The sequence below is a fragment of the Pteronotus mesoamericanus genome, unplaced genomic scaffold, assembly GCF_021234165.1.
Source record: "Pteronotus mesoamericanus isolate MK-2021 breed Mesoamerican mustached bat unplaced genomic scaffold, CSHL_Meso_final scaffold_85, whole genome shotgun sequence".
Lineage (NCBI taxonomy): Eukaryota > Metazoa > Chordata > Mammalia > Chiroptera > Mormoopidae > Pteronotus > Pteronotus mesoamericanus.
In genome coordinates, this window is record NW_026555329.1 from 73,678,863 (window position 1) to 73,909,917 (window position 231,055).

The window sequence follows — 231,055 nt, forward strand, 5'->3', positions numbered from 1 at the left end:
GGTGAGGCTGCTGCCGGTAGAACACAGCACACTGCTTCGCAGTAAACGTTTTCGTTGTACGTAGGAAGAGTACACTCTAGAATAATGATAAAAACTATGGTATAGTAAATACACAAACCAGTAACCTAGTCTTTTATTACCATCAAGTATTACATACTGTGCATAACTGTATGCGTTGTATTTTTTTTAATACTCTTTATTTATTTTTAGGGGGGGAGAGAAAGTGAGGGAGAGAAACGTCAATTGATGGGCTGCCTCTCATGTGCCCCCTACTGGGGACCTGGTCTGCAACCCAGGCATGCGCCCTGACTGAGTATTGAACCAGCAACCCTTTGATTCGCAGGCTGGCACTCAATCCACTGAGCCACACCAGCCAGGGCTGTGCTGTACTTTCCACATGACTGGCAGGAAGTGCAGTGGGTTTGTTTACACCAGAGTCACCCCAAACCGTGAGTAATGCTTGCGTTATGACGTTAGGACAGCTATGACATCACTAAGTGATAGGAATTTTTCAGTTCCATTAAGGGCCCACTGTCCTAGACTGAAACATCGTCATGCGGCACGTGACTCTGTTGCAAGTTGTTCCCCTACCTCCGCTGTCCTCCACTGACCCCGTGTTCCCTTATCCAGTGTTCTTAACCTTTTTTGTACCATGAATCCCTTTGGTAGTCTTGTGGAATGTAGGGAGCCCTTCCCAGAATGATGTTTCTAAGTGCATTTAAAAAATGTATAGCGTTGCAAAAGGAACTATATGTTTCTTCATGGATACATTAAATAAGATCTAACTAAGGGTCTAATAGTTACAAAGCAGTAATGAACATAAACGATAGTTCAGCATACCTGTAACAACTCTCAATATGATATAAAAATATTTGTGACTTCTGTTGGTAATGAAATCATGGGCACTGCAATCATTCCTGTGGTTGGTTGCCTATAGTTAGATTTGAAGATTTAAGGTTAATGAAAGTGAAGTCATTTTTTCCCTGTTCCAGTCGGCAGGTCCCCTGGATTCTACCCATGAACCCCTTGTGGATATGGGACTCCAGCATAAGAATCCTTTCTCTTACTCTATTCTGCTATTTTTGTGCCATATTTATTGCCTTCTAACATCATGTTTTTTACCTATCCTTTAAGTAGGTTTTTTATTGCCCGATTCTTCCTTATTAAGATGTAAGTTCCACAAAGTCAGGAGTCGTCATCCATCTTGCTCACTGCGGTGTTGCTGGTGTCTGGCACGGGGGGCTCCATAAATGTTGGTCACACGAAGGAGAACAGATGGCACCGGCATCTGAGTCTAGGCGCAGTGGCAAGGAGTTCTCTTGGCTTCTCTTATTTCCCTTTCTCCTGTCTTACTTCTCTGTTTTCTATGCTTCTTTCTCTTACCTTTACAATCTCTCTCTCCCTTTTTAAAAAAATCACCTCTTTTCCATTTCTCTCTCATTCAACAAGTGTGTACTGACAATACACTTGGGACAAGACAGACCCAGACTTGGGGCTCCTAGAGCTCGTCACCTGCTGGCAGCAGCTACGCACATGGCCTTTGGGTCAACGCAAGTTCCACATCTGCCTCTTCATCATAGTTGCCCTCGCCTGTGGGCAAATCTCTTACCTCTCTGTGACTCCCTTTCTTTCCCATCATTTGGTCAGTCATTAGAGGGCTATGTCCCCGGTGCTGTGCTAGGTATTTGTGCTACTCTGGGGAGACAGACGAGTAAACACAGAAGAACACAGTGTGACAAATGTTCTGTTGGACATGGGGCAAGTGCTATAGGAAGGTAACTCGAAATCCTGAGTCCCATGAAATTCGACTGCCATAGTCAAGAGCAGCCCATTAGCTCCAAGTCATTTAAAATAAATTCCATTGAGGCTTTTTTTGCGTTTTTGGAACAAGGCTAAGGGGAAATCCAAGTTCATAGTGCATGGCGAGGATTATTAAATCTCTTGATTCCACCCAGACTTTATTTCCTTCTCCCAGGCACCCCAGCATGTCACTGTATGGAGTGACTTCAACTCTCACCTTCCTGTTGGGCTAAAGGAAGGAGCAGGGCACAAATTTCAGGACGGGTGACTCCAGGGTTCTCTCAGGGAGCCAGTGGAGAAGAAAGCATGTGGATACCCTCTCGGTGCTAATTTTGGTAGAGCCGGGAGCACATGGGATGGGGAACGTCCTTACGGAAGTGATGTGTAAGCCAAACCACACTGGGCAGAAAGGCAGCATGGAGGTCTGGAGAATAAGAGATCATGCCCTGAACAGGGTGTGTGTGTGGGGGGGGGCGGTGTCGGGCGGGGGGGGATACAGTCTCCCTGGAGCACAGGGATGGTTAGGAGGCAAGCAAGAGAAAGAGTGAGGAGGAAGGTGCGACGGAGTCAGGTCAGAGGGCTAAGGGGGCTGAGTTATGTAAGGCTTCAGCAACCTCATCAAAGAATTAGAATTATCTAGCCCTCTGTTGGTTGGGCATGATCCCACGAAGTGCAGGGTCGCCAGTTTGATTCCCCATCAGGGCACATGCCTGGGTTGCGGCTTTGGTCTCTGGTTGGGGCGTGTACTGGAGACAACCGATCAATGTTTCCCTCTCGCCTCAATGTTGCTCTCCCTCTCTTTCTCCCTCCCTTCCCGTCTAAAAATAAATATTTTTGAAAAAGAGTTAGAATTGTTCAGAGATCACGGGGCATTAGGGAGTGAGAAGATCAGATGGAAGCTTTGAAAGCCCCTGCTGGCTGCAGAATGGGACTGGATCAGAGGGCCATAAGGTTAGGAGGCAAAGGATGAGAGAGACCTGGGCTCTGGTGACGCAAGAGGAGAAATGGCTGGTTTCCAGAGACATTCCAGGGTTGGAATCTAGAGGACTTAATGACAAAGAGTGTAGAGGGCAGGAGAAGTGCTATGAGTTAAATTGTATCCCCCACCCCTGCAAAAAATATGTTGAAGTCCTAATCCCAAGTACTCAGAATGTGACCTTCTTTGGGAAGTGGGCCATTGCAGCTGTAATTAGTTAACTTAAGATAAAGTCTATGGAGTGGGGAGGGAGGGCTAAGTCAATACAACTGGTATCCTTATAAGAAGAAGGTTGTGGGAAGACAGAGACTCAGAGAATGCCACGTGAAGACAGAGAATTGGAGTGATGCACCTACAAGCCAAGGAATGCCAGAAGTTGCCTGCGAACCACCAAAAGCTAGAAAGAGGTAAGAAAGGATTCCCCTACCAGTGACAGAGGGAGCGTGGCCCTGCAGACACCTTGAGTCCAGCCTTCCAGCCTCCAGAACTGTGACGCAGTACAGTTCTGGTGTTGAAGCAGCTCAGTTTGTGGTACTTAGCTACAATGACTCAAGGAAACTGGTACAGGGAGAGTTTAGTCACGTCATTGTGGTGAACATTTAGGCTACTCTGAACTTTTTATTATGAACCTTACAGAGCAAGAAGAGCTGGAAAGTATGAACAAAAATTAGAAAGAACACCTGAAAATGATTGAAAAGTATTCAAAAACGCCTCAAGACCGACAACTGGTGCTGGAATTCAGCTCACTAACTATACAGGTTTGCTGCACGGTTTAGAGAAGGTGATGTGTGTGTAGAATTGCTTCATACGTATAAAGTGCTCTAGTTATATTAAAGCTCTGTCTCCATTATAATTAAATAAAAACACAAGGCCATATGTTGGAGTTGCCCACACAAATAGTTCCCGCCCACAGGCCTGGTAACAGAATGTGCGGAGCTCAGTGCAAAAAGGAACAGTGGGGCCCCTTGCTCAGAAATTAGTAAGAGTTTCAATGAGTGACAGGAAAGCGCCAGGCTGAGCCCATGGCCTGTGACCTTGCCATCCTGCCTGTGGGAGCCGGGGGCCAGACCTACGCTAAGATCTTCGAATCCAGAGAACCTTAGGGCTGGACACGTGGAGGGGAGTGGGCAGGGGAGGAGGAAAGGCTTGGGGCCAAGAATGAAGGAATGATCGTGGTGCATTGAGTGGTTTCCCTGCCCAAGAGGGGACAGGTGTTAGGTGTTGATAATAGTGAACACAAAATAGGTTTAGCCAGTTAGATGGGCCTGGGTTGGGGAGGGCCTTTGGGCCACGCTGAGGTATTTGACTCTATTTCCATAAGTGAAGGAGAAGCACTGAATGTTTTTGAGGAGGAGTTCAAGTTGGTAGAGAGCGGAAGGAAGGATTGGAAAACAAAAGCTATGAAGTTTTCAGTCTGAGTGAGTACCCGCCTTATAAATTATTTTCAAAAGCAAGATATAATTCCTCTCACGAGAAGAAAAAGAAGAAAAGATATAACTCCTCTCTCCAGTTCTGTGTGTGTGACACCCACCCATTTGCTGAATGGGTGACCTAGATATGATGGTATGTCATTTCAGCCTGGTTCAGTGCACAGCCAGACATGATACAGGGTGGGGCCAAAGTAGGCTTACAGCTGCTCCCCGGGAAAATAGTACAATAATAAATACATAATAATGCAGAATAAACCCTGTTCTGGGTACTCAAAACTGTAAGTGCAACGATTTGCCTTTTTGTCTGTTTATAATAAGTTGAGAAATTGTAACAACGCCTATAATTTTAATATGTTTATCCTCTTTATTAGTGAAATGTCTGACCCAGTGCCTAGGAGTTGATGATGCTTTTACTATGGTTTCAATTCACTATATTGTGTAAATATATGTTTCTTCTAGAGTATTTTTAGGTCTGGACATATAATTCTAGGTCAACTCCCCCATCAACCCGCCCTGAGCCCTAATTGTTGCTTTGCAATTTGGGCAACATGGTTAGATAGGCCCGTGGATGAAATGCCAGTCATCTGTTTATAGGTTCTATTATTTCCTCCTCACCATGAAGAATACACATCGCTCTACAATAATCTCCTTTTATCTCACATACCTGTGACCAAGTGACGGTCATTCTAGCCCAAGCTGCTGCACCGAGATCCTATAGGCTTACAAAAGAAAGTCACTGTAGCTTTAGTTGAAAATGCAAGCAGGGACTCTGTGGATCCTCTGGGTGGCATGTTTGAATGAAACACTCAAACTCCTCCACTATTACTACTACTATGAAGAGTATTGTGATGATCTTTGAAAACTAGAACAATCCAAATCCTGCCAATTTCCTTTAATCTTCCTTTCTTTCCCCCAACTGTTTTCTATTTATTCTTTATCCTGACTTGAAAGCAAGAAAAACTGAAATAATTATTTAGAAAGTTTCCACTCCTGTCAAGATGACAAAAGTTATATAGCATGAGTGATGAGGCAAGAACAATGGATAAAAAGACAGTGCTCAAAAAAGAAAAATGATTTCTTAAACTCATGGAGAAAAGATGTCAACTTGGCACAGTGATCAAACCAAATTAAATTACATGGTAGTACGGAAAAATGTTAATGTCAGACCGTTTTTTCCCCCTTGCTCCTCTGTACTCATTCTCATGGATCAGGTAGGTGGTTTAGGACTTCATAATAAATTTATATGAATTAATGGATATTAAGAGAATGTGTAACAATGACTATATTATCCATTGATACCAGTTCTGGATTTTATATCTGAATATCCATTAAAAAAGAACCAAAAGCACGAATACGGAGGAAGCCATTGCCTGTGTGAAGTAACACAGCTGCTGTGACACATGAAAGCTACCGGTGTCCTAACACAGTGGCTGTTGATTTCTCACTCTTGCAACAGCCGGGAGTGGGTGTTTAGCAGGTGGCCTTTCACGCAGTGCTTCAGGGACCCCGGCTTCCCCCACCTGTGTGGGGGACCTTGGAATCCTTTGCTTCCAGCTGGCAGACAGGAGGAGAGAACAGAGGATCCTCCGTGGGAGCTTTCTATGGGCCCGGCCTAGGATGAGCATCCCTGCCTTCCGTCCACACTCCGATGGCAAGAACTCAGTCACATGGCTACAGCTGAGCCCGAGGGCAACTGAGAAATGGGTCTCCCTGAGCATCCAAGAGGAAGAGGGTTAGTGAACGCCACACAATCCCCACCACTGCTGTGTGAAGCGGGACTGCCGATGGTCCCGTTCCTGCACTGAGTCACCTTCAAAGACACATAGGTTCAGCCTCAAGAATTAAAACAAACTCAAATTGAAACCCAGCTGCAGTCATTCAAGAAAGCTTCAAGAATTATCTTTTTTTAAGAAAAAATTTTTATTTATTCATTTTTAGAGAGAGGAGAAACATCAATGTGTGGTTGCCTCTCACACGCCCCCTACCAGGGACCTGGCCCACAACACAGGCAGGTGCCCTGCCTGGGAATCAAACTGGCAATGCTTTGGTTCACGAGCTGGCATTCAATCCACTGAGCCACACCAGCCAGGGCAAGAATTATCTTCTTAATGCAAAGTAAGAAACTTTGTGAGTCTTCTCACATCTCCCTTTTTTGTGTGCATAGCCTCTGCACTTGGTTGCTACTTCCCTCCCCAAATACTTGCCTCCCTACTCTGTGCATCCAAATCTCTTTGTGATGAAGATCACCCTGGCTTTTCTTTCTCTTGCACCCTAATTGTGCCTTGTTTAACCCTCTGGGCTTCCATGTCCTCATCTGTGAAATGAGCAACTTGAACCAGATGACCTTCATGTATTGAACATTCTACGAATATTTATTAAGTACCCACTGGGCTAGGCCAGCTCAAACATTCTCAAATGCTATGAAAAGGGCAAAATGCTTCAGTCAGGGACTTTATCCCGATGTGGCTGAAGCTGTATAAGAATCCATGCCCCGTGAGTTTAACAGTCCCTTTATGTGAGTAGAAGATAGATGTTTTCTGATAAAAATGAGGCTCTTATCTTTGTGTCATTAAGGAATAGTCAACAAAATTGACTGTAATTCATGAAACACAGCTTATAAAACTGGAACTACCATTTCTGTTAAAAAGTAATTGACCCACTTTGGGGAAAGAGCAGTATCTAACAACACAGGCATGGGAGCGTTTAGTACTTTATCATCGTTAGTGGCCAAAGACTAGAATGGACCTGCGTAGGACGTTGGGTTCCTGCGTCCCTACCATGAAATACGAGGCAGCTGTTAAAAATAATGAATTTGAATTCTATCCATTGACCTAACGGGAGTGACCATGATGCATTAAGCGAGAAGAATAAGTTTCAGAATAAGGTGCATTGTGTGATCCCATGTTTGTAAAAGAAACTTGAAGATCCTTAACTAGGCCATGGTAGAAGGCTGCATACTCTGTCTCTCCATATCTATTACTGCAAGAGCTGGGAATGGATGGAGACCATGGCAGAAACGTGAGATAATTAACTTTTTTTTTTTTTTTACACATCTTTAGAGTGTTTTTTCATCTTTTGCAATGATCACATACTTTGGAATTAAGAACTTTAAGTATGATTTTAAAATACTGAAAAAAAGAAGCATTTTATAATGATGCATGTAAATGGGTGATGATCCTCATGAAATTTAGAAAAAAAGAAGCAAAGGGGTAGAATGTGTCCATGTGTCTCCAACATAAGGTTCTTTTCCCTGGGAAGATACTTTCCAAAGCCGAACAGGGTGTGCATGCAACTCAGGCTCTGCTCTCCTCTACAAAGTGCCCCTCAGGACTCAGATTTCATGCTTAGCAGGCTCTCACTTTATCAGAAATGCGATTTATCAGTTTCACATATATCAGAAAGTAAGTGCCCTAAATGGGAATATTTGGGTCTTAGAAGAATAGACATCTTTCACTCTAAATGAGTACATTGGTCTTCTGATTGGAGGAAAAAGCAAAGCTAGACTATGGTTTGGTTAGGATGGATCAGCTCATCAGCTCCTGACAACTCTTGAGTAAACTGAAACAACAACAGTTGCCAAAATCACAAGACTGAGACCTGGACCCTGGACCCCGCCCCCCGCCCCGCCCCACCCCTGCAAGATTCTTCAGAGACACCCTCCCTGTGAGCCTGAGAGTCAACCGGCCTGTCTCATGATCTGTCTGATGGCCTGTTTCAGGCCTGTGTTGTCAGCCACCCTCTTGTCTATATTCTCTCTGCAGGACCCAGAGGTGGAAGACCCTGACCTTTAGGTCGAATTTACTATAGAATTTGGCCAAGCATCTGTGTATAGCTTATTGACAATAAAAACAAGCAAACCAGCAAGAAAAACAGAGATAAACATGGAGGTATTCTTCAGGAATTCCATGAAGCAAAATTGGGGAAGTGGTTAGCTGGCCCCCCTCAGTTACCAGAGATGCAAGGCAGAGGAAGGGATCAGATGCCTTGTCTGCTTAGACAGTCACAGGAGCCTGAGCTTGCCCTTAAGGGCCTTGGTTACTAAGTTAACTCTGCTGCAAGGGAACAATGCAGGAGGAGAGAAGGGATTGCTTTCGCTCCTGTCCTCCAAGAGAGATGTCTTGCAAGATGAGCTTTTTGAGTTGTAAGCATCATTTGTATCGTTTGAGGCCCAGATAAGAGAACATGTATAGGAAACAGGGAAAATAATAAGTGAAAAGAAGAGCGATACGACAACTTGGTGCAACGTTATCTGACTGGCACAAAGAAGGGTCATTGGATTGTTTGTCTGCAGCCTGTCTAATGCATGGCTAAATAGGCAAGATGTTCAGATCAGATCGCCAGTTGCTAGATATATAATGGAATGGTTTATCTTTTATGTGAGTGACATACTGTAAAATGTGGTGAAGAAGAAAAGTAGCATATAACATCCCTGTAGGAATTCCATTAGTCATGAGTACATTTTAAAAGTATTTATTGAATGCCTACTATGTGCCAGACACTGCTGTAGTGCATGGCATACGTCAGTGAACACCTTTGTCTCACAATCTTGTAATAAAAGGCAAAAACAGAGACCCAGAAAAAAAATGAACAAAGAATATAAGGGCGGTATGTGATACTGGCCAACTGACAGATTCTTATTATAAATTCTATTGACTTTTAGGGAATGGAAAGATCACAGTGTGCAGAAATAGTCAAGCAAAGCTTACATTTTGAGACAGACATTTAGGGAGAGATTTGATTTAGAGAAGCAGAGAAGAAAAGGCACCATATTTCGCATGGGATGGGGCAGCGTGATAACGGGCACATTTACCAAGTGCTTTACAGTTTGCAGAGCGTTTGCTCATCCAGGCTGCAGAGCGGAGGGTGAGCAACACTTTTCAGGACCAAGGGCTGAGCCCCACCTGACTTAGCAGAAGGTAGTCATCCCTCCTTCTTCCCATCTGACCTTTCTTCTCTCTCCTGATCAGGTTCAGCGTTTCCTCTCGACTTGCTAATCTAAAGCCTCTTGGTGTGCTGAGGGGGGTGGGGCGGGAGGGGCGGGGCTATTTCTCCACACAGAAGTGGCAAAGAGAACCAGGAGGCTGTATTTTTTAAACCAAGAAACAGTATTATTTCTGTGTATCTTGTGTGTGAGTGTATGCGTGTGTGTGCATGCCAAATAACGGTTGGCATGAGACACTATTTGCAGGTTGACCAGTGTAGACTATTTTGTAGGCTGTAATCCCAAATTAAATATCTCCTTGACTTGGACGGACCACCCTTTCTTAGTCAACCTCACTGCTCATCTTTTCCCAATTCAGAGCGAACCGTTCTTCCTCCCTATTTCACGGCCCCCTCCCCCCGCCCCAGAGCATGCCTCCAGTCTGCTGGATGCTCCTTGCCGCACCCGGCCGGTCCTACCAGCACCCCTCAGGCTTCAGGTCAAGCCCCACTCCCCTTCCCAGCTCTGTCCCAGTGATAAATCCAACTGATGCTTATTTGGACCCCTCCTCATCTCTGCAGTGGTTCATAACATTGAAAGGAGGGACGATATAACCCTGTGAGAACAGATGAATGGCCTGGACGCTGGGCATATATACATGACAAATATGTGTCTCATTTCAAGAGATTCATGTTCCCCTGGAAATACCGTTTTTCTAGGTCACACTTCCTTTGTGCAAACCGTAGACTTCAATGCTTTAAGATATACTTGTATATTATTTTGTCTAACATATGTCTTACTTTTGTAATTAGACTAGCCCTGAAAATAAAGCTATTTTAGAATTTGGGGGGTAGCCCTCATAGAACTGCATAGAATGTAGAGCACATGGAGGGGAGGGGGTTAGTTAATTTAAAAAAATAATGGGGAAACTAACTGTGGTACATACATACAATGGAATGCGGAAAAAATAAATGAGCTATCAGGCCACAAAAAGTCATGGAGGAAACTTAAATGCATACTATGGAATGAAAGAAGCCAGTCTGAAAAGGCTACACGCTATATGATTCCAACTGCACCACACTCTGGAATAGGCAAGACGATTAGTGATTTCCAGGGACTGAGGGACTGGAGTTCTGAATAGGCAGAGCACAGGGAATTTTTAAGGCGGTGAAACTATTCTGTTTGATACTGTAATGGTGGACATGTCATTATACATTTGTCAAAACCCACAGAATGTACATACAAAGAGTGAACCCTAGTGTCAACTGTGGACTTCAGTTAATAATAATGTATCAACGTTGGCCCATCACTTTTGACAAGTGTACCACATTGGTAAGATGTTAATAATGGAGGAAACTGGAGGGGAAGGGTGGGAAGGAATATATGGGGACTCTGTATTTTCTGCTCACTTTTCTGTAAGTCTAAAACTCCTCTAAAAAACAAAGTCTACTAATTAAAAAAAGAGAACAGTTTCAGATTTTCACTGTAGCCTCTAAAGACTATTTGGTATAAAAGAGGTGAACTCCATAATACAATGCATGTGTTTTAGCCTTTCAAATGTTGCATCTGTGGTGTTGGACTAAAACGTGTTACTCAACATCATCTCAACACAATATCCAGGATTTTTAAATGAACTAACTAAATTAGTAAGGTATGCCCTCATGATATAGACTCAGGCCAATCCTTACGTCCACGAAGACTCAACATTTAACACACAAGTTTGAACATGAAAAAATCCTCTGAAGTATAATTAGGGAGTCTTACACATTAGCGAGGCCCACAAAGACATTGTTGTCACTTGAAACAGTTCTTTCTTCTTGATCTATCTTTATATTCTTTACAGAAGCTTTGAGAAAAAGCTGTATCTGCTGGGAACAGAATAAATACTGGGGGCCCCAGAAAGTCACTTGAGCGAGTGATGGGACCCCCAATTCAGTGCCCAGTTCTCAAAGTTGAAAGAACGTAGTTAGGGGTGACTGACTCAGGTGGCTTCCCCAGAGGTTATGCCTGGGTTGATCATCCCGAGGTCAGGCAAGGATTTTGGCCGTAGCATTAGCCTTTTGCCCCACATTGATCCTTACATAATATCATCTTGTTTGTTTGGTTGTTAGAAAGGCTGTCTTGATGGAGTGAGCCATTCCAAAGTCCTATCATTTTGTCTATGTTAACAAATACATTAAGCACGTCGTGATTTGGCTGGCTGGGTAGAAAGTACTTCATTATGAGATGGGAAAAATGGAAGACTTCCCCGCCCCCTTTTTGCTAACCTTTCCTGTCACAAAGAGATCTCCCAACTCTTGCCAACTCTTTACCTTTCTCTTTGGCTTTGAAGAGGGGAGGGAAAGAGGGAACAAGAGAGGAGCTAAGAAAGGGCTCAGCCAGCCAAGGCTCCCAGACAGCCTGCCCTCACAGGGAGCCCTTTGACCTCAACCACTGATCTGGACACGTGACGCATGCATTCGATTCCACTTATTTTCTCCTTCAATCCTTATAAAACTCATGTTTTCCCGATAAAACAAAGAGGCTGCACGCTTCAGTCCTCCTTGGAACATGCACGATATGCATTCAAAGCGCAGAGCCTGTGGGTTGCTGTCGCGTACACACAATAAATCTTAGTTTATCTGGAATCTGGGCAGTCACGAAGCTTAGATGACAAGAATTTTTTTTTTCTTTAACAGACAGAAGTCAGGGAGGGCAGTCATTGTTCAGACAGTGAGATTCAAGCAAGTGCTGCTTTGAATCTACAAGCTCCGTGGGGGAGAGGGTGGATGAAGCAGGCAAACAGAGAGCCAAAAGGGAAAGAAAGAAGTCGGTGAGGCAGGAAGAGAGGAAGGCGTTGAAGGGGAGGAAGAGAAGAAATGGAAGCCAACGGATGGTGGGGGGTTGTCAGCAGGGAGGCAGAGGACAGAGAGAACGGGGAGACCCAGTGGGCAGAGCCAAGTTTTCACGGTGCTTCAGGGGAAGCCAGGTATATTGTACGGCAAACCACATTATTAGCTGCCTGCCATATGGCTTCTAAGTTATGTGGGGAAAGCAAAGGCAGAAAAGGAAATGTTAGTCAGTTGTGCTAACACTGAAAAAAAAAAAACTATGGAAATTTCCAAAAGTGTGAGAATAGAAATCTCTGTAGCCAGGAGACCCAGGACTTCGTACGTTTCGTGTATCAAGTCTCCCAACCATGGGAGATTCGGGTAAGGTTGTATCATACTAGTGATCATTTCTCTTCCTAAGTGTGGCTGAGAGCCTGAAAGAAACTTCTGAATTTCCAAAGAAGGATTAATTAGATTGAGTGTGGTTTGACTAGTGAATGCAATTTGAATGTTAGTGTGTGGTGCTATAGTCTAAGTTTTGGACTTAGACTACTTAGACTAAGTAGTCTAAGGTTGTGAATCCAAGTGTGACCTAGGATGTGGCCTATCCGGCAACCAGCCCGGCTCCAATCCTGTAACCGTATTTATTGTCTGGGAGCCCTGTCATTATTTTAAAACATTTTCAGAAACAGCCTCATCCTCCCACCTGCCCTGTTCTCAGACATCAGCTTGGTTCATCTCTCACCTCACCTTTGATTCTCTCCTCTTTATCTCCATGGGCTGCCAAATTTTTCTGCAAAATCTTTTGGTCTCCTCGCCATTCTCATGGCCCTGAGTGAAACCCAGGTCCTCATTTCCTGGCCTCTGCCTCCATTCCTTCTATCACCTTCTAGAACCACTTCCTTAACATCGCTTTCATTTGAATGAGTCTGAGAGCCTAGGAGGTCTCCCCGGTTGCCAGCCTCACCTGCCCTGCTTGACTCGTCACCTGGGAATGTCCTGTCACTCTCTCCCAGGGCTGTCCAACCTTTTGGCATCTCTGGGCCACAGTGGAAGAAGAGTTGTCTTGGGCCACACATTAAAAACACAAACACAAACACTGATGAGCAAAAAAAAAAAAAAAAAAAAAAAAAAAAAAATTAAGTAAATGTATGATTTTGTGTTGGGCCAAATTCATGGCCATCCTGGGCCATATGTGATTAATTTGAGATAATAAAAATATTTGATAGGAAGGAGTTGACTACAAGGAAGGAATAAACAGGAGCGAGGAGATACAAGCACAGCGGGGAGCCCCCCAAACTAGGCCCCAAGCCAGAAATGTGTGGATCTGCGCCCTCCTGCTTCCCCCTCCGGCCGTCCATCAGCAGGTCCTGCGGATTCACCCGCTGCCTTTGCCCAGCTCCCTCTTTCTACCTCCACGGGCATCGCCCTTGTTCAGGCCAATGCCACCTCTTGTGGGGATTCCTGCAACAGCCTCCTTACCCTTCGTCCCCCATCCCCTTGACTCCCAATCCATTCTCCACACAGTGGCCTGAGAAGTAATTTTTTAAAATGCAAATTGGGTCATGCCATCCCTGCAATGGCTCCTCACTGCTCTTAGGATAAACACCCGAAATCCTTGCTGTTGACTTTGAGGTCCTGCCTGGCCTCCTCCCTGCCCCTCCCCCCAGCCCGGCCCTCTCCCCGCCCCATGGCCTGGCCACGCTCCTCACTTCCTCCTGAACAGCCTCCTTCTCACCTCTGGGGTCTTGGTTTCAATAGCACGTCTTCAGAGGAAACCTTCTGGACCTCCTCATGGACTGCCATTCCAACTTCCCGCCATTATTCCCTTCGCCGTGTTTATTTCCTCCAGACCTTTTCAGTCACCATTTGTAATTAGTTCTGTTCGTTTACGTGTCTTTTGTCTGTCTGCCCACTGGGCTCTGAGTTCCAAGGGGGTCTGGACCTATTGTTTCTTCAGCGTCAGCATAAATGCTCAATATACGAAAGCCAGCATAATTACTATTTTATTACTTATGTTACTAATTATTCTATTCTATTTTAGTATTAATTACTAGTATGTTTCTTGATGATCCCAGGCTTTTCAGATGGAAGAGTCTCCCTCCTACCTACTGGTATCTGTACCCTCCAGAAAGCATTGTGACTGTTCTAAACTTCCAGTCTTTTCTCGACCGTTCAGTCTTTTCTTTCATTTCCAGAAACTCTCATATGACTCAGTTCCATCTTTCCTCTCCTTCCGGTACAAACCTGCCAGAGGAGTCGTTTACAGCTCCTCACTCCCACTTATTCCTCCCCGTATTCAGCTTCTTCCCATCAAATGTGTTTATTATTCCAAATTAATCTCAGGAACAGTTTTTAGGAAGTTTCCAAAATAACCCCACTGGTATTTTACTTGGGATTACATTAACTTTAGTCAGTCAAGTTAGTTAGTTGGAGGGAAGTCACTATCTCTGCAATGGAACGCCCCCTAATCAAGGCCACAGGACATTTCCCATTCGTGTAATTTTAAATAATACGATGTTTTCTTTGTAATGGTCCGTTTACATTATTGATGGGTGGAAGGGAGGCCAGGGCTGTGGGACGTCCTACCAGAGAATCATCCTCCTCATCATCATCACTCCAACTAGATACCAGGCCTGGCTCTAAACATTTTCCATGTATTTCTTTATTTAGTCCTCACAATAACTCCATGAGGTATAGTTTATCACTATCCCCACTTCTTAGGTGAAGAAACTGAGGCTCGGTTAAGTAAATCATCCAATTATCCAAGTAAATAATTAGGGGAACCAGGATTCAACCCCACACGGTCAGCTCAGGAACCCACATTCTTAACTTTTTAAGGTTGCCTCCCTTCTGGAGACTTCCTACATTTATGCCTGTTTCTTCCCTGAGCCTGTTGGTTCACAATCTGCCCCCCTACACGGAGGGCAAGGGAGAGATGGGGAAGGATGGGTAGGAGGCCAGGGATGTAACACACGAGGCTTGTCTTGGGCTCTGCAAGACAAGTTGATCCCACCCTCCTCCCATGGAACTTCAGCTTATAGGGAGGCCTTAACGGAGTTCGGCCACGTATTCAGTCCTAACGGTCTCAGCAGCACCTTGCTATCTCAGGGCTGCGCCCTTGAAATCATCCCCACTGTGTGAACGGTGGGCAGAATCAATATTTTAAGGGCGGTAGGGGGAGCCTCCAGTTGCTTTGGTTCTGCTCTTAGGTCAACCAGTGGTCATGTCTTTTTTAAATATTGATTTTGAGAGAGAGAGAAAGAGATCAATTTGTTGTTCCACCCATTTATGCATTCATTGATTGATTCTTGTATGTGCTCTGACTGGGGATTGAACCCACAACCTGGATGTTAGAAGGCAATGCTCCAACCAAATGAGCTACTGAGCCAGGGTGGGGCATGTCTTCCTGATGACCTCCTCCAACAGTGTCAGTTGAAATTGAAATATACAAATTAGCTATCTCAGCTGAGTTGAGGACATATCCCTGCCACGTGTGGGAGGAGCCCAGTTGCCCAAGGGCTTCGCTTTTGGGGTGGCCATGCCTGCTCCCTGGGTCTGAGATGCAAACACTACCGAGCACAGGGCTGGAAGGACGCTTGTTTCTCCAGCGGCCTCCTGCCGCCATCGCCAGCTCCCGAACGCAAGGGTCTCTCTGGCCACTTCCATCCCCTGACACACACATTTGCTGGTGAGTCTAACTGCAGGTCTTCCTTCTCATTTTGGTTCCCTCTTGCTTCACTTTCTAGAACATATCCCTAGAGTTTTTTTTTTTTGACATTTATGTGGCAGATTTTTGTACTTCTCTGCCATGGAATAGGATTTCCACTTATTTTTAGTTAAAAAATGTTTTGGTCTGTTCAGTGGTTTCTGCGGAGTCGAGATTGAACACCTGCGTGCTGCTCCTCTTTCTAGATCTCTTCCTTTTTCTCTTTTCTCTTTCTCTCGCTCCTTCTCCTCCTCCTTTGTCTTGCATTATGTTTCATTCTCATCGGAGGTTCTCTGGATGAGCCTCTTTCTAGGCTCCTTTTCCATCTGTGCCCACTCACTGATTATGTCCAGTCCCGAGGCCTAGCTCAGACGCCTCTGAGGCTTCCATACATCGTCAGCTGTCTGCTGGCTCCCATAGACCAGTCACCACAAACTCAACGTGTTGAACACGGCACCAGCTGCTTCGCGTGGAATGTGCTTCCTGCATGTTGGGTGAGTGTCTCTAACCCGCCAGTTAGACTCCTCTCTAGTTCAGCTCCCCTCCAGCTTGAGGATGCTCTCCCCAGTTCTGCAAGAATGATCATTGCCCTCAAAGTCTTTCAGAGCCGCCAGCTCCAGCTCCTCAATGTGGTCGGCAAGGTCAAGTGAGATGGGTCTTTCACCTATCCTTGCTCCTGCCGCACTCTTCCCACCTATCTGCTTGGAGGCCTTGTCCTCTGCCTGCTGGTAAATGACCTTCTGGGGAGGAAGTAATCCCTGATATGTAGCACTTGTGACTTTTTCAGTGTAAATACTCCCACCAGCGCCGATTTTGAACTAATGTGGTACCACTGAATGTGGAGTTGGGAGGAGGCAGGCAGCATCTACCATTAAGACAGTATTTCCCTCAAACAGATACATCAGACCTAAAAAAACCCCTCAAAGGTTTGGATAATAAGAAATATAATTAGGGAGTGATACATTTTTAGTATTTGTTATGTTTGTTTTTAAAACATTTTTTTTACTAGTAAACTTAAATAATTTAATTTTTAATAATGGCCAAGTTTAACAACCAGCGTGTAAGATCCCTGAACATTGAATGATTGGCCCTTGTGAGCCAGTTCGAGCCAGCTCCAGGACACCACTGCCCTCTTTCCCAAAGGTCCCTCCTCTCCATGAGCATCTGTTCGATGCTTGTTCTTTCTCTAAGAGCCAGAGCTGCTTGTGCAGGAAATGTGCTTCTCTCTGTCTCCATCATTGCTCTCTGCATATTGCAACGTTCTATTTATACACCTGTCTCTCTCCTATTCCAGGAGCTTCTTGGGGGCAGAGGCTGTGTCCCCTTCATCTTCGTAATCGCAGCACAGTGCCTGGCATGCGGTAGACGCTCAGAGAATTAGTGTGTAAAGAACTGATGATGCCATTGCTGTTGGCCTCATCCTTTCCTCCCCCATCTCCCTCCCATTCACTCTGGGAAGGGCCAGGTCTCAATGAAAACAATGCTTGTTGACTGAATCAACTGACCAAGTGGACGAGAGCATCTGTAATCACATATATTGGAGGTAGGAGGGGGTGTGGTCTCCCAACAAGTCCCCAGACATGGGGTCCCCATGCCCCTGACCATCACATCTCACACTAACAGTCTATAGGATGCAAATTCATCACTCATGGGAAAGTGATCATTTAAAGCAGGTATACAGCTGATGCCCTTTAGCCCTCCGTGCTCAGACCCATTCTTTTTCATTGAATGGAGAATAACATTCTAAATCATCACTTTGACGGACAGAGAACCAGAACAGTCCACCAGGAAGCGCTACCTGAACTGAACGAAACAGCCATTGAGCACCTGTTACGCAACTGGTGTGGTATTAGCCATAGGATGGATCAAAGGAAAAACATTCTCTAAATATACTCATAGTATTGATGCTATTTTTTTCAGTTTTTCAACAGAATGCTTGTCATTTTTATTACATAGACTCTAGTTTCTTAGGACTTTTAGAGCCACTCACAGTTTTGAGGCTGACTGACCACAAAGGCTGCCATCCTGAGTCACCTGGCTTACCACACACAGGCAGAGCTTGGCTCCGCCCTCACGGAGGAAGGGCAGCAGTGAACGCTTTGGAATTGTTATTTTATACTTCACTAGGGTGAATCTATTTGTCTTCACTGGGATACTATATTTACATAACTGAATCTTTGCATTTTCCAAGAAGATTCAACGGTTCCATTAAGCAACAGCAAAATCAGTAGTCTCTCCAGAACAGACTTCAAATCTCGGCAAGTTGTATATTTCACAAATAAATATTTAAAAGCAAATCATAACAGAGCAAAAGCCAACACGACAACACGATCGCACAGACCCGAACTACGCCCGTTAGCCTGGTCCATTTCTCATGGGAATTACGTGATTCTGAAAACTATGCCGATTTCACTCCCTCCCTACAGAAAAGTTTGGCATCTGTAAGATTTTATCTACACATACATACCAGTCTGAAAAGCAAAATCAAAAGACTGAGGTAAGTAGAATTTGCATGAACTTACTTTTTGACTAGATTCAACCAGGAAAACAGTAAGGTTTCTTAAAATCTCCTTTTATAGGGAAACATTATTTCTTGCCTATGTGGGGATTTATATATAATACTCTGCACATATAGTGGTTTTGTTGCATTGGATGATAGGTTACATCTGTGGTGGACAGATGTTTCCCAAGAGCCTAAGATTCACTAGCAAAAGTGTGCTTTGAGGAGTGAGCTGCTCTCGGCTGATGCTTCAAAAGAGAGTCATGTCTCCCACTTAGTGTGAAAGCCAAATTATCCCCTTTGGAGAGGACAGGGTGACGAGAGCACACTCCTCTTTGCCTGTCTTTGAAAAGGTTAGCATCTTAGGAGGATTGACTCTGTGTTCTTGACGGTTCTGGACCAGAAATGACTTGATGGCATGCTTGTGGCTCTTGCGAAGGGACACTGTGGAACACCCTTCTGGAAGAAAAATCCAGACATGGTCTACAGACTCGGTAACTAATTGTTGAAAGAAAAAAGAAGAAAGAAATAAAAAGGAGAACTTTTTCACTCAGACAAGAGCCACAGGGGTAATTAACCCTAAAGATGGAAATAGCAAATGACCTTTGGTGAGGGATATTTTTCTGAGCATTTCAAACAGGATCTGACTGCTTTATAATACTTCGGATGGCATGGAAAGTACTCCATCGTGGATGAGAAATACCCTGATTAACATCAGCAAAGCCTTAAATTAATCCACACACGACAGCATCTCTGGCCAGGTGGAATATTTCAGCCCTGCAGTTCCTGGCCTGTACCCTTTAGAGCAATTGCATTTCATAAATTTCAGGGACATGCCTGGTGCAGGTGGTCGAGACGTGGGAACAGTCATAAATCTGCAGCTCAATGGCGTCTAGCTTCCAAAGTCAAGGCTCTCAAGTGCTGGCCTTGGCACAGCAGGAATTCGTGCCATAGAAAAGTCTTCCACAGGTGGAAATTCAATATCTTATGTTTATTTCTTATCGCCACCCTTGAAAAGCTGCAGTGTAGAGGAATGTTAAAAGAACCTTCTTTTCCCAGCTGGCCATAAGAGGCTAGATGAAAAAGCTCTTTTCGAAGCAGCGATAATTAGGTTGAAATGTTCTACACTTTGTGACCAAGGATGAATTCCTACTGAGCAAATGTGCACGGGTAAGGGGGAGATGATATTGACTCCCTCATCCTTGAGGTGAGCTTCCCAGAGAGACTGAGGTGGAGGGAGCAAACACCATGCACATTTATTGTCGTTATCAGATGATTGTGGCTCAAATCGAAAGTTTTTCCAGAACTTTTCCCCCTGTTACAAAAGTAATACAACCCTGGCCAGGTGGCTCAGTTAGTTGGAGCATCGTCCTGTACACCAAACATTGCAGGAACCCTGGTCAGGGCACATACCCATACCTAGTTTTGGGTTTGGTCCCCAATTGGGGCATATATGGGAGGCAACCAATCAATGTTTCTCTCTCACACCGATGTCTTTCTCTCTTTCTTTCTTCTCTCTCTCCCCTCTTTCTCTCTCTCCCTCACACTGTCTCTAAAATCAATAAACATTTCCTCAGGTGAGGATTAAAAAAATAATAATACATGTTCATTCTAGATTTTAGGACATTCAGGCAAACATAAGGAAGTAAATTTCCTTTGCTTTCTCCATGTGTACATGCAAAAACACATCGTTTGCCTTCTATCTCATTTTGTGGATGAGGCCTAAATAAAGATGATACTCTTCTTAGAGACTGGTTCCATAAGGAGTAGGAGGGACATAAAAGGAGGAGCGGAGGTGGAATGTATCATTTATCCACGTCCCACCCCCATTTAGCAGGGAAAGGGTGGAGAGCCCTGGCGTTCCTGCCTGATGAACGGTGGCACCAGATCTGCTTCCCTTGGAACATGGACGGTCGCTCTGTCTCCTCCGCAGTGTTCTGAATGTCCACAGAGAATCCGACAGGCCACTCGGTCAACCCTCCGAGGAGAGGCCATTTTGTTCCAAGACAATGAATGAAGAACAGCATCTTGGGCAAGACCTTTCATATCCAGTCCTTCCGATATGCTGTGTTCCAGAGACTTTCTGGCACTGGGCCACTGATGTCCTTTTTAGATATGTTTAATTCCCCACTTGGAACTTAGTCACATTTCCTCCATGGGTAAGTCATTCCTTACCACCACAGAAGGCCTGGCAGCCCACTGGCCAGGAAGACATGCTTGTGGTGAAGGGTCCGAGGAAAATTTATCACCTGCTGGGCTGCTTATGGCTTCCTGAAAAGTCTTTGAGATAGAAGAGTAAGTCCAGTGTTCCTTGGGTTCGTCCAGATGCTTAGTTACTTCATAATCCTGCTTCTTTTGAATAGTAACACCCATCATAGACTTATGGGCTATCCTCAGACCCTGGGTTGGTTTCCCAAATCGCATGTACCTGTTTTTTCCTAATTATGTAACTGAAGTCCCCTTACCTGTGTCAGGAACGCTAGCACTTACGATTATGGATTTTCTAGATCTTCTTTATAACTGTGTTCAATGCTAACAAATAATAGGTTTGGCGAAGATGGGCATATAGAAGATCTACCTTTTTCTGCCAAAAGCAGGTGTAAATCAGACTTAGGACATTTGGGACTTCATCTCCAAGGCAGCCAGGATGAATGAGGGGAAGCAAAATGGGAAGCTCCCAGGTCCTGCGTCTTCTCTGCTCTACACAGGCGAAGTCTGGGATGCCCCTCTGGTTCCCATGTCTCCATCTGGCCCCCTTGGGAGGGGTGTTTCTTCTGGACTTTCACGTGGCTTTGACTCCGTTCTCCACTGTCGTCACCTTGGCTTCCTGTCTTGGATGAAGCACCACAATGTGGGGATGTATCATCCCTTCACAACAGAAGGATCCTCTAAGAAGAAAGAAATAGCTTCTGACTACACTGTGAAGGGCAGGTTTCCCTGTGGCCCTCAGCTTCCTTCCCTCTCGGTTCAGCCCCAAAGTGGGGCATTGCTTTGTGCTTTAAGCCTGGAGCACATGGTTCCAACCTCGCCTTTTTATTCAGGTTTGTTGGGAGGGTTGGCTGGTTGGTACATTTTGGATTCAGAAAGCTGGACCCTGGACTGCTCTCAACACAACAGCAAAACTGTGTGATGAAAACACCATCCAGCCAGGACTTGAGTGGCTGGAGTTCTAGTCTTGTCTTTGGCAAGGTCTGCTGAACTTGGCCGAGCCTGAGTGGAACTGCTTGGTCAAGTATGGGAATCCCTGTACAGGTGGGAAAACGTGGCCTTGGGAAAATCTGATGCAGGCTCTGGGCTGGGCAACAGGAGAAGGGCTACCTCAGGAAGAAGTGAGCTCCCCAGAGCTGGAGGAATTCAAGCAGAGACAGCTCGATGAATTGCCAGGGATACCAGGAAGGTAGGACAGGCTAGGTGCTTGGAGTCTGTGCTTGGTTTTGCAAAGACTGTGATTTTCCAGACTTTTACAAAGAGAGTGGATCTTGGCCCTGACCTGGAGTCCGACCCTGCCTTCTGTCCTCTTAACTGGAGCCGGGTGTCACTGGGCGGCAGTCTCCCTGGGCCGAGAGCTCGTCTCCCATCCCTCGTCACCTCGCTGTGTTCTGGAGTGCTTCCTAACCGGGTGATGGCGTGCTGGTCCTCGGACCCCCGCTGTGAGCCAAAGTCCTGCCTCAGACCCAAATGGGCTCGGCCAAGTCACAAAACTCACGGGGAGATGGGGAGGTGCCTACGTGGTGCTGACAGTGAATGTGACTTGAGTCTCAGCTTTGCCACCGAGGGGTTTTGATGTCAGAGAATGCACCATACAGCGGCCACTGGGACTGCGAGTTAGAGAGGAGAGCCCTGGCCTTCTTGCTCCAGTGCTGTGGGAGCTCCACAGGGCGCGGGGCAGATGGAAAGACAAGACACACAGATGGAAGAGACAGACAGACAGACAGACAGACAGAGAGGGAGGCGTTATAGCAAAGCAGCCAGTGGGCAGAGGAGCCTCCGTGTAGCTCCCAGGCCTTACCTTGTTAATTTTCCTATTTTTTAGATAGTCTGACCAAACAGAATAATTTGGTCACTTCTACAAAGAGGTTGCCACTTTTGAGATGTGTCACAGTAGACCCACTTGATTCGTGGGAGATACATTTCAAGACCCCTCCGTGGATGCTTGAAACCGCGGATAGTACCGAACCCTGTATGTGCTGTGCTTTTTTCCTGCTCATGCCTACCTGTTCTCTTACAGGAAGCACTTGATGGCTTCCCTTCGGCGTGTCCACGTTGCCAGCACCACTACTCTTGAACTTTGGGGCCATCATTAAGTGAAATAAGGGTGCCTTGTACAAAAGCGCTGCGATACCTCGACAGTCAATCTGATAACCGAGGCGACTACTAAGTGACAAACGGGCAGAGAGTGTATAAAGCTTGGGGACGCTGGACAAAGGGGTGATTCACATCCCAGGTGGGACAGAGCAGCATGAGATTTCATCACACTGCTCAGAACAGCATGCAATTTAAAACTCAGGGATTGTTGACCTCTGGAATTTTCCATTTATTATTTTTGGACCGTGCTTGACCACAGGTACCTGAAAATGCAGAAAGCAAAACCACGGGGAAGGGGTGGGGGCACTGTCTTCCAATTCATGGCTCATTTGAGAGAGAAAAAGCAGGTAATAACACACCCCAAACTGATTTTGTTGGTAAACATCACCCAACTGTTTTCTTATTAATTTACCTTGGCAACACCTCTCTATTATGTAATTATGTGGAATTTCAGACCCGTATTTACTTCTATCCCACACACACCTTATGTTACCTCATGTTTTCACAACCATATTGTGAGAAAGGACTCCAGTTCCTGCAGAAGCTCAAATAATCCTGTTGGGAGATAAGACACGTTGGCTCCACACAGTTGGGCGCCTCTGAAGTGCAGGGGTGGGACCAGGGCCGTGGCCAGAGGAGGTCACCTTGGAGAAGCGGGCGGGGGAGGGGCAGCCTCTGTTCCGCAGGTGAGCAGGTCTGTGGTAAGCAGCATGGCCCACCCACAGGAAAGGCAGAATAGAAATTTTTGGAATAAGAGCTAGGAAAAGAAAAGGGTCAAGTGCTTATTACGAAAGAACCCAATGCGACATAGTTCACATTGATCCCGAGGGAGGACCGGACGATTCTGAGCCGTTTGTTACACCTCTCGGAGAAAAAGGGGCAGCTGGGGCCTGTTTGCGGGGAAAGGGAGGGCGCTGGAGACAGAATGGTGAAAAATCACAGAGAAGCCAGGGAATGTGCTAATGCTCACCCACGGCAGCGACTTCCAACCTGAGGTGACGCCAGAGGTGCTGGCTCTGACTCCGATGTGTAGGTGGAGGGAAAGCTCTCCAGGAGGTGTTGTTCTTTGTTCTTTCACCTGGTTTCTGATCCGGATTGTTTGGGAAGGGCTCTGACTTCAATGTGTTAAAAAAAAAAAAATCTCCCAGCGCCCTTCCAACGCACAGCTGGGGCGAGAAGCACCATTCTCCAAGCTCAGTCCCAGCCCAGCAGCCTCAACGGCACCAGGGAGCTTGGTAGAAATGCAAACTCTTCAGGCCCAGCCCAGAGCTGCCAGAGCAGAAGCTCTGACGGTGGGGCCTGGCAATCTGTGTTTTAATACCAAGCCCCCCTCACGTGTGTCTGACGCCCACTGCAGTCTGAGAACCACGGCATGAGAGACGCATGACACCCAGGGTGCTGCTTCTCCTAAAACCAGCTGTCAGGCCATCGTCCCCATCCCTCCCAGGGGTTCCTGCCACACCACCTCTGTTTCCCTCACCCCGGCTGGAACCTGCCATCTTCCTCTCAGGGCTGCTGGGGAGCAGCGCGGGTACAGAACATCTCCAGGGGCGCATTCCACCTAGGAGCCCTGGAGAAGTTGAGCCTTGGGAAAGCCATGTCTTTCTCTAATTTACACAGAGGCAGGATTTAGCCTGACGGCGGCCTCCTTCCTAGGCTCTCCTCTCCCTCTTCTTCTGATCAGTTGGTTTACCTGCAGAACATCTGCTGAAGCCACCAGGTGTCCACCGTCCACTGCGTCCTCCACTTGTCTCAGGTCTCAGCCCTACTTCCTGGATTGCTGCAGAGGTCCCCCTGTGGGCCTCCTTTGCCTCAGTTGCCCCAGTATCCCCCAAGCCCCCTCACCCATCTGTCTCAGCAACATGGCCTTCCTTCCCCCACACCAGCCTTTCACTCGCGCACACATGTGTACGCCCACCTGCCTGCCTGCACCTGCGGGCACGTGTGCGTGCCACGAGCATCGATCCCAGCTGCCCTGCTGCGTGGGGGGCAAAGTCCATGCTCCTCGGCCTGGTGTCTAGGGCTTCCTCCTGCCGGCCCTTCCCAGCCGCTCCGACCTTATCTCTCACCAGCTTTTTTTATGAACCCTCTGCTCCAGCCAGACTGGCCTGCTGGTAAAACCCTGATAAGATAAGCAAGTAAAATTAGAGCCGGTGAACCCGGAAGAGGCGCAGGCAGCCACAGGGGTGCCAGGCTGGGACAGCTTCAGCAACGTCGAATGCTCAGGAATCTGAATGGACCTTCTTGGGTCTTCGAGATAAATAGCCCCGTACTGAGGTCGCGTGGAGAGTGGTACCAAGGACTCGAGGGCTCAAAGCGTGCTTCCTCTCTACCTCTTCCTTTTTTTTTATGGTGTTGCACGTGTTCTGCTTTTCTTAGACAGTCTAGCTTGAGAGATGATTCTGGGGTTACTTTAATTAACTGATATATTTCCTAGAAGATTAACCAAGTGCTTGGATTGTGGGAACAAACCTCAGTTTATCACAGTATTGACACCTACCTTCATAACCCAAAGAGCACTATTGCCATCTGGTGGCTGCTACCTGAAACACAGGCACAACTGCATTTATTCATTCAACAAACATTTCCTGAACACCTACTGAGTGACAGGTAGGCTTTCTCCTAGTCCCTGGGGATACACCGTTGAATCAGATAGTTTCTGTTCTCATGAAGTTTACATCTAGAGTATAAACATACAACTGATGAGGCAACTTCAACAGAGAAAGCTTGGGCTCTATGGCAGGACATGGAGGTATGAGTCATTGTCATGGGTGTCCAGGAGCCTTCCGTGGAGGTGACATCCAGTCTGAGTGCTGAGAATACAGAAGCAGGAGTCCGGCCTGTTCGGAGAGCGATAGGTGGGCAGACAGCCTGTCCTAACTCAGGTGGGCCCAGGTAGAAGCAGTCTGGGGCCTCAGCGTACAGACCAGTGCAGATGGGGAGGGAGCTAGGGCCTTTCAGGTAGGTGTGGTCAAGGAAATGCACCACTTCCAGATCTGACCTGTAAAAACCTTTTACACACACACACACACACACACACACACACACACACATGCACACGCATGCGCGCGTGCATATACAAAACACCCGATGAGATCTGTACAGAAAGTATCCAGCCACGTACTATGAAAAATAGATGCATTTATTGAAAAAGATACAAGATACAAGAAACATTGCGCAGAGGACAATGATGTCTCAGTCCCCTTCAAAGTAGGCACCCAGGGACCTCACACAGTTCTCTCATCTGCAGCACAATGTTCCTCCTGCTCTGGTAGCAGAAGCAGCAGACCGAATTTTGCCACAACACACTTCCTGCCAAGATCCTGTGTCAAAATCTCAGACACAGTAGTTTTGGGGATTCCCAGATCAGCTTCTAGTTCTCGCACTGTCAGCTGCCAATTTTTGTTGATTGCAGCCTGTACACGTTCAACATTCTCAGGTATTCTGCCTCTTACAGGCCTTCCAGAATGTGGATCATTTTCAACAGATTCTCAACCATCTTTGACGTGTTTGTGCCGCATTTTTATTTATGCCACACTCATTGCATTGTCCCCAAAAGCCTCTGAATCATCTGAATAGTTTTTGCAGAGGAATGTTCAGGCTTAACATAAAACTTGATGGAGATTTGTTGCTCTACTTGATCAGTCATTTTGAGTGTAACAGCCACACAGTACACATGCTCACTCAATGGCATCTACCACCCCCACTGACTAGTATAGTGAAGTCGTCATTGTTCACGCATGTGCGTTCCAGTCCACTCTCCTTAGCTGCCAGGTTACATGGATATTGCATAAACTGTTCTCATCACATAACAATGGCTGACTTTCTCTGGACTGATATAAATATATATCCATTCCCTACTCCCTGCCCCCTTAGCCAGCTGGTTGCTGCAGAGACATCTGAGGGGTAATAGGTGGGAGGAGGCAGGGGTGGTCACAAGACTGAAGGAGCCTGTGTTCTCAAATCACTGCCTGGTAAGCTGCCCGCAGAACACCCACATTTGGACTGTTTGGTGAGTGAGAAATAGACTTTTATAGTGTTAAGCCCTTGAGATCGGAGACTCCTTGTTACAACCCTTATTCTCTCTGCTCCCCCCCACTCCCCCAGGACTCAATTCTTACTTCTATACTGCCGTTCTGGGGACTGGGATCCTCCTACCGGCTCCTTGAAGGGAGATGCTGCCAAAAATTCTGACTGTGTTCTGCTTTGGGGATCCCCCATTATTGGGCCCCATGCAGTTGTCACAGTGCCCTCCTCACTCTGTGGCGGGGCAATGGGGCGCTGACTCGCCTGGAATACCATCGCAGTCAGCGGCCAAGCTCTGTGGCTTCCGGATTCCGCTTTCTGGGCACGCAGTTGGTCTCCACAGTCTCTTCCCCCAGCCCCCACCCCGTGACTAGGAGGTGAGAAATGCTGTTCCAGGCACGAGCTTGCCGGGAAGCCCCAAGACTTGCCTTGAGGCAGTCAAGTCATCTGCTGACTCTCCACGTTCACAGCAGAGCTACGCCTGATCGTCAACGTGCCTCCGCACTCCGCCATGAGGAGTGCCAGGAGAGATTCGATGACAATTCAGGAAGTGCTAACATCTGACAAGCTGAGATCAGGGGTGACGTACATTGATAGATGGGGTGAAATGTGAAGGAAATTGGACAGGCTGTGTCTGATCACAGTATCAGGACCAGCCCACGCTGGACAAGTTTTCCCCGCCTTGTGATGAAACACACAGCACTGAATGGTAGCGTTGCTCCAGAGCCGCCACTGTCTGATTGGGGCACCTGGATGCTGCCAACGTACAGATGTTAGACTATCATCTAATAAGCTCCACATTCATTTTGATAACAAAACCAGGCGGGACAGAGCAGGCCTAGATTCATCATGTCACCCTCCTGCTGAAAGCTCCTTCCTTCAATGGCTTCCCTTGCATTTCAGAAGGAAAACAGTACACGTATCACGTGACCCACCAGGTCTTCCGTGTTCTGACCCCTACCAATCCTCCTGCAACATCCAGCCTTACAGCTCCCCTTGCTCGATGCCTCCCAGCATGCTCTTCAGGCTCTTCTCTACATTCTTCAGGCACACACAGCACCGTGCCAGGCACCCAGCACAAAGTCAACAAAGCAACGTCAAGGAATGAATGAGAGGCAGCGAGGCTGCAGGGAGACAGCTGCCATCTAGTGAGGCAGAGCTGCGATTTGGGGGTCCCTCTCTAAATGCAAGCTCCAGGAGATCAGAAATCTAGCTGGTCTGCTGCCCCACCCCAGTGTATTCCCATCGCCTAGAACCCCGACTAGATGCCAATAAATTTATGGAGTCAGTGACATGAGGTGCAATGAATGAGAGAATGAATGGATAAAGGGGGAAGTGGCCAGCCTGAGAGAGACTCAGTAGGCAGAACCAAAAGGACTTGGTGATTAACTGGATGTGGAGGTGGGGGGCTGGGAGGGAAGGAGGAGTCAAGGATGAGCCCAAGTTTCTGACCTGGGAGCTCAGTGGAAGGAGGGACCCTTGACTGAGGTGGGAAGCATGAGGTGAGGGTAGGAGGTTAAATGAGAAAGGAGGCTGCAGTGACGAGCCTAGTTTCAGACGTTTCAATCTGTGGCATCTGTGGAAAACCCGGGAGAAGAGGCGCAGTGGGCAACTGGCTGTATTAGTCTGAAACCCAGGACTGGGAGCTGGGCTGCAGAGGAGAGATTTGGGAGTGATCAGCCTGTGGGTGTTAATTAAAGCCAAGCGAGGATATAAGATTGCAGTGTGGTAGGTGGTGTGGTTGCACAATGATATATAAAATATGGTCCCTGCCCTTACAACCAATACAAAACCAAGATTTGACATAGACCCTAAAACTGTTTACAAACCCATCCATGTCTCCATAGCAACCTTGAAGAGACAATCCTGCATTATCGCGGGGGTGGGGGGAGCACACAGATGGCTGCTGTCTCCCACGGGTCTTCTAACACGCGCCACTCGCGCTTCCCACGGGCCCCACAGACAGTGACACCTGGAGATTCTCCCGTACCGGGTCCAAATCTGTGTCCTCCCCCCTGTCTCTGCCACAGGGCCAAAGAGATGGACGGAGAAGGTAATCAGTCCTTTCCAAGCCTCCTTTTCTCTCATTCTGTCTCTGCACACCCCACCCCCCGACTTCACCAGAGCCCTTCTGGGGGTGGCAGTAATGGCCTACCTGCCAAATCCTAAGACGTTTTCATAACCACTCATTTGGCCTTTCTGTAACATCCGTCGCCCTTGGACATTTCCTGCTTCTTACAATGGTCCTCCCGCGGGGTCGGCGACCAGAATCACAGACCCCAAGCACAGTGTTCCCTACGTGTCAGGGCTCTGCTAAGCGCATCACACGGGCACCTCATTCCCACCCCCTCCCCCGCCAACAACCCTGGGAAGGATGTACAATTAGCCCCACATTACAGGCGAGACACGGAGGCTTGGGGAAGTTAAATAGCACCCCAAGACCTTCCAAGCTCGAGAGCCGAAGTGGCTGGATTCAAACCCAGCTCTTTTGGAAACAAAAAGCGACCCCATCTGAGCACTGAAATAGGGTCCCTCTGCTCTGTCTCCGATCGTCCCTCCGCTGTCATTCCAGGGTCGTCCTTGTTGCCTCCGGCAAGGCTGCTCTTGCCCATGTAGTGCAGGGGCCTTCTCAGCGCTCTGCCTGCCCTCCGCGGCCAGCCGTGTCCACGTGGCTTCCCCCCACCCATAGGCGGGGGGCTCTCGAGACTCCACCTTTGCTTTGGATTTTTCTCCTGACCTCTCCAGACCTGGCTGCCTCCTGAACATTGTCACCTCGGTGGCCGCCCAGGGCCTCACACTCAGCTGGTCTCACCACTGAAGCCACAGCAGTGTCTCCCTACTTTTTCCTTCTCCCGGGTCCTGTGAAAGGAACCACACGGGCCCAATCGATGGAGCCAGAAATGGCGGAGTTTTTGACCTCCTCTCCTCGACCCCCTCACACTCAATCAGTGACCAAATACTGTTGATCCTGTCTTCCCAGTAATCTCAAACCCCAGTCCTCCCTTCCCCACGTCTAGGTCTATTGCTCTATTCCGACTGCCATCTCTTACTAGATGGTCAGTGGTCTCTTCGCTGGTGTCCCTGTCTCAGGTCCCTGTCCAGTCTGCCCCCTCAGGGGTACGTCTAAAAGCAACCCGAGTCATGCTGTTGCTCGGTGTTAGGTCCCACTCTGGCATCCCACTGGCACTAGGATAAAGTGTAAACTCCTTGGTGTGGCCCGCAGTGCCTTATGCGACCCAGTCCCTGGGCCCCTCCTTGCCCTGCCCCTTGCCCCAAGCTTCCGGTGCCTTTGAACGAATCTCCGCCCCGCACACTGTCCACCCTCACCTGCTGGGAGCACTCATCTGCCTGGTCTGGGCTCAGTATCACCGGCTCAAACTTTTCCCCAGGCTCCTCCCTCCTGTTCCTGCACCCTCTGCGTCCTGCCTGTATGTGCTTCTGTCACAGGACCTCCAACACTGATGGCACTTAGGTGTTCACCAGTCTGCTTCCCTCTCGTGGGGGCTGAGTGCTGCAGACGCAGGGCCCAGACCTTGTGTGCTGGGATTCCGCACCTGCTGCCTAGTGATTGTCCAATAAAGTTTGCTGGCTGAAGGCATGACAGAGCGGAGGAGGCCTCCTCATCTGACCCTGCGTCCTCAGAAATTGGGGAAAGAGTCCCTAAGACACTGAATGGTGCTGAGTGGGGTGGGGCCAGCTGAGGTTTTCTGCCCTCCCAAGAGGGCCCTAGCATCTTCTGCAAGGAGATAAAGCCGCCCACAGACACATACCATCCCTGCCTCTTCTTTATCACTCCACAGCAACTCTGCACCCGGCGGTAAGCATAGGCACCCACCGCATCGCCGCTGTGGGCGGGCTTGGTGAGCTAGGGTTATCGAAACCGAGGGGTGACTTAGATGTGAGGGGAAAACATGGGGTTTAAAGCCAGAACACAGGGTCTGAGCCTGGCCCCTGCAGTGTATTAACCGTGTGATTTCAGATAGTCCTGTAACATCACGGAGCCACAGTTTCTTCCCCTTGGAACCAAGGAACGAAAGCCCTGCTCAGCTCCTCCCCGGCTGGCCCGGAGGCTGCGATGAGGTTCTATGTAAACGCTCTCCGGATTTGCACAGTGCCCCGTTGTCCCTGTATTCGGGGTCCTGCAGGCGCCTCCAACCTCATCAGAGACGTCAGGCTTAGCGTGGCCAGATGGGAACTTTCAGGAGAAGAGGAAGGCACCGCTTGGACAGCTGCACAGGCAGATCTGAAGCTCAGGGAACGTGGAGGAAATACCATGGAATTTATGGAGTGAAAGCTTTCAAGAGAAACACAAGACTTAAGTCAAAACAGTTGATCCAACTCTCAGGGAGGTGTTTGCCTGGAGGTGGGAGGAAAAAAAGATAGACTTGGAGGAGGTTGCGGCAGAGGGGAAAGCGCTGTGGGGGGTGTCTAGCCAAGTGCGGTTAGAGCGCCCAGCTCGAGGGGGAAACAGCGAACCTGCCTTTTCGGAGGGCAGCGCCTCCCAGCGCCGGCGAAATGCACGTCTTTGGGCCCAGCAATGCCAATTCTATGAAGGTCACTTGAGATATCCTCACACGAGGCCACAGGGATGGGTAGGTACAAGGATGTTCACTGTAGCCACACTTGTAGTTGGGAAACCTTGGAAGCAACTCGAATGCCATTCAACAAAGGGCAGGCTAATTACAATACATCCATATGGTGGGATCCCAAGGAGAAAAAGATGTAGTCTATCTCTAGGGATGTGTGCAGAAAGACAGTCATCTTGCCGTGAGTGGAAAAGGCCATTTGCAGAACAGCATGGATATGATTATTTTGTTTCCATATAAACAAAAACTATACCCATGTTTATATAGGCATTGAAAAAGGTGTGTTTTATATAGCTCTGTAGAGTTTATTGTTTTTATTTTATTTTTTTAAAGACTTTATTTATTTTTGGGAGAGGGGAAGGGAAGGAGAAAGAGAGGGAGAGAAACATCAGTTGCCTCTCACATGCTCCCAACCAGGAACCTGGCCCACAATCCAGGGACGTGCCCTAACTGGGAATTGAACTGGTGACCTTTTGGTACACGGGCCGACGCTCAAACCACTGAGCCACCCCAGCCAGGGCTGATTGTTTTTAATAGACATACTATTTAAAAGAAAATATCCAGGGAGAATAAAGGTCTAATGTTTAATTATGGTAAATATCATTGCAACAGTCTGCCCTTCACCCTAAAAATATCCTGGCCAGAGTGCCCCTGCCTTGCATCATTGATATCAAAATTGTAACATTTAATCATGTTATTTTCCTGATGAAAATCCTTGATGTCTCTTATACCTGACCTTTCCACCCCATCTCGGCTAATTTATGGCCCACCATTCTCTGAGTATTATCTATACTCTGAGGCAAGTGTAGAAAGGGCGTGATCGTTTCATGACAAATCACAAACCACACAGGAAGAGCAGTCGGAGGAATGAATGAGTGAGCTCCGTGCCCACCGGGCAGCCCCCAGCCCCTCTGAGCTGGACACCAACATTCCAAGCTGTCCCGTGAACAGAGCAGCAGCTGTGGCTGTGCCAGGTGGATGGGTGACATGTCCATGGGGTGACGTGAGGAGCATATTCTAGGTACAGATACTAGAAAGAGAGATGACACTGGGTTCTGCCACAAGGCAGCTGGGGGACTTTACACCAGTCGCTCCCTTCCTGGATCTCTGTTTCCTCCTCTGTAAATAAGGCATGGGCTTTGTCAACATTTTTCAAAGCATGTTCCTAAGGACACTGCGTCTGGGGCGTGTTGATAAATGTTCCTCAGAGGGACTCTGTGGTCACCCTGGCCGGGTGGCTCAGCTGGTTGGAGTGCCATCCAGTGCACCAAAAGGCTGAGGGTTCGATCCCTGGTCAGGGCACAGACTTAGGTTGCGTGTTCCATCCCCAGCTGGGGCGCGTGTGGGAGGCAACCAAATGATGTTTCTCTCTCACATCAATGTTTCTCTCCCTCTCTCTCTCTCCTCTCTCCCCCTTCCCCTCTCTATAAAATCAATAAACATATCCTCAGGGAAGGATTTTTTTTTAAAAAAAGGACTCTGTGGTCACATACCCTGGGGAAATGCTGCTCTCGGCACCCCACGCTTGGAGCTTCACGGGGCACATTAGCAGGTTCAAGTGTCTGCCAGGCCTTTCTGTAAGTAAACTTGCTTCTGGCTGCTTAACCAGCATGTCTCACTTTTATTTCATCTTTGAACCTTGAAAGACAATCTTTTTCCTGAGCATCTGTCTGATACATACACTGCTCGCAATGACATTGGAAGTCTTTCCAAGGCTGAAACCCATGGCCGGGAACTTGCTTCCTCCGCGCCAGCATGCTACCCTCTACACCCCACGGCATCACGTTTCACACGCCCCTTGTAGACGTGCAGCTCCGTTTTGTGAGTGGGGAACATACAGATCCATTAACATCTCGGGGCATACTGACTGGGACAAAGGATGGGACAAAGGGGACCTAGCATGTGGAGAGGGGAGGGGACGTCTGAAGGGGCTGAAGCACAGGGCACTGGGGTCCGGACGGGGGACACCTCAATAGGGATGCAAACCAGGGAGGCAGGGCAAGTGGTCAGAGAAAAGGGAAGTACCTGGTGCTTGGGTGGGTCATGCTCTCACCTGTGGTTGTAGCTAATCTATTCCTCTGGATTTAAACACCTTTTGTATACTGATGACAGCCACGTTTGAATATAAACTTGTGTTAAGAGAACGGGCTTTGGAGTCCTACCTCCCCAGCTTCGTCTACAAAATGGCATTAAATTCTACCTCAGCGGGTTGCTTTTGAGGATAGAGTGAGTCAACCCATATGAACTCTTAGAATAGTAACTAACACACAGTAGGGACTTCATAAATGCCACTGTCGTCACTCATATTATTACTTATATTTTCGGCCGAGATTACCCTCTGACTTGGCAGCTCCACTCAGGTGTCTCCCAAGCGTCTCAAACTTAACAAAACCCCAACTGAACTTCTTGATTTTTCCAACGATACCCCATCTTCCCCATCTCAGTAAACGGCACCCTGGACACTGGTAGATCAAGTCAGGACCCAGAGAGCCGGACACGTTGCCACTGTCCCCTTCCCATCCCAGCCACTGGGAGACGCAGCAGAGTCTGCCCCAAATATATCTCCAACTCATCTCCCGGCTGCGGTCCGAGCAGCAGCATCTCGGGATGGACGCAACAGTCTTCTACATGGCCTCCTTGCCTCTTGCTCCATTTCAAGGAATTCTTTCCACATAGCCAGAATGACTTTAACAAACATAAAGACGACTCTGTTAGAACCCTAAGTGGCACGTGAAATGAAGCCCGGCTTCTCCCCATGGCTCTGTGCCGCTGTTTCCTCCTCTTCCTGGCGCTTCCCCCTCCTGGCCCACGGCACTCAGCTAACACCCGCCGCGTTACTAAAGGTGTCACACAACGACTAACAAGAGAAAAAGGATTCAGTCTCCTTGAGCCAGATAAGCTCAGAGCTAGAACAAAGGATCCACACATGAGTCTGTGGACATGCTTTTAGACACCTAAGAAATCCTCCAACTCAGAATGGGAGGGCTAATCCAAGGCTAGATTGTGGGTCTGATCCAACAGCCAGCCACCAGTCACCTCTGACCCCAGAGAGGTCATCAGGCCCCGGGAACCAATAAACTTTGGGGGGTGGATGTCCTCCGTGCAGCCAGTATTTTTCTTTAGGCCGAGGTCCGCCACAGGTTTTTGTGGGATATGCAGAATCTCTTTCCCCACATCTTCATTTATTTATAAATCGATATATTTCTTTAAGGACCACTCATCACAGTCAAAATCCACGGTCGAACCATTCTGTTTCTCGGCCAACACGGGACCCGTTGGGCTGCTGCTTCCCAGGGAAGTTAACATAAATGTTTATTGACAGCACAGTCATCAAGAGAATAAAGTTGCTGATTCACTGCCTTACACAGGAACCCTTTGTTTTCCCTCCTCTTCCTTCCTCTTTACAAGGAGACACTCAGAAAGAGCACATTTAGGGGACCCACTTGATGTGATGCTTCTTGGCTGCCCCTTGCCACCTGCAGACTGTGGTGTGTGTGACAGCAGGGCGACCAGCCGGCCCCTTTCCTCTGGAGGCCACCCCTCGAGGGTCCCTGAGGAACGATGGAAGTCTTGGGGTCTCTCAAGCTGGAAGTGAATGGCCCCGTGCTGACGGCGGCCCTGTCTGTGGTCCTCGTGGTCCTCCTGAAATGGTAAGTCGCAGCTAGCACGTCCCAGGGACTGTGATTTTGTCAGAAGCAGCAGCCCCGGAGCCTTGCTGGAACCAGGTGGGGGACGTGGGAGCGTGCTTTTCTTTTTTTCTAATCTAGAGGGAGTTGAGTATTAACACAGCTTCAGAATGAAAAGCAAACAGCCAGGTTAATCTTTCGCTAAAATGCATGAAATTGAGGTGTCAGGAAAGGCTGGTGATTCAGTGACTGGGAATGCTACGCGTAAGGAAGGTGGGGAGAGGTGGAAAGAGAACCAAACTGGGGAGGTTTGGGGGGGAAGTATTTCCTCGCACGCCGCCCTGTCTTCTCACCTTGCGTGTCTCAGACCCTGTCCCCATGTTGGATTTACAGCAGAACCAGCCTCCTGGTTCATGTTACAGCGAAAACACGGAGGACAGGGCTGCTCTCCGGCTTCGGGGGCTTCTTGGCGGGGAGTCACTGACTGGGATTTCTGGAGGTTTAAGGACAAAGTGGTGGAACTAATTTCCTTGTTTTCTAACACTATTTGATAAAGAGGAATGGATTCCTAGGAACGCAGTGCATGCAGGACCCACAAAGTCTCAAACTCTGAAAGGATCTCAAATCTGAACTGGGAGTAGCTCGCTGTGATATTGCTAATTCAACAGGTTTTCTGAAGTCTGGCTCCATCGCAGGACCTGCCGTAGGCAACATTTATGCATGTTCACCTTGTCAATTAAACTTATTAGAGTCCCTCAACCATAAATAAGCACTTGGATTTAGGCGGCTCTGGTGTTTGAGGGGAAAGTGGGGGAAAAAATGGGGAACTCAAGTTCCAACAGAATTTCAATTTGTGTTTCTGGGGGTAGGAAAGCCTCCTCTCAATTAATAACTGGGAAAGCACTTTGAAAAGCATCAAGCATTATGCAAATGTGAGGTATTATTCTTTTAGCATTTGCATAGCTGAAAATGAAATTCACGTTTGATGTTCCGCGATGATGAAATTACTTCTCGGAACCTGGCTCCGAAAGGCAGCTGTGGTGCCTGCGCTGTGTTGCTGTTTAACTGGTTTAATTATCTTTTGAACTTGTCCGTTCCGGTGTAGCTTATCTTGCCTTGGGACCGGCCACGTGCAAATGGTAGCCTTCCCCCCACCCCCCTTTAATCCACCTCGCTGGCTTTCCCTGCTCAGTGACGCACACAGCCCGGTGCCTGACACGTGGGAGGTGCTTACTTAGTAGACGTCAGCCACTCTAATTGACTATCATCCATGTAACCTAAATGCAGAGGGAAATAAGTCTCTGGTGTTTTAAGTACATGTTTTTAGTTTCTTATTAATATTAATTTCTCATCAATAGCTATGCTGGGACTGGGGTTCTCAAAGGGTATCCCACCTGAGTCCCCCACGCGGCCCGACAGCATCAGTGTTTCTATTATATACTCTCCTACATGTTCGTTTCTGTCTTTGTTGTGTCTTTTCCATTTGTGTTCTTACTCCCAGCTCAGCGCCTGGCGTACAGTCTGGCCTCGATAAATGTGCGGTCGGTGAATGAATGAATCGCATACATTAACGTGGCTCTGGTCATGGAAAGGGGCATGTGTCCTGACTGATAAGCGGCTGTAACTGGGTGTTTATAATCAGTGTAGATCAGAGAGTCACGGACAATAACACCGCAGCGCTCTGCAAGGCAGCTGTGCATTTGTAATCTGTTCCCGGGGCCACATTAATAACCCGGGTCAAAGACACAGAGATTAGATAAAAGCGTGAAGCAAAGGTGGTAAATAGGAAGTGACAGCTGACTTCCACCTGTTATCGCAAAAATATTTATCGATCTGTTAATGCGTGCCAGGCATGGAGTGAGGCCCTGGGACAAGGTAAGGAAACAGGAAGTCTGGATCAGATGCCCAAGGCAGGGGGGTCATGGAGGTTCTGGGGCAAGCTCAAAGCCTGGAGAGAATATTCCAGAAGGAGAAGAGCTGTGAGAGGGGGTGTCCGTGGCTGTGGCTCTGGTGTCCTTGGGTCTATCCCTTGAATCAGCTCAAGGGAACTGTCCTTGGGCCGTCGACTCTTCTCCAGACAAAACTAAGCAGCCACTGAGCCACAAATATCAGCTTCACTGAAGTGGGGCCTCCCCCGACCTCATTTTCTTAGGAGGGTACATGTGGGAGAGAGAGGGGCACTCAGCGAAAGCCCTGAGGAGAAACTGTGAAGGGTGGCATGTCCCGAACATTTAAACCCCTCAGTCTCTCATTTGAGACCCAGATCTGCCATTGGGCCAGGGAGGGTTGCAACGCGAAACTAAACTCTGAGGCGGTAGAATTAGGAGGGCCACTAGGTGGTTTCTTGCCTCTTCAACCAGCAGTGAGCTCCTCTGGGGCAGCGGCGAGGTCTCCTATCTCATTACAATTCTGGAAACGTCTGTCCATGGCCCAGGTGTTCCTCTAGCATTTGGTTTAATAGGGGTAAGTTCGGAAGCACACATTGATCAGCGTGGCCTCCAGGATGCAGGATCTGATCGGCCCCGCCCCACCCCCGACATCCCGGGCTGCTCACGGTTCTCTGCAGGGTCGCGTTGCTGTGGGTGCCTTTGCCCTGGCCAGGCCCACGCCAGGCCCACGCTTGCAAGGCTCGTCCTCCGCTCTTGCCTCCAAGGCTGAACTCAGGGGCATCTCCTCAGGGAAGCTTTTCCTGCGGTTGCCCAAGGCACATACAAGCCCCCCCTCAGTGCTGCTGTTCTTGTCTCTCTCATCCCCTCTCTTTCGCTCACAACACCTGGCACGTGCTTGGCACCTAAAACATGTTGGCTGAAGGCTCATTCCCGCCTCTAATCTCTGCTGGTGTTTGTCTTGCTGGTTCTTCTCCTGGCCTTCACAGCTCAGTACAAATCTTTGGACCATGTGAACGAGCCCCTTTCTGGAAAGCCTACTGTACTTTCATTTTGGATCTACTTGGCGAGCACTTTTTCTAATTGCTGCAGGTGGACTGTCTTTGCAGCCCTGCTTGCCTTGCAGAGCAGAGATCGGGGAAATGTACTTAATCAATAAACACGTCTTAATTGTGAATTACATCCTGATAGTTTTTGCAAAACCACTCTTGACGTGATTTTTTCAATGACAATCCTCCAAGGTGGCAGTTCAGTGGCTGAGCAGTGAGGGGCGGGTATGAGGCGGTCAGAGCTGGCGCTGTGGAATATATGAGCTAGAGGTACATGAGGCACAGCACAGGTGATTAACACGTGTGAGAAGACATTTTAAAATTTCTGTATAAAATTGCTTGAAATTCTTACTCCTGGAAGAGATTTGTTATATAAGAAATAAGTTGTACAAGTTGAATATTGCTGGAGGCAACGTTAGCTTCTAGTGCACTTAAACTCTCAAGCACACCTAAAAACTGGCAGCTGGATTCCCATTACAAAGATTTCTTTCTTCTTGAAGAAAGAGTGGAAGGAAATACCCAAGTATTAATAATGTTTTTTCCCCATGGTGGGATTATGAGTAATCTTTATTTCTTCTCTTAGTCTTTTTGCATCTTCTACATTCTTTTAATGAGTATGAACTGCTGATCAAAAAAAAAGGAAAGAACCTTGACCAGAAAGAGGTAGGAAATTGTTTCTCTCTAGTAGCGAAGAGGAAAGCTGTGCGCAGGGAGGTTCTCTGCTTCGGGCATGGATGCTTTGGGATGTATTGTCACTATTTCTACCAGCAGGGCCAAAGGTTCAGGGAGTTTGGAGTGATGGGGCAGCATCTAGGCTGATGAGGCAGCGAGAAAGGCAAATGGAAATTGTTCCATTAAGAAGCTAAACAGTTAAAACAAATACCATATTTTGCCGTGTATAATGCACACTTTTTTGCCCAAATTTTTGAGGGGAAAAATAAGGATGCACATTATACATGGGTAGTACTAATTCCGTATCTATATAAATATTTTACATGCTTTTATTTATGCTTATGTGTTAAAAATGTAACTCTAGAAAGCAATAATGATATCCGTATGCAAAATAATACCCTGGAATACAATAATCGGTTTTGTTTCTAAATATAAATAAATAAATAAATGAGTTAGGTGAAACAAAAGATTTTTTTTTTCCTGAAAGTTCGGGCCAAGAACATGGGTGTGCATTATACACGGCAATCTACAGTAAACACATGCACATGGGGGAGGCCGAGAAGAGCCGCAGAGGAAAGTGGGAGGACTTTCAGTGCCAAGTGGCACATAAGGGACAGGATCCCGAGACCCGGGGGCGCCAATCATATAGACATTAAAATAGGAATCAGGGTGAGTTCAGGTTCTGATCAAGTCTCATTCGAAGACCAGGCTGAAGTAAAACTTGATTGGTAATTGTTAAGACTTAAGACCATAATGGAAAAGTCTATCGCTGGGCCTGCGAGTTTCTTTCTCAGAGAGCTTGCCTAATGTGCGGGCGCACTGGATTCTAGTGCTAGACCCCCACCCAGTCCCAGAGCGTGTTGAAAAGAAACCCTGAGATGCAAAGACAGGTCACCATACACAAATCAATACACATGATGCACCACATTAACAGAACAAAGTATAAACAACACAGGATTATCTCATTAGGCACAGAAAATGCATTTGACAAAAATTTAACTTCCTTTCGTAATTAAAAACTCTCACCTGATTACAGACAGAAGGAATGAATGTATCTCAACATAATAGAGGCCCTATATGGCAAGCCCACAGCTCATATCATACTCGACAGTGAGGAGCTGAAAGCTTTTCTGCTAAGACCAGGAAAAAGACAACGATGCCCATTCTCACCACTTGTATTTAGCATAATGCTGGGAGTCCTAGTCAGAGAAATTAGGCAAGAAAAAGAAATATAGGGCTCCAAATTGGAAGTCACGTGATCATATGTACGCATGTATGATCCTAAAGACCACCAAAAAACAATTAGAACTAATTAACAAATTCAGTACAATGGTATGATACAAATTCAAGAAATAAAAATCAGCTGCGTTTCTATATACTTACAACAGACTCTGAAAAAAGAAAGAGAACAATCGCATTTACGACTGCATCAAAAAGGAATGAAATACTTCAAGGCGGTAAAAGATCTGTGCACGAAAAGTTATAAGACATTGATGAAGAAGACACAAATAAATGGAATGGTACCCTGTGTTCATGAATCAGAATTAATATTGTTACAATGTCCTTACTACCTAAGATCATCTACAGATTCCATGCAATTCCTATCAAAATTCCAATGGCATCTCCACAGAAATAAAAAAAAAATCATAAAATTTGTACAGAACCATAAAAGACCCTGAATAGCTGAAGCAATCCTGAGAGAGAAGAACAAAACTGGAGGCACCGCACCTCCTGATTTCAGATTCTAGTGTAAAGCTAAAGTAGTCAAAAGTGTCTGATATTGGCATTTTTTAAAAAATCACATAGATCGATGGGACAGAATAAAACACTTAAAAATCCACCCAAGGATATACAGTCAATTAATTTTTGACAAAAAAGCCAAGAATACACAACGGGGAAGGGATACTCTCTTCAATAAATAATGCTGAGGAAAATGGGTAAGCACTGGCAAAAGAACGAAATCGAACCTTTATCTTTGGCCATCCACACAAATTAACTTGAAATGGGTTAAAGACTTAAATGTAAGGCCTGAAACTGTAAAACTCCTAAAAGAAAACACAGGGGAAAAGCCCCTGGATAGTGGCCTTGGCCCTGAAACGTTCTCTAGTAAAGAAACCTGTTTAACTTTATTTAACTCGGTGCTTCCTAAGCTTATTTAATCAAGGAGTGCCGCTCCCAGCCACAGTGAGAAGGGCAATCAAGACCGTCTGGGGGACAGTCCCTTGCAAAGACTGGTCAGACATGTGAGCAGCCAGGCAGCTGCGTAGCCTGTGGAGATGGAGGGGTTGCGGAAGAGAGGGACGAACCAGGACAAGTATCCCTTTGCAAGCGCTCAGGCTCCAGATTGATGATGTTGATGATGTGGTTCAGGATGCAGAGGGTACAGAGTCTAGAGGGCAAAGCAGGGTCCATGCGGGGGTCTGGCTTCAGTTCAACGTCAAGGTGAATGAATAGCCACAGCTGTCCGGCAGTGGCCTTGGGAGGTGAGTGCTCCTCCGTGTCTGTCGGGAATGCTGCCAAAGCACTTCCCACGCGGTGCAGGTGGCTGGCGTAGATGCCCACTGAAGGCCTTTGAGACCCAGCCTGCAGACTGTTTCGTCTGTTGATGCTCTCACACGGGCAGGTCTGGGCTGAACCTGGGTGCTGCCGCTGAAAGCAAGTCAGATAAAACACACGTGATCCACTAGTGACTGTCCCCCTTCCGCCTGGACACCCTGCTCATCCTCTGTGGCATTTCCTGAGGCACTGAGAAAGTGTCCCAGGAGCCTGGAAATATTCCTGCAAAGCAGCTTTTGGGAGCCTCGTTGTGGATTCGTGCACGACCCTTGCTTCTGGTCTTACTGTCTCTGTCCCTTGGGTTTTCTGTGCCGCGTGCCAGTCAGAGGTAGCTTTGGAAAGCAGGAGGGCCGTGAACTGGGTCTTGAGATGCAGGGAAGAACTGACTTGGAAGAGAATGGAGGGAGACAGCCTCAGGTGGGAAGCATCCCAGGGTGAAGGCAACACCAGCATTTGTGACATTTGGTGGAACACAATATGAAGACTGTGATTAATGGACACATTTTAGAAATACATGTTAAAGACCAAGGATAATTTCCAGCGCCCCAGAACCTCCAGCGAAGGATGCACGCAACCTCCCTTTTTTATTTTTTTGTACTTTTGTCTCAGCGATGATGGGCACTTTGGTTTAATAACTTGGTGATGAGCTTGGTGATAAAATTGAGCCTGCTTATGAAAACGAGGTCTGTGCCTCCTCGAGGACCATTTTCGCAGAATATTATTTTTTTTGTTTTCTCCCTTTTAAATAGTCATACACAATATCCCTAGCCTTCCCCTCACTTTATTGATTTTCCAGAACAAGAGTACGAGGTGTGACTATAAAGTAACGTGACTGATTATCTAGTATACGCACCAGAACGTACACATCTAAATGCATTTTACGACCCGCAGAGCCGTGTTCCTGATAGGCTGAACGTGGACTGCAGAAACGCCACTCTCGGAAAACACGCCCTGAGCCCTTTTCCTTGGCAACGGTCCTTGGTGCCTAGATAGAGTCTTCTGACAGCCCTCCGGGCAACAAACCGTCATTTTTGTTGTGAATGGATTCTTTTTGTAAAAACAGCCCCCATTTGGGCCGATAGGTGATTAGACTGCGGGACTGTTTTCAATCCAAAACAAAATGTGATTATCAAACAGTAAGACGTTGTTGTTTACTCAGAGGTTCTGGAAGCCTGGGAATTCTGTGGAAGGGCCATACTTATTGGGCATATGGTCTTTCTTGAGTTTTGTTTGTTTATTTGTTTAAAAAATGTTTTTAATCCTTGCCCAAGGATATGTCTATTGATTTTACAGAGAGAGGAAAGGAGAGAGAGAAAGAGAGAAACACTGATGTGAGAAACATCAATTGGTTGCCTCCCACATGCACCCTGACAGGGGATCGAACCCGCAACCTTTTTGGTGCATGAGACGATGCTCCAATCAAGTGGGCCACCCAGCCAGGGCAGTTCATTTGTTTGTCTTAGAGAAAACAATAGCAATAGTCTTACTACTTATGGTCATACTTTTTCTAATCTGGTGAGGAATTCAGGCTTCTGGTAGCATTTACTCGCGAGGCAGGGATGAAAGACGACTTTCATTCATTCTCTAGACAAAGCAAATCATCAGACTTCTGTCGGTGCCTTACTGAGCTGCTTGAGGAAGTGCTCGGTGCTGTTTTCCCGGGGCAGACAGTGGCTCTTCCAGAAACAGAGCTGTTGGATGAACCACCCGCCTCTGCCCCTGAACACCGCAACAGCCAGCCTCATGGGCCGTCACTTGCCATGGGGGGCAAGTGCCTGGTTTTCGGGAACCTCAGCAGCATTACAGGAGCTTGTTTCTGACTACAAAAGTAAAGTGCATCTGAATGTGGAGACGAGCCTTTGGGGAGAGAAGAGAGGGGGACAGGCGCTCACACTGTTGGGGGTTGGCACTTCAGCTTTTAAGAGCCGTCTTGGTCCAGGTTTGCCAGAAACATCGATGTTGCACAAGCCCCAGGGGGTGGGGCACGAGAGGGTGTCAGCAGGGCGGGGAGAACCCCAGAGCCCTCCTCTCAGTTGTGCTTGGCTGCGTCACAGAGTCTGGGCCGAGGCCATGCTGCGGGGCCCCCCTAAGCCAGCACGTGTCCTCGTAAAGGTGTGCTTGTTAGGGTTCGCCTCGGCACACAGCCATTCCTGAGCGTGGCCTCAGAAAGAGGGTGGGTTTTTTTTCTTTTTTTCTTTTTTTCCCTTAGAGGAATATGGAAAAATGGTGTCAGAAGTGGTCAGAAAGCAACCTCTATAAACAGTGGCTTTACCGAAATCCTGTTTTCCAAGCACTACACCCAGACGCCCCGGGCAGGGCCAGCGCCCTGCGCCCAAACCAGCTGCTGCCTCCACACGGGAGCTGAAAGGTGCCTCAGATCCTCCCTCCACTCCCTCCTACCTACGCACAACATGCCCCTGCTCCTCTGCAAGCACTGCACGCCCCAGTCCCTGCTGCCCGAATGCCCCCCTCCACCCGCTGCCGAACTCTCCCCCGTCCATCCTTCCAAACCTTGTCCAAATGCTGCTCTTCTTGAAGATCTTCTTAACCGCCCCCAGCCTTCCATGACCCTGCCCCTTTTGAACTCCAGTACCTCCTTCTGAACGTCCAGTACGGCTATCCTGGCGCTCACTATATTATTTTATGGGTTCTGCATGTGTCGTCTCTTCCTAGCGACTCTAAGCCCCTGAGGGCTGGGGCTGAATCTTAAGCCAATGAGTGTCCGGTGCCTAGTAGCTGCTCAGTAAATGCTAATGATCATAATCATGCCTCAGGGAACTGAGATGGCAGCCCTGTTTCCAAATGGTCGCTGTTAACATGTGCACACACACATGCACAAGCACGGGAAAGGGCAGAATCGTTTTCCCTCTGACTTGCACGCTGGTGGCACTGGGCTCTCAGCGCCTGGCAGGATGCCTTGCATGTGGCTCAGTGAAAGAGTAAATCAATTACTTCTTGGCTCACAGGCTCACTGAATGCTGAAGGTTTTCTAAGCTGTGCGCGGGCTCCACCTCCTTGAGGTGCAATGGATACCATTCCCATGAATTCAAACAGATAAAGGGATTGTCACACTAGGAATCAAGGAGTAAGACTTTGATGTAAATGCAGGGGATGGGACAGAATGCAGCACACAGCCATTCTGTGGTGTACAGGAAAGCTCAGAGCACTCAGGGTCTGAGCAGGGTGTCTTGGCCACAGTGTGGGGGGATGGGACGCATCCAACCCCCACCAAGAGGCTACAAAGGGCAAGCACTTCCTCTTCCACTGGTCTAGGGAACACCAGTCTCCACAGTTGAAAACAATGCTATTTAAACTCTTCACTGTTGTCCACTGTTCCTACTTCCCCATAGGTCCTATGTTCTGTTGTCCAAACAACACTGTATCATTAAGCAATGATTGATTTATTTTCCCATTTTAATTATTCAAAGACAAGCCGATGGAAGCTCTGCCAATGAGAACAGCTGATCAATGTGATAGCCAGCATTAGTGTACCAAGTTATAATTCCACTCCAAAGCAAAAAAGCTTGACATTTTAGTTAACCTGCACAATCTCAGTGTCAATAAATGCACAATTTACATTAGGCTCTCTGAAATGCTGAAAATATCTCAGGTGCCCTCCTCCTTCCTACACAGATCAATAGGCATCTGGGGACCTCAGGCTGCGAACATCCTAAAGCAGTCAGGTATACGTTTACGGGTTTGAACTCTGCCTATACAAAGAGAGTGATCAAAGTTGGCAACATCATCTCATGACAAAAGGGATGATTGAACGAGGTAACTGGGAAGGTCTCAGGAGAAATGTGGCATTGTGGACAGCAAATAGGCCTTTACAGTTTAGAGCAGATACACTTTTTACACTGGATGGCCTTGGCCTTGGGCAAGCCGCTCTATCCCAACCAGTTGCCTCATCGATAAGAGAGGACTAACAGCCCCTGCCTCTCAGCACTGGGCAGCCAAGCCAGCTCTCCCTCACCCCCGACAGTCAACCGACCCACGGTCTTGGCAGGCTGTGTCCTAAGTGGTCCCTGCATCATCCCTTCCTCTCTATCTGCTCTCCTCTACTGTAGTTCAGGATTTCAAGAGCATCCTTGGCTAGAAAGAGCTTCCCCACTGGTTTTCCTGCCTCCTTCTTGGGCTCCTCAAATTGGTCCTGAAACTCTACAGCTAGAATAACACCCCAGGATCTTGCCACTCTGCTGTGTAACATCCTTTCATGCCCCTCTAACACCTCCCCACAACCTCAAGAGTGTCTTCCTGGCCTGGCCTCATCCACCTGGGCACGTTCATCTCCTATCGGGTATCACCTGGAGCTCTGCTCTCTGGCGCTCAGTTCCTTCCATGCACCGTCTGTTTACCACCCGTTGCCTTCCCTCTCCTGCGGTGCCCTCCCTGCTTCATTCATGTGAGAGCTTCTGCATCCCCTGTGTTCCTGGCCCCCCCGCACCTGACATCCTCCCCGTCTCTTACCACTTCCCTGGCTCTCCCATGAGAAGGTGAGCTCCCCAAGGGCGGGAGAGGGGTCTTACTCAGCTTTAGCCTTAAATACCCAGGATTGTGCCTGGGGCACCCAACGCATTTCCATCAGGTAACGAGCACTCAATTCTTTGTTGAACCAAACTGAACAAAAAATGATCATACATAGGATTTCATGGGGCCCGCGCTTGGCATATACAGACCACCCCTCATACATGTTAGTTGTTCTTTGCTGCTATCAATATTATCATAGAGAATTTCCATTCATTCCTGGTTGCATGTCATCCCCATTTGTTTTATAACAAAGTTTCATTGAATTGAACTCTACATCTCAATAGAACATTTTGTCTTTATAATTCAGGTTAGACTGGGCTGTGGGCTGAAGTTCATTGTTGCACGATTTATTGAAGAAGGGTTGTTAGACAAAATCAGAGGGCTCAGGCTGACCCCATTCAGCACTACTCTCGAGCACTTGAGTGGTGTGTTACTCCATCAACGCCGCCTGTAACAACGCGCCTGGAACAACGCACCTGTAACGACGTGTCACGCCCACCTGCCTTTCTCCGCGCTGTGTGGCAGTCTGGAGCTTGGACTGCAGCACCAGATTCAAATCCTGACTGGCATGGTGACCTTAAGCAAGTGTGTAAGGCTTCTGTGTCTCCAGTTCTCCCCTCTGTAAAGTAGGAATAATAGTAGCATGTACCTTGTAGCACGTTGGGAGAATTAAATGAATTAAAACATAGTGGAAACTCGGGGCAATCAATGCTGGGCACAGTTAGTGCTCAGTAGGTGTTAGTCATTATTATTAGCCAATAACTGCAGGCTTATACTCAACAATCATTGCAGAGATGCCAGGGAGCTAGACTATGGTTTTAGTTTAATTTTTAAACCATCATTCGGAATTCACACACGCTCTCCAGGAATGCACTGAAGTGAATGTGGAGAGAGCTATATCTCAAACTAATGGTCTCATTTGAATGACCTTGGGCTTATACCACAAGGTAGCTTTTGACCTTGAACAAGTAAGATAAGGTTTAAAAAATACCTATAGGAGTTAGTGACTAAGAAGCCTTAGGTGACATTGGAGATGGTCACCATTGGTATGGTGGGGACAGAAGGCAGAATGTGGCAGGTTTGGAAGTGACTGGGGAGGAAGGCAGTTGAGAAGAAGCGAGTGGATTTTTCTTTCAAGAAGCAGGTCTGAGATGTCAGCTTTGGTTTCCAGTGGTGAAGTGGAGAGAGTTGTCTTTTCCCGTCTCCTTGAAAGGGAGCCCGAGCACTTTGAAAACAGTAAATTTTACACCAACTTACGTTATTATTACTCTATTGGTGCCATTGTTTTATCTCCTCGTTGTAGGAGTTTCAAAAATAAAGGAAAACCTATCTCCTGAAAATTGCTCTATAAATCAAGCTTTAAAGTCAATTTGCTTTCCGGAAATTTGTCAGATTTTCCTATGACAAACTTTCCATTTATTCATCGAATAGTAAAAACCTACCTCTATGTTTCACTGATCGCCACTTGCCTTGCCTGTGGTTTTGAGAACTTGAAGTATAAACCATGCATATCAAATCAGTAACTAAATCCTGGTAAGCCTTATTCTACTCTGTCTCGGAGGCCAGACCTTTTGTTTCCTGTGGACTCCTGTCCGGGCGCTTACCTTCATTATCCTTTAACTACAGCACTGTTCAGGTTCCCTTGCAGGTCCAGCTCTCTCCCATCTAAAAATATACAAGGAAGCACTGGCTGGTATGGCTCGGCAGACTGAGGGCTGGCCTGCAGACCGAAAGGTCGCTGGTTTGATCTCCAGTCAGGGCACATGCCTGCGGTGTGCGCGAGGCATCCGACCGATGTTTCTCTCCCTCTCTTTCTCCCTACGCTCGCCCCTCTAAAAATAAACAAACAAACAAATAAATAAAAAATACTTAAAAAACCCACAGATACACATACAAGGAAGCCAGTCAACCAACTTAGCAATTAACCACTTCTCCTTTGACTGTGTGTTCCACTCCAGCTACCATTCCACCTCCCCTTCCCTCTCAGCATAACGGCTTGAAGGAGGACCCCACAGAAGACCCCACAGATGCTCCCTGTCTCACCTCCCATTTGCTCTCAGCCATGCAGGGTGGGGGGTGGGGGGTTCTTCCATTCTCCATGGCGACGTTCTCTACGGAGCTACCAATTAGTCCCTAGTTCATAAAGGGAATTCACTTCCCAGTCCTTTTCCTTCTTTAGTGCTTTGTGATATTTTTAAAAAATCCTCACCTGAGGATATGTTTACTGGTTTTATAGAGACAGGAAGGGAGAGAGCAAGAGAAACATCAATGTGAGAAACATTGATCAACTGCTTCCCGTACGCATCCCAACTGGATATTGAACCTGCAACCTAGGTCTGTGCCCTGACCAGGGATCAAACCTGTATGGGACAACTCTCCGACCAACTGAACCACCCTGCCAGGGCAGTTCTTTGCCGTATTTGACTCTGGTGTTACTGTTGTGTATATTACAGAGCCCTCGATATGGAGGGGTAGAAAAAATTGTTGAGCACCTTGATTATTATCCAATGGCCTCACGTTAAAAATAAGAAAATGAAGGTCCAGAGAAGCAAAGTGGGTTGACCTGTATTAGTCAGCTATTGGTGCCATAACACTGTATAACAAACCATCCCAAACTCACTGGCAAACACCAACATTCATTTTTCTCACAGTCTCTGAGTAGCTCTGTTTCAGACTGTGGGTGGGGGTCAGGTCTGTTCCGCAGGTATTTGTAAGGGGCCCAGGCTAAAGAAGGTACTTCTGGAAAGCTCCACTTTGGACAGATCATAGGAATGCATGAAACATAAGAGGAATAAGCAATGCCTCTTGAGGCCTCAGCCTGAAAGTGGCTTGATGTCACTTCTGCCCATATTCCTTTGATTAAGGCAAGTCATGGGCCTAACATTACTGGGGGTGAGATGGGGGTGGGAAAGGAGACTCCACTCACTGTAGTGGGAGGTGCTTCAAATTCAGGGAACAAAGGGTGCTGATGTAGAATGTAAATACAGGGGGGACCTAAAGAGTTAGGGGCAATGATTCAATCTACCACATGCTCCAAGATCACACATCTGGGTTCTGATCTCTGGCAAAGCAGAAGGAGGCCATGAGTGAGAAGAGAAGACGAAACAAGAAGTAATAATAGAAACGAACAACAAACAAAAACTTGAAGCTAACGGGCATTTGGATTTTATTGTAAATGGAAAAACAACGATCACTGCAAAAAGTACAGACATTGCTGGAGAAATCGCCAGCTGAGACGCTGACATGGTGGGCCATGGTGGGTCTTATGAGCCGGCACCTAGAATGCTAAAAGCGAGGGCACAAGCTCAGTGTCAGGGCTCAGCTCGGATCCGGGCCGAGCCTGGGGATGTCCCCAGAATTTCTAGTTGAGTAAGCAATGGAAGTCAGGGGCTGGCTGACGATGCAGCTAGTGCATTCTCTGAGCAGAGCTAGTACTGAATCAGGGGCAGGGGTAGGGAAGGGGGAAGTTGCCACATGAAGGGGCCCAACTACCATCTGGGAAAGCAGAATCGAGGGGAGGCATTTCGGAAGCCCAGGAGACCAGAAGTAGACGTTTGGATTCTGGAAAAAGCCTGAAGGCAGAAAGTGTGGTGTGTTCATCCTGTCCTGAAATACAACAACCAGGGGGCTTCCTTGCAGATTGTGAGCTATATTGTTTAAGACAAATTGTTCTGCACTCCACAGTAAATTTATGGATGCTGCTATGCCAAGAAATGGCTGTGGATGAAAAGATAAATAGCCCCAGAATTCTTTTAAATATTCTCACGGGTGCTAAAGCCCTGTTGGGTTATTAAAGAGACAATATGTTCTAGGATTACGTCTTGCCCTTGCAGAAACTGGCCCTGGGGGCTTGGCTGGAAGAAGAGAGGGTGAAACCCAGTATCACAAGGCCTGTTACACAGAGTGAATTTAACTTGGGTGTTCAGATATAAAGAGTGGCTTTTTAAAAAAGATTTTATTTATTTATTTATTTTTAGAGAGGGAAAGGGAGAGAGGGAGAGAAACATCAGTGTGTGGTTACCTCTTGAGCGCCCCTTGTTGGGGACCTGGCTCACAACCCAGGCATATGCCCTGACTGGGAATCAAACCAGTGACTCTTTTGTTTGCAGTCCAGCACTCAATTCACTGAGCCACACCACCCAGGGCATGACTTAAAAGTCTCCCTACCATGATCCCCTGTTACATGCATTTACACCCTCTTCTCAAGCGTGTGCCTAGTGGATATGAACAAGAAGGTGCTCTTGTAATCTGAAATCAGCCACAAAATTTCATTTCCCTTTTTCCTATAAAAAGGGTGTGCTGACAAAAGCAACTAGAATATAGCTTAGTTAGTATAATAATAAATAGCACAAAAAAAAAAAAAAATCCCCCACACAACCAAAAAGACAAAAGAAAAAGACAGCACAACATTCAGAGTTTGTCAGAAAAAGAAATGTTGAAATTGTGTCTCCTTTCCTTAGGGTTATTTTCTTTCTACCTTACCTCCTCTGGCTCCAGGGGGTCAGGGAGACCCCTCCCCACCAACACTCCCACCCAGATTATTTTCTTTAGGGCTGCTAACAGCTCTGATGGTATTTTTACTGGGTTGAGTAGTGTCCCCCCACCCAAATGCACATGCACTCAGCACCTCAGATTGTGCCTTATTTGGAAATAAGGGCTCTGCGGATATAACCTAGTTAAGATGAGCTTGTACTAGATTAGAGCGGGCTGTGATCCATGACTGATGTCCTTCTAAGGAGAGGGAAGTTTGGATGCAGAGACACATAGAGTGAAGATGTTCTGAAGACAGAGATGCACAGGAAGACCACCACGTGAAGATGGAGGCAGAGACTGGAGGGATGCGGCTGCAAGCCAGGAACACCGAGGCTTGCTGGCAACCACCGGGAGTCTGGAGGTGCAAGGAAGTATCCAGCCCTACAGCCTCAGAGAAAGAAAGAGAGAGTATGGCCCTGCTGACACCCCTGTGAGGATCAATTTCTGTGGTTGTAATCCTCCAGTCCGTTCCAGCAGCTCTAGGAGAAGACCACGGTCTCTCTCCCTTCATGGGCCTTACTGAGCCAGGACAGACCCATCCGAGGCCTGGCTAGAGGCTCAGCCCCTTCGACCAGGAAGGTCTCCATGTCTCAGTGTCCCCGTCTATATAATTGACATGACAAGGAGGTCGATGGAAATTAGAAGCCACAATAGCCATAATGTGTTGGTACAATGCCTGGCCAAAAGCAAGTGCTTAGTAGATGTTAGTATTAGCTACATGGTTTCCCGAAGGCTGTAAATTCACTTTTCACCCAAGTTTGAAGTTTCCCAGATTTTCCTTTTCCAGTAAAGCCAAGGAGATCCTATCTGTTCTTCTGGTGATGTATGGTGGCAGCTGGCACGGTGCCTGGCACCGAGCAGGAACTGAATACGTCTTTACGGAATGAAAAATGGCATAACTACATCTTGTTTCAATACCTCATCTTAGGAGGAAGCAGCTTACAGACTTTGCAAGGCTTAGAAAAGCCCAAGCTTCTAAAAGCCCAGCTTGAAAACCTCAAGGTGAAACTCCGCAGGAGTGATGTACTTACATTTGTTCGCACTGGGGCATAGGTGATGTGATCTCCATGATGTCCCCTAAATGATCCCTGTCCCCTGGTATTCACCTCCTGGCATAGTCCCCACCCCTACTGGCCCAGGGTCAGTCATGTGACCGGCAGAATATAGCAGAGGTGACAGTATATCACTTCCAAGGTTAGGTTATAAATGACTGAGATTTTTATAACCTAATCTTGGACTCTCTCCCTTGGATTGCTTGCATAAGGGGGAAGCCACCTGGCCTGCTGAGTGGCCCTACATAGAGGCACACATAGTGACGTCCGCCAACTCTTACATAAATGGGCATGGAAGTGAATTCCTCAGGCTCTGGCAAGTCTTAGATCATTGACTGTAACCTCAAGGGAGACCCTGGGCCCAAACCACCCAGCTAATCTGTTCCCAGATTCCTGGCCCTGGGAAACTGTGTGCAATAACATAATAAATGCTTGTTGTTTCAAGCCACTTTGTTTTAGGGTAATTTGTAACACAATAATAGATAACTGCAGGTGATGAGAGAGGAGCGGCCAGGATGAGCCAGGACTAGGACAGGAACAGTAATCATACAAGGGATTGTAAGGTTCAGGGGGCAGGCGAGAGGCCATACCCAGAGGGGTCAGCCATGGGGAAGGCTAGGCAGGTTCTGTGCATCTCTGCATCTGGTCCAGAGCCCAGGGGGCTGAGAGCCAGAGCCAACCACATTGATGAGCGAAGAGCACGAAGACTCTTGGTGATCTTAGACTGGAGCTATTGCATTTCGACCTTGTTTTATAGCACTTCCAGCTGGACCTATAGTTGATCACTGTAGCTCAGAGATGATCAAAGGCCGATGAGTGAACTTGGCAAGAATCAGGTTCACACAAAGATCTGAGGATTACAGCAACAAAAAAGATGCAATGGTATTAAAAATATTTTTGAAACACTCAAAATCTTTTGTTATTTTGATTGCCTAACTTCTTTAAGGCATCTGCCAGACTGGGAGACAGAATTGGGTTTCCTAGGCCTGTTCCAGCTATTGGGCAGGTCACGGTGCAATAAAAAGATGGAGATATTGGCTGGGTTTATAAAGACCTAACCAAATCCAACTGGCAAATATTTTTTGAATGCCTAGCAGACTAGATGCAAAGGAACTCAGAATCATTCTATGTGCCCACTACAAGTACCCAATGGCCCCGAGGACCAACCGTGGCTACTAAGATATACAGCAAACTCAAAGACACAGCCCCGCTGTTCTCCACATGGGCCAGGTCTTCGCTTTAAATTTGCCTGCCCTTGTTTCAAGTCTTGAGGTCCTGCTGACTCATTGGCTAACCTGATCAATTGATTGGATCCCAGGGGATGTCGGAGTCCTGTGAATGGCATCTGCCTTTTCAGCCCACATAAGTAGCGGAGCAGGGCTTTCTGTACCACCTGCCTTGCAGGAAAATTTGGTTCTGGGCCATTTGCTTCTCTGCAAACATCAAATGAGACACAGAATAGACTGCTAACGAAGAGCGCAGCCTCCAGAACCAGGCAGCCTGGGTTCACATGTCAGCTCTGTTACTTATTTGCTGTGTGACCTTGGGTGAGTTACTTCATCCCTCTGAGCCTCTGTTTTCCCATCGGCGAAATGAACATAACATGGAGTGTGGGGAGGAATAAATGTGAGTTAACATGCGCGAAGCACTCAGAGCAGCTCCTGCCCCTGGAAAACATTCAGTAACTGTTTGATATTAGCATGAAGGACGCAGAGGCAAAATAACAGCAGACAGTTTAGTGCCCACCCTGTGCCAAGCACTGTGCCCTCTCGGGGCTCAAACTGTCATTGTGCAGGTGATGAGAGAGGAGACCCAAGGCAGATGTCGCTTTCACAACAACATCTTAAGGGTTCTTTAAGGACTTCGTAAAAACAAAAGGATTAACTACTGATGACTAAGCCCGCATGATGGAAACAGGACTGGTCCAGTACATAATGAACTCAGGCAGGATTATATTCCTACAAACAATACACCAAGTTCTCCTCTTCTCTGTCGGTAGTCCCTCTGCATTAGGGAACCAGTGGCCAAGGAAATGTCTCCATGGGCCTAGGACAGTCTGCGTGGGCCCCTGGAGAAATCTGAAGAAGTCGCCCGGTGGAGAAAGAGGGTGGACACACCAGGCAGGGAAATGAGGGCACTGCGACCAGGGTGAGGTGAGCAGGCATCTGTGGTGTGAGATTTAAGGGGGTACTTCCATTCAGGGTCAAACAAGAGCAGGGTCTGCACGTGCACACCCCTGAGAGTAAGTGCTTCCTTAAATCTTGCACCCTCGATGTCTCACTTGCCTCATCTTAGTCCTGGGCCTGGGAACAGTATGGCTTAAAAAGCCTGGAAGGGTGGAATAAACTGGCATAACTGGGAATATCCAAGTCCGGCCAGACTGCTGGAGCCTAAAGGCAGAGCACAGAGGCCGCTTGGAGCCAGACAGGGGCCAGATCATCCAAGGCCCTATGGGCCAAAGGAAGGAGTTTACTGTTTGGTCTAAAAGTGACAGAGGGCCAATGGAGAATACTGACGTGGCTACAGCGTGGACGGATGTGCATGTTAGCAAGATTCTTCTGGCAACAGCGTGGATGGCGGGTTGATGGGCGAGGGGAGAGACCAGAGGCGGGAGGCCCGTTCAGGATGCTATTGTAGGGTCCACACTCAAGGGCGAGACAATGGCGGCCTGACTTAGGGCGGTGCCTATTAGAAGGAAGGAGAGATCCCACCTGAGATGTTTTGAAAGCAGAATGGACAGTCCTTGGGGATTGACTGCAGTCGATTGATGGAAAAGAGAGTGCTGAGGCTTCTGATTGGTGACCAGTTTAGAAGCCATGGGAATTGCTAGGTAAAATCGGTATCTGGAAGCCTGTTGTCAGGGCCTCCCCAAGTCCAAGGAAAACCCCATTTCCCCTGTTGCTTTCTATAGGATACACTCTCTGGGGGTCAGGATGTGTCTCATTCAGCCTTTGGAGGGCACCCACAGTCTGTGTCACCGAACTAACCCAAGTGGCTTCCAGAAGCCATCGCCTTCTCCTACTCAGTGGCTTCCAAGTGGCGTTAGGGGTGTCAAAGCCCTTTCAAAGGCAGCTGTGCAGCTGGGACAGACAAGCTCCCATTCTGGACCCACAAGATCCCACGGCTCTGACTTGGCCCCATGAAGTTGGTGGCTGCCTGGAGAGGGATTGGGTGCCAGGCAAGGCCAGGCTGGCCTAGGGCTCTAGGAGGCACGGGGGCGGGGCGAGGAAAGTGGGGCAAAGGGGAAGGAGGGCCTGCTGGGAAGCTTGGGCGCTTCAGCTGCCTGGGGCGGAGCCTCGTGAGACTGGACTTGAGCTCGGAGTCAGCCAGAGAGCAGGCTGGAGGGCGGCCAGGGCTCCGGGGAGCAGCCCAGAAAGGCTGAGGAGGTTATGCTGGGGGCAAGGGGAGGTGGCCAATGGCTCCCCAGTGGCCATGCCCAGAGCAGGGGAAGTGCTGAGGCTGTAGGGTGGTCTTTGGGGACATACTCAGGGCCTAACTACCTCTGACCCAGTCACAGCCACGCACACCCACAGACCCTGTGGTCAGCTGAAGCCTCCAGATCCTCTCCTAGGAACTTCAGTGAAGCGGGGGATCACCTCCCTGCCTGTGCTTGAGAAGTTTGGAAAAACCTGCTCTGCATGCATTTCCCCACCTTCTCATAAAAATAAAGCAGGTGAAAAAGCAAGCCCGAGCTCTTTGAAACGTTAATTAAAGGCACCACAGTTTCCTTATTTAACTGAGGGTTGCTACCTCATTTGGGATTATTAGCAAAGCAAGCCGGCCTTTGTTGTGCTTGACAAAGTGATTAATTCAGACTCTAGGTGAATTTTGGCTTTCTCAACATCTTTTGATGTGCTAAGATTCCCCAGTGAGGACAAACACCATCAATTACTTAAACAAGCCATTATCTTGAGAGCGCAATTATCATTGAGGCCCAGTCTGCTAATTGGCAGATAGAGAGACGGAGGTGAACTCTCGCTCCGGCTTGGACCTTAGCAATCGAGGGGGAGCGAGAGCCCTTTCGGTTATCTCATGGCGATGCTCCCGCTTGATGCGGGGTGACCTAGCTATTTCCCCGCCTCTGCAAAAATGCACCTTGGGTGACTTGTGTCTCTAGAACCCAGAAGCTGCCTGTGGCTCTCTGGTGACAACTTCACTCTGGTGGGCAGAGCTGCAGAGCTCAGCGCCGGGGGAACGCGAAAGGGATGAGTCCACAGAAGCAATACCCTTCCTTGAGAGATGTTAGTGAGGAATTCTTTGGCTTGCTTTCCCCCCCCTCAAAAGCCAAATTCCCCCGCTGCTGGGACAAGCAGGCCGAGGCAGGGGCTTTGGAGGGTGCCACGCCACGTCTGGGCTTAAATCCCCTGATGCGTAAGGAATTCGAGGTCCAGATCCAAGAGGCTGCTTTCATTTTTAAATAAACAAACATATGACATTGCATGTAGATATATTTGTATTTAAATTTATAAATTAAAATATATTATATTTAAATATATTTTCTTTTAAAATGTATGTTTTTAAATGCACTAAGCCATTACTCTCCTCCCTGCCCTCCCCCCCCCTCCGCTGCCCCTTCCCTCTCTGCCCGGCGGGGGGTCCCCCCCACCATCCTAGAAGAGAGGTTTTGGGGGCAGGTTTCAGGCTACATTTATATATGTCACTGGTTTTTCCAGTGGAGGGTAGGGACGCTTAGCCTAGTTAAATTCAGTCAAATACTTTTTAAAAATCCAAGAGTGTTTCATAAATCTTAGTCATTTAATGGGTTTTATGACATAATTCAACTGCTTTTATTTTTAAAATACAAAGACGAGTTGCATGCGCATTCCCATTGTGAAACCACTCTTTGCTCTACCTTCACCCTGCTTCTCCTCCAATTCTCACTGGCACAAAAGGGCAAGGCCTGCTCCCAGCATTTCCCTGTGACCAGCCATGTGACTTCGTGGCACAGAACTAGGGAACAAAGGCCTGGGGACAGGGGCTGGCTCTGGGCCTCGCTCAGAGTCCCCTCCCTTCTTAACCGCCCACCCCAACACCATACCTTGGGCTGCCCTTAGTCCTGGAAGGCGTCGCTTGGTTTTCTTGGGGCAGAGCAGCACGGGAGCGCGCACTCGGCATAAGGCAGGTAACACGCGTCCTCCCACGTGCACGCCGCGCCCCCACCCCCGAGCCTCTGGGCCACCAGCGCCTTTGGTCTGCCACGGGCCACCCTGCCTTGTTTGTCACGCCAGCTTCAACACCTCTGCCCTCACTTTAATGGTTTTCTGGAGCTTGATCCCCTTTGGAGGGCTCTATTATTTGAAAACTGGCCTTGGGAGGAAATAATTAGCATAAGGACCACTTGCCATTCTTTTCGGGTTCTACAAATACCGTCCAATAGTTGGACAGAAGTGCTCTTAAGTGATCAAAATACAAAGTGTACATTTGAACGGGCACGTCCTCTGACACGTGATGCTTCTTGGCTGCAAGGATCATGAAGTAAATGCTGAATTAATTGCTTGTCGTTAGCCATTGAATGTCTGTCTGGCCCACGAGGCTTGTGCCTTGTCCCTGTGGCATCCCTGGCGGCCAGCACCATGCCTGGCACCCAGGAGCGGGCAGTGAATATGTGTCACCCCAATGAGCCACCTTCTCTGGTACATGTCAGCTAACATGAGCCCTAAGAGTGATAAAGGAGTTCACTTGTAGGACATCCCCCTTTCATGTGGGTACAGTGCTGTCGCAGTTTGGAATAAATCCAATGTCAGCTACAGACCAGCTCTCTTTAGCTCTGAGAAAGGAAACACATGACCATAGATTCTTCTCCACGTGTATGCCAAAAAGGAATGAGGTTCCTTCCTTCTTCTCTGGCCGCAGTGTTAAACCGTCAGCTGAGTCAGGGAGACCTAGACGGAGCACATTTTAAAACATGGCCTGTTTGGACCATCCTTGGTCTATGGGCCATCTGTACGTAGCAGGTGAGATCAATTTAGGGGGTTCATGGACTTTTAAAATTTTCCATTGTAAAGTGTTTATTTTTACCATGAGTTTTTATTTATGGAAGTGGTGATGGTTTTCATTTGTGGTCATGATATAAAGTTTCCTTTTCAAATAAATGCGTTTAAGTTTATTCAAAGGAAATTGGAAGTAAAATAGCACAAGTGATTTGCAGATAACAGTGAAGCCTGCAAAGATGCTATACAAACGACTGAATTGAGAAGATTAATGTCCTAAAACCAACTGAGATTTATTGACTCAACGGGCTCTCCTGCCCTGAAAAGTTGAGGTGAAAATGGAAAAGTTTGTTAACTCCGCACTGTAATGACCACCAACAGGATGACATCATTATTTTTTAATTGTAGTATTTCCGTTAAAATAGTTATCCACTGCCTGTTCAGATGGCGGCGCCACCAAAGCCTGGGTCAGTGGTGCCATGGGGGGTCGGGTGCCATTGGAGCTCCGGGCTTGCCTCCTTCCCTCCCCCAGTGGCTGTACCACCCAGCTCTCCCTAAACAGGAAGCTCTGACAGTCCCACAGTGTCCGTCCCAGGCCCTTGTCCTGTGCAGATACACACCAGAACTCCAAAATAAAATCAGGATCTATGCACAATATAAGCCTGCGTGGTAGCTAAATTGTGGCCTCCAAAGATGTCCAAGTCCCAATCCCTGGAACCTACAGAATGCTGCTTTTTATGGCAAAGGGGACTTTAAGGATGAGATTGAGGACCTCGAGATAGGGAAGGTGTCCTAGATAACCTGAGTGCGCCCTACATGTCATCACGAGGGTCCTCAGAAGAGGGACTCAGAAGAAGTTGCTCACAGAAGACGACGTGATGACCAGAAGCAGAAATTGGAGTGATGTGGCCATAAGCCATGGAAATAAAGGATCAATAATTCCCTGGATCCTCCAGAAAGAGCCATCCCTACCTGGTACCTCAACTATGGGCTAGCGAGTCTGATTTTACACTTCTGGCCTCCAGAACCATAAGATAATAAATTGTGTTGCTTTAAGCCACTAAATTTGTGCTTATTTATTACAAGAGCCATAGGAAACTAATTCAGTTGGGTAAGATTCATTTACTTAAAAGGATTTCTTCACATTTTGGTAGGATTCACTATATTGATCTTTTATGTAAGGTACCACTATACATTTAAAATAATTCTAATTACAAAATAGTTCTAATTATCTTAGAATTCTAATTCTAATTACAAATCTAAATTTCAATGAATAAGTTTCAAAATGTATTTAAGTTTTTGAATAGGCGTGCACATGGTTGAAGAATAAAATGTGGCATCATGAAGTATCACCAAGAAATACAGTGAAAAGTCTCCCTCCTTTTGTGGACCCCAGATACCATTTTCCACTAAAAGGAACCAGGGCTCCTTGGGAAATTGCTGGTCCAGGTGTGGGGCAGGAAATGTGCAAGACAAACAGGGAACATCTTGTCACTTAAGAAAGTAAGGAAGCTGTTCTGTCAAAAGTACTCAGGAACAAACGTACATGCATTCAACCACCCAAAGATGGGATTATTTAATACATGAAATAATAATTGCAATGGATCAAAGCATACCAAATATATTTAAATCCATGAATTCATCATGATCCAAAAATATGTGTCACCATTGTAGGATGTTATGCAATGAACTCTTTAGTTTAGCATATTTAATATTTAGAAGTTTTCTAGTAGAATACAACAGACACTGAAAGTACTACATTTCAAAATATATGAGATGCAGCTACAGTAGTACTTAGTGGGAGATTTTAGCCTTGAATGCATTCCTTAAAAATAAAATAATATTGAAAATAAGTGAGAGAAATTGTTAAGAAGTTAAAAGAAAAAGAATCAAAAGGCAAAGAGTAAACCCAAAGAAAATAGAAGGAAAATGATTATAGAAATATGATCATAAATGAATGAAATAGAAAGTGAAAAATTAGAAATGATCAGCAAAAGCTGGTGCTTTGAAAAGATTAATAAAATAGACAAAACTATGGCAAGTCTAATCAAGACAAACTTTTCTAAGCAAAGTAGGAATAGGAGGAAATGTCCTTAACCCAATCAAGACTATCTATCAAAAATCTACAGCAAGATCTCACACTTAATTTTGAAGCATTCAATACATTCCCACAGAGTTAGGAATATGAAAAGGAATGCTTTCCTTTTGGCTTCTTTTAAATATTGTACTAGAGGCCCCAGTCAACAGAAAAAGAAAAGAAAAAGTGATACAAAGGATTAGAAAGAGAACAAGTATTATTTGCATAACATATAATTGTCAGCATAGGAAATCAAAGAGATTCCACATATAAACCAGTAAGAAAGTTTAGAAGGATCACCAATTACAAGGTTGGCACAAAAAACAATTGGTGTTCCCACACACGAGCAGTGCCAGCCCACCCGGTGCACGCCAGACGATGTCCAGCCCCGATGGCAAGTGAGGGCAAGGGCTTGAGGGATGGGCCGTGAGCATGAGGATGCTAAAACGGAAGTGAGGCGCTAACAGGGCAACAGAGGGGACCTCACACAGAAACTCTTTGTGTCCGAGGAACCCCTTGCCTCCATGCAAGACTGAAGCGATTTCTGTACTTACAGTTTCTCTAGCTATAGGTGTGGGGGGAAATGGAGCAAGAAAGAAGGAAATAGAATTTAAAGTCAGCTAGTAAGGCTGCAGTTAGTTATTTTCTAAATGGAAACTGTTCAGAATTCATTAGCTAATTTCCTCTCCCTGCCCACTTAGGTGCTTGGAGTCAGCTTGCAGTCGCCTACCAATAACTGCTTCTATTCCAACTAGTTCATTTACCGATTGGTGCGGCACAATTCTGTCTGACGCCGGCATAAACTGTAGTGGAAATGAGGGGCGGGGGTGGGAGAGAAGGAATAATTTCAAAGTTAGGAAATATTTTTGAAATTGAAGAAAAAGGGATGGCCAAAAAAAATTCCCTCTGTACTAATGAAAGAAATGCAGACACCCAGGTGCCTTAGTGTGTCTATAAAATTAGAAAAAATGTTCTGAGAGTGTTTGGTGCAATGGATGCACTGACAGTGAGACTGGCTGGGACAAACTTTCTGGAAAGCAATTTGGCATGTGCACCAGCCTTTAATACCAGCGACTCATGGGAAGTTTATTGTAGTAGCATAACAAATGAGCAAGAACACAGAAGACACCCTAAATATGAAACAACAGGAATAGTTTAGTACATTATACGTCCCAAGAGGGATCTTATACGGCCATAAAAAGTTTCTGATGTGGCCTCAATCTTTTATGAAGTTGCCGACAGAGCCTATGATGACTGTACGTACTGTGAGTGTAGGGGAGCCACAAGAAAACAAATTTCTTCCCCAAAGAGCAGGACAGCTGGGTTACCGGGCCCTCCTGGGCTTCACCTATTCCTGGGGCATCATGATTTTTTTTATCCCAGGAGAAGTGTCATTTGCCAAAGAAATCTTTCACCATTTCAAAAACATCAATCGCCTCTGAAATTTCCAAAAGCAGCTCACCAAATAGGAATTTGTTGATAGCGATGGTGAGGAGGATGAATGAATTGAGGAGCTGGACTGTTCCCAGAAGCACACAAGAGGAAAACCCATTCCTCTCTGCCTGCTCAAGACATGCAGAGAGGCAAATCTTGGAGGGCAGGTCCTCAGCTGATTGTGTTCTTCTTTCGCTCCAAACCTCAGCTTGACCGTCTCTTTAATACATGGTTCATCAAAATATCCCCCAATTTATCACAAGTGGCTTCTTCGGCTGAACAATGGGCTGACCACCCTTCCTGAGCGCATCAAGAAAGGGCTCTGTCTTGCCCTGGCCGGCTGGTTTGGTGGAAAGGTCATCCTGCACGTCAAAAGGTTGTAGGTTCAATTCCTGGTCAGGGTGTGAACGCGAGGCAAGGAATCAATGTTTCTCTCTCCTCTCTCCTTTTTCTCTCCTCTCTCGCTCCCTTCCTCTCTCTCTCAAATAAATGTATCCTCAGGTTAGGATTTTTTTTTAAAAAAAGAAAGAAAGGGCTTTGTCTCAGGGAAAACAACACATTAGGAAATTTCTGGGCTTTAAAAACTGAATCTTATTTTGAAAATGACCCGTAACGTGTGATGTATTTTGAAAAGGGACAGTCTAGGGTGCTGACCAGCATTATGGGACTTGTGTCTGGCAGCAATAAATGACTGTGTTAGTTGTCAAAAACCAAAGGCTGCTCTCTGAAGCTACAATGCACACTTTCTGTTGTCATTTTCCCACTTAAGTATTCGTGGCAGCAATGACGCAGTCCCCATGCATAACCGTGGGATACATTTGCACTCATTCCGTCCAGCTGTTCTCAGAATCACAGTGTGGTTGTATACGACCTGCTTTCCACAGCAGCGTCCTCGGCCACCAGCACTTCTTCGGTGGCACAGGAATTCATGGCACATTTTGACATACAAGAGCAAATGTCTCTCACAGTGATAACTTTTAAAGTACTAGGAGGAAATTTTTTTTAAAAATTTCTTTTCATTGACTCTCTAAAACCCACCCCTGGGCACTCCCGGTCTCTCTTTTCTAGAGCTTCTATAACAACGTACCACAAACTGGGCTTAGCGCGCCAGCCCCTGTGGCCTCCCAGTTCTGAAAGCTAGAAGCCTGCAGCCAAGGTGGGAATGGGCCACGCTCCCGCTGACACCTGCCGAGAGACTCCTTCCCCGCCTCTTCCTGGCTTGTCGTGGTTTGCTGGTCCTTGGCCTTCCCCGGCCTATGGCTGCATAATTCCGGCCTCTGCCTTTGTCATCCAATGGCGTTCTCCCTGAGTCTCCATTCACGTGGCTGTCCTCTTATAAGGACACCCATCAAAGCAGATTCGGGGTCCATTCTACTTTGGTACGACCTCCTTTTAACTAATTAAACTTGCAACTGCCCTATCTCCAAATAAGGTCACATGCTGAGGTAATGGGAGTGAGAACTTCAACTTAGCTCTTTTTGGAGTGACACAATTCAACCTCTAGCTCCTGCGGTCCATAGATTCTGGGTTAAGAGCCTGTTGAGAGGAACAGAGAGGACCCTGGGACCAGGCCATATGGAACAAGGGTGCCGAGAAGGAAGTTGGAGGGAGACAAATGAAACCTAACTTGCAATTTTGCTCAGAATTCTGGTGGCAGTGACCACTCTCTGCTGATTTGGGTGCAAGGACCCCAGTTATGGATGGCAACAGTGGGCAATTCCTAGCTGAAGACACTCAAGGCCTATCCTTGAGTCCAGGCTGCAACGTGAAGTTTATGGCTATGTCTAGACCATCCTCTGCTGATGCCATATGTTTGAAAATGTCTGAATTTTGTGCAGGGACACACAAGCAGTAGTTTCATAAGTGGAGTTACATAATTAGGGCATGGACTTGCATAATAATTAGCATGTGTAATTAGGCACAGACTTCTTGTCCTTTAATTAGACAATCAAGGCATCTAATTACAAAATTAAGATGTAATTATGTGGCCCAAGATGACATATTTCTTTCTACCCATTAGAGATCGCATTTAGAAAATAATTCCTAAAAACTGATGAAGAAATGAACCTAGAAACCAGATTGGAGATGCTGAGGGAAGTGTTAAGTGGATTGATATGTCTCCTTTGGTCTTTCCTCTTTGGTGTGAGGGGAGAGACTTAAAATAAAGCAGTTGACTTGAAAGAATAACCGTGACGCCCTGTGCGGTCAACCTTTGGCTCACACACTAATGAAGAGGAACGTGGCCATGACTAACCCATGTGCTTTGCACGTGGCTCCCGAGTGTGGTTTGAAGTTACACTTGAACGTGGACTTCAACGTGGTGTCCTGGGGATTCATTCAAACCCAATAATGCAGCCACCGGGGAAAACTTCGGTGGGGAGAGCTGGGGGCAGAACGCTCCTTCCTTTTCTGCCCTGGTTCCGTTCTCCCTTGTGGCCACTTTAAAAGCAGACCCATTGCTCAGAATACCACAAATCAACACTTCCGCTGGGTAGGCCTTTCCCTGAATATTCAATGAGAACTTCGAATTTTACGTGCTCCTTATTGGACTCCAGGTGGGGAGGTCAAAGGCTCCAGCAAACATTTCATCTTTCAATTAAGTGAGTGATCCTCACAGCAATGGGTGTTTTAAAACAATTTTTTTAAGGTCCAGTACTGCTATGGAGTCCAGCTGTATTGACCCTTTCTAGATTTTTCCTTGCTCCTACATTACCGGTAAGATCTGGCTCATCTCTGCATGACGCTAAACACCCAGTTTGACTCATTAATTTTTCTGAACTAACTGAACTTTTGACCTAATTAGCTGGCTGATCAGGGATTCCAGCCATATGTCCAGGTCTCGCTAAGCCAGTTCTGCCTTTCACTGTGCTATCCCTCTGTTCCTATAAACTGCTGAAATATCCTAGTAATTCCAATGTTTTGACAGCCACCCTGCACTTCTCAGACGCCGCTTTCTCCTGGAAAGTGGCACAGAAATCTGTCGGGCCACATTTCCTGATTTTTGGTTAAGAAAATATGCTTCCCATATGGTTTCAGGCCGTGAAAACAAAGACATAAAGAGGTTGTTAGTGGTGGGTGAGGAGGTCTTGTCCCCATGATGTGTTCCCTCCTTCCCTGCTTTTATTTTTCTCTATTAGGCCGAGGAATGTGCTGAGGGACAAATTACGTGCAGGGCTCCATTCTGACGGAGAAAAAGACAAATTTGCACAGGGAACTTATTTTTGCAATTGTTACTTTTTACCCTTTGCCTTCTGAGACCATTGTTCATGGTAGATTTAGAGGCAAAGGGGCTGAACTAGGGAATGGTACATTTTTGTTTTGTTGTGCCTTTGTTTGTTTTTGTTGTTGTTTTTTGGTTTTCTTTTATTGATTCCAGAGAGAGGGGAAGGAAGGGGGAAGGAAGGGGGAAAGAGAGGGAGAGAGACAGCGATGTGAGAGAGAAACATTGATTAGTTGCCTCTTGCATGTGCCCTGACAAGGGACTGAACCTGCAGCCCAGCCTTGTGCCCTGACTGGGAATCTAACTGGTGGCCTTTCACTTTGTAGGACAACACCCAACCAATTGAGCCACACAGGCCAGGGCAGGGGAGTGGTGTGTTTTAAAAAGCAATTTATTGATGGACATTTTAGGTGGGGAAGGAGCATTTGGACTATGTCATCTCTCAGGGGTCTTCCAACCGTAAAATTTATAGGGTTCCTTGATCTCTAGCCTGTCACTCAGTCAGGAGGAATTTACTGAGTCCTAGACTACTCACTTGCCTACAGGCCTCCTACTGCTTCAGTCCTTAGATGTTGTCAACTGGAAACTTCTTTTTCTATCCCTACTTCCAGAGGATTCAATAGCTCTGACACCATATACGGCCAAAAGCATGAATGTGAACTTCACTTTCTCTGTTTCAAATTTCCCCTCAGGTACTCTACTTCAGCATTTTCAAGACTGGAGAAGTTGGGCATCAGACATCCTAAGCCTTCTCCTTTTATTGGAAACCTGACATTTTTCCGCCAGGTAAGGGCTGTCTTTCTTGCCTTCCAACCTAAGACGGGCTGAGCCCAGTGCGGCTTTACCCAGGAAGCATTGCTGCTGTAGGTGTCGCCCACACCTACAGTGGTCTCTATGTGAAGGCACTATGTGATGACAACGATCCATCGCTGATCACTTGTTAGTATGTATTGAGTCCTGCCATCCATTCATTCACCCCCAAACCTATTTATTGAGTGTCTACAGGTGCCAGGCCCCAGAATGTAGGAGAAGTAAGATTTACTTATGGCCTCAAGTGCGCACACCAAATACTCATCGACAACACCAGATCGGATCTATCCTAGCGCTAGATGTAGGGGGTTGTCCTTCAGAGGAGAGGGAGAGCCATCAAGGCTAGAATCCCCCTGGAGGACTTCCTGGAGAAGGGGGCTCTGCAGAAGCAACAGACACAAAGACAAGTACACACAAACCAGATGAGGAGCAACAATATGTGTGAAGCACCTACATGGGCACAAGGACTCAGCTAGATGAGCAGCCCGGAAGCCCAAGATCGGGGAGCCCTGAGGAATGCGTCTGGGAGAGAGGAGGGCAGAAGAGGGGGCTAGATTCTGATGGTCTAGAAAGGCGAGTGCAGGACCATTCGTGTGCCATAATTTGTGAGCAGGAGAGGGACAGCAAACTGGACGACTGCTCTGCAAGGGAGAGGATTTGGGTCCTGCCTGTAGAAGCAGGTGTGAAGTGAAGACTTGGCCCGGGGTGCTAATGACGGTGAAAATAGAAGGATGTTGGGGACAAAATTAGTACCTCGTGTGACTAATTAGGTGTACAGCATTCAAGGCAAGATGAGTCAAGTGCGCCTCTGACTTTGGAGCCAGGGTAACAGGGGGGATGGTCATGAGTTGTCGGAAACAAGGGGTTGCTGCTTCAGCGAGATTTGCCTGAGTGACTAGCAAGTGGAAATGTCCACGTTTGTAGATAGAGGCCCAGGGCTCTATCTTCTGAAGATTTTTTCCCCCTCCCCTTGGGTTTTCTCAGAAGCCACATGGTTTCTTCTGCTAATTCATGGGGGTGCTGCCAGCAGACCCTACATCAGGAGCCAACAGATCCAGCATGTGTGAGCCGCAAAGCCAAACAAGGCAGGAAGGACGAAATGTGGGCCAGTCCTAATACTATCCCTTTAAGGTCTCTCCAGGATTCGCTGACTCCCCCTCCCTCCACCCTCGGAAAGGCAGCTAGAAAAATCACATTAGCTCTCTCTGTCCTTCCTTCTTCTCAGTGCCTTCTCTATCCCTTTCTGTCCCTTTCTCTGTTCCACAGCTTTCCCACTGTTTATCGTTGTTGTTTCTCTCTTCCTCATCTCTACCTCAGGGGTGGCCAGTTCACAACTTTAGGCCCAAAGCTATCTCATCCTGACTCCCTGCGAGATTCCTGAAGTGAGTGCGAAGAAATTTCTAGGCGTCAAAATAGAACAACAGATCAGTTAGGAATAAATACATTTCACATATTCCTGGGGTGGGGGCCAACCAGTTGCACTGAGTTGAGTAATGACTTTGGCATTAATAGTTGGAGGGGAACAAGCTGTCAACATGAGGAGAACATGGCACCCCGCCTCCAGATAATTTCCACGTTTGCTCTTTTTTAACTCGTCATCCTTGTATGTACACACCCTGCCCAGTTCCTTCTAGAACACAGCAATTTCAGTGACTGTTTTTATATTCATATATGCTTCCCTTGATATACGGCAAGCTTAGACTGTGAAAGTCGATTGAGTGAGAATGGAATGTGTCCCTCTCTTGGACCTCGCCAACTCTCAGCTCTCACCCATCCCTCATATATCTGCCCATATTCTCCATTCCCACAACACACGCCTAGCATTTTCCACTCCCCTACCTCTATCCTGGCCCATGCATATTTTCAGGTATGTTGCATTCCCACAATGCAATGGGTCTAGCAATTTCTAACCCCTCACGCATGCAATCCCTCTGTGTGTATCTGCACACATACTCTGTGCCTATACACAACTCCATCCCCACAACACAACGAGTCTGGCATTTTCTGAGCCTCCACCCCCACTCCCCCACCCCATGCATATCTGCAGGTATACAGACTCCTTTCCCACTACCAAATGTGTCTAGCGTTTTGTCCTCTATAAAGTTGCTCTAAGGTTCTTATGTTCTGAAGATGTTGATTTTAGTTAAAATTTAACTTGGATCACGATAATTCGGAATTTGTGATAATTTGGATAGACCCAGCAGATGTTTACACACAGAGTGGCAGTGAAAAGAGGCTTTGCCAAAAATAATAATAATATAAACCAAATTGCAGAGGGGAATGTTAACATAGTTGAGAAAGCAAACAGTTTTCAAATATTTTAGCAGCAATTATACACAAATAGTTTAAGTATAAATGATCTTTTCTGCCCATTAAAGCAGAGCTGATGGAGACTTTTCCTTGGCTCTCTCTATATATTTTAAAGGTGTCAGTTTATTCTAATTCTCCAAAGTACTTGAAAGCAATATCACTTCAATTCCTTTTTTTATTGTTTATGTAATTGCGTTCTTGCTGCTCCAGACTTTTTTTATGAATAAGTCTGAATACTTGACATTTGGTTGAATCATATTCTCACTCCAGTGCTGGGTTTTCTGCAGGGTTTCTGGGAAAGCCAGCTGGAGCTCCGAAGGCTATATGGACGTCTGTGCGGGTAAGAGGGAAACTCCGTTCTTCTGCCATGTATTTTGATTTTTGCACATCACATTGTTTGGAAGTAATGACAAGATGGGAAGGTGCGTGTGTTTCTGTCTTTTAACCCTCCATGAAGGGAGTGCCCAGCAGATGAGGTTCCTAGAAAAGACGCCAGGGGGGCCACATCAGATAGCCTGAAACAACACCGCTTCCAAGCTTTTAAGACCCTGACCGGCTGGGTCAGGCCCTAGGTGCTTGCATCCTCTCTCACAACGAAGGGTGCAGGAGGGTGCGCCGCAGCAGGCTGCTGGCCCTCCATGCCATGGCCTCGTTTGCCTTGGTAACCCATGGCAGGCCTTCCCCCATGAGTGTATCTGAACCATACTTGCACCTGTTTCGTTAAACTCTACGGGTAAAATATACTGTCAGCTGTATGAGCATCTCCTCTACCATGCAATCCAGTAAACTTTGGAAAGTGAAAGGGGGTGGTATTAATAATCACCCCAGGGCAACCGTGGAAACTAAGGCTGTGCTGGATATGCTGGGACATAGGGGGTCACCCTAGTTCTCAGCCAGGTAAAGTCATATATAGCCTTCCCTTTATTTTTCCTGAATTTTCCTTTTTATGCCTCAGAATATGCTTCCCACCCACTTTTTTTTTTTTAATGAAATTCCAGAATCTGATGAACAACCTCATGTTCAGAGTATTTGCCTTATTTAAGATTGTGCGGACTTGACTTGATTGGTTCTCAACACGTGTCTTTCCCCACTGGATTTCCCGTCAGTTCAGCCTGTTCTCACGCAGCTTATCCGCAGTCACTGGCTGATTTTTACAGCTCTTTCCCAGACCTTCAGGCCAGTGATAACTTTTCCAGCGCAGACAAGTTCTGTTGTGCTCGTAATGTGCAATCTGATAGGGTCTGGGGGTTTGTGAGCCCCCCAGTCCTAGGATATGTAATCCTGTTCTCCCAGTGATGATTTTTGAAAGGGACTGTTGACTCGTACCCTGTGTGCCCCACCCAGAAGACCCACAGTTTGACCAATTTCTCCTTAACCACCATTTAGTTTGCTATATGACCCTGCGAAAGTAATAAATTAAGGTGTTATACTGTTGAATAGATGGTTTCTGTATAAGTTTGTTATTGCTGTATAACAAACTAATACAAAGTGACTTAAACAAGAAATTATTATTTTTATCATGTGTCTAAGGGTTGGCTAGAATTGACTGATCAGAGCCAGCCTCGGCTGGGAAGCTGAGCTGAGCTTCCTGGTGCATCAGCAGGGAAGCTGGGCAGGTGGCCCAGCTGGGCAAGCTCTGCTCCACATGTCTCTCAGCCTCCTGGGAACAGCAGGCAGGCCAGGGCAGGCTGTTCTCGTGGTGAAGGCCAAGGTCCAAGAGAACGAAGCCAGCAGCACAAGAACATTTTACATGTCCACTGTATCATGTCTGCAAACATTGTGTTGGCCAAACCAAGTTATATGGCCAAACCCAAAGTCAGGGTGGGAGGTCACATGGCCAAGCATGACATTGATGGGGCAGAGAAGTGCATTCCTCTGATGGAAGAATGGGGCGGGGGGTGCCTATCTTTCAATAAGAGGCAACTCTACTTCATGCTCTAAGATCACTTTCAGGTTGGTCTTTTCCTTCTCTTACCTTCTCTTCCTTTCTTTCTCTCTTCTTTCCTCTGTGTGTGTGTGTGTGTGTGTGTGTGTGTAGCTTCTTCCTTTTAGCATGACAGATACTCACTAAAGGCTCAAGGGATTGAACTGTTGACCATTCTCTTTCTCTTGTGCTATTCCATCAGTCCACTGTTCCTTCTGCAATAGTCTCATTCTGAGCTAACTTGACACTGATCTCGCAGACTGTCTCCTACATTTCTGAGAGAGAGCACTGACTCAGAAGGACAGCAGCTTCCCCAGAATTAGAAAAAGGTCTTCTTGAGTTTGAATTCTAGGAACCACTTCCCAGAGTACTTCCTGTACAGATTTTCAGAGTACAGCCCTTGGGTATTTTAAAGTAATTTTAAAATCTCAGATGAAGAGTTTAAAGGGCACAGTAATGACTAGTGGGTGGCGTGGGGTGTGTGTGTGTGTGCGTGTGCGTGTGTGTGTGTGTGTGTGTGTGAGAGAGAGAGAGAGAGAGAGAGAGAATTGGTTTCCTTGACAACAGATTGTCCAATCAAGTTTTCCCCAACTTTAACTAAGTTAACACAATTTATCCTTTTCTTTTCAAGAAAACTTAAATCAAAGAGAATGATTTCAAATGAGGTTGTAGAAATAGAAATTGCAGTACTATCTCCCCTCTTTGTTCCTAGCTTTGGGGAAAAGGAAAAAAGAAAAGAAAGAAAGGTGATGGCATAATTTCTTCACACAAAGCTATGACTTTCTTCTGCTCTGGAAAAAAAGATGAGCCATAAAATGCTGACTTCTTCTGAAATGTGTCCAGTCCTGGGTTTAGCAGAAGCATGGTGGAGGTGTAGAATCCTCTTTGAGCTCTGTAATCTAGATGACACTAAACCTTTTAAAACAGAAGGGTTGACTACTTCCAGTCAAGATGGTGGCATAGGTAAACTTGGTCCTTGAATCTGCCCACAACCACGTCAAAACTACAGCTAAACTACAGAACCACTATCATTTAGAACCACCTGAAATCTAGCTGAATAGAAGTCCTACAACTAGAGATTTAAGGAAGAAACCACAAAGAGACTGGCAGGAGAGGTAGAGACACGGAACTGGCTGGTCACATACCCCTGTGTGGTGATTTAAAATTAGGAGGGAAATCTTGGCTGTGGAGGGCTCCCCCGAGGAGCAAGAGGTCCCAGTCCCATACCAGGTCCCCCATCCTAGGGTTCCAGAGCTAGGAAAAAAAGTCCCCATAACTTCTGGCTATGAAAACCAGCAGGGATTGAGGCTGAGGGAGACAGAAGGATTCTGGAGTCCCAGGCAGTTCCTTTTAAAGGGCCTGTGCACAGATTTATTTAGACTCACTCCCTCTGAGCTCCAGCTCTGGGGCAGCAGGTAGCAAGGCACCAGAGACATACAGGGAGGAAATGAATTATCTGGCATCAGGGCGAAAGCTGGTGGCAGGCAAGGGTGGGGGTACAGCTTTCTGCCAGATGAAAGTGCTGGCTGAGGCCCTTATTCCTTTTCAGAGACCCCCATCCCCACAGAGATGGCAGGCAGGCGCCATATCTGAGTCACCATCAACCTGGCTCATAGTGTTCATCCTGCGCCAGTGACTCCCTGAACCCCCACCCCACCCAATTTGCAGGCCCACTCAAGCTGCCTCCAGTGGCTTCTCCATACAAATGGCCTTTCCTATCTCATGCTTTGGATGTTCTTAAATCTCTCAAACAAATAGCATCTGGCCTCTGCATACTCTGTACTTCTTGCTAAGTGGCCCCAGGCCCAGCACCAGCAGCAGCCAGCCTCAGTTCACAACTTCATCTTACCTGGGCACCTCCAAGTCCAGCACAAGTAGCAGCCACATGCAGATCTCTTTGTAGCTAGTGCCAGGTGGCCCCAGGCAGGGCACAGTCGGTGGCTGACTTTGTACACCCCAGGAGGCCCCAGAGCCAGGGCACCCAGTGGACAGCTTCCGACCATGCCAGATTACAACCCTACCACCTCCACAAGCAACACACTCAGGGGGTGGACTTGGTGAGCACCACATCCCCACTGGGGCAAGTCCTGCTCCATAGGGCTAACGCATGCACAGCAGCTCCTCCACTGCAGTCACAGCTGGTCCCCTCAGCCAATCAGCCTGGGGATCAATCTCTCCCAGTGACACCAACATCAATCAAGGCCTGACTACAACAGGACAGTGCACACAGCACACACAGGGGTGCATCCGGAATTCTCTGCTCAGGTGACTGGAGAGGTTGCACCACAGGGACCTACAGGACACCTACTACATCAGGCCACTCTACCAAGTCCCAGAGATGTAGCACCACCACCTATATGAGCAAACATAAGGAAGCAGCCAAAATGCAGAGACAAATAAACAGGTTTCCAGTGAAAGAACAGGGAAAATCTCCAGAAAAATAACTAAATTAAATGAAGGCAAGAAAACTACCAGATTCAGAATTTAAACCAATGGTTATAAGGATGCTCAAGAAACCTAGTGAGAATGTCAAAGATCTTAGCGAGAACTTTAACAGCATGAAAAAGGCATAGAAACCATAAGCATGAACCAGTCATAAATGAAGGATACACTAACTGAAATGAAGAATAATTTACATAGAACCAACAGTAGGGTGGATGAAACTGAGAATCAAATCAGCAATCTGCAATATAAGGAAGTAAAAAACACCCAGTCAGAACAGCAAAAAAGAAAAAAGAATCTGAAAAAATGAAGATAGTGTAAGGAGCCTCTGAGACAACTTCAAGTGTACCAACATTTGCATCATGGGAGTGCTGGAAGGAGGAGAGAGAGAGCAAGAAACAGAAAACCTGTTTGAAAATATAATGACAGAAAACTTTCCTAACCTGGTGAAGAAAATAGACACACAAGTCCAGGATATGCAGAGTCCCAAACGAGATGAACCCAAAGAGGCCCACACCAAGACGCATCATAATTAAAGTGCCAAAGGTTAAAGACACAGAGATAATCTTAAAAGCAGCAAGAGAAAAACAGTTAGTTATGTACAGGGGAATTCCCATAAGACCTCCAGCTGATTTCTCAACAGAAACTTTGTAGACCAGAAGGGAGTGGCAAGAAGTATTCAAATTGATGAAAAGGAAGGACCTACAACTCTACCCAGCAAAGCTATCATTTCGAATTGAAGGACATATAAAGAGGTTCCCAGACAAGAAAAAGCTAAAGGAGTTCATCACCACCAAACCAGTATTACATGAAATGTTAAGGAGGAAAAGAAAAAGGAAAAATATGAACAATAAAATGGCAATACATATTTATATATATATCAACAATTGAATCTAAAAAACAAAATAAACAAACAAGCAGAACAGAAGCAGGCTCATAGACACAGAGAACATTCTGATGGTTGCCAGATGGGAGGGGAGTTGGGAGGCTGGGTGAAACAGGTAAAGGGATTAAGAAGTATAAGTTGCCTGTTATGGAATGTTACAGAATGGGGATATAAAGTATAGCATAGGGAATAGAGACAATAATATTCTAATAACTAGGTATGGTGTCAGATGGGTATGAGATTTATCTGGATAATCACTTAGCAAGTTATATAATGTCTAATCATTGGGTGTACACTTGAAACTCACCTAATGTTGCATGTCAACTGTAACTGAGAACTAAAAAAAAAAAAGATTTAAGAAAATAATAAAAAACAAAAGTGTTGAACTAGTTTGTATTTAAGGTTCTTTCTAACCCTAAAAATTATTTTGTTACTGCTTAAATTTTAGCAAAATGGTTTCACTGATTGGGAATGTCAAGTATGGACTTTGTGCACTAAAAGACCCTTCCTTTAGGAAATGATTTGGTTTAAATTTTGTTAACTTTTAGACAACTTTAATCACTAGAAAGTATTGTCAATCCCAGACTGATCTTCTTAAAAACTGAAATAACAGATTGAGTCACCATTTGACAAGTGAAACGCCACACTGTTGCTTCCATATAAAAATGTATTGTGTTTTTATTTATTTTATTTTTTTAATTTTTTTTTTAAAGAAGTGCATTGTGTTTTTAGATGACAGCACAGAACTGTGTATTGGGAGAAATGTGGATCTGAAAGTCAAATATGGTGACTATTTATGCTTATTATGCGGTTGTCATCATAACAACTCCATCATAGTTTGGGCCCCAAAACTGGAAATTGGCTCCTAGCCCCTTTTCCCTCCTACTCATGGCCATGAGGAAAATATTGCAAGAGAAATTTTCTGTCAAGAGGGGTTGAGAACATTAGTGTTTATTATGTTACCACCACCTCTACCGCCATCAGCCCCCCTCCATCATCACGACCACGAACGAAATGTCTTTACCAAATGTCTGACTATGTAGCCTGCTTTGCCAAGTGGTGGGCAAATAAAACTACACACGTTATCACTGTCTTTTTTGAACTTGAATGTAAAATGGGTAGATTGGCATGAACACCTATACAGTTTTTATTCATAATACTTGATTAGAACTCTTGAACTGCACCCCTGGCAAGATAATATGAAGAAAGCAAGGCTTTAGCGCTTCAGATAAACTTCAGTCAATTACTGATTACTGGTTATCTCCTTCTGTCTGAGAACAAGCCCTAAGTTGGATTTATATTCCTTCCCAAGCCCTAAAAGATCAGTATCAACATAATCATCATACATTTGTGATTGAATATAAACAGGATAGAGATTATGTCCCCTCCAATTTGTAATTGACTTTGTAACCCAGTGGATGACAAGCCTTTATTATGCTATTACTATTAATTACTTATAAACACTTGCACGGCGCCCTAAGTTCAGCTCATCTGTAGCTTCTAAAGGCTCCGTTCAAAGCCCCTTTTCTCCCTATCTCATCCGTCTTTTAAGTGACAGCTCTAAAGTTATTCTTTTATCTAGCCTCATCCCCATTTCTTATCATCCCCACATCACTTTAATCTTGATTTCTAGTATGAACTTATCTCCCTGTGGTTGAATTTGACTCTTATGCTTCCTGGCGCCCATCACCTATGCCCCTTCATTAAATTAACGGCACTTGACTCCTGCCTCTCTTCATCAAGCCAGGTTGTTAAGCAATCTCATGTACTCTCATGAGAACATTGACTTGTAAGTAGGTAAACATGCGCATCGTACATAATTCATAAATTACAAACAACTACACAGAAAAAAGAAAAACTGACTCCCATCTTGGACCCTTACACTCCTCTTCAGAAGCAACCTCTGTTCTCAATTTCTTACCATTCAAATGTGTCTTATATAATAGATGCTGTCCTTTACCTTGCTTTTGTTCATTTATGAAATTTGGGAAGCTGTCCCATTTTAACACATTCTTTATTGTTAAATATGACTCTGTGGGTTTTTTTTTTAAAGAACAATATGGCCTACCCTAATTTTAAAAAATAATTTCTTAATTGATAAATACCTTTTACTTTTATAAATAATACTGTAATGAGTATTCTTGTATATACATCATTGCTGTCTTGTGTCAGTGTGTCTGTAGGATAAATTCCTAGAAATAAAATTATTAGGTCAAATATTATCTACATTTTTATTTTGATAAATATTATTAAATTGCTCTCTTTTTGGGTTACGTTAACTTAAACTCTCATAAAGAAGTGTGTGAGAGCACTTGGTTCTTTCTGGTTACAGTAATAAATCTTTACCTTTTGATGGTAGTTTTTATTTGTTTTATTAACAATAAATGTAATTTTTATTTTTATTTATTTTTTATTGAGTTTATTGGGGTGACAATTGTTAATAAATTACATAGATTTCAGGTATACAATTCTATAACACATCATCTGTATATTGTATTGTATGTTCACCACCCCAAGTCAAGTCTCCTTCCGTCACCTTTATCCCCCCCCCACTTCTCTCTCCTCTGACCCCCTTTCCCTCTGGTCATCACCATAGTATTGTCTGTGTCTATGAGGGGCTTTTTTGTTTGTTTAACCCCTTTACCTTTTCACCCAGCACCCCAACTCCCCTCCCTTCTGACAGCTGTCCGTCTATTCTCTGTATCTATAAGCCTATTTCCATTTTATTTGTTAGTTTATTTTGTTTATTAGATTCCACATATAAGTGAGATCCTATGGTAGTTGTCTTTTTTCTGACTGGCTTATTCCACTTAACATAATGTTCTCCAGGTCCATCCATGCTGTCACAGAGGGTAAGATTTCCTCCTTTTTTATGGTCGAGTAGTATTCCATTGTGTAAATGCACCACAGCTTTTTTATTCACCCATCCACTCACAGGCGCTTGGGCTGCTTCTGAATCTTGGCTATTGTAATTATAGCTGCAATGAACATAGGGGTGCAGATATTCTTTCAAATTAGTGTCTCAGGTTTCTTCAGATATAGTCCCAGAAATGGAATGGCTGGGTCATAAGGCAGTTCCATCTTTAATTTTTCTGAGGTAAGTCCATACTGTTTTCCACAATAAAACACCAATCTGCATTCCTATCAATAGTGAATGAGGGTTCCCCGTTCTCCACATCCGCACCAGCATTTGTTGTTTGCTGACTTATTGACAGTAGCCATTCTGACACATGTGAGGTAATATCTCATCGTGATTTTAATTTGCATTTCTCTGATAATTAGTGACATTTAACATATTTTCACATGTCTATTGGCCATCTGTAAGTCCTCTTTGGAGAAAGCGTCTATTCAGGTCCTTTGACCATTTTTTAATTGGATTTTTTCTTTTTTTTGGTGTTGAGGTATATAAGTTCTTTATAAATTTTGGATATTAACCCCTTATCAGATGTGTCATTGGTGAATATGTTCTCCCATTCAGTGTGTTGTCTTTTCATTTAGTTGATGGTTTCCTTCGCTCTGCAAAAACTTTTTAGTTTGATATAGTCCCATTTGTTTATTTTTTCTTTTGTCCCCCTTGCCCAAGGAGATATATTAGAAAAGAAATATTGCTATGAGAAATGTCTGCGATTTTAGTGCTTATGTTTCCTTCTAGGATTTTTATGGTTTCAAGTCTTATATTTAAGTCTTTAATCTTGTTGGTAGCTTCAATTTGCATTTATCTAACTGTGAGCAAGTTTGAGCATGTTTTCATTTGTTAAAATCCATTGTATTTTGTTTTCTGAAGAATCCTTTGCTACTTTTCCTTTGGGTTATTGACTTTTTCCTACTTTATTTGTAGAAGCTTTTTATATAGTAAATAAAATCACCCTTTTTATTTAATATATGTTGCAAATATTTTCTCCTTTTTTATCATTTGTCTTTTTTTGTTTATTTTGTATTTTTTCCAATCACAAAACATTTGTTTTTGTGTTGTTGAATTTAATCCATTTTAATGGTGTCTACATTTTGTATCTTACCCAGAAAGGCTTTCTCCACCAAGGATTTTTTTTTAACTTCCATTTTTCTAATGTCTTTTATTTCATCTGAAAAATTTAGATATTTGATACATCAGGAATTTATCTGAGGGTGAGGGTGGGAGTAGGGATCCATCCTTATTTTTTCCAGATGGTCATGTTCCGTCTGGAAATTCATCCTTTTTCAACTGACTTGAAATATCACTTTTATCATTTATCAGTTCCCACATGTACTTCTGACTTCTCCATTCCTCTGTCTAATCACATGTCAGTGCCTCACTGAATACCCTTCTCTGGGTATCACGCACGTAGCACATTCTTGTACCAAGGACCAAAGATGGGAACGTCTTTGCAAGTATCAGAACCTGAAGCAATCTCTCTCCCAGGGGACCTACGGTCCCCGCACTGAAAAAATCAATTTAGCAAACAAATCAGCCTTCGGTATAAAGGACCTGGCACTTAGACACAAGGTTCATGCCCACGGGAGGGAGAGGAGTCCCATATGCCTCCAACCTAGAGGTTCATAGCACCGTTTTTTATTTAATGAGCTAGCATGCATGAACAAATAGCACCTTGTCTCCAGGCGGTGAAGAAGTTGAGAACTTTGGGATACACGTGGAAAAGCATGTGGCATCAGCAATGAAAACGGTAAGGTCATTTCAGTGGTTTTTTAAAGCTCAGATTCCACTGTGCCACCCATTGGGAGAGTGTGTGCCCTGGAAGAGAGTAGGGTATAAAAATTTCTCACGTAAGTGCCCTTTGCCATCATCCTTACATACTATTTAGATGAGGTTGAAGAGCTATGTAGAGATGTCTACTTCAATGCTGTCAGATGGCTACGTCATCAACGTGTGGGAGGTTTGCTGGCCTATTTCCACAGGTCAAGAGCTCCGGGAATTAAAGGGCTCTGAAGGACTCAGCCTGTGGCATCCCAATGTCATGTGACTGCTCTTTGACTTAGAAGACACACGCCACCTAGACCCACTAGACTTGAAAAGGTAGCTGAGGATGGAGTAGTGTGGACAACTGCTGATTTATGTAAGAGAATACAAGTATTCAGGCTCACACTGGGCAGCTGACGTGCGGAGATAGTTCTCCTTTTTAAACTGGACTGAATTCAATAGATTCACAGACATTTAAGAAGGGCAGAACTCTCAGGTGGAAGCAAAGCCGCAGTAGCGGAAGAGCCTCCCAGAAACTGATGCATAGGAGTTGAATTTGAAGTTCCTGTTGTTGATTTGGAGTGTGTGCCTCAGAATGGGACTCATTTACTAGCTACCTGACCTGAAAATGCAACTCATTCTTAAGAGGAATTGATGAACATGAAAACATACTGTGATCATTGAGAGAGTACAGTATCCTGGAAACTATGGAGTTCTGCACAGAAATCCTAAATTATCCTAACATTTCTATGAGGCCCGACTGGGGGCAATATTTTGGTTCCCAAACTTTGCAAAAGTTGAGTCTTTCATGAAATTGTTGAAAGCAAGGCTTAGAAGCACCAGTTTAAGCAATGTGGATCTGGAATCAAAATTAAAATGAGACCTGATGTTACATGTTGTAATTATTGAGAAGCAATAATTAAATATCAATATTCTCACTCTTGGCCTATAAGGGCACATTTTTAAATGAGTCTTTATTTATTTATTTATTTATTTATTTATGACAGATTTTATTTATTTTTAGAGTGCGGGGAAGGAACAGGGAGAGAGAGGAAGAGAAACATCATTGTGTAAGAGAAGCATCGATCAATTGCTTCTTGCACACCCTCAACTGGGGACCTGGCCCACAACCCAGGCATGTACCCTGACTGGGAATCGAACTGGTGACCTTTTGGTTCGCAGGCCAGCACTCAATCCACGGAGCCACACCAGCCAGGGCTAAAATGAGCATTTATTAAACTGATACTGTGTTTTAGCGGAGCACACTATTTTATAAAAGGCAATACCCTGGCATCATGGGCTGATTTTTTTTTTTTTTAGGCCTTTAAGAATAGGAAGAAACTTGTCTGCAGGAACACACATGACAATTATCACCGATCCAAATGCATAGCCCAATAGGTAGAATTATCAAAGGAAAAACTGTCCCCAGGTGAAGAGGCAACTTAGACCAAAAAGGGACAGAGGGATTAAATTAGAGTCCCACTTTTCTTGAGTGAGCCTTTAATGCACTCTTCGCCTGGCCTGTCCCTATCCCAGTCTCTTGTTATACCAAATGGCAGATTACTGCAGAGCTTCCTTTGTACTTACAGCTTCAGGCTACCTTTCTTCCGAGACCCTCCTGAAGTTCATCCACTCTTTTCTGCATCCCTGACCTCTTCTTTTTCCTTTATCTCACACCACTTCCTTCCCCTACCCTAACTTTGTGACAATTTATCGGTGATGGCTGCTGTGTATTTTAATGACTACTGATGGCCAATATCAAGAGCCTATATTAATTCCTCTTGTTTGGGCAGAAAAATACCAAACAGGGCATGGCAACTTACAATGAAACCTGGGGTTCAAGTTCCAGCTCCAGTTCTTTATCTGCCACTCAGCTTAATGGACTTATGTCAATCGCTTGTCCCCTCAAAGCCTCAGTTTTCTCAGGTGTAAAATGAGGGCATTTCGACTAGATCGGTGACTTTGACACTTTAATTATAAGCCTCAGTAAATAATATATTTTTACATTGCGATCCAGTACACACACACAGAGACCTGAAATAAAAGTTTTACAAAATAATATTTACTACGTAAGATCCACTCCCATCTATTCTATTCTTTTCATGACAAACAAAACAAAACAAAGACACGCTGGTCACGTCCCATTAAATTGGTTTCATAACCACTAGTGAGTCAAAGTGAGCAATTTGAAAAGCCAAAGGCCAGATGCCATCCGAAGTCCTTTCCAGTTCAGCACAAGAGGACCCAGACTGATGACTCATCCCCAACCGTCTACAGTGGAACATTTTTATGACCCCCATTGTGGTTTAAGACTCTGATAAACCTCTGGCAATATCAGAAAAAGCCCACCTGAGCCATGACACACTCCCTCCAGCGGTGGCCCCCTGCACCTGCATGTGGACCCAGGCCCACGCTGGGTACGCCCCAGTGCCTTCCTCCTCCTCCTTTAAAATCACGAGTTCAAGCGTTACTAAAATACTTTCTCAGCCTTAACCCCAGACTTTTTCAAGCAAAACAGCTTACCAAAATAGATTGGACAATTTAAAACATGTCTCAGTGATTTTTGCTGGGAGTGCAACCACCTAAATAATTTGCATGGATGTCCTTTCTCAGCTAGGTGGCCAGGGGGTGGGGCAGCCGGAGGGAACCACCTAGAAACTGGAAGTGGCCCCATTCACAGGGGTGGGCGAGGTATGTGAAGCTGACCAGGCTGCGGGTGCTGACAGAGCAGGTCCCTGCTGATGAGCAAAGCACAGCATCGAAAGGGTAAGAAACTGACACTCTCCATTTCGGTAAACACCGGCCATCGTGGACAGTCCTGGAGAAAGCTGCCCACCGAGGGGCCTGCTGGGCAACAGTCAAGCATTCAGTAAAGCAGGAATCGGGAAGGCCTGCCCGTGGGCATTAGGGCCCAGTGGCAAGGTGTTCTGGGCCCTGAGTAGCGAGTTTGGCAGGAGCACCCACAGGGCCTCAGGGAGGCGGGTCCAGGAGACAAGTCACCTGCAGACACTCAGTCCTAAGCCTGAGAGCTTGATGTGAGGCTCAAGGCTCAGAAGCCAGGCTCAATCCCTGTTCTCAGCTGGGGACAAAAGGTCCATCGGGACCGGAACAGATGGCGGCTGAGGATGCTGTGGGGTGTTCCACTTCCGGGAACAGGCTGGGACTGCAGGGCGGGGGTGAGTACCTGGTTGAGAAGAGTGAGCAGCAGCCTTGGAGGCTGAGGAGTGGGCCACAGACTTTCAGGTCTGCATCCCTTGAAGCGTGTTTCCAAAACCCACCACTGTATGAGGCTCGAGGTGGAGGGGAGCTCATTCCCATCAGTGGTGATCGAATGTGGCAACGATGACTTCTTTACCTCCAAATGACAGCCCTGCACAGACGTGTTCCCAAACAACAGAACGTCTCAAATTAACATCGCCTAAGAGTTCTATTTCTAATAATAAAGTACACATTTAATTGAACAGTACCTGCAACAAATCCAAGTTGTTCAACCCAAATGCAAAATAGAGTTACATAACATAGTCCTGAATCACCGCGGCGCTGGCCAAGGCACTCTCCCATCTGGAAGCAGGTCCAGATAACACCTGGCATTGTGCGTCTATCTCTGGTCAAGAACTCTTTTGCACAGATAATCTCAAAAACTACCCATTAAGCCCATTCTAGGGCTCTTAACCCTAATTCATCAAGAACGCAAATAACATTCCTATTTTATCCAAAAAGCAGAATGACAACTGATCTTTTATTTCACAATTTAAAAAAATATATCATGACCAAATTCAAAGAAGCAAGTAGCTCCCAATTCACAGGGAGCATAAAGTTCTTCCATGACTATTTTGTGAGCAGAGAAACTTTTTCCAAACAAGACCTCAGAACTCTTAAACAATTTTTTTTAAAAAGTCTTAAATCTTGTTGCTCATATTGGGCAAAAGGCAAAGGTATCTAAATATCCAAAGCAAACTAACTCCAGATACATAGTATAACTTTTCAAAAAACAGTCACAGACCATCACATATACATTTGAAATTCTTCTGCATTTGGAATAATCCAAGTTTTTCTTTAAATGACTTTATTCTCCTTTCTTCCTCAGGACTCATCATATCTTTTAGAGTTTGGGTTGTTTCCTACACATTTCAGTTATTCCTGGTCTTATGTGTAACATTTCTGTGGCTGTGCTATCAAGGAATTCCCAGCGAGGTACTGGTAGGTTTCTGAAGTCAACACGCCTGGGCGTGAAACACATGCTTTAGTAGTTGTAAACTTATCTACTAAAATCAATTCCTTGATTGTCCTTCGCACTCAAGACCATGCTCCTAACAAGTTCTCCTCCTTGTCGCCCCCAAATGGCAGGAATTTTGCAGCCTACTCTGGGAAGTTTTCCGCTCTGGGTAAGGCTCTCAGCTGCCTGGCCTCTTTACTCTCTAACATGTTCTCCAGGCCCCTCCTCATTAACTGCTATGGAGACACACTGTTAGTACATGATGCTATTTTGGCCTCTGCTGAAAGGGGAACTTACTAGCCTTTGCCCTGAGCCTATGTCTGGTTGGTGCATAGCCTGTCACTGCATCCCAGCAGCACTGCCTGACACTACCTAGGGGAGGTGGACATCAGGCATATTGATTGAGATCGCTACCTTCTACAACAGGACTCCCTGGGGAAGGAAACCCAGCTCCTCCATTGCTAATGCTGCGCCTGGTGCATATTAACCACAAGAGAGGCAACTTTTGAACAGACCTTCCACTTTCCTTAGAAGCTTGCCCACTACTCTCCAAGTTCACTCTCTGGTTCATTGCCAGACCACAGGTTATGTCTGTTAATTGACATTGCACCCGGATCTTTCCGAAGACTCCAGCCTAAAAATTCTCAACTGCGTCCCCAAAGTCTTCGATATCTCTGTGAGAGCTTGGTCCCCCAGAACATCCCAAGGGCAAGAAGCCTCAGCTCTCTGTCCCCCTTGCCTGGGAGTCCATTGTGATGCTGCATCTCCAGCCCCGATGGGACACCCAGCATCTCAGCTCCCACCCTCCTTCATCCATACGTGTTAACGAGCACCAGTCAATGCGGGCCCAAATGGACACCTATGAAGATTTTATCTGAGTAGGTAGAATGGGTCTTCATGCTTCCACAGCGTGGCCAGCAGAAGGGACCCTACAGCCTGTGACTGTGGGACTGATGGGTGCCCTGCTTCCCCGTCAGATCCAAGGAATGTCAAGGAAGGACATTCAGCTGGAGAACACTTTTTTTAAGTCATGGTAAAATATACACAACATACACATTCAACAAAGACAAATTACACATGACAAGTTTACCATCCTAACCTTTTTTTCCTTTTTATTAAATGTATTGGGGTGACACTGGTTAATGAAATTATACAGGTTTCAGGTGCACAATTCCACATGTCACCTGTACCCTGAATTGTGTGCTCACCACCCCAAGTCAAGTCTCTGTCCATCACATTTCCCTGAACCCCCCTCCACCTCCCCCCATACCCCCTCCCCTAAGCAATCCCCCACTGTTGTCTATGTCCATGAGTTTTTTTTCTCTTTTTTCTCTATTTTACTCAATCTCCCACCCAGACCCCCCAACCTCTCACCAACAGTGGTCAAGCCTGCTCTCCATCTAAGAGTCTGTCTCTATTTTGCTCGATAGTTCATTTTGTTCATTAGATTCCACATATGAGTGAAATCATATGGTACTTGCCTGTCTCTGGCTTATTTCACTCAGCATAATGCTCTTCAGGTCCATCCATGTTGTCATGAAAGAATAAGATTTTCATTCTTTTTTCTTTTTCTTCTTCTTTTTTTTTTTTTTACCTCTGAGTAGTATTCCATTATATATATGTACCACCATTTTTTTTTAATCCACTTGTCTACTGATGGGCACTTGGACTGCTTCCAAATCTTGGCTATTGCAGTGAACATTGGGGTGCATATATTCTCTCAAATTAGTGTTTTGGGTTTCTTCTAATATAGTCCCAGAAGTGGAATCACTGGGTCATTAAAGGCAGTTCTGTTTTTAATCTTTTGAGGAAACCATACTGTTCTCCACAGCCGCTGCGCCAGTCTGCATTCCCACCGACAGTGCACGAGGGTCCCCTGTTCTCCACCGCCTCGCCAACACTTGTTGTTTAAGCAGACCTTTCAGTGGCATTAAATACCTTCACATTCTGTGTAACCATCACCACCATCGATCTCCAGAACTTTTCATCTTGAAAACCTGAAGCTCACTAGCCCTTAGACGCTAACTCCCCATTTGGCCCTTATCCTATCCCCTGGCAACCTCCACTCTGCTTTCTGTCTTTGTGAGTTTGACTGCATTACAGTGTCTGTCCTTTTGTGACCAGCTTATTTCACTTGGCATAATGTCCTCAGAATTCATCCGTGTTGTAGCCTGTGTTTGCAATTTCCTTTCTTTTTAAGGATGAATAATATTCTATTGCACATGTACGCCACATTTTGTTTACCCACTCATCCCACTTTCTGGCCATTGTAGACCGATCCTGCTGTGAACATGGGTGCACGAGTCTCTTCCAATTCTTTTGGGTATATGAGAAGTGGAACATCCAGAAGAGGGATTGCTGAATTGTATGGTAGTTATATTTTTATTTTTGAAGGCCTGTTATACCATTTTCTGTAGAGATGTACCACTGTACATTTGGAGAACATTTTATAGAAATGCTTTATTGTTCCTGCTGACCATGACTGAGTGGCCAATACTTCTTGCTTTCGAGCCTCGTTAGAGAACTCCATAAGGAATGTCAACTCCTTATGTTCTGGCACCCAACTGGTCACTGTGCATCACACATTTCTGATTGGAATGCCCCAGTAATCTTCCCCAGCTTCCTGTTTACTATAAGCCAATGAGCACATTCTTCCCCAGCCTAGCCCCGTTATCAACAAACACTGGTAGGGCACCATAAGTTCAGTTTGTTTTCATAATTCCCAATAGCCCCCACCCAGGGCCCCTTCTTCCCTTATCTCGCTCTCTGCCAAACCCTTCACGATTTATGTTGTTTGCTTTTCTATTCTGCTTTCAGCCCCCTCTGAGTTCCTTTTTCCCACTAGGTCACTGTGGCCTTTTGTCTCATATAAATTTAGTCCTATCTGGGACTTGTTGACTTCTACTTTCTTATTCCCTGGGCCTACACTTCTCCTTCTCTTCTTCTCAGCACAAGCTTTTTTGTCTCTGGGTGTCCTACGTCAAGATCATTTCCTTGTCACTTGCAACTTATTCGTTTACCTTCTCTGTGCTTCTTTAGCACAGTCTTTCACTTATATCATAGGCATGTGCCCTAGCTTTGTGCTCATTTGCTGGAGACCTATTAAGGTCCTTTTTGTCCCCACAGTCTCTGTACTTGGTGTGTTCTCGCTGAGAGAGGCTAACTAGCTCCACAGCTGCCCAAATGAAAGAGAGGTGGGTGGCCTGTGTGCCCAGGCACATAAGTTTGGGAGAAAGTTTAAAGATTTTGACTGAAATACAAAAAGGGAGAGTAGAGGCTGAGGGTGTGCTAGGATGGTGTGATGTTTGGGACACCAATAGGGAGGACACCCTTGGCAGTGGCAGGAGAGCGGACCTACGGAATGGTGGTAAGGATTGGTGGTAAGGAAGCCGGGTATTTGCAGGCAATTGTGCAGATGCAGAGTAGGGAGGAGAGCGGTGGAGGGGAAGGGTGGACACTGATAAGCAATCAGCCATTCTAATAGCCCAGGGGAGTGATAACAGGGATTTGAATTATCAGAAATGTAAGGAAACAGGCTCATAGATATCGAAAACAGACTGACAGTGTTAGAGGGGAGGGGGTTGAGGTTCTGGGTGAAAAAGGTGATGGGATTAAACAAAAGAAAACTCAGACACAGACAACAGTACAATGACTACGAGAGGGAAGGGGGATGGGCGAGGCGGAAAAGGGTAACGGTGAGAGGAGGAGACCCGCCTTTGGGTGGTGAACACACAATACAGTGCACAGATGATGTATTGCAGACTTGCTCCCCTGAACCCTGTACAATTGTATTAACCAATGTCACCCCAATAAATTCAACAGAAATTCTTAAAAAATAAGAAACAGAAGGAAAAGAAAAAGAAACTTTTATAGGAAATGTCCTACCGCAGTAAAATTGGACAACTCATCAATTATAAAGAATAAGAGATGAGCCACCATTAGTCACGGACCCTGGCTCCGAATTCTGGAGACAGAATGGTCATTCCTGCCATAGTGAGGAGGTTGAACACGACAGAGGGAAAGGCAGCTCCATCTCGGCCACCGTCAAATGCATGAGACATTGGGTCCAAGGTGGCTCAGGGACCACGCTCTCCGAGGATGACCAGCACGTTAGGAGGAGAGGCGAGGCTGTGAGTCCCAGGCTGGGCTTGGAGCCTGCAACCTCCGGCCTCTTGGCCTCCAGCCATCTAACATGCCATTTCCCACAGTGAGCCCTGTGGGCCATTTCCAATGACAATAATCATTACATGGAAAATAAAAGGGGGGTTCCCCCTGGTCTAATGCTCGAAGCACTGGGTTGATCAAAGGAACACAGGTCTCTCTACCGGAGCACTTCTGGAAACCTTTCATGTAATAATGTGCTTGGGAAACCTCCAAGGGAGAAGTTTGGTATTTGGCGACAGGGAATTTTTGTTGTTGTTTTCCAGACTGTCTCTTGGGGCTTTGAAAGAAAACACTGATCTAATGCATAGCAACGTTTTATTCCTAAAGAATTCCATGTTTCAAAACAGCCATTGACAAGAGTAGTTTACTTCACCATTGCGAATAATCAATGTTGCAACCAATTACTAATTTCCTCCATTTCCAGGTGTGTATGTGCATGTGTGCATGTGTGTGCATGCGTGTGCGTGCATCTGTGGCTCTAGGGAGCACTGGGAACATACTGCCATCTTTTGTTTGCCCCTTGATTCCTTTTATCCCACCTTTCTCACATTCTGCTTCCCATCCCAAACAAACAGCCATCCCATTGGGCTTAACATGTATTTTTTCCATACATGTTCTCACAAACTGTGTATTCTCCTTTTGTTGCATTATCTTCAGCTCATGCCACCAGCAGTGCGATATCTCACTCTATTCCTTGGTGTGCTCACGGAGCACCATGTTTTCAAGACCCACCGTGTCTCTGTCCCTGTCGAGTGTATCACATCTAACTGCTGCCTGTCCCTGCATAGTGCACACCACCCATCTTACCCACCCACTCTCCCAGAAGGTGACACCCGGTGGCTTCCAGCAAACAATGCTGCAGTGGACATCTTCTTCAAGGCCCTTTACTGATCTGTGCTCAAATGCTACGGGCTACATATCTTGCTTTTATGACTGTAAGAGACATGTATCTTTGTGCCCCGGGGCCACTTACATAGTCAATGTTATTAACCCGTAACAATTTTCCAGTCCTCTTTATGGGTCTTGTCCCCTTAATACGTATCTCACGTGACACTCCAATGGCCCCGCAAGTTTGGCCAGGCTAATCCATTGTCCTCAATTATACATAAGCATAAGTGGCTTCAATTGGAGAATGATAGTTTAGTAAGAGGTGGGTTCTCCTCATTCATCCAAAGCCTTTCTGTTCCACTGTCCCTTCTGGTTCCCTGGACACTCCCAACACTCCTGCCTTAGCGCATCGGCCCTGACAATAGGTCCCGCCATTAATTGTTGAGTGTCCTGCTCTCCTGCTGGAATGCAAACTCTGTGAGGACAGGAATTCTTCCCCTTCTTTGCTCTGATTTTCCCAGTGCCTGACATATAAAATGTGCTCAGGAAATATTTGTCAAATGAAGAAAAGAATCATGCAGGATATATTTGCCCCTACGAAAAACGTGAGAAAGGAAGGTCTTGTTTTTGCTGATCTTGACAATTAGTATTATTTCCCTGGAACATGAGGAAAGGAATTGGGGGATGGGGGAGGAGGGGAATCAGCCTAAAATCAAGGCTTTGGGGTGAGGGGTCTGTAATCTTTCCCCGCCGGTGCTCCATGGGTTCAGTGGTCAGCCCATAAGAGCACAGTTGATTTGCTACCTGTCCGGCCATCTTGGGATCCACAGGAGAAGGGAAGGGTGTGTTCTGATGACCTGCTTGCAAGGCTCCACTCACTCAGGTCATGCATTGGGCTCTTACAGAGGTACTACTATCTCATTCCTTAGGGGCTGCCCTCTCTCCTAGCCTTACTCTTGGGGCGCTGGCCCAGGATGCCAGAGAGGGCAATGGATTAGGAGCCAAATCTGGGCTCCCTCTCAGCTCGGTCTTCCCAGCCAAGAGATTAGAACCACCATCCTTGCCTTTAAAACAACACTCGCGCTCCTGCCTGCCTCACAGGTCTGCTGTGAGAAAGGAACTCTCAGCACTCTCTGCCGGCAGAGCCCGCCCAAGGAGCAGGGGTTCTAATCTGGCTCCTCCGCTCCCAGATGGTACCTGACAGAGCAATGATTTCTAGAGCCTGCCCCTGGCTAGCTGCAGGGTGAGCTTCACTGGTCCCGCACGTGGGTCCTCAGAAAACCCGGGGAGGAGTTTCCCTGGCCTTTCCTGCCTCCTCCTGGCATAGGGGCAGCTCTAGGGTGATGGCATGTGTCCTGGGTGCACCCATACCCTCCCCTTCCCTCTTCGGACCTGCTCTCCTACCTGTGAAACGAGGGGCTTGGGCTAGAATCATCACCTTGAAGCTTCCTTCTGTCTCTAAAATACCATGATCTGCGCTTTCATGTTTTCTTCCTTTGCCTCCTATGTCGCCCCAGCTGGGTCCAAAATTCTTTTGCCATTAAATTTTCCTTTCTTTAGGGCCACCCATCCGGGCTCGCTAACACCTGGCCCAGGACGGTGCCCTTTTCCCGTGGCCGGGGGCTCCTCCCAGGCTGCCCTCTCTTTTCAGAACAGGCTCCAGCTTTTGTCAAGCCCTTCAATTCATTTTCTGAGTCCACATATGACTTGAAGAGGAGAGATTTTGCCATATACTATCACACAAATATATGTCCTACACGAATTCTATGCAATAGGACCCCCTGCCTCCCCACCCCCCGCCCCTCCGTACTCACAGTTCCCTCCGGTGCCTGAGAATCTACATGCCTGGGCGTAGCTGTGTGGGTACCAATACTCAGGTTGTCCCTGTGGTGCCATCTAACTATTTATTTAGTGGCGTGACGCTGTTTGCATCAACAACTTTGCCTTATAGGCTGTTCTTCATGTTTATGCTTCTTACTGTGAAAAAAAAATTGCTTGCCAACATCTGTTCTGAATTCGTTTTTCCTTTCTATTCTATGTATCTATCCCCTATTGAATTAAATTTGCGCCAAGGACAGCAACTGGAATTGGAATCTTCGGTGTCCTTCAGGATTTCTGTATACTTCAATACATCTCTTAATTACTCCCTTTTTACTGTTATGAGATACACACATATCCCCATGTTCACACAGGCAGATTGGTTTGTAGCTTACCTCTGCCTGTCCCCCTCTGGGGAATACATTTTATTAACTGAATAAATTAAATGGGCGCGTATATCCAATAGAGGAGAGAGGTTTTTCGTTATGGGTTTGTTTCAGATCATTTTCCCCCTGGCCGCCCAATTCCCTGCGTTAGCCCGAGCTCTGTTCTGGAAAAAGCTTTACTTAGCTTGACACAGTCGTGACTCGCCAGGACCAGGAGGGCCCCCGCTGTGTTGTACAGATGAAGACGCTCTTCCAGGCTGGTGTGTGTGAAATCGGACCCGAATCCGCATTGACCCCCTACTCTTACCACTTAGAAACCCACCTCGGGACCGACCAAGCACATGCGCAGCTGTAGCCAAGAAGCCCGTAAAGATGGGTGGTGAGACCTGCTTTGCCTCCTGATACCTTGGGAAATCTACCAGCTGTACAGCTGTGACCCTAGACTCACAGGACAGGCACGGCGTCTCTAAGTTCTAACTCCAAATGCGGCGCTCTATCATCAGTTCTGGGGTCATTCTGGGAGGGCGTCCCCTCCCCCCACCTTAGGACCTTTCCCACACTCATCTCAGGGCCTGTGTCCATGTCCTCCAATGGCACAGAGACGGAGAGGACAACTGCCCCCAAGTCAGGAAGAACTCACCGCTGGCCACACTCAACAGGTATCTCAGCTTTGCTGTGGGTACAGCACTGAGCTGACGGCGGTGGGAGAGGCCACCCTGCCCTTCCAAAAAAGTATCATTCATGTCTCCTTTCCTGAAGAACCCTCGCATCTAATTCAGAAGAGACACACACATGGGCCACGTTGCCCAAGGATGCCAGGTAGTAAGTTTCTGAAAACCACAACTGAACTGACAACGTGAAGCCACAAACTAGGTAGGATCCTGGGCCAGTGAAGGCTTCTAGGAGGAGGCAGTCCTTGAGCAAGGTCTTGAAGGACGACTAATGGGGAGATGGGGGCGGGGGGAAAGAGGGAAGAATGCTCTATCTACCCGGTAAGAGGAGTTAGAGAAAGACCCTGGGGCAGGAATGGCTGGAGGAAGGGAAGTTGACAGATGGAGCTGGGGACAAAGATGGACCAGCCAACTCTCGTGACAGGACAGAGAGTCATGGTTGCCAGGCTGAGGATGCTTGTCATGATCCCTTCTGCCAGTGGCTTCTGAGCTGGTTCAAGCTACATGTTGCAGGTCTGTTTCTGGAAGCTGACACTAACTCGGACTTTGGGATGCAAATCGTTCAGTGGGGATCAACACCTGTGCAGGGAAGGGGGAGGAAGCTGTCAGAGTCACCTGCCCCTGGCAGCTGCAGGACAAAATGGTCACACCGCTATGCTCCTGCCCGGCTGAGGCCAGGAGGCGGGCTCTCTGGAAGGGCGTCGCGGTGGAGCGGGGCCTCTGTGCAGCTGACAGACCCTGAGGGGGCTGACGGCCGGAGGCTCTCAGCTGACCACACTCAGCACCCGACAAGTCCCCCCCACAAGGGGAATCTGGGCGGCATATCTCAGTGTCACCCCGTCATGGAAGCCTCGGTTCGAATGAAATCTTTGGCAGAGCTATTGGGTTGCGGAGGGGCAGTGACCTCAGAGTCCTGTGTGCTCCGGTGACTGTTCGGCCAGACCCGAGACTCGCCTGCCCGGGCCACGAAGGCAGGCCCAGAGCGGAGCACCCCTGCGGGGAGACACTCTCCCTCGGTGTGGTGGAGAAACAGAGAGAGGGCCGCGCGTTTGGGGCTGGACAGGGACTGGGTGACGTGTGGAATGCTGGGTAAAAGTGAGTAAAGAGAAACGAGGTTCCGAGGTTTCAAGGCTGGATTCCAGTCCAAAGGAACTGGGGGGGTTGGAGGATAAGAAGTGATTTCCCTGGACCAGAAAGGCAGACTCGCCTCCATTCCCTCGCATGTTGCGGGGGCTCTCTAGCTTCTTGGGGGAATGTGAGGGACAGTAAGACAGGGCTCTGTCCTCAAAGAATTCACAGACTAGTAAGGAGCCTGTCAATAAAGAAGACAGAGTGAGGTGCAAATCAGCAGAGGAATGGGAAAGTGCTATGGAAACTGTGAGGAGTAAAAGGGCTTAGGAATGCTCCATAGAAGAGGGGACAAGTGACCCGTCAGAAAGCTTTTCGAAACTAACACGATGAAGACCAGAGGAAAAATCATGTGCAAAGTTAGAAAACTACTGCCGATTTGGGGAACCACAAATAACTTTTTATAGCAACGGTATGGCTGTGGTTCCCAAACTCTGTGCCGAGGCACCCGTGAGGGCCACAGTGAATTCTCAGGGCTTCCTGGGATACTTTAAATGTTCGTGGAGAACACAGCGACATCTGTTGGTCACCGTGAGAATTACTTTCAATTTATGTGCATTCTTTTTCCAAATGCTCACTAAGTTGTTAGAACATGAATACTTAGTAAGTTGTTTGGACTTAACTGCTTAAAAAAATAAGAGTGCTGTGGCCCTGGCTGGTGTGGCTCAGTGGATTGAGTGCCAGTCTGAGAACGAAAGGGTCACAGGTTCAATTCCCAGTCAGGGCACATGCCTGGGTTATGGGCTAGGTCCCTAGTAGGGGGCGTGAAAGAGGCAATCACACATTGATACTTTTCTCCCTCTCTTCCCCTCTCTCTAAAAATAAGTAAATAAAATCTAAAAAGAGTGTTAGGCCTTGGGAGGCTATGACAAATTACTGAGTCATTAAGTGTACCATGAACTGAGAAAGTTGGGAACCTTGGTGGAAGAGCAGTGAGTCAGAGAGAGAGGTTGCGAGCTCCAGCAGGGCCCCCCGTTACAGGCCAAGAGGTTCGCACGTGCTGCTTCAGTGGGGAGGTCTCCCTGGAGCGGGACGGCATGGTCAGCTCCTGTTTTCCCGAGTTAGGTTTGTCAGAGAGCCCCACGGGAGGCGCTGCCACAGTCCCAGTGAGGGAGATGGGCCTGAACCCAGCAGCACCAGGCCTGGAGCGGCGCTACGGCACGCTCCATTAACATTACAGAACCCTAATGCATGCCCAGCGCTGTAGTAAACGCCAGACATCAAAGATAAATGAGACCAGGGCCCTGCGTTTAAAGCACTCACAAGCAAGTGGAAAGGCAGCCAGGAAAACAAGCCACTGCAATGAGTGGAGAACCTCTAGGAGTTCAAGAGGCAAGAAGAAAGAGTGCTGTTCCAGGAAGCCAAGGGGAACAGCACGTGCAAAGGCATGGAAGCGAGCGATGGTGGAGGGTTTCAGTCAATCAGATTGATCATCAGCACTGGCTCTTGGGTGAGGGGGATTCGGGAGGGAAGGGGCCAGAGAGCAAGGCAGGGGCCAGGTTGTGAAGGATGGTGCATGCCGCACTGAAACTCCCAAAGGGCGTGACGGCGACAAGCCACTGAAGGGTTTCAAATAAAGGGGTGGTGCGATGGGATTTGCAATTTACAAAGTCCTACGTGGACACGCTGCGCTGGGGGCCATGTGTAGACAAGCAGCAGGTCAGGAACAGAGGCCAGAAGGATGGAGACACATCTCTGAGTGAGAGGTCTGAAATCCAGCCAAGAAGCAAGGGACAAGAGGTCCACCCGTGTGACGAGGACAGGAAAACGATGTCAAATGGATCCCAGGCACCCAGAGGGGAAAGGGCTGACAAAGGGCTGATTGCATCTGTCAGGCTCTGGAGCAGCTGTGAGTTCAGGAGCGGCCTGAAGTCACACAGCCACTCCCCTGCACAGGTAATACACAGCCTGCTTGGAGTGACAGGTAGGAGTCAGGAGAAAGCAGCTCCCAGGCTCCAAGGGCTTGTGACTCTGTCACTGGCTCCCCAGGAGCGTACACAGCAGTTCTGCCACACGGCCAACTCAAGCCATCCTTGCTCTAATGACGGATTGGATAGCATGATACCCCAATGAGCCGAGCAGGGACAGATCCCCGGGACTCCTGGGGCCGTGCTTTGTCCACGCAGGATGCGGGCCACCCTAGACCCTCACAATTGCTCTCCAGGAGGCCATGACCGCCTTTCCCCACTGAGCTTTCTGTCACTTGCACATCTAGAGTCTAGGCCAGAGGTTAGACTTAAGGCCAGGACAACAGATACCCTTTCAACATCTTCAACCTACTGGGAGATAAAACTGAACCCAGGCAAGGATTTATCAGATGCTGGCTGTTTTGCAGCCCAAGTTGCTGGATGCTCTCACCGATCCTTCAGCCTCTACCTGGAAATGGGGTCTCTAGACGCATGCTCAGAGTCCTGCCGACAGGGGGCAGGTGTTGGCATGTCGCCTGGTCTCCTGGAGGCACCCCTTGCCCAGCTTCTTCATCCCGTGTGAGGTGGCACTAGCAGGTGCAGCCCACCTACCGGAGGGTGCAGGGTCTCTTGCTTTTGATGGGGAGGTTGTCATGCCTAAAGCTTTACAGTGGATCAGGCGGTCTCGTGTTGCTCCTCTGACCCACATAACAGCCTCTTTTATCAAAGAAACCAGCTCAGGAAGGTTGTGGTTTGCTTGAGGTGACACAGCTGATAAATCACAGGACAGGGCCTTGCACCCGTCTCCGCAGCCACATCATTGCCATCCTCCCACCCTGACGTCTGACAGATGTAGGGGGGACAATCCAATGGCAAGTGCCTTTTATCCCTTTTTTTCCTTTTCCCATTGTAAACGTCACATGCGCTCATCATAAACCATTAGAACATGAAGGAGAGACACAATGCAAAGGGCAAGGGTCCCCCGTCACTTCCGGCTCCAGGTGCGGGCCCTGTGAGCTATGTAACGTTACCTTCCTCCAAACTTTTTCCAGGGCCCGGCACAGCGCCTGACACAGAGCGTGTGCTCAATAAAGGCTTATTGAAGGAACTAACGAGAGACTACCGCTCATTTGCAGAACTTAATGACCATTTCACGAGGTGCTTTTCCATTCAGCTGCGCAACACGGGCGCCTTTTTGTGTGAGTGTGCATGTGCCTCCCAAGGAACAGCCTCTGTAGCTCGGTCACCTCAGACGGGGACAGGCCTCTTGGAACAGGCCCAGGCAGCCCCCTCGGCTCACACCAGCCGCCCACCCTGCCTCAGTTCCCAGAGGGCAGTTGTGAACTATTTTGGTTGAACTGACTGGTCATTTTTTTTTCCTTTAAAACCACTAATTAAACAAGTGTTATTTTTGTCTGCATAATATTTCACTGATTTGTCTCAGTTTTCTCTTCAACCAGGTGCTTTGGGGTTGTATAAGCAAATTCTTATGTGCATATATAAATATAAATGAATAATTGGCTGAGAATTTTTTGCCCCAAAAGGTCACTGTAGACACATTTGGATTAGAGGAAGCAAGAACTTACCCTGCTCGGTGCGCTGGTGAGGTAGTTCTGGCCCCTCAGGCAGGAAGCTGCTTTGAATTCCCACCTTTGAAAGGATGGTGCACAGAGCTGGGGCCTGGCTCCCGCCTCCCGCCTCCCACAGGCACGTGGACACAGCCGTGGGGCGGCTCTGCGGACCGGCCTGGGAGAAAGCGTCTGCTGGGTACACAGCAGCGCGGTCAACTGGGTCAACGGCAGGGCCCAGGCTTTGGCAGCTGGCAGACTGGGATCAGGCCTATCTTGGGCAACCTAAACACTCTAAGTCTCAGCGTCCTATTCCAAAAAGTGGGTATAATAACGACCTCATCCATTTTTTAATGAGGATTAAATGAAGTGGTACAAGTACTGCGCTCATAGAGCGAGGCCTGGCGGGTAGTGAGCGCTCAGTACAGGCTCACAGCAGCGGCCACCTCGGAGGTCCTGAGAGGTGTCCTCCACCCTCCCCCACAGACTGATCTCACAGAGGCCAGAGGTTCCTTGGCACCCTACAGGCAGTTGACTTAACATCCAAGGACCATAACTTAATTTTCACTTTAATTCATAGGAATTAGAGGATTGATTTCTTTCTTTTTTAAGTTTCCATATCTTTTTTTATTTTTTTATTGTCGTTCAAGTATAGTTGTCCCCATTCCCCCTCCCCAATAATCTCCCCCGTTCCCCCCACCCCCTGTTGCCCTTGTCCACGGGTCCTTTATGCATGTTCCTTGACTTGCTTTTCCCCCTCCTTTCCGCCCTACCCCTCTGCCCCCCGCCCCTCTGGTCACTGTCAGTTTGTTATTTATTTCAATGTCTCTGGTTCTACTTTGCTTGCTTGTTTTGTTGGTTAGGTTCCACTTACAGGAGAGATCCTATGGTATTTGTCTTTCAAGCTACAACAGCAAGCTGCAGAGGTTCCCAGTTTTGCTCCCATATTTCAGGGACAAGGAGGGTGAAGTGAATGGTATTTATGGAGTCTGCCTATGACAGTTTCCTGAGTGGCTGGGTGACCCGGGACCCAGCCTCCTGGGCTCCAGAGTATGCTGTTTTGCAATGCATCCCCCTCCGCCCGCCCTGTCTCAGGAAGCAGTGAGACACCAGCATGCACTCAGAGCCGTGTGCACACTGAGGCCAGCCTCCTAGGGGAAGTCTGTTTGGAAAGGCACAGCGACACCGGGTACAACCAGAAGGAAAGGAGCACCATATTGGTTAGGCCTTCAGGACTACGATGATGGAAACCCAACTCAAATGTACTTAAGATCCAAGGAAGATGGCAGGAGGCAAGAAGCCTTGAACCAAACTTCGAATGTACTTCCTCAACACCCTCTGCTTATCTTAAATCTCTGCTGGTCTCTGTTAGCAGCTTCTGCAGTGGCCGTGGGCTATAAAGACGACCACCAACAGCCCTAGATTCGTGTTCCCAGGAAGACAGCGCCTTGCCCCCAGCTTCCCCATATACATCCTAATGAAGGATTACGACTAGGTCACGTGTCCACCCCATGGACCAACCACTGTTGCCAAGGAGATGAGATACTACGATTGGCCACGCCTGGATGGTGAGGCCATCCCCAGGCCAGAGGGACAGAGTGCTATCACTGACAGAGACCCCAGAACTGTGTAGAGCGGGGGTGGGGGACATGGGGGGGGTTACCTCCAGGAGGAGGGCTGGACAGAGAAAGCCTGCGGAGCCATCCCAGGAACCGAAAAGAAAGGCCTGGAAAATGAGCTTCATTTACATGTTTTTCTTTTCAGGATCTTTCCAGGAGCTCCTCAAACTACAGATGAGTGTTTGTGTAAATATAAATTCACAGGATTACACAATTTACATGTAAAACAGGGCCAGTTTTCTCACGAGGTTCATAAACCAGCTCTGAAGCAATTCTAAAAGAATTGTGACAAAATGGTGTTTAGCATTAGCAATATTACTAGAAAAACACACAAAGACTCCCAAGGTGCCCACTTGGGAGGATAACTTTCATTTGAATGTAGGAGTATTATTTTGGTTTTTTTGAAAATCCAGATTATGTGTAAAATTATTTTGGCAATAACTAAATCAATATGAATATATTACCAAAATATGTTTGCACCCCAGTGTAAATGTCTTCCTCGTATGTAGAGCTAAGAATTTAGGGTAATGGGAATTGCGTGAATTTTAAGGTCGGGAGGTAGTGAGTGGGGCTTTTAATTTGGGGTTTGGGGTCCCGCACCTGGTTATTGCTATCACATCAGGGTCCCCTGAGCTGAGACTGGATCCCACCCCAGAGACTCTGGTCAGGTGGGTCTGGGTGGGGCCAGGCATCCTATTTCCTGAATACTGGACAGATGATTTTGACTCCCCACTGCCCTGGGGCGCTTTTCTCAGCGTGCGAGTAGGAGATCCCGCAATGCAGATTCCTGGGCCCCTCCCAGGCCTGCTAGGTCTGACTTGGTGAAGAGCAGAGCTATGACTCTACACTTTATTAAGCTGCCAAGTGACTGTTCTAAATTTTTTTTTTATTTTGAGACGTACAGATTTGCAGAAAGTTGCAAAACAAAATGTACAGAGAGGTCCTATGTACCCTTCATCCAGTGACCCCGAAAGGTAACCTCTTGCACAACTAGAGGACATCATGAAAGCCAGAATTTGACATTGGTACAATCCACATCGCTTATTCAGATTTCATTAGGTTTACATGCACTTGTGTGTGTGTGTCTGTGTGTGCGCGCAATTATATCACATGTGTAAGCTTGTGTAACCACCATTGCAGCCAAGGTACAGCAGTGTCCCCTCACCACAAGGCTCCCTAATGCCACCTTTCAGAGCCACGCCAACCCGTCACCACCCCATCCCTAACCTCTGGCCACTACTTATATTTTCTCCATCTCTATAACTTTGTTATTTCAAAATCGTTATGCAAATGGGATCATATAATATGAAAACTTTTGCTCAAGAGGAGGGGCAGAGGTTAAAGGGGCACAGATTAAAAATAATAAGTTTTACAATTAAAAAAATATGAAATCTTTTTAGATTGTTTCTTTTCCCCTCACATAACTCCCTTGAGATCCACTCAAATCACTGCAGGTAGCATTTTTTTCAGTGCAGCATAGTATTCCATTGCATGGATATACCACCATGTGTTAAATATCCACCAGCTGAACATTTGAGATGTTTTCAGTTTTTGTCTATTACAAATGAAGCTGCTATGAATATTCATATTCAAGTCTTCATGTGAACATAAGTTCTCATTTCTCTGGAATAAGTGCCCAGGAATGCTACTGCTGGGTAACATACAGTAAGTGCATGTTTAGTTTTATAAGAAACTGCCAAACTATTTTCCAAAGAGTCCATACCATTTACATTCACACCAATACACGAGTGGTCCAGTTTCTCCACATGCTCAACAGCATTTGATGTTATTATTTTATTCTAGCCATTCTGATGTGTAGTAATAGCTCATGGTGGTTTTAATTTGCATTTCCCAAATGCCCAATAACATGAACATCTTTTCATGTGCTTACTTGCCATCTGTATCTCCTCTTTGATGAAATATCTGTTCATGTCTTTTGCCCACTTTTTTATAGAATATGTACTCGAGATAAAAGTTCTTTGTCAGACACATGGTTTGCAAACATTTCTCCCAGTGTATAGATTGCCTTTTCATCTTAACAGGGTCCTTCAGGGAGCAAAATAATAATAATAATAGGATAAAGACCAATTTATTAATTTTTATCTGTAACAGTTTGTACTTTTGGTGTGAAGTCTCAGAACTATTTGCCTAGTGCTAGATCCCAAAGATTTTGTCCTAAAAGTTTTTACGTTTTACATGTAAGCCTGTGATCTATTTTGAGGTGACTTTTGTATAAGGTGTGAGGTCATTTTTTTGGCCAGTGTACATCCAATTGCTCCAGCACCACTTGTTGAAAAGGCTTTCCTGCTGCTATTGCTTTGCTTTTGTATCTCTGTCAAAAATCAATTGAGGATAGCTGTGTGGGTCCATTTCTGGGTTCTCTACTCTGTTTCTTTCATCTATGGGTCTATATCTCTGCCAGCACCACCCAGTCTTGTCTACTGTAGCCAAGTCTTGAAATCTGGTAGACCGATTCCACCCACTTCATTCTTCTCTTTCAAAATTGATTTAGTTAGTTTAACTCCTTTGCCTTTCCATACAAATTTTAAAATAAGCTTGTCTAGACCTACGAGAATTCCTATTGTGATCACTGTGAAGTCTTCCAATCCATGAATATAATGTATCTCCCCATTTATTGAGGTCTTCTCTGATTTTTAATATGTAATGTAAATGGCATTGTGTTTTAATTTTGGTTTCCACATGTTCATTGTTAATATACAGAAAAGCCATGTTGCTTTTGTGTTTGTGTGTTGATCTTGAATCCTGCAACTTTGCTGAACTCACTTATTAGTTCAGGATTTTTTATTTCTTAGGATTTTTTATGTGGACAATTGTGTCATCTGAGAATAGGGACAATTTCATTAATTTTGTTCCAATCTCTGAGCTTTTTACTTATTTTTCTTGGCTTACTGCACTTGCTAGAATTTAGAACTATGTTAAATACTCTTGCCTTCTTCCCAATCTCAGGAGAAAGCATTCAGTCTTTCACTATTAAATGTGGCATTAGCTGGTTTTTGTAGATACTTTTTATAAAGTTAAGGAAGTTCCTTTCTATTCCTGAGAATTTTGAATCATCAAAAAGTGTTGGATTTTGTCAAATGCTTTTTCTACATCAAGTGAATGATCACGTAACCCTTCTTTTTTTATACAATTTATGTGGAGAGTATATTGATTTTAAAAAAATATATTAAGCCAGACACATATACCTAGAATAAATAACACTTGGTTGTGGTGTATAATTATTTTTTACACCGCAGTATGTAATTTGCTGGTATTCTTTACGGGTCGATCTGCTGGTGACAAATTCTCTTTGCTTCCCTTCATCTGGCAATGTTATTTCCTCTTCTTTCCCGAAGTGTATTTTCACCAGATATAGGACTTGTGAGTGACAACCCTCATCTTTCAACATTCCTTCTCGCTTCCTCTTGGTCTCCATGGTTTCCGATGTTGTGCTGTCCTTTGAATTGGTGTTCCCTATAGATAACACATCATTTCTCCCTGGCTGCCTTCAAGATGTTTTGTGTTTTCAAAAGTTTAATTATAGCATATGTTGGCATGGATTTCTTTGGGTTCCTCCTATGGGGGCTTCACACAGCGTCTTGAGTCTGTAAGTTTATGTCTTTTGTCAGGCCGGAGAAATTTTTAGCCATTATTTTTTTCAAACCCAGGTGACTTTTGAGCATATTTTACACTTAAAAAGCTTTGCTCTCGAGTGGGCTTCAGGCGTCCAAGAACCCCTCAGACTACATGTAAAATGTGTCAGGGTCATTTGTCGCAGGAGAATGTCCACAGCTGTCACTAGATTTTTAAAAGATTCCGAAGCACTCCTCATCAATTTCATAAAAGGACTGGCTGCGGCCTTATTGTGTTATTTTTGGTCTCCTTGGTTAAAACCAATAAAAACTAGTCAGCCTCCTTTCTTCTACCACATCTGCTGAACTCCTGTGTCCCAATATTTCCCCAACCATTTGGGAAAATATGATCACTCAGGTGAACATTTTGAGTACCTGATACATGCCAGACAAATGCTTTTTTTCATTGTCCCGCTAGTCAGTGAGAAAGAGTTAGAAAATTAAAATTAATATCTTGTTTAGCTCATGAGAAGTTCGGAGTAACTAAGAATTCAGACTAAGTTTTGCTGCTTTCACATCTTACGGCTTTATCCTTTAACGTCTACTCCTACTGCTCTGAGCTGGATATGCCGGCGATCACATTATATCCCGAAAGCATAATTTCATAGACCAGAAACACAGCACCCTGCAGGGGGTCCCATGCCGCGATTCCGTGTGCGCCGCACAGTTGGCAGCTGAGCACTCAGCCCCCCAAGCGGGCTGTTCGTGGCCCGCCGCACAGCTGGCTCCTCCGTGGGGGACCCCTCACCTGCCTTTGCCACCCACCTTCCTGTACTAACTCCTGCTTATCTTTCGGAACTCAGTGTGAGGAACACCCCCTCAGGGAAGCCTTTTGTGGTCTCCGAGCACTGAGTCGGGCATGCCTTTAACGTTACCCAAGTTTGCCAGACAATCCACTGCGATGACTGCCTCGTTGTCACTGCCACCAGACGATGAGACCCTTGAAGGCTGTGACCGGGTCTTGGTTGCTTTTGTCTCCCCAGCACTTCAGTAAATAAATACGACAGGTCACGTACTTGGGCATCGCCTCCAGTTAGCGCTCACCGGCTCCGGCTGACCGGCTGGTCCTTCCCCCTTCTCCATTCATGTCAAAGTATCTGTTGAGTTCTCCCACACACAGGTGTGGCGACCAGATGTTCAGCCTTTCCCCAGCAGTTTAATCTTTCCCGAATTCTCACAAATGTTTATTCATTCACTTCAGGCTTTTTCCAAGAATCGATATATAAAAGTCATTCATCATTTTTTTTCCCCCAGAATGACTATCTTCCCACTTTTGGACAATGTGGGCAACACTGACCTCTGCCATTTTCCTCCTTGGTCTTACTGCTGGAGCTTATGAATTCCTTGCTGTGGTGTTTAAATTTGCTCTTAGGCTATGAGCTCACTGGGGACAGGGAATCTGGCTTCTCCATCTAGAATCTCCAGGGAGTGGAACAAGGCGGGAGTCTGTAAATGTCCATGGAACGAAACTTAACGTTAGATCATCTCAGTGATGCTGTTCCGCATGAGCAGCATGTGCATTTCCTCATCTTCTCTGCATCTTTACTTCCTATTTATCTTTTAACCTTCATTCTAGGCCACTGTGAGTTCTTTTTGGAAAGGATGAAATGGATAGGCAAATACAACACGTTTCAAAGTAATTCTTTTGTTCCACCCAGGTACTATCTTGGCCGTCGGATGTTTATCGTTATCTCAGAGCCAGATATGATCAAGCAGGTGCTGGTTGAGAACTTCAGTAACTTTACCAACAGAATGGTATGTAGTTTTCCTTCTGCATATGGATGGATGGGGAATTATCCTGAGACGCAAGGACTGCGCGTCACAACTAATAGGGACATGATTGGGCCTCTTACTGGGTTTAGATCAGTTCACCTCAAAACTGCGCTCCCCAGTGAATTCAAGCTTTCAAAAGAGATGTATGGGTACAAAAGAATGGCATTTACATTTAAGAAATGCTGCAAGGCAGCTAAAGCTCAAGAGAAGTTGCTGTTAATAAAAACCCTAAAGCCAGGACGGTCTTTTAAAGCTGTTCAAAGCTAGAGGAATCCAGGGAACACAGGTCAAGTGACTGAGGAAGAACGTTAATAAATTTAAGTGAAAAGGCAAAATTTTTTGAGCCTCTAGTGCTGACAACTTTCCCAGAGAGTATAAAAATCTTAAGGGTGGAAAGGAAAGACAGGCAACATTTCGAGTGAAATTTGTTCCCGAGTGGCAGGGGGAGCCTGTAAAAGGGATCCTTCTGTCAGTTTAGGTCTCTGACACACTAAATGATGCAATACTCCACTTTTTTTAGAAAGTTCCTTTTTTACTTTTTATGTCCGTGATGAGAAATCCCAAAGAACAGAAGAGGTGACAGAAAATGGCAGAGGTCAGGGTTGTCTATGTTCTCCAAAACTGGGGAGACGGGAATACTAGCAGAGAAGACCAATAGCATTTATGTTGATTCTTAGAAAGAGTCAAAAAGAAATGAATAAACACTCGCTTGTGAGAATTCAAAGAATCGCTATGCACCAACCTTTTCTTTTCTGTCGAATTAAACTCATCTTCCATTCTTAGAGGGGTAGCAGGTAAGGTAGTCACTCTTTTGTAGGTTATTTGGCAAACTTTTGCCCACTGGCCACGTGCCAGGCATTGGATAGGTGATGATTATAAACGAGATAAGAGACTTAGCCTCGTCCTCAAAGGGCTCCCTTGCAACAGAGGCAGGAATTCTAGCAGAGAAGACCAATAACTAAGACCAATAACTGGTCACATAACTAAGAGGAGGAAGAGCAGGGGTCCACATGTCACCTTGCAACTCAAGCCCAGGGCCTGGTTTACTGCCACCGCTGTAACAGCCACCACAGTGGTATTCCTGGACGGCCAAGGTTTCATTGAGGAGCTGGCTGCTCATACAAAACACACGTTCCTTCCAGCCCCCAAGCACCATGCCCGGTTCCAGGCAGCACACAGCCCCTGGAAGAAGGTGACCAACAGGGAGGGTGAAGGGCCCGCAGAAGTTTACTCTGCTGCCTCCAGAGGCTCCTCCCCAAACATTATGTTGTTCTTCCCCTGTCCAAAGTCCCCCGAAGGTCTTCTGTGGCATTGGGCCCTTAGAAACTGAGTCTGGTGGTTAAACACAGTTGTAGATTGTTGCTCAAAGAGTGTCGGTTTAAGAAGTGGGAGAAGCCAGTGAGTCAAAAGGCCCAGGGTCCCAGCAGGCAGCGAAGGCGCCCCGAGAGCCTGCACGGTTCTCGAGTGCCCTCACCCCTGGGCAGTGAGGTGGGATGTGGGCGCCACGTGTCTCCCTATTGTTTCTCACGACACCCAAATGTCACCAGGGCACAAGACCCTGAGAGCTGACTAGGAAGAGGGCTGCCCTCTGCCGTGTTAGGGACAGACGTTCACTCAACACGCACGTGCAAGCAGAGGGCACCGATAAACTTGCCCTGGCTTCAGTCTGCTTCTCCTTAAACCCTTCGTCTGTCCTCCCTAATTTTTTTCCAACCCCAGGCTAAGTCTCTAGGCCCCAAACTCAGAATACAGTTCTAATTTGCTTCTTCCACTCAACACAGTGCCCTCAGGAGAAATTTCAAGTTCCCCCGACGAGATTTTAAGGGCCTCTGTACTTTAGAGGCATTTCATATCCCTCCATCTCACTTCTCGCGGCTCCCCGCTACAAACTGTCGCCCTGCTGGACCGGCCCCTCCACTCGCTCTGTAACCTCCCCTGGAAAGCCCTGCCCCAGTGCCTTTGCTCATGCTGACACCCCCTCTAGAACTGGAGGCAGCATACCCGTGGGGCTTGCATTTACTAGCAATGTGGGCTTGAGCAAATTACTTAACTCCTGTAAGCCTCTCCTTCTTCCTTTGGAAGACGGGGAAATGATCTACCTCCCTGGGCTGTCGAAGGCTAAATGAGGTCACACGTGTAACCCTGCCTTCCGTGCACTGGACGTGCACTAGCTGCTATTAACAGGAGGCCGCCACCCCTTTGGTAGCCAGCCAAACCCTAGCTATTCTCCCAGGCTCTCCTCCAATCCTGCCTCCCCCATGAAGCCTTCCCTACCCCAACCCACATTCACTTTTCCCCTCCTGAACTCTTATAACACATCATCAGCATCACTCACATTCACAATTGATTCCATGTGCCTTCTACTATTTACAGTAAATGAAGGTATGGCTTTCACCCTAACACGATCATTAGCTCTTTAAGGCTTGTACTATTGTTTTGTACCCCACGGCCCAAACACGTAAGGACTATTCAGCATCCAGTACCTTCTTGTTCAAACTGAAGTGAGTCTTCATCAACTTGACACTCTCCCTAGAAGAAACAGGCATTGACTGAACCTGGAGAGTCGATATACACACATTCTCCTCTCGATCCTTCAGAAACACAGAAGCAGACCCATCAGAGATGAGATCTCTAGAAAACCCCCGTGTTTATACTTTTCCATCTGGGAATGTATCCATTTATCTTTAGCTTTGTTTATGGTCTTTAATCCAATTCCATATTGATGATAAAACAACCCTCAGTGACTCAATTTTTTAAAAACCATCTTTAGAGTGGGATTTTCTCGCAGGTTTTTGAAAGTCAAATTAAATTGGGTTCTGTGGTTCCCTCTCACCCATATGCTCATTTATCTGCTCAAAGAACTCAAGGAGATTAGTTAGTGAGGCGTGATTTCTCCTCATGACACCACGCAGCCTTCCCCCTAATAAGCCATGTTTGCTTAAGTGTTCAGTGATTCGGCTTTATTATACATCCATTCAGTAAACATTAATCGCTTACTCCATGCAAGCGTCTACCAAATGGTCCCCCGCGATACAGAAAATACCTCCGCATATTAGTTTGACACATTAAGTGAAAAGGAACTTAAATAATGCACGGTTTCATTTTCCGCCTGTGAGAGCTCCTGTCGGCTCACCAGTCAGGCCTGGCCGCACGCGGGCCCCCGCCAGCCTGGGGGAGAGGGGCCGCGCTGGCTGCAGCGGGGGTGACACCACAGGGCGCTCCCTGACCTGCGTGGCTATTGAGCAGATACGTACTTGAATGCAAAAGTCGTTTAATGAAATTGTTATTGTTTTCAAACTCCAGAACACTGGGCTGGATGCACTGCAGGTCCGACCCAGGTGGCGGTTCTTACAACGCCTCCCCACTGACGCGTTTGGAGGCGCTCCGTTCCGCAGAATGGCTGCTCCACCTCGCTCGGTTTCCAGATAGAGGCCTCCCCGGGCCTCTATCAGCACCCCCGGCACTTCCTGACCTTGCTCGGTGGCCGGGCAACCGTTAAACCCAAATCAATCTTCTGGCATTTATAGGACCTGCTGTCTCAGCGCCTCGAGACTTGGTTATTTTTATTTAGATTTTTTTTTTTTTTAATTAGCTCCTCTTTGCTATCGGACACTCATTGAAGCCACAGAGGATGTTCCTTCTTTAATATCTGCAGAAACTGGAGCCGGGGGGCCACATGCCTCAGCAGAAATGTCCACAGTCCTGGGGGAGCTTCCCGCTCCAGCCTCTCCTCAAGGTCCCAAGCTGGGGGGCGCTGTGAGAAGGGTGACCGGTATTGGGTGGTCTGTGGCCCACGTTAGAGTGGTCTAGTGGGAAGGGGACAAGGAGGGGAAGCTCCGAGTTCTGGTCCAAAATGACAACACAGAGGGTAAGTCAGGCTGCAGGCAAATCCATTTCCAGGTTCCGCTGCCTGTGTGCAGAGTGGTAATAGCAGGTGCTGGGAGTTCCATGTGTGGGCGTGGCTACCAGCCCTGAGGTCCTCGTGGGCGACACAGGGTCACCACTCCAGGCACAGGCTGGGTCTCACCCTCTGCTCACAAGAGACGCACCTAAAGCATGTGCTTTGCGAGTGGTTTTATCCAGAACCACGAGAACCCAGGGGCCTGGCCACCGCAGGTGCAGCCTCTCCCAAGGCCGCTCCTGTCCTCCCACTGGGAGGCAGAAGGACAGCAAAACTGCAGAGCCCTCAGCCCGGGCCAAGATCAGTAAAGTTCGGAGGCAAATTAGTCACCAGAAACCTTACCGCCTCTGCGGCCACCCCTCATCACAGCGGAGTGTGTGGGCTCATTACAGCTCACCGGCAAGGACAACCGTGCGAGCTCCAGGTGGATCGGCCACCTGTGCTGGAGCCGCGGGGACCTGCCTGCTGCCATCTAAGCTGGGTTGGTGGGGGGCGGGGCGGGGGGGCACACAGCTCAGCAGGCTTGCCATAAACTGCCCCCCCACCCCAACCCCTGCAACTGGCGCACTCCACCGAGTGCCGTCTAGAGTTTCTGACCTCCTTTCCCTTAAAGGAAACAGTGAGTCAATCAGAGCATTCAGGTTTTCAAACCTGAGCAGTGAGATTTATGTGGTGAGCACGGTTTTTCGTGCGTGACTTAGGAACGCTCTCCTCACCTCACTCAAAGCTCCAATACTATTTTTAGCTTTGCGTATCTTTTACTTTATTTATTTTTTTAAAAAACAGTTTAGGTTTTATTGTATTCTTTCCATTACTATTTGGAGAAAGGTCAACTCACGCGGTGGGTCCACGGCCCTGAGCGAGGGAGACCTTCTTACCTAAAACCCAAACAGGCTGCACAGAGCCAGGAACACAGCGGGGCGACCTCACTTGCCGGACCCACTGCTATTTTGAGGCAGGTCTCCTTGTTTTATGTGACACATTGTGCTCTGCACAGGCAGTCCTCCCGCCTCAGGGGGAGGCTTCTCCTCCTAGGATGGGCTGTCCCCCAGAGTCCCACGTGACAGCCAGGATGGGATGCCTGTCCCCTGCAGGCCTCCCCTTCCCCCCGCTTTTGCCGTGACTGGGCATTGGCTGGTCCTGAAAAAACTCCAGATCCAGGGAGCTGCATTCCGCTGTAAAACACTTAGCCTCACATTTTCACCATGGTGGGTAAGTGTGAACTCTAGCATCTTTTTAAAGGTGCCGAGTGCCTCGTGAAGCCTTAGGAATGCAGGAATCGTGCTAAGTGGTATTGATTTGAATGCTCAGATGTTCTGTCAATGCCTTGTGGAACGTTTTTAAATTTTAAATCTTGCTGAAAACGATTTCATATTTTTCGGTCTTACTAGACCCTTGGTTCAGCAGGAAGCCATCTTTATCATTTTTAAAAAAGAAATAAGTAAAATGTTATTCTTAGGCCTTGTTTCCAGAACTTTGGTGGTGGCAGAAGTAGAAATAAATGTATAAACCAGGAGATTAATATCTAGAATTTTGAGGAGAGAACAGTAAATAAACCAATTCTGCGTTCTCAATGGTTGTATTCCTGAACATTCCACGGAAGTCAAGTCACTGTGCTAGTGAGACCGACATTCTCTCTCCTGTGTCCCAACTCCTTTTTGTAACACCTCTTTCCTTTCTATTTCCACCCTGTCTAAGCCGTAACCCCGCAGTATAGTGAAAGGCACTTGGCTTCAATTTAAAGAAGTGAAATTAGAGTCCACATTTGCCACCTTTTAGTAGCTCTGCGACTAGAGCCAGCCCTTGAACTCCTCTGAGCCCCAATTTCCTCTTGTGTAAAACACGAGTGTCAGACTAGCTCGCCAATCACAAGGCCCGCTGGGTTCCCGGTTCAGGTGGCAGTCAGCGCCGACAGGTAACCATGCAGTCCCTCCAGCATCCCAGAGAGCCCTTTCGAGCTTCAGGTGCAAGGGCCCCTCAGGAGAATTCTTTCTCCCAGCCAAGTGCGACGGGTGCCGTATCAGGGACACGTCGTCCTTCCTTAGCACGGCTTCTGCGAGAAACTTGGCTGAGAGCTGCGGAAGATTTTCCCCCGGAGATAAGATTCAGCAAACCCTCCCGCCTTCTTCCCCGGTCAGAAAGGCCCACGCCGCCTGGCACGGGGCTAATGGAGACACAGACGCAAGCCTGGGGTTTCCCCTCCTCGGAGGAAATGAGAGCCACTCTATCTGGCAGCGCCACCAGGGTCCACATCATGCCTGTGTCCACATTCGCGGGGCCCTCCTCCCACCAGCTGAGCAGCTGGAGACAGAGCCCAGGCTGCACTCAGCCCCTGGGGGTCCCCCGAGCCAGCCCCCCCGGAGCTGTGGACACACCACACAACCTTTCTTGGAGGCCACACTCCGGGGCCACGGTCTGGAGCAGAGACAGTGAAGAAGAGACCTTTATGGCCATCTTCTACTGGCAGAGAGCGAATGGGCGAAAATTGACCAGTGGGGACGGAGCACTTTCACTGTCTCAAAGCACCGCAATATAAGCCCTGGCTGTGTGTACAGCTACAGCCATACATTGAAAACAGCCTATGGTCTCAGGTGTAGCATTTGGGGCTCTCCATGTGACAGAATCCTAGAGTTCATGTTGGTTATACTCTAATGAGGGGCGGTGCAAGATGCTTCCCCTACCCAGGGGAGGGTGGGCCAGGCCGTGCGGGGCAGCTTCCCCGTCTGTGCGAGCATGTGTTTGTCACAGCGGACCTGGCCTTTGTGAGGTCACGGCATGCCTTCTGCTATAAATACTTTTGCAGCCTACGTGACATACGTAAGACTACACAAGAGGGCGATACTCACACCGGGACTGCTGAAGTCCTGCAGCCTCTAAAAGCACCTCCCTCTGTTTTCCTGTTGCCCGCAGCTCCGTGTAGCCACCTGAGAACAGCTGACTTCCGCGCCAAGGTGTCATAGACACCCCGCAGGTCTAGAGTCGACATTCTTGCAGGTTCCAGGACACAGGAAAATTCTTTTGGGCTAGGACTTTCTTCTCTATTTTGCCTCTTATGCCTTTTCATAATAACATGCACACTTAGGTGTAGCAGAAGTGCACTGCGTGCGCCCCATGGCACCCTGGGAAGGGTCGGCGCTGCTTAGGTGGCCCTCCAAGTCAGGTGAGGATCACTGGCCGGGCCCACGACGAGCACCCAATTAATCGTCACTCTCTTCATGGAGCCACAGAAGGCTGACATGTTGGTTTTCTTCCATAACTTGCTCCTCAGGATTGTGTCATTCTTACAGTTTAAAGCTTATGCTCAGCTGGTCTAATAAGAAGTTAGACTCTGTTTTAAAAGATCTTAATTGAAAAGATAAACATGTTCTGCTCTCCAAGGGAAGCTGAGCCGTGGAGCGGGGGCCATGAGGCTACTACTGAACCATCACTGTTTACCAGGACAGGGTGTCCGAATTGCTGGAGAATCACCCCAAAATTAATGAAATGACATGAACAGGATGTTCTTAGTTGTAAGATCAACAGATGTTGGTAATAAGCCATCCCACAAGCCCCTTGAAGGCAAGAATCCCATTGTTTGCTAACACAGCACCTGACGCCTAGTAGGTGCTCAATGAATACAACTTGATAACACTGTGACCGACAGGATTTTAGTGGAGGGAGAGGCCTACTCCCAGATTTGGCTTTTGGGTTAGAATAGGTTTTTCAAACTTTTTTTAAACTGTGGTCTACAGTAAGAAACACATTTCACATCATGAGACAGCATCTCTCTCTCTCCCCACCCCTCACACATCCCTATCTTGAGTAAAAGTTTTACAATACAAAAGTTTTACAATTATATTTACAAAATAGCCTTGTTTTTATAAACCACTCCTCTGTATCTCTATTCAGTTCTATTGCTTGTTTCCCTTTCTTTTTACAAACACTGCTCACCACCCTGATTTTCCACTGATTACACCAGCCAGGGCCCGCTGTTGGAACACTCCTGGCCAGAAAGTGACTGGCAACGCCTTCGCTGAGCCTCAGGACACAGGGCACATGACAGAAGGGAGGCTAGAAAGCCCTCGATCCCCGATCTCCCCTCCTGAGACCAGCGTTCCCTTTCTGCCCCAACACTCACATCCTGCCCCCGGGAAACTTCCCAGTCCCTTCACTTGTTTCTTTGGAGGGGGGCCCTGTGTATCTTACAAGGCAGTGCTCAGGAAACCAAATCACCCATTGTGTGTAGACAAGGCTGAGCGACGGGAGAGGGAGTCACCGTTCCATAGGCACAGACCCTCGCTTCTGCGAGACAGAAGGGTTCTGCGGATAGATGCATGGCGACGGAGGCACAACAATGGGACGTGCTTAGCGCTACTGAACTGCACACTGCAACATGGTAGACATAGTACATTTTATATTGTGTGCAATTTTGCCACAATTAATATGTGTATGTGTGTAAGCAAGCTAATTTAAAAAACTACCTGGAGGGATATTCTGGAGAGGAAATCTCAGGGTTGGAAGAGTTTTTAAAGGTCATGTAGACCAACCCCTTGGACACTCCCTCCTCTTGTGCAGAATTTCCAAGAAGGGGGTACAGTCTCCAGTGATGAGGGCTCCCCGCTCAAAGCAGGTTATGTTGTCTTTAAACAATTCTGCCTTTCGACTGTTGGGAAGTTCTCCTTTAGACGTGTGGAAGCTTCCCCCTAGCTCCCTGCACCAAACCCACGTCTACGCCTCAGATCACAAAAGCAACCTAAATCCCCTCTCCCATCTAACGCTCATTCAATACTTATTTTTTGAGCACATATTAAGAACTGCTCTCTGATCATCCAAGTCTTCTCTTTCCAGCCAAACATCCCAAAACCTGCCCACTATTTTATGACATTAATTCACGTCCCCTCTTCTGAAATGCCAGATTTGCCACTCTCCCTCTTGCAGCGTGACATCTAGAAATGAAAGCATTTCTCTAACCAATGCCCCCAAAACTGTCCACTGAAAAGTGGAGAAGTCTAATGGCAGCTGTGAGCCGAGGACAGAGCGCTGTCGTCTCGGCAGGGCGGTGGGGGAGGGACTGGAGGGCCACGTTTGTCCTCCGGGTGCGAGATAACGAATGTCTTGGATCCAATCCTGTGTCTGAAGGATGGATACAAAATCCAATCGATCTTGACTCTTACCTCTAATTGATTCCGTTTCTCCAGACCCCGAGAAGCCCCCACCCAGCTTTCCCTGGAGTACAGGGCTCTGCTGCACGTAGCATAGGACTGCGTGTTTGCCAGTGTGTAAATAGACATAATGTGCGCTTTTCTCCTTTGACTCTGGAAGCTAAACGAATGGGTTATGTTTCCAAAATTCCAGAAACCCACAATTCTGTGTGGCGACCAAAGCACCCCGAAAGAGTTTCACTCTCAGTGTGGAGAGGTATTGTTCCTCTTCAGAAAAACAGCCCAGCCACTTGGTTCTAATATATAATTAAATCCCCCCTCAATACTTTGCAGTTCTGTTTTATAGCTTATTTTGAGTGCTCATATTTTATCAGAAAATTATAATTTTCCTCTAAATAGGAGTTTTTACAAGCCTTTTGAATTATGATGGCTGGCTTCGTGTTTCAACTATAATTAAAACAGTGAAAAGAAATAGTGAAACCGTACATCACACACAGTTCTGAGCAGTACTTGGTCCTCCAATTAAACACCCCCCACCACACACACACACACCCCCTGCAGCCTAGGGGTTGGGGGCACTCTGATCAGCTGTGGGGGCCCCAGTTTTGACCACTGGGTGGGAGTAGCTGGTTGTGGAAAGAAACAGAGTAGCCTGGAAGGAGGGGATGAGGAGGCCTCGTTCTTTGCATGCTTGCAGACTCAGCGTGACTATCTCTTCCTCCAAGAAGCCTTCCTGCCCATTTAGCCGCCTATCTTTCCTTGCTTTGCCCTATCTTCTACCTTCATAACACTCACTCCTCTATGAACAGTAATGATATCTGTCTGTTAATTTATGGGCTTACTCTCTGCTTCCCCACTAGACTATCAACTTCTTGAGGACCAAAGCAATGTCTTCATTATTCAACACTGGAGAGCCAACTCCTTGCATCTGTGAGATAGTCAACAAATGTTTGCTGAATGAGAAAAATGAATGAAAGAAAGACAGACTGTGACAGTTCTTTTGGAAGCAGCTCTGTTGGGACATGCTGCTGAAGGACGCTTCTTTTTCCCCTCCCTGCGCCCTCCACACACCCCACCTTATATCCCCCCATCCCCCAACACACACACCAAGGACCCATGAGTCTGCCAACTCTCGGCCCAGCCTGACCAATCCAGCTACACAAACCCCTTGCCACTGAGTTCAGACATGAGACTCCATCTCAGGAGAGACTGGTCCATCTCGAGAAGCCTGCTGTTTGGGCCTCGGGGAACCCTCACTCTGCAGGGAGCCTGCAGAACCCACAGAACCGCTGAGTGACTCGTGCAGTGATGACAGCATTGTCACAGGGCAATGCTGAGCCATCAGAGCTAATCCATTTGCTGCCCAAGCCCTAGGCCATGAATCTTTCGATCTTTATCCCTAAGTCTTTATATTCTTCTTCTCTATCCTTGCAAAAGAAACCTCCTCATTGTTTGGTCACTGGACCTTTAACGAGAGTGTTTGGCACGCACCTGCATTGCCACCGAGGTGGCGTGGGCTCCCTTGGGTCCTAACCCCCTGCTTGTTACTCTTCACCAGGCATCGGGTTTGGAATCCAAACCAGTATCTGACAGCATCCTGTTCCTACGTGACAAAAGATGGGAAGAGGTCAGAAGTGTCCTAACTTCCGCTTTCAGTCCTGAAAAGCTGAATGAGGTAAGACACAGGAGATGCAGACCCTTTCTTACAGAGCAGGTCTCCTCTCTCCAAATTGCGATGGAGAGCCCGTTCACGCTGCATCACTCGTCCACGCGGCACACGCAAACGCCTGCCCCCTGGGGCCCTCAGACCTCCCCAGTCTGCAAAACACACAGGGTATCAGAGTGTCTTCAGTGCCCCCAGCTTCCCACATTCCCAGCTGCATGAATCAGTTCACTCAACAAGCCTTCGTAGCCTTCCCTGTTCGCCCCAGGCACTTGGGGGGCGCCCAGGAGAACGCTGGAGCAGGGCTCCTCACAATTTCACATAGAATGGGTCACCGGGTGGTCTTTGTGAAAACGCAGATTCTGATTCAGAAGGTCTGGGGTGGGGCCCGAGACTCTGCATTTCTAACCACCTCACAGCTGGTGCAGATGCTTCCGAACAGCGAAGCATCCTTTACAGAGCGAGGAACCAGAGGACAGCCTGGCGCAGAGGTGAGCTCTGAGGCACACCTGAAGCAGGAAGGAGAGGGCCCCGCCTCAGCGGGGCAGACTAAAGCGCGTTCCTGAAAGACCCCTAGGGGCGCAGGCACACCCTGGTGATCCTTCCGGGCTAAGTCAGAGGGAGGCGAGGCACCCCCGACATACTGCCAGCTCTTTAAGGCCCTGGGCTCCCTCCTACCCCCACCCAGTGACCCACCCTTCCCTACCTGTTTGTCCTTTCTCCCGGCCCAGTTCTGTCACCCCTGATCCTCACTGATGGCCCCTTCATTGCCGATCTGGCTTTGCTTCTGCAACAACTCAGGAGTGCGCCTTCAGGCCCTTCTGATGTGAAGTGGAGAAGTCCCGGGTCCGTGGGCAACTCCAGAGCAAGCGGCCTCCAGGGCCGTCCGCCACGGCCAGTGGTTCCGAAATGCCTGCACTTGGACTGGCCTGTGCTCAGCTCAGTAACTGAAAGCTACTCTCAGCTGAAACTCAAGTCGCTCACCCACGTGGTCCGGGTTAACTCCTATAAACCTTCTGAAGTCCCCCAGAAGAGGAAAGGGTCCCTTACATCACAATTAACCCCAGCCGGTTAAACTTACTCAGCAACCAGTGGTCCTGCCCGTCTTCAATGAGCTTTGGTTTGTGTGACCACCGCAGCCTTTGGGGTCAGAGGCCGAGGGCAGAGGGCAGCTCAGCTCTCAGCTCTTACTGCGCCTCAGGCACCATTCAAAGGGCCTCCTATTTGCATTAACACACATCCCTGGGAGGTAAATACTATTTTTTGTCACCTCATTTTACAGATGAGGAAACTGAGGCACAGAGATTAACAGGGCCCGTGTCACACAGCCAAGATTAGAATCCAGCTCCAGAATACTCTTAACCCCCCTGTCTGGCTGCTTCTCTGACCTCCACGTGGTTCTGAAGCTCCCTAGATCCTCCGAGGGGCTACTTGGAGGGTGGGGGAAGGGACTTTGTGGAAACCTAGTGGTGGGGGAGGGGGGACGGTCCGAAGCAACACTCCTCTATTCTCTGCTCAAGTTTGGAACCAACTGCGGTATGGAAACAGGTTTCAGATAGAGGGAATACAAATTTCTCCTTTCTTACCAGTACAGCTGTTTGAGAAACAGAGCTCCTGCCGCCTGGTCCCGTGAGCTTGCGGATACTTCCCCCACGATGGGAGACTCGCAGCCTCCCCTGCAGGAGGGCGGCAAAGAGCGCACCCGGCTCGGAGCCTCATAGGGCCTGCCTGCGCACGCTCAGAGTCCTCTTCCCAGGCCCCGGTCTGATACGCGAGGGCGTGGAGAGGGGAGACAGGTGGGAAGGGTAGCTCCGAGGCAGGTACGCGTTGGAGTCACCTGGGAAGCCTGGAAAAGCGTTGCTACCTGCGCCCCACATCTAGAGGTTCTGGTGAAATGGGTTTGGCTTAGAGTGCAGCCCGTGGTGGAGGCAGTGACAGCTTCCCAGGTGATTCTATGTAATCCCTGAGTTGGGAACCACTATTAGCCACCTCATCCATTGAGGTTTCATGGGAGAATTTGTTTGAAGGAAGGACCTGCCTCTTTAAAAAGCTGTAAAGCACTGTTTGGACCACTGGACAAGTTGAAGGACGTACTTTATGACAACAAGGCCCTAAAATGTTGAGTTAACCAGACGAAGGGGAGCAGCCTCAGTAGCTCAAACATAGTGTGTCCTGGGTCTTTACCCATGAGTAAGCAACGGTGTGGCAGCACTTTAGATGCAGAAAGAATCTCACTTGTTAAAAAGAAACTGATGAAAAAAATGCAAGAAAGGAAAAAACTTTTCTTGACAGCCTTGAGCTACGTTTCTTTGGGGGGGAAAAAATGAACCTTATCACAGTCTAGATTTCTTTAGCGCCTTACAGGGTATATTCCAGAGACTGGTACGATGCTGCTTCCCGAAGAAATCTAGTGCTTGCTTTTGGGTTCCAAAGCATTTCTTTTGTCTGGTTCAGAAATTGAATTCTTAGTGTCTGAATTAGTTGCAGAAAATAGAGTTCCTCGAAGTAGATCACAGCACTAGGGAAAGGGGTGGTCGTAACCGTGAAGGGGAGAGGGGAAGAAATGTCATCGATTCCCCAGGTTTGGCCTCGGTTGTAGACCATTGTTTAACATACACTACCAGTCACCTTGAAACTCCATTGAAAGTCATCTTTCTACTAAATATAGTTCCGTTTAGTTTCTTGGGTTTCGTTGGAAAGGATGCCATGCCAGAAGCTGGGAGATTCACCTTCCTCCCCACCTCTGGCCCGCTCAGACCTGGAGAGTTTCAGATTGCTGGGGAGCATCACATAGATGCATCAGGAAGAAGCTTTCTGCAGGAGGAAGAGGCAGAGATGCTCAGGAGATAAGGGAAGGAATGATGGTCATCAAAAACACAGGCGTGGGTGAGGTCCACGCGTAGCATGAGAAAAGGGTGCTGAGGAAAACCATGCTGCAGTGAGGGGCAGAGGAGAAACCCACAAAGCAGACTCAGGAAGAACCGCCTGAAAGAGAATTCCAGGAGAATGGGGAAGGGGGAGAGTGTTCGAAGGAGGAAAAGGGTGTTAAATGCTGCTTAAATAAAGGAAACACGAGGACTAAAAAGTACGTGACAAGAATAATATTTTTCCAGCACTAAACCACTGCAAGTGTTTCATGCTCCATAAATCGTGCCCTCTGTAATTTTCTCTCCCCTGCCGAACCAGCAGTGCTCCTTGCTTCAGAAGGAGGCTGTGGGCGCCGTCCAGGACGAGGAAGTCGTTGCTCAATTTGGAACTGTGTATTAGGCTTTCTTTTAATTTTTTAAATTAAATATATTGGGGTGACATTGGTTAATAAGGTCATATAGGGTCAGGTGTAGATTTCTATGAGACATGACCTGATATTGCATTGTGTGCTCACTCCCTAAAGTCGAATCATCTTCTGGAACCATATAGTTGTCTTCCTTTACCCTTTACTACCCCGCTTCCCTGGCATCAGGCTTTCTCGATCTGTACCGAGACAATGGTCTTGGAAGCCAAGCTTTGTTAGGAGAGTAGAGAGTTTTCCTAATTCCCAAAGCAGCTTCCCTTTGCATGTGAAGAGCAAGGTTTGGGGCACTGAGCATGTACTCTATGCCAAGATGCAGGCAGGACGGAGAATATGAGAAGGGGCTGATTTCTATCTCATGGAAAATGGGCAGGGGGAAGGAAGGGGGAAGAACAGGATACCGGACATTAGTGTCCCTGACTGCATCCTTGCCCAGCATAGGTGACCCCGCCCTGGTTTCTGGATGCTTCCTTGGACTTAAATCTCCCTTTGGCCTCTGACTTTTAGATCACAGGTTCTCAAACCAAGGGCTTGTGACCAATGGCTGCACCAGAATCACCTAGAACCCTTGTTAAAAATACATAATTCTAGCCTCCCTGGGACCTGCAGAATGAGGATTTCTAAGGGTAACTGGAAATCTGGCGTGGTTCAGGTAAGAGCCAGAATGGAAAGCACTGGTATTGTGTCTTCCCCTGGCTCCCTTGTCTGACCATCTCAGACCTGTGGCTTCCCCCGGCTCTTGGGATCTGGGCCCCAGAAGCCGGAACCCCTTCCCTGCATTATTTTTCTCTGTAGCACTATCTCCAGCTAACATTCTTTTTTCTTTACTGTTAACTGCACAGCACTAGGCACATATGGGCACTCAGTAATGATTTACTGAGTGAATGAATGGATAGATGAAGAGTCAAAGAACCGCCCTGGGAAGGTGACTCAGTCGGCTGGAGCATCATCCCTTTGTACCAAAAGATCACAGGTTCGATCCTGGTCCGGGCACGTACCTAGGTCGCAGGTTCGATCTCCGGTTGGAGCACGTATGGAAGGCAACCAATTGATGTTTCTCTCTCTCGCATAGGTGCCTCTCCCTCTCCTTCTGTCTGTCTGTCTCTCCCTTCCTTTCTCTCTAAAATCAGTAAATATATCCTTGAGTGAGGATTTAAAAAAAAGAATCAAAGAACAAGGATACTTTCTATAGAAGGCTATATGTTAAGATTAAGATAAAAGGGAAATAATTTTATCCAGGAAAAATTAAATACAAGGGCACAACCAATTGTTGTCTTTCTGTTTAGAGAGCCACCAGTATACATAGGAAAATGGAAAAAAACAGGTCACAGAGACACAAAGAGGAGAGCGCAGCACAGAGGCGCGGGGTGGAGGAGGCGGGGACGATGGGAGAAGCTCAGAAACGCCTGCGCTTCAGGTGGTTGCTGGGTCCTGAGTCAGTTTTCCCGGAAATAAATTTGAACTACCAATATTTCCGCTCCTTTCTGAACTCATAACTAGCGTTTTGGACTTTTGTTATCAAAGTTCAGAGCTGCTTCTTGAAATCAAGGTTTGTTTTCCCTTGGAAGTCTGAGGCTTTGTCCTTGTAGCGCTGGGGCAGCCTAGGCCTTTTACTGTGCCTGTGTCATTAATATTCATTAATATTCGAAAGGCACCGGTTTCATTTGTGGGGTATTAGGCTGCCTCGATCGACAATGCTTGAAAGTTACCTAACATTGGCATTATATCATGAATCCATATTTTTATTTAAAATAAAATTGGTCTTTGGCTTAAGTTGTGGCAGGGATAATATATATAGAGAACCAGTGAACATTTGACTGGTGTGTGCCTGATTCCCGAAAAAGAGAACATCGAGGTCCCGGCACAGCGACAGATGAGTTACTGACAGACAAGTTAGAGGACGGCTAAGCAGTGCTGGGGGAACAATTGATCATTTTATTAACAAAAATTTTGCCAGATTAACCTGCCAGAGTTTTCACCCTGTCCCCTAAAGGATTAACTTTTTTACAAAGGGGCAACTGGTGGATTTACTTGGATTTTTAGAGTCTTTTGCCAGATTCTTTGGCAAAGACTATTCATGGGTAACCCTGGGATTGTGTAAAACTTTATTATGGTCAGGAAGTAAATCAATTTAACCTCAGGGGAAAAAAAAACTGGGGCTAATTTAATTCTTCTCTGAGGGGAATATATAAGTCATGGGATTCCCTGGGGACTCAAGTTCGCACTAATATTTTAAAATTTTATAACTCATCTGAAAGAGGGAGGACACCAGGAAATCTATACATTTGTATATTCCTCTAAGCTCTTCTGAGTTGAAAAATACTAAATCAATGGGAATAAGTTGCTAAGATTGTGTTCTAAGGTTGTGCACGTCAGCACAAAAGTGGTAGCTAACCCTTCGGTGTAAGCAAGAATAAAATAATACATCAAGGAGAAAAGCATTTAGACTGTACTTACATGATGGTGAGCTTCAAGCTAAGGATTACTACCAAGGGAAAGGATTTGAAATCACCAAGGACCGAAGTCATACAATTCCGTAAAATATTGCAAATCATCTTCTTAGAGAGTCACCAAGTACCTTGACATATCAAGGGCTTGAAGGGAACTGCAGGAGGGAAATCTGTGTGCCTTTGTTTATTCTGGGCTCAAATAAGTTTGCAATAAGTGAAAACACCGGTAGTTAACACCACAGGCAGCTATTGAGAGAAATGAGGCAATTGGGCACTGTGTCTTTGGAGGGAAATTTCAGGGGCAACTCCATTGTCCAGGGCCTCGTGAGCACACCCTACCAAGCTCCAAAGTAGATGGACCATGGACCCAACCCAGTATGGTGGCTGGTACATTCTCAGCCCTCACAGCCCAATATAAGTGATAGACATTTTCTCATTCACCCACATAACTAAGCTGGTGGCGACCCATTGAGTAGATATATAGGAGAACTGGCAACTTCACACACAAGAGCCTAAGGGCTATGTGTGTGTGTTACTCCAGAGGAAATGAGCCAATCATACATCTGTGCTTGGGGACTTGGTTAAAGAAAAGTCAGACCAACAGGGAAGGCTGGTATCTCTCACAGTCACTGGGAATCCAGCTCGATGCCTAATTTTTCACTTCCATCCAGATGTTTCCTGTCAGGAAGGCTCGGTCAATAATGTATGAGTCTTAAAGGCAGAGACAGACGTGTTATTATTCCCCCCGGGCCTTTCTTGCCTTGGAGAAGACATATTACTCCAGTATGACTGCAATCTTTAAAAAATAAAGTTGATACAGCCAGCTTATGAGTAAATGCATGCTACAACCATTTCAGTGCAAAAGTCTTTGCAGAATTACAGTCATCATCACAGTTTAGTTTGGCCTTTAAATTTTCACTGTAAACTCTCAGACAATCACGCACAAGGGCTTCTAAACGGAACCCAGTCTTCCAATAATGTTAGAACAAGCAGCTTTCTCTTGGCTGTATCAGCCTCCAGCAGTCTATTTGTAATATTTGCTTTTATGTCTTAGTCCTTCCAAGCAATAAAAATGAAAGTCATTATAACCAAGTGTGGCTGTGGTGATAAATACTTTGGAATCCAAAAATACATTGTCCCTCCCTGACCAGTTGCCCATTTTCCAGAATGTCTGGGTATTTATCTAGCAGCCAGAGACCATTATCCTGCAACACAGTTGTATTCCACTGACACCTAATCTCCTAATTAAAATCGATATAATGATGGACTGTGTAAATTCTGGTTAAAATGTTCCTTTTCCATTTGCATTTAAAAGAAAACACACTCCTCATCATGGGTACCCCATCCTGGGATATAATTTGACTCTCCTTTGCCAGAATTATAATGTCACTCTGACTTGCCGCTGGTTAAGTCTAAGAGCATCTCAATGTGCCTCCCAGCTTGGCTGTTGCCTGGCAACGCCAGCAGCCACCTCCTCATGGGGTGAGTTCTAATTGGTCAAACTCTTGACAGGAGCCACTGACTTATTAGAAATGACACTTGATTATTCACCTAGATGGCTAGAACTGATATATATCAGCAGGAAATTTTGCATAAAAATAAGTCACGGATGTTTTTAATATCTGGGTGGCAGAAGGAGGCTGTGAGTTTTGTTAACTGGTATGAATTTAATATTTGTTAGTCACTAGTTTAGAGCACTTTTGGGTATTAATTTTTTTTAATCAACGATATGGTTCAATACCATATCCCATCCATATTAGCTGACCTTTTTTTATTTAGAAAATCATCCTCTGATATCAGTTCCAAAACAGCACTGCCCACAGGTCTAAGAGTGCCAAAGGGAATGAAGTATTAAATTCATAAAATTCAACCAATATTTATTTGTTTCTGTCTTTAAGGGGTTTATAATCTAAACAGGCCACAAGGTACATATAGTCCTAGATTATTTCCAAGGAGTGGAAGGCGGCGACAGCTCACACTCTCTTTTAAGCATCAGAAACCACTTTGCGGGGCAGGGTGAGTAGCAGTAGAACTGAGCCCTGGAGATTTTACTGAGTTTTGACAGAGGGAGAAGGTGCGTGGCAGGTGGAATGAGCTGCTGGAACAAAGGCATCTGGACAAAAAAGTACCGGGTGTGTTCCGGCAATAGGGAGCCTAAATTGGCTGGAACACAGAGTACATGGAAGGACTTAGTGAGAAGGAACAGGAAAAGTAGGTTGAGTTTGTCATTCTCTGACGGTGGTAGGGGAGGGCTTGGTGCCAATTTCCTTGGAGAGCGAGGAGCTATTAGATACTTGAAAGTGGGGGCCTGAGGAAAAGGGGATCTGATTCAGCCATTTAGCCTCCACGATGTCAGATGTCCCTGCAACCTGTGGGGACAATACTTGAGCAGATGAGAAGAGACGCATGTCATACCTCTGATGCCTCCACTTTTCCATGGCCCCAAGGGGATGGCTCCTGGGGGCCAAGTTTTGATCTCAAGATGATGGCCTCCACTTGGGCTCTTTTCTGAATCTTTCTTCATATGTGACAAATGAGCCACCCCGCTGCCACACCATTAATGTGTGGCGTTATTTCAGTTTAGAATTATACAGTAACATGGAAGAGACCCTCCCTTTACCTCCCCACTCAGGAAATATTTCTTCCCTCGCACCCACGCTGTGTCTATTCTCCAACCTTCGTGGAGCTCCAAAGGCTTGATGGTGTTTGTTTTTCAAGGTCATGGCATCAGAACTGGATTGAGTGCAATTATAACCTGGACATTCATTAACTAAGGAGCAAAAGGAGTGTGCATCCTGATTTTGGAGAAAAGGGCAATACGCCAGGAGTCAGAGGATCTGGTGTTCTCTCACTTTTACTAAACTATGTGAACATAAAAATAACCAGAGTCTGCCTTTTAGGTCTTTATGTCATTCTGAAATCAAACAGACACAAAAAGACATTTTAGGGATGTCTCATTGGAGCAGGTAGATGGGCCCAGCGATCTGACCGCTACTGCCCTAAACTAGGAAGTTGCCTGCTCTGTCCCTGGTTCCCAAGCAACTGTCTCAGCCTGGTGTTTGGCAACCTCCTTGAAATTGCAGAATGTCCACGGAAAGGGACTTTATAGCTCATTGCAATTAGCCCCACTTTCGGGGATGAGGACCTGAGTTCAGAGAGTTAAATGACGTGCCCACAGTTAGAGGTAGAACCACCACGGCTCGGTCTTCACTCAGGGCCGGCTCCCGGGTAACTGCTCTACGTTCATGCTAAGAGCACCGCAGTGTGTTCATGTTTCTTGGACTTTGGGTGCCAAGGCCCTTGGGGAACATTCAGGCAATCGGTCACCACATAGATGTTTCTAGAGAATCAGCTGAATGTATTGCCTCGTGCTCATTCCTGAGGGAACAAATACTGAGAAGTTCAATGGCACATGACAACATATAAGAGTTGCTACAAGACAGTGACATTGGGGGAGAATTTGTTATCTATCGCAGTGTATCAAATTACCCCCAAACTTTACAGCTTAAAGCAACAAACCTTCATTGGCGCATTATTTCTGTGGGTTGGGAATCTGGGCATGGCTTAGCTGGGCGCCTGTTTCGGGGTCTCTCTGCGTAGCCAGGCCAGCGGCCGCGGCCTCATAGGGAGGCTTGACTGTCGGAAGATGAGCCTCTGCGTTCACGCTTATGGCCATTGGCAGGATTCAGTTCTTAATGGGTTTTCTATGTCCTTCCACCAATGGGGAAGCTCCAAAGGGTTTCAGCCAAACATTGCTCAGATAATAAGTATTTTTAGAAGGCCAATCTGGTGACCACACACTGGATGGATTAGAAAGTGAAAAGACAGGAGGCATGGAGGCCAGGAGGCTCTTTTGAAAGAAATTTTTTGTACACCTATATGCCAGGCACTCTACAAGGTACTAAGACTACAAATATGCTCCCGATATAGTCGTTGTTCTCAAGAAGCAGGATAACAACCATATTCCCGGCGACAGGTGACAAAGCCTAAATTAGAGTGGCCACTGGGGAAATAAAGACAAAGAGACAGAAGCAAGGAAGGTAATGGTGATAATATGACGTGGCAATAACACATGGATCCAGCGGGTGTCGTCAGTCCGGAAGGAGGGAAGAGAGAATGGTGCCCAGCCACCAAACCAGTCTGGGAGCATGGGCGTCCCCCAGGGACTCTGCTTGGAACTCTCACTGCCTTCTGGTGCTAAGCTTTTTACGTATTTTGTTTCTAATGTCCACCACAACTCTTCAAGGTAGCCATGATCATTCCCACTTTGCAGATGAAGAAAGAGACTGGGTGAGGTGAGGTCAAACGCCACGAAGAAGTGCCGAGGAAAGGAAACCTGAGACTTGCCGGTGGCTTTGAGTGTTTGCTCTCCCCGGGCCAAGTGTATTTAACAAGGTCAAAGTCTTAGCCTCGGGGAAGAAACGCCAATGATGAAAGTCTGGGAGTTGGCCCCTCAAAGGAGAGAAGAAAGCCTTTGGACAGGAGAATTTCGTCACTCTGCTGCCTCACTGCCCCATAAGTGATCTCTTTTGCCCTCTCAGAAAGCCCTCTCCAGCTTCTGGAATTCACTCTGTTGCCATCTGTCTGCACCTGGACTCAGAATTCCTTGGCCACAGTCAGGAAAGATTCTGTCCATTTTGTTTTTAACCGGGCCACTTTAATTAGATGGTAAATTCCAGGTTAGCAAGGACTTAGGGAATTTTTTCCCCAGGCCAGAGAGGGTACTTTTCCCTTATTTTACCCAAACAGCTGACCAGTCGAACACTCCGCGTCATCCCTAATGAAGATAACCAGTGTGAGAGGGAAGAGCAGCACAGTGGGAAGCTCCCTCCCCAGGCCTGGCTGCCGGACTGTGCCCCACAAGAAGAAGGCGTCTTTTAAAAGCCTCACAGCATTCACATTTTATCTGATTGTACGTGTAACATATGTGTCTTGTGGAAAATCTGAAGAAAGAAACAAAAAGAGCAATCACTCGTTATGCTCCAAAGATGAAACGCAACAACCAAATGGGAGTCTTTTATTGAGATTTGTGTGATAACAGCATTGTGTTCACCTGAGCCTGTGTTTGCACGAGCCACCTATACCTGCTTGTCTGCAAATAAGGAGAATAACTGCGGGGCTTGTGGATTGTACAAAGATGATTGCAAGCCCATCGAAGAGAGCTTTTTGTTTGCATGCCACTCAGGTAAGAGTAAATATCCTGCAACCTCTTGTGTGTAAAGCAAGGAAGAAAACCTGAGGCGATGGCTATTGGCCAACCTATAGATCCTGCTCTACTGTCTTACATATTTTCCCTGCGTTGCTTTCTAAAACATTCTTTATATTACATGCCCCATCTTACATCACATTAACCCAACTAAAAATGTCATTACCCATTCAGTTCGACAGACTGCAGGCAGAGTGTGGTAGAAAATTACAAGCACGCCAGCCAGCAACAAAGAATTCTAGTCACAAGCACGTGGGGGAGCTGATGGTGGACATCTGGTCCGCCCCCCCCCCGCCCGCACTGTCCAGGCATATGATTAGATTCGGTATGGGTGGACCCCTCTTTATACACAGAGCCTGCTCCTGAAGGCTGTATGTAAATCAAATTTTATGTTGCATCCCATTTTGGTACATTAATAAAGCTTCAAGCTTGACATCTTAAAAGACTTCCTTTAAACAGTCGTTTTCTCTTTACCATGTTATTCTTCCTCTAAACTAAATCCGAAAGATATTTTTATATATGGGGCTTTATTGAAGCAGAGTTCGCTTGTACCGCCAAGTTTATTAAAACAACAGAAGGACCGTGGCCCGGGAAGCCAGTCATGGGAACGCAGCTGACAAAGCGCAGAGGCCTCCGGACGCTGACGTGGCTGGGTTTCTGGAGAGCGATGGCCTGCCACACGCACTTCTGTACTGACGGGTTATTAACTTGATGGGCTGTGAGACTTTAGAAAAGAATCCAGTAGTCATGAAGAGTCCATCGGAATGACCGGGAGTAAAATCAGAACAGTCGCCCTTATTTATTTATTCATGCATTGATGCATTCATTCGCTCATTCATTTTGGAGTGGAGTGCTAGATGGGTAGGTAAGGGGGACCGCATTTCTGTTTCAGCATCATTTAACAAAGTCTTCCCCTGCTCACGTACCAATAAGATGCTGCCTGGCTGAAAATTTAGTTAGGTTCATGCCCAGCAGGCCGAAGAGCCAGGGACAGTGGTTATGACCAGTCCCGCAGGCGCGTAAAGCAGCTGGCTAGTGGAGGGCCTCAGGCCCCGTGGCTGGTCCTGACGAAGGCTTGGAAGGCACACTTACCGAAGTTTAAGTGGAACAAAGGGGTGGCCATGGTGCAGGAGCTAAGATCAGAATGAGTGAGTTGACCCCCAGCTCACCCACCCTTAGTATAAGAAACCCAGTGCTCTAAGCCCTGATGGCTTCATGAGCAAAATATTCTTTTTTTCCAGGATTTCCCTCTCCAGACACTCCCTCCGAGTCTTGGCAACAGAGGAAGGCCTCAGAGGCTCTGCTACCTCCCTACCGGGCGTGAGCGTGTGTTCGGCTCAGCTGCCCATGGGTCTCTGCCCTGGGAGCCCACGCAGCCCCACGTTCAGACCGCAGCTCGCTCACTCTCACAGCAGGAAGGCCTTCTTGCTTCTCAGGACCAGCTCTTTCAGAGCAGGCTCGCACAGCAAGCGGCTGGGCCTCAGGCGACACAGTTCTTCCCTTGCACTCCAGAGCACGTGGGGCAGGCTCGGAGGGAGCTGGCTCAGGAAGGCAGGGGCCGAGAAAGCCATGTGTCCCTCTCACCTTTGCCAACAACCCCCCAGTCTGTCCCTCTCCGCCAGACTTCTCCAATCACCTCAATGTTTTAGAGAAGTTAAGAGATCCTTCCACTCAGTGCCCTGGCCGGTGTGGCTCAGCTGGGTGGAGTGTCATCCTGTAAACCAAAAAGTTGCACGTTCGATTCCCAGGTGGGCACATGCCTCGGTTGTGGGTTTAGTCCCCGGTCAGGACGCATGCAGGAAGCGGCCGATTGGTCTTTCTCTCTCACTCCAGTGTTTCTTTCCCTCTCTTTCTCCCTCCCTTCCCCTCGCTCTGGAATCAATTTAAAAAAGAGAGAGACTGTTCCACTCAGAACACACGGTAGGACAACTTTTTATAAAAATGTATGCAAATGTAAAAGTAAAGACTTTCAAATAAATGGACTCTAAAGGGTCAAAAAAACCAGTTGCACGTGGTGATGATTCATAGAAAACAAAACCCTGTGGTTTTCATTGACCTGAACCTCAATATTTACCTGTGTTATGTATCTTCTAAAAGAGTCAACATGACCTGGCTTTGTGATTGACGTGCAAGGAAATGGTCTATTTACGATTTACAGGATTGCTGTGTTCCATTTATGGAGCTGCCTTTCGGGAGCGATGTTGAGAAGGAGGGAGGGAGGGGAAGAAAGAGAGAGAGAGAAAGTCATATTTTGTCTCAATATGACAACCTACCTTCTAATAAACAGATAACATTTTAGAACTTTTCCCAATGCCTCAAGATTTTATGAGCAAAGAGTGGGTCTTCTGTAATCATTAAAATCCATTCATTCATTCATTCAACAAATAATTACTATGTGCCAGGCACTGCTCTGGATGCCAAATACACAAAAATGGGCAAAAATCTCCCATGCCCTGAGGAACTTCCATTTTTGTGTCAAAAAGGTAAAACCTAAACACAGACAACATTTTAAAATATGTTTTCCAAAAGAAATGCTCAGAACAATGTATTGCAGCAAGTTGCTTTCCCTATGATGTTGTTCTAGAAGGCACACTGGATAGAAAGATTCCTTTCAACATCTCCACCTCGGGGTTTCAAGCAGGCAGGAGAGAATGGAAGGTCATGTGGGTACCATCAGGCTCTACAAGGAACGCCACCCACTCAGGCCAGTCTGTTGGGGTCACAGTGGTGGGCGGCCTGACGTGAGATCTAAGTTTGTTGAAACTGGATAATTAGTTACATGAATGTTCATGTCACCATTCTCTCTCTCTCTCTGTTAGAAATTTTCCATAATAAAAATATTTTACTATTAAAGAAATTCAGCAACTGTCCTGTGTGGGCATGGAAGACCTTCAAGAGTTAAGCGTTCCCCTGTATTTGAAGGTTTAAGCAATTATGCAGAAACGAATAACCATGCACCAGAAATGCTCTAAGAATGGCTATTGTATTGAATAAGAAGTAATGAAACAGGAAACCTTTGGTTCTTTCAGATGCTAAGATTCTATATTTTTGCGAAAGACCTCAAGTATAACTGAAAGCAAGTAAACACGGATCTGGGCTAATTCCAGAGATACTACATATGGATTGTGGTCTATTTACTCTCTAATGCTAACCAAATGTCATGAAACCAAGTACAGATTGTCATTTCTATCTAAGCACTTCATGATCATTTTCATAATTATTTCACAGTATTTACTCTAAATCCTTTCTTCTTTTTGCTTCCAAAAAACAGATTGCTTAAGCTAAAATAGACGTTTACAGCTATTGAATTTCATGATATTTGTGAATTTAAGTCCTTCCTCTTGAATCTTAGCTGCATGGACGCTACCTTCAAAACAATGCCCATGTTCCAGGAAGCACCACCCATAACTTCTTTATCTGCAGCTAATTTAGGTAGGCTCCCTGCATGGTGTCCTAATTACACCTTTGTTACCCGCTATCAGGTGACACCCCTAATCAGCCAAGCCTGTGACCTTCTCCTGGCTCATTTAAAATGCTACGCAGAATCTGGGGACGCTTTCGACATCCAGAGGTAAGGACTACCTTACAAATGAGAAATCGCATTTTTGAATTGCTGCTTCTTGTAACTGCACATAATTACTGGACAATTACCTCGGGACCAGCAAACTATGGAAATGCTAGAAGCTCATAAAAGCATAGGTGGACTGACTAATAAGTAGAAATGAAACCCATAAAAAATGTGAAGCAAATGTGAACACAGCCCAGGGGAGGTGCGGGGTGTTGAGGAAAACATCGGGCAGGCAGTGGTTTGCGGGTGGACTTGTCCCCTGACCTCTGCAGACCCAAGAGTGGGCAGGCCACGCCTGGGGAGAAAGGACAGGGTCCTTGGAAAACTCCATGTATTTCTACTTCCAGAAAAATTGGGGTGCTCCTTGGCCTAGAAGCCATGACTCAGCGGTGGACACCAGACTTGAACGATTGATGATCTGGATTTTCTCCCAGTTGTCCTGCGTTCAATGATGGCAGATTAGGGGGCAAGACAGGGGTGGCAGATAAGCCAGAGCTGACTCGTTCTTATTACCATTGTTAATAAAATAATAACATAATCATCACCGGCATTTAAATTGTACCATATTATTTACAAAATTCTCTCCCGTACACATTCCCTCCGGTCATGAGGTTCACGCGCTGGCCAAAGATAAGATAGATGGGCACAGCAGCTATAAAAACAGATTTAAAACCCTTAAATCTCCCACCATTAGGATCAGATGAAATCACATTCAGTCGTCAAATTGTTTTTGCAATAGCAGGGAGATGTGTAATCAATTGTAAGAATGTTTTCAATAAAAGCGGTCGAAATAAAAGAAGTCATCTGGAAATGCCATTTATTCCTCTTGATAAGCTGTTGGTTATAGAATTTATGAGGAAGAGGAACTAAGTATGCACCTACATCAAATCGCAAAAATAGTCCTTTTAACCTTAAAAGGATATGAACACCCAGTTGTTAGTCCTTCTAGAAGTAACCAGACTACTCCTAGGACATAACAAAAAAAAACGTTCATTCTTATTTAAAATGGCCATTTCGGGGGCAGGTTTCCTAGAACCCAAGAGGTTCACCTTTCTGGAGCTACTGCCACATACTTTTCCATCTGTTTGTTTCTAAAACGCAGCATGTGTTTTCGGTAATAATATAATATGCTCACGAAGCTGCTCCCAAAGTTTCTTGTATTTATGTGAGGGGAAAGGGCCCCTCTGTATTGTTGGCTGCTCTCATAGAAACGGTGAACCCCTGAAGAGGGAGGGGGGACAAAGCTAATACACCTAGACGATCAAGTTGTTACTTCATCCATCACAATTTGCTGTGTATCGATTAATCATTAGACTCTGGCTCTGAACAGCTTTGGGGTGACGTGCATGGGCTTTGAGTCCGCTGTCTTCCCTCCGTCGTGGGGAGGAAATTTTAGAGCGTTCATTTTGGTGTTGGACTGGGTCTGGTTGATGACAGACGCCACAGCCTGAAAGTTTCATGACGCTGTACTCCCCGCCCCCCATCTCTGTTCAGATCAGCTCCCAGTGATGTTTTGTGTCTCCTGGGATTCCGCTGTCCCTGTTCAGAGGGTCTCATGCCAGCCACTTTCCCCCACGCCCACACTCCAGACCTGCCAGAAGCTCCTCTTTGGAGCGGGCGGACAGCGGAGTAGGAACTGTGCCTACTCAGGGATATGGCGGGTGGGCCCATGGCAGAGCCCTTTAGAAATTCAAATGGCTTCCTCTCCTGTAGGTGTTACAGCTGCTACACCACAGATGTGGTGGCCAGTGTCGCCTTCGGCACCCAGGTGGACTCGCAAACGTCTCCCGAGGACTCCTTTGTGAAGCACTGCAGACGTTTCTTTGCCTCCTCCATCCCCAGACCTCTCCTGGCTTTGATCTGTACGTACAGCGGCTGCTGCGGGCGGTGACACTGGGCTACTGAGGGCAGTAAGGGTGGGCAGACCCTGGGACACGTGGGCGGCTCTCAGGGCCCAGCCTCTGCCACTAAGGAAGGGCCCTTGGGGTAGAAGGGGGCGTCTCTGGGAGTCTACCCCACAGAGGCCTTGTCTTCCCAGAGCCACCCAGTCTCTTCCTGTCACCAGCCTGGGACACTTCTCACCAAGGCAGGTGGCCCTGGCCTCTCTCACCCCTGCCGCAGGGAGAAGAGCAGCCGAGCCCACGGCTGGGCGTTTTGCCTGCATTGCCTCAGTTAGTGCTTGTAGTCACCTGGGAGAGAGGCTTTCTTATCCCCATTTTACAGACGGGAAAATCAAGGCTCAGAAAGCCACAGCCGAGGCCGGAGCCCAGAGCCTTTCCTAGGCACATTTCTCCCCACTACCAAAGTCCTCTGCAGAAGGCTTCTCCGCCTGAGGCCCCATGCCCAGCAAACTAGACATCGTATGTGACAGGTGACTAGCAGGTTACCTTATGCTGTGGAGACCAGGCAATTTACTTAAATTTTAGAAGTGAGTTTTTACCCTCTGGGCCATTCCAGTGTGTTCTTGCTTTTACGGAAGCATTGAAGTGTTATTTTTACTATTATTAATTATTGCCCTAATTTCTAACAATTTGCTGGGCTGGTAAATTCTCTTCATTCCTTGGTCAGTTTCATTTCCATTTCTGACTCAAGGGCTGTGAAGCCCCTGTCCCCTCAACCCTTTCGGCACTGAAATTGTAGGAGTCGCAACGGGGTCAAGCAGCAGCTCCTTTGCCCCCCACCCCCACCCCAGGGAGCTGCTCCAGCTGAGTTGGCCCCTCTCGCCATCGACGCCAGGGAGGTGGTTCCGCTGTCCCTCGCTGCTGCCATCCCGCTCTCTGCCACTCCGAGCCTGCCTCCCTGCCTGCTGGGTCACACTGGCTCAGGTTCTGGCTCTTGAAAACGGGCAGCGCACTCTGAGGACTTGCGGGTCCAGAGCTGTCCTCCCCAGCCCGCTTCTGCACAATGTCTGTGCCCAGTAGGCCCACTGCGAATGCTGAGAAGCCGAACTGAGCCAACTTCCTGTCACCCCCCGCGAGGTGATACGGGTCCCTGACTCAGGTCGCTCTGCCCCGAGGGCGTGGCAGCAATGGCCCAGGCTGCACATGGCCTAGCAAGGGTCGCACCCCAGGGGATGGGGCCAGCATCCTTGTCAGCAGCGGTAGCGGCAGCTCTTAGGGACGATCAGTTGGTAGCTCTGGGGACAATTATCGGGGGTGGGGGAGATGCAAATGACCATAAAGTTAAGAAAGCCGATCAGCTTCTACCACTTGCTGAGACTTGAAACAGGGCCTGAGGTCTGTTCTTTCTTGATGAAATACAAAACGCTTGAGCCCTCGTATCTTGGACCTGGGAAATTAATTTATAAGCATGAGATTGACTTTTCGAGGGCCAGATGGAAAGAGGATTCAGCTGTATAAATGTGCATCGAGTGCTTACGATGTGCAAGAAACAGCGAGGGGTCCAGAGGTGGAATGAGATACAACCTCTGCTCTAAGGAGCGGCAACGCGGAGGGGAAGACAGGCCCTCGCATGTCTCTATTTCAAGGCCAGGGTTTGCTTCCTGGCAACAGGCATCTAATAGCTTTGGTTTATTACCGCCCCCTTTTCAATGCCATTTTTGTTTTTCTCTTTCAAGTATCATTTCCATCCATAATGGTCCCACTGGCCCGGATTTTGCCCAATAAGAACCGAGATGAACTGAATGGCTTTTTTAACAAACTCATTAGGAACGTGATTGCCTTGCGGGACCAGCAAGCAGCAGAAGAGGTAACGTGTTTTAATGGGACACAGCTTCAAAATGGAATGGAACCTAATTTGACATGGCTGTCGCTTTTCTCTCTCTCCCCTCCCAACTCCGCCCCCCGCACCGTGCTGTCCTGTATTGGTCCACCACCTAGAGCTTTCCCAGGGCAAGAGAAGGAAAGGAGAAAGGCTGAAGAGGGGTGAACAGGAAAGAGAAAGCAAGAGCAGGTGGGAAACAGGGAGCGGAGAAGCCCAGAGCAATCTGCCCTGACGCTGGGGTCAGTAGGACTAACGGCGTCCTGCAGAGTCACGGCCACAACCTGTTTCAGACATCACCTGCAGCACAGGTCATAACCACCCCAGAAAGAATTCTCTAGGTAACTGCCCACGTGTACTTTTCATCAGGCATGTTTCTTACACTGAAACACGGCAAGAATGGAGCTTTGCCGCATGAACAGCATCAAAATAAGAGAGGAGTTCAGGCAGCTGCCACCCACCCCACATTCCCTTTCAGCTCGGGGAAGGTTCTACAAACTCTGCAGTTGGGGACCCCTTCCTGTCTCATCTGAGGCCTGGAGGTTTCTTCCCTCCTTCCTGACTTGCCCTGTGATCCAAGGCTCCTGCTCCAAACAGCATGGAGCTGTAGCAGGTCCAACACAGCCTTCCCCAGCATGCATTTACTGCACTGCATTTTTATTTGTGGAATTACTTCTTGCATCCCTAGCATGTGCTCAGCACAATACCAGCCTGGGCTGGGGATGGGGTACAGGGTCCTGCCCTGCCCTGGAGACACCTCTGTTCTTGGCACAAAGCTGGAATTTGTGGGTGGAACTTGGCTGAGAAGGGAAGCAGGAATTTTTAGTGTTAAGGAAACTGATTTCAATATTGGAGACGCTGATGCCTACGCAGTGCTGTGCTTTAAGGACCCTGCTGCGTTCAAGAAAGTTGCTCAAAAGAAAAAACAAGGCCAAAATGCCTTATCCTGACTTGACTTGGGCACAGGGGCGCTTTATTTAAAAGGGCTTCCTCCAAGGCTGGGTGGCTGAGGGATTGACAAGGGACAGACGGGGTCTGATGGTGGCCACCTTGGGGGCCAAGGAGTGGCCGGCTGCACAATGCAGGCTCCCGCGGCAGCAGCGTGCCCCGCCCAAGTCTGTCCCCGGGAGACGGGTCAGCAAGTGCGTCCAGGTCCAGAAGGGTGGGAGGGTATATACAAGCTCCCAGCCCCTCGGCCTGCACCACCGTGAACGCAGCTTGATCCCCTGAGGGGTGGGAAGAATGAGTGAACTGCCCCCCCCCCCAGCCGCCAGGCTCTGCGGCCTCCAAAGACAGGGCGCTCATCCGGGTTCATGTCCTCCCGGGCGAGGCTGGAGCCTAGGGAAGGAGAGTGAGAGAAGCCCGTTTTCAAAGCTCTCTGCTGCTTATAAAGGGGCTCCCGACAAGCATTCGGTCACTCACACCCACCCCGCCACCCCGCCGCCACCTGAAACCCACTGGCTGGGGAGTCAGGCTCAGGTCTAAGACGACTGCACCGAACAGCTTACTAAGAGGTGAGGGGTTATTAAAGATCCAATTACTGCGATTGCCTCGAGCTTTTCCTTTTATAAACTTGAGAGCTATTTGTTTCAAACAATGAGTTGATCTGAGAAAAACCTCCCAACCACAAATCCAAGGCTGCCTGTGTCGAGACAGAGCTATGCGGTTACTAAGAAAACTTGCTTTAAACCCATCGAAACTCTGTAGATATTCCATCAAGCAGATGTGTGTTTGCATAGTGGAAAATGCAGCACAGATGTTAAAAGGTAAATATTTTTCTAAGCTCTAGCCGATGGGTGGATTAGACACCTACATCTATCAGGGCGCGTATTTCTCTCGGATATAACCATAAACCAGCAGTGTTTCGGTCCTAAATGGGCAGTGTTCAAATAGCCTCCGTGACGCAGTGCAAATAAAAGAAAGCCATCTGCACTAATGCTCCTCTCCAGGCACCGGCCCTGGAGAGCAGCCCTTTCTGGCCTCTGTAGCCGGAGGTTGAGACAGATTTGGACAGGGCTCGATGGCCCTGGAGCAGCCTGTCTCGGCCAGGAGGAGAGGAGAGGATGCCAGCTGCGTTCTGCCCCTGGGAAAATCCAGCGGTGTGTGTGCTTGGGTCCCCCCTCCTGTCATCGCCCTCACCCCACTCCAGCAGAGCCACGCGCCAGCCTCAGGGACCGCAGCTGTATCTCCCACCGAGGAGTTTCAGACACGCTGGCCGAGAGGCCTGTGGGTATTCTGCGGTCCCCGGTTGGCGTCCAGGAGATGGAGTAGCAGGGGGTATCACCTGCCTTGCAAGCCGTTATGCTCTGCCTTTGCCCCCACGGGACCAGAGCTAGCAGTGGGGCCGGCACAGCCACCCCGATCGTGACCAAGCAGCAGGAAGGAAGCTGGGGTAAGGCATCCCTTGAGGACGCCATTTGGAAAACAAAATGAGCAGGGTCAGGATAGGAAGAGACATCCCAGTGGGCTGACCCTTGGCCATTTTCACGGCCATTTCAACCTGAGCAGCCTGGCAGGATGCTGAGGCTCTGCCTCCTTAGTCTCAAGGCTCTGGACGCCCAGACTTACCTATGAGACCTGCCAGTATCTCCAGGGTCACGTGCCAAGGTCGCCAACCTGAGAAGCAGAGGAGCTGCAAAGGTTCCTGCTCATGATCCAAGGTTCTACCCCAAATGGCATGTAGTCATAAGCAAATCCAACACAGCCTTCCCTGGGATGTGTTTACTGCACTGCATTTTTATTTATGGAATTATTTATTTCATGCCTAACATGTGCTCAGCATAATACCAGGCCTGGGGTCGGGGTGGGGCCAGGGTCCTGCCCTGGAGACACTTCTGTTCTTACAAAAGGAAAAAACAAGCACATGTGAAGTAACAACAGTCTTAAAGGACAGAATTAAGTGATGATGCGTGTGGCCCAGATCATTCATGCAATAAAAATCCAGAAGCCAGTAAACTGAGAAAATGCTACAACATGCAGTGTACTTTGAAATTATATTTTGTTGGGGGTTCTGATACTCTCCTTTTGCTGTTTAATCTATAAACTTCAGAAAAGAGTAACATATTGTTTGTCACTCATCACATTAAAGAGCTTTTCAAAGAAGGGATGTGCCAGGGATACACTCAGTCAAGGTTAAAGCAATATGTAAACGCTTCTATGGTTACAATTAGTGGTAGCAGAAAATATAAAGAATATGCAAATTGCTGATAAGGAAAAGAAGGAAAAGTGGTAAGACAGCTCTAACCACTTAAATGGGGTAGAGGATTACTGAGGAAAAAAAGGACCCAATATGAGGAGGCTAGTCTAAGGGAGGCAAAACACAGACTGGAGACTTTGAAGAAAAACTTCACCAAAGCAAGTCCCCACTCACCCCCTACCAAGGGTCAGTCAACTTCCTGCTGTGTAAGAAAAACATGGCCACCCATGGAAGCCCTGAACTGTGCGTAAGTGAGCAATGGAGCACGTGCTTTGACTTAAATCTCTATGATGTTTTAATGGTTTTATTGTTGGAAAACCAACCAACGAAACCAACCAGCCAACAGTACAAACATGGATAAAGTGAAAAATAAAAGCCCCCTGGTTTTCCCATCTCTTCTAGCTCACGATGAACTGTTGAATATGAATGTTGCTAAAGATTTTGTACGCATGGACAAATATATGTAATTATGTGCCTTGTACATTTACTGTTTTTTCAGAAATGAGATTCTACTGTGCATATCGTCCTGCAACTTGCTTTTTTACTCACCAGAATAGCTTAACATCTTTCTGATCAGCCTAGATAGATGGCCTCATCTTTTTTTTTTCCTTAATCTTCACCCAAGGACATGTTTATTGATTTTAGAGAGAGAGAGAAAAGGAGGGGAAAAAAAATATCAATGTGAGGAAAAAACATTGATTGGTTGCCTCTCATACGTGCCCTGTCCCAGGACCAAACCCTCAACCTATGCATGTGCCCTGACCAGGAATTGAACCTGTGACCTTCCAGTTTATGGAACAATGCTCCAACCGAGGCTTACCGGCCTCACCCTTTTTGATGGCACCACAGTCTGCTCTTTGCTGCACCAGTCTGTGACCCAGTGCAGGGGGGTTCCAGGTTCTCGCCATCTCAGATAACCCCGCAAGGAGGATCCTTGTTCTATCCTTTAAAAGCTGCTTGTGCACGTCTTCTTCTGTGCTCCAAGAAACCCCACTTATGTGACCCTGGGCCAAAATGTGCATTTTCTTCATTTGTCCCTTAGAGGCGGAAAGACTTCCTCCAACTGGTCCTAGATGCCCGACATTCCGCCACCTCCGTGGGTGTGGAGAGCTTTGACATTGTCAGAGAAGTCTTCTCCAGTGGATGCTCAGCGAATCCTCCCCAGCAACACCAGCCCAGGCTCCCATCCAAGCCTCTGACTGTGGATGAGGTCGTGGGCCAGGCCTTCCTCTTTCTCATCGCTGGCTACGAGATCATCACCAACACCCTCTCCTTTGCCACATACCTGCTGGCCACCAACCCTGACTGCCAAGAGAAGCTTCTAAGAGAGGTGGACGGTTTCAACGAGAAATATGTGAGTACAAGTTCTGTCCAATGGCCCATTGTGAAATCCACATGACAATTGATTTTGTGTCTGTTGATGTGAAACTTATTTTTAATAACTGCCTTGCTAAAACCACATTCTAAGTTTATAAGATGCAGTAGGGCCAGTGCCCACCTTCTCCATCTATTTGGGTGAGCAAGTAAGATGGAGTGTCCAGAACAACAGAAAAAGAAAGAAAAAGGGAAATGGCACACATGCGTCACTGTTCGGGGCAGTCCATGAAACCAGCCCTGGCAGATGGAAGCCACAAGGTCCTCGTGGGTCAGGGCAAAGGTCAGGGATGGGGCAGAAGGTGTGGTTTCCCAGTGCTCTCACTGTGGCATTGCTGTGCTCGGGGAGGCAGGTGGGAGCCAGAAAATGGAGCCAGGTGGGAAGGCAGGTGTGGGCATAACGAAGATCAGGAACACAGGAGAGCAGGTCTGTAAGTGGAGTCAGAGGAAATGGGGCCCGCTGGTACTGAGCCAATTCTGGATCTTCCTTCTAGAGGAGGCCCCTCCTTGCTGAACTTGAAGCACACTTTCAAGGGTACCGAGTTAAGCTACTTTATCACATCATTTTTTGTCTGGATGCTTATGTGTGTATTGCTTTAACTTATTAAAGCAATAAGTTGTTAAAGGTGTTAAAGAAAATCATTTTTTATAAATCTGTGCTTAAAAAGGAAGACCACCCTAACAGAATCCTTTCTATGACATTCTGATGTCATTATTAGAGTCACAGTTTTGGGGGGGATGGCCCATTCTGTTATTGGAACGATTAGAATTCTTTTCATGTGTTGAGCTGAATGCTGCTTCCCAGAAAATCCCACTTCTTTATCCTGCCAGGGTAGTGAATGCAAGGTTAGCCTTTCTTCCCCAATGCATCGCCTGTGTTACTAATTGCTTCCGCTTCTGGCTCATCATGAACTTATGGTCAACCTAAAGTGCCACAATGTTATGACAACACTAAGCCAGGCCTCCCCAATCCATGGCTTATACAATTGGTTTTTTGAGCCTAGATGCAAGCGTTTAATGTTTATCCTTATTATTGCGCGAGTCAGTCAAAATAATTTTGAATCTTGATTCTGCCATCTGTCATATTAGCAATTCCTCCAGCTTTGTGTCATCTGAGACTTGCTAAGCATGTCTCCTATTTCATCCAAGTCATTGATTAAAACGTTGAACAGGACAGGGCTTCCCTCCAGGTTGACATTGATCCATTAATCGATATTCTTTGGGCATGAAGTCTCAACAAGCCATGAATCCAAATCACCCTACTACCCACTCCCACCACCTAGCGGATCCTACTTTACTGATAGCCATGTGTCTCTTTTAATTGAGGGGGAGGAGGAGGGACCAAAGATGATTGGGATACCTACTGCAAGGGAAATAACAGGAGCTGAAGGGCACACCTATTAGGACATATTTGCTTGCAGGTAACAAAACTCTCAAACAAAACTGATTTTAAAAGTGGGGGGAGCTTATCAGGACAGATCGTTGAGCGGCTGAGGAACAGAGGTGGCTTCAGGCAAGCTTCCTGGCCTGTGACGTGCTCAGGTCCCAGGTCTCCAGTTCCCAGTGGTGCGTCCTTAGTCCCGGCCCCGTTCTCAGCGGTGCTCTTCTCTCGAAGCCCCAAGCAGCCTGCCAAGAACATTGGGACTACAGGCTCCCTTGCTCATAATCAATGGAGCAAATTCTCAGCAAGAAAGGTGAGGTTCACTCTGTCAGGAATGCGTAGGTCACTGCCTAATCCTGAAGCAACTATTGTGACCAGGGGGATGGGGGCATGGACGGGCTCGAGCCAATCAATTGCACGCCTGGAGTCTATCCTACTCACGCTAAATGACTGAGGGCTTGGGAGAGCACCTCCCAGAGGAACTTCTGGCTGTTACCCCAGGAAGGGGATAAAGACTGGCTGGTAACTCAAGTTAGTTGGAGCATTGTCCCGATATGCCAAGGTTGAGGGTTCAATCCCCGGTTAGGGCACATACGAGAATCAAACAATGAATGCATCAGTGTTCCGCTTGGAACAACACATCAATGTCTCTCTCTCTCTCTCGTTCCCCCTTCCTCTCTAAAATTGATTTTAAAAATTAAAAAAAAAGAAAAACATTTGAAAAGGATTGGTCTAAATAAACCAAAGGCAGGTCAAACTAAAGACTTTTAAGCATTTGGTGAGTGCCCGGCAGTTGGCAGATAAGGCAGTGGGTCACACGGGTACAAGTCATGATCCTTACCTTCAGGGACTTAAATCACTCATTGAAAAATAAAAGCAAAAAGACAAAAAATATAAAAGAACAAAGAAAAATGAGGAGTTATATGTCTATTAAAATAACACCTTCCTTCCTAGTAAAACCCTCCAGGGCACTAGAAGGCAGCCATGATGAAGTCTAGAACGTGCGGTGTCATGTAGGGAGCATGTCCCCCGAGGAGCATCATAACAATACCTGGTTGGCCTTCTCCCAGGAGGACACAGCAGGGTTCCATAGGCTTCCAGTCAAAGGCCCTCATGAACACAACCCCTCACCTCTGACATGGCCTTAACCACCCACGACCTCAAAGAGGATAACGCTGTCTTATTAAACCCTGGCCTCCTTCAAAGCCCCCAGCCTAGGACAGAGGGCTTGTTTCCGCAGAGGACCACCTCCAGGCACTGACAGCCCATGGGCAAAGAAATATTTTAGTAGATAATGTTTTCAAACTCTAGCATACATAAAACCATCTGGGAAGATGATTTAAAATGCAGGATCCAGGGCCCCAGCCTCAAAGATTCTGATTCCGTAAGTCTGGGCCAGGGCCTAGGAACTTGCATTTTAAAATTAACATCACAGGTGATTTTGATGTAGGTGGTTCCTACCTACACTCTGAGGAGAGAGCCTTAGGCTCTCAGGGTCCAGATCCCAATTCTAAGATGAAACAGAGCCCACGCCCTGCCCCAGCCGTGCAAGCCGCTGGGTCATTTTCTTTCTCTAGGTAACAGTCTCTGAGAAATAGGAATACGGCGTGTCTTTTTTTTTTTTTTAAATTGGTAGTCACAATAGTGTTAACAGGAGTACAGCCTTGCACATGATATGCACTCAATAAATATTTGTAAGTTCTCTTTTTTCTTTTTTTCATTTCTCTCCTTCCTCCTCCTCCTCCTCCTCCTCCTCTTCTCCTTCTCCTCCTTCTTCTCCTTCTCCCTATAAGCAGAGTTTGGTTAATATGGATCATCTCTCAGGATGTGGAAGTGCAGATTATATGTTCCCACATTAGATATTTTCCTGAAAATGTGCATGTAAAGAATGACTTGTTATAACTTCCTGCTGGTTTTCATTCAACGAGTATTTCTTGAGTGCCAGTTAATGCTGGCCTCGGGCTCCGCACGCCACGCCCCAGGATGTCCCAGCCTAGCTCTCCCCTGACGTCCCTACAGAGCCTCACACCTTATCAGATGGCCTCCCCTTGTACTTGTCAGTGATGTCTCTGGATTTGAGCTCTACAGTCTCTTGTCCACAAGTCACATCCTTTTATGGCAACACCTTATGAAAACCTCATGACACCTATGTCCTTCTTTAAAAAAAAAAAAAAAATATATGAATGTGCCCTGTATCAGTTAGGATCTTTTTCTGTTGACAGCGATGAAAATTCAGATTGGCTCAGGAGGGTTATTGGCCCCCATGCCAGAAAGCTCTAGCGCCACGCTGCCTTCAGGAATGGCTTGATGCAGGGTCCATGCTCTGTCACTGCGACTCAGGTTGCTCTCTCTCCCTGTCTCCCAGCCCTACTCCCACTCCATTCTCAGACAGGATCTCCCCTATTGGCCTCAAGGCAACTGTGTAAGCAGCCCGTGGAACAGCCCGAACCAAGGGAGGTACAAACATGGAACCACTTTGCGTTTTATCCTATTACTTCTTTTCTATGTGCTTTGATGAATTTCTTCCCTCTTTCCTTGATGATACCTGATACCAGAGACAGATCTCAAAAGTTTAGGTCACTTTTAGGCATGAAAAAGTCCAGACTACTCTGGTCCAGTTTAAAACTCAACTTCCAAGTAAATGCCCTTCCATCCCCTTAGCTCAGGCTGACCTGTGGTCTGTGGAACCTGCCCGGGGGAGGGGCTGTTGTCTGTTCTCCCGCCTTCCCTCCTCTCCTCCCCTTGCCCCTTCTGGGCGCCCTTCTCCTCCAAGGCTTGGGGCCCTCAAACAAATCCCCAAATCCTGCTTCCCTGGGAGTCTCCACTGCCTTCCCTGCAGTGGCCTCTGGCATGAAGAGGACGCCAGAGTTACGGGGCTCCTGGCAACTCCCCACCGCACCGGTCCCTGATGGGGGAGGGGCTCCAGTTCCCACAGCCAGCTCCTGCCCCACAGCTTCTCAGTGGTGGGGTCCCCTGGTGGCAGTCCGCCCTCTTGAGCAGCTCTGATGGCTTGCACAGTGTCCACATAGGCCGCAGGGGACACACATCGTGGCTACACAGTGGCTGCTGCCTCTGCTGTCCCCTCTCTCTGCCCTGACGTCTCGCTCGTTGCTTTTCCTGTGCTCAAGTGGGCAGACAGGGCAAATGAGCAATTCCGCTCCATCGCCGGTGCCCACCCGGGGAACGGACTGCCAGGCTCAGGCAGCTACTCTATGAGTGGTTCTATCTGAGACCCTTTCCTTGGCTCAGAACAGAGGAAGAGTCCCCTCTGGACTGACGACTCCTGGCTCTGACGAGTTTTCTGTACATCCCTCTAATCTCTTCATTGGCTTAGGCTAAACGGTAGAGAAGCGCAGTTGAGGTCCAACAGGAAATAGCGAATCCCTTTCCTGGAAATCTCAGCGGAAGTCTCGCGGCATCTCACTGATGGAGCTTGGCTCCTGGGCCCACCCCTCAACCAATCACCGTGGCCGAGGATAATATGACACTTTCATTGGCTTACACTTGAGTCACTCTCCCAATCACTGAAGTTGGTGTGTACGTGGGGTCTCACTTGAACCCCTCAGATTTCCAGTGGGTCCCCAAACTTCTGTTACTGAAGTGGGGTGAATGGCTGCTGAGTGGCCAGCAAACAGTGTGCCCACCCACGGACATGGATTCCGTGGTTCCCAGGTTAGAAGCTCCTTCCACTTTCAAATTTCTTGTTATGCAATCACACGTACCCCCGCCTCAGGAACTTCTTGTAAAGGATGCTGCCACTTTGTACTATGCGTCCTGCGATTTCCGCAGAGCCAGTCACGGCTTCCCGACTGGTTAGAATGAAGCCCAGGTAGACAGTTGGCCTTTATTGCATCCTTTCCCAGTCAATACGGAAGTCTGTCAGTGGGGAAAGTCAGTAATTCAGGTGCTCTGCCTTTATTAGAACTGAACTTCTGGCACGCATAACGATACTCAAAAGTCTTCCTTCACCACGGAGGATTGTCTTATACACGTTTTACAACTTACACATTCTGTCTGGTATTACCCACCTGTGTCTCGCCACCTGTTTTGACCCAAGTGGCCTTGATTGCCTTTCTCTGTTCAGGGCATAGGTTTCTGTTTCAGTTTATAGTACGGTTATAATCCACCTTATAATTCACGCCTCTAGGCTGCTTCATTAAGACACATATGTGTTCTTCCAAATCATCTGACTTTGGACTTTTGTCCGGCTCTCTCTCCTCTCATTCCGTCATCAAAATGCAGCTTAAACCCTTTCTCAAGTCACCCAGCCTCTTGGAGAACTCTCTCTTTCCCCCATGTTTTCTTAGTCATATTGAAGGGGAGGTACGTTCATTAAATTCAAGAGTTGAGAGGGGAAAGATTTGTACCAGTTGTACCACTCATAAAATTAAGGAAGTGCACCAATGATTTAATAAGACCTTTGTAACGTGGATGCTTCACTGTGTTCTCCAATATCTAATTTTGAAAAAGATGAGAGGAAAAAAAAACTTCTTTCCATATAAATTGTTTTTGCTATAGCTTTCACACTTTATGTTGAAATTATCGACTTCTGATCTGGCTAAACCATTCTCTTTTTTTCTCTTTGGTGCTGGACTGTGCCAGCCAAAATTTATGACCCATTTTCCTTCTGCTTAATTGTTGTTATAAATCTGTGCGGAACCCAGTTGTAAATTTATCACAAATTGGACGAGATTGATAGATAGCCTCTCTTTAGGATAATTTGAAAATAGCTATGCCTTAGAAGAAAGGCCAAATTCTTAAAAATCCTCTTGAAGAGCTGCTTTGTAACCATTATAAATATCTAATTAAAATACAACATATTCTTTTTCTCTTAAGGATAAAAGAACATTCCATGCTGGGTATTTCGGCTGATTAGCTCATGCTGCTGATGTGAGCGAGGTTGAGGATTTGTTCTTTAAAGCAGCCAGAGGATCTCAAAGGAAAAAAGCATATTCTCTGCTACATTAAAAAAAAAAAAAAAAAAAGCCATTTGCCTCCAACTAGCTGTTTCATAAATACACATTCTTTGTCAGAGGGGGAGGATTTGTTGGGGAAAAAATGTGATAGCTTAACACAAATTTATCCTCGCTATAGGGGAGAAAATGCCTCCCAGTTTGGATCCTACCCTGGGCGAAGTTTCAGGGTCATGTTCACGCAGGGAGCAGAGCACACTGGGCTTTAAGACTCAAGTAAAGAACCAGAAGTGGGCTTTTCCCCAGTGGAAGGGTTCCTGCTAGGCCTGCTCGGGTCTTGCTGTCCCGTATTTTAGGAGGAATAAGTTCAGGTGTTCCCCCCGCCACCACACAGGGCAGCCAGCAGTGGTTCATGTGACGCGTCCCTTTCCTACAGATCATAACAGCACGTGGAGCACAAGTCAGCGAGGCACAAGGAAAGAGGTAGGAACAAAGAACAACTTACAGCCCTAAAGTCAAACTGAAAAACAAAGCCAAGGGCGGGGACACCAGCAGGGTGAGACGGGTCTTCTGGGCTGCAGTACCAGCCAGCAGGTGGAACATCTCAGCCTGTGACTGGGGAGCGTGTGAAAATACAGGTGCTGACTCAGGAGGTCTGGGGTGGGGCCTGAGATTCTGGATTTCCAGCAAGCTCCCCGGTGATATGGAGGCTGCTGGTCTGTGGCCCACACTGTGATCCACCGGGTTCTGAACCCTGCTACATCTCTCTCAGTTGTGACGTATGCAGCAAGTATTCATTTCTAGTGATAGAGTACTGATGTTCTGCGATGATTTACATTTTGTTAACAAAATCAGTTCCAAAGTTATTCCAAAAATAATAATGCCACTCTCATGCTATTAAGTGAGAGATAAAGTGATGAGGGAATTACCCAGTTCTGGGTGTCTTTATTTTCTTTTAATCCTCACCCATATGTCCATTGAGTTTAGAGACAGAGGAAGGGAGGCAAAGGGCCGGGGGAAAGAGAAATGTGAGAAACATCAATCTGTTGCCTCCTACACATGCCCCAACTGGCGCTCAAACCCACAAACTAGGTATGAGCCCCAACCAGGAATTGAACCCACAGCCTTTTGCCATACGAGACAACACTTCAACTAAATGAGCCGCCCAGCCAGCCCAACCCTGGGAGTCTTTAGAAGTATATCGCCCATAACAGTAAAATTATCTGGCTTCCTTCTCTCAGTGTGCATGTGTACACGGCGGGCCATATCACAGCTGACAGACAGCCATCAGACTGGATCTTTCAGGTGGGGGGCTCCATCTGGACCAGAAGTTCCCCTGAGGAGCTCTTAGTGCAGATGGAAGCTTTAGGTACCAATAAGAGGCCATGCCAAAGGACTGCGGTCAAAGACAACTCTCCGATGCTGTTTCCCTGGTCGCAAAATCTGTACTATTCTCACTGCAGGAGTTGGGGGCCCGCAGTGAGGGAAGCTTGGCATGTGTCCAACTTGCACACTTCCTCTCCTTCTTTCTGGAAGTGTCTGCCCCCAGAGAGGGAGACTGTCCCACCTTCCCCTGGCATCCCAACAATGAATAGCAGGGCATATAAGTCTTACCAGCCTACGAGAGGGACCTCTGTGTGTGCGTACCTGGAACTCTGTCTTGGGTGTGACGATGGGTGGACCTGCTAACAAAGCCCCACCTCGGGAAGGAAGAAGGAAGACAGGGTACGAGGTGCTTCTATGCCCCATCAGCAGACAAACCAAGAGTCCCCAAAGCAGGGTGACCAGTCAACCTGAATCAGGTGGCAGAGCCTCAGCTTTCAACTGCCTGTATGATTATTACAACACACACACTAGTCTTTGTGATCCAGATCATCTGCCCATTCTCTCCTTGGGGACAACCACCTCTCTGGGGCCACCTGTGCAGGGAATGTGTGCTGCTCAGTGCCCCAAGCTTCCTCTGCCACCACCCAGGGGTCCACTCTTCCACGTTGCCAGTGGACACTCAAAGCGCATCCCATGTGACAGCTGACCCACCTTGACTTCGAACTGCTCCCAGGGGCCTTAGCAGTGGCAGCCACATCCCCAGGCCTTGTGCCACCCAGGAACTCAGAGATCCACGCCGGGTCCCTGCCTCTTCCTCTCCCTTCTCTTCCAGTCCCATTTCTTGGGTTTCTCTTATCTCGCCTCTCTTCAATATTTGCAATACTGTTTAGTCTCCTTGATTCCTGTTCTGGCTCTGTTTCCCAGATCCAGAGAGACGCAGAGGCTTCCCTGCTCCATCCCCCAACCCGCTGTCCACTTGCGGCCCCTGGCTGTCCCAGAGCCTGTGGACTCACACAGGGGCGTCCTGCCTGCTTGCAGTGGGGTGGTCGGTCAGGTGGGAGGCGGGTTGAAAAGCAAGAAGAACTTGCAGGTGTTTTTCTGGGCCGCCAGGCTTAATCAAGTGTAGAACTTCAGCACTTGCAATTTTTAGCAATTAATGCTCCAAGTCCCCCTCCGTCTTGAGTCCCTGCAGAGCAGTTCTGTCACGGCAGAGGGAGAGGTGACCTGCAAAGAGATGGTCCTCCCGGGAACGGGCCACACCAATCAGCATATATCTGGTGCTTTTCATGTGGCACCTCAGAGTATTTTATACTCAATACCCAGGCCTCTAGAGAGGCCAAGCTTTGCTAAGCAAATAAACTGGTGGGGTCAGTTCACATCAATCCAGAAGAGGAAGAATTAAAAATGAACTTGGGAAAGCGAGCTCTGCAGGTGAAGCTGGCGTTCTGTGGGTCTGCTTGGCAGAGCGCTAGAGTCTCAACTGAATGGCCCGTTTATTGAACTATTGCTCACATGATGGGCTCTTAAAACATCAAAAGTATGGGTTTTATTCCCAACAATTAGCTTTTAGAATAAAGAATAAACACACACACTTAACAAAAAAAATGTCTCTATTGACCAAAACCACCTTTCCACCAGTGGAGGAGAATGGTATCGGCTGCAGCCAATCTAAAGACCCCGCCCGCCCCCAAATAAATCAATAAATAACGACTCCCTCTCACTCAGAACTTTTTATTTCAACCCATCACTGGGCTTTAAATTTCAGCATTAGGGGGTTCTCGCTTTGTTTTAACCCATTACCCGTCATTAAAACGCCACTACTCCTGCCCTGGCCAGGAGGCTCAGTGGCTTGGAGCGCTGTCCTGTGCACCAAAAGGTTGTAGGTTCGATCCCTGGCCAGGTCACATACTTAGGTTGTGGGTTCAATCCCCAGTCAGGGTGCATATTGGAGGTCGCCAATTGATGTTTCTTCTTCTCTCTCTCTCCCCTCCCCCTTGGGTGAGGGTTAAAAAAAATGTCACTCCTCTTGGGAGGGGTGACACACTCAAGCCCCCCCATGTGGGACTCTGGGCTGCTCCGCAAACTGGCATATCGCGGGGCCTCCAACATTGCCTGGCACGTAGGAGCCTGCGAGGAATAGGTGCTGAATGAGTGAAGAGACTCCCTGAAAGCAAACTGGAGGTGGGGCGGCATGGGGAGCCGCCCGGGGGAAACACGTGGTCACTGCATCCTGGCAGACTGGAGGTAGAGGCGGCCACTGCGAGGGAGATGAAGACAAGCGAAGGCAGCACCCAACAGTCCCTACGATCCTACAATTGTGCTCCCACGGGACTGCCGTGGGCTACTTCACACACCCACCAGTTCATGCTCAGACCTGTCACGCCAAGGAAAGGAAGGAACCAGGGCCCTTGGGCTCCGAGGGGAACTTAGGGGCCATCTAGGCCAGTCTCCCATTCAGGACAGATATCTGTGAGATCATGCCTCTCTGCTTGAATGCTGCCAGGAACAGGGAACTTACTACCTATGGTCCTCCCATTATCCTTGCTCAAGGTCTTCCTACATTGGTTGAAATCTGTCCTCACTCATTGCCCATGTACTCACCCTTGTCTACTCCTCTCTCAGTTCGTGGTATTTATCTACTATCAGTCAGCAAATTAATAGCTTCTGCCCCGGGTAGGGGTGGGGTTGGGGGTGCTGGCAACTTCCACGCTCACTGGCAGCCAGTCACTGGGCACCTCAGAGACAGACAGAGGAGAAATATTGAAAAATCAGTAAAGAACGAGTGCCCTTCCTAAAATGTTTGCTTGTGGTCCAGACATTTAATTTACTGTGAGTTTTCTGGTAAATCTGTTTTGCCCCAGGACCGTGGGTAACATTACATTTTGTGTCGGGTATATGTGTGCACGCGCTGAGCCTCATGTGTCAGAGCTGACTATGGTATGTGTGAAAATATCAGCCCCATGAGCCTGTGAGGCCAGGCATATGAATATTCCAGATCAGAAAGGATAGCAGACTCCCCTATGAGTTGCAGTGTGTGAGGTTTATAAAGTTAAGCACTTAGAATTCCGTCTTTAAAATTTAAATATTGAGATTGGGTCTCTAGGAAACAAGAGGCAGTGGCTGTTTCTCAAGCGCTTAATTTGGTTTTTTCCCCCTTTCTGGTAGCATAAGTTGTTTTTCAAAGCCTCGTCCCGTGAGCGTTCCCTGTAGGAGGAACGTAATGGAGCTCCTCTGGCCTCCCCTTGCGGGTTCCAGGCTGGGGCCAGAGCGGTGGGAAGCATAAAACGGATACCCCGCGAAAAGAAATCCTTATTAAAGGATAAGAAGAGGATCAACTTCCCTCTGGTTAGGAACAAGAAGCTTTAGAAAGCCACCCAGGCTCTTTTGGCGATGGGCTTAGTCTCAAAGACATTTTAATTAGCAATTTAAGGTTGGAAGGAAGAGGATGAACTCCTCACTTCCTTCACTACATGCGAGCAGCTCGGCTCCAAGAGAAACTAGTTCAAGGGGCTGAGAAGGGAGGTCCAGGGTCAAGGGGTGACTCTGGAACAAGAAGAAACTTTTTCATGAAATGACACAGTGAGGTACGCGGGCCCCGTCACCCACTATGTTCGGGGCCCCCTCCTTGCGGGGCAGTCCTCACCCTCCATGGGGGCGGGCACTCACAACCCGCCGGTAGCAGAGCTGTGAAGCTCCCCAGGGGAGCGGCTCCCGATCACGCTCAGACCAAACCTCAACTTCTCTCTGACCAAGGAGCACTGCCGCCTGGAAAGAGGGGGTCTGAGACCTGGGTACTGGTCCCAGCCCTTCCAACAGTGGCACGGAGGCACTGAGCTGCCACTCACTGGCAGAGTGACAAGGACGACTGGTATCGTGTCTTTGCTCCTCAATATTCCTGTCTGTAAAATGGGGGTATGAGTTCATATCTCATAAGCTCATCCTGAGGAGGAGGTGAGTGGATCCACGTACGATTCTGGGCACACGGGCAGGTGTCCATACATGTGCCACCGTCACCCCCACACTGTGCCTCAGTCTCCTCACCCGTGAATGAAAGGGGTGGACTAGACTCCTCTGCTGGCAGCAATAATGACCACTGGATGCTTACATGCCAGGCCTGAAGCTAAGTACTTCCCAGATCAGTGTTCACTGGATCCTCATCACGACTTAAGGAAGCAGGAGCTGTCACCGTCGCCACGCAATCAGTGAGGGAAGAGAGGCTGCGCAGTCAGGGAGCCCCCGACCAGCAGGACCCATAGCAGAGAGAGCGGTTTTAAGGAACTGACTCATCCGATGGCGGGGGCTGGCAGGTCCAGAGTCTGCAGGGCAGGCCAGCGGGCAGGATTCGATGCTGCGGTCTGGAGGCGGACTGTCCTCTCCTCCAGGAAATCTTAGATTCTGCTCTCGAGGCCTTCAACTGGTTGGATGAGGTTCCTGCACATTACCGAAGGTAGCCTCCTTCACTTCAAGTCGACCGGTTGTAGATGTCAGCCACCACTACAGAGTACCTTCACCACGACACCGAGATTTGCATTTGATTAATAACTGGGTACGATGGCCTAACCAAGATGATACAAAAGACCAACCACCACGGAGCCTTTGAAAAGATAAGTTGCCAAACGTCATGCACTAGGAAAGGACCAGGCCTGGACTGGAGGTCACATCTCCCAACCACTTAGTCGCTGTCCTTTTCAATATCGTCTCAACATTCAGTGACTCGGTGACTCAGAAGCTGTCCCTCAATGCTGTGGTGTCCTGCCTGCCGGGCGGGTCAATGTCAGCTTCAGCACTTCTATAAAGGGGGCTTCCAGGCCGCCTGCTGCGGTGGGGGCCTGAAGCTATGTTGGCGCGGCACTTTTACAGCACTGAGAAAATGCCAGGCCTCCTCACTGGATGCCTTGGCAGCACCACCTCTGACTTATCCTGGCTCTCGGCCCTCAGGGTAATAAGCTCGCAGCAGTCTCTCCCGTCACTGTGTGACGTCTGCACCGTCCATTCTCCAAGTCCGTGTGTTCTCTTTCTGCATAGCCCACACAATGCAAGTTCAAGAGCTCGTGGGCAGCCTCAGGCCAGATGCCCTGTGGTCCCTGGAACATTCCAGAAACAGAGACATCTTGCCCCAAGGCTGCTTTCTCCCTCTACAGACATGATTCTCGGTACCTTTGTCTTTTTTTGTGAAGCTGATCTTGTCTCGTTCGTTGGAGAAAGTTCTTCGCCAGCCACCCCAGGATTTCTCTTTGGGTTCCACACCCAGGAAATTTCTCACACGTTGCATTTCCTTGTGGTTCACTTGAATGTGTTCTTTGGTACAGAATAGGAAACGGGTCTCTGAGCCATTTGTCTTGCAGCCTAATGGCCAGCCTGGCCCTCCCTCTGCTCATCACTGGTGCCGCAGCGGTGACAAGCAAGGTCCCCCCTCTCCCGGGGTCTTGGCCGGACCCAGGTCTGAAGCTCTCCTGCCTGGGGCCACCGTTCGTTAGCTGCCGCTCAGAGCCATTGTCATCTCAGTTCAGGAAAGTCAGTGGGACACAGCGGGAGCTGGCGAGCAGCTTCGCATCCTGAGACAGCAAAGGGGCCACCTGCCCTCCACCCAACAGGACAGCCTTCTGGCCTCATTCCTGGTACCCCTGCCCTGTGCAGCTGCTCCCCTGTGAAGTCTGCGTGACAGGATTGCCTGCCTTCTCCCCAGTCCCCAGAGTCTCCAGCCGACATGGGCCGAGGTTTTAGGACAGACCCCGGCCTATCTCTAGGCAGACTCTGACTTCATGCAACTAGAGACCTTCTAAAAGTTCCTCCTCCTATCCACGTGGCCACCTAGACCAGGGGCCTGCATGCAAATCCGGGCCCAAGGGCAGCCATTTACTGAATGTCTATAAACGGCAGCTGCTAGGGATCTACCCCAGAAGACTTGGATTTAGCCAGCGGCTGCGAGGCCCATCATTGCACCTTTTTAAAAGCCCCCCAGGTGACTGTGAGGTGCAGGCAGGGGGAGAAGCATCGCCACACTCCCATGAGGCATATATGCCAGCGCACTGAACAATACGACAAACTTCATAAATACTTGGCATGGTTACTGCAGCTGCTTTTTGCTCTGTTGAAAAGCCACGCTCCGAGCCACCAGGAAGGAGTGGGTTTTCCGTGACTGCTCAGTGGTTCAGCCCACCCACAGAGCCAGGAAACAAAGGCCGGCAAGGCCCTCCAGGGCACTGCTCTTAGAATTACGGTCCTTCGACATGGATGATACTGAATACAGGGGTCGCCTGCTCTGTGTTCCATGTCCAGGAGTAGGAGGGGCTGTTTCCCCATCTCATAGACTAGGCAACAGACGCCTGGCGAGGTCCCCTCACAGGCCACATGTTATCTCAGAATTCAGGGAGTGTTTCTGGCTGCCCAGAGCCTTGGTCTCTCTGTCTCTCTGCTTTCCCTCCCTCCCTCCCTCCCTCCCTTCCGCCCTCGCCCACTCTCCTTTCTCTGAGAAGCTCATTTACTGATTCCCCAGCCTGGCTACAAATTAGTGATTTATGGACCTGAAAGATGCTAATGATAGCGGTCACCACCGCTATCGTCGGAACAGTAAACATTTATGGAGCACCATAATTAGTCATAATTTTTATGCGTTAAATAAATAGGACCTAACTCTATAAAGAAACAGGTCCTACTAACCAAGAATATTATGTAGATCAGAAATCTCCTAAAAGCATCTAATGGAAAAGTCTCAACTTCCAAAGCACACGCGCAGTCAATGGCTTTGTTTCTGGGCTCAATTCACTGTGGGGCCCTTATCCAGTTTCAAGGGGGTATTGTCCATCTTCTTGGTTCTCAGTCTGTGGCCAGGGGCCAATTTTAACTCTCTGCTGTCTGTGTTGGCTACATTAAGTTCTGTGACAGAAACACCTGTTCCCAACTTGCTTTTATCAAGGAGTGATTCTTTGTAGTCAATTACTCAAAATCAATGAAGACTGATAATAATTACAGTGGAAATAAGAAGAAGAAGAATTACTATTCACTAAACACATGCTCTGTGCCTAGTGCAGGGCCAGGCAATTCTGACAACCAATCTGACATTTCCCCCCCCGCCATTTGAACGATTAGGCAATTGCAACTCAGTGATTAAATGACGAGCTCAAGGCAGAAGCAGGAGCAACATGTAAATGCAGGTCCCCAAGCCCAACATTCCTCGGCGTCACCATGGGATGACCGCAAGGTCTGCAGTAGCAGGTCTACGAGAGCGGACAGTGTCCGAAGTGGTGTAGCACACATTTGGACACATTTATAACCATGTGTTAGCACCGTCACAGCGGGGTCTCTTCTAGGTGTTGGGACGTCCCCAAAGTCATTTTTAACTCCAGTCTTGAGTGTCCTCACTCTGTCCTGTGCCACCAGATACTTAAGGACGTTGTCAGGATACATGGCATTTTCACTTATGCCTTCAGCTTTGAGAAACTAAGAACTCCTACTAGGTCAAGATGTGTCTTTGCCATAAAAAAATTAAATTAATTTACTTCAACAACCAATAAACAGACCAAACAACATGAAAGTCCCTAGCGAAGAAAAGAAAGAAAGAAACCTAAGCCGAAAATATACTGTTTCTTTTTACCTAACATTTGACAAATTTACATTCCCTTGTCTGCCCTTGGGTGTCTTAAAATAAAATTCTATCACTATTTCCATGTAAAAAAATTTTTCTACATAAAATGCAACATATCAGGAATTTTTCTATTCATTCTGTCTCTTGGGTTTCAGGCAGGAATTTCCTTCCCTCGGGAATAATTTATATGTAAAACCTGTCATCTATCGCTGTGTCTAGTAGCATTGTTCTCCCTGTCCCTCAAAATTCTGCTCCCTTAACAAGGTCTGTGGGTGTCCTGACAACAACCTTCTTGGGCTCGATGAGCTTTCTGGTGAAGGAGGCCATAATTTAGAGAAACAAATCCTGTCCATTGCTGGCATCTAAAAAGTGTCTTGGGAAATGTCCCCATACTTGCCTTTCTTTTCTACAACTGAAAAAGGGATGAAAACATCTCCCAATCTCATTTCCCATATCAAACTTCAAAGCCTGTGGAGAGTCAAGACAGGTTTTTTTCTGAATAGTCCGTTCCTTTCCACGTGGATCTGCTGGAATGAGAAGTGGGCTGTGGGTTTAAGCCATTCCAGCGGGTGCTCTGTCTTGGACAGAAACTTCCAGAAATCAGATCCCCCTAGTTGTCCATATCAACAGAGTCCTTTCTCTCCTCAGCAGGGACAACCGGTGACCAAGAAAGCAACAGAGTTTCCCCTTGGACTTTGCCTTCCTTAGTCATTTTGAGAAAGTCGAGTCAGCAACCTTAGAAGGAGTTTCCTGTTCTGATACCTCCTCCCCCTCTTCCTCCTTCCCCTTCCCTTAGGCGGGATGACACTCTTCTGCCCAGTGACCCCTAGACAAGCTCGGCAGTTGACAACGTGAGTGTAGGGTTCTCTTTGTCACCACATCCAGGCACATAGTAGGTGCTCAATGTTAGCTGAAAGAACGAATGAACCCAAGCTAAAGTTGAAAGAAAGGTAGAAACCATGCCACCTAATGCCTTTATTTTGCAGATGAGGAATCTGAGGCAAAGGACATTCAGAGGCCACCTAGGTGCGGTTACTTGACCCCCAGGCCCAAGCTCCCTGCACCGTGAGCTCTAACAGCCTGCCGCCCACACTGGGAAGACCGAGAGTAGGCAGTGTGCCCGGCCCTGCCCCGGCGTCTGCGGTGGGGGCGCAGGCGCAGCACACCACCCCACCCCCCCGCCCCCCAACACGCCACTTTGCCTCCTCCCTCTGTGTCTGTATTTTCTCTTCTGGATGAACAAAGAGTCCTTTTGTGATCGCGTTGGCCTCACCTGCCTTCCTCCCCGCAGTTTCTGCCGCAGACAGCCTGCCTTCCCCTGGCCTGGCGTCCTTCAAAGATTCCTTACGGCCATCTGGCCCCTGTCCTCCCTGAAGCCTCTGCTCTCAGGACCGCTTTGGGGACGTATGGCGCCCGGAGCAAGGTTTTACCCCTCCCTCCCAGAGCAGACACCGGCATTTCTGCCACCAACAGGAGTCCACAGTTTTTACAAAATCATAAATGCTAAAAACAAACACAAAAACGGGTGGTGTACCAGGAGTCGCTAAGAGAATGACAGTCATCCGTTAAAAAATTAAGCACAGCAGCCTGAAGATAAGCCATCTATCTCTATTACACTCTGAATATTAAATTAGCCAACTGGTGGGCATTTCTACAGCTATGCTAGAGCAAAGAAACAGCAGAAAGTGGGGGGTTTTGCCCTTTGTGTATAATCACCAAGAAACGGGGAGGCACAGAGATTAAAAATCAAATGATCTCCGTCTTGCTTGTCCAGCCAAGCTAACCCTCACGACGCAGCTTTTACTGGTGGGAAACTGCCAACTTCTGAATGAAGGGCAGGGGTGTTGTCTCCTGTTATTCCACCGCCAAGCTGTGTTTCTTCTGAAAGGCATTAAAATGGAGGAAAGCAACCCCGGGCCACTCACTGGGATTGTTCTCGAGAATTCTAGACAGACCATAAGTAATTCAATGAGTCACTCACAAAGACCCGGGCTCTGTGCATCTTGGCTGCGGCATGTGGGCGAGCCAGAGGTAATCAGCACCACCAAAATGCAGAGCAAAACTCTTATCAGAAGATGTCATTTTTTTCTAAATGTCATATATACAATTTTTATTGGAGCGTGATGACAGATAGTGAATAACTTAACATAAATTTGCATACTATAATACAGCTGTTAATTTATGATCATATTAAAGCACCAAGTTTTGTAGTTTAGGGCACTTAAAAATCTTAATTTTTGGAAACTTTCCCTCCAGTCTGCTGTTTATTTATTACTTACCTAGGGCTGCCACATGAAATATAGTTGTCTGGTTAAATTTGAATTTCTGATAAACAGTGAATTATTTTTTTAGTGTAAGTATGGCTCGTGCAATATTTGGGACATACTTATACTAAAAAATTATTCATTGCATATCTGAAATTCCCATTTAACTGAATGATTGCACTATTATTTGATAAATCTGACAACTCTATTTTTACGTAATAAACACTGTAAGCTCTGCTACTGGCTCTTTGCTGGCGGGGAGCGGGGCTGCTGTGCAGTGGAGGGCACCAGCTGCTGGGGTCTTGGTGGCTTTAGGCGGAGTCAAAGGAGTCAGGTCACAGCGTGAAAAGGGGGAAACTGAGGCAGGCTGCATCGAGGAAGTTAGAGCTATGTTTTCCAAACCTTTTTGATATGTCCCATCATTACAGCTCAGGAAAGTGAATGAGGAGATTTTTTTAAAAATCCACTTTACAAAGAAGGACGCATGTCAGGTCAGTTAGGAGACCTTTCAAGCCCATTTCACTAACGCGTGGCCACACTGGGACAAAACTTAGGTCTCCCAGCTCCCCAGCCTGGGCTTCGGGCTTCACTCGACCACACTTTCTACTGTCCATTTGCCTAGTCTCCAAGTTCCAACACGCATTCTGGGATCCATATTGTTTTTTATTTTACATAATTGTTTTACTTCTATACCCTTTTATCACTTCATATTTTCCTAAAATTTCCAAAATTTACATCATTTCTGGTCTAAATGGAGTATATCATTGCTTATGGCATCCACTTGACTTAGAGCAACTTCTAAATTAATCCCTCTTGGTAATTACCCTTTGACCTTTAGCATCTTACTGCCCTCCTGCCCGGAGCCTTGTTTCAGGGTATTGGTGCCTCCGTAAATCTGTGCCGTGCGCCCTTCCCCATTTTCTCCACTGGGTGGGCACTGTCAGTGACGTAAGAAAAATGTAATAACAGAAACTAGTATTCACTACCATCTATTCTCCCGAATCTATCAAGTTGGTAGCGTACCTATTACAATAGTTCCTTGTATAGTTAAAAGATAGGCTCAGAGAGGTTAGGTGTCTTTCTCAGGGTCACACAGCAAATACAGAACTGAAGTGGTCCTGCTCTAACTTCCATGCTCTGTCATCACGATAGGGGGCTACTGAGCTAAGACGCCTGCACACAAGGACACTGGCGGGAAAAAGACATCGATCCAAGAGCTAGCTACTTGTTTTGTAGATTTTTCTCATATACATTTATAAAATACTTTCAAAGCAAAGGGGATTCCAGCCCATGGGCCGTGGGCCACATGTGCCCCAGGGTGGCTATGAGGCCCAACACAAAATCATAAATTTACGTAAAGCCTTTTCTTTGCTCATCAGTTTTCATTAGTGTTTGTGTATTGAATGTGTGGCCCAAGACACCTCTTCTTCTTCCAGCGTGGCTCAGGGATGCCGAAAGCCTGGACGCCCCTGCAGGACTTTTGGGCACCTTACAGTCATTCCGTTTCCCACCCTCTACGTCCTCTCCATGGGCAGCCGCTCCACAGACCACTTCCTTTCTGGTTGGGAGAGACAATTTCCGAAGGAATGCGTGGCTTCTAGAGCACGTTTCCCAGAATGCCATGCTCCCTCCTCTGCTCTCTCTGCCAAATTCAGGGGCCCCTTCCAGTATTTCCATCAGCTCAGTGGTCACGCAGCTTCCACAGAGAAGGGAGCTGGGCTCCCTCCCTCCTTCCGTCCGTGGAACACACTTGCCAGCTGGCTCCCACCTGAGCCCCTGGTGTTGAAAGTGCTTCTCTGCCGGCTCCCGGGGGTCAGCACAGAGGAGCCGCAGCCCGCCTCTCCTGGGGGTGCGAAGCAAGGACCGCTCCCGGCAGGGCTCACCGACAGCGTTTTGCCGGTCCCGCAGCCCTTCAGTTTTACCTTCGCCCTCCCTGGGTGGAGCCTGGCTGCCGGCTGAGAGCACGGGCTGTGGGTCAGCCTCGCGGCCTCAACGCCAGCCTGAACCACTCTACCACCTCGGGGCCCTGCGCCTCGGCTTCCTAACCCGTTAGGAGGCGGGAGTAACCGCTCCCTTGGGTCGGGGCTGGTGAACGGCGGTCTCGTGCGGAAGCACAGAGCCCGGCAGCCGGCCGCGCTCCCGGGACATTCGTTTTTATTTCGCTCGTGTTGTTACACATCTTCCTGTTATTCCTATTCAACAGATCATCTCAGAAACCTGAGGTAGACACATGCCACTTCCATGAGCCCTGCCACCAAGCCTCGGTGCCACCAGGGTCTCAGCGCATGCATTCTGCTCCCCGCGCAAACGAGGTTCCTTCTCAGCCACTCCAGTAGTCGCTGCCCCATGGCTCCCCGGGGACCCCTCTCCCTTTCAGTTCAGGACTTCCTCTAACCTTCCTTCTCTTCCAACAAAATACCCTTTTGCCCTCCCGTTTGCCCAGGTCACTATTTTCTGCTAGGGACCAACAAAATGACCAAATAACCTGGATCTGAGGCCTCAAAGTCTTCGGGGTGGTTGGGTGACCCCAGCAGCCAAGGGTCGCAGGCAGGACTCATTTACGTGCTCCCAGCTGGGTTTATGTCCCTTAGGAAGCATCTGCCTCTGAGTGTCCCTCGCCATCAGAGTAGAGAGCGCGCCTTTGCATGACCCGCTTGAATGAGGAGAAGGAAGGCTTCCTTTCCTGTTCATCTCTGCCTGGTGTGGTCGTAGCCACTGGATGCAGGCATGGGCTTTCTCTCATGCCACCTGCCCTGCGCATTCCTGCCCAGTGCCACCCTCCCTCTGCCCAGTGAGTTGCTGCACAAACCGCGCCGCCACTCCAAGCCTCCATTTTCTCTCTGTAAAATAAAAATTCAATGAAATGATACAAGTGAAACTCACCCTGCGCCTGACCCGCGAGGCTTGGTCAACAAACGATCAGTGGAGCTGAAGAACTTTTCCTTCTTGTAAAGATGCCATTGGTGCTGCTCTCTGCCCCTCCCCCGGGCCAGGCTGTCTCTCCCCGGCCCCATCGTGCACTCGCTTCTCCCGTGTCCTGCTTCCTCGCCCCTCACCCAGGGCTTTGGCCCAGGGGAGACAGGGAGGCCATCTGCACAGGCAGCAGCTGGCGTCTGGGGCATGGAGGGGGGCGTCTTGTCCCAGCGCGATGCTCCTCTGTCCCACACACACACACGGGTGCCGCCTTTATGAGCAGGACACACCAGCACCATCGAGCGTGACAGTCAGTGCCTGCGGCTGGCGAGGGAGCTCGCAGCTAGTGGGACAGCTGGGCTCTGACTTGTTTCCTATGTGGCACCACATGACCCGCCTGTCCTCTGGGGAGCCCGGCCTCTGTAGGTCTGCTGGGAGGTGACCCACCACCTCTGAGCTTGACCCCCGTGACCTCTTATTCTGGACCCTCCTAGGCTGGGGGCTGTCACCTCAGGAGATGCTGGGGGCCCACGTGCTGTCACCCTGTGATGGCCGGGAAATCGGGCCCTGCAGCTGGTATCGCCCAGCTCAGGACTACTTCTCTGTCCCCAGGTGCCCAAGCTTCTGTCCCTGTCCCCACCACCACCCATGGATGTGGACTTGACCCCTAGCTGTCCGGACCTATGATCCTGCAAAAACCCCTCCGGCCGTCTGGTCCCACCCCTCAGGGCCCCTTGGGTGGCCCTGTCACTCTGGCCTCTGGAGGGACCCCACCTGCCCCACCTTAAGGTCAGGTCCCTGTGAGAAGCGGCACGGCAGTGTGGGGGGAATGGAACAAGGCCGTTCGCACATGGCGCGTTATAGGGAGCAAGAGACACGGAAGACAAAAGAAACAAACGATTCCTTAAGATCCGCGGCCAAAACAAATTGCCGTAATTAACACGTGCCACCGCCACGATGTATGGGCTGAGCCGTGGCCGGCGTGAGGCAGAGAGGCATAAACCGCAGAGAGCACGCATGCCAATAAAACAGCAATAATGGTGCGGCTGTGATGGAACTTGTTTCAATTTTGTTCCAAAACCTTGTTTAAGTGCTTTTATTGTTTCTGTGTGAAAGAACACAAATGCTTTCTGAAAATTGCTTCAGCGTAAGCCTCACCTTCTCTGGGAAGAAGTCTTCCTGATCCCTGCCACCCCCCGCCCCGGGCAGTTCTGTGGCCCCCACGAGGCCGCCTCCTGCCCCCGCTGCCCTGTGCGCCCACAGTCCCTCCACCGTGCGGGGGGCGGGGTCCGTGGGACTCCTCTGCCTCCAGGGCCGTGTGCTGCCCGAGGCCACCCCAGCGCCAGGCCAATGCCGGCACCCAGCGGGCAGGGGGTGGCCGCACGCGGCCCCGCAGAGTGAGGTCAGGGCCTGCAAGAGGCAGTTTGCAAACACCAAGCGAGGCCCCAAGGGTGCAAAGGACACCTGCAACACAGGTGAGATTCCTGTGACATTGGACCTGTTAACAACATCCCTAAAACAAAGAGACCAAATAAAGGCACACACAGAGGGTCGTCTCTGCCGGGGGCGGGGAGTGGTGACTGGCCCTCCTGTTGCCACAGTCGCCCTCTTGGGGCTTTGTCCCACGTCAGAACGGTAGCCCAACAGCAGAGATTTAAAAAAGCAAAAAAGGTTAACAAGAGTGGGTCCCAGGGTGAGGACTGGGGCGGAGCCCCCAGGGCTCAGGCAGCTCCGTCCAGGTGAGAGGCCACTGCCCTTGAAGGGGGCGCCCCTAAGGGAAGCCTTTGCTCCCTGTCTTGGGGGTCCGAGGGCTCAGCTTGCCCTTAGACGGGGGGCAGGAGGAGAGGGGCTTTGGCAGGGAGCGCTCAGCACCCCGACTCCACTAGAGATGCGGCATATGGGTCTCACTTGCAGGGACGCCTCCCTGTCACCCTCTGTCCCCTGCCTGCAGGATCCGGGGGCAGGCGTGCGAAGGAGGATGGAGTGGGGCAGCCCTTATCCCCCCTCCACACCCACCTCAGGGAGCACAGCCTCCACGTCAGGTCTTGGGGGAAGGCCTGCCAGGCCATGCCGGAGCCGGGACGCCTGCAGGCCTGCTCCCCGCGCCTGTGACCCAGCCTGCACCCGGTGGACGGAGGCTGGGCCATCGAAGCGGGGTCCCCGCTGCCTCGAGCAGAAATCGGCTATCAGGGCTCTGAGGCATATGCTGTCTGAGGTTTAGTAAGTGCCCCCCGACCCCCAAATTTAATTTAAAAGAAAAACAAAAACTTTCCTCCTCAAGAACCTTGTTCTTATTTATCCAAACGCACTCCGCCAGCTCCACGGGGAAGGGAGCGACACTTGTGTGTGTACACAGGCCCATGCCAGCAGGGAAGCTCCTGTCCGCCGTTGCTGGGGGCCCGCTGTTACTGAGCTTGCCGTTGGAGGGGCCATCCTTGCCAAGGACTCCTTTTCACTAAGAGCCACCTGCTACAGAAAAAGGAGCAGGGCTAACATTCCGTCGGGTGGGAGAGGGTGAGGGGTGGCCCTGGAGACAGGCCGGAGGAGGCCCAGCTCTCCGGTGCCTGGCTGTGTGGTGGCGAGCAACTGGCTGGGGATCTGGACGCCTCCGTCTCCTCCTGTGCAAAGCGGGGTCTTGTGAGTATCAGACAACACGACAAGGAGGCGTTCTGCTGAGTTCTTGGCAATGGGACATTCTCAGTTCTGTGCAAACGCAGCGGTTTCCACACAGAGGCACGTGAGGGAAGACAAGCCACCTAAAGGCGTCTCTCGCTGAGGAGCCAAAGGACAGAGACTGACAGGCTTTGAGAGGCCGCTTGCTGGGAGTGGCCCAGGGGATGGATCCTCCCACAGGCTCCACAGAAGGGGATTCATCATTCCCTCTGGAGGGCTCAAGGTTAATAGGCAAGTGAGTCAGGACAAGCCTGTCCTGAGGACACAGGGTTCAAGAGGCCTGGCGCCCTGCCTGCCAGCTCTTCCCACTTGCACCCGCTCAGAGTCTGGCCCCGGCAGGCTCCCTGCCTCATCTGCCTTCTGTCGGACCCCAGAGTCCCTGGCCTCCCCGCAAGCTGCAGCCCCAGCCCCAGACCTCGCCGATGCTCAAGAACATGACTTTCCCCACCTGCAGAAGCTGGCTCAGGCCTGTGGGCAGGCACCACTTAGTTGGGGTGCATGGAGAAATGCCCCGTGAGCCCCGCCCCTGGCCACCCCCACCCCAAGTCCAGGAAAGGCTACGTCTGAGCTGGGGGCGGTGGTGTGGATGTCATGGTTTCGAGCTGGACCTGAGTCTGCCTGTAGCCACGTGGCCTTGACCTAATTCTTGCCCCAGGAGGGGGCCAGAGTTGAGGCCAGTTTCCAAGGCCCTGCCAAAGTGCAGCTGCAGGGTTGATCTCCTAGAATCTTCCACCATCCTCTGATGACAGGAGTGGGGGCTTCCCACTGACATCTCCCCCAAGGCGGCCCCAGTAGAAATCTCAGTTCTCATCAGCATGATTATCTCTCTCTCCTGGAGTAACCCTATGCTCTGGAGGACCCCCAGGGTCTCTAACCAGCCTTTTAGAAACGAATTGGATACTTTTGCTCCCCATATCATGTCTCAAAGCAGAAGTGCAAGCAGAGCTCCTTAAGGAAGTGCCTACATATATGGCACCTCCCGAGGGATCCTCACTGCTGCGCCCTTCGAGCTGTGATCTCTCCGCATTTTACAGATGAGCAAACTAAACCTTGGCGAGGCTGACTAACACACCCCATCTTCTGCCTAGGTCTGACAAGTGCCGCATCTCTGCCTGTTTTGATAGTGAAATCCAAAGTCCCAGGCGTTGATTATAAAAGAAAAAACAAAAAAGAACCCTGGCCAGGTGGCTCGGTTGGTTGCAATGCACCAAAAGGCTGCAGGTTCAACCCCCAGCCAGGGCGCATGACTAGACTGCGGGTTCAGTCCCTGGTTGCGGCATGTAGAAGAGGCAACTGATCTATGTTTTTCTCATTCTTGATGAGAATGTTTCTTTCTCTCTCTCCCCCCCTTCCTCTCTCTCTAAAAATCAATAACTATATCTTCAGGTGAGGATACATAGATAGATGCATACATACATACATAAAAGAAAAATAGTAAATTGCTTTTTGGACTTTCGATTTTTTTTTTTTAATGTCAACTTACTCTTAGCGAGGGTTGGGCATATTTTAAAGGTTAGCTGATGTATGGAATTATTTTCCTAAAGAAAGTACTAAGTGAGAATTTCTGTGTGGCAAAATGAGGGCAAGTCACCCTCTGACCTCTCTGGGCTCCTCGTCTGAACAAGGGAATGCTGACCTCATGGAACTGAAGTCGCTGCTCTTTCCTTTCTTACCATCTTGTGGCTGTCCCCCCAGTCACCTGCCATTGAGAGCACCGGTTGACTCTCCCCGAAACTGGCCGACAGATGTACCTCATTTCTGGGCATTTGTTAAAATCTGGCACCAGACGCCACTTTAGGCCATTAGACATCATTCTTGGGCAAAGGCGTGTTTTTCTTTTTTTATTTTTTGGCTTGCCCTCCCCACTTATACCCTGAGATATAAAAATGAACTGACCAGGCAATAGGGAATTTAAAATGAGCTTGGGAAAAAAAAAAAAAAAACCAACCCTAAACCCTGCTACAATAAATCGTATCACAGTGGAGATCTCTATCTAACCAGAAAATTCTCAGCCCAGACAATGGCTCATTTATTTCCAACAATATTCACTACAACAGCATTCCCGGCCAACAAAAGGATTTCTACAGGTTTTTGGAGTTAGTTGCAAAGGGATTTAACCTACATAGAAAAGAGAGCTGTTCAATTATAGATTCCCAGACATGAGGGAGACCTTTGTAAATAAATTGTAAGGGGGTCTGCTGAAATGCGGTTAGCTCCCTGGAGGGGCACCCCGGCTCCCCACAGTGTGAGAGAGAGGCTCCTCCCTGCCCCGGAGGGCGTTTGGGTAAATATTTGGGTAAATATTTGGGCAGCCATGGCTGCTGCTGCAATGGTAAGTGGAGCCAGCTCTCGGAGGAAATGGTCCCTTCCTCCCAGACCCTCAGATGATACATTTTTGTAAACAGGCAGGCAGGCAGCGCTCACAGCGCCTGGGCTCTGCAGGCACATTGCAGATTCCCAGTCAGCGAGGCTGCTGTGAGCACGGCTCCGAGGAGCAGGCAGGAAACCGGAGGGTGGGAGGGCCCTGGCCTCCGCCTTCTAAATTTAACATGCAATGGCTTTTATGTCGAGTGGATACAAAATAAATTCCAGTGCTTAAAGCTCTTATCTTTGTGTACCATTTCCCAAACAGAAAGTGACCTGGGCTCCACTTAGACTGAATTATCAACGCCGAGCACACAGGCCCAAGGACAGGAATGCTGGGGGAAGGGGGCCCCGGGGGGAATGGGTAAATAGAGCAAATTGGTCACTCTCTGTGTTCCTGTGTCACCTGTGACATTTGTTCGGCCTGGCAGAGCGATCGGAGATCTGCTAACGTCGAAGGCTGTCCCTGGGGGGATGGTGGAACGGTTGTGACACGTCAGACCATCCCAGAGGTGGAAGGCACCCTGGAGTCGCCCGCGTCTCCCTCCTGTGGGTGAGGGATTCATAAATATTCTGCGGAGCCCTTGGCAGGTGCTGAACAACGGCTTTTGGAAATCTCCAGCGGGCACGGGGCTTGCGCCATCCCGTTAGGGTCTAGTCCTTTGAAAACCGTGCCCTACATTGAGTCAAAATCTTTCTCGCTGGAACTTTCCAGAGGGCCTGATTCTGCCCTTAGGAAGCACGTCCTTTCCCTTTGTCGCCCGCCTGCTGCTCAGACATGTGACTGCGCCCTCATTTCTACCCTTGGTTCGCTCTGTTCCCGGCATTTCTTCCTGCTGGCCCCCGAGGAGGGGGCGTCGGTCCTGCTCCACCCCCTCTCCCCGCCCCTCCTTCAGCCTCGCCTCTGTCCCCAGTTAACTACGCAGTGGCCTTTCCTAGTCCTTAATTCCCTTGGATGTGTCCAGAAGATCAGTGACGCTGTCCAGGGTCCCTTCCTTTCCAGTCCCTCTGTCCCCTTTCCCTGGACAGGACTGACGGGTCAGTCCTCAGCACCGTGCTTTTCCCTCCCACGCTCATCCCAGAGCGCTCCGCCTCCCTGGGCACCCACCGCAGCCAGAGCACGGCTCCCCCTGGAGGAGGCAGGCCCCACGCGATCCCCCATTTCCCCACTTCCCTCTTTTTGTCGGCCACCCGGGAGTTGAACCTGGGACCCCTTTGGTCTCTTCACTCCCTGACCCCTTATCTCCACAGACCCACCGCCCCTCCCAAGTCTTCCCTTATTACAATGAATCCGTATCCTAGGGAGCTTTTAAAACGATACCAGTTCCTGCACCCCAATCCACCAATTCATACTGAGTGTTCTGGGGTGAGGCCCTGGCATCAGCAGGGAGCAGGCACGATGGAGCCACTGCTTATATGGCTTCTTTCAGCCCCTTTTCCCATCCTGACAGCAGACGCTGTCCCTGAAGCGCATCTGTGTGGACTATCGCAATGGTCTCTCCTGTCGTATTCCCAGGTCTTCCAACCATCCAGCCTGCATGTCATTGTCAGATCACAAAATACCATTTTCAGTGTTACTTCCACTCCTCAAAAGCCTTCAATGGCTCCCCATTCCCAACCATAATAATAAATCTTTGAATGAACAAGTAAATGGTTTCCCAAATACATGATTTGCTAAGTTGTATGGTAGGGGACTGTATCTTACCTCTTCTTCCCCCTCCCAACCCCCAACTCTGCTAAGAGCATGTCAGGTGCTTAGTGTCTCCCTGGGAGGGAGCGAACAGAAAGAATTTCCCTGCAAATTAAATGCAGAGAAAGTGGGCTGGGTGATTTAACTATCATTTACTTAAAGGCCTATTTCTTTAACATCATATACCATCAACTGCGAATGATCCATGGCAACGGAGAGAACAGAATCCTAAATATTGAAAAACAGCAGATAATTCAAAGACTCGAATCTAGTTGACTTTTGAATGTTTTTAGGCTTATGAATGTTTGCTTCCGATAATTGGGAACATTTTTTAAAATTAGGTAATTAGAGGTGCTTTATTTGCCGCCCCATCCCCCCCCCCCGCCCACCCCCACGCACACACTATAGGAATAACTAACGCAGCTCCCAAACTAATGCGCTGTTTCTTTTCTCGACCCTTTTCTGGAATAGAGATAGGGGTTCGGTTTCAGCACATTGGAGGAAGCAGGCAGAGAGAGGAGGGGAGGAAGCCACAGCGGGAGAAAACAGAGGGGACTGGGGAGTCAGCAAGCTGCTGTTCAACTGGTTTGTCGTTCAAATTTTAGGCAGTATGTACAACCAATTTGTAAAACCATTCAAAATATCTACTAAAGCTGAGCCCTCATGACCCTTGTAACCCAGCAATGCCGGTCCTGGGTATGGGTGTGCCCAACAGAACTGTGCACACTGGTTCACCAAAAGCCACATACAAGAATGTTCAGCTTACTCATAATGACCCCCGAACTGGGAACAACGCAAAGGTCCACACACAGCTGAAAGGAACAGATTATGAGCTACCACACAGCAGTGAGAGTGGACACAATGTAGCCCCGCACTGGACCGTGGACGAATCTCAGAGACAAAATAGGGAACACACGAAGGCAGGTGCAAATGCCTACACATTCCATTTATGTGAAGTTTTTTAAAAGGCGAAAGTTATCTGCCATGTGAGAAGTCGGGAGAACGGTTGCTGTTGCTGGGGCGCTTTGGAGCGCTGGAAAAACTTCCGTGACACAGGCGCGCTTGCTCTGGGAAAAGTCATTGAGCTGTGCTTTGGTTTGTGCTGTAGTTTGTTGTATGTGTATTATTATTCCATAAAATGTACAAAATGAAAGGAAGAAAGGAATGGAGGGAGGAAGGGAGGGAGGAAGAGAGGGAGGGAGGGAGGCATAGGCAGCAAGGCATGATGGGAAATCCTTGGACTCTGAAGATCTGGATTTAGTTCTGACTCTGCCATATACTAGCTGTATGACCTTGGACAAGCCATGGACCTCTCTGAATGTCTGTTTTCTCCATCAGTAAAATAGGCAACAAAAGCTGGCCTACCTGCCTCACAGTGCAGTTGCGAGGACTGAGGGATATAACGGATGTGAAAGTCCTTCGGTGGGCAGCAGAGAATGGCAGGAGGCGAGCACGGTCGTCATCATAGATCTCTGAAGACAGGAATTCGTGCAGGGTCAGCACTACCAATAAAGCGCAAATCAGGGCCATGGGCGGTGAGGGCTGATGCGGGCGTGCATGCGTGTGTGTGTGTGTGTGTGTGTGTGTGTGTGTGTACACCCAGGCTGGTTTCTGTTCTTTCATTCTGTCTCCTCACCTAATCCCTCATTCGCCTGGACCTCAGAGCACAGAGCACTTGGAATAAGCCATGTGTTTATGGGATGTGGGTTCTGTCTCTTCCCTTTCAAAGTGGATATAAATGGATGCTATATACACTTTCCTAATTGCTTTTTCTTAGGTATGGATGCATGTCTACATCTAAATCTGCCAAATTCTTTAAGCTAGCACGTAGGACTTTGTGGACACTGGCAGGGCAGGCCAGCGATGTCAACAGAAAGACCCCCGCAACCCTCTCGTAACCCCTACCTCCCATCCCCCACCCTCCAAGCCCGAAACAGCTCCCTCAGACTCATCTATGGAAACTCAAAGCTGAAAGGTCAGAGCTGGAAGGGCCTGGGCACCCCAGTTTAGAGGATCTGTTGGTGAGGAACCCAGGCCCTGGCTCAGGCCTCACCCTGAGAATGCAGGGCGCACCTTGGAGGCAGATCACAAGAGGAGGGACTTCTCTTCTGGGTCGGTGGGCAAAAGGACAAAGCCAAAGTCACCACATTTTCCATGGGCCAGTTTCATATTAGTCTTATGTGCCCCGGAGAATCAGAGGGAATGGAAATCTCTCTTCTTCACCCGGCTGTGCTACCCGTGGCTGCCCCTGCGCTGGAAGGCGGTTTCTTCATGTTCCCTGCCCTCCGGAGGGTGAGGCTGGGGCAGCTCAGCCTGCTTCACGTGGCACCACATCAAGCCACATTCAAGCAAGTGCTTATCAACGCCATTTGTGCTGCTGCTGCTACTATTTGGGAGGAATAAAACTGAAGCCGCCCCCACTTTTATTGCCTTTAGCAAAATAGGAGAATGTTAATTTTTCTATTAGGTCCCTGCATCTCCAGGAAAAATCTTTTTGAAAGCAATGACATTTTTCTTTTCTTTTTCTAATGTGTACTCCACATCCTATTGGGCGGGGGGGGGGATGGTGTGTAGGTGTGTGACTTGGGGTGTGTGTGTGGCTTGCCGAGAAAATGGTACGCAAAAATCTAAATGTGGCAAAACGCTATTAATAGGAGAAAACGATATTATTATTTAAAGGCTTTTCAATAGATTTTTCCATGAAGTTCTATCAACAGGTTTATCTATTGCATTTAAATATTGGTTTACAGGTCCTAAACTGTATGAGTGAAAGACAGAGAGACAAAGAAACTTAGAAATAAAGTCAGAAGTTTCTGCCCATTGAAAGTCAAAAATAGATGAAAAAGTCTCCTTGAAAATGAAGGGATTCTGGATTGAGAATGTAAATCACAAGAAAAAGATTTAGTTTATTTTGTTAATTTTTATTTTTCCCAAAACTTATGAAGTATTTAATCAATATTTCTCAGTGTGAAATATTAGTAAATATTTAATATTCACTATTTATTTTCAACCTCCTGAGGGCACCATTACTTATTTTATGACATAAGCCACAGCTGAAGCAAATGTTGCTGGATTTCCAAACGATTTCCTCTTTGATACACCCTCCCAGAGCAGTTTAATGCGCACAGAGGGCCTAGTGATACGCGTCCCGGCTACTGAATCTGTTCAGACGCGAGTATGATCAGCTTGTTTGGTGCAGTACAGTTTCCAGAGGCCTTTCACCTTTCCCAGTCCTGAGGGGTGGGTGGAGAACTGCCTTGACCCTCAACTTACACACCGGGTGGCCTGTTGATGTTGCCTTGGCAACTGGCCCGAGGCCATGGCTGATGGACAATGGATCCAGGAGAGAGTCCCTGGCTGAAGCGGGTGGCTGCTCTGAGGCCTGGCCAGGGTCAGGGAAAGAGGCCGCAGGGGCATCCTTGTTGCACGTGAGGCAGGGCAGGCTGATGTTAAGAGTCTCCCCAGTTCTAAGTCGGAGTTATTTGGCCTGTGCAGCAGGAGTCAGGGAGAAGCCTTGGGGGTCGCTTTTTAACATGACCTTTTGGAAGACACGTGAAGTGCTATCTGGCTCGACAGAGAATATTCTGCTCAGTGCTACCCCTCTACTCCCCCACCCAATTCTCCTGACACTCCAGGGTAAGCAGACCCTCCTCGGCGCCCCCAGCACGGACAGAGGGCCCGAGCACATCCAGGACAACGGCACCGGGAAGCCCAGCCCGCGGTCCCAGCCTCCTGCCTGCCAGGAAGCTCTTACGTTAAACATTTGGGGTACACGGGTCAGCCTGCTCCTCCAAGGGAAAACGCTTTCTTAGCTAAGCACCCCTTCCTTCTCCTCTTTACTTCAAATGAATCCCCCCCATTTTTTATCTTAGTTTTTTCTAGAAGGCAAAGAAACATATGTAGCACCCATATAGCATAACTACCTTTTCCATTGCTTTTCTAGACAATCCTCTCCAAGCTGCCCTGGCTTCTCCGTGCCCCAGATGGGTGCCCCCGCAGCGGGGGCCTATCTGCCCTCCGGGCCCGGAGAGCTGCTGTCTGTCGTCTAAGATCCGGCTCCAGCGGCCTCGCTCCCACTCAGCCAGCCCCACACAATCACGTTTGCTGCTTTAACACTCCTCAGAGTCTTCGCATAGGCTGTTCCACCCGCAAAGTTATGGAAATTTCTATTTAGCATTTTCACTTTTTAGGAAGTAAAACTTTCACCGACACAAATTGGGAGAATAATTGCACGAACCCTGGTGTACCCATCACCCAGCTTCAACCAGTGTCCATTTCTGGCCACTCCAGTTTCATCTACGCCCCCACCCTGCCCCACTTCCATTAAAAAAAAAATCCCAGACTTCACATCATGTCATCTGGAAACATTTCAGTGTATATCTCTAAAAGAAAAGGGCTCTTTTCTGAAACATGACCACCATACCATCATTACACTCAAAATAAACCATAATTTGCTAAGCACATCGAACAGCCACTCAGGGTTCAAGGTCCCGCAATTGACTCGGTTTTTTTAGACTGGTTAGTTTGAAACCAGCATCCAAACAAGCCCACCTGCTTTTCACTGGCTTACTCTTATTCACAGCAAAGATCTCTGCCTAGACATCACGTCCTCCTTGTAGCTCCCCAATCCCCAAATGCCAGGATACGTGTCCCTTGTCTGTTCTTCCGCAGCTCCTGCGACCGCCATTCCATAGCCCTCACCACAGGTCCGCATCCTGAGACAGACTGTGAGCTCCATGGGGCGGGTCATTGGGCCTCAAAGTGATGTCCCCATGCCCAGTACTGTGCCTGGTCAACACTATGCACCGACTCTCTGTATGCTGAATGAATAAGTTAATAAATGAGCTCCCAAATGGAGCTACAGCTCCCGTTCTGAAGCCCACATTCTGTATAATGACTGACTTATTAGTCTGTTTCCCCGTGGAGCAGAGATTTAATTATTTTGGATCCGCAGAGCCTGGCCCAGCACCTGGCACGCAGGAGGTGTTCCCTGAGGGACAGCTGAATGAGTAACACTTGGGTTTCCACTCCAAGTTCTATCTGTGTGACTTGGGGTTCACGAGCTTTCCCCTCAGGGTCTCATTTTTCTCGCCTCTATAACGAAGAATCTGGCTTCACAATTCCTAAAGTCCTTTTGGGTCCAACTTGTGATTCTGAGTAGCGGCCGGCCTCGCTGGGAGTCCCCATTTGCCATACATTTGCTGCCCTCTGCTGGCAGGATTGGCTCAGAACCCTTCTGTCCCCAATTTTCCTGAAACAACTATACCCTCGGGTAAAACGAGGTCCTGGTGCGCGGACGGGCCTGTAAGTGGGACAGGGACATAGATGTCACTGCCTTGCCGGGGTCCCAGTGAAACCTGGAGGCCTGAGCCTGCCTCCACGCCGTCCTGCAAAGAGAATCACCGGGGTGGGTGGCAGGCAGACAGAAAGACTAACGCAGTGGTCTCACCCCACCAGCTGTCCATTAGAGCCCCAGAGGGGAAGGTCTTCAATAAAAGAGATGGGGCCCAGGCCCCACTGCAGATGAGCAACCAAGTCCCAGGGGGCAGGGCCCAAGCATCCATATGTATTAAAAGCCGTCCACTGCATCTAAGGTTCGGCCACATCAGAACTCCTGGACCAGGCAGATGTCTGTCTGCACAGTTAAAAGCTCATTCAGGGAAAGAAGAAATGAAGACTTTGATTTTATAGTACAAATTTCCCTTCGCCTATCTCAACACGTTTTCTTTCAAAAGGGCCCACCCTGCAAACCCAGAGGTGGCTGCGGCCCCTCAGAGATCTTTAGGCCTTTGTGCTAGAACACGTTCAGAGCAGCAGATCCTCACAAAGCGACGCTTCATGCAATGTCATTTCACAGCGTGAGGGTCAGAGAGGGACAGAGCCGCTTCAGTGGAAGTCGTTAGGGGATGTCCAGGTCCCCCGACACGGGGTCCAGTTACCTGTACACCTTCACCCCCACATTTCGTCAATATTTCCCAACTTATCCTAATCTGATGGTGACAAATGGACTCTCATTGTTTTCATTGGTAGTCATCGTTACAGCTCATATTTCTTCTGTGTTTTCCCTCTTCATATCCTTTGACCATTTTCCTAGTGAGTTTCTCTTTTTAGCTCTTTGGGTTTGGCTACTATTAACCCTGTATAGATGCCGCAAGTCCCCCCCCCCTTTTTCTTTCTTTCTCTCTCTTTCTTTCTTTTTCTTTCTTTCTTTCTTTCTTTCTTTCTTTCTTTCTTTCTTTCTTTCTTTCTTTCTCTCTCTCTCTCTCTCTCTCTCTCTCTCTCTCTCTTTCTTTCTTTCTCTTGTTGCTATTTCACTATTTGTCTTTTAACTTTACAATGTACCAGTCAGTACCTACAAGACCCCAGTTTGCTCATCCGGTCGCCTGTCTGGGCGGTTTGCTGGGAGGAGCAGATAAGGCGGTGTCCGTGCAATGCACAGCCTGCCGCATCATCAGCTCTCATTACGGAGGTGCCAGCGGTGCTTTATAACCAAACTTCTCTGCACGACACTAAAGACCCCCGGCCCCCTGCCAGGCCTGCTTGCCCTCAGTAATGCACAGCGCCACGAAACAAACAAGACTGAATAAATATTCCGCTCGACTGAATATGTGCAGCGCTCACTGAATGCACTTCGGGTAGTGTCAACTTTTGATTTTGTGGGGTTTCCACTTAAGTGTTTGCTAAAGTTGGACAGGACTTTGAAGTTCATGGAAAAGACAGAAGGCTGCATGGCTTGGCTGACCTTGACACTCTTCCTCTGTCACAACCCGTCAGACGGCCCCTGAGTTCTGCAGCCTCCAGGAAGGCCTGCCCTACCTGGACATGGTGATCGCAGAGACCCTGAGGATGTACCCACCGGCTTTCAGGTAGGCCAGCCGTTCCCCACCCAGCCCCGTGCCTCAATCTGTCACCACCTGCGTGGTGTCTGATGCTGGGCTCCCGCTCCTGGAGGCCAGACTGAGTCTTAAGCTTCTTTACGTCCCCTGGGGGCACCAGACACAATGCCTTCCACACAACCACCACAGCAATGACCGTCTTAACTCAACCTTTCTCCCCAACCCACACCAGTGTCCTTGGCCTCCTAGTCTTAGGTGACTTTGGCTATTCCCCTGGCCCATTCATTCACTCTTTCATTCAGCAAGTATTTACTGAGCACCTGCTCTGTGTCAAGCACTGGGATATCAGCCATGTGCAAACAGACAAACCCACGCCCTTAGAGCTGACATTCCGGGGGGGAATATACCATCCAAGGCCTGGGATATACTGCCCTGCTCCCCAACGACCCACATCTGTCCCGTCCTCGGGGCCCCCAGGCCAAGGCTCACGACTCTGGAGAGATCTGACCTGGTCACACAGCACTGTTCCTTGCTGCCTCCCCTCCCCAGCACTTTCACCTCTTGACTATATTTCACGTTATATTCTTGGACATGTTTCAACCACTCTGCAAAATTTCTCCAGTGTATATAGCCGCACTAACTGTAGGAGCCTTGAGAGCAGAAATCAGGCCATCTGCTTCTTTCAAAGTCCCCTAAACAAAGCCTCTCATGGAGCCGGGGTCTTACCTTAGGTCCCCAGGCTCAGAAAGAAACAGTGGCCAGACTTCAATCTCTAGAAGGAGAAGCAACACAAAGCACTGAACGCTATAGCATAAATCCCACCCACATTTCTATGAATTAATATACCACACAAACCATAATATACCACATAAAGTTTTTGCCATTTTAAAAGAGAAAATGTGGATGATCTGAAGATATCTTAAAATTATATTCCAAAAACATCACTAGAGAGAGCGATTATAGATATGGTCCAATACGCTCAGACCCAGAGCAAACATAGGGAATTCCAGGGTGTGAGTCAAACCACATGGTCCCCGAGCACACGAGGTTTCTGCCACCTGGTCTGGGGGCAGCAGTCATGCCAGGGCCCAGCTTGCTCTCCTGGCACCAGGGTTAAGAGTGACTTTATGGGCCTTCCCTGATTTGGGGGCACCACAGAGCAAACTGTATCCAATCTCTGTTTTTTAAATGATTTATACCCACCGTCCTTCTAAGGGTACTGTGGGCAGCTGCTATACACATTAAAAGAACATTCAAAAGAAGGCATTCTTTTGGGATAGGACAGAGCAAAGGCCATCAAAAGGAAAGGAACCTGAATGGGGCCCCGGCGACGGGCGGTAACCCCGGGTCGGGGTCGGGCCCATCTGGGCGCTGAGGCTCCTGGCCCGGGAGGAACCGGCTGAGCTGCACAGTCGAATTCTCCAGCGGGAGCAAAGTGTATAAACTCATCAAAGACACTTCGTTTCCTGGATCTAAACTCAATCACGGATTCATCCCATGAGACCTTGAATAGATGACGTGTTGAGTGACAAAGTGAACAGGCTCTTGAACAAAAAACGCTGCGGCTAATTCTCCAATTCGCCTGCTGACGCTTCGCAAGCGGCGCTGTAAAAGGAAGCGAGCGGAGCCTTGGCTCTGGGGAAGCACTGGAGGGCAGGACAGAAACTGGTGTATCTGGATGAATCTGTTAAAATTCCCTCCTAAAGTCGCATGCAATGCCAGCGCTTTATAATGACAATGGTTCCAGTGATAGACCAGTGATTTTCAACCTTTTTCATCTCGGGGCACACATCAACTAAGTACTGAAATTCTGCAGCACACCAGAAAATATATTTTTTGCCGATCTCACAAAAAATGGGTATAATTTTTATTCATTCACACCAGATGGCTATTGTTGTGTTGGCTGCCGTCATTTTTTAAATTGACAATCGAAGAGAAAAAAGGTCCATGCCGCAACTAAACGGTCAAGTGTTGCATGTTTTAAACATTCTTGTGGTACACGGGTTGAAAACTCTCTGATCTAGGCAGAAAGTCAAGACAGTCTTGGTCCAGCCCTAAATTTGCTGTGTGACCTTGGGTAAGTTCTGCACTGTTCTGCGCTCCTGTTTCCTGAGTATTCAGTGGGCGCACGTGCCTGCCCCACTGGCCCACGGAGCATGGGGAGAATCAGGGGGCTGGCGCACCGAAAAAGGCGCCGTCCTCGGAGCAGCCGGCCGTGTAAGGGAGGAGTCAAAGAGCAACAAGCTCTGAGCTTCAAGTCAAGTGGCCGGCGTCCAGCCCTGCGCCCTGGACAAGCATGACCTCTGGGCCCCGCCTTCCTCTGCAGCTCCTTCCTTGGTCATTTTAATCACATCAGCTCCGCTGATTTCTGTTATCCAACAACAGGAATGAGACAGGCAAGCCACCCAGACAAGAGGCCAATTTGCTTCGGCCCCGGCATATGATTTGGGATGAATGTAAGGAGAGTGAGGATTTTATTATTCTATTCTATTCTTCCGTTCTATTATTTTATTCTACTCCAATTCCTTTAATCTCAGAAAAAGCCCGTCAGCTTTTCCCAAACATTGACACAACCTGACACCCTTATCTATTAAAAAAACAAAACCAAAACTCACAATGGCCCTTATGAAAAACATCATTCTTATTGAATAGTTATCAATGTGCGTTCAAGATCTATGCAGTATAATTCAGAGATTTTTCCGGCTTTGTAGCCAGACAGAGGCCAACCACGTGCAGAGGGAAGGCCCTGTTTCCTGGTTTTCAGAGGGTCTTGCATCCTGGTCCAGGCTATTTCTGGTAACGATGAAAAAGGAGGGATGTCAGGAGTGGCCTTGTTTGGTGGTCCTGTTAGAACTGAGGTTGTACACATCAGAGCTGCCCGCCTTCCCACTCTGACTCAAGCGCCGGTGTTTGCTTCCAGCTGCAAGCACGTATTACCTGCATTAGTAACTGACGATCTGAATGGGGCCCCGCAGTCCTGGCCTTTCACGTTCCTGACTCTTATATTAAATGCTCATGACAGAGTGATAAATGCTGCAAGGAGCTGCGGGTCGCTCTTAATTTCTTTATAACTATAGTTAGTATAATAATTTTATCTCTTCAAAGATATTTGGGGAAGCACAGTCCTGCCACTTGAAATAAAAACCAGTATAGGATATATTTAATTTTAAAAATAATTATTTGTATTACCAAAATAATATGTTTATACCAAAAACAAACAAGCAAACAAACAAAACCCTAACCAGTACAGAAGGATCCAAGTAAAAAGTTGGCATCCTACCCTGGCTGGGTAGCCCAGTTGGTTAGAGGATCGTTCCGATAGGCCAAGGTTGCAGGTTCAATCCTTGGTCAGGGCGCATAACAAGAGGCAACCAATAAATGCATAACTAAGTGAAATGACCACCTGATGTTTCTCCCTCTCTCTGTCTCTCTCTCTGTCTTTCTCTCTCCCCCTTCCTGTCTCTCTAAAATCAGTAAATTAAAAAAAGAAGTTGGTACCCCTGGGCCGCTGTCATTTTCCACCCCAGTCCCATCCCCTGGGGGAGACAGTGGGAGTAGTTCAGGTAGTCGCCCAGAAATGTTCATATACAAGTATAGATAGCCTAGCCCTTCAAAAAAATAAAACACAAATGGGATGAAGCCATGGCCATTTGATAAAAACAGTCTGACCAGGAGTGTTCCTCTCTGGGAGAGGTATCCTCCGCGGCGACATAGACAATGAATGGGGAACAGATTTTCAAACCCAAATTTCCTTCAGGCAAAGCGATGGGGTGGGTGAGGGTAATTGAAAGGCTTGACTGTGGGGGCGAGGGTGTGGCCAGGGGCCGTGCAAGTCCCCACCAGAAACAAGCCCTTCAAAGGCACCTGTGGGCCCCAGGCATAAAATGGCTCTTCCGCTGAAGGACCGGTCAAATGCACTTTCACCAAGGGCCAAGTGAGTCTAAAGAGCCTAGAGACTTCAGTGCAGTAGAGGGTTAATGGGTGAAGGCGGAGTGGGGCTTGGCCACCCCCAGGAGAGGTCAGAGCCTCCCTTCCCCTGTTCCCCAATCTCATTCCACGCTTCAGACTCAAATCCCCTTTGCCCTGGCACCCCCGCCCTAGCTATCCTCATCTCTGCTTTTCATCAAGGGGGGATGACCCATGTGTCCCCACAGGTTCACACGCGAGGCGGCGCAGGACTGCGAGGTGCTTGGGCAACGCATCCCTGCAGGCACCGCGGTAGAGATGGCCGTGGGTGCCCTGCACCATGACCCTGAGCACTGGCCGTGCCCCGAGGTCTTTGACCCTGAGAGGTGAGCACCATCTCTTCAAATGGGGCCCCACAGGACATGAGTTCTGGGGATTGCAGGTGGCTGCTGGAAGACAGAGATTTGGTAAAGGTTTAGTCAGGTCATCCCCAAACGGTCAAAAGCCAAGGCAATCATACGTTTGCGAGGCATAGTTTTCAAAGGAAATAATTAAACCATTTCCCCAAGTGGATCCAGAGAGTTAGCATCTTAGCAGCACTGCATGCGAGGAACAAAGCAGTTTCCTCTTGGTTTGAACAAACAGGGGTCTCTTTCTTTGGTTCAAACCAAGAAACAGGACACGGGATTGTATTTCAGGTGTGCACAGGAAAGTCATAAAATATCGTTTCCTTTTTACACTTTGGAGCCTGCTCCAAAACAATGGTATCCACCAAATTTCTCCAGGGATTCCTGAGAGCCAGCTATGCTAACGTGGTGGACCTGGACCCCCCTCCTATCCCTCTACATGGGTTTGGTCCATCATCAAGACTGCACTTCTAGATTCCCAGATTTAAAATGTCTGCATAGGCGTCCACACCCCTCCTCCAAAGAACGCATTTCTATTCCTTCCTCAGCGATCTGGCGAGGGGAGGGCTGGCCGGGCAGCAGGTGAGTTCCCACCTTTAGTGCTTCCACCTTCCTGGGGAAGGCGCCCTGGCTCTGCAACGCATCAACCCAGGCACAAGGACAGCTGTGGGCAGCGGGGCCTCGGTAAATACCATACCCTGCTGCACAGCAGCTCCTGGAAATACGGTAAAAATCAAGCACTATAAACAGCAGCTGCAGGTCTGACAGCGTGACCTTTGAAAATAAAAGTTGTGTTAATATTAGGTTGAGAAAAGGTGGATCCAGGGCTCTTTAGGTCCAAAAAAAGTGCAGAGGTAGTAAGAAGTGTGCTGGCTATTGCAAAATAGTGGCTGTCACCTAGCTTTACTGTCACAGACCGTATGTCTTGGTGGCGGCCTCTCCGAGGAAGGGCTTCCTGTGGTTCAAATAGCACGGCCACCAATGGTCCAGTTTCACCGCTTGAACCACAAAGCCAAGCATGGGTGAGAAAGGGAGCTGGCAGGACTGGCCCCTGGGCCGGTGAGGAGGACCAGCACCTGGGGCTCTTCTTAGGAAGTGCGTGATGGCTGGTGTCACCCTGGGGCTGATGGAGAAGTCAGAGCCAAGGGTCCAGGTAAGGGCTGTGGTTTCTTTAAGACTCTTGCCTTTCTGGATCACAGTGAGTGCCTAGGCCTATGCAGAGCACAGTGAGTTGCAGGAAGGCAGAAGGGGAACATTGACTTTCCAGGTGAAGCTTTTAACTCAGCAGTGCCTTTGCAGGAAGAGGGGCGGGATCAGCAGCTTCGGGCTCCCGAGCTTAGAGACAGATCCAAGAGAAAACAGGGCTGTCGACTTTGGTGAAGGTCAGGCCCACTTCGTAGGACCATCACCTCTGATCTAGGAGGCCCTGAGCCAGACCCAGTGGCTGAAGAGGTTCCAGAGTAGAGGAAGGTGTCCCAGGCCAACCTGACCGCGCTGTCCCACAGGTTCACAGCAGAGGCCTGGAGGTGCCGGCGACCCTTCACCTACCTGCCATTTGGAGCGGGTCCCCGGAGCTGCCTCGGGGTGCGGCTGGGGCTGCTGGAGGTCAAGCTGACGCTGCTCCACCTCCTGCGCAAGTTCCGGTTTGAAGCCTGCCCTGAGACTCAGGTGAGCCCCCTGCAGCTGAGCCCGGCTGTTCAGTTCTCTGCACTGAAGTTGACCTATTGTTACTATTATCATCATTATCATTATCATTATCATTATTATCATCATCTGTGCAGCAGGGTTGGGCCTCGTGATGCTCTAGCTCTTCCCTCCTTGGCAAAGAAAACCCAGTAATCCTGCAGAGTAGATTTTATTATTCCCATTTTTCAGATGAGGAACTAAAATAAGGTTCAGAGAGGTGAAGGAATATGCCTGACGTTACACAGTTGGACTGCAGGCTCTGTGAGGACAGTGACCAGAAGCGTGTGATATTCATTGTTCGATGCCTCAGCACCCAGCTTAATGCCAGGAGTATGGCAGGTGCTCATTCATTCATTCTACAAACATGAATGAGCAAATGAACAACTAGCCAGAGAGAAGAAACTGGAGTTCAAACCAGATCTTGTTCATGCCCAAGCTCTCCCTCTCCACCTCCAGCAGCCTCTCTGCACAGCACTAGCTGTTCCCTACACACTTGGAACATTGCTCTCCTCTGTGCCTAGAATTCCTCTGCACAGCTGCAGACCTGGACCAGAGGACAGAAGAGGCAGATAAGAAGGACATAGTGACAGATGGTGACAACTTCGAGATCCAGGGAGTGGCACTGACCCCACTCGAAACAAATGGAGACTAGGGCACGCTGTTGGTCCAAGAGGAATAATGAATTCAGTTGGGGTACAAAAATTTGAGGTACCAGATGTGAAAATGTCCTCCAAGTTCTAATGGTCAAGACCGGAGACAGGAGGGACAAATTGGGGACACAGAGCCAAACAGAGAGAGGTGAGAGAGCAGAGAAAGCAGGCCCCGGCTGCCCTAGGTATTCCATATGTGTCTCCATTACCCTCAATCTTGACGTACAGTACGGCAACCAGACCAGTGTCCCAAACTGCTGCTTCTGTCTGGCGCTCCCTCGCTCAAGGACCAGCCATGAGTTCGGAGCCTGCCAGGTCCAGGGAGAACTCGTCTGAGCCCACTTTACAATACATTCCCCACTCCAACTTCCTACTGTGAGAGGGTTCCCACCTGCTCAGGCTGCTGCCCTGACCTGGAAATGTCATCTCTTCCACTTCCTACCCCCAGTCTAATCCCATCTTCCAAATCCCTTGTCATTACCTCGAATCCCAAAGTGGCTCCTGAGTTCTGCTTATGTGATTTCTCCCATTCCTAGCCCCACCTCAGGTGTCACTTCCTCCAGGAAGCCCTCCTCAATTGCTAGCCCCAACTGACCTCTCCTTTTTTTGAAGTCCGATGGCATTTCAAGCTTGTCTAGACCTGCACTAATACAGAAGCTGCTAGCCACATGTGGCTATTTACTTTTTAATGATAAAATCAAATAAAAAATTCAGCCCCTCTTTTGCACTAACTACGTTTCAAGCACTCAACAGCCACATAATGCTAGAGGCTACCATATGGGATAGCACAGGTCTGGACCATCTTGTTTCTGGGTTTAAAACTGGCCTCCCAACTGAACTATAATCCTCGAAGCCCTGATGATTCTTTCCTCGAAAGGGTTCATATCAGCCATCATTTTACACACAGCTCAAGGGGATACCCTGCTTCTTCAGTATTTCTTTGGCTTTTCTTCCAAGATCCCAGTCCACCATTGATTTGCCTCGTAAGTTAGACATAGGGAAAGCTCTCTGAAGAGCAGCGAGGCCAGACCACAGCACGTGTGAGCAGCGAACAGCATGAGGCTGCTCTCCCCGCAGGCCCACTGAGAGGGGGCTGCACAGTTTCTGGCTGGCCACAGGGAGGGAGATAGATGAGTTCGCTTGCTACTTTCTAGTCATGTGACCTTGAACAAGTCACTTGTCCTCTCTGAACCTTCATTTCTCAATTTGCAAAGTGAGCCACTGCCATCTCTTATGCAGGGTTCTTGGGAGAATAAAGGGAAAACTAAGTGCCCTCCTCGTCTGGTGGATTTACTAACACAGGAAGTGGGCACAGCCCCAGTGCTGCTGGGGCCCCAGAGCCCTGTCCTGGAGAGGCAGCTCCGCAGGCTTCACAGGGTCCCTGCTGCGGAGGCTGTTTTGCTCTCTCCCGGCCCAACTCTCAGTCCCCAGCCCCATTTCCACAACCCTGTGCCACGCCCAGTTCTGAGGACATTTTCCTGTGGATGTGGTTACCTGTGACAAATATATTAATCCCCCCTATTTTAGGTACCACTGCAGCTGGAATCCAAGTCTGCCCTCGGCCCCAAAAATGGCGTCTACATCAAGATTGTCTCCCGCTGACACAATTAGTTACAAGGATTATCTTCTAAATGAAAAACCCTCGTGGAAATTTGGATTTTGGCAGAGCGGGGCGGGGTGGGGGGCGATCATCTAACTAATTGAAAAAGTGCCTGGGCATACAAGTATAAAAGAGGTCATTTACAGAACATTTCCTAAATGCTTAATAAATGTTTGCTTGTTACACTTAGTTTTGACTTTGCCAATGGTGTCTGAGCAACTGATCCACCTCTCACAATAAGGAACTGCTGATAAATAAGCAAAACTAGTTTTGACAAAACGACTGAGACCTTGGGGTTTTGAAGGCAGTCCTGCTCTCAGGATGGAAGGAATCTACAGGGCAGGGGACACAGGGACACTTCGGTGAGCTGTCCTGACGGTACCAGCTCATGGGCCTTTTCAGCTTCTGGTGCTTTGTGGTATTTGACTTAGACAACGACATTCATCAGAAGCTTAACTTCAAAAGTGGTTCAAAAGTTTTATTATGTTTTGATATTTCTAGGTAGGGTAATCCCAACTTTGTAAGTTTCAATGAGCTGGAAAGTGACAGAGACTGAAGTGTATCTTTTCTTTTTAACAGCATCATTTCTTAATTTTGATCAAAGAACCACTATATAGTGGTGAATTTTAGTGACAGTAATTATTTATATTGTTGAGTAGTTCAAATTCAACAAAAAACTTGCAAACTGAATCCCTGATCTGCCACCAGCAGCCATTTGGCCATGGCTACTGTTCTTTCCACCTCCCTGTGCCTCAGTTTCCCCATCTGTAAAGCACGGATGCTGACCTGGATCCAAGAGCCTTTCCTCTATTTGACTTCTGAGCAGTGTTAAGGGACTTAATGCCATGTAGATAACAGACAGGAATCTGTGGGCATGGATATGTGATACCCAGATGCTGACCCACTTCTAAAAAGTTCAGGCTGTTTCAGGTGAGCTGGCAAGCCAGGTTGCTATGTAACCGTGGCTGGGAATGCTGCCTCTGCTGTGAGGCCTTCCCCACTCCAGCCCAGAGCACCCCACGCTTCACCCAAAGAGCTCCCCTAGAGCATCCCCGCAGGAGGAAGGCGGCCTTGTTTCCCAACATGGTCCTAGACCTGATCGCTGCACACCTGCTAGAAAGCCCTGCCAGCCCAGCACACAGCCCTCTCACAGGCTTGCTGCCACCACCTGCTCATCTCTGGAATCCAGCCCCTTTGAGATGCCGGGCCCAGGACTCAGGCTCACGGGGAAAAGCCCTCCATTCCCATTCCTGGTGACCCATCTACCTGTCTCCCCCATTTCCTGACTCCCCGTGGCCATTACAGAACCTCATCCTGCGGAAGGGCCCAGCTGAGCACCTGGCACCGCCAGTCCATCAGCTCCCTGGTCTTCCTTCACCTTCTCCATCCAGGTGGTCACCAATATCAGACACAGCAGTGAGGCTTCCTTGATGTGCTACAACTAACTGCTGGACTCCCGGCCCTTACACTTTTTCAACCCACATTGCCTAGTACTGTTTAAATCCCACTGTTCAGACACACACCACCAACCAACACGAGGCAGGAAATGACAGGAAACAGTACTGACTGGGTCCCCCACAAAACCCTTCATGAAGCTGTATCCTGGCTGGGCCCTCATGACAATTTCTTGGCTATCACATATACCCACTTGCCCTGGATCCCACTCCACCTCTTTGCATTAACATTCTGAGAGTCAATGTCATTTTAACTTCTTCCCATCACAATGCCCACGCCCTCCTCTGCCCACAGGAACAGCTTGCTTCACCCCCATGCCCACCCTACTGCGAGGACCCCATTCCACCCTTTAATTTTCAGTCTAAGTAGTGGCTCTTCTTGACCTGCCTTCTCAAAGGTCAGCAAATCCACTGTCTGTAGTCTTCCTGGCTTTCTTGACTTTTCTGAAGCATCTGATCATCTCCCATTCTAGGTTCCTCTTGTCATCCTTCCCACCTACACTTCTAAACAGACCATTCCTGCTTCCCAATCCTCAGCTCCCAGGAGCCACATGGTTAAAAAGGATGGGATCAGTACAACAACATTTAAGATTTAGCAGGCGAGTACCTGTTTAATGGTTCTCTGACACTCTCCGCATCCCCCCACCTACATGGTAGGAAGACCAGCAACCTAATAAAAAAGCAATGCATGAACTTTCAGGATTAGTCAGGATGTGGAGGAAGTAATTAGGGGTTCTGAAAATCATACCATACACAACTAGATAAGGTAGTATTGTTTTAACATCTTCATTGCTCTGGTCATTTAACTCAGTTTTCATCTGGCTTGATTAGCTGACCTGTGTCAAGTTCCAAATCACTCTCTATCCCTGTTCCAAAGATGGAAAAAACAGCTTGGATCTGAGAACTACAGGACAAATGAACTGAATTGGAGGCATCGTGTGGAGAGTGAACACACTGTATTAGGAAGGTGGGGGGAAAGAAGAGTGCAGGTAAGGACAGAAGGCTGTTGCTGAGGACTGAACCTGGACACCAGTGGGTACAGCACCCAGGAAGGGGCACGTGGAGGGAAAATGTGGGGACACCCTGCCAGCCCCTCTGCCCCGGGTCCAGACCCAACCAGAGCCCAGCAGAGACCCCACACCTGATGTGTGGAGGATACACACAGGACACACCCACCTCCTCCATGTCCACAACACAGTCTGCTCAACAGTGATTCTGAGCTTTGAGGGGCTTGGAACTTATGTGAGTGGGGGAGAAGAAAACAAAATTACCAAGATGTAACTCTTGCAAATTTAACCGAAATGTATGACCATGTGGCCATATAGCTGGAGCCCCTTCTAGAGGTATGGAAGGGGCCCCAACAAGCAAGGCCCTCAACTTTCAGCTTCATAAGCTTCATGATAAATCTAATGAAGCACCCCGAGGGAGAGCAGGGGCTCTATTACATTCCAACACCCAGAAAAGTGTGTGTGCCCAGCAGGAACTCAATACACAGATGCTAAAGAATGAGCTTCAGTCATCACCCACTTGAGAGAAATATTATTTTATTTCCATACTCTATTGTGACAAATTGCAGCACAGGTATTCAAATCCCATGAAGACATAAAACCCATATTCAGAGGATGTCCAGTGCCCTTAGGAGATGCTGGGATGCACACTCACGGGCTGGGCCCATGACAAAGGGCAACCATCAGGGGTTCAGTGACACCTCACAGGAGCCACAGTAGCATAATATACGGACCAATTCCAATGCCAGGAGCCCAAGAGCAGCAGCAGAAGAGCTGCCTAGATTACAGCCAGAGCAAGAGACACAATGACTATCTCCTTGGGCCACAAGTGCAGGTTTTCCTGAACCCTAGGCTACCATGGTATTCTGAAAAAAAAAACAGAACAAGATGCCACCGAGATGGTGAAAAACCAGATCACTGGAGACAGAAATTAAAAATTAAAACCAATCCATAAAATAGTATCTGGAAACTCTGTACCTGGTGCCAGTCAGTAGCAAAGTCAACAAAGAGAGTAAAAAATAAAACACCACCCTAGTAAAAAGCAATAATGGGCTCACCTACAATCACTACTGGTCAGCCCACTATTGAGCTCAAAAGTGTCTTAAAACCAAAAACTACTGTCAGGAAGAGAATAAGAATGTAACTTCATCAAGAAGTCAACATTAAACAGTTCATTAAAAGTGTTTTTGTTATATATATAAAAAAACAAACAACCCTTCCCAAATAGCTCTTTCAAGGAAGACAAGCCTGAAGGACATAATACACGTCCTTGTGCTCACTGCTGGATATGAAGGAGGGACACCAAGGATAACAAGCTGGAGGCACCGTCTGCAGGTTGGGCGGAGGCCGTGGCCACAGGCTTGGAGGTGGTGTACTGGATGACGTACTCTGGGTAAATCTGATGCTTCTCAAAGATCACAAAGATAGAAGGGTCAGACACACTATTCACACAGCTGTTGTAGAAGACGCTGTTCTGGCCCTCCTTGGCTGGGGGGCGGAGAAAGGAGGCATTGCCTCGGGTGAACTCGCCCACCAGCACCCGAGCCAGGAACATCATGAAGAACTTCGAGTTCGATTTGCTGTAGTGGTGGGAATACATGGCATCTCGGGCAAAGTAGCTCCCTGCAAGGACACGCACAGGCTTAGCTGGTCACCAGGAGGACAGCTGCAGCTGGGGAGGAGAGGCTCCAGTGTCCTGTCAACCAGGCAATGCCAATGGCCTCTGCTCCTCCGTCACTGCACGTCCCTCCTGCCCTCCCTCCATCCTCCCTCTTTCTCCAGTCTTCCCTTGTGAAGGACATCAGAGGACATCAAACCAAGACAGAAAACCCCTTTCATATTCTCAATCTGTCACTCAAACTGGAAGGGTCTCTCTGGGCATAACACTACTTAACTCCCCAAATCTGCTTCCTCAGCTATAAAATAGGGCTGTCATGCCCAAACTCATACAGCTGGTGTGGAAAGTGACCAAGATCCCCTGCATGGAACCACTCTGTACACACCGGCAGCCCCATGTATAGAATTATGAACCTTGTCTAATGGGAACCTGAGGTGGAAGCTAACATCTATACATTTGGATTTAGAACCTTCTGCTGGCTCCCACCCATTCCTGACCCCAGAGCCGGATTAAAGCTCACTGATGGACGACTGATGCAACTGGGATAGGCACTGTTGATTATAGTATTACAACATTATGAAAGTTTCTCCATTTAGTAACCACGTTGTGATGACAGAAGACACTGTCCTTTATTTTGAGGAAGTGTTAAAGGGTGAAGGACCATGACATATGCCACCAAATTACAAATGGTTCAGAAAAAATGATGTGGGTGGGGGTGATAAAGCCAACATGGCAAAACATTAAAACAGATGAATCTAGATAAACATACACAGGAGTGTATACAGGAGCTTTTAAAATACTGCTCTTGTAACTTTCCTGTGAGTTTGAAATTATTTTCAAATAAAGTTTAAAAATAACCAGGAGACTGGAAACCACTCCGAAAATTCACCATATAGCTACCATGGCATATTTACATGAGTATATCTGAGGCGTACAGATTTCTATTCTCACAAAATAGCACAGGCACAGGGTTGGGTAGGCGCCCTCTTCCCTCTCCCGATTCATGCTTACCATCTCCCTAGGCCCCCACTCCACAGGGGAGCAGGGCCATCTCTTAGAGAAGCAAAACCCCAGCCTAAGCAGGACCGCCCATGCTCAAACCATGGGTCAGGCTCCTGGTCGCACAGAGAGAGGAAAGATGCCAACAGCTGGGCATCCCCGCAGACAGCCGGGACCATCCCTCACTCGGTATGAACCCACACCCCAGTTTACACTGTCCCCCACCCGACCGTCCGCTGGCTTTAAAACAGTTTCCTGGGCCCTGGAGAGCAGAGTGAGGCCACATTCTGCTGGTGGAGGCTGCCCTCGCCCTTACCTTTGCCATAGTTAGTGCCATGAAGGCCACAGACCCGCCAGTCAAAGTTCTGCTGGCAGATGGCATTGACGACATCATCACTGGTGCCATGGAACAGCTGTCTCTCATCCACGGTCTTCCCTCCATTTTCCTTCTGCATCTGCCCTTTTTGCCTAGAATCACAGGAGAGAAGTATGTGCTGGAGGTAGAGGGCACTTAGCACCAAATACAGGCTATCTGATGCAAGAAAACACATTTTATAAGAAGTGTTCTGGGACCATGAGACATGGATCCAGATCCATGAAACTCAAGCCATGGACCAGGGAGGGAAAAGGTGGAGCACAGGACCTGTATGAAAAGCAAAGGGCAGCCTTTCCCTCCACAGCCCTAGGCCTCCAGCAGCGACCTGAACTCCCAAAGCAGACGAGCCTTAGGGAAGACAGGTGTGCTTCGTCCCTACCACCCTGCTTCCTCATGAAGCTTAGCCGGAGGAGCTTGAGGATGCTGCTCAGTGGAGGTCCATCCATCTCCCCCTCCTGTAAGTTACCCTGATTTCATCACCGGGCCCAGAGCACAGAGGAGACTGCTCCCACTTTTTATGGGGACAGTCAGCAGAACCCTAGGCCTTGGGGCCTGCATGGTGAGCCGCTGCAAATCTTCATATGGACAGGTGCCAAAAAACATGCTGGTTCTCAGGCACAGAAATGAGGGCCCTGATATCAAGACAATAGCTTTATGTTTCCCAGAGTATGGGTGACTCATACTGAACAATCCCGCCGATCATTAGGGAGGCAGAATACAAGCACAAGAACTGACTTTATCACTAATAGAAGCCTCATTCCCCTCATCTCTCTGAGAGAACATGCAACACTAAGCTACAAAGATGATGATAGTAAGAAAGTAGGGATACAGTTCCCAATTCTGGCAGCACTGGGCAAGCAGTGGCTGCTATCTGGGATAGTCCCTGAAGCCCAGAGCACGTTTATTAAGTAGCTAGCCTACTATGTATGGCTGTGAAGGGATACAGTCACCAGCATGCCAAGAGCAAGCCCCTCACGTACCACTGGTAGATTTCCCAGAGAGCCAGGTTCTGGACTCGCTGGATCTTCTGAACAAAGTAGGGCAGTGTACGGTTAAAGAGACTATGGACCTTCTGGTATTCTTCTGAGGAAGAACTGAGGGTGACCAGCTGCAAGGGATGAAGATTTTTATTATGTTATCATCGAAGTTAGAATACAGATCAACCTCTCCCCAAGGTCGCTCCTAAAATGTTAGAACTGCAGAAGCAAACCCAGACAATGATCACCCCTCTCCCCTTTGGCCCAACAGGCAGTCTCTCCAGGTGCAGGATGAGTGCAATTTGTGTTCCTTGTGAAACCTGCCTGAAGGACAGGCATGTGACGCTTACATTAGTACCATCGTAGGTATCCCCAGGACATCCCTGCTCTTCTTACCCCACACAAGGGAAACTACATAGTCTACAAGACCGAGCTGGTGTCAATAAATGTGGAAGGCATGCATCTCGCAGAGGGGGGCCAAATGCTGCCATGCACAGTGGTGCTGTGTGAATATCCCATACCGCAAGCGCTGATGGAAAGGCCAGGCTGGCAGATGGATGTGTGGCAACTCAGGGGCATGGCCAATGAGTCCTCCCCACTCAGCCTACCTCTCCCTTAGCCTCTTGTTCTGTGAAACAGCATTTCGGATGGGCAAGGAGGGGCCCCTGACCAAGGGCAGCCAACTGTCACACAGAGTGACAATGTATAAATTTCTGCATTTGCAGCCTGGAATATATAATCAGTCTCCCTATTTCCAGAGCCATGAGGATTGAGCCAGTGGCAGACTATTTAAGGATCTCTGGGGAGTCCCTCTATACCATTCCCTTCCCCCACCTCAAGGTGAATATAACAATCACCTCGCCCCTCTGGCCCAAAGACCCTATGATGAGGCCTTGGCATGTCCACTGAGTGTCCTGCAACCCAAATCCTGACTCTGGTTTCCTTGCTCCTATCTCATGGAAGCTGCCAAACTCCTCTTCCTCAATATGGCAACCAGAGCTGTTCCTTCCAAACCAGAGATCCTCAGGGGCTCCCATACCTGTCACGGCTGCTGCTTGGCAATGACCAAGGCACTCTACACCATAGCCCTGACCTCTCTCCTGCCCTCCATGTTTATGCACACCCTCCATCCAAGACACACCCGACACTCCATGTCCTGATCTGGGCTGCTTCACATGCAGTACCTATCAACCTGCATGTTCTCCCATCTTTGCCTGATAAGCACCAGCCATCTTTTAGATGTGGACCCGGTGATGCCTTCCCTGACCCCCTCGATACTGTCACACCTCGCCCTGACATCTGAGTGCTGCTGTCATCTCACCCTGCCCTTCACACCTCTTGCCTGTGCTGCTGGTGTTTATGAAAGCTTGGTAGAGCTCAAAAAGATGAGTCCTTCCAGGGCAGTGAGAGTCATGTTGTAAAAGCTGGTTTGCAACATGCTTGGCAGGAGGCGAGCCATCAGAAGCCAATCTGAGTGCCCCGCATGGTCCACTGGACCTTAGCCTGAGTAGTCTACTGAATTCAGCGCAGCTCCCAAATTTTGACAGGACCTAAATGAGCTGCTGAATTGACTGTTCCTTTTCTTGTATTATCTAGCATCCTCTGACAGAAATTTCCATTCTAGGCACCCCTCATCATACTCAAACTATCCCCTGGTTTCTTTTCCTATCTTGCTTAGTAAAACTAATACTTATTGGCTGAGCCCAGCTCTTGAGCTTTCTAGAAAACTTCCAGCTTATTGTCCTCTATCCATAATACATCCTTTCTTCTCAAGACCACAGCCATCTCCTGGGTGGTCTCCCGCCTTAAAATCCCAAGACCTGGGGAAAAAAAAAGCCCATGCATACCTCTTCCCTTTTGCGTGGTGGAGGAAACAACATAGTCGCTGACACTCACCTATCTCAAGGAACATTCTTCTCCCCAGACCAAGGCAATGTGAGACCCATACCTGAAAGCCGGTGTCTGGTAGGGCTGAGGGGTCCCAATGGTCTGGGATGTTCTTTGGGCCTTGAAACTTGACATTGCTACAAAATGTAAACAAAAACACTAAGACACTTAGTTCTCAGACACAAGCAGACTACCACAGGTGGCCTCCACTACCCAATACCACCAGTCTCAAGTCTTAGCATCTCATCTATAAAAGCAGGAACAAGGAGAGAAAGCACGAAAGCACACTATCCACCTTGTGAGGGCACTTTCATCTTTGACTAAGTGGTCCAAACTGAAACATTCAGGCCTGAGGGATACATTTCTCACCTGTATCTCAACTCCTGCCAAAAGGGAGAGAGAATATGATTAAAGCAGCACACACAGACCCTGATCCATGATTCTGGAATCCAAAGAGCTCTGAAACTTGTATTAAAGAGCTCTGAATTATTTTTACAAATAGCCTCAATTGGGTGTATTTGGCATATAAAAACAAAACTGATGTTAAAAATCCATTTGGCAGTATAAATTTGAGTTGAACTACTGAGAGGCTACTTGTGTTCTCCACCTTTCTTAAAGTGGCTATGCACATTTTTTACTGCAGAAATATTATCTGCAGTGTGTCATGTAACACAAAAAGCACAAGATCTTTCTAAAAATAAAAATAAATAAAAACTGAGTTCTAAAAGACATGTGGCCCAAAGGGTTTAGGAACACGGACTGAGAAACTAATTCTAAATCAATGCTACTCAGTTTCAGAATGCTTTGTTCTTCCTACACTAGATCTACCTTCTGTTTCTGCTGGCATGAGCTTCATCCTAAGCCTCAAAGAATGCCCACAAATAACATTCCTAGGAAAGCAGCACAGTTTAAAATAACTAAGCAAGGTCCCATAAGCAGTAATCATTCAGAAACAGACCCGCAAAGAAGTTGCTGAAACTATCAGGTACAGTATAAAACAACTATTCTTTCTATGTTTAAAGAAACAAAAGAAAAACTAAAATCATGAAAGGAACAGGAAACTATTAAAAAACCTGGAGGATCTGAAAAAGAACTAAATAGAATTTCTAAAAATAAAAAATACAATCCTTAATAGTAAAAGTTCAATGGACATGCTTACTAGCGGATCAGACCACCTGAAGAGAGCATGAGTGAGCTGAATGATATGGGAAATGAAATTCTGCAGAATGTGACCCAGAGCAAGGAGACAGAAAATACAGGAGAAGAAGCTGAGATGTGACAGAGAGTGAGATGGACTGAATCTGATCAAAACCTAAGTGAAATCCAAAGAGAGGACAGAGAACGGGGTGAAGGCAATATCCAAAGAGAACGAATGAGATGCACCAACTCACAAGTTTAAGAAGCCCAAAGATTCTCCAATAGGATAAATAAAAACACATCACCAGACATGCAATAGTGGGAATCCGTAACACCAAGGCAAATAGAAAATCTTAAAAGTAACCAGAGGGTAAAAAGAGTCATTCAGGCAAAGAAGCACCAGTTAAACAGCTGATTTCTCAAAAGCAGCAATGAAAGCCAGAAGACAGTGGAATGGCATTGTCAATGAATGTTCTAAGACAAAAAACAACCAAAATTTCTATACCCAGTGAAAATATCTTTCAATATTGAGAACAAGATAAATACATATTAAAACAAACAAAACAGTTTTCCAACAGACCTTCATGTAAGGAAATTTGAAAGGACAAAGAAAGTGGTAAGAATGTGAGTAAATTTAATGAAATGTTCATAGTATAAAATAACAGTGCCTCATTAAATTAAAAAATAACCCAAATTATTGTAGTTTTCAGGGTATGTTTTACAGTCCTTTTAAAATTTATTCCTAAGTATTTTATTCTTTTGATGCTATTGTAATATAACTGTTTTTGTAATTTCCAAAAAAGAAACAATTAATTAAAAATAACATAAGTCGAAAGGAAGGTAAATGGAATAAATTATATAAAAGTCTTTATATTAGTTAACAGGAAAGCAAAAAAACTGACTGTCTTATACCTAACTGAAGAACACATATGCTAATTTCCAGTGTGGCCCTTAAAAAAAAAATAGTTACAATGTATAACTTCCAAACTAGTGGAGGATAAAAAAATGAAATAAAGAATATCCAAAAGACAGTAAGAAAGGAAAAAATAAGACCCAGTCACATGAATAAAATATTTTCATGGAGGATGGAAGGACAGTAAGGAACTAAACCCGAAACCTAATGTATAAATGCCATTTTGAACTTTCCATTCAACAACTGTGACCCTGTTAACTCTTGTACAATGAATAGAGAACTTGTTTCTGAAACTGACCTAGCCTAAGAGGCCCAGATGACCACATATACCCAAGTAGACTTGCCTGCTGGAGTTATGCCAACCAGCTCCTGCCACACAGGTTAGAAGAAAGAACCACACACTTCACTCCATCAACCTGTATGACTTGCAGGTTATAGCACAAGGAGATTTTGAATCTCTTGTATCTTAGTCTGAATTTGACCAAAAACAAAAACAAAAAAACCACTTTTACTTCTGATGGGCATCTGCTTATGGTCCTTTGCAGACTAAGTTAGTGATGACAAGAAATCCAGTCTCAGAAAGAGACAAGACACATTTTTCCAAGCTATGCATAGGGGAGGCTCTGGAGAGGGAAAGAATCAAAAATGACTTCCGGAAGTAGGAGTAGTTATAGCTGACCAAAATTCTAAATCCAGAAGCAAAGAGACTGATACATTTAACTAAAAAAATAAAATATTTCTGCATAGTAAAATAATTCATAAACAAAGCCAAAAGACAAATGAACTAAGAAAAAATATTTGCAATTTATATAAAAGAATAAGGGTTCAGTTCCCTAGTAGATAAAAAGGCTCTTCTATCTAAGAAAAATACCAAAAGGTTGACAGAAAAATAGACAAAAAGACAAGCCCACAAAAAGAGAGAGAGGCAAATGGCCCTTACACATGAGGAAGAAATAGTAAGTCTTACTTATAAGTGAAAGCAAATTAAAATTCACTGATATATCCTTTCCCACCTGTGAGAATGGTAAAAATCTAGGAGTTTAACCTCTCTGCTGGCAAAGCCAAGGGAAATTGGCACCTCTTGCATTCTGGGACTAGTGCATAATGGCTCAACCTCCATAAAGAAGAACGTGTATTGACCTTGTAGGACTCTAACCTGATGACCTACCTCCACAACATGAAATGGCACATACACCAGATCATCCTTTGTGGTGTTATACTTATAATAACAATAGATCAAAAAGATCAAGGGTGAGGCCCAGAAAACTCAAGAGTGCTGGGGCATTCAGTTCACAGCCAACAAACCTCTTCAATGCTTTAGCCAGTTGAGATTTTCTGTATACAGTAGAGCACACCCCAACTGATACACACAGCAAGTGACAAGTTCCCTAAATTCCACTTACCTGGTTTGCTTCACCTTCACATCCCGAGGAGACACATATTTGGGTCTCCGACAAACCTTTCTTGATGTGCCAAAGGCCAGGTTTTTCTGAACAAAATCTGAAACACACACACACACACACACACACACACACACGATGGCAGTGTTTTATAAACAAATTAAATGGGTTGGAAAGCTACAGCAAACGTATAAAGCCCAGAATCAGTCTGTTAAAAATAAGGCAGTTTTACCCATTTCAAATATTCGTAAAGAAAATAGGAATCCTTAGGAGACTGGGTTTAATGAATACATGAATGATTAGTAATTGACATATCAATTATACATGAGTGCTTTTAAATTGTTCCTTCCAATCCTGTTTAAACTATTATTTTGCTTAGCAATTTTTCCCAGTTTGGATATAAAAAAGCTTCAGCCCAGCCTGAGACTGAATTATTACATCTTGAGCCAGTGGGATTTAGAGTTAACATAATAATATTACCCTTATGACTTTTCTTTCTTTCTTAGAGTAAACTGACTCCACAGCAGTATTTCTCAACCTTGTAAAACCCGTACCATCTTTAATAAACAAATTTCTTGTCCCACACCCATCCCTAAGATCCTCACATTCATCCTGAGGGTTAACAGCACACCAACCTTTGAGTTAGAAAACTACAAATACCTCCTACAAGTCAGATTTACTCTTCCTCACCTACCAAGAAAACCCTATCAAGTATTACTTTATACACCTAGAGTACATTAATTTTTTTCATTTAAAAAGCATTTTAATATTAATTGGTCTATATCTATAACTTACCTTACTGCATTTGATGTATATATCCCCTATGCTACTGCCCAGGTGGTTGTCAAGATCGGGTACTCCTAGAGCTTACCCCATGTTCTGATGAGAGCCCATACTCCAGACCTTGCTACCACAACCCCTTCTGTTATCCACTATTCAACTCTCATCAATATATCAATTAACATACAAATTTTATTGACCTGTGGACTAACATTGTCTTGACTCTTAAATAGGCTTTTTACTAGTGAGATTAAAAGTTACTCAACACGTGGACTGGCGAAATATGTATGACCCCGTTCCCTATCTTCCCATTGACAGAATAAAGTGAGGCCTTTACCCTAATATACCCTTAAAGAGGATACAAGAGGTTAAGTCCCTAAGCAGGCCCTACCTGTGCAGATTCTGTCTGACTGGTGCAAACTAACTAACATTAGAATTTGGCCTCTAGAATCTTGGTGTTTGTCCTGAGTCATTCTTCTGTGACAGGAGTCCCTAAAAAACAGCTGAATCTTCGCTGATCCTATAGAACAAGTCATTTTGCCTCTTGTGTGTTTCTTATATGTACCTGTTTCCTAATAGTATTTAGTTAATAAATGTGAGTGGCAGATTTGGGTCTAAAACTTGCTTTCATTATACCTTGTTGTAAGGTTGTAAGGATAAAATTTACCCAATCTCAAGCTTCTTTTGTAGCTACTCTTACCTACCAACAACAACAAAACTCTCTACCCAGGTGAGCTTGAGGCAGTCAGCGGTGCACGTGCTTCTCCTGCAGTTTGTAGTCAACTGAATGCGTGTGCTCTTCCCCACCCTCACCCGACTCTCCATTCTGTCACCTGGAGGTGCAGCCTCAGTTGAGAGTGATCAAGGTTCCATCTGACAATTTTGATTTGTTTTGATATTCCCCAGATATTTTAACAAATATTTCAAACTAGCAATCAGATGGGTGATCGTTATATAGACTCAATCTTCAGGGCAGTCCTTACTTTTACTTTGTTGCATCTCTTTCAATGTCCCTTTTGGGGAACTTGTGTTTATCAGACTGGATTGGTTGGTGTTTGCCAACAGATGCTCAAGGTTGATAAGCAGTTCTCGTTGAAGAGCAGTAGACACGTTAGGATCCCTATAAGGGCCCAGTGAGGCAGCAGCCACTCTATCTTAAGCAAAACCACCAGTGCTACAAAACCACAAACAAAAACTGGCTAACAACAAGCAGTTAAAGTGGCTTTAGGATAATTCACTAAAGACACTTTGCTGCCATCCACATAGGTTCAAGGTCCATAAAAATAGGTAAAACAGTCAATTGTGTTTAAAGGAAAGCCTACTTTAACTCCCTTCAAAAATGCTGATCATTCAGAGGATTCAGAGTTTAAATGTATATTTAAAGGCAAAAATGAATCAAACAAGGCTGGACTCATAAATCCACCTGGAAATGGCTTAAGTTACTGAAAAACTGAAACTCAAAAAAAAATCCTCACAAATCGGTCACTAGAGGACCTGGCCAAAGAGTACGTGGCCTGCTTATGTCAAGACAAAACAGACAAGTAATATAAGGCCCCGTTTCAGGTCATCATGAGCACAAAAAAATGTTTCCAAGCAACTTTTTATAATGTATGTGTCTACTAAATATTTAACCTGACAGCCCATCTATGCCAAAGGTTCCTTTTGAAAAGATGCTAACCTTGCCACATCAGGAAGTATAAGGCAAAGCTGCATGGCAGAATCACTATGACACTTGTCAGGGACTAAGGTTAATCCTCAGACACAGAGGGGCTTGGCTATGGCCAACAGGACAACCGTCAGTATACAAAGGCTGACCTGCTTTTTCCCTTCACTGTTTGGGCTCCTGTCCCTTCCTCAGGGTCCTCTTCTCTTACCCCTATCCCACATCCCCTTAGGCAGCTTTTCCTTGACTCTACTGGACTGGTGTTATCTGCTTATAGGTCTGTCTCCTCTTCCAGATGGGAAGCATTTTAGCAGCAGAGACTACCCTTCCTTTTCTTTCCTGGCCCTCGTGTGTACAAAGCTCCTCCAGGGTTAACAGGGGAATAACACAGCCAAGAGATGGCCAGGTCCTGCTGGGTGAAGGCAGAGTGTCAGTAAGTACCTCTGAAGTCCAACTTGTATTTGTGCTTTCCAGCCTCGAACTTGAGAACAGCTGCTTGGGTGTCAGACCCTGATGCACAGTATGCCAGGTAGGCCTTCTCCACATTGCTGCTGCAAACAGTAGTCTTGGGGTGCTCCACGCCCTGCAAGGTGAAAAACCAGATACTTCATGAGACAAGAATCTACAATGATGAGGACATACATTGTTGCTGTCCCTGCCACATTGCAGAGATGCCCGTGGTGGTATTGGCGTCATGGGGGACGCATGAGAAGAGCAGGGATATGGCAGGAAAGGGAGACATAGAATAGAAACCAACACAATTACTTCCTAAAAGCTGCCTGGGAAAATAGGAAACTGTAAATATGGGTGCTCATAACCAGGAAACCACCATGGGAGCAGTGGAGGAAAAGGCATTTGGTTACTCATAATGGATGATACAGTAATCAAATGAAGGTAAAACATCAACAATGAATTCTCAAATGCTGCCTCTTCTCCATCAGTCTTGTTCCCGCCATTCTTTAATCAGAGGGAAGTCCTCCTTGTTTTCTTTTTCTGATCCCTTGGAGAGCTCTTCTATTTTTTTCAATTAAACATTTTGATCTCTCATCCTCATTCTGATTACCTACAGGACATCTAAGATTTTTAAATGGACTGAGTTTGAATTCCTGCCCCAAATCTGTTTTCTCTATAACGCAGGCAAGTTACTTTAACTTCTCTGAACCTCAATTATCTCAACTCTACAACAGGAATAATAGCAGTACTTAAATCATACTCATAACATTACACAATGGAATCATACCATCAGCAAAAGGTTGGAAAATAATTAAAATAAGGCATGCAGGGCACATAGCACAGCAACCAGAACAAAAAGCAAAGGTACTGCAAAAGTATCAAGTGGGCATCTGGATACACAAGTCTCATTTTTTAAGAGGAATCTGGCCTGAAGACAGAGATATGAAGCTCACTCAATGTGAACACCCCTGTCAGAAGAACTGATGTAATCACTAGTGCAAACACACAAGTGGGAAGAATGGGGGTGTGCGCTAGACCCCAGAAATCCCAACACTCAACAAGGGGAGTAGAAAAGAAGCCCATGAAGGACACAGCGGGGAAGCAAGAACGCCAAGAGAGGGAGGAGCAAGTGAGCAGCACTCTGGGCAAAGTGCCTTGTGATTTGGCACCTGAGCCCTCTGCCCCTTGTCAGTGTCTATGGTTCAGTGAGGGCTATGCCTGGCTGGGTCGTACCTCCTGAAGGCACTCTTGAAATGGTGACCGGGTGAACAGTAATCGGAATAGAAGTCAGATTCTGGAAAGTGGAAAAATAAGTGGGGGTCTTTCCTTCCAAGCAGATGGATGGATTGTTCAGGTACAAAAGGGTCAAAACAATTGTGGAAGTCTTGGATAGAAGCAGGGGAGGTCATAGGAAAGGGGAAATTGGAAAAGGTAAACTGACATGAGAAGCCTGTTGAAAATAAGCCAAAGAGGATTTAGGTTGGGGTAACGCATCCTGGAGCCAACCACCTCAGGAACATCAAGTTTAACACAGTTCCTGTTCAGTGGGCCAAGAACAGCATTTCTTTTATACACAATATTAGGCTGTGGGTTTAACTGTGCCCCCTAATCCCCAGTACCTCAAAAATGTCACCTTAGTTGGAAATAAGGTCATTGTAGATGTACTGGGTTGGCCAAAAAGTTTGTTTTTTTCTGTAAGATGGCTAGAGTAGTGCTTAGTTGTCTTTATCTTCATTTGAAACAATTTTGTTAGATTGCATTGTGACAGCTGTCACATCAGCATGCTTTTTTTTTAAAAAAAAATATCAAAATTGGTGAATTTTTGTATAGTCACTTTAATATTGAAGATGGAAGAAAATATGCAACATTTTCAGCATATTATGCTTTATTATTTCAAAAAAGGTAAAAATGCAACTGAAAAGCAAAATAGCTTGGTGCAGTGTATGGAGAAGATGCTGTGACTGACCAAACATGTCAAAAGTGGTTTGTGAAGTTTTGTGTTGGAGATTTCTTAATGGATGATGCTCCATGGTTGGGTAGACCAGTTAAAGTTGATAGCGATCAAACTGAGACATTAACTGAGAACAATCAATGTTATACCATGCAGGAGACAGCTGACCTACTCAAAATATCCAAATCAATAAAGTTATTGGTGAAAATGAAAAATGTGTCTTATTTTATGGGGGAAAAAACCCCTATGGACTTTTTGGCCCACCCAATAATTAGTTAAGATGGACCTCTAATCCAACATGACTTATGTTCTTGTAAAAGGATAGCCATATGAAGATCCACAGGGAGAACACCAGATGATGACAAAGGCAGACTGGAGTGATATGGAATGAAGGAACACCAAAGTTTGCCAGCAGACCACCAGAAGCTAGGAAGAGGCAAGGAAGGATTCCCTACATATTACAGAGGAAGGATGGTCCTATAGACACCTTGATTTCAATTTCCAGCCTCCAGAAATGTGAGATAATAAATCACTGTTGTTCTAAGTACTCCCCCCGCCCCAGTTTGTAGTACTTTGTCATGGCAGCTGTAGTAATATGGCAGAGGCAATTTAGACCTGAAATTTGGGGTACCTCCTGAGCACAGGCAGAAAAGAGCCTAGCTTTTCTGAGAATCAAGAGAAAACTATCTTGAGCTGGCAATTAGCAGAAAACTAAGAAAGAAATATAAATATGGGGTGACAACAGAAGTATGTAAGAAAGGAAGGGCTAGAATAGACAGGCCATCTTATGAGGTGGTTTCCCTAACAGGACAAACTAAGAACATGGAGCTGAATATTGCTAAGTCTACATATGTGTATCTGTACCCACCAGCAAGTGGTGGTCAATCATACCCACATAGTCATCCCCAGAGATTCTTCACTGTTCTAATGAGGTTATACACTCTAGTTGCACTGCATTAAGAGTAATGGCATAGAAAAGAACACCCTAAGTGTGCGCTGCTTGGAGGAGAAAGGCCCCTAGTCCCCAAAGTGACACCAAGTTTGGGAAGCCACCCAGAGAAATGTACTTGTTCATGTGTTACCCCCAGGGTCTTTTGTCATCCCACTAGGCTCCCAGAGAGCTTGTCTCCCTCAGAGGGAGACAGATCTCCAAATAAACATGAAAGATGATCACATATCCTAAGTGTTTCTCATCTGCCATGCATCCTTCCATGCTGTTGCCAGATAAACTTGACTCCTGGAGTGTGACCAACCCAACATCCATTTCCCCTCATCAATGCCCCACATGGCCTCTCTCCTGCTACTAGTCAAACCGAGAATAATGCTAAAGAGACTCCCTGACCAAATCCCCGTGGCAGGAGAGGTTAGTGGAATCCCAGGATGCTTGAGAAGGGGAAACATGTGGGAAAGAGCGTAGATGGAACAGCCAATGAGGACAGGCTGATGCTGGAAGAAATGGAAGCAAAGAATGAAGCTCAGGTCATGAGGCCACCACTGAGAGTGACTATCTCCAACTGACCAATGGGTCTAAGGAAACAATATTTCTGTCCTTCAACTAGCCAACACCTATTCATGAGGACCTGCTAGGTGCAGGTATCATGCTTGACATGGGGGCATATCAGTAGCAAAAGAGAGACAAAGCTCCCTGACTCATGAAGCTCCCATTACAATGTTTCAGGAGGAGATCCTCTTAGTGCATCTGAGAATAATAAACTATAGATCAAACACAGCCTCTGACAACCCCCCAAAAACTACAAATGTCCACTGGACCACATACCCCAATTTCCATTTTGGAGAGACTGTTCTTACAGAAATGGTGACTGATGACCTCCCTATACTTTGCACCTCTGTGGGTGACCAGGGGACTCCCTTTAATCTGATCCATCCGTGAACATCTTCAAATAATTGACAGCAGCAGTTATTTGATTGAGATTCCAAATCAATACCTGAAATAAATCCACTTTCTCATTCTTGCCCACCTTCAGTAAAGTTGCTGCTGCAGGTAAGGTGGAAAGCAAGCTTTGAAAAGCCTTAAACTTTATTCTGTAAACTTAAACTTTATTATACAAACACTCCTGCACACATAGGCACTCACTCCAGAGTTCCCTGTTCAACAGTAAGAGAAGCACCTTCCTACCCCCATTTAACAAAACCAATGAAGAAACGTGATCTCACTACAACTTTTAATCATTCTAATCTCATGAGCCAACAGATACTGAATAGTTCAATGATGAAACCTCAGATAAATGGACTCCAAATTAGCTAGTTTTGCCATAGTTCCCCCCAAAGCAGGTGAGTCAGGTGATCTGGAGACCTTGGCTCTTTCACTGATCCCCCAGAACTATCCTTGTGCATGTGTTTGACAAGCCTCCTTCATATGGATCCTTAGGAGGAAAAACCTGCCTTCTTTCCATCACACTTACTTGTTTTCCATATTCCTGCCAAAAACCAAAGTCATCAATCCAGTACCAAACCCACTCAGTAGTGAGGATGAAGTGTGGAGCTCTGGTGACTGAGGAGGCTGTAGAGAGGCGGCGGGCCTGGGCAGTGCCGAACTTCATAGACTCAAAGTTCAGATACTCACGGTGAGAGTTATTGACCGAATCAGCACACATGACTCTGCAAAAGAGCATGAGAGGTACACTTAAAATTCCACCATCAAAATGAACATAGGCCTTTCATCTTCCACCCAGCTGGTAGATGTGAACAATAACATGACACACACATTTAAAAAAATGTTTCCAAGGAGGGAGGGAAGGACTGCTTTTTAAGATCCATTTTGCCATTCAAAAATAATAAAATCAAGGTAAAATGGGAAACTCATCACAACATTCCTTTCACTACAGAGAAAATGCTAGGTAAAAAAAATTTTTAATGCACTACTGAGCTAGCAAGAAAGGGAAATCCATACCCCAATATAACAATATTTATGTATGCTGAGTGTTTATTGTTTAAGTATGGGCCTGCTGACACCATGATTTCTAACTTCTAGCCTCCAGAACTGTGACAGAATAAATTTCTGTTGTTTTAACTCACGAAGTTTGTAGTAACTGGTAAAGCAGTCCTAGGAAATTATTATACCTACATTAGACTTACAACTAACTTTTAAATCAAAGCAATGAAAGCCAGAAAACAATGGGATAATCTTTAAAGAGCTGAAAGAAAATACCCAATAAAACTCTTTCAAGAGAGAGAACGAGACTCCTGGCCAAGATGGAAGACACACTTTGCCTCCTCACACAACCAAAAGAAGGACAACAGCCAACTTAAAAACAAAAAATAACCAGAACTGCCAGAAAATCAAACTGTGTAGAAGTCCGACAACCAGGGCGTTAAAGAAGAAACATTCATCCACAGTAGAAGAGGCGGAGACGGGCAACCAGGGCAGAAAAGACACACAGCAAGACGGCACATGAAGGACCAGGTGGGCAAGGTGACAGCTGGTGGACTGGGAAGTCCCACATTTGTAGGAGGATGAACCAGGAGGAGACAGACTATGCAACCCAGGGTTCTAGCGCAGGAGATAAAGCTTCAAAACCTTAGGCTGTAAAAACCTGTGGAGGATGCGGCAGCAGGAGAAACTCCCAGCCTCACAGGAAAGTCTGTTGGAGAGAACCACAGGGTCCTAGAGTGTACACACACCCACCCACCGGGAATCAGCACTAGAAGGGCCCAATTTGCTTGTGGGTAGCAGGAGAAGTGGCTGAAAGCCAGTGGAGAGCCAAGCAAGTGGCACTGTTCCCTCTCAGACTCCTCCCCCACATACAGCGTCACCACGCAGTGATCTGGGTTGCCCCACCCTGGCAAATACCTAAGGCTCCACCCCTTCCAATGTAACAGGTGCACTGAGACAAATATGGCCCAAGGAAAGAACAGATCAAAGCTCCAAAAACAGAACTAAGCAATGAAGAGAGAGCCAATCTATCAGATGCACAGTTCAAAACACTAGTAATCAGGATGCTCAAAGAAATGGTTGCTTATGGTCACGAAATGGAGGAAAAAGTGAAGGCTATACTAAGTGAAATAAAGAAAGAGATACAGGGAACCAAGAGTAAAGGGAAGGAAACGAGGACTCAAATCAATGACTGGGAGCAGAAGGAAGAGATAAACATTCAATCAGAACAGAATGAAGAAACAAGATATCAAAAAAAATGAGGAGAGGCTTAGGAACCTTTGGGACAACTTTAAAGGTTCCAACATCTGAATCACAGGGGTACCAGAAGGAGAAGAAGAGCAAGAAACTAAAAACTTATTTGGAAAAATAATGAAGAACTTCCCCAATCTGGTGAAGGAAATAAACTTCCAGTAGATCCAAGAAGCTCAGAGAGTCCCAAAGAAGTTGGACCGAAAGAAGCACACACCAAGGTACATCATAATCACATTACTCAAAATTAAAGATAAGGAGAGAATCTTAAAAGCAACAAGAGAAAAGGAGACAGTTACCTACAAAGGAGTTCCCATAAGACTATCAGCTGATGTCTCTAAAGAAACCTTGCAGGCAAGAAGGGGCTGGAAAGAAGTATCCAAAGTCATGAAAGGCCAGGATCTACTTCCAAGATTACTCTACCCAGCAAAGCTATCGTTTAGAATGAGAGGGTAGATAAAGCGCTTCCCAGATAAGGTGAATTTAAAGGAGTTCATCATCACCAAGCCCTTATTATATGAAATGTTAAAGGGACTTATCTAAGAAAAAGATGATCAAAAACTATGAACAGTAAAATGACAATGAACTCACAACTATCAACAACTGAACCTAAAAACAAGAACAAAAACAAACTAAGCAAACAACTAGAACAGAACAGAATCACAGAAATGGAGATCACATGAGGGTTATCAGAGGGGAGGAAAAGGGGGGAGAATAAGGGAACAGGTACAGGGAATAAGAAGCATAAATAGTACATACAAAATAGACAGGGGGAAGTTAAGAATAATAGTACAGGAAATGGAGAAGCCAAAGAACTTATATGTGCGATCCATGGACATGAACTAAGGGGCAAGGGATGCTGGTGGGAGGGTGCGTGTAGGACGGAGGGGAATAAAGGGGAGGAAAAAAATGCGACAACTGTAATAGCATAATCAATAAAACATTTAAAAATAAGAGTGAGGATGAAATAAAGATACTTTCAGACAAATAAAAAACATATTTGCCACTAGATTCTTAGTAATGCAACTTCTAGGAGATGAACTAAAAAAGGAAAATGGCCCTGGCTGGTATGGTTCAGTGGACTGAGCACCAGCGTATGAACTGAAAGGTCACTGGTTTGACTCCCTGTCAAGGCACATGCTTATGTTGCAGGCCAGGTCCCCAGCTGGGAGTGTGCAAGAGGCAACCAACAGATGTTTCTCTCACACACGGATGTTTCTCTCCCTTTCTCCCTCCCTTCTCCTCTCTCTAAAAATTAAACTTTTTTTTTAAAGAAAATGATCCACAAGGAAATATATGGCAAAGGAACGTTAAGCGCAAAATAAAATGATATATGTGTAAGTTGAAACAAATATTTACTATATTAAAACAATGCTAACTTCTAATTTCTGGGATTAAAAAAAAAGAATAGAAGCAACACATATATACACATCTTATATGCCTGGCACTGTTCTGTTTTACATATATTAATTCAAAATAACCCGATGATACAGAAACTATTATTTCATCTTCTTGACATATGGGAAAACTGAGGCACAGGAGGGTTAACTAATTTGCCCAAATTCATATAAGTAATAAAAAAGTTTGAATGGAACTACCTCAGAATTCAAATGTTCAAGATTCTTTTATAATTTGAGAGAATGATTAAAAGTATAAATTAGTTTAAATTATTAAACTAAAGTTTGTTCAGTTAAAGGATCTGTTTAGATTTCTAGAGTAACAAGTGAAAGAACAGAGATATTCAATACAAACTTCCAAACTAACAGATTAAAAAAAAGATCAAATGAAGGAAAAAATCTAAGAGAAAACCAAAAAAAGAAGAGAGACATGGAAAAAGCAGGTCAAAGAGCAAAAATCAAGATGGATAGTAAAAATTAATTCAAATGTATAAGTAATCACAATAAATTTAAGTAAACTAGCTTTTAATTCAAAGACTATGACTATCAAACTGGAAAAGTTATATGTTTACAGGAATCAGTTCTAAAATATGACAAAAAGCCTTGAAATTACAGTAAATAACTAATATAGGCTAGCATAGTAAATAGCAAACAAAACAAAGTTGAAGCAAAAATCATTACTAGAAATAAAAAAAGCATCTACTACATTAACAGGCTTAGGTTACTATGAAGATAAAAATGTTAAACTTGTATATGCTTTACAACAATATTTTTAAAATCCTATCCAAAGATATGCTTTTACTGATTTTAAAGGGGAGGATGGGATAGGGATAGGGAGGTAGAAAGGGGGGCAGGGAGAGAGACAGAGACATTGATGGGAGAAACATCAACTGGTTGCCTTCCATATATACCTCTACCAGGGACCAAACCCACAACTTAGGTATGTGCCCTGACCAGAAATCTAACAGGACAATGCTCCAGTTTTTAATAAATAACACAAAAATTGATGAAATTACAAGGAGAAAATGACAAATGTATAGTGTTATCATACTGCTGTGGGTAACTGATTAAAACAGCAAAGAAATCAATAAGGATATAGAATATTTGAACCACATAACAAATATACTTCATATAACACTGCACCCAAAAAACTTTTAGCGTACATAGAACGTTTACTAAAACTGACCATGTCTACATCCATAAAGCAACTAACAACAAAATTCAAAGAATCTGTTATTATATGCTCTATACTTTCTGATCACAATGCAAATCATTTGAAATTAAACAAACAAATTTTAAAATACACTGAGAAATAAACCATGGTTTCTCTAATATATAAAATCAAAAAAATGACAAAAATTAGTTCTTCTAAAAAAGGAAAATATTAGTAAAATTAATATATGTCTGCAAGATTGATCAAGAAAAAGTGGAGGGGAAAATATTAGAAATGTAAAAGGGGCAAAAATGCCATAGAAACTAAGAGGTTATCACTATTACAAGCAACCTTATGACAATTGGCTTGAAAATAAAGTGAACAAACTCCTGGGAATGAACTTACCAAAACTGACTCCTGGAAAAACAGAAAACCTGACTGGTTCTATACCAATGATGAGAAATTGGAACAGCAGTTTAAAATCCTCCCATTAATTAAATATTAGGCTTAGATATTCTTATCATCATTCATTAAGGAAAAAAAGAATTCTGATCTTACATAATTTTTTTTCAAAGAACTGAAAAGGAACTATCCCAGTGTCATTTTTAGGAAGTTAGAAACTTCTTTAAGATAAAAAACTGGGCAAAGATAATATGAAACAATTATAAACCAATCTTACCAAACATAGGTGCAAAAATCTTAAAACCAAATACCTGCAATCCAAATTCACCACTGTGTGAGTGTGAGTGTATGAGCAAGTGTATCCTGACTGAGTATGACTTAAGCCCAGGTATGTGGTGAACTTAACATTACAAAATTAATGTAATTCCCTGCATTAACAAAACATGGGCTTCTCATGAATGCAGAAGCAGCACTCAATAAAATTCAATTTAAATATATAATTTTAAAAATACTCCATGCATATGAGGAATAAAACTAGAACTCCTTAAAAAGGCCAAAGGTTCCAAATGTTTACTCATGCTTAAGTGAGCACCATTTTAACATTTAAAATTTACTACTTTTAAAATTAGAGGAAAAAAATGAAAAGAATAACATTTCTGCTATTACCACTTCTATTTGGCATGATACAGGAGGTCCTGGCCATTACAATAAGGCAATAAAACAAAATAAATTGTATAAGAATGAAAAAGAAATAAAAATGGTATTCACCAATTACATTAATTTCTACATATGGTTATCTAGAATATATAAATAACTATACAGATATTTCACATATATTAACAATAGATTCTTCTGAGTTAAGATATTTTAGGAAAGTTGCAAGATACAAGATTAGACAAATGTAAGTTCCATTTCTACACATCAGTGGAGAGAAAACAGAATTTTTTAGGTGGGATATAAAGTACAACATGATAACTACAGTTAACAATGCTGTATGGTATATTTCCTAGCTGCTAAGAGAGTAGATTATAAAAGTTCTCATCACAAGGAAATAAGTCTTTTATAACTATATGCAGTGATGAATGTTAATTTATTGTGGTAATCGTTTTTGCAGTACAAGGTCTATCTGGAAAAATTCCAGCCATTGTTAATGTAACAAGAATGGTTTGTGTGACATCAATATAACCTGACAGCCAAGGAGAGTGGACCGGAATGTGCATGTGTGAACAATGATGACTTCACTCTACTAGTCAAGGGTGGTGGCAGATGCCACTGAGTGAGACTGTGTACTGTGTGGCTGTCGCATTGAAAATGACTGAACAGGGAGAGCAACAAATCTGCATCAAATTTTGTGTTAAGCCTGAACATTCCTCCATGGAAACTATTTGGATGATTCAGAATGCCACAGCTATGGGCAACTGGTGATTGGCAGCTTCATCGCGACAGCATGCCTGCTCATGCGTCACATCTCATGCAGAGTTTTTTGGCAAAACATCAAATCACCCAGGTGACTCAGCTTCCCCACAGCCCAGATTTGGTGCCCTGAGACTTTTGGCTTTTCCCAAAACTAAAATCACCTTTGAAAAGGAAGAGATTTCAGGCCATGGATGACATTCAGGAAAATACGACAGGGCAGCTGATGATGATTGGGAGAACTGTGTGAGATCCCAAGGTGCCTACTTTGAAAGGGACTGAGATGTCACTACCCTTTGTACAACGTTTCTTTTATCTTCTTCAATAAATGTCTCTATTTTTCATATTACATGACTGGATACCTTCTGGACAGACCTCATATATATATATATGTAAAGTGATTGTGATGGGACACAGAAAAACAATAAAGTTAAAGGCTGGATAAACAGCAGTCCAGCTGTATGACTTCACAGGCAAAGGCTAAAATTTCACAAATGATTGCCTATCACTCTTCTGAACCAATCAAAGATATATATACATGATTAGTCCCGACTGCAAATAATTCAGAATTCACTTGTTACCATCACATCTTTCCCTCACAGCTTCCCCCTGAAAGAAGAGGAAGATGGGAGAACAGAGGCACCACACCCCCAGTATGAAGACTAACTTCCAGATCCCAGCCCAGAGCTTTCCATCTGCAGACCAGGCAGCTTACTGTGTGAGTTTGTGAAGGCCACAAACACTAGACCCTGAAGGGTCTAAACTTCCCACATTGCACGCAAAAGCCTAGGCACAAAGCAGACATAAGTCATGTATTTCCTACCTGTCTTTATTGGGATTGCTATATGCTTCTTCAATAAGCTCCATTTTATCCAAATCCTTCCACCTGCCTCCATCCAAGAACTGCCATCGATACGGCAAATGGAAATGAACTTTACTGCATTTATCTAAAATAAAAATATAAAGACGACATTTTGGCATTAGACAACATGACCTAGGTCCCATGTTTCTCAAAGAGTGTAGTGCTGCGTGCTGACCTGGGAATGTTATAGAAACCTGTGAGGGAGTCTTTTTTAGTACAGTCATATCTAAACACTTAGATATTGAAATAGTATAAATTTTATTATATACATTTTATTTTTATATCTCCCTTTTTAACAGGACATTACACTGACTTTTCAAACAGTTCATGTTGCCAGGTTACATTATATATGTATTTCATCTCATGATAATAAAGAAGCTGATCATGAGAAGGTCAAAGGTTCCATACCTGCAGGTGGCAGTCTGACTATGCATTACTGCCATTCATATGGTAGGTGAACAGGTGGCAATCACACCAAAAACAGAACCAGCTTTATCTCTACCATCCCAACCCTGGATATATTTGACCTCAAGTGGGTCAGCAGAGTGTTTGCAGTACACATTGGTCTTTCTGGCTGCTAACATACTCAACCTCTCCTCAACATGTCCCCACACCTCTGAAGGTCTTTATACACTACACTGCTCTGCCCCTGCAGGTATATACATAATGAATGGCCCAAGTCTATGGGTTTCAGCTGACTGCTCCCCCTACACCTTCCCTGTGCTCTCCAGGGCCTCACTCGCTCCTAGCACTTCAGTATGCTTTGTCTGGATGTACACCGAACCCTCACCCAGAATGCCACCCACACCCTCTCCCTACCTTTCAATATCCTCTATAAGGTTCTGGTACATCCATACAGAGGAATGTTGTGAGAGGAAAGAGAGACAGGAAAGAAAAACAATGGGAAGCTCTGTGCACCCTGCTATGGGTCTGCCTCCAAGACATATGCTATTAGGTAGCAAGACAGCCAACAAGGTGCAGAATGCCTCTTTTGGGGGAAAGAAAAAAAAGGAGATATTTTGACTAAATACACATCTATGCACATACTATTCCTTGCAGGAACTGGGTGGCCAGAACAGAATTATGAGGAAAGATTTCTGTTGTTTTTTGCATCTTTTGAATTTTGAACCAAAACATATATTATATATTCCAAGAAATTAAACTTCTGGGTAAGTGAAAAAAGACCTAACAGTGTGCACAGTGCACCTGTGTACAAAGGAAACAGACTAGACATATACACTTGTACACATTTAAAACTTCTGTGAAAGAATATTAAGAGAACTGGTAATAATGACTTTCTGGAGAAGATCTAGGTACTGGGGAAAGAGATGTGAGGGAGACATTTCTTAATAACTGTCCTTTTAACATTTGTAATTCACCTCTCAAAATAACAATGAAGCTTGGCTAATTTGACGCCTGGAAATAATTAAAATATTCTAAAATTTTAAGCATTCTTTCAAGTAAATCTCAATACTACTCTTCCCCAGAAATTCTGTGGTGGTGGTGGAAGGACCATGGAGGAAGGTGGGAAAGGCCAGGCCTGGGGCCAGGCCAAGCAGGCAGGAGAGAGCACCTGGCTAAGAGGACAGAGACCAAGAGGAGAGACCCTAACTGAAGGAATCTCCTCCAAGTTCAGCAAGGCTGGATACAGCCACATCCTGACTTGTCCAGAGTTAGAGCCTCTTGGACTCCTGACTACAGTGTACATAAGAGTGATAATGAAGGGCTCAGCCTGGGTAGATGAGGTCGTAACTGTGGTCCAGGGGTCACAACCAAATAAGATTTCCTATTTTCTTCTGAGGGGCAGTAAAGGAAATGATCTAAGTGTTCAGTCACCACCTCTATACACCCCAGCACAGGTGAATCCTAGATGGCCTGAAGAAAGGCTCTCCCCTTCAGAAGATACTTCCAGGGAAGGGTCACCACCCACTGCCTTTCAGGCTGATGCTTCACTGAGAAGACCAAGGGAAGACATTGTGGTCAAACAGCAGGTTCAAGCCTTTTGGTTCTTAATCTGAGCATAGAGCCACAGCTGCTCACGAGCCAGAAGGTGCTAGGAAAGGAGGGTGCACACGGGCCATCACAACCACAGTGGCTGGCAAGAGCCGAGTCCCAGCTCAGTGATGGAGGCATGAGGCCCCTTCTCTGCCATATCTGTCCTCCTGTCCCCTTTTTCTGTCTCCTTCCTTTCTGCTAACACTCCCCCACCTCACTGTGGCATTCCAGAGTCTAGGCTTTCTAGGTGAGCCACAGAAACCAAACAGTTCAGCAAAGTAACTGTATTTACATCCCCTTTCTCCCTACAGCCCTTGAAATGACAGACCAATGAACATAAATCCAAAAGCACTAGAAAACAATAAACCATCCCATCAAAATACTATATTTATTGAAGAATTCCTAAAAATATGAAACAGATTCAAACTGATACAGAAAAAGGAGAGAGACAAGCACATGCGAAGTATGCAGAAGAGAGCTACTGCAGAAGTGGGAAGGGTCTGCAGGTTTCACCAACTCAAAGTTCAATGTAACAAGGAGCACGACGACATCCAGGCAATTACAATAGTAATTGGGACCCACCAGAGCAGGTAATCCCTCAGTGCCTTGCTTGTGCTCAGCAACCTTGTTATTTGTCTCATGGAACATGTGAGTATAGATACAAAGGCTACAGAGAGAGAAGCTGGTGAGGGAGCCATCAAAACCCCCAGTCCTAGGATATACCCTACCAGGCCTCCCACCAAGCAAGATGTACTGCCTCTTCCCCACTAAGCCTGGCATCAGAATCAGCACCCCCACCACAGGCACATGGATTATTCTGAGTACCAACATGAGGAGAAAACAAAGAGTCACCCACTGCCCTGACCAGATGGCTCTGTTGGTTGGAGTGTCTTCTCACACACCAAAAGGTTGCATGTCTGATCCCTGGTCATGGCACATAGCTAGGTTGCAAGTTTGATGCCTGGTCAAGGCACGAGGGTCTGACAGGTGATACATGTTTCTGACATCAATGTTTCTCTCTCCCTCTCTCTCTCTCCCCTTCCTCTCTGCTCTCTCTAAAATCAATAAATATATCCTCAGGTGAGAATCTTTAAAAAGTCATCCATGACAGAAGGAAAAATTACATAGGCAGGTGGCTAACAGAAAAATCAATAATTATTAGAGAAAACAGATCAAGAGTAATAGACCTAAAGAGAAATGCTTAATCTCTAAAACTAATTTTTAAAAAAACCATAGGAGAAACATTTTCTGTGGACTTGAAATAAGCAAAGATTTTAAGGTATAAAACACAAACCATTAAAAAATATTTAAATGATTATCAATATTAATTTTATATTCTTCAAAAGACACCATAAAGAAAATGAACATGGAAGAACAGACTGGGAGAATATATTCTTAATACCTATATCTGACAATAACTTGTATAAATATTCAACTCTTGCAACTCAGTAACGAGATCAAACACCCCCAAAATGAGCAAAATAATAAAAATCACAAAAAGTCACAAAACACCACATAATGAATGATTCCATTTATATGAAATATCCAGGTAAATTCATACAGATAGAATGTAAATCTATTGTTGCAAGAAGCTTGAGGGGAGGGGAGGATGGGAGTGACTGCTAATGGTTACAGGGTTTCTTCAGCAGTGATGAAATGTTTTAATATTGGCTCTGATAAATGGCTGCACAATTTTTTGACTACATTAAAAACTATTAAATAGGTGAATTGTATGGTATGTGAATTATACTCAAAATCTCAATAAAGCAGTTATATAAAAAAAAAGAAGCAAAAGATTTAAATAGATACTTCACAGAAGATACAAATGGCCAATAAGCACATGAAAATAAATGTTAAATATCATTCATTATCAGGGAAATGCAAATTAAAACTACAGTGAGCTATTATTACTCATTTATTAGAATGGTTAAAATTTAAATGGCTGACAATACCGAGTGTTGGCAAAGATGCAGAACAACTGGAATGCTCATACATTGCTGGTGGGCAGGTAAAATAGTATGTTTACTTTGGAAAACAGTTTGGCAGTGTTTCATAAAGTTAAACACACATTTATCACATGATCCCATAATTCCACTTCCAGGTCTTTACCAAAGCAGAAACATATATCCACATAAAGCTTGTACATGAAAATTTATAGCTTTATTTGTCAAAAGCCAAAAACAGGTAACAACCCAAATGTTCATCAATATCTGAATGGATAAACAAACTGTAGTCAATCCATGCAATGAAACACTACTCAACAATAAAAAGGGATACACTATGGATATTCCAGAATGACCAAACCTCAAAAAAATGCTGAGTGAGAGAAGACGGCATAGAAGAATACACGCTGTATGATTCTGTTTATATGAAATGCTAGAAAAGGCAAATCTAACCTACAGCAACAAAAAGTAGATCAGGGATTTCCTGGGGTCGGTAATTGAGGAGTGACGGTTAACTGTAAAGGGGCATAAGTAAATTTTTGGAATGCGGGAACAGTTCCATATCTAGATTATGGTGATGGCTACATGGGCCATTTACCAAAACTCAAGAGTGTACACATAAAATGGGTGCATTTTATTGTATGGTAATTAGATCTCAGTGTTGATTTTTAAAATTCACATATATGCATCTATGGCACATATTCCTTGATTTGGCATTCCAGTTCCAGGAATCTATCTATGGAAATGCACATGTGTGCTCAGATGTTCAATGGAACATCACTCAATCAAATACCACACAATTGTTTTTAAAAACAAGGCGGAGCCCTGCATGGTGTGGCTCAGCGGACTGAGCACTGGCCTGAGAGCCAAGGGGTTGCCAGTTCGATTCCCAGTCTAGGGCACATGCCTGGGTTGCAAGCCAGACCCCCAGTAGGGAGAGCGTGAGATGCATCTACACATTGACGTTTCTTTCTCCCTTCCCTTCTCTGAAAATAAAGTCTTTAAAAAAATAAAATTAAATTAAAATTAAAACAAGGTGGACTTACACATACTAACATGGAAAAAACCTCCAAGACACAATGTTAAGTAAATGAAGCACATTAAATAATGTGTCACACGATCCCATCTGTTGAAAAATACACAAACAAATATCATGACCACACAGCATGTGTTTACCTTTGGGGAAGGCTGAAGGAGGACTTCAGACTTTACTCTGTTTTATTAGACTCTTTTACAAAGTCAAAGTGTCCATGAATTGCTTGGGTAGTTTATAAAGACTGAAAATGAAACAAGAAGTTGTGGTGGTTGTTTTTTAAGAGGAGTCATGGAATTTGAGAAGGAATCATTCTTCAGTCAAAGCTCAGGATAGCAGTAAGAAGAAAACAAAGGTTTAGTAAAAATATAAACACATACATAGGCACATGAATTGCTACTTCTGATAAAACAGGGACTGTAAAGACAAAACACCAACTTAAACAATTACTTGTCCCCCAAGAGTGAACATGGGTATCTCCTGCTCAGGAAGGGCCTTCCCAGTTTCCAAGGCATCTCTAAGTCCACCACTACCCTTTATAAAGGACACTTATCTTTGTTCCCACTAAACTGCGTATCTGTGTCTTGTGAACATCTGTAATGCCATGCTAAGCTGCCTAAGGGTTCACTCACTGCACGAACCAAATAGTCATAGCCCCCAAAATTCACGTACCGTTTGATTTTTAGAAATTCATATAATTCCTACTATTCCCAACTCCCCAACAAAACTGCTTCAGAACTGTTTTGGCCAAATGCCACACCAGCTCACAGTTTAAGAAGGCCTACCTTCTCTGGATGAGAAGAGAACTTTATGCATGGCCTCCGAACAGAGCTCCAGGAATGAGAAGCAGTCATTCCATCCACATGTGGATCAAGAGGTTTCTTGAAACTTACCTTGAAAGCTACAACTTTTCCAGATATGGAACAAGCAGATCTGATCGTTCTCCTCTTGGTTAGTAGTGGTTGAGGACACAGAACCGGAACTGTCTCTTCTTTCTACAAAAAAACATCACAAAGATGTATCAACTTCCATGGAAGCTTCATTTATGGGGTTGGAGTAGTACAAGAAAAAAGAGAGAAATGAAGATTCATTCATCTCTCTGCATAAGAAAAGTGGGCAAGCAACCCACAAAATCCTTTAATGCTTAGAAGGAAAGCACCCTCACACATACAGGTGGGCTCTCTGCTTTGTAGGAGCCAAGGAGCCCAAAGCCAAATATAGGATGCCATGGGAGTTCTTCTCTCAGCTTTGGCTGTACACCCAACTCATGAGGAGTCTGGTTTAAAGATAGAAGTGCCTGGCTCTGCCCCCAACTGACTCAGTCAAAATCTCCAGGGGTGGAACCTGGGGAGAACCACCATCACAAACACTGAGATAAGTTTAACATTCCATCCATATCTAAGATATATAAGCTGCCATCTGTATCTAAGGCAGTGATGACACCAGACAAAAAATGGAGGGCTGTATTTTAGAAACTGGATTTAATTCTTATAGCAAATACTTGTTAATTAACTATTAGAATTGGGTACCAATACCAAGGAAAAAGGAATAAATGGAAAGCCTACCCTCAAAATAAAATGTGAATTTATTTTAGGTTCATTATAATAATTTTAATATAAAAAGGGCATGTAAGTGAGTTGGTTACTTTTAATACTTCCCACCCACCACAATATAAGCAAGCATATAGCAAACCCTCTCTAGTTATTTTGTTATTCATCTTTCCTTTTCTTTTTATGGGCCTGTCTGACATTCACAGGTTGGGCCTCAAAACCTACCCCTGTGGGGTCCTGAAGGTCACCTTCCATAATCCAACTGAACTCTTCAAGATATATTTAAAGCAAAACCTGTCTACTTCTAGGCTTCCTAGTACTGAAAGAAATTAACCAGAATTAAAGAAAATGTACAAAAATATATATCAAGAATAAATGTTAAATATAAAAATCAGATAAGATTGGTGTGATAAGTTTATCTGCTGGTAGTCCTGACACCTAATATTTTATAAAGGGAGACTTTTAAAAATCAAATATCACTACAGCTAACAAGTGGGTTTGACTGTGCATCACTGGGAGGAGCCATGTCTCACAGTTGCCAACATCTAACCAGGGCCCAGGACAGTGACTACCACACAGCAATCTCTAAAATTTGTTAAATGAAACAATGGATAACCAGAATGACCAGCCAATGGCCAATACTGTGAAATGCAAGGGATACCAATGAATCCTAACCTCTGTGAGGGATCAAGTTAGTCATTTCCCACACAACAGGTACTCAAGAAATGCTTACAGAAGCAATCTCTGCTCAGAATTCCCTCATGTACCTGTCTGTAAGCCTGACATTCCTTTTAAAAAAATAACAATTATCCTAGCATGCTCATTCATTCATTCAACAAATGTCTGAGTGCCTACTGTGAGCCAGGCACTGCCCAGGTAACAGAGATGAGCAGTTTTACCATGACTAAAAAAAAAATTCCACTTAATTTTTATCAAAAAGAGGACCAGCATTAAACTATACCTTGTGCACCCACTTTTAAAAAAATCAAAACAGAATGTAATGCAAAGGATGCCCCTAGAGTTGTGAAGCAGGGCATTCTTAACCTTGGGGTCCTACATTGACAGGCAAGCTCTCCAGGGGGCAGAGGAACGACTGCACAGAGATGCAGTCTCCCATCTCAGTGCAGATCAAGCCCAATAGAATCATTCACTGTCAATACCAACTGGCATTTTTCTTGATTGTCTTGTTTACAGCCATGATTTCAACTCATCTTCACAACCCCTACTAGTTAGAAAGGGATCACTAATAGCATTTTCCTAAACAAAGCACAGACTTATACAAAGTCACACATTCAATTTAAGGGCCACCTGGAATCCAGAAGCTCCAGCCCAGGGCCTTACCAGAAGTCTTCGGTGAGCCTGGGACAGAGCTCCAGTTCTTGATGTCATGAGCATTTCTATAAATGGAAGGCAGTCTGGGCACCAAGTCTGAGCTCATGCCCAACTTCTGCAGTTTTTCCAGATTCTCAGGATTAGAGAGATTATGAGATCTCTTACAGCCTTTGCCAAATTTGCATTCACCCTGTAAAAAATACTGGCAGACATGGAGTTTGCTACATTTCTCCTGAAAGGCACAAGCGCCATGGAGTCCATCTCCTTTGTTGTAGTGAAGGCAGATCTGTTGACAGAGAAGGAAAAAAACAGCAGTTTAGTAAGACCTCACATAACACCATCTCCCTACTGACCAGTCTACTGGTTGAAAGACCTAGCCACTGCTGTGATTCCATCACCCTCATAAGCCGCACAGCACTGAGAATATCCCCCACTCTAGAGGGATGACTGTTAACATACGCCCTTAGCTAAAATGGAAACTGAGTGGACAGCACACTGCTCAGAACAAGCCCCACCACTGGGAAAATCCAAAGAACTTCAAACTGATAAGAGCTGCTCCTTCACAGGAGACATTTTAACGTAAATTGCATAATAGCTCCTAACAACCTTTACACTCTACCTACACCCTTCTCTTCCTGATTTCACCAGTTCTCCCCTACTCAGGCCCCAGTTTCTCCCAACTCTTTGTTCTACAACTCAGGGTCAAAGAGGCTCTGAGGGTTTCAGGTATCTTAGAGAAGACCACATACAGCCCTTTATTCCTCATGGGAGCAAACAGACTCAGCAACATTAACTGGCTTGTCCTAGATCACAGGGCAATCTACCACATCTGGAACATACAATGACTGTTGAACTGGGTTGTTGGCAAAACTGGGACTTGAACTTCAATCAACTGCTCCTTCTGTACACTCTAAATTCCTGGAGATGTAAACTGGGCCAGAGACCACTAAAGGCCCACCCACACAATTCATAGGTATTACACTGAACAAGATTCAGCAGGGACCCCACTCTAGGAACAGAAGCCCCAAAGGGAAAGGCCAGAGAAGGATGCACCTTAACAGTGATTCTGCCACATACAAGCTTCCTCAGGTAAGCCACTCACAAGCTCTGAGATTCAGTTTTTCAATACATAAAAATGGGAATAATCCTATGTATGTTGCTGGGCCATTGTGAGGATTAAATGGGAAATACACAAAGTGCCTAATATAATGCCTGGAACACAGTGGGTGCTCAATTCATGGTGATGGCCTCCAACTGGTCATCTGATAAGGGGCCTGGCCTGAGAGCAGAGGTCCAGACGCAAATGCTGCACCGGGTCCGAGTTTATGGTCTCAGCTCCCATTTGCTGTCACTGTGTTCTGAACCAACCTATACACCCAAGCACACAGAAGCTATACTCTCCAGACTGATCACCTTCTGATTCATTTTTCACACTACAGACAAGATGATCTCTCCAAAACATGAATGCCCGCTCTGCAAGCACAAACCTCCCCACCACCTGCGCATTCCCTCCCTGTGACACAGAAGGCTGCATGGATGAGCCTCTGCCCACCCATTTCTTTTTCTTCAACCCTATATCCAGGTTGTGCTGATCCACATGCTGTCTCCTGACCATGTCAAGTTCCCTCCTTGGTCTGTCTCCCTCTTCTCAGACCTTCATCCTTCAGTCATCCTTCAGCTACGAGTACAGGCAGCATCTACTCCAGGACACTCTCCCCAGCACCCAACTATGCCTCCAAGACCAGGGCACTGACTTCTATTAGAGCATCTGAAACAGCACTTTGATTATCTGCTGACTTGTCTGTCTGACCCGGGAAACACGCCTCCTGGAAAGGCAGAAGAGGGACTTTTGTCTCCTATCACCCATGCCTGACCCATAGAAGATATTCAATGAAGGTTAGCTGAATTAATACTAATTTTCGAAAGGCAAAAGAAAAAAGTTATTGCCTATTACGTGCCAGTCACTATGCTATGCAGCACCTTTCTCAAATCGATGATTTTAACTGAATAATATAGAAGTGTTTTTGTTAAAATATGCCAATCTAATTTCTGTTTCCTCATTGCAGGAACAGTGTCAGAGCACCCCATGTAACCTGGCTGACCACAGAAGGCACTGCTGAGATGTGCTGCAGAGCAAAGCTAACTCCCAGCCCAGCTGCTACCCTCTGGAGCCACTACCTTACTGATAGAGGCCACACTCCTGTGAGATGCTCTCAGCCAACAATGGAGCATGCCATCGTGGGGAGGCGCAGGCCATCTCCAACAGCTAAGTCTTTATCTGAGAACTGCCTGTTGGCCCAGCAGAAGCTTTCTTGGAAATGGGTTATAGTCAGGATAACTCTCTGCCCAGTTCCCTTCCTTCTCCCTCTCCTGCCACAGATGTCAGACTGGCATCACTGCCTGAGGCTCACCCCAAGTTTTTCTGCTCACCCCCTAATAAATCTTACACTTCTAATCCCATCTTGGTGACTGTTTCTAGGAAGATCCAAAGTCATACATAGCCACTGGCAGTGAGCTTTGAAACAAGTGGTTACCTTAAATGCAACATGAGAATTCACATCACCTAAAGTTCAAAATCCTACGTGCAACTGAATTAGTAGGTAGCACATCATCTGCAGGTCAAAAGCCCTACAAATCTTCACAGACCCAACTGGGTCCAGTGATACCTGTATGGTTCCAAGTCCTGCTAGACAGGGAGGGGCTGGCTGGTGTTTCATCCCCTCAGCTGCATTAATTACATCTTGCCAAAGCCACTGGCCAAACAGGATCCCCCAACCTGAAAGAAGCCCTGGAAAGAAGGCACAAGCCCAACTGATACAGAAGGAAAGGAGGCTTCAAGGGACGTTAGCCCAACGTCACAGAGCTGGGAATACAATCTAGGTTTCCTCCAGGAGGACCCCAGTGATCACGATGGGGGCCATGGCTTCACTTCTGCCATAATATTTCCAATCTTCCAGCTTTCTGCCCTCTCTCCAATTCCCTGCTCACATGTCTACCTGGTCCTGGCACTTACCTCCGGCAAGAGCCAGGGGTCATTCTGAAACAAGAGCTGGCAGAGCTCACTGTAGCTGAGGTGGTCGACGCCGTGAGTTTTCAGCACACTCATGTTGTGGTCAGTTGTCAAGCTGTGACTGTTCCTACAGTTTTTCCTGCAGAGGAGAACAGCTGGTATCACAAATGAACTCTGTCGCCACAAAACTCTTATGTTGAAGTCCTAAACCCTAGCACCTTAAAAGTAACTGTATTTGGAGGCAAGAGTCTTTGGAGTGATTTTAAAATTAAAATGGGGTTATTGGAGGGGAACAAATTATATCTGACTGGTATCCTTATAAGAAGAGGGGATTAGGACACAGACTCACACAAAGGGAAGACAATATGAGGATACAGGTAGAAGGTGGCCATCTGTAAGCCAAGAGCAGCCTCAGAAGAAACAACCTTTGATATCTAACTTCTAGCCTCCAGGACTGTGAGAAAATAAACTTCTAGTTGTTTAAGCCACCCAATCTGTGGTAACTTGTTATGGCAGCATGATCAAACTAATACAGCTGGTGAAATCAGTCTTTAAGATAATTTTACAAGAATAGTTCCTTACATTGTTTAAAGCACGGGAGAAAAACCAGCATGCCTATGTGATGATTAAACATAAAACTTATTTACAAAGAAAAAGATGGTAACTTATGAATTCTAGAACCCAGAATAGCATCTCTCAGCAAGTATCTGATGAGAATGACATGGCCATTTGCCAAAGAAGAGTCGTAACATACCAGTCATTGGATACTTAAACAGTGGCTGAATAAATGAATATAGATGCCTTAAGGCAAGGGACTCCACCTCCTCGCAGTGGACCAGTACCTGTTGGGCTTGTGAGGAGCCTAGACACCTGGCCACACAGCAGGAGGTGAGCTTGAACCTAATGTCTTTGAGTCATGTTGAAACCATCCCCCATTCTGAAACCCTCAGAAAGAAACCATTCTGAAACCTCCTGGCCTATGGAAAAACTGTCTTTCATGAAACAGGTTCCTGGTGCCAAAAAGATTGGGGACCACTGCTTTATGTTTATAAGCGCTAACACAAACACACCCCTGAGGCCCAGCCTTTTCTCCTCCTTCCTCCATGTTTTCAATCAATAAGCTCTTGTTAAACACTTATTGTGGGCCAGGCACTGGCACCACACCCCAGTGACCCAAATACTAAAACTGACTGCCCGGGGCAACATAATCCAGAAAAGCCAGGCAAATACCATTTACTTGACTCAAGCACTGCCTTAACTCATACATCATGCTTATTGTAAGCATCTCAAAAGAAAACTGAACCCCTGATCCAACTTCCCCAAACCTCCACCATCTCAGTAAAAGGCAGTTTCCCTCTTCTACAGTACACATCAAAAACTTTGTAGTCATCCTGATTCCTCACTTTCTCTCATCTAGTGGGGGTGAAAGACATAAAGGTTACTCTAAAATGGAGTGGAAAGTGCAAGGTCAGCTGTGTTCAGAATACATCAGTATGGAGAGGAGGGGCACCTGAGCCTGACAGAAGTGGAGAAGCAAATGAGAGAGGGCCTGAGCCAAATTATTAGGGTTGAGGAGGATCCAGGCAAGGAGAAGGAAAGAGCATTCCAGGCAGAGAAGCTAATAATCAAAGCTGCCAGAGCCAAATCTATCTAATCATTATAATCATGGCTACTAAAACTTCTTAAGCATTTACAATGCACCAGGCATTGCCCAAACATTTTACGAGTTAATTAATCTAGTCCTCAAAAACTCTATGAGGTAGGTGGTATTATTATCCCCATTTTGCAGCTGATGGAACTGAGGCTCAGATATAAAGTAATTTGCCCAAGATCACCCAGCTAGCAAGGAGCAGAGGCAGGGCTGGAAAAAAGTAGGTTTGTCTTCGGACTTGGCCACAGTGCTCACTGCGCCCCACCCACCTCCACAAGCACAAGGTGGAAGTCAGGGACTGGGGACCCTTCCCAGATGTCACCAATGAGCAAAAGAGGCAGTGAGAATCTATTTCTGAAAAAGTCAACCTGCACTTCAGGAAGATCATTAGAGTTGCAGGACAAGCATAGAAAATAAAACCAACCACAAATACTCTCCCTACACAACCCAGAAACAGTCTGAGAAGGAAGGTGCAAGAAATTCTTGTGAGAACCTCAAGGAAAAGAGAAAGGTGAAGAATAAAGATATAGAATATAATGAACAAAATAATCTAACAAACAAAATAAAAACAGAAGCATAGATATATAGAACAGACTGTCAGCTAGCTGGCGGGGGGGGGGGCGGGGGCTGGATGAAAAAGGTGAAGGGATTAAGCAAAAAAAATAACACAGGCACAGGCAACAGTATGGTGACTATCAGAGGAAAAGGGGGTGGGGAGATGTGGGAAGAGGACAAAGAGGGGATAAATGGAGGCCCAAAGAGACTTGACTTTGGGCAGTGAGCAACATGCAGGTGATAATGTTGAGCTGCACACTTGAAACCTGTGTGGTTCTATTAACCACTGTCGCCCCAATAAATTTAGTAAAAAAGAAAAACTCAGAATCATCTAGGCCAGTAAATACCAGATGTCCAAATTTCCAAGACAAGTAACCCCAAATTTTGGGAAGTAGCCTAAGAAGAGGGTGCCATCTTTATCTTACCAAATACAGACATTAGCATTAACAAGATCCATCAATTATCCCCATAGTAGACCCATCCATCCACCATTTATTGTGCCTGCCTTCCGCTGCAGCAGCCGCTCCTCATTCTCCCCTAAGGTGCCTCTTCTCCACCAGTATCTCAAGGCCCATTTCCTCAGCGTTCCACCCTCTGACCCACCTTAGATCTGACCCACTTCTGGAGTCACAGCCCACACGGCTCCCACACCAGGCAATCAGGGCCCTGGCCGTCCCCTCAAGCTTCAGACCCCTGGGCACACTTCAAAACAAAATCCCCTCCTGCTCTCTCAGCCAGTAAGAAAGGGAAGTAAGAGTCGTCTCTCAGTCAACAAAACTGAGAACTGAGCCATCGCCTCTCTCATATTGTCACTACACTCTCAACAACTCCCCAGCTCTCCAAATTTTTCTCACATTCATCCCTTCTCCTTAAGGCCCTACCTGGGCCTTGGCATATTCTAATCTAGATACTTCTGGGCAGCTGCTTCACAGAGACCCCATTCCCCAGCCCCACTTCCCCACCTAGGTCGTCCAGCGGATGCAGGTGGGCGAATGCCTGCCACTTCTAGATCTGACCCATGAAAACCTCTCTCAAACCCTCTACTGTTCATCTTCTCCACCTGCTTCCTAGAACCAGGTAGCCAGAACGGCCTTGAGAGCCACAGGCTAAGGAGAGCAGAGTCCAGGTCAGCCAGCCTGTGTCCCTGAATAACTGCACGGATCATGGGTTAGTACTGGACCTGACATGAGCAAGAAGTGTCTACTGTGTGGAAGGGAAGAGAAGGGAAGAGAAGGGAAGAAAAGGGAAGGGAGGGAGGGAGGGATTAATTCTTTTAGATGACTGGACTGATTTCCAACAGGTCCCTCCTATAAATCAGAATCCACACGAAGAAGCAGACGTGGTGGCTGCTCTCTCCTGCCATTTCACAGTTTCCTATCCCCTTCGGGTCCAAACTCTTTAGTTTAGCGCAAACCTAGCCCACCCACCTCCCTGAGCACCTGCCCAGGCAGCGCGGGAGACCACCGGCCAGGGCCCAGAGGGCGAGCCTCCACGGTCGGTCGTTTCCGCCCTGCCGCGGGGCGGGGGGTGGGTAGGTGCTAGGAGAAAAGAAACCAGGATGTTGTCAGGGAGAGGGAGGAAGGGGCTCAGAAAATACAAGTGATTTTGCAGCGAAGGCCAGGAGGATTCACGGGGCAAACCCGGACTCGCGTTCCACGCAGAGCGAAGGCCAGCCGAGAGCAAAGGCTGGGAGTGTTCCAGAAACCAAAGGGCACTCGGCGGGGGGCGGGGGGGCCGGAGCCAGTTCCTCAGGGGCCGCGGGGACGCCGGTGGGGAACTTGCATTTTACTCCAAATGCCACTGAAGCCTCTACCGGCTGCGGGGCTGAGGGAGCCGCCGGGGGCGGTGGCGTGGCCCTCAAAGCTCTGCAGACGGGACGTCGTGGGGGAGCCGAAAGGCCAAACGCGGCCCCTTTACTTCAGAGTCCTTCCCTCCCGAGCCCAGCCCCGCACTCGCCCCGCCGCGGCCACACCCAGGTCGCCCCTGCCTCCCAGTCGCTCAGCTGGCAGGAGCCTTCCTTGCTCGGCTCCGCCGAGTCCCTCCCTCCCACAGTGCCAGGTATTCAGTGGGTGCTCACTAAACGTTCGCTGACAAGGGGGAACGGCCACCAAATCGCCTCCCCAAACTTTAAAAAGGGCTCAAAGCGGGCCGGGAGGCAAGGCGCCCGGGGTCCTCATCCCGCCCGACACCTGGGGCCCGCCGTCGAGCCGCGCGGCGCCTTACCCGCTCTTGACGAACTTGCAGGCCCCCAGGACCAGGTACTTGCAGAAGTGCAGCTCCCCGCAGAGCCCCGTGCAGGTGGTCTTGACGCCCCGGCCGCGACACAGGCGCAGCGCCGAGATGGCCACCACCACCCGCTCGGAGCCTGAGGCAGCGGCCGCGCCTCTCGCCCGCGTCGCCACCGCAAAGCGCCGGCCCTCCCGCAGCAGCCGCTCCAGCTTGTCCGCACCGACGCCGTGTTGCAGGCGGCGCCGCAGCTCCTCCAGCTCCAAGGCGCCCCCGGCCGCGCACAGCACCTGGGTCACCTCGGCGAGGGCGGCGGCCTTGGCCATGGTCAAGGCCGCGGCGGCGGCGATGGGGTCGCACGGCCCGTCGGACTGCCCGCTAGCCGGGCGGACGCCGAAAGGTGGAGACGCCAGAGGGAAACGAAACCGAAAGCTGCCTGGGCCCGAAGGAAGGGAGAATCTCTGTTGCCTCGCCACGCCCACGGGCCCGCAGCTGAGTGGGGCTGGGTGCCTTCCGGCCTCTGCGCCCCCTGCTGAGGCAGCCGCCCAGCCCGACCAGGAAAACATCTTTTCCGTCGGGAGGCCGCAAGCGATCTGACGGCGGCCCGGACGATACACGGGGACCTCGGAGCGGCTCTCGGGACGATGGGAGGAAACGCGCCACACGAAGCCCTTCACCTCGGGGCCGCAGGAGCGACGCCCGGGAGCTCGCGCTGCCGCCTCCCCGGAAGCCGGCGCGTGCGGGAATCGCGCTGCCGCCAGCTCCAGAGCTTCTGTGCCCCCGCGCGTCAGGCGAGTGGGCTGCGACGCCCCCTGGGAAACCGGCAGAAACCGGCTCCGACGTCGACCTGCGCGGTCCGGACGGCTTACGTCGACGCGACGCCGACCCTGGGCCCCGGCCCAGCAGAAAACTATCACTCCAAATGCGAAGGGGACGAAGCGTTCCTTTCGCCTCAGTTTTGGAGGCGAAACCCCCGTTTTAAACACAAAAGAGTATATTGTTTAAAAAAATCAGAACGTGTCTCCGCACCTTTGCCGAATAAAGAGTGAATAAATTGTGAGCGACTGTTCCAAACATAGAGAAATGTTAAGGATGGAAGTGACTTTTTGGAAACTTTAGGCAAAGTCGGAAAATGGCTATTAACATTTTCCGTGTGTGACCTTTGACCCAGCAATCCTTCCTCAGAGAATCTTCTGGAACTAAAAGGAACAGGACCAAAGTTATGTACCCAAATGTTTACGTTGGGGAGGTTGGGTACTGGGTACAAGGGTTGATCATTATCCACAAGGTTAGCCGGCCTGAACAACCATGTATTAAATCTCCGTCTATTGACAGAGAAAGACCCATTCTGTCTGTGTTAAGTGAGAAAAGAAAGCTGTGTAGAGGCGGCGAAATCGAGAGCGAAAAGAGAATCCCGTTTGTGTGTGAATGTGGAGAGAGATTTTTTAATTAGCCTGGAGAAGACTGAGGAAGACAAACACCGCTGTTTGCATTAACGTTGGTTGTAGGGAGTGGGCCGGAGGTACTAGGATAGTAGAAAAAAAGAAAGTGAGGGGTGGACAGATCGTGGTGAAAAAACAGCATTATATTAACTTGAACATAAAATTCTATACTACTACTAACAAAATGTAAAAATCTATTAAGTGTGTGGACGAAGAGTAGACAATAACATGGACAGAGAGAAATAAATTAGGGGCCCTGGCTGGAGAAGATCAGTGGATTGAGTGCAGGCCTGCGAACCAAAGGGTCAGTGGTTCGATTCCCAGTCAGGGCACATGCCTGGGTTGCAGGCCAGGTCCCCAGAAGGGGACACAGGAGAGGCAACCACACATTGAGGTTTCTCTTCCTCTTCCTCCCTCCTTTCCCCTCTCTAAAAATAAATAAAATCTTTTTTTTCATTTTTTAAAAATGAAATAAATTAGGGGATGGGATGAGAGGCAATTTTTCTCTTTGAATTTTTTTAACTTGTGTGGAAAAATTAATTTTTTGTTAAAACTTTTAATTTTTAATTGTGGCTTTAATATTGTACAATAAAATAATATTTTGTAAAAAGAAAGGAAGGGTGATGTCAGTGAAAGTGCTGGAGTAAGGACCTCAGAAAGTTTTCCCTTCCATACAAACAATGAAAAACTGGCAAAAATGGTCAGAATTAATGTTTTCAGAGCTCTGTAAATTAACCAGTCCTGCAGGAACTCATTTAGCATTTAGTCAAGAAAAACAGCTGAGCTCTGCCCAGTGTGGCTCAGTTGGTTGGAGCATCCTCCCGTAAACTGAAAGGTTGCCAGTTCGATTCCCAGTCAGGGCGCATGCCAGGCTGTGGGTTCTGTCCCCAGTTGGAAGAGGATTTTAAAAAAGGAGAAAGAAAAGAAAAACCACTGAATCTAAGTAAGAACATCAAGCTTTGTAGCATTCTAATTTATTCTAGTTCTACCTCCTCCTCTCCAGCTCCCCGCAGCCTTGAAAATTAGCAGCCTACATTCCTGGTATCTGTACCAGACAGAGCAGAAAAGAGCTGCAGCTCTTTCAAAGCCTCCATGCCAAATAAGTCATTATTTGACCTGTTTAGTTGTCCCCTGGATGACTTCCTGAAAAGCCTGGATTTACCCCACCTCGCTCGAACTAGCCCAGCCCTAATGGCTTCTCCCCATAGTGTTGCAGGAGATAGCATAGGAGGAATCCTGAGACCGAGCTAGTGTTGCTGGCCAGCCGCTAGTGTCCTGGTTGCCAAGTAACACCATTTAACACTTAGATAGCAGCTAGGAATGGGTGGCCAGAAGGGAAATAAAGGCTGGGTCCTTGCCATTGCAATCTAACGAAGAACTTAGTACAAGGATCTAAAAGCAAAGGCTCACCCATAACACAGTCATTCTGAACCTGGTCTGATAAGGCTGGCAGGCGTCCCAAACAAGTGAACTATGATAGTGCAGGAGGTGAGGGAGCCCTTGAAAGTCTGTGTGTATCATCTCCACTGGCTGGGAAAAGGAAAACCTTGAGACTGTCTATTCATCCCAAGGCCTGGAAGGGGGAAGGGGAGGGGGACTACAGTGCCCAAAAGAAAAAGCCCATAAACAACTTTGGTTAACTGCCTGCCTCCTGTCATATGCAAAATGAATAAAGTCTTGAACAAGATAAGGATTTGGGCTAACAGAGGCCCCTCCACCCAGACCTACATTTAGGCAGTTACATCTCCACAGAAGGCTGGCACCACCTTTACCCACCAACCAAAATGTAACTTCTTCACCTCCACCCCACCACTGTATAAGTCCTCTGAACAAAGAACTTGCTCTCTTGGCCTCTTCTCTTGGCTCTTTGCTCTCTTGCTGCACAGAGGGTTGGGCGGGACCTCTGGCCACTAGGCGCTTGGCCACCCCTTTTTGGCCACCCAGCCTCTGGCTACCTGGGTGCTGCCCACCCAGGCCTTTGGCCATCCCTGTTTTTGCCACTCTTGCTCCAGCCACCCTTGCTTTTGCTCTCCCGTTCACTAATGAACTTTGCACGCTAATAGGCTCACTGACCTGTAATTCTTTACTGTGTTGGCACGAGGAACCAGGGTTTCTCTGGTAACAATAGGTTGTTTACCATTTAAATGTTTTAACATCATGACTGATGGAGGCAATGGATAGCAATTGGAGCAAACAATAAACTAACCAAAAAGCTTAAAAGTGAAAGCTGAAAAGTGAAAGCAATGAGATGCTCATTGGGGTCTTTTGCAAAGCTCCAACTTCTTTCTTGGAATCTGTTAGAAGGCCACGCGCACGCCTCACAGTGGATTCTTATTATTCGTGGTAGTGGTAGTTATATTCTATAAAATCACCATGAACACTAAATTAGGGAATACTAAATCACCGCTCCTAGTGAGGCATAGGGTTAAGTTCCTGTGAGGATCTGGTCACATTTTTTTGACAAAACGGATTAACACTCAACGCTGTTATATGTGTGTTTCTGTTTAAAGACACCAATGTACTTTGTTGATTCATTAACGTTGAACTCACGGCCCACATCACGATAGCTCATGCTTGAGCAAAGCTAACCTAACATACGATTTTCTCCATAGGGCACATCACGGCCTGCTTGCGCTACGAGCACCAGACAGCCCTTCAGCACAATGCCTGGGGAGCATTTTAAACAGTGAAAATGCCAAGAAAAAGCACAAAAATGTGAAAAACACGCACTAAATAGACCACAAAAAGGACAACTTGTTTACCCTATGAGAGCTGAAACAAGAGGCAGCGTTGCCTCACTGTGTGTGTCCTTGAATGATCATGAAAACACACGCACAGTGATTTGGGTTACAAGTACATTTTAGTGCATAGGCCAATTTGCAAATACAGCTTCTGTGAATAAAGAGGGTAGACTATAAATACTGCTCAGAGTGTGTCCCTCCTCTGGGCTATCAGACCCCTGTGCCATCATCCATTGGGCATTAGCTAAGTCCTTCAGGGAGCAGGTACAGGGGCAGAAAGAAGGCCCCCGACTCTCCTGGCTCTCTGTACCTGCGGCACCTGGGCAGGGCAGTGTCCATGGCAGCTCTGTGGCTCAGGTCACAGGAACATCACTGATGGACAGAAACAATCCCCACAGAGAGAAGAGGGAGCCTGCGTTGCTGACGAGGCTGGACACCGCGCAGGACATGTGACCCCAGACCAAGCTGCTCTGCTCTGCTCTGACAGAGGGGCCCTTATTCCCACTGACCTCCCCAGAGCCTAACCAGCACCTGATTGATATTCAGTAAACATCTGAGAAAGTTAAATCACCAAATGTCACCCATACTCCACCCACCCACATGGAACTGTATTTATCCCTGGGGATTTGCTCCGGACACGGGTAAGGCTAGAAGCCTTGCCCCCCAACTTCATATGGTCTAAGCTAAAGGGGGTTATTTCAAGGATCGAAAGCAGGCCAATGACTCTGTAAAGGGAGCACATTTCTTATATACCGGGTGCAACTGATCTGGTCCAGGGATTCTAAGCAGGTAATATGATAATAAGAAAAACATTTCTTTTTTTAAAAGATGGATTTAGAAACTTGACTCACTGAGAGTTCTTGTTTGTGTATGTATGACTTGACCCAGTTGTGTTATGGGTTGAAATTGTGTTGCCCTCAAAGTTCATATGTTGAAGTCCTGATCCTGAATACCTCAGAATATAACCATATTCAGGTACAATTTAAGAGATATAATTAAATTAAAATGAGTTCATGAGAGTGGGCCTGAATACAGTATGACTGGTGTTTTTATAAAAGAGTAAATTTGGACACATACTGAAGGAAGACAATATGAGAGACACAAGAGAAGATGGCCTCCTACAAGTTAGGGACAGAAACCTGAAGTAGATGCTTCCTTTTTAGCCCTCAGACAGAATCAACCCTGCTAACACCTTAGTGTCCAAGTTTTAGCCTGGAAATCGATGAAAATACAAATGTCAAAAAGACTTTGCTTGGGGCAATGGATGCACAATGCAGTGTGCAGATGTTTTATTGAGTTGTACACTTGAAACCTATATGGCTTTGTGAACCACAGTCACTCCAACCAACTTAATTTTTTAAAAATCTATTGTTTAAGCCACTCAGTCTGTGGTACTTTGTTATAGTGGCCCTAGCAAGCTAATACCAGTAATTAGCCCCCAAACCAAAGAGAATAGGCACATCCTCACTTCCTGTTGGCAGAACCTCAGGAGGGATCAGTCTTTGGAGTGTCATCAAAGTCCTTCCCAACCCCAGACTGGCCGGTCTACCTTCACCACCCCCACCACCTCCAATATTGTAATTGACTGGCATCCTTCTTCTCGACTGTTATTCTTAACTCAGACTCTGGAAGAATCACTGCTGGTGGTTACTGCAGACTATTAAAGGCTGTATCCTAGGTGAACCCCTGAGCAATTCCTTCCCTGCACATCACATTGCCCAGGAACTAAAATAGGCCAACAGCACTCATAAAAGATCCTGCTTTATTGCTCTGAAAATACTGCTCAATGGAGTCAAGTTAACTCAGGAAGCACCTTTTTCTTTCCTTTAGGTAGACAAAAATCCTTTCATAATTAGGTAACACCTAATTCATCTTGTTTTATAGTTTTATACATTAACCATTACTATATTCTATATTAAAACAAGCACACTTATATAAAGTTTACAAAGCAATTACAGTAAAATTCTAGGTTTTAGATTCTAAGTGCGCTATATAATCACATAATTTAGCTCATTAAACAAAAACCTAGTCTAGCTTTTCTTATTGTAATGAAACTTGAAAACACTATATTGATGAGTTTCTACAGATCTTGAGTTGACAGGAAATGAAATTCTAAAATTGTATAGGGTTCTTTTCTCTCTCATTGTTCTGCTTTTATATTTTACACTGTCTCTTCCAACCCTTCCCTATCCCATCCCAGTGCCAGAGAGGGAGAGAGAGGGGAAGGAAAGGGAGAGAGGGAGCGGGAGAGCAAAAGAGAATGAGAACGAGCATGAGAATGAAGCTGCTTCTTCCTTTTCTGGGTTGAGCCATTTACAAGAGCCAAGGGGCAGAAAATGGGGGCAGGAGGCAGCAGTGTGGGAAGGGCAGTGGCAGAGCAGCTGTGTTGTCCCACAGGGCCACATCCAGTGGAAGGGGTGCATGAGCCATGGCCTGGCTCTGAGACTTCGGGAATTCATGTTAGGTTCATGAGTTCTAACAGTATGTCTCTTGGTTATAGCCAGTTCTTCATTAGAAGGAAGGATCCTAGAAGATAAACAGCATTCTCTCATTATGGGTCCAGCCCCTGGGAAAAGGACAGACTCAAACTTCAGATGAGCGACAGAATTTCAATCCAAGATGGATGCCTACAATTTTTAGACTACAAATCACTCCTAAAAACTATCTATTCCTTTTTAATAATTGGAAGTATAACACAATTGAAAATGAGAGAACGCTCTGGCTGGTGTGACACAGTGGATTGAGTGCCAGCCTGCAAACCAAAGGGTCGCTGGTTCAGTTCCCAGTCAGGGCACGTTGCCTGGGTTGCAGGCCAGGTCCACAGTAGGGTGTGAGCAAGAGGCCACCACACACTGATGTTTCTCTCCCTCTCTCTCTCCTTCCTTTCCCCTCTAAAAATAAATAAAATCTTTAAAATGAGAGAAAAACAATTCACAAAAAAACGACATGGCCTTTAGCCTTTTGATTAAAATCTTAGTTCTACTTATTTGCTAACACGTGTGAACCTGGACATTTTATTTATCATCTCCAGCCTCCGTTTCACCCGCAGGCTGGGGAGTTACAGTACCTACCTTGTCGAGTTGTGAGGAAGAAATGAAAATATGCCATGTCAGCAGTAAGTACCCAAATGGAAAAATTAAGATAATGAGGGTTTCTATTCAAAAGAGTGTCTGCAACAGAGCACCAATTCTTCCACCTCTAACAACCCATGTTCCACAGTGATGACCTCACAGTCTCACTGCCAGGTGGAAAACACAAAGGTAAGGCTAAAGGTCTAGGGAGTGTAGTTCCTGATAACTAATTCCTAACAGATGAGCTTGATGAAGGGTAAACATCCCACAGCGTCACAGGTGGCATGTGGATTTTTACAGAACAGATATGTTTGGGTTTAGTTTTCAATCAGCTGGGATAACGCAGGCCAGGAAGAAAGGGGTGTGAACGCGCTTAGGGTACCACTCTTGTAACAGCTGTTGAGGTGCGCTCAGTGGGCGCACTCTGGACCACCTACTCCTGCAGGTATTAGTACAGGAAGGACAGAGGCAGTTGGTCCCGCTGTTGCCTTCGTTTCCAGGAATCTGCATTGGGGCTTCTCGTCCAGAGCAGACCCTCCACCCATTTCCTGCCCCTTCCCAGGCTCCTCTGCGGCCCTGATGTGTTGCCTCCAGAGCTCCTGCCTCCTTGGTCCCGGGCTCCCCTCTCGCGGGCCCCAGGCAAGACCTCACCACGCCCAGCTTATCCCAGACCCGGCTCTGAGAGCCCACGAAAGCACTATGGCCAAGACGAACTCGTCTCACTGAGCTGCCACTTCTACTCCCACCATCCCTAGGCAGCCAGGTCACCGCACGCCTCATTCTCTCAGGCCCTGCACAGCCACCACACTCTCCTGCGGGCCCGGGGCTTTGTCTTGTTCACTCCTACAGCTCCGGTGCAGGAGCAACGCCTGGCGGACTCAGGTGCTCAGGATCTGTGGGGAGCCCAGGTTGGGGACAACAAATGCTCTTGCGTGTCCACCAGCAGCACCCGCTTCCATGGCCACGACATAGCGTCATCTTGCCAATGACTCTTTTGTCTTCTTTCCTCTTTCACCAACTGCTTCCCCAGCAATACATCTAATAAATAACATGACATGTTACGTTTCACATTTAAATCTTCAGAAATAGAAAGGAGTCTAAGTTTGATAAAGCTTTTTACACAGTCCAATAATTCTCCCATGTTCAATAAGCAGAAAAAGGGAACAGAAAGTCAGAGCTGGATATAGAATTCAAATTTTTTTCTTTCAAAGACACATTTTATACAATTTTCAACATTTATACTTTCAAACAAAATGAGCCAAAAATACACCGAGCGCTAAAAAAATCAAAACAGAAGTAATACAATTTTAATTTCAATATTTTAAAATACAGAAATTGGAAAGTAAGAATACCAAATACAACTTTAAACAAGTCACTTGTCCTCCCCTCTAATAACCAATGTGAGCTATTTATTTAAAGACTTACAAATTTAAAACGGAAGCAAAATAAATACTGTACACTTTCCCTGCCTGCAGGCAAAAGATGGGAAATACTGTTATGAATCGAAAAAAAAATGCTCTTAAAGCTTCAGCATCCCACTTCCCAGCCACACCCCACTCTGTAGTTGCACAGCGTGCTTCTGTATTCAAAGGACACACGCGTGCACACACACGGACCGCCTATACAAACAGACAAGACACTACTCTGCAGACACCCCAAACAAGAGAGGGTAACAGTCACCTTGGACCATGGGCATAGAAATCAGTTAAGGAAAGTCAGTCAGGCTAGCAAAACATTACTACAAAACTAATAAATACCATAGCGAACAACTGTCCCCTTTTCAAATTTCACAGATTTGAAACCCCTAAAACCAATACTACCCCTCCCTCTCACCTCCCTCTATCCCCATCCCTCCCAAAGAAACCTGCTGAAGCACTGGCAAAGTTAGACATTTCACAGTAAATGTGAAAATTCCTATTATATAATCTCTTCAAATGAACCTTTCACCCTCTTCCCACAGCATGAAACTGTTATGGCTTAATTTATATTAAAAGTAGAAAAGTCTTTTGGGAAGGAAATACAGTCTGCGAAGTTGCACGTGCATTTCCTGATCAGTGCTATTTCTTACCTAACAACTGCATGACTTGCGTTTGCAGTCAGAAGCTGTTTTGGAAAAATTGAGGTTATAGCTTTTGATTCAGTCTAACCATAAATGTAAGGCCCTTAGTTTGGTTTAGGTTTCTTTTGCAAGATAAAATAACCTTGGGGTTCACTTAGCAAGTGACCCCTCAGGTCCCTGACTATAATGTGGAAGTTGTATGTATGCTTTGTAAAACAAAAAACAAAAAAGAACACACACACAAAAAAAACAAAGTTACTTCTGAATCTTCCAGGGAAGAAATGATTCTAGGCAAAGTATTAACTCCTCATATATTCCATTTAATGTTGGTAACTGTTACCAACCAAAATCTACCACAGAAATATGAGTATGTCTGGGTTATTTTATTCCTGCAAAATATTATATATCCAGCACTTACGATCATTGTTTTGGTGAAAAATATTAAGGAAAAATAAATAGCTGACATTTTGAAAAGGAAATGGCCAAAATAAAACTGGGTGTAGGCAAGGTTTATCTTTATGATTAAGTTCCACTTAGGACTGCTTTCTGAAATAAGGAAAAGTGAATTCAGAATGTCACAGGTCTTGCATAGGTAAGCTACTTGGAGGTCAAGGGCTACGTGGTAGCCAGGGTTTATTAGTGAAATAGTGCAGAGCAGATCGACTTGTTGGAAGAATCACTGAATACAGTTTCAAAAGGGGTTTAACAAAAAATGTGACTTTGCACTTGTTAAGACAAAGTTTTAGGACACTGGCGAGGGCACCAAGGGTGAGAGGGAGACTCTGCACGGGTCAAGGAGTGTTATTTCCCCTGTCCATTAAAGAGGAAAAAAATAGTATTAAAGAGTAAAACCACAGTCAAACACGATAAGCTAATTGCTTTGGAAATAGGCATTTGCTTCTTAATGACTTTAATTTTTAAAAATCTGCTTATGTAAGGGATATAAAATATTTGAGTTTTATGGCATGGTGTTTGCTGACTGAGGAACAAAGTAAAACAATGGCAGGGTTTTTAGTAAGGCTGCAGTATTAAAAGTACTTTAGTCCAACAGCAATGTAGTGAGTGTATTACTTCTTTCCACCTGGCTTCTAGTAAGCACATCAACATCATCCACCACAGGGCAGGTGGGGGCTGCACAGCATCACAGAGCAGGGGCTGTGGTAGGAAGCACAGTCTCAGAGGTCTAGGATCCACTGCGACCCCAGGCAAATCACTGCCCCATCGGGGTTTTATTTGTCTCCTTCATTTACCTGCAACACATTTTTCCTAATGATCTGCTGCTCAACCTTCTCCAGATTGCTTTAGATGAAGGTCTAGAACATCTGAAAATGACTAGCGATGATCTTTAGCTTCTCTTTCTGGAGGGAGCAATTACCTTAAAACTTAATGAGAGAAATGAATTTTTGAAACATTTTCAGATTGACACCATTAAGCTTTCACCTCAACGTGCAATGGTGAAACGCAATACACTGTGGTGGTTTCTTCTGGCATTGGTGCCTGGGCTGTGCGGTTGTTCATGAACTCTTTGGGGAGTCGTCTTGTCACTACTGAAAGCATCTCTTCAAAAAGCAGAATCTTTCCTTGTGAGGATGTCCTATCACGTCCCCTTTCCTGCACTACAACAGTGGTTTCTCTCTCTGCCCAGCAAGTTGCAGCGGTCAGCCACCCTGCGCTGTCTTTTTTTGAGCCCCATCTCTGGAACCGCCTTATTTTACTCTGGATCCATGGATTGCTGCTAAATCATTTCAATTCCACGACCTATTTGACCTTTATCTAGTGCCTGAAGAGTAAGCAGGTTCTGTGGAGCAGTACCATCCTAATTCCTCGTTGAGAAAAACCTAAAACTATCTTTCAATTATCTTAAGTCATCTTAGTGATCACTGGAAGATAAACATGATCACTCTTATCTATAAACTATTTCACCCTTCTTTCACTTCAAGCACTAATTTTGATATTAATTCAGCACCTTGTTAGAGATTCTTCAGATCTTTTTAGTAGCATGCTCTGGGCATATATTTGATATAAAACAAATTTTATGAGTAGTAAGTTTTAATTTAAAAACGCATATAAATGTGCATTTGTTAATTATCAGTTGTAACTTAAATAATGATAAATTAACTGTTTAAGTAGGAAGTGTTAATAGATTAAGAAAATGCTTTTCTTTTTCTTAACTGTATTTTTATCCAAAATAACAAATGAGAAAACTAGGACCCAGAAAGAATGAGTGACTTATTCAAGGTCACACAGCTGATGTAAAAATGGCAGAACTTGGACAAAAATCCAGGTCTTCTGTTCCCTTCTAGGCTAAACCATGACCCTCTACTGCCAACATTAAATTATTAACCTTTGAAAAGTTTTTAAATTTTAGAAATTAAAAAATGTTTATTTCCACTTCTATATCACATAGTATATCTCAGTTGAAATTAATGAAGTTATTATGCTTTCTAAAAATGAATGGGCCCTCTTTTGCTTAAGTTTACTTAGAAGTTAAAATAACACTGCTTATTTCCTGGAGAAGATACCTTCAAGGACAGAGACCACACTTCAACTTGACATTTCCCCATGGTACTAAGTAGTGCTGGGCACAGAGTAGGTGTTTGATAAATACCTGCTGATCTCATAAGAATAAATACAGTAGAGTTCATTAAAAAGGTAATAATTAGAATTATTAAAAAACAACAACAGTATTCAAGCTAAGTATTTAAGTAGTAATAAAGATGGGCTTGCTTGTTTTCTGAGTTTATAAGATGATTTCAGTCAGAATTTTCAGTTTTGTATGCTTTAAAAATTAACTGATGCCTATAAAGTTCATTGTATTTCTAGGATACTAGACTATTATAAATGCCAGCTTTGTACTGTTTACATCATTAATCAATACTGGAGCATTATATTATGTGACATTATGAATTACAGTACAGTGGATAGTAGGTTAGCAGAAGTTACTTGTTTGAATCAATACAAGAAAATTATCTACTATTACAATTAAAATTGCATACATTAAATCATAATTGTTTTACTTACTTGTATTTGCTTAGAACTAGCTAAACGCCACCACTGCTGCCTTCCTAAGCTGCAGTATCTGCGCAGCAGTATTGTTCATAAATGAGGCTGAGGGAAAGACAAAAGCTTGTCAAGTCCAGATCCTGGCGGCACTGATCTCAAGGTTTAGTCATTCCCAGGAGATGAAGGGAAGCTCCAGAGCCAGTAACTTTGTAAGACTAGGAAAGTGACTGGATCTTGGTGAAGGCTGCCCCAGCCCCCAACTGCTATGGAAATCAGTGATGCAGGAAGAAGTAGGTCTGAGTTAATGCTGGGTGAGATAGTGTGTAGGGCTGACAGTGGGGACTGGGTTCTTACCAATTCAGAAAAAGATACATGTATTCTGTTTTAGTGGTTATATTTATTACCTTACTAAAAGCTTTTTTAAAGCTTTTTTAAAAAACTTAGCCAGTTAATGAGCTAAAATTGCCAAAAATGAATCCACAGTCCCCTCACAAGTTCCACATACTGTTGACTTAAACTTAGTATTTACTGGCCTAAATGCACCAGGTGGATACTGGCCACAATTTTAACTCATAAAAATAAGTTGTTGTATTTTAATTTTTATAAAGAAAAAAGGTGGGTAATTAAAAACTCTCAGAGCTGTGAAAAATGTAAAGATAATAAAAAATGGACCCAGATTATGATGTAACTGAAAAATAAATTATAGCTCTTATTTCCTAAACCAAAATAAAAACATGTTCTATAAACATACAAGTGGTGTCTACAGAAAACCAAAACATCACAGAAACATATTGTGTGGGGAAGGTGGGAGAAACAGTCAAACCCAAATTTTTGCCATTTTGAGATCCAATCACCAAATGACAGACTGTGCCCATCTTTTAACTAGTTTTGGCATAGTGCACAGAATTGAAGTAGGCCACTTACAGACATTTAGTATTTCCGTAAAAATTCTTCCTGACACCCAGAATAAGACCCAGACTTTGATCCAGACACTTGGACCAAAAAGGCTATTTCATATTTATCCCATGAAATGTTGGAATGAAGACAGAATAAGAAATATCGCTTTGAAAATACACATTTGAATGCAATCATGAAAGATGATGCTATGGGGTTTTTTTTTTCCTTAATGCCACACATGATATTTAACATAGAAGAGAAAGTCCTGCTATTTGCTGAGTAAAAAAAGGATATCCATAATATGGCCATATTTCTTCTCCATAAAAATAAATTTGATCTTACTTGCTTATATCTTCTTTGTAGGAACTTGTACAGTGCTCTATTGTCAGAATTGGCAATATCTCCACCTTCCCCCTTGTCCCCCCACATCACTTATTTTTAAGCCATGTGGGGGAAAAAAGAAAAATATTCACTGTT

General features: G+C 46.6%; 2 protein-coding genes across 2 annotated transcripts; one reads left to right on the forward strand and one right to left on the reverse strand.

Moving 5' to 3' along the window:
- The first annotated feature begins 34,477 nt into the window (after positions 1-34,477).
- TBXAS1 (thromboxane A synthase 1) lies at positions 34,478-176,236 on the forward strand. Its single transcript, XM_054564655.1, has 13 exons — positions 34,478-34,713; positions 64,318-64,411; positions 67,033-67,085; positions 100,268-100,364; positions 110,983-111,099; positions 125,515-125,603; positions 127,314-127,462; positions 129,178-129,308; positions 133,559-133,870; positions 167,774-167,865; positions 171,990-172,127; positions 173,654-173,816; positions 176,012-176,236. The coding sequence occupies exons 1-13, from the start codon at positions 34,625-34,627 to the stop codon at positions 176,084-176,086; spliced, it is 1,599 nt and encodes a 532-aa protein (XP_054420630.1). The 5' UTR covers positions 34,478-34,624; the 3' UTR covers positions 176,087-176,236.
- Positions 176,237-179,094: 2,858 nt separating this feature from the next.
- Positions 179,095-217,718, reverse strand: PARP12 (poly(ADP-ribose) polymerase family member 12). The gene is made up of 12 exons (XM_054563869.1): positions 217,363-217,718; positions 212,937-213,072; positions 209,933-210,209; positions 207,935-208,036; positions 202,032-202,155; positions 195,123-195,318; positions 190,737-190,878; positions 187,856-187,952; positions 184,464-184,539; positions 182,519-182,646; positions 181,479-181,630; positions 179,095-180,168 (listed from the first exon to the last, which is right to left on the reverse strand). Exons 1-12 carry the CDS (start codon positions 217,689-217,691, stop codon positions 179,822-179,824), a joined length of 2,106 nt encoding a protein of 701 aa, XP_054419844.1. The 5' UTR covers positions 217,692-217,718; the 3' UTR covers positions 179,095-179,821.
- Between the last annotated feature and the right edge of the window lie 13,337 nt (positions 217,719-231,055).

Coding starts and splice junctions, on each gene's coding strand:
- TBXAS1 (XM_054564655.1), top strand. CDS start 34,625: ATGGAAGTCTTGGGGTCTCTCAAGCTGGAAGTGAATGGCCCCGTGCTG. Junction 67,086..100,267: donor CTATATGGACGTCTGTGCGG/GTAAGAGGGAAA, acceptor TGTTCCACCCAG/GTACTATCTTGGCCGTCGGA. Junction 111,100..125,514: donor GTCCTGAAAAGCTGAATGAG/GTAAGACACAGG, acceptor ACCCGCTATCAG/GTGACACCCCTAATCAGCCA.
- PARP12 (XM_054563869.1), bottom strand. CDS start 217,691: ATGGCCAAGGCCGCCGCCCTCGCCGAGGTGACCCAGGTGCTGTGCGCG. Junction 195,319..202,031: donor AGCAATCCCAATAAAGACAG/GTAGGAAATACA, acceptor GCTCTTTTGCAG/AGTCATGTGTGCTGATTCGG. Junction 187,953..190,736: donor ATACAAGTTGGACTTCAGAG/GTACTTACTGAC, acceptor TGTGTGTTTCAG/ATTTTGTTCAGAAAAACCTG.